Genomic DNA, 240757 nt, shown 5'->3' with positions numbered 1-240757 from the left:
CCTTATTTGGTCACCACGGCCTCCAAACCCCAAAGCCCCAGAGAGGGCAAAATATTCGCAGCAGCTGGAAAACGGGGCCTTGGGGCTGGGGGTGTCCCCACGGCTCTGAGGGTGTCCCCAGGACTCCCCTGACCACTGACGTGGGAGGAGGGGTTCAGGGACAGCCCCAGACCCCCCTACTGTGGCCAACAGCCTTTTAAGGGCACCAGCCCTCTGTGAGCCCCCCCCTCACTGTGGCCCTTGCCCAGAGCCTGTGCCCACCCTGTCACCCTCCAGGCACAGGGCTGTGCTGGGGACAGGGGGCAGTGCTGGGACAGGGGGCAGTGCTGGGGTACACATGGGGCAGTGCTGGAGGCTGGTGGTGTTACTGGTGTCACTGGTATGCACTGGCGCACTCTGATGTCACTGGTGTGTACTGGTGGTTCATCCTGGTGTGTGTTGGTGCCGCTGCCGTGAGAGCTGCGTGCTGGCTGTACCAGGAGTCCGGGCTGTGGGAGGCGAACAGTGTCGCTGGTGTCACAGCTCTCACTACTGTCGCCGGTGTCACGGCTGTCGCTGGTATCACGGCTGTCACTGGTGTCACCGGTGTCACGGCTGTCGCTGGTGTCACCGGTGTCACGGCTGTCGCCGGTGTCACGGCTGTCACTGGTGTCACCGGTGTCACGGCTGTCGCTGCCGTCGCCGGTGTCTCCGGTGCCGCCGGTCTCCGCTCCCTCCCGCCCAAGCCGTGCCGTGTGGGCGGGGCGCGGCCAGAGGGGCGTGTCCATTGGCCCCGCCCCCCGCGAGGCCTTTCCGCGAGGGGCGTGGGGGCCGGTCACGTGGGTGCGGCGCCCCCTGGCGGCGTTCCTTTGTCCGCGCGCGGGCGGGGCCGCGGCGGGGCGGGCGCGGATTGGAGGCGCGGGGGCGGGGCGGGGCGGGGCGAGGCGGGCGACTCGGCCTGGGATTGGTGCAGCCGGCGGGGCGGGGTCGGCGGGGCGGGGCGGGCCGGCGGAGCGGGCGCGGATTGGGCGCGGGGCGGGGCGGGCGGGGTAACGGGCCCGGGCGGCGGCGCGGGCATGGGCGGGGGGCGGCGCTGAGCGCGGCCGCTCCGTGCGGGGCCGCTGCGCGGGGCCGCTGTCCCGGCGCTGCCCCGTGTCCCCCCGTGTCCCCCCGCGTCCCCCCGCGTCCTCCCGGCGCCCATGGACCTGGACGTGGACTACGAGCGCCCCAACGTCGAGACCATCAAGTGCGTGGTGGTGGGCGACAACGCGGTGGGGAAGACGCGGCTGATCTGCGCCCGCGCCTGCAACGCCACGCTGAGCCAGTACCAGCTGCTGGCCACGCACGTCCCCACCGTCTGGGCCATCGACCAGTACCGCGTCTGCCAGGAGGTGCGGGGCGGGGGCGCGGGGGCGGGGGGCGGCGCGGGGGCCGCGGCCGGGGCGGTGACGGCGGCGCTCCGTGTCCGGGCAGGTGCTGGAGCGCTCCCGGGATGTGGTGGACGAGGTCAGCGTCTCCCTGCGCCTCTGGGACACCTTCGGGGACCATCACAAGGACCGGCGCTTCGCCTACGGCAGGTGGGACCGCGGGTGCCTCGACCCCCCCCACCGGCACTCCGACCCCCCCACCGGCACCCCGGCCCTCCACTGACACCCCACCCCCAGCCCTGCCCCTGCCCCCCCGCCCGGGGACTTGTGGAGCCAAACGAGCCCGTTGGGCTCCTGCCAGCACCCAGATTGCAGCTCCGGCGCCCCGAACCCTCGGGGGGGCGGGAGTGCCCCACCCCCCGGCCGGGGTGCTTGCCGTGCCCTGGGGGCACCGCGGCCCCAGCTCGGGCAGCAGCGGGTCTGTGCGCCCCGACAGCACGGGCGGGCACCCCGGGCTGCTCACCGGGGCAGCCCGCACCAGCTGCACCGGGGCTGCCTGTTTGGGGCGGGGGGTGGCTCTGGAGTACTGGTTGGGGTGCTGGGACCCTTCCTTGGGGGTTTTGGGGCCCCTCCGTGGGGTGCTGGCCTGGCAGCAGATGCCCCTGGGCCGTGGCCGAGCGGTCACCACTCCCCCGGCGCCCCGCGCTGCCCGGGCTGTAAACATCCCCTTTCCTCGTGGCCGCAGGCACGTCCAGGCTCTTATCGCCCGCCGCACGGTGCCAGCGCGGCTCGGCACGCGCTAATCTCCCGGCCGCACTGTCCGGGGCCGCGGTGGCCCCGTGGGGTGGGGACCCCGGTCAGTGGGGCTGTGGGGGCCGTCCCAGCCCAGAGTGGCCGCGGTGTTGGTGCGGCCGGTGCTGGCCCCGCAGGCGGTGGGTGCCGGGTCCCGGCCGCGCCGGCATCGCCCACGGTGGGCAGCGGCCGCTGTGCTGGCCGGGGGCCCGCGGGTGGTGTCTATCTTGGTCCCTGACACGGGCCCGGCTCCAAATGCGCCTCCTGGTCACGTCTCGGCAAAGCACAGACTAAAAACAAACCAGGTCTGGGGCCACGTGGCTGCTCTCGGCCGCCTTATAAGGCCCCGGGGGCTGTGGGGACCTGGGTGCCGCTGGCACCTTCTGTGCGTCCCCTGTCACCCTGCCCGGGAGGCTCCCCCGGGCGCTGGCGGTGCCGGCGCGGGGCTGGGACGGTGCCGGCAGCGGGACGGCCGGGCGCTGGGCACCGGGACGGGGCTGGGGTGGCCGGGCAGCGTCAGTCCCGGCCGCGCTGCCCGTGCTGGGGCTGGCACACCCGTGGCGCCCACCGGCCGCCCCCCGTGGCTCCTCCTCGCAGCCGTGTGTGCTCGGCCGCGGCCCCGGTGCTCCGCACGGTGTTTCTGGCGCTGGGACGAGCCCTGTGCTGCACTGTGCCGGTCTGTGCCGCTCTGGGGGGTCACTCGTGGTGACACAGAGCTGGGTGTCCTCAGCTCCCTCCTCGGCCTCAGCTGCCCCGGGCGTGGCCGTGGGGCTCTCGGGGCCGTGGGGGTCCCGGGGCTGTGGGGCAGAGCCTGGCGGGGCTGGGACCCCAGTGCGGTTCCCTGGGCAAGGTGGGTGCAGGGGGTGGCCGGGGGCACCGGGGGACAGCGCTGCCCTCACCCTCGTCCTGGCGGCTGCAGGTCGGACGTGGTCGTGCTCTGCTTCTCGCTGGCGAACCCCAACTCCCTGCGGCACGTGAAGACGATGTGGTACCCCGAGATCAAGCACTTCTGCCCCCGCACGCCCATCGTGCTGGTGGGCTGCCAGCTCGACCTGCGCTACGCCGACCTGGACGCCGTCAACCGCGCCCGGCGCCCCTTGGCCAAGTGAGCGGCTGTGCCGGGCGGGCGGGGGCGCCGGGACCCGAGGCCTCTGCACGCGGTGACGTTCCCTGCTCTGTCCCCCAGGCCCATCAAACCCACGGACATCCTGCCCCCGGAGCGGGGCCACGAGGTGGCCAAGGAGCTGGGGGTGCCGTACTACGAAACCAGCGTGGTGGCGCAGTTCGGCATCAAGGACGTCTTCGACAACGCCATCCGCGCCGCGCTCATCTCCCGCCGCCACCTCCAGTTCTGGAAGTCGCACCTGAAGAAGATGCAGCGGCCGCTGCTGCAGGCCCCCTTCCTGCCCCCCAAGCCGCCCCCGCCCGTCATCCAGATCCCCGACCCCCCCGCCAGCCGCGGCTGGGGCCCCGCCGCCCTCTTCCGCACGCCGCTGTGCGCCGACGTCGTGTTCCAGCTGCGGGGCGGCCAGCGCGTCTTCGCCCACCGCGTTTACCTGGCCACCTCCTGCTCCAAGTTCTACGACCTCTTCACGCTGGGGGGGCCCAAGGAGCCGGCCGCCCGCACCAAGAGCCTGGACGGGGAGCGGGGGCCCCTGGCCGAGGGGGCGCCGGCCCCGCTGCGGACTTCGCAGAGCGACGACGCGCTGCGGCCGGCGGGGGACGGCGCGGTGCCGGACGGCGGCCGCGACCTGTCGTCCTGGGGCCGCGGGTTCGTCAGCCTGCGCTGGGAGCCGGTGCCGGACCCGGTGGCGGGACAGGAGAAGCGGATGGCGGTGGTGAGCATGGACGGGCGCGTGCAGGCGGAGCCGTTCCGCGCCGTGCTGCAGTACCTGTACACCGGGCAGCTGGACGAGGCGCGCGGGGACCTGATGCAGGTGGCCACCATCGCCGAGCTGCTGGAGGTCTTCGACCTGCGCATGATGGTGGCCAACGTGCTCAACAAGGAGAGCTTCATGAACCAGGAGATCACCAAGGCCTTCCACGTGCGCCGCGCCAACCGCATCAAGGAGTGCCTCGGGAAGGGGGTCTTTGCAGGTAGGGGGCTCCTGGGGGTGGGGGGGACACGGGGGCTGCCCTGGCCAGGGTGTCACCCGACTCCTTCCCCTCCAGCCGGGAGTCCCGGCTGCGTGGACCTGGGCCCCCAGCTCCCTGTGCCGAGGCCGTTGTGCTCTGGGGTCCCGGAGCCGCGTCCCTTCCCGTGCCGTCGCCGTGTGGCAGTGCCACGGGGCTGGGTCACCACGGCGGGGCCGGGGTGTGTGTTCCTCGGCTGGGGGGGTGACTGTCCCCACGCTCAGCTGTCCCCTTGCCATCCCAGACGTGGTTTTCCGCCTGGACGACGGGGCCGTGCCGGCGCACAAGCCGCTGCTCATCGCGGGCTGCGACTGGATGATGGCCATGTTCCGGGGCGCGTTCCGCGAGAGCTACGCCGCGGAGGTGAGGGGGCACGGGGACGGCGGGGGGGTCTGCGCGAGGCTGCGGGAGGACGGTGTCCCGGCAGCGCCGGCTCTGCCGTCCCGCAGGTCTCCCTGCCCGGCACCAACTGCGCCTGCTTCCGCGCCGTCCTCGAGTTCCTCTACACCGGCGTCTTCACCCCCACGCCCGACCTGGACGCCATGGAGCTGCTGGTGCTCACCGACCGCCTGTGCCTGCCGCGGCTGCAGGCGCTCACAGGTGAGGCCCCCCCGCCACATTGACGTCACCTGCCAATACCATGACGGCACCGCGGGGACAGGATCGATGTGTCCCCAGTGTCATTAACGGGGTGCTTATGTAAGAGCCGGAGCAGCCCGGCTGAGCCCCGGGGCACAGCCTGGCTGCCGGGGTGCATGTCCCCGCTGTGCGCACCCCCCCGTGCTGACCCCCCCCGTGCTGACCCCCCCGTGCTGACCCCCCCCCGTGCTGACCTCCCCCCCGTGCTGACCCCCGCCCCGTGCTGACCCCCTCCCTGTGCTGACCCCTCCGTGCTGACCGCCCCCCGTGCTGACCCCCCCCGTGCTGACCCCCCCCCGTGCTGACCCCCCCGTGCTGACCCCCGCCCCATGCTGACCCCCCCCGTGCTGACCCCCCGTGCTGACCCCCCCCGTGCTGACCCCTCCGTGCTGACCGCCCCCCGTGCTGACCCCTCCATGCTGACCCCCCCGTGCTGACCCCGCCCCGTGCTGACCCGCAGAGCAACACGCGGTGGACGAGCTGCTGCGAGCGTTCATGCAGCGCGTGGAGATCGACGAGCAGGTCCTGATCTACCTGGAGATGACGCAGGTACAGGGGAGGGCTGGGGGCCGGGGGCTGCCTGGGGGGCCCGGGGGCTGCCGGGGGGGCGTGGGCAGCGGCCCCTCCGCTCACCCCCCTGCCCGCAGTTCCACAACGCCCGGCAGCTGGCCGCCTGGTGCCTGCACTACATCTGCACCAACTACAACCGCGTGTGCCGCCGCTTCCCCCGGGAGATGAAGTTTATGTCCCCAGGTATGGCACAGGGCGAGGGCAGGGACATGGCACAGAGCTGGGGACGGGGACACGGCACAGAGCTGGGGGACAGGGACAGGGCACAGAGCTGGGGACACGGCACAGAGCTGGGGATACGGCACAGAGCTGGGGACGGGGCCAGGGCACAGAGCTGGGGACGGGGACACGGCACAGAGCTGGGGACACGGCACAGAGCTGGGGACGGGGACACGGCACAGGGCTGGGGACGGGGCCAGGGCACAGAGCTGGGGACAGGGCACAGAGCTGGGGACGAGGCCAGGGCACAGAGCTGGGGACGGGGACACGGCACAGAGCTGGGGACAGGGCACAGAGCTGGGGACGAGGCCAGGGCACAGAGCTGGGGACGGGGACACGGCACAGAGCTGGGGACAGGGCACAGAGCTGGGGACAGGGCACAGGGCTGGGGACGGGGCCAGGGCACAGAGCTGGGGACGGGGACACGGCACAGAGCTGGGGACACGGCACAGAGCTGGGGACGGGGCCAGGGCCCGTCCCACGGCAGGCCCGGGCTGTGGCCGCTGACGGCGGGGCCGGTCCCGCAGAGAACCGCGCGCACTGCGAGCGGCACCGCTGGCCGCCCGTGTGGTACCTGAAGGAGGAGGACCTGTACCTGCGCTGCCAGAAGGAGCGCGAGCGCGAGGAGCAGCTGCAGCGCAAGCAGCACCCGCGCAGCAAGTGGTGCTTCTGGCGGCCCTCGCCCCCCGTCTCCTGACCCCCGCTCCTGACCCCCGCTCCTGAGCCCCGTCTCCTGACCCCATCTCCTGACCCCATCTCCTGACGCCCTCATTTCCTGAGCCCCCCATTTCCTGAGCCCCAGCTCCCAAGCGGGGTTCGGTGGGGCTGGGGGCCACTGTCCCCCCACCCCGGCTGTTTACAGGCGCTGCCCGTTGCTGGTCGCGGCCCGTCCCCTGTCCTGCCGTGCCTTCCCCGGCACGGGAGCGGGACCGGCCGTGCCAAACCGTGCCGGTATCGCCATTGCCAAGCTGTGCCGTGCGGCAGCGCCCGCTGCGCCCCGGCCGCCGCCGGTGCTACCTCTGACCGAGCAGTATTGTGGGGCTGGGGGCAGGGAGGCCCCCCGGCCGGGCTCGCTGGTGCTGTATTTGTGTTTCTGCTCCCGCCGGGGGGGCCAAGCTGAGGGGGGCAGGCAGGGGGTGCGGGGCCCTGGGGTCCCTGGGTGCTCTGTGGCTGTGGCTGCCGCTCCTGCCCGGAGGGGCCCGGCCGCGCTCATCTCTGTGCCTTGGACGTGCCCGCGGGCCGTGTCCGCTGCGGGGCCATCGTCCCCAGCCCGGGGGGCCCGGGCGGAACTGCACAACCGTTTTTACACTTTTGTACCCCACCCCGTGAGCACACCGGCCGGCGGGCCCCCCCGGCCCCAGCACTGTGAGCGGGGCTGCCCCGGCCTCCCAGCATCGGCTGTTTTAACCTTTAATAAAACCTTTTGTAACGGGACCGGACTCTGCCCCCCCGCGCCCCCGCTGTTCAGACATCACCCCGGCCCTTAACCCCCCCAGGAAGGAGCGACACGGGCGGTTCATTCAGGTGTTTTTATTGTGGGTGGGGGTTACACAGCAGATGGGGTGGGGAACAGGAGGGGGGGTTCCTGACCCACAGCTGGGGGGACAGCACATGGGGGGCACCCACTGCCCCCCTACCCAGGGCCGGTCCTGGACTGAGCTCAGCCCACAGCCCTGAGCTGGGCCCCCCGGCACCCCCCACCCCACAGGGCCCGGGGAGCAGAGCCAGAGGCTGCGCTGGTCCCTGGGGCCACAGCAGCTGCTGCTGCGGGACAGGGCCGGGGGCGCCGGGGCAGGGCCGGGGGCGCCGGGGCAGGGCCCGGGGCGCCGGGGCAGGGCCGGGGGCCGGGGCAGCGCAGCCCCTGGGAACGGGCAGAGCCGAGCCCAGCGGGGGTGCAGGGGACAGGGGGTGGCAGCTGGTGGGGCCCTGTGGGACTGTCCCTGGGGGTGCTGGCAGCGAGCGCCGTGCAGCTGCTCCAGCCCCACAGCACAGCTGGATCCCACACAGCTGGATCCCACACAGCTGGCCCAGCCCCGGGGATGCAACGTCCCACAGGACCCCACGTGTCCCCACGGCTCCTCTCCCCGTCCCCGGTAACGGTGCCGCCCCGGGGGAGGGTGGCTCCGCGGGTGCTGTGCCCACAAGCCGCTGCCGCCCCGGCTCTCCCAGCCCCCGCGGCTCTCCTGGCCGGCGCAGCGTGTAACGCAGGTTTGCCGGGATCCTCCTGTCTGAACCCGCGGGGCAGGGGCAGCCGCTTCTCCTCCCAGCCCCGTCTCCTTCCCCAGGAAGGGCTGGGGGGCAGAGCCCCCGGCCCAGGGACGCGCTGGGGTCCCCAGCAGCTCCCAGCCCTCGTCCCCCACGTGCGGACACGCGGTGCCAAGAGGAGGTTGGTTTTGCGAGCGAGGGGATGGGCGCCCAGCCCCACCTCCACAGGACACAGCCCTGTGCCGTGCTGAGCATCCGGGTGTCTGTGCTGAACCCCTGGGTTACAGTGCTGGGTGCCGGCGCACAGCGGTGCTGGGGGTCCCGGCTCGGCCCACGTGGCCCCGGACAGATCTCACAGCTCACACGCGGCTGTAGCGCAAGATCTCGCTCAGGTCGTAGCCGGTGACGGCGAAGGAGTCTCCCTGGGGGTCGCAGAAGCGGGCGCCGCACACCTGGGTGTCGGTGACGCACTCGGCGTGGCGGTGCTGGATCTGGAGGCGCCGGAGCGGGGGCACAGGCTGAGGAACATGCACCCCCCAGGCAGAACCCAGCGACCCGCCCCAGGTCCTGCCAGCCCAAAGAGCCAGAACCGCGGGGCAAGAGGCCAGCGGGGACCGCGGGTGCGTGGCCAGTGGCCCATGGCTCCAGCTCGCCCCTTCCCACAGCCCGGCCAGCCCGAGCAGCCGCTCGGCCTCACCCCTGCTAGCCCTGGGCTGTGCCACGCACGGCAGCTCAGATGGGCCTGGCCGGGCTTCCCCCGGGCGCGAAGCCACTCTCCGTGGCCGCGGTGCCGCGCCAGAGGCTGCGGCACAGAGCAGCGCCCACGCCGCAGCCCCGCGGGCCGTGATGGCTGGAGCGCCGCGAACTCTACGCCGCCTAGACCCACCTCAATGTCCTCGGTGTCCGGGTCCGTGCTGAGCTGCCAGACGTGGACGAAGGAGTCCTCCGCGCCCGAGAGCAGCTGCAGGGCAGGACAGAGCCCGCGGGGCCGGGAGGGACGTCACGGGGACGGCAGCGCCGTGTGCGGGGCAAGGGAGCAACCCCTGCCTGGGCACACACAGGCTGCCACGCTCCAGGCTGGCAGGACGCAGGGTGGGACAGGAGGGGACACCGCACACGGGGCAGGACACCGGGGGGACACCGCACAGGGGCCGCGGCGCCCCGGCACAGCCAGCCGTACCTTTCCCGTCTGCGGCGCCACGTCCAGCGCGTAGATCCACCGCGCATGAGCGTTGACCTCGGCGCGCAGGACGCCGCTCGCCGCCTCGTACAGCCGGATCTGCCCGTTGCCGTAGCCGGCGGCCACGACCCCGTTCCACAGCGTCACGGAGGAGCAGGTGCAGCTGGGCGCAGGGCACCGTTCACCTCCGCCCCGTCACCGCGCGCTGGTGCCGGGCATCCCCTCCTGCCACCCTCCCGCCCTCACCAGACACCGCGGCCGCGCTGGAACATCCCCAGCAGCACCGGGACCCCGCGGTGTCACCCTCAGGCTCACCCAAAGGCCGGGATTTTGCTGCGCAGGGTGAACTCCTCCCCCGTGCTCCAGACGCAGAGGGTCCCGGCGTCGTCGGCTGTCACCAGGTCACCGGCCCCGTCCTGCAAAGCAGAGGCAGCTCAGCCTGGCCCGGTGACTCACAGCGGGCAAAGGGTTCTGGCTGCCCGGCTGTCGGCGGCGCCGGAGCTGCTGCCAAGCAGAGCCAGAGGAGAGCGTCTGCAGCTCCAGAACTGCTGACACGGAGCACGGCCGGGCCGGGATCACACGCGGCATCGCGGTTCCAACATGCTCATGTTTGGCAAAGCCAGTTACACGTTCTCAGCAGAACTGGCGCATCCCCACGTGCTGCGCCCGCTCTCGGCACTTCACCCCACCTCATGGCGCCGGGGTGCCCGGGCTCGGCTCCAGAGCCCTGAGCAAACCGGGGTGCAGAGCCTGCGAGAGGCTCCTGGGGACGGGCAGAGGGACACGGCAGAACAGCTGCCATGGAAACCAGCGCTGCATCCAGGCTGACCGGGAACCAGCTCTAAGCAATTAATTGTTCAGGGGAGTCCCAAACGCAGCGACAGTTACATGGGACTAATTAGAGAAAGGCTGAGGAAGAGTCGTGGCTGGGGAGGAGGCGGCTGGTAACGCAGAAGCCAATTAGTGCCCCTGCAGAGGTGTCACCAGAGGCAGCCGAGCTGAGGGAGCCCCGTCCCGGGCTGCTCTGTGCTCAGGTGACCTTATCTTGGCTGCCATGGGAAAGGTCACCGGTACCGCTGCCGCTGGGTCGGTCACCTCCCTGCGCTGGCTCGTCCCCTCGGCTGGTGCGGGGCCACAGCGCTGCCTCGCGTCCCCGTCCCCAGCCTGGCTGGGGCAGAGCGGGATCCTGCGCCGGGGGACACGGGCAGGACGTGTCCTGCACCTCCTCTCAGGGGCTGCTGAGACAATCACTACTAACAGTGGGAGCCTCAGCTCCAGTGGGGTTAATTCATGCCAGTTTGGTTCATTTGTACCACAAGTGGCCTTTGGCTGCAGTGGCTCGTGTGGCCCGGCCCAACGGGTCCCGGGGGGGCTGGACGGGAAGGGGCCGCGCTGGGTGCGGGGATCGGCGCCTTCCCGCTGCATGCGGGAACTGGGTGCTAACGGGGCAGTGACCGGCTGAACTGGGACGCTGGGTAACTGGTGCTGCCCGGCAGCAGAGGGGACGGCCCTGAACCGCCACGGTGTCTGCGGCCCCTGGAGTCACCTGGCACCCAAGGCCCCCCGGCCCCTCTGCCCGCGGCGCTGATCCCCACGCACCGGTGCCCGGCCCAGCTCGGCTGCGATGTCGGTGATGGCGTCGCGGTGCTGCTCCAGGACCTGGCTCACCGTGACGTTGGTCCCTTTGGGGGGGATGTCAAACACCAGCACCAGCCCTGAGGACGTCCCTGCGGGCGGGATGGCAGAGGCGTCGGTGGGGGCTGGTTCCCCCATCCCGGAGCCCCCGCCGCTGCTCGTGCTGCAGCTGGGCTCGCTGCACCCCAGAGCCGCTGGCCCCACAGGGCGGCTCCTCGCAGGGCCCCCGATCCGCAGGGAGCAGGTTCTGCGAGAGCCGTGACTGGCCCCAGCCTCCCCGGCCGACCCCGCGGGGCCACAGCAATGTCCCCCCAGCGCCCCCGGGCCCAGCGACGTCCCCCCAGCGCCCCTCCCGCGGTGCTTCCCCAGACCCCGTTTGCTCACCCACGCAGATGAAGCGCCCGCCGGCTGCCGCGATCCCTCGGGCAAACACGGCCTGTGCTGAGGGGAAACCGAGAGCCAGTCACAGCCCGCGGCAGCTCCAGGGAGCCCGGCGCAGCGCCCCGAGGCACCCGCTCGAGTTTCATCTTAGGACGAGTCCCATAGCTGCCACACTGGGTCCCTTCCGAGCCCCTTTCCAGCCCCCCAGGCCCCTGCTGAGCTGGGATCAAGGAGTCAGGGGGACACTATGGCCTCTTCCAGACCGCCCTGCTAAGCCGCTGTGTAGGCCGGGCCGGCTCGATCCTAACTGGGTGCAGGACCAAGGCTGCGGGGTCTCTAGCTGGGCTGCACCTCAGGGATCGCACACCGGGAAGGAGAGCGGGCAGAGGGGCGGGGGCTTCCCGCTGCGCCCCCACCACGGGGTTTACCTGGGGGATGTTCTGAGACGTCCAGCGCGTGCCAGTAAACCATGATGGAGCCATCGGCCTCGTACATCTGGGGACAGACAGCAACAGGGTGAGGCCCAGCAGGGCAGGGAAGTTTCTCTTACAGCTTCGGGCTCAACCGCTGCCCCGAGGGGGCTCCGAGGGAGCCGTACAGCTCTTGGGGTGCACGGCGGGATTTCCAGAAGGTTCCCCAGCACGCCAGCTCACCCTCCCGGTGCCAGGACTTCGCCCTCGTCCTGCGCGGAAGCCCCCTCACCTGGATCCCCCTCTGCGAGGTCAGCACCAGCAGCACCCGCGCCGGCAGCGCGCACCAGGCAGCCTGGGGAAAGCGGCTCAGCGGGAGCCCGGGGGCAGGGGGCCAGAGCACCTTCCCGGGCGGGGCCGGGCCGCGGGCACACGCGTGGTTCCGGCTCCCGTCCCGGGTTCCAGGAGGCGGGTCCGTACCGTGCCCGGGAACCTCTCTGAGGTCCCATAGACCTTTTCGGGAGGATCCTTCCCCCGCCCCCTCCCTGTATTCAGGACACTGCGGGCTCCTGCGCCGCCCAGCCGCCCCGCAGCCGGACGCAGTCACGGCAAGCCCCAGGCGCCCCTTGTCACCCTGTGCCGCCCCGTCCTGGCGAACCCGCCGGCAGCACCGCGCTGCCCGGGCAGCCGCCCTCCCGCCGGGGCCCGTTCGCCGGTGGCGGGGCAGCCGAGGAGCCCGTACCTGCGTGAGCAGTGAGGCGCTGAGGGCCGAGCCGCCCTCCTTGGGCTGCAGCTGCCGCAGGGCCGCGCCGGGCCCGGCGCTGAGCAGGCTGAGCCCGGGGCCGTGCACGGTGCAGAGGCGGGCGGGCTGCGGGCCGGCCGGGCGCAGCACGCTCAGGTTGTTGTACAGCGCGGCGCTGCTGCTCCGCAGCGGGAGGCTCTTGTCCTTGCGGTACATCCTGCGGGGCAGGCGGCTCAGCCGCACCGGCGACACGGGGCCGCTCCCGGGACACGGGGCCGCTCCCGGGACACCGGCCGCGGCCGCGCCCCGCAGCGGCCCAGGGCCGCCCCGCCGCCCTCCCCGCGACTCCCGGCCCCCCCAGCCCCCGGTTCCCTCCCGGGACACCCCCCCAGCCCCCGGTTCCCTCCCGGGACACCCCGCCAGCCCCGGTTCCCTCCCGGGACACCCCCCCAGCCCCGGTTCCCTCCCGGGACACCCCCCCAGCCCCGGTTCCCTCCCGGGACACCTCCCCAGCCCCCGGTTCCCTCCCGGGACACCCCCCCAGCCCCGGGTTCCCTCCCGGGACACCTCCCCAGCCCCGGTTCGCTCCCGGGACACCCCGCCAGCCCCGGGTTCCCTCTCGGGACACCCCGCCAGCCCCCGGTTCCCTCCCGGGACACCCCGCCAGCCCCGGGACCTCCCGCGCCCGTCCCGCTCACTCGGTGTCCGCCGTAACCATAGAGACGGCGGCGCGGCCTGATGACGTAACGGCGGCGCCGTGCGCTGGGGGCGGGGCCAGCGTTGCCGTGGAAACCAGGACGCCGCCCGCCCGGGTGGGATGGCCGAGGTGACGGGGGCAAGGCCGGGGACACGGGGGATCCCCGGGGGGCTGGGGTGTCCAGGGGCGTTGGGAGGAGCTGGGCTGTGTTGGGATGCACTGGGGTGTGCCGGAGTGTACCGGGCCGTCCTGAGCTGGGACGGGCTGGGCTGTACCGTGGTGCACCGGGGTGTACCGGGGTGTACCGGGGCATACTGGGGTGTGCTGGTGTGGGTCGGGATGAGTTGGGGTGCGCTGGGGTACATCAGGATGTACTGGGATGAGCTGGATTATAACTGGGGTGTGCTGAGATGTGCTGGGGTGTATTGGGATGAGCTGAGGGCTACTGGGGTGTGCTGGGGCATGCTGGGTTGTATTGGGGTGTGCTGGCATGTACTGAGGTGTATTGGGATGTACTGGGGTGGGTTAGGGTGATTTAGGACGTACTGCTTTATATTGGGGTGTACTGGGCTGTGCTGGGGTGGGTTACAGTGATTTAGGACGTGCTGGGAGACATCGGGGTGTGCCGGGATGAGCTGGGGCTCACGGGGGGGCCATGTCAAAGACGCCCCCGCCATGGGACGGGACACGGGGCTCCCCCTGTACCCCGGCGTCGTGTCCGGTCCCGCTCAGACTGGGGCCCGGGGCCGTTCTGCCGCTGCCCCGCGCGGTGACGGTTTCTCTCCGCAGAAAATGCCCGCCCGGGAGCGCGTGACCGCCTCCCGGTCTCGCGGGGACAAGTCCCGGCCCCCCCCGGCCCCCCCCGCCCGCGCAGACGCGGTGGCCGGGCGCCTGTCGCAGGCGGAGTGGCTGTCCCTGCTCCGCGCCGAGCGGGACGACCGGGACGCGGGGGACGTGGTGGCGGAGCTGCTGGAGCGGGTGCTGGCCGAGTGCTCCAGGGCACACGCGGTTCGGCAGGTGAGCGCCCGCACCCCGCTCTTGGAGACCCCGTGTCCCCGCAGACCCGCTCATCCCTGGCTCTGTCCCCAGCGGGTCCCCTTCACGGTGGGCCAGGCGCGGGACGCCATCCTGCAGATCACCGAGTGTCGGTTCCTGGCGAGGGATGAGGGGGACACGGAGCCCGAGGGACCCGCGGGGGACAGCGGCTGGCGGGAGGACGAGGAGCCCGAGCCGTGCGTGGCCGACTCCTGGGCACAGGGCTTTGTTCCCGTCCTGCGGCTGTGCCGGGACGAGGTGAGACGTGTCCCCAGCCCCGGCCGTGGGACACCCCCGAGCCCCCGGTCCCGGCGGCACCAGCGCCCCCAGACAGCTCCGCGGAGCCGGGGGGGGCGTGCGGACGTGGGCGGGGGGCAGAGGGAGCTCTGCCGGGTTCGGGGGGGTTGCCCGGGGGGTGTTTGTTGCTGGGGTGGGGAGCAGCACCCCCGGCTCCCGCGCACCGGGGGGGACCGGGGCTGCACTCGCCGCCGGTGCTGGGCCGGGGCCACCCCCGCGGGCACCTCGGCGCCCCCGGCCCAGCCCGGCGCCCCCACCCGCCCCCTTCCGGGCAGGTCTCCGGTGCGCAGAGCCCGTGCCAGGGCGGAAGGCAGGACCCCCCCGGGGCAGACGAGCCCGGAGCTCCCCCCGCGCAGCCTCCGTGTCCCGGCGGGGTCCCCAGCGCCGCCCCCGTCCTGCCCGCGCCAGGGCCCTGCCCGGAGCCGCTGCCGGACCCGGCGGCCGCCGCTCCCCGCCCGTCCGAGGGAAACCGGCTCCGCGCCGGGCACCCCGCGGCTCCCCGCGCCCCCCCGGGCCGGGCTGACCCTCCGGGGCGGCCGGAGCAGGGACAGCTTTCGCTCCTGTTGCCCCCCGGGGCCGCGGAGGGCAGCAGCGCGGCGGGGGCCCGCAGCCATGTGCCGGCCCCGCCGCCCCCCTCCTGCACCAGCCTGACCACGGTCCAGCCAGAGCGGCCCCCGCGCAGCCCCGCGGGGCAGCGAGAGGCGCCCGGCACCGTCCCGGGGGTCCCCAGGTTCGGCCCCGTCCGCCCGCCCGAGCGCTGGGTCCGGCCGCAGGTGGAGGTGCTGGACCCGGGCGCGGAGCTCAAGGCACCGGCGCGTCCCCCCGCTGCCCGCCGGCGCGGCCGGGGCCCGGGGCTGCCCCGGGAGCCGGGAACCGCGTGGGGGACACAGCTCCAGCCGGCGCCCCCGAACTCCCCGCAGCCCCTCAGCCCCCTGCCCCGGCCGCTCGGCTCCCTGCTGGACCCGGCCCGGCTGGTCCCCGGCGTGACCGTGCGGCGGGCCGGCAGCGTGAGGCGGGGCCGCGGCATCCCCGGGGAGGAGGAGGAGGAGGCCAAGCGGGACCTGAGGCCCATCCGCCCCCCGGGGCCCTTCCCCGCCGCGGCGGCCCGGCAGCTCCCGGGCGATGCCCAGTGCTGAAGGGGACGAGCCCCCGCCCTCTGCCACCCCCTCCCGTGCCCCCGCCCCGGCCATCGCGCGGGCTCCGTGTCCCACGCGTTTCCCACGCCCGGCCCCAGCGCGGGGGCGCAGCTGGGCCGGGCCCCCCCGGGCTCCCCCGTGTCCCCGCTGTGGCAGGACAAACACCGCCCCGAGCTGCTGCAGGAGGCTGGCGGCACCGCGGGAGCTTCTTCCTCCTCCTCCTCCTCGCAGCCCGGGGCGCAGACCCGCCCGCTTGGCCCCCGAGCCCGGAGCTCCTGTGCTGGGAACCGGGGCTCCGGGGTTGGGTGACCGGCTGGGCGCTGCCCTCGCCCGCAGCCCAGTGCAGGGTGCCCGAGCTGCCGGAGGGACCCCCCAGTCCCAGAGAGACCCAGACTCAGAGAGACCCCGCTCCTGGAGAGACCCCGCTCCTCGCTGGCCCCTCGCTCGCTGTGTTGGGCGCGTTTCCACCTAACCCCGCATCCCCGCGGGTCCTCGCAGCCAGCGCGGGGCCGGCACAGCGCAGACACCGGCGCTGCACCGAGGGCTCTCCCGGCTGCTCGGCGAGGCCGGGAGCTCAGAGCCCTTTGCAAGCCCTGCTGAAGAAAGCAATAAAGCAGAGGTTTCAGTTGCTGGGCTCCCGTCCCCTGCCAGTGACCGAGCCGGCGAGCGCCCGCACCGGGGCCGGGAGCGGGATCCACAGCAGCCGCGGAGTCAGCGGCCCCGCGGCACCCGGGACGGTCACACTCGCCGCTGCTCACCGGCCTGGGCCCGCGCTGCGCTGAGCCGCAAACACGGCATGAGATTGAACCGGGGGGGTGTCTGAGCGCTGCCTGGGGTTTGTCAGCGCCCCGTGTCCCCCGCTGCGGCCCCGCGGGTGGCCCCGGTTCTGGTCCCCGCACCCAGAGCCACCGCAGGGCCGATCGGCGGCTCCAGCGGTGCTCCGGCTGCACAAGCACCCCAGCTTTTTCTATAAAGAGCCAGGTTTGGGCTGTGACGGTGCAGGGCGACGCCTGTGGACAGCGGAGGTCAGGGATGGCTCACACGGCAGGAGCCGGGGCAACACCGGAGGCTTTTGCAGGGGGCGTGCCCAGGGAACGGCGGCAGCTTAGAATCGTAGAGCCATTTAGGTCGGAAAAGACCATTAAGCTGATCAAACCCCGTTGTAGTCTGGGGCCGGCGATGATCCCCCCATGGGGCAAGGGACACGCGGCTCGGCCGCCTGCCTGCTCTGCGCTTCCGGGTTCCAGGCCATCTCTCCGCTCCGCTCCCGCAGGCTCGGGGAGCCCGAGGGGACGCGCCGTGCCAGGGCCCCGGGCTGGACGAAGGTCCTCGGCCGACCTCCGACCCCGGCCGGACTCTGTCCCCCCTGTCACACCCTGTGTCCCCAGCCATGGAGCTGCCGAGCGCCTGCAGCCACCCGGGCTGGTTCCTGCTCTCGCTGCTCCTGGGGCTGCTCCTCTGGGCCGGGAGGAGACGCGCCTGGGACCCCCGCAAGTGTCCCACCGACCTCACCGGCAAGACGGTGATTGTCACCGGGGCCAACAGCGGTGAGCGGGGACGGGTGACGGGAGCGTGGGGGCCGTGGGGCCGGGGAGGTGCAGGACACGGGTGTGGGGCTGCGGGTCCCGCCTGGCACAGGACCAGCCACCGGCCTTTCGCAGCCGTAGCCGGGGGTGGTGGCAGCTCCCTGCTCCCCCGGGATGGAGAAGGGGACACGTGTGTGTGTGACGGCGCGATGGCGCAGCGCTGTGGGGCGGCTGCGGGAGCGGCCGGTCCCTGGGCAGGTGTGATGCGCTCCCGTGCCCGTGGCACCGTCACACCGGTGCGCTCCGGTGTCCCCTGCACCGCGCTGAGCACCAGCCGCTGCGCCGCGTGCTCGGGAGCCGTCCCCGGTGAGCCGCCCCGGCCGGTGTCCCCTGTCCCCGCTGGGCCGGGGGAACCCCGTGCCCGCGGTCCCTGCGGCCGGACTCTGCCCCAGCGGGTTAGTGACCGACGGCCAAGGCCACCGCGCTCCCAGCGCCCCGGGCACCACATGGTGCTAGGGACAGCACAGCCGGGGCAGCGGCGCCCGTGTGCCGGGATTGGGGTGTCCCCTGGCACTCAGGGCACTGGGGTGTCCCTCTGTGTGCCCAGGGACAGGGTGGGCCCCACATGCGCTGGGGTACCCCCACCCCCAAATGCCCCTCACCGAGGCGCAGCGGTGCCATCATAGCGCGGCTGGGGGTTCGGTGCCGGCACAGCGCGGCTGGGGGTTCGGTGCCATCACAGCGTGGCTGGGGTGATCGGTGGCCATGAGAGCGGGCCCTGCGACCCAGGGTGAGCCCCAGACCGAGCTGCGGGCAGCTGCCATCGCCGGCTCCTTCCTGCACCCCGCAGTGGCCGTCCTGCCTGTCCCCGTCCCCGCACAGCCACACGGCGCTGCGGAGCCTGGAGCCCCGTCCTGGGGCACCAGCCCCACTGCCCCCCGGTGCCCCCCTCCAGGGCCGGCAGCCTGGCGTTGTCGCTGGGCTGCTGGCAGTGGCCGAGCTGCCCGGGACGGAGTCCCCTCCATCGCCTGCCCTGCCCCGGGCTGCCCGAACCCTGGGGACAGGGGCACGGACCCCAGGGACCCCCAGGGGAGCAGCCCGCGCCGCTTCGTGTGCCGCAGGGATCGGCAAGTGCGTGGCCCTGGAGCTGGCGCGCAGGAACGCCCGCACCATCCTGGCGTGCCGGAGCCGGGAGCGGGGCCAGGCGGCGGTGGAGGAGATCCAGGCGGCCACCGGCAACCCCGCCGTGCTGCTGCGGCTGCTGGACACCAGCTCGCTGGCCTCGGTGCGCGCCTTCGCCCGGGCCGTGCTGCGGGAGGAGAAGCGGCTGGACGTGCTGGTGAACAACGCCGGGGTCACCGGTACGCACCGGCGCGGCTCCCGCGCCCCGTCCCGCCGCGGCGGGCGGTGCCCCCGGCCCCACGGCGTCCCGCCCCCTCCCAGGGCTGCCCTTCGCCGTCACGCCGGAGGGGCTGGAACGAACCTTCGCCACCAACTACCTGGGCGCGTTCCTGCTGACCAACCTGCTGCTGGGTGAGCGCGGGGGCGGCCGGGGGGGCCTGGGGGCGCCCTCCCCGCTCACCCCCGCCCCGCACAGGCCTCCTGAAGGCCTCGGCGCCCGCCCGCGTCGTCAACGTCTCGTCGTTCCGGCACCACGCGGGCACGGCCGACGGCCGGTTCCTCACCGGGCAGCAGCGGCTCGACGGCCACGACGCCGCCTACAGCAGCACCAAGCTCATGAACCTGCTCTTCACCGCCGAGCTGGCGCGGCGCCTGCACGGCACAGGTGGGTGCCGGCCCAGCCGTAACGTGCCGTGCCGAGCCACGCTGGGCCGTGCTGCGCTTTGCCAAGCCGTGCTATGCCACGCTGCGCCATGCCATGCTATGCCTGGCTGTTCTAGGCCATACACGACCATATTGTGCCATGCTGTGACATACCGCGCCATGCCCAGCCGTGCCCTGCTGGCTCGCGCTGTGCAGCTCCCAGGCAGGGCTGTCCCGGGGACAGCTGCTGGCACTGGGGGATCTTGGCTGCTGTAGAAACTCCCTGGGACACCCCCGTGTGCCCCATGGCTGGGACAGCCCTGGCCAGGGGCAGCTGCGTCCCCGGGGGCGTCCCCAGGGCACGGAGGCGCCCCTGTGCCGAGGGTTGCTCCCGTTGGGATGGCAACGAGGGATTTGGGCCCTGGAGAGGGAGCGGGACGCTGCCCGTGCTGTGCCCCCCCGCGGTGTGACGGTGCGGCTCGGCAGGGGTGACCGTCAACGCCCTGAGCCCCGGCGTGGTGAGCACCAGCATCATGCGCCACTTCGGCTGGGCCGTCCGGGCGCTCTTTGTTCTCATCCGCCCCTTCATCAAGGTGAGCGGGGGCAGATCCTGCCCAGACCCCCATTCCGTGGCCCCAGAGGCATTGAGCTGGCTGGGGGCTGGTTGGGGGGCAGACAGGACCCTCGTCATCCGCTTTGCCCGCAGTCGGCGGAGCAGGGGGCCATCAGCACCATTTACTGCGCCGTGGCGGAGGAGGTGTCGGGCATCACGGGCAAGTACTTTGACAGCGGGTGCGGGCTGGCGCTGCCCTCCCCGGCCGCCCGCGACGCCGGCCTGGCGCGCAAGCTCTGGGAGGAGTCGGAGCGGCTGACGGGACTCACTGACGGCCCCCGGCCCTGAGCCAGCACCGGCTTCGCGTGGGCACACGGCAGGGGCTGTGCCATCCGGCGCTGCCAGCTGCTGTGCCAGGGTCCCTGCGGCCCCCCGGGACACAGGGCTGGACGCTGCCAGCGGAGTGTCAGGGCTGGTGCCGCGGCGCAGCCGGAGGAGCCAGCACCCTGCGCACAGCAGAGGAGGTGACCCCGCTGCGCTGGGCCCCCAGCCCCTCCCAAAGGGGAGAGCAGCCGTGGGGCACAGCCGCGCCGGGAGGGCAGCCATGCCGGAGGAGAGACGGTGCTGCCATTCGTGGTGTAACTCCTTTATTAAAGAGCCCGGCGCAGCCGGTGCCGGCTACTCCCAGGTGATGTCCAGGTCCAGCCGCTGCTTCCGCACAGCCTGCAGGAACCCGTCGTAGTCCCGCCGGTGGATGTCCCGGCAGTGGGACAGGTCCAGGCGGCGCAGGGGCCCCTCGGAGCCCAGCAGCAGCCACACGGTGCGGCTGGACACGTGGCTCTCGGCCAGCGAGAGCTCCTGCAGCTCCAGCAGCGGCGGCCCCGGCGCCGCCAGCACCGTCTCGAACACCGAGTCCAGCGGGAAGGGGATGCCGAGCAGGCGGAGGCTCTGCAGGCGCGGCGCACAGCACAGCAGCGAGGCCAGCGTGGCGCACAGCGCCAGCCCGTGCCGGGCCGGGAAGGTGCCGGCCAGCGCCAGGGAGAAGCTCTGGAGCTGAGGGAGGCTGCAGGGCAGCAGGTCGGTGTCCCAGCGGGGCGGCTGGGCCAGGACGTCCCCATCGGGACTGGCCTCTGGCGGCGCGAGCAGCTCGGCGCTGAAGGTGCGCAGGCCGGGGCAGCTGGCGAGCAGTGCGGTCAGGGACAGCCGGTCTCGGCAGCAGAAGCCGTGCAGGACCAGGCTCTGCAGGCGGGCGCCCAGGCTCTGCACCACCGGCAGCACCTCCGCCAGCGCCCGGCCCCGCTGCCCGGCACAGCCCAGCGTCAGCCGCGCCAGCCGGCCCCAGCCCTGCAGCTCCTGGCCGCCCGGCCCACTGTCCCCCAGCCACACGCTGAGCTCCTCGGCCTGGGGACACGCGGCGCGGACGGCGGGCAGGGCGGGCTCCTCCACCTCCTCCAGCCGCCGCAGGGGCAGGGTGAGCGGGGGCTCCCCCGGCACGGCCCCCCGCCGCCGCGCCAGCTCCGCCAGCGAGGGGAAGCCCTCGGCATGCCCCGTGCCGTCCAGCGGCTGCTCGTGGAGGATGCGCAGGGCGTCCGGCACGGCAGTGTGGGCCAGGAACTCCAGGCGCGGCAGGGCCAGCAGCAGGAAGGCCAGCGCAGTCACCATGTCACCGTCCCCCGCCGGCTGCAGGCCGCGGGCCAGCAGGACGCGGAGCGCGGGGCAGCAGAGGGCCCGTTCCAGCGGGTCGTAGCCCAGGTGCCGCAGGGCGCGCGGGGACACCTTCTTGCAGCGGGACACGTCCAGCTCCTGCAGGCGGCGGCAGCAGGAGCCCACGGCCGACAGCACCTGCACGTTGGCCTGAGTCTCCGCCAGCCCCAGGCGGCTCAGCTGCGGCAGCTCCTCCACCAGGTCCACCAGCACCTCCGCCGACAGCCGCCCGCAGCCGTGCAGGTCCAGGGAGTTCAGGTTCTGCTGCCAGCACAGAGACCCCTCAGCAGGGTGGGGTGAAGCGACTCCAGCACCCCCCGCCCCCACGCATGGCAGGGTCATCCCCAGCCCTGCTCCCCAGCCCCATAGCAGGGGTCACCCCCAGCCCCAGTTCCACAACAGGGGTCACCCCCAACTCTGCTGCCCCAGCCTCACAGTGGGGGCAACCCAGCCCCGCTCCCCCAGCCCCATGGTGGGGACACTCCCATCCACTCCCCCAGCCCCACAGCAGGGGCACCCCCTGCCCCACTCCCCCAGCCCCTTGGCAGGTCAGGGCCCCCTACCCCAGTCCCCGTGGTGGGGTCACCTCCTGCCCTGGTCCCCTATCTCCATGGTGGGGTCACCTCCTGCCCCTGTCCCCCATCCCCATGGCGGGGTCACCTCCTGCCCCTGTCCCCCATCCCCATGGTGGGGTCACCTCCTGCCCTGGTCCCCTATCCCCATGGCGGGGTCACCTCCTGCCCCAGTCCCCCATCCCCATGGCGAGGTCACCTCCTGCCCCTGTCCCCCATCCCCATGGCGGGGTCCCCCCTGACCTTGCAGCGCAGGGTGACGAGGCGGGCGATGGCGTTGCTGGCCAGGCCGGGGCAGGGCCGCAGGCTGAGCTGGTGCAGGTGCGGCAGCAGCAGCAGGTGCAGCGCGGCGCGCGTCAGCCGCCGGCTCTCGCCCAGCAGCCGGATCAGCTCCTGCACCAGGCTGCCGGCTGCGGGGGGCACGAGGGTCAGCGGGACAGCCCGGCACCGCGCAGGGAGGGGACCCCGCACCCCGCGTCTCACCCAGGTCGTTGAAGGGGCCCATGACGAAGCGGAACTCGTACTCGTCCAGGTAGTTCTCACTGTAGTCCTTCACCCAGACGCTCTGCATGTGCTGGGCCAGGCTCTGCAGGCAGAGGCTGCCCAGCGCCGGCACCTCCTTCCTCCGGGGCATCTGGCTGCTGCGGGGACAGGGACGGCTGGGCACGGCCAGGCCGGGGCTGCCCGGGCCCCGCGATGTCAGTGGCTCAGTTTATTTTGGGTGCACTTTAACCGCTTCTGCAAACTCGGTGAAGAGCCTCGCGGTGCGCGCAGCCTCGCCCAGCGCGGCCCTTGGCCAGGCGCCCGCGTGCCGGGGTGGGCGAGTGACACGGCGCTGGTTTCGCTTTTCCTTGGCTTTGTGCCCCGAAAAGGCATTTCAGCCCCAGCGGGAATCGCACCGCGGCTGGAGAGGACCGACCGGCACGGCTCCCCGCGGCACGGCTCCCCGCGGCACGGCTCCCCGCGGCATAGCACAGAGCGAGGGGGGACAGGGACCAACTGCCCTGGCCAAGGGGACACCCCAAACCTCAGCACCACATGCTCCTCCTGGCTGGCAGCTCAGGCAGCACCAGGACGGGAGGGGACGGCGCCAGGAAAGGGACAGGGGCTGGGACACCAGGTAAAGGGGTTAATTGCGACTGACCGCACCTGGTAATTGCGCTGTGCCAGTCCCCACCATCAGCTGTGTCTTGATGAGACTAAAGCACCAGCCAGACTGACACCGATTCCCGGCTCTGTAACCCTGGGAGCTGTCCCAGTGCGGCCAGCAGGCTGGGGGGCGGCTCACCGGGCTGGGGGCCTCGGCAGCGCTGGCAGGGGACCAGGGACTGGGGACCGCGGGCAGGACAGAGCCCGGGAATGGGACAGGACAGGGCCCGGGAAGGGGACAGAGACAGGACAGGGTCTGGAGCAGGGACAGGACAGAGCCCGGGAATGGGACAGGGACAGGACAGGGCCCGGGAAGGGGCCAGGGACAGGACAGGGTCCGGAGCAGGGACAGGACAGGGCCCGGGAAGGGGCCAGGGACAGGACAGGGTCCGGAGCAGGGACAGGACAGGGCCCGGGAAGGGGACAGGGACAGGACAGGGTCCGAGCGGACCCCGCGCACACAGCGGCTGGGAACGCGGCAGCCGGAGCGCGGGCACACGGGGCGCGGAGCGATGAGCGGCGTGGGGCCGCGTCACCGCGCACAGCCCGGGCACAGCGTCCCGGCGGGAAACCGGCGGGTGCGGCGGGAAACCGGCCGCGCTGCGGGGCCGGAGGTGCCACAGCGGGACTCGGGCTGTCCCGCGGGGAGCGGCGCGGGCGCCGCCGTCCGACAGCTCCGGTCGGCGCGGGGCCCGAGGGGCCGGGTCCGTCCTGCCGCGGCACCGGCGGGAGCGCAGCCGGACCGAGCCCGGGCTGGGGGTCAGCGGGACGGGAGCTGGGCGGGGGTCCCTGCGGGAGAACCAGCCCCCCGGCGGGGCGGGCCGGCGTCCGGCGGGGCAGGCCCCGTGCGGCACTCGGGACAAGCTCCGCCGCCGAGGCCGAACCGCGCCCGGGGCAGAGCCGAGCCCCCGGCCCGGCCCCCCGCGGGCCCGCCTGCCCCGGCGCCCCGCGCCGCACGGACCGGGCCCGACCGGCAGGGGCGGGGGGTCCCGGCCACGGCTCCGGGCCGGGGGCACTTACCGGCGGCTCCGCGTCCCGTCCCGTCCCGTCCCGTCCCGTTCCTTCCCACTTCCTCCTCCCTCCCGCCCGGCCCGGCCCGGCCCGGCCCGGCCCCACCTCCCCGGCGGGCGGGACCGGGACACCGTTAGTCACCGGTGGCCCCCGCCCAGCCGCGCCCCGTCCTGCCGGGCCCAAACGGCTCCCCCGCTAGGCCGCTCCGCTCACTGCGGCCCGGCCCGGTCCCATCCCATCCCCCCCGCCCCGGGCAGAGCCGTCCCGCCGTGCCGTGCCGTGCCGTGCCGTGCCGTGCCGCCGCCCTTCTGTCCCCTCTGTCCCGCCATAGCGCGCCCTCCCGCCCGCGCCCCGCCAGCTTCGCTTCCCCTACTGCGCATGCGCACTGCTGGGAGGCCCCTTCCGCCCTTCTGTTCCCTGAGGCCTGCCCCATGCTGTGCCTGACACCGATCTCAGCCGGCGGCCCAGACGAGCGGTGCGGCGTCGCGGCGGGCAGCCCGCGGGGGCCTCGCGGGCGGGCGGAGGCCGCTGGTTCCGAGAGCGGGAGCCGGTGAGCGGCGCTGGGGAGCGGCCGGGCCGCAGGTACCGGGCGGGGGAACGGGCCTGGGGGTCGGGAGGGGATTCCCCCGCCCACGGTGCGTGTGTCTGGGGGGAGGGAAGGTGTCGTGTCGGTGCGGGGCTGCGGAGCGTCCTCCTCTGCCTGGGGTGTGCGGAGGCCTGTGCGGGGGAGCCGTGATGAGGCGGGGGGGCAGCTCTTCCCCGCCCCCGTGGGTGCGCGGGGGCCGCGCTGGGACACACCGGACCGCGGACGCTCAGGCCCCGTTGGCCCCGTGGGAGGCCCAGCGCTCCCCGTCCCCGCCGCTGACCCGCCCGGCCCCGGCGCCGCCGTGCCCCCGGAGCTTTGCTGCCCGGGGCCGCGCACGGAGCTTTGCTGCCCGGGGCCGCGCACGGAGCTTTGCTCCCCGGGGCCGCAGTGGGGGCGGCCGCGCGGGTGCTGGAGCACGAGCCCCCGCAGCCCCGACGGCGTCGCCGGCTCGGGGGTCGCTGGGAAGGAGGCCCGGCCGGTAGCGGCCCCGCGGAAGCGCGGGCTGTGTGCGCAGGTGCTGCCAGCGGGGGGCAGGGGGCGGGCAGAGGCGTCCGTAGTCACGGCCACGTTAAACTTGGGTTTGGGGGAATAAAAAGTGTCGTTTTCCAGTTCCGCCAGCCGCCGGTTGTACCTACGGCTCTCGGCGCTTGTCTCCCGCGTAATTCACCTTTTCCTGAGCGTGGTGCTGGAAACCGCCGGTCCGTAGGGCACGGAGCTGGGTTCTGTGCGGGGGTCAGCGCAGCCTTCGGCGATGGACCCGCGTGGGCTGAGGAACCTGCCCCGCAGGGCAAACGGACACGGCAGCTCCGGGGCCGCGCTGGGGCGCTCGCTCTGGTGAGCGCGGCACAGCGCCCCAAGCACAGCCCGTTCCCGGCCCTTCGGCCCTCCGAGCTGTTCCCTCCTGGGGAGCTCCGTCCTGGGGAGCGGGAGGTCCCCACGGGTGACCGTGGGTGACCCGTGTCTTCCCCATCCATTCGAATTCCAGTTCTGCATTAAAGGTGGAGCCAAAACATTATTAGAAATGAAAACTTAAGAAAGAATGCTTAAGAAGGAGCATAATTTGCACAAGCTGAAGAGTATTTTTGGCTTGGAAAAATTTGGATTTGGAGGAGGGGCAGGAGCGACTCAGCATTTACATAATTAATGACTGGGCTAATTTGCATGTGTGCAGCAGGGCTGTTTAGCAGAACTGTTGTGGCCGGTATCTCCGTTGGTGCAGGCTGGCGGAGGCGCGGCGCAGCTCTGCTGGCACAGAGCGGCGTGCACAGGGCGCAAACCGGCACCCTCGGCAGTCAGCACTTCGAATGACGGGCTGGCCGGATCAGGACCGGGCCAGAGCCCCAGTTGCCGTCCCTGCTGTCACGGGGGTGCTGAAACCCACGTGTCCACCGTGCGTTGCCGCCTTCAACCGGCATCTTCAGTTTTTCTGATCAATGCATTCGCTTTTGCCTTTGAAGGAGTTAATTTTCCCCTGCACTGCAGGGGACACAAGCCCCGCGTCTGAACCGTGTGCCGGGGCATCCCTTGTGCTGAGACACGGTGTCCTATGCCCTGGCTGTTAACCGGGGTGTTGCAGCCGAGCAGGGTGTTGCAGCAGACGTGCCCATTGCCGCGAGGGTTATGTTTTGAGTGGGGTGGAGCGGGGGTTCCGTGTTGCTGTCCCGTCACCACTGAGCCAGCGGGTCTCTCCCCTCCGGCGGCACCTGCGGCTCTGCCACACCAGAGTCCCCATGCGTTCTCAGCTCCTGATAAATGAGGAGCGGAGCCTCTCAGTGTCAGTAAACCAGGGCTGGTCTGACGGACGGGCTGAGCTCCCGCAGCGCACATCAAGCACAGGCTCCCCGTGCATGGGCTCGGACTCGGTCCCCGTGCATGGGCTCGGACTCTGTGGCGCTGCAGAGATGAGCACAGAGCTCGGCCCTTTTTGGTACCAAACCTCCTGGTCTGTGCGTGTTCAGCACGGGAGTTCCCGGGCGGTGCAGGACGGCGAGGGCTGTGCTGTCAGTAGGCTGGGGTGTCATGTTCGGGTGTTTTGAGATCTCACCGAGGTCTTGCCATGTGACCTCGGACCCATTTCTCCTTTTCTTTATCCCTCGGTTCCCAAACGTGGAGCTGAGACAGGGACTGACCTGCCCCCCGGGCGCTCAGGGGGTCTCGCTAAGTGAAACGTGAGGCACTTCTGTGTTCCCTCGAAGTGTTGGAGGAGGAGCGATGGGCAATACTTGTTCATTTGTAATCCAGGGAGGCTTCGGGAGCTGGGAGCGGGGCTGTCCCCTGGGGCTGTGTTGGACCAGTGCCCCACAAGGCCCCACGTCCCAGGCAGGACTCGCAGAAGCTGAATTGCGGGAGTTCTGCGCCCGCTGCCCAGAGAGGTGGAGGATGAACCATCCCTGGAGACATCCCAGGCCAGACTGGACGGGGCTCTGAGCAACCTGAGCTGGTGCAGATGTCCCTGTCATGGCAGAGGGGGGCACTGGGGGTGGGACAATGTCCCTGTCATGGCAGGGGGGCACTGGGGGGCTGGGGAGGTCCTTCGACACGAGCTATTCCATGACTGTGTGAGTTTGCAGGTCTGTCTGCTTGGTTTGAAAAACCCCTGAAGGACACAAACAGGGGAATGGACCATGAACCTGCCGGGGCTGCAGCAGCTCTGCAGCTGCACCCGCCTCTCGGCACAGCCGGGAAGGGCCGGGTCCTCCATCGGGGAGGCCAAGCTTGGATCTGGGGAACAATGTCTTCCCCAAAGGGCTGTGGGGCATTGAACAGGCTGCCCAGGGCAGTGCTGGAGTCACCAGCCCTGGAGGGCTGGACAGACGGACATGAGGTTCTCAGGACATGGGACAGGGTGGGTTATGGTTGGACTCCATGAGCTTGAGGGGCTTTTCCAACCCGAATGATCCTGTGGTTCTGTTCCATTTTGTGGGTTTGTTTCCTGGGCTATGGAACGACCCCCAGCCCCAGATGGAGCCGCAGGGTCTGCCCCTGGTGCTGCCTCCGGCGCTGCTGGCAGGGAAGGGGACCTGCTGGCCGGGAATTCTGTGACGATGGGGAAGTTCATTAGGGATGCCAATTGCTCAGAGAAGAAAGCAAAGGCGGTTGTATAAATGCTGAAATGCAGCAGGTGCTTGTCCAGCAGTTGATCAGTGTCTCCCAAGGAGTAAACCGTTTTGGTTGCTCTGAGTCCTTGAGCAGTGAAGCGGCGCAGGCAGATAACGAACTCGGCGTTTTCTGCGGTAATGAAACCCGGGGAAGGCTGAGTGACATGGACACGCGGGCGATGGCCGGAGGGGGACAATGAATGAGCGTTGGGATGGAGATGAGCTGGAACGGACTGACCTCCTCCTGTGCCGGCCGGGGCTGCTCCGCGGCATCCGGGGCTTCTCAGTGCGTTGCTGTGGTTACCGTCCCCCGGCAGCGCTGCTGCTGCATCGATTGCCATCCCCAGGGCTTCGGTTTGAGCGAGAAAGAAAAATCGTTACATTGGCGGTGTGAGAAATGCCAGGCGGTGTGTGCTCCCTGCAGCGTGGCTGCGGCGGCACTGGTGCGGCTGTGCGCGGTGCGGCTGTGCACGATGCGGCTGTGCAGCTCGGCGCGGTGCAGCTGTGCAAGATGCGCTGTGCAGCTTTGCACGGTGCGGCTGTGTGCGGTGCGGCTGTGCAGACCTGCACGGTGCGGCTGTGCAGCTTTGCACGATGCGGCTGTGTGCAGTGTGGCTGTGCAGACCTGCGCGGTGCAGCTGTGCGCGGTGCGGCTGTGCACGGTGCGGCTGTGCAGGGCACAGGCTCCAGTGCCGCGGTGGGTCCTGGTGCCTCGGTGTGTTTGGGCTGCGCCGGGGGCGGGTGCCCTGCTGTGAGCGGCGCTGGGCTGGGTGACAGCTGCGTCCCCTCCTCCGACCGGGCTGGCGCAGGGTCGTATTGTGCTGGGCACCTGCTTCCGAGACCTTGTTTTTAAAGAGGCGAAGGGGCCAGCAAACCTCCCGGTGCGCAGACGCTGGGAGCGCGGCCGGCGTGTCCCCGGCACGGGGACGGCGCTGGGGGTGTTTGTGCTGCCTGTCCCTGCCAGGCAGCTCTGGGCCAAACAAAACCGTGTTAGTTTAGAGTCACAGACGGTTTGGTTTGGAAGGGCCCTCCCCAGCCCCCCAGTGCCCCCTGTCATGACAGGGACATCTGCACCAGCTCAGGTTGCTCAGAGCCCCGTGCAGCCTGGCCTGGGATGTCTCCAGGATGGTTCATCCACCACCTCTCTGGGAACCTGCCCAGGCTCTCACCGCCGTTGGTATAAAGAGTTTCTTCCTCGTGTTTGTTTAGAAGTGCCACATGCTCAGCAGTTGGACTCAGTGATCTTAAAGGTGTTTTCCAAGCACAGTTCTGTGGTTCGATGGTTTTGTGTGGCAAACACCCCTCTGCGGCAGCTGGAACCGTGACCGAGATCTGTCCATGCCGGGGCTGCGGGGGACAGGACGAGCAGCGCTCTGTGCTCCAGGAGCACCGGGGTCTGCGTGTGAAGTGGGACATGGTGGGACACGGGCACGCGGGAAATGCGAAGGGTTTAGGGGCAGCGCGGTGGGCGGCAGCCGCGCTGTCACAGCACGGCGTCTGTCGGTCAGCGCTGGGTGGCATTGCGGAGGACAAACTTCATGAAGGATTTTAACGGCTCAGCAGATGTTTCTCTGTGTTGTTGGCCTCACGTGGGTGGCTGTTGGGAGGCAGAGATGAGCTGCGCTCCTGCAGCAGCGCCGGGACAGGAGCCGGGCGGAGGTTGGTCCCGCACCCGCAGGGCTGCCGTTGCCCCCACGTACCGGCCCCGTGTGCCGAACCGCAGCGAACGCTGCAGGAGGAGCTGGGGAGCGCCCCTCACCCCGTCTGCGCTCAGGAGGGTGCAGAGAGGGGCCGAACCGCAGCGAGCGCTGCAGGAGGAGCTGGGGAGCGCCCCTCTCCCCGTCTGCGCTCAGGAGGTGCAGGGAGGGGCCGAACCGCAGCGAGTGTGGCGCAGGAGGAGCTGGGGAGCGCCCCTCTCCCCGTCTGCGCTCAGGAGGGTGCAGAGAGGGGCCGAACCACAGCGAGTGCTGCAGGAGGAGCTGGGGAGCGCCCCTCACCCCGTCTGCGCTCAGGAGGGTGCAGAGAGGGACCGAACCACAGCGAGTGCTGCAGGAGGAGCTGGGGAGCGCCCCTCTCCCCGTCTGCGCTCAGGAGGTGCAGGGAGGGGCCGAACCGCAGCGAGTGTGGCGCAGGAGGAGCTGGGGAGCGCCCCTCACCCCGTCTGCGCTCAGGAGGGTGCAGAGAGGGGCCGAACCGCAGCGAGTGTGGCGCAGGAGGAGCTGGGGAGCGCCCCTCACCCCGGCTGCGCTCAGGAGGTGCAGGGAGGGGCCGAACCGCAGCGAGCGCTGCAGGAGGAGCTGGGGAGCGCCCCTCACCCCGGCTGCGCTCAGGAGGGTGCAGAGAGGGGCCGAACCACAGCGAGTGTGGCGCAGGAGGAGCTGGGGAGCGCCCCTCACCCCGGCTGCGCTCAGGAGGTGCAGGGAGGGGCCGAACCGCAGCGAGTGTGGCGCAGGAGGAGCTGGGGAGTGCCCCTCACCCCGGCTGCGCTCAGGAGGTGCAGGGAGGGGCCGAACCGCAGCGAGCGCTGCAGGAGGAGCTGGGGAGCGCTCCTCACCCCGGCTGCGCTCAGGAGGGTGCAGAGAGGGGCCTGCGCTGGATCGTGGGTCACCGGGGGAACGCAGAGCTCCGAGTTTAATTACAGAAGCCTCGAGCCCGGCAAACTCACTCTGGATTTACACTGAGGCCGTAAAGACCCAACCTTGAAGCGCCATTTTTAGAATTTTTTCTCTGGAAAACTAAGCTGCTTACAAATCAAAAAGCAGCTTTGCTGTAACAGTTTAATGGGGAGATGTATGTGTATATATAAAATAAATGTATATACACCAATGGAATAAGATGGGATTTTGTTCCTCCTCGATGGTGGGGTGTTCTCTGGGGGGTTTTGGGTCCCTGCTCAGTTGCTCAGAGCAGGCAGTGGGTGCCCAGGCCCCTGGCGTGGGTTCCGTTCCTCACCCCAGCTCTCAGCACCGGCCCTCGAGCTCCAGCCGGGACGTTCCGCGGGCTCTTGCCGGTGCTTGGTCTGTACCGGGGGTCACGGCAGGGCTGGGACTGGTCGTACGGCCCAATTAACAATGCCAGCCTTACCGAATCAGCTCCGATGGTTTGCTGAGCTGGACTGATGAGGGGCTGTGCAGACAGTCAGTGTATTTCCAGCGCAGTCAGAAATGGGCTGTGTTTCTGTGCAGAGGGGCCGCTGTGGCCGCCTCTGCCCGGCCAGGCGCGCTTGTTCATCTTGGTTGTTCTGTGTGCTTGAAGCAGCAGCTCATCAAAAAATGCCCGTGAGTGGGTTTGGAGGAAGGTGTGTTGTGTTCTCCTGGCTCTGGAGTGCCTGGGCCGGCTCCGCAGCAGCCGCGGTAGCCAAGGCTGCCCTGAGACCGTCTCAAAGTGCTCTAGCCCCGGAAAACGACACACGTCCCCCTGCAGGGCAGTTAAAAATGCTGCCCCGCCGCCGCTTCTCAGTGTCCTGGCAAGTTTTAATTGTCATCCGGAGTCCATGTGGTAATGAGAAACAACCAGAAAATGGTGAAGGGTGCTGGGAACTGTCACGTGAGGAGTGGGGTGGGATGGGGTGGGATGGGGTGGGATGGGCTGGAATGGAATCTCCTTGAGGGTGTTGTGTCACGTCCCTGGTGGGCAGAGCAGCGGGTTTGGTGTTCAGCCACATGTGGCCGCTGGCTCACATGCGCAGGCCTTTGCTTTTCTGTTCATCCGTACGGGTATACGTGTATGGCTTGAATGTTCTCCGGTATTTGGGTTTACTGTTAAGTGACCTGAAGCAGAGGCTCTGTCCCTGTGCGGGCAGCGTTTGCGTGGGCTGCAGGGGCTGGACGTTGACGGGGACTTCGTGTCTGCCCTGGGGTTAATCGCAGGCTTGTTGGAAATGTAAAGTCTTCTCAAGTCGTGCATAACGTTTTAGATTTCCAATGAAACTGTGACGAGTCCCCAGCTGGATGTTAGCAATCTGGTGTGTGCTCTCGCTGCAGCTGTCTTCGTGGCGTCCTCCTTGCTGTGGCTTTGCTGCCCGGGTTCGGTTTCCGTCACCGCGGGGGGAGCGGACGGTTTGCTGTGGGTTTGGCCACCGGTGCTGGTGGTGCCGTGTCCCACCTGCCCGTGCGCATCGGGGAGACTGCGTTTGTGTGACAGAAGTTCCCTGGTGCCCGCCGGGTTGGTGTGGAACCCTCCAGGGCTGGCCAGGAGGGAGGACTCAGCGCCGCGGCGTTTGTCACCTGGTTAAGGATGGACGGAGGCGCCGGCCCCAGCTGCCGCGGGTGGCAGGGCCGGCCTGCGCTCGCAGCGTTCTGCTGCCAGCGAGCGCCCCGCTGCTCCGGGCGCTCTGGGGGAGCGGCCGTGGGTCCCCATCCCTGCAGAGGGGCCGGTGTCCCCTTGCACCGTCCCCAGGGGCTGCAGCGCCGCCACCCTCCTGCTCTTTCCAAGGTCCCTCTGAGCCTCTGTGGCAGTCTCCCCGTTTTCTCTGTGCTTGCACGAAGCGTTTATATAACTTCGTTGCCCCACTCGTGGTCCCAGGCTCTCCCTCCAGTGCGAGCCCGTCGCTGTGCGGCGGTGTGCGTGGAACGGTGCCGCCCCGGCCCCGCGGGTGTCCCCAGCCCCACAGGTGTCCCCGGCCCCGTGGGTGTCCCCAGCCCCACGGGTGTCCCCAGCCCCACACTTCCACTGGCTCTGCCCCGGGGGCCCGAGCTCCCACAGGAAAGAGGAAAAACTTTGGTGTTGGGATTCCGGATTTCCCCAGTCTGTCTGATACCTGATCACAAGAACCTTTTTATCATGGAATCGCAGCCGGTTTGGGTGGAGGGCCCATGGGAGCTCTGCTGTGGGCAGGGACGTCTGCCCCAGCCGGGTGCTTGGGGCCACCGCAGTGGGGAGGCTGACCCGGCCAGGGCTGGTGAGAGCTGACCCGGCCAGGGCTGGTGAGAGCTGACCCGGCCAGAGCTGACCCGGCCAGGGCTGGGTTAGAGCTGACCCGGCCAGGGCTGGTGAGAGCTGACCCGGCCAGGGCTGGTGAGAGCTGACCCGGCCAGGGCTGGGTTAGAGCTGACCCGGCCAGGGCTGGCGAGAGCTGACCCGGCCAGGGCTGGCGAGAGCTGACCCGGCCAGGGCTGGCGAGAGCTGACCCGGCCAGGGCTGGTGAGAGCTGACCCGGCCAGGGCTGGTGAGAGCTGACCCGGCCAGGGCTGGGTTAGAGCTGACCCGGCCAGGGCTGGGTTAGAGCTGACCCGGCCAGGGCTGGGTTAGAGCTGACCCGGCCAGGGCTGGGTTAGAGCTGACCCGGCCAGGGCTGGCGAGAGCTGACCCGGCCAGGGCTGGCGAGAGCTGACCCGGCCAGGGCTGGGTTAGAGCTGACCCGGCCAGGGCTGGGTGAGAGCTGACCCGGCCGGGGCTGGTGAGAGCTGACCCGGCCAGGGCTGGGTGAGAGCTGACCCGGCCAGGGCTGGGTTAGAGCTGACCCGGCCGGGGCTGACGAGAGCTGACCCGGCCGGGGCTGGTGAGAGCTGACCCGGCCAGGGCTGGGTGAGAGCTGACCCGGCCGGGGCTGGTGAGAGCTGACCCGGCCAGGGCTGGTGAGAGCTGACCCGGCCAGGGCTGGTGAGAGCTGACCCGGCCGGGGCTGGTGAGAGCTGACCCGGCCAGGGCTGGGTTAGAGCTGACCCGGCCAGGGCTGGGTGAGAGCTGACCCGGCCGGGGCTGGATTAGAGCTGACCCGGCCGGGGCTGGTGAGAGCTGACCCGGCCAGGGCTGGCGAGAGCTGACCCGGCCAGGGCTGGGTTAGAGCTGACCCGGCCAGGGCTGGATTAGAGCTGACCCGGCCAGGGCTGGTGAGAGCTGACCCGGCCAGGGCTGGGAGGACACCGAAAAGGCTTTTAAAAATGTTAATGGCAAAAGGCAAACTAGAAACAACATCAGCCCGTTACTTGATGAGCGTGATCACCTTACTACCAGGGACACAGAGCAGGGGAAATGCCTTCAGCGCGTACACCTGCGTCCCCGCGGGAGCTTTGGGAAGCGACGGTCCCGTCTGGCTGTGCGGAGTGGGGCGGAGCAGCTCTGACCGCGGCGGCCTCGGCCAGGCACGCGGCAGCCTTGGCTTCCGTGAGGGCTGCAGCTGTGTCTGCGAAGGCGCTGGCCCCGTGCAGCGGGTGGGCGCTCCGAGGCGGGCGCTGGCGCTCGGTTGGCTCCTGGGTGCCCCAGGCTGGAGAACCGCTCGTTTCTGGAGAAGTTCTTGTTCATCCTGCGTGCGTCTGAAAGTTGGTTCCAGCAATTGCTGTGGCCTCAAAGGCCACCTGCTCCTCTGAGATGTTCTGTCTTCATCTCTCTGAACGTGTGGATCTGGTGCGGCGCTGGGGTTTCCAGCTTTTCCGAGTTCCAGTTCTAAGAGCTTCCAGCTGGCACAGCTTCGCTCTGCTTGCCTTTCGTGGCACGCTGAGGAGTCACCTGCAGCCACGCAGGAGATGAGGGGCCAGAGGGTGTGTTCATTAATACAAGTATGCTGAAAAAGGCAGGCCTGCATTGGCTTACCAGGACCTTCCCAAGCAGGTTCCTCTTCACCTTTAAAAGCTCCCTGGTGATGCTGGTTTTTCCGTCCAGGTGGTTCCTCACCTTGGCTGCGGTCACTGCCATCAGGGGCTGAAATGGGATGCAGACACTAAAATTCATGGTGCAGCGCCCGTTTTGGAGCCGGGTGGGTGTGCCGGTACCTGATGGGTGTGCCGTGCCGGTGTCTGGCGGGTGTTCTGGTGTCCCACGGGTGTGCCGGTGTTCCCTGGGTGCCGGTGTCTGGCGGCAGCCAGGACACGTGGCGCTGGGCACGGTGCCCGGCCAGGGCCCCTCCGTGTGCCCGCTTGCCGTTCCGCAGGCAGCAATTAGCGCCGCAGACAGCTCTGAGAAGAGGGGCTGATGACTTTAATTAGACGTCTGTTCACATCAGCCAGGCACAAAACAATTATTGATTTTAAACGATGTCCCACGATTAACCGTTTGGTCCCCGCGCCGCGGCTGCGTGCCAGGTGCCGTATGTGGGCGCTGGGGACGGACCCCGTGGCAGGGCGCTGGTTTCCCCAGGCTGGCTCTGCAGGGATGGGGTGGGGGTTTGGCTGGTGAGCCGCAGGGCTGGGGGACAGCGGGGGCCTCGGGGAGCCCGGCCGAGCTGCGCTGCTGCTTTGGGGCGTCCTGGTCGGCTCTGGGCAGGGGGACATTGGGGCGTCCCTGCCCAGCACCCGGCTGGACGTGCGGGAGGAGCCTTTGTCCCCCCTGGTGCAGGTTGGCAGCAGTGGCCGTGCCATGGCCGTGCTGGTGGCCGTGCTGTGGCCATGCCAGTGGCCAGACTGTGGCCATGCCAGTGGCTGTGCCAGTGGCCAGGCTGTGGCTGTGCCGGTGGCCAGGCTGTGGCTGTGCGGGTGGCCAGGCTGTGGCTGTGTCGTGGCTGTGTTGATGGCCAGGCTGTGGCTGTGCTGTGGACAGGCTGTGGCTCTGCTGTAGCTGTGCCGGTGGCCAGGCTGTGGCTGTGCGGGTGGCCAGGCTGTGGCTGTGTCGTGGCTGTGTTGATGGCCAGGCTGTGGCTGTGCTGTGGACAGGCTGTGGCTCTGCTGTAGCTGTGCCGGTGGCCAGGCTGTGGCTGTGCTGTGGCTGTGCCGTAGCTGTGCCGGTGGCCAGGCTGTGGCCAGGCTGTGGCTGTGTTGTGGCTGTGGCTGTGCTGTGGCTGTGTCGGTGGCCAGGCTGTGGCTGTGCGGTGGCTGTGCCGGTGGCCAGGCTGTGGCTGTGCCGGTGGCCAGGCTGTGGCTGTGCGGTGGCTGTGTCGGTGGCCAGGCTGTGGCTGTGCCGGTGGCCAGGCTGTGGCTGTGCTGTGGCTGTGCCGGTGGCCAGGCTGTGGCCAGGCTGTGGCTGTGCTGTGGCTGTGCCGGTGGCCAGGCCGTGGCGGCAGCTCCTGCGGCAGGAGCGGCAGCATTAGGACCCAGCGCTGGCAGCGGTGACAAGTCTGGAGCGGCACTAGCGCAGAGTCGGCTCCATCAGCTGGGCTGGATTTCCTGCCGCCCTGTAGGAGAGAATCGGCTGCCAGAAAAGGGCCCTTTCCCGCGGCGTGTGGCCGGCGGAGCCGCGCGGGGACCCGGGGATGGGGACGTCGGCCGAGACCTGAGGAAGCCCCGGCGAGCGCTGCTGCCGGCACTCAGCGCTCTGCAGCACTCGGCTCTGCGGGCGAGGCGGCGGCGGCGGCAGCGGCAGCATGGCCCAGGGCAAGAGGCACCCGGCCGGCCGGGTGAGTCGGGGAGGGAACTCGGCGCGAACTCCGCTGTGCGGGGGGTGACATTGTTCTGCGGCTGCTGCTGCTGTCGCAATGAAGAAAGCAGCGATTTTTATGCTGAAATTGAGCTCGTGTTCCCTGCGCTTTCGTGTTTCTGGAATTTGATATCTTCATCACTATCAATATCTGTCGTGATGTACAGTGGGTGGATAAATAGTCTGAATTATATTAGCAGCCGTGTCCTTTTGATTTAAGTTAGTCTGCTTTTGCTGTTAATTATTGCTGATAATGCAGCGAGGCGTCAGCTGAGCCTCCGGTGATGACAGAATCTTCCCAGGGCTTTTCAACACAAAGATTCAGGCTTGTTTTCTTCTCTGCATCGTGTTTTTTCCGTGCTCTGTGCTCATTTTCCAGGTAGCACGGTGCGATTCTGAGCTTCCGAGTGCCCGGCAATCGCTTCCAGGTTTTACCGTATTGCAGTTAACCCCGGGCGGCGCGGCGGGCAGCGCACCGGCCCAGCCGGGCCTCGCCTCGCGCCGGCTTTGTCGTTTTGTTCGGCCCCGCCGGCGCGGTGACATTGTGTCCCAGGCACCCACCGGCTCGGGGACCGGGCAGCGCGTTCTTGGCATCTCCGTTACCCGTGTTTGCCAACTTGGCAGAGCGCTTCGGAACTCTGGGGGAGCACAGACCCCTTCCCTCCGCCCCCTTGTGCCGGGGCTGCCCCGAACCCCGTGGGGAACGGGACCTGCGGCCGCTCCCCCCGCCCCGAACCCCTGTGGGGAAGGGGACCTGTGGCTGCTCCCCCTGCCCCGAACCTCCGTGGGGAACGGGACCTGCGGCCACTCCCCCCACCCTGAAACCCCGTGGGGAAGGGGACCTGCGGCCGCTCCCCCCACCCTGAAACCCCGTGGGGAAGGGGACCTGCGGCCGCTCCCCCCACCCTGAAACCCCGTGGGGAAGGGGACCTGCGGCCGCTCCCCCCGCCCCGAACCCCCGTGAGCAGTGGGACCTGCGGCTGCTCCCCCTGCCCCGAACCTCCGTGGGCAGCGGGCCCTGCGGCTGCCCCCGGCCCAGGCGGGTGGGTGCCCGTGGCGGTGGGCGTGCGGGTGCCTGTGGCGGTGGGCGTGCGGGTGCCCGTGGCGGTGGGCGTGCAGGGTGACGGGTGTCTGGCCGGAGCGATTTGCAGTGCAGTGGCCGGAGCCGCTGCTGCTCAGCCCACGGCTCGGGGCGGCTGTGAGCGGCTTTTCCCAGCAGTGCGGGTCGGAGCGTGTGGTGTGTCCGTGCGGGGTGCGGCTGCGGGGGCTCCGGGGCTGGGACGCGGGGTCTGTGTGTGTGCGGTGGCCCCCGCCCCCGGCTGGGGGTTTGCTAAAGGCCGATGTGTCCAGTGGGGGGGGCGGTGCAGGAGGTGACATTTCAGCCTGAGTAGTGGAGGTTCTGTCCTGATACCCGTGCTGAGTTCTGGCGGGGCAGACGGCGGCCGCAGCTCCCGGACGCGCGGGCTGGGCTGCGCTGTGCTCCCATGGCACGGCGGGGTCGGTGCGGTGGGACCGCGGCTGCGGCAGCCCGGCGGGGCCGGCAGCACCCGGAGCAGGCTCTGGGGACGTGTGCTCGTACGCTGGCGCGGTGGCCAGTGTCATTGCGCTCAGGAGCACCCCAGCCATCCGCCTTCGCCTCCTTGCTCCCCAGCCTCGGCCAGGATGTGTCCAGCACCAGGGTGGGTGGGGGCTTCACCCCGGCTTGGCCACACGTCCAACCGCAGCAGATCTGAGCGGGGAGGGTCGACACCCCCCCTCGTGCCACCCCCTGTACCCCCCGCCGTGCCACCCCCTGAGGGCCGCTGGGCGTCCCGGCTCGTGCCGCTCCCAGCAGGGCGGTTGGGCAGCGCCCGCGCTGTCCCGTGACAACTGGACTTCACAGAAACTAGAATTATTTCAGACTCATTTCAGCCGCGTTGGGTCACGTTCAGTTGGGGGCTCAGGGCGTTTTGCCCCGTGGTTGTGAATCCCACGGAGCTCTTCAGAGGTGGCTGCTGCCTTCAGGGTTCGCCTGAGACTTTTGATCTGCGCTTTGAGTGGCAGTTTGAGGTTCCATTAGTCACATCTGCACCGGGGAGGAGAACCGAGTGCACCGCGGTGATGTGAGCGGCTTCTGGAAGGAGCACAGGAAATACTCCTTGGGTTATCAGCTGCAATGGAGCGAACCCTGAAACCATCGTGCTCAGGTGGGACACGGAGTGACCCAAATCAGGCCCAGGTCACAAGAGCTTCAGTTGCACCGTTTTCCATCGGTGGCTGCCGGTACCCGTGCTGTGGGTTTGGGAGAGGGGCAGGAGCGCTGCCCCGCTTCCACAGGACACCGGTTCCTCCTTTAGGGTCACTTGGCAGCTCACCCCCCCCGGAGCCGTCGCGGTGGGAGCGGGGACGAGTTGCTGCGGGAGCTGCCGTGTGCGAGGGCGCGGGTGAGCTCAGCTGGGACCCGAGGGAGCTCCGCGCGCTGTCCCCAGCTGCTGTGCTGGGCTCAGGCGTCCCCAGCTTGGCTGTGTGTCCCACCCGCACCTCCTTCCTCCGCAGCTGGGAAGGGACAGTGACCGCAGGTGGCACCGGCACCCTGTGCCACCACGGGCCTGGCTCTGCCTGGCCGCCTCTGTTGGGGACGGCCAGTGGGTCCCAGCACGTGCTCACCCCCCTGGGGCGGTAAATGCAAATGCAGCATTTCCAGCTTGGACAGTTTCTCACCTTTTAAAATCCAGAGTTGTGGTAATCGTGTTGTTTTGAGCTGTGATGGGAATGCGGATCTTGGGTTTAGCTGGGCCGGTTGGGCCTGGGCTTGCGCGGCAGCTCTGGAGAGCCGGGCAGGGTTGCTGCAGAAGGGCCGTTGGTGTGACCACGAGCGACTGGCAGATGTTTCCTTGCCGCACCAAGCTGGGCGCGGGAGGGCACGTGGGCGCGGGAGGACACATTGGTGCGGGAGGGCACGTGGGCACGGGAAGACAGCCGCGTGGGCGCGGGAGGGCATGTGGGCGCGGGAGGACACATGGGCGCGGGAGGACAGCCGCATGGGCGCGGGAGGACACCCGTGTTGGCCCCACTCGGCGGTTCGTCCTGCGGCTGAGGAGCGGGGCAGGAAGGCAGTGGGGGCGGCGGGGGCTGGGGCCGTGCCCAGCGGGCATTCCCTCCTCCCCGGGCGCCTGTTTTACACCTGGAGCTCTTTTCCCGAACCCCTGGGCTGCCCTGAACTTCTTCTCTCTGCCTGTTGTTAGCAAATCTATGATTTTTGTTGGTGTTTGTCTCTGGCGTGCCCGAGCAGTGACAGGTGAGCAGGTCCCTGCTCCGAGCACACGTCCAGCACCCAAATTTCCCTTTTTGATCAGTCTCGTTGCCATTTCACTTGGCATGACTTCCATACAGGTAGCAGCTATCTGGTGAGTGCCGGGTCGCCGTGCCGGTGTGGGAGCTCGGCTGTGCTGGTGCCCGGGCAGCTGGGGGCACGGGACGCTGCTCAGGGCGCTCGGGACACTGCTCAGGACGCTGCTCAGGGCGCTCGGGACGCTGCTCAGGACGCTGCTCAGGGCGCTCGGGCCTGGGAGCAAAGTGCGCCTGGGAAGTGTTCTTCTCAGCACCCTTTGCTGGCGTGACAAGGGCTGCAAGGAAGGGCGCTCAGCACGAGGGTGCTGTGCAGTCAGCAAACTTCCTGTCTGTTTTATGAAATGAAACCTTATTTGATAGATTTACGAAATTATAGTAATTTTATATTTGAGACCGAAAACTCTACCTCATTTTGCCAGATTTAGTGGCATTAACTTTCGCCATTCAGCGCTAGTGAGATCGCAGACGCGTGAGAAGGTTGTTACTGGCTTGTTTCGTTACTTTCTTGTGGTGATGCATACCCGTGTGTTATTAATTGGCTGCTGTGTTAATTATAACATCCAACAAGCAGACCCTGAGGCCGACCCGTGTTCAGCAGGCTGAGGGCAGTCACCAGGCAGACGAGGCCGCAGCTTTGCGGCGCGGCGGCGGTTGGTGCGGCGGCGGTTGGTGCGGCGGCGGTTGGTGCGGCGGCGGTTGGTGCGGCGCGACGTGGCAGCGGTTGGCGCGGCGCGGCGGTGGTTGGCGCGGTGCTGTGGCTGTTGGTGCGGTGCTGCGTGTGGTGGTGATGTTGCTCAGCTCCATTACCTGGGCCGGGAGGGGGGAGCGCTGCGGTCACAGAACCACAGGATCAGTTTGGGTGGAGAAGACTTTAAATATCATGGAGTCCAATGTTCCCCCACCCTGTCCCTGCCCTCTGTCCTGAGAACCTGGGGATTGGACTAGATGATCTTTTGAGGTCCCTTCCAATCGCAAACATACTGTGATACTGTAACCTCATGTCCGTCTGTCCAGCCCTCCAGGGCTGGTGACTCCAACACTGCCCTGGGCAGCCTGTTCGATGCCCCACAGCCCTTTGGGGAAGAAATTGTTCCCAGATCCACCCTGGTGCTGGTCTGACTGTTGGTTTGCACTGGTGCGGTGGTTCGGTGCTGGGACGCGGCACTGGGACAGCGGTCTCTGTGCCGGGGTGTTCGGTGTTTAGGGTCGGTACCTGAGTAATTTAAATCGTTCTGACGTTCCTGGCGGGGCGCTGTGCCTGGCGCCGGTGCCGCATCAGGGATGTCCCATCCTGCCAGCGCGGACCGAAAGCCCTTTGGTTACCACTCACGTCTCTGCCGCGGAGCTGATCCGTGTGCACTGACTGGGATGCGGCACCATCACCCCAGCACGAGCCCGGGACGGACGGACAGATGGACACCCAAAACCAGGACAGGGCAGATCCGCAGCCCTTCTCTGGGCTGGCTGCGGGTGTATCGGGGAGGAAACGGGGGGTTGTGGCTCCCAGGGGATTTGCAGGTGTTTTACCGTGTAAAAGTAACCTTGAAATGCTTTGCCCGTGCACCTGGGTGTGCAGAGAAGACATACAGAGCCCCATCTTATCTGCTCCTGGAAACGCTGCCCCTCATTCGCACGGCTCTTTGGGAGGGAGCGCCGCCCGAGCTGGCGGTTTATCCAGCCTGCTCAACAGTTGTGTGCGATGTGCACAATGCTGAGATTTGCCGTGGTGATGTGCATTATCTTGGTCCACCCCTCCGTACGCGGGGGAGGAATCCCGGCTGTTGTCTGTTCATGGCCAGGCGAGCGGCCCGGCCCGAGGCCGGGACCCTGCGTGGGCTTTGCGGTGCTGGGCGCAGCGTGTGCTGGTGCTGGAGGCCTCGCCGGCCGCTCGCCGCGGCATTCCTCGCTCTGCGCTCAGTTCTGTTCTGCTGCTCTGGTGGGGTAACCCGCTGTGATCTCAGGTGCTTGACGCCGGGAAAAGCGCTTTTCTTCCGCTCAAGCTCTGCTCGCTGCTCTGGGGCACGGGAGGAGCCGCGGCGCAGGAACCACGGCGCAGGAACCGCCGCTGGAACGTCCCCAGGTCGTACACGGGTGGACTCTGCAGCTCGGGGGTCTCTGGAGAGGCCTTTGCAAGGAACAGCAGTGAGCCATGTCCTGCGCCCCATGGCAGCTCCGGCTCCCTGCGGCTCACTCTGGTGTTCCCGGGGCCGTTCCGCGCTCTGGTGTTCCCCGTGTTCCTGGCCCTGCAGCTGCCGCAGCCCCAGGGCTGTGAACTGGCAAACACCAACCAGAGCAAACACCAACCACAATGGGTGGAAAGGGAAGCGACTGTTTTTAAAATCCCCGAGCAGGAACCTTTCTGTTGAACTGGTGAATCTTGCTTTTCCTGGAGGCCTCTCGCTGTCTCCGAGCTCCGCTCCCGTTCCTTACAGACGCGGGACGCGCCGATTTCTCAGCTGCAGGTATTTCACAGACTATTGGTGCCGTTCTGCCGGCTGAAGGGATCCAGTGTTCAGCCCACATTTATTGGAGCGCGTAGCATAAGTTTTAGATGGAAGGTTTGTTTTTGTTTGTTTGATAGGAAATGGTGATTTTATTTTCCCTTAAAAGATCTAGTGCTTCTGAGTCGTGCCAGTGGCGCTCGGACGAGCAGCGTTCGCTTCGGCGTGGAGAACCAGCGTGCTCCCGAGCGGGGTCTGTGCCGCGCCCGGAGCCGCGGGCGTGAGGGGATCCGGGTTCTAGAGCAGCTTTCAGGCTATCCTCGAGCAGCGTGCTCCCGAGCAGGCTCCGTGCTGCACCCAGAGGTGCGAGGGGATCCGGGTTCTGCAGCAGCTTGCAGGGTATCCTGGTTTCATTGCCCGGGTTTCCTGGGGCTGTTGAAGCCCCCAGCCCCGTTCGGCCTCTGGCCGCGGCCGTGACTCGGTGTCACCTCCCTCGGGCCCGTCCCGCTGGTGACAGCAGCCCTGTGCTCCATACAGAGCACATTCTTCCCTCCGAGCGCAGTGCTCAGCAAAGCAAAATGCTTTATGCACAATGAGCAGAAGTTCTGGCCAGCGGGATGCTGTGAATGCCAACCGTGCTCTGTGGCGCCGGCCGTGGGCGCGGGGACGGGGGTCGCTGTGCCGGCGCGGCTGTTGAGGAGGGGCTGTCACCGCAGCGCTGCTTAGAGCAGTTAAAACGCACCGTTAGCGTAGGTCCACGGCAGTGTGGTGTGACCCTCCGCTGTTCCACCGGGGCTTGTTTCGGAGCAGGTGCTGGGCGGGGGAGATCCAACAAACCTCACTACGATTGAGGCAACACTGGGGCTCTTTGAGTTCCTCCCAGCCCTGCCCCCCGCTCTGACATACCCCATCAACGGGTCACCGCACCCAAACGCGGTTCTCAGCGGGGCTGGCGGCCGCGGGCTGGTGATGGCACTGAAATCGGGATCGATGTTCACAGTGGTAATGCTGCAACAGCCCCATGAGTTGAGCGTCGGTATTTCGTGCCCCCAGCGCTGCCGCGGCTCGGGGGCTGGGTCCCCAGCTCCAGTGGAACCGCGGCTGCGAGCAGGAAGGGGGGTGCAGGGGTCAGGCAGCGCCGTTCGGCGCCGGGCTGCGTGTGCCGAGGCTGGGAGCCGCCGGCCGGTCCCAGTGCGGTGGAGGAGGGATGGAGCGAGTACAGGTTTGGTAAACGAGGCTGTGCTGGCACCTGCCCCTTCGCACTTGGGGGTTGTTGTTTTTCCCCGAGCTTATAAAAAACTGATAAATTGGCTTTGTGAGCACAGTGTGTCTGTTAGCACTGAAGAGCTGTGCTTAATGGGGGTTTTCCTCGGTTCGCCATCCCGATTCGGCAGCTGGGATGGGCACGCTTCCCTTTGCCGACCCCTGGGAGGAGCAGGTCTGTCTGTGTGTCCGTCTGGCCGCTTGTGACCCGTGTGTTCCGTGTGTCCCTGTGTCCGCAGGTGCCCAGCAGCGGCCCCAGGATGAGCGCGGAGGGCGGCAGCAAGCCCCTCAAGGTGGGCTCCAGGGTGGAGGTCATCGGCAAGGGCCACCGCGGCACCGTGGCCTACGTGGGGGCCACCCTGTTCGCCACGGGCAAGTGGGTCGGCGTCATCCTGGATGAAGCCAAGGGCAAGAACGATGGGACCGTGCAGGGCAGGAAGTACTTCACCTGCGAGGAGAACCACGGCATCTTCGTGCGGCAGTCCCAGGTACGCTGCCCGCGCCCACCGGGCTGCGGCACACGGGGAGACGGCCCTTCGCACCGGGGGGACAGGTGAAATACACCTCCCACGCTCCTGGGGACAGCGACGTGTCCAGGACTGTCCATCTTCCAACCTGCGACTGAGCACAACAGCCAAAATGCACACAGACAGAATCCCGGACAGCAGACAGACAGATCCTCTAGTGGGGAGCGGGACGGTCTGTTTCCGTGGTGGTGTCCCCAAGGACACTGATGTGTCCTGGCATGTGGCCGTGTCGCAGTCCTGGCCAGAGGACGGTGGCAGCAGGAGCTGGGGCCGTCTCGCTGTGCTATGCCAAGGGGGGTGACACAGGGGCTGCTGTTCCCCCATTTGCTGTCCCCATATCCCCTGTCCCCCTGTCCGCTGTCCCCTCATCTGCTGTCCCCATATCCCCTGTCCCCCCCATCCGCTGTCCCCCTGTCTGCGTGTCCCCCCCTGCCCCCTGCTGCAGGGGCTGGGTCTCTGCTTCCCGCGGCTGTGGCAGCGCAGACGGGTGTTCCACTGAGCATTGGCCCGTTATCTTTTGGCACAATGGGTGTTTTGCCTGCCTGGGACACGTATTTGGGCTGGTGAATTGGAACGTGAGGATTCTTTCGTGGTGCGTGGCAGCGCTGCCGTTGATTTTGCCGTCACGTGGAGCTGCTGTTGTCCTCCTGCTGGGCAGAGGAGCTGTGGGGCTCAAACTGCTGCCGCGGCGCATCTCGGTGATTGTGGCGCTCCTCCGGTCCAGCCCGCAGCCCGGCCTGGTTCCTGCCGCCACGTCCCAGCGGGGCTGGTGCTGCCACCGAACGGGTTCCGTGTCCCGACGCAGGTGAGACGCCCCTTGTACTGGAGTCCCGTGGAGGAGCCGCGGGGCCGTGGGTACCGGTGGCTCCTGGGGAGATTCAATGGGAGACCAGGGGGAAATTGTTCCCAGTGAGAACAGCCGGTCGCTGGAATCTCCCCAGGGCAGGGCTGGTTCCCGGCACCGGGCACTTTTAGGATCCAGCTGGGCAGGGCTGGGCCGGCTGGTCTAGACTGGGCTTGTGCCGTGAAAGGTTGGACCAGGCGATCCCCGCGGTCCCTGAGCCCGGGATGTGGTGACTCTGTGATGCCCTGCGTCCCGTCCCCCATCCCAGGACCCTCCTGTCCCGCTGCCCAGCGGGTTTGGGTGCTCACAGCGCTGGGGCGGCTGTCGGGGTTTCTGGGGCATGGTTGTGCTCAGTCTCCTTGCTTCTCTTAAATTAACAATACGCTCCTGGAATTTGGGCATCTTCCCAAAGCAGAGACTGTGCCTGACAGGTTGGGGATGGTTTGTGATCGTGACCGAGCTCTCAGGCTGCAGGGACAGGACCCGTGAGCAGCGCTCACGTAGTGCTGATCTTCAGTTCTGGAGGGGCCTTATCCTTTCTAGACTTTTCTGTGTTTACCAAGCAAAAATGCATAAAAGGAAAGTTACCAAAGAGAAACCCTAAACGTTCAACCCGCAGGTGTGTTCACAGGGCTCAGAGCTGTGGGGCTGTGTCTGGTGTCCCCGGGAGCCCGGCAGCTCTGGGGCTCAGCCCCACAGCCTGTGGCCACGTCAGCTCTGGGGTCACGGTCGCTGTGCTGCAGGAGCAGCAGCTTTCCTTAGGAACAGAGTGGGGTTTAAATGGTTCTTGCTCTGGGGTCGCTGTGCTGCAGGAGCAGCAGCTTTCCTTAGGAACAGAGTGGGGTTTAAATAATTCTAGCTAAGGCAACACACCACACACAAAATAAAAACTGAGCCTTCTGTCAAGTGCCAGGAACCCAAACGGGGTCGGAGCGAGGTTCTCGAGCCGGCTGGGAGCGGGGCCGGTAGAGGAGCTCTGGCTGCCACAGCCGGGTTCGACTTGCTTTGTTCTTTATGCAAATATGATTTATTCCCTCTGTGAATACTCATTATTCGTCATGTGAACATTCTTTATTCCCTGTGTGAATATTCTCTATTGCTCGTGTGAATCGAGGACACTTGGCTGTTTGCAGGAGGGCGCTCGGGAGCTGAGCCCGAACCCCTGCGTTCAGAATCTGTGCCCAGGGGCGCGGGCTGCGCTGTTTAAACGTGCTGCTGGAACGGACCCGCTTTCCCAGCGCGTCCCGGCTGTGTGCCGGCTCTGCGCGTCTCTTCCTGGGGGCTTTGTTTGGTTTTTTGGTGTTGGAGGTTTTTTTGCTTGTGTGTGTGTTTTGTGTCTTATTTTTGTAATAACAGTTGTTATACTTTTCCAGATCCAAGTCTTTGAAGATGGCGCTGACACAACGTCCCCAGAAACACCGGAGTCGGCCGCCCTGAAGGTCCCCAAGCGAGGTACGGCGGTCCCTGCTGCAGCGCCCCGTGTGCCCCGAGCAGCGCCCCGTGTGCCCCGAGCAGCGCCGTCCTGCTGCACCCCAGCCCGCTGCTCCCCTGGCATCCCCGTCTCGCAGCACAAACTCAGTACTTGTTGCTGAGTTCTTAATTGTGTTTTCCTGAGGAGACTAAATTTTGAAAGAGCGTCATGATGGCCCAGTATCCATTTCACAGTTTAGCTCTTGGCTTCTATAGGGGAGGATGGAGCCGGGGGGGTCGGGCTCTGCTCCCAGGAACAGGCGCCAGGAGCAGAGGAAACGGCCTCGGGTTGCGCCAGGGGAGGTTGAGCTTGGATCTGGGAACAATTTCGTCTTTCTCTTGTGCCTCTGCCTCGCGCGGGTTCAGATTCCCGACCGCGCCTGGGCCGGGATGGGAGCCCTTTGTTTTGCTGCGTGCGGCCGGACACACCACCAGCCAGACACACGGCTGTCCGTGCAGCCCGCGGCTGCCGGGGTCCCGTGGGCAGCGCTGGAGGGGGCTCGGGGGTTCTGAACTGCGGGGGTTTAACCCCAGCACAGCAGCGCAGCCCGAGCTGGTTCTGAGCCGGTGCCGGTTCTCCCAGACCGTGCCAGCGGGTCCCACGGGGAGCCCCTGTTCTGCAGGCCCTGCCCCCTGCACCGCCCGTGCCTGGTTGATCCTGCTCCGTGTTCACCCCGTTCCTAAGAACGCGTGGAAATGGTTGCACCGGGGTCTCCTTCGGCCAAACTCACGTTGTGTTTCTGTTCTCTTTGCAGATGCCGTGGATGCCGCCAAAGCCAGCAAGCTGGTGAGTGCCGAGCGCGGGCTGTGCCGCTGCCTGTCAGTAACCCATGTCACCTCTCTGAGAGCTCCGTTTGCCATCCCCACACGAGGTGACACACTCACTAAACACACAGTCAGAGTTTTGGCAGCCTGTCTCTTAGTTCTCCCTTTTCAGCTCAGTGCTCTGTCATAAAAATACCCGTGGTAAAGCGCATTTCTTCCGAGAGCCACGGGAAACGAGGCCATTAAAAAGCAATTTCCAGCTAATGACCAGAAATCAGTAAGTTACTGAGGAATTAAACCCAGCCGGGTTTCCTGTATTGCAGGTGTTATCTCAGCTCAATGAGCATTGCAGCCCCACGTCCTGCGGGCTCCGCGGCCCCACGTCCTGCGGGCTCCGCGGCCCCACGTCCTGCGGGCTCCGCGGCCCCACGTCCTGCGGGCTCCGCGGCCCCACGTCCTGCGGGCTCCGCGGCCCCACGTCCTGCGGGCTCCGCGGCCCCACGTCCTGCGGGCTCTGCGGCCCCACGTCCTGCGGGCTCTGCGGCCCCACGTCCTGCGGGCTCCGCGGCCCCACGTCCTGCGGGCTCCGCGGCCCCACGTCCTGCGGGCTCTGCGGCCCCACGTCCTGCGGGCTCTGCGGCCCCACGTCCTGCGGGCTCCGCGGCCCCACGTCCTGCAGCGCAGCGTGTTCTGGGGACACTGACCGAGCCGCACGTGGCTCACGGCACCGTGTGCTCCCGAGGGCTGGGCCCGGGACCCCGCGCCGCTCGGGCACAGGCGGGTTCCTGTTGTACCAGCCGTGGGCGTGTTCCCTGCGGAACGAAAACCTGCAGCAGGCGCCTGTCTGCAGATATCCTGACCCCAGGCAGGCGCCGTCCCTGGGTGCCGGAGGCTGGCGCACACAGCTGGATGTGCACATGTGCGGGTAGCGAGGGGCCGGTGGTGGCGCTGGGTCTGCTCTGGGTGCTTTGGCACGGGCCCACCCGGTGTACGGACAGCGGGGAAAGCCCGCTCGTGTGGGGGCAGGGGAATGTGTGGGTCCTGCCGGGAGGGACCCGCAGGTTGTGCCATGTCCCGCTGACACCAGAGCAGGGGACAGAACCCCCAACAAAGGCATCTGGGGGATTTTTAGGGCAGTTACCTGTTGGTGTGCGTGGGATGTGACTTCCCCACCAGCGTCTCATCCTTCTCCGTCGCGGGACCTCTGGCACTGGCGGCATCTTTTCTGTCCCCTGCTGTCTGCCTGTGGTACAAACATCTTGCCTCCTGCTTTAGTGATATGCTGGAATTAATGTGCGGTGGAGCCGAGCGGTGACCCCGTGAAGGCGTGAGAGCAGGTAGGACGGAGCCCTCCCCGCAGTACAGGCTGCAACGCGCGGTCGCGAGGCCTGGGAAGGGAGATTTTGGAGTTGCTGTAGAACATTGGTACTAAAAGACAAATGTAATAATTACAAAGTGGAAAAAATCTCAGCGTTCACTAAATCAGGATGCTAAGATAGGAATTGTTCTTTGAATTCTTTATGCTGCTCACGTTTTGAGAAAGTCACAGGCGAGGAGATGAAACAGCAGATTTGCGCTCGGAAGGTTGGAGAAAGCCCAGATTAACTGGCTGATGGTACCTGCTGTCTGCATAAGAGGGTGAGGATTTGGTGCTGGCAGCAAAGCGTTGGGCAGAGGGAGCCCCGTGCCGCCCCGCTGGCGCTGGACGTGCCCTGGGTGGCGCTTTGGTGTGTCGGTGCGGGAGGTGCCCCCGCCCACGGTCACCGTCCTGCCCGGGAGGCTTTGCTGAGCGCCCCGCGCGGGCGATGGGCGAGAGCGGCTGTGCCCCGGGAGCTGGGTCACGCGGCGCCGGGAGCCCCGCGCGGGAACACAGGAGTTCGGTGCCGCGGGGGCGTCTGAGCCGCTCACGGGGGTGCAGCCCAGGCCGGGCTGTGTGGGCTGTGCCGCTGGCGGGGCCGTGGGACGCGGGGGGTCGGGGCAGCGCTGACACCCCGAAGGGTCCCGCTGTCCCTGGGGACGTCCCATTGGCCACCACAGGGCCCGGCTGCCAGCCGGCGGCACGGCCCTTGCTGCCGAGGGGACAGAGGCCGCTGCTGCCCGCGGGGCTGCGGCGATGGCAGTGAGCAGTGCCGGGGGGTGACAGCCCCCGCGCCGGGGCGGGCACTCAGCGCCGCCTCTCCTCCGGGCCTCAGAGCGCCGAGGTTTTCTGCTGAAGGTGCTGCAATAAATGGTTTGTGGTCCCAGCAGCGAGAGCCTGGGAGCGCGGGGTGAGCTGCTCCGGGCAGTCCCGGCTGCTGGGGAACCCCTGCGTGCAGCCTGGGCTGAGCAGGGAGCGCCCGGTGTGGGGACAGCACCTGGCCCCGGGGACGGTGTGTCCTGTCCTGGCCCCCGACTCGGGGTCTCCTGTCCCCAGGCACAGTGTCTCGTGTCCCCAGACTCGGTGTCTCCTGTCCCCCAGCTGGTTATGGTCCTCTCGATTCTTTTTTGCCAGATCCACATGTGTTGGCTTCACTACATTGTGACTGTTGTCACAGTTTTCCTAATGAAGAGCTGCTGTTTCCCTGGGGCAGAACCTCTGCCGGGCACTGTTGTGGGTGTTTTCCGTCCTGAGTGGGGACGTAACGCTGCTGCCGAAGGTGAAACTGGAGAATCACCCCAGAGCTCGTGATCTGGAGCACAAGTGTGATGGAGCGGCTGAGGGACCTGGGGGTTCAGCTGGAGAACAGGAGCTGAGGGGAGACCTTCTGATCTCTGAACTGCCTGAAAGGAGCTTGGAGCCAGGGGGGTCGGGCTCTGCTCCCCAGGAACAAGCGCCAGGAGCAGAGGAAACGGCCTCAAGTTGCGCCAGGGGAGGTTGAGGTTGGATGTGGGAACAATTTCTTCCCCAAAGGGCTGTGGGGCATTGAACAGGCTGCCCAGGGCAGTGCTGGAGTCACCATCCCTGGAGGGCTGGACAGACGGACATGAGGGTCTCAGGACATGGGGCAGGGACAGGGTGGGTTATGGGTGGACTTGATGAGCTTGAGGGGCTTTTCCAGCCAACACGGTTCTCTGATCTCCGTATCGGCTGTGGACACTGAGCTCTGTGGCCAGAGCCGGCCGAGCCGCGGGCAGCGCGGTGTCCCGGAGCCTGCGCGTTCGGGTGCAGATCCCGCAGGAACGGGAGCTCCTCTCTGCTGCCGTGTCGCTCTCTCCTGTGTCCCCGTCCCAGCAGCAGGCTGGTGACAGGACCGGTCGCTCTGTGTGTGTCCCCGAGGTGTCCGAGCAGCTGAGGGTGGCCCGTGCGTCTGGGCAGTCCCATGGGCGCGCAGTGGTAACGGCTCTGCCAGAAGGTGCGGCGGTGCCGCTGGCTCTGTTCGGGGTTCCCCTGCGTCCTGGACACCCCGACACCCAAACCTCAACTGCTGCCTGGCCAGACCCGGCGGCTGGCACGGGAATTCTGAAATGGGGAAAGCTGCTTTCCCGCGGGTTCGCGGGCCCCGGGCAGCAGGACACGGGGGTTTCCAGCAGGCTTTGGGTGACGTGCGATTCCTTCCCAGCACGACTGCGTGAGCTGCCTCGGAAGATCCTCGGCGGGGCAGTGGCCGCGGCGGGGCTGTGCCGCTGCGGTCCGGAGCTGCGTTGGAGAGCAGAGCGCCCTGCTCTGCAGGCCGTGCGCCGCGTCTGGCGCCGGCGGTGCTGGGCAACACCCGCGGCCGCCCTGGGCGGGAGCCGGGGGTTCAGAGCCGCTTCCCTCGCAGGGTCGGGGCTGAGTGGGTTCGGGACCCTGCTCCCCTGGTCCCGGGTGCCGGTCGCTGAGCGCGCCGGTGGACTCTGCAGCTGATGCTGCTGTGAGGTGAACTGATCGTCCTTGGAGAAGGAAGGACTGCGCTGGGCGGGTCGGTGACGCTGCACAAGGGCAGGATCCCGCGGCTGGAACAGGCCCTGTCCTCTGCTTTCCTCTTTAAGCCTTTAACATTGGTTTAAACTCACCTGAATGTACTTTCCTTTCTGCTAACATATAGTCTTGCAGCCCAGTGACTTGTTTGACTGTTCCGTGCCCGGCACAGCCGTACACTCATGCTGTTTGACGGGAGGCAGATCGCTGCTCGTCACCGCGGTCGCTACGACGTGAGCTCTAACCTTGTTCCCTTTTATTCCCTCCTCATGCAGCGTGGAGTGAAACCTAAAAAGGTGCTGCTTTTCTGTCACTTGCTCTGTGTGTTGGCGTCTCTGGCCGCATGACAGGCCCGGTGCATCCCAGTCCATCGTCCCCGTGGCTGCTGTGCCCCATCGCACCGTTGCATGTTGCCCGTTGCATGTGCCCCCGCCTGCCCGGGGCCGGGGGTGAATGGGGATGCAGCAGAGGCGGTGGCGCGGGAGCGGGGAGGGAGCCTGTGTGTGCGGGGGAGGCTCTGAGCGCAGCTCCGTTCACCCCGCTCGCGTCTCCCCGTGGCCGCGGTGCCCGCGGTGCCCGCGGGCTGTGCCCAGCTCGCTCCATCCATCGCCCGCGCGCCCTGGGCCCGGCGGCCGCACAGCCACAGCTCGGCCTTCTCTCCCTTCTAATCACCGATTAACGAGCGTGTTCCCGGCTCGGGCGCCGCGGGGCCGGCTCCTCGCCCGGTGCGTGCCGGGCTGCGGGCAGCTCAGCCGCACTGCCCCACGTCCGACCAGGAAGCGCTTAGAACTGCCCATTTGTCTCGGTAACCGTGAGCGTTGTGATCCCAGCGCCACGCTGTGGCCCGTTACTGCCCAACATAGAGCAGTTTTCTGACCAGCACCAGGTAACGCTGCGCCATGAGTTTTCTCCCAAGCGGTTTTGGCCTGTGGCTGCGCGGCGGTAAAACAGGAGCTGCTGCGGTGACAGAATGAGCCCCGCAGCTGGGAACAGGGCACCGGTGCTGAGGAGTGCACTGCGGTGACAGAATGAACCCCGGAGCTGGGAACAGGGCACCGGTGCTGAGGAACACACTGCAGTGACAGAATGAGCCCTGGAGCTGGGAACAGGGTGCTGGTGCTGAAGACCACGCTGCGGTGACCCGGGACAGGTCATGGTGTGTTTGTCTGGGGTTCTTGTCCCCTGGGACCGCAGCTCCCGGTGCGGCTCCCCGTGCAGCTCCCGGTGCAGCTCCCGGTGCGGCTCCCGGTGCAGCTCCCGAGGTGAGAGCTCCCCCAGGCAGCCGGTGTGTGGCACGGCAGCCAGACCCCTTTTGTGTTGCTCATTGCCAGAACAGCTGCTTCTTGGCAAGGAGTTGCCATTTCCCGTTGGCTGTTTGGGGAATACTTTTCTGCCATGGGAGTCTTGCCAGGAGCAAAGCCGCTCTGGCCCCGGGAGCGGGCGCGGCGCGAGCGCCGGGGGCGCGGTACGGTACCTGCTGCGGCGGCTCTGCCGCATGTCTTGTCTTCCCAGCCGCCTTCATTTCGGTGTTTGGGTGGAGAGACGATCCGAACAGCCGCGTTTGTCCCCGGGGAGCCCGCGGGCGAGGGGCAGCGGCTGCTGAGGCGCTGCGGGGGTGGCGGTGGCGGCTGTCCCTGGCTGTCCCCGGCTGTCCCCGGCACCCCACTGCTCCGAGGGAGCTGCAGGGACGCGTGTGTTGCTCCCAAGCTCGCACCGCGGCTGCTTCAGACCCGGCTGCCTGTCCCGGCCACGCTGCCGGGAACGGCTCCTGGTGTGAACGTGCGCTCGTTCCCGTCGCGCCCCCGGGTGCGGGCAGCGCGGTGGTCGCAGGTTGCCACGCACGCTGCCCCCGTGCAGGGCTTTGCTGTTCGGCCCTGTGGTGACAGCTGTGCGGTGACAGCTGTCCGGAGAGACGTCACGGCTGTTCTCCGGGGACAGGCCGGTGCCGCCGTTTTGCTGAGGCCACCTCAGAGTTGAGGTTCCTCAGCCGCGATGCCCTGGCCGGCTCTCCCGCCCTGGCTCTGCCACTGGGGACGGCACGCGAGCTGCGGGAACGGCAGTCGGCGGGTGCGATCGCAACGTAACTAACGTGATTAGCGGATAAGTCCCTATTCCTGAGATTAACGGGGCTCTTTGCATGTTAAATATAGACGTTAATCGCACTGAAAGCTGCTGCTTCTCTGTGCCAGATGGCCCTTGTGCTCCCAGCTGCTGTCCCCCGCTGGCCCCGCTTTGCTCCGACTCTGGGCTCCCTGGGGACAGTGGGCCAGGGTCTCACCACGGCGGTTGTGGCTGCTCTGAACTTCGCTGTCGGTGGCGCGGGCGGTGCTGTCGGTGGCACGGGCAGTGCCATGGCCGGGCTGGCAGCCCTGGCTGGAGGGACCCCGGCTGTGCCACCACCGGGGTTGCGCAGAGTGGGGGGTCCCTCCTGCTGGGTGCAGGGTGTCGGGGGTCCCCCTCCCTCACATGGACGTCTGCCCTGTGGACCCTGCCCCCGCTGTCCCCACACACAGAGCTGGTGGCCCACATGGTCACCACTGAGCTGTGTGGCCATACGTGTCTTGCCCAGGGGTGCCGGCTGTCCCTCAGGTCACTCAGCGTGTGACAGCACAGAACTCGGTGTGACGCCCGTTCCTTTTCTGTCCCTGGGATGCGTTGGCTTTGTCCCAGCTCCAGTGCCGTCCCTGCACTGTCGCTGGCCTGGCTGGTGCTCCGTGTGCTGCGGCTGCACCTCGAGTGTTTGTTCGGAGCTCTGTGACACCCACAGCTCCGTCTCCCCGTCGGGCACTCGGTCCCGTCTGACCGTGTTCTGTCCTCGGTCCCTGTCCCGTGGGGGAGCGGGTGGCCCCGGGGACAGCGCGGAGCGCGCTGGTCCCAGGCGGTTGCTTTGTGCAGCAGAGGGGCTGAGCCAAGCCCTGCTAATCCCTTAAAGGAAGGAGCAATCCGGTTATCTCATAACCGCGCCTCACCTCTGCCCTGCCGAAACCCGTCCTGCAGAGGCTCAGAGCGCCCGGGCGCCGACGTCCCGCACCGGGACCTTGTGCCCGCGGGGCGGATCCCGGCACCGCTGGGGACCATCCCGGCACAGTCCGCGCTGCGGGATCGCCGTGGTTTTGCCGTTCACCGAGGGAGGGAAGGACCGGGGGACGTGGGAGCTGAGCAGCACCTGGCGCCACAAGCTGGCGGCACCGTGGCGATGAGCCGGATTAACCCCTGTCCAAAGCGGGACACGGCAATCGCCTTAGCCGTGCCGGGGCTAAAGGCTCCTGGTTCCTTGGCACGGCTTGGAGATAAATAGCCCGTCTCACAGATCGCCGGGTGTTTTCAAAGGGCCGCTCGAAGCGGCCGGCACCTGTTTCTTCCGTTGCTAAATCGCGTTTCCTCCTCCGCTGCTCCGGCGCGGGAGCGCGGCCAGCCCCGCTGCTGCGTGTTCAGCCGCCACCGGGAAGGACTGGAGGGTCCTGGGTTTAGAAAACGGGATTTGTGTTGGGGACAGCTGGCTCACTAGAGCAGCTGCTGCCCTGTCCCCGGCTGTGACAGCCCCGGTTCTCCAGCCGAATGTTAAATCCGTGCGGCTCCCAGCGGCTCCCGGGGTTCCTGACCCCCACGGGCCTCTGTCCTGGGGACGGGGGCGCTGGGCTGGGCCCGCGCGGCGAGCAGGGAGCGCTGTGGTCGGGGAGGGGGCTGTGGGAGCCGCGGGGCGCCCTCGGGTGCCTCCAAGCCCTGTGTGTGTCACCCGCCCCCCACCCAGGCCGGGCTTTGCCGTGCCAGGCTTGAGTGGACGAAACGAGGTGGTGCTTCCTTAGCACACCAGCCCACACCCCGTCCTGGCGCTGCTGGCCGTGCTTTGGCACAGGCGAGCCCCTGCTCCCCATTGGCAGAGCTGCCTGGAGCAGTGATGGTGTGGGTGACGGTGTGGGGTGATGGGGTGACAGTGTGGGGTGACGGCGCGGGGCGATGGTGCAGGGTGATGGGGTGACAGTATGGGGTGACGGTGCAGGGTGATGGGGTGACAGTGTGGGGTGACGGCGCGGGGCGATGGTGCAGGGTGATGGGGTGACAGTGTGGGGTGACGGTGCGGGGTGATGGGGTGACAGTGTGGGGTGACGGCGCGAGGCGATGGTGCAGGGTGATGGGGTGACGATGTCTGGTCTCCTGAAACTGCTTCTCTTGGTTAACCCTGAGACGTGTTTGTCCCAGCACCTCAGCCCTTGGGAGCCTGCCCAAGCGCTTCCCTTTGGCTCTGGATCGGAACACTGACCGTCTCCGGCTCATCAGAGCACCGTCTGGCTTGTTTCCATGAGCTGCTGTGACATCAGAGGCATTTTCTTGAGGACGATCATTTTTTTCAGCCTGTCATGCGTAGAAAGTACTAGAGGTCGGCGTCACCGCAGCTGGAAGTGGCTCCTTGCTGTTTGTCTGCTGTAGCTGTTTGCAATGGTGGGTTGTTTGGGGTAAGCACCTGTGCCACGGGGGTTTGCTGTTCCAGCGTCCGGGGACGCGGGGCAGGTTTGCGACAAGCACCTTCTGCAGAGGACGGGCCGGGGGGCGCCGGCCTGGCACCGCTTCCGCAGCACGGCCAGGAGACCCCCCACCCGCAACCCGGGATCCTGGCGTCTGCGGTCGTCTGGAATCTGGGATCCTGTGGAACCCACCATCCTGCAAAATCTGTGACGTTCTGCAATGTGGGATCCTTTAACATCCACCCTCTCTCTGCTGCGCGAGCAAGGCCGCCTGGCAGGCGGTGCCAGGTGATGTTTCCAGGCTTGCCGGGTACCCAGAGTTTGTGATGCTGGTTGAAGCAACAGCCTGGGCTGCCCGAGGCCACTGCTGGCCCGCCGGGGCTTCGGGGGACACGCAACAGGCTGGAGGTGCCTCGCACAGGAGCCAACAAGTGTTACCCCGAAAGGGCCGGCACAGCCGCTCGCCCTGGCCGGAGCTGGAGGGACCGGGCGGCCCCATCTAACCTGCCCAGAGAGGACAGCGATGGCAGCCTTGTCCTTGTCATCGTCCTTGTCATCAACCTTGTCATCGTCCTCGCCAGAGCCACCGCAGGAACCACAGGCCACGTGTGCTGCAGCAGATCTGCCTGTGACATGTGGCACCGGGCACAGGTCCCTGCAGCCGGACACCGGAGCTGGTGAGGGGCTGGAGCACAGGAGAACAGGAGCTGAGGGGAGACCTTCTGATCTCTGAACTGCCTGAAAGGAGCTTGGAGCCAGGGGGGTCGGGCTCTGCTCCCCAGGAACAAGCGCCAGGAGCAGAGGAAACGGCCTCAAGTTGCCCAGGGGAGGTTGAGGTTGGATGTGGGAACAATTTCTTCCCCAAAGGGCTGTGGGGCATTGAACAGGCTGCCCAGGGCAGTGCTGGAGTCACCATCCCTGGAGGGCTGGACAGACGGACATGAGGTTCTCAGGACATGGGGCAGGGACAGGGTGGCTTATGGTTGAGCTCCATGAGCTCAAGGGGCTTTTCCAACCAATGTGACTCTGTGGGCAGCTCAGGTCCTGGGCCAGGAATTTGGAGCTCTCAGGCTGTAGACGGAGGGTGGACGTGTCACTGAAGGTGCTGGCGATCGATCTTGGCTGCTGGGAGAGAAAATGGTAAAGTATTAGAATCAAATGACGTGCCGCGGCTCCTGCCTTGACATCTCTCTGTGGGATGCCCACATTGGCTCTAACTTATCCAGTGGCACAATCCTTTATCCTGCGGGAAAACCGGACCAACTGTTGCTGTGTTCACCCAACCACGCGCTGTTTGAGCTGCCGGTTAAACGGGACTCAAGGCTCTGGAAGGACTTTGCTGGTTGAAAACAAAAGCCAAAGCGAAGCCCAGGACTTGGAGAGTTTGGAGGAACCTAAGAGCCAGGCTGAGCAGCTCCCCGTGCCGTGGGCCCCGCACGGCGTTTGGGCAGGAGGAGCGGCGGGAGCTGAGCTGCTCTGCGTGGGGCGGCACAGCCGGAGCCCCGGCCATGGGCAGGAGGAGTGACAGGAGCTGAGCTGCTCTGCGTCGGGCGGCACGGCCACAGCACCCCAAGCGCCTTTTGGAGAGTTCAGACATGCTGTTCTCACCGACAGGTCCTGAAATCGCTCTGGAGCAAAAACGCTGTGGGAGATTTTGGTGAATCAAGCAGATTGAAAACCCGCTCTGTGATTTCAGGTGTGAGCCGTGTAGGGTCAGAAATTCCACACGAATTACCAGATTCCGGGCTCCCTGTAGTGGCCCTTGAGTCTCTTACGAACTGCTCCTGGGGTTGAGTTTTGGCTGGAGGGAAGCTGCAGAAAAATGAAGTGTGTGCAGGGTGTGTGTGCGGTGTGCAGTGTGTGCGTGCGCAGTGTGTGTGCAGTGTGTGCAGTATGTGCAGTGTGTGAGAGACCCCAGCTCAGGTACCCAGAGAGGTGGTGGCTGAACCATCCCTGAGACATCCCAGGCCAGGCTGGACGGGGTCTGAGCACCCTGAGCTGGTGCAGATGTCCCTGTCATGGCAGGGGGGAACTGGGGGGCTGGGAAGGGCCCTCCAACCCAAACCTCTGTGGTTCTGTGGTTCCGTGCCTATGTAAGGAACGTCGGTGCTGCGGGTGAGCCCGGGTTGGCCCGAGCTCCTCTCCCTCCTGGTGCCTTAGTCTGGAAATGCTGGAAAACGGTGGAACTGGGCTGGGAGTGGTCGGTATGGAAGGAAGGTCCGTGTTCACGCACACATGATGCGGTATGCGGAGCTACAGGGCCGTGTGTCAAAGGAGCCGGTACCCAACAGGCCGGGATCCCGGTGCGCGGTGGCACCCGGGCTCACCAGCAGTTCACAGATCTCTCCGAGCGTCACCGGCTGCTGTGGCACTCACACCCCTGCCGGGGGCTGGGGGTGCTGCTGGGGGTGCTGCTGGGGGGCTGGGGGTGCTGCTGGGGGTGCTGCTGGGGGTGCTGCTGCAGGGCTGCGGGGCTGTGGGTGCTGCTGGGGGTGCTCTGTGGGGCTGGGGTGCTGCTGGGGGGCTGGGGTGCTGCTGGGGGGCTGGGGTGCTGCTGGGGGTGCTCTGTGGGTGCTGCTGTCGGGCTGGGGTGCAGGCGGGAGTTGGGCTGAGCCGGGTGCTGCCGGGCCTGGCTTAGGACGGGGTTTGCTTTAGGGCAGGAGCTGTTTTCAGGCAGGTTTTCCTGTGGCAGGGGCTGGTTTAGGGCAGGGGCTGGTTCAGGGCAGGGTTATTTTGTAGGGCAGGGTTTTAGGACGGAGGCTGTTTCGGGCAGGGTTATTTTGTAGGGCAGGGTTTTAGGACGGGGGCTGTTTCGGGCAGGGTTATTTTGTAGGACAGGGTTTTAGGACGGGGCTGTTTCGGGCAGGGTTATTTTGTAGGGCAGGGTTTTAGGACGGGGGCTGTTTCGGGCAGGGTTCCCCAGGTGTGGGGGTTTCGTGGCATCGTTGGCCGTGCAGGGAGCGCTGAGCTCCTTGGAAACAAACCCTGTTGGCAGCAGGTGCTGGGCCGGGCTGGGCAGCGCTGCAAGATGGACGCGGCTCTGCACAGGCGTCTGTCCGTCTGCGCGCTCAGCGCCGTCCATCTGTCCAGGGTTTGCTGGCAGGTCCCAGCTGCCCTTGGCTGGTGTGGCCGTGGGGCGGGCGGGGCTGTGCAGGACAGCTCCGTGGGGCTCTGTGTGTGCGGGGGTGCTGAGGGGGGACAGAAGGACAGGGGGACAGAGGGACAGGGGCTGGACCCACGGGCGCGGTGGCTGAGCGGGGTGTTGCTGAGCTACTGTGGCCCCCTGCCCTCAGCATCCCGTCCCATCCTGTCCCATCCCGTCCCATCCCATCCCATCGCATCCCATCGCGTCCCATCGCGTCCCATCGCATCCCGCTGTGTCTCGGTGCATCCCGGCGCATCCCGCGTCGCGGCGGGAGGAGAGCCGGCGGCGGTGATGTCATGAGCCGCCGGGGCGGTGGTTGGCGGCAGCGGCGCAGGAGGACGAGCGGCCCCGGCGCAGCCCCCGGAGCCGCCGCAGCGGCCGGCGCTGGCAGAGGCGACCGCCGCGCTCGGGCGGATGGCGAGCGGGTAGCGCGGAGCCGCGGCCATTTGCAGGCGCCGCAGCGAGCGCCGGTGCTAACGTCTGCTCCTCTTCCCTCCTCGCTCCGTCCTCCCCGCAATGATGAGGCAGGCCCCGGCCACACGCAAGGTACAGCTGCGGCTCACACCCTCCCCTAACGCTGCTCCCGCCTGCCTGCTTCCCCCTTTTCCCCTTTCTGTTGGTATGCTAATGCCGCTGGGCTGAGCTGATGGAGCCGGTTTGGGTGCGGGCGGGGGGGCTGGGTGAACAAGCAGCTTCATTCTGTGTCTCGCTTTTCCCTTCAAGTTCCCCTGAAGCGGTTTGTCCATCGCATCCCTGTGCCTGCGTTGCATGCGCATCCCTGCGCCGGGCCGGGCTGAGGACCTGCATGCCGGCGGTGACGCCGCTCCTGCCGTGCCGCCGGGCTCTGCCGCCTCCGGCGCTCCCCGTCCCCTGCTCCGCAGTCCCCGGCAGCCGCCGTTCCTGCGCCTTTCAGCGCGGGCTCCGCTTTGTGCTCCGTAGTGTCCTGGGTGGTTATTTTTGGCACAACCAGGATGTCACCGTTCAGCTTAAAGAGGAATCCGGAGAAATTTTGTATGATCTCGAAGAAGTGAAAATAAAAACAAGCGAAGGCACAAACTTCGGCAGCCGTGCTGTGTCAGCGAGGAGCCTTTGCCATTTCGTTAACGTTACAGTAAATGATGTGATTTGTGTGTGTGGTTCATGAGCTCACCAAACGGTGAAAACCTCGTTAGGTGGCGGTCACCGCGAGCTCCAGTTTAACCCGCTCCCCGGCGCAGCATGAGGAACGCGGATCGAGGGGCCGGCCCGCCCTGCCGGCAGCATCGCCGGTCCCAGCGCCGCGGGTTCACCCGCTTCTCCTCGTTTCGTGTTGCTCTGCGTGAGAACGGGCATGTGCGAAGTGTCAGCGGCTCTTCGAAGTGCAAAGTGCCTTGTGGTGCATCCCCAGCAGTAGCGCAGGTACCGTCAGCCCGGGCAGAACCCGAGGAGCTCGCGCGGCGGCTGCGGGCAGGCCGTGTGCGCAGGAGGCTCAGCGCCCCGGGGCCGACGGGAAGTCCGCAGCAGCACTTGTGCCACAACAAGTTTTGCTTTTCTGCATCGGGAACCTCAGATTTGGTCCAGGTGAAGCGTTTGGCAGCACAGCGTGAGTCCCGCCTGGCGACACCACCACCAGCGTCCGCCTCCGTCCACGACAGCGGCGTTCGGTGCTCCCGGCCGGGTCCGGTCGAGACTCCGCACCGGGAGTGGAACGGAGCCGGGAGGGCCCCGCGATCCCCAGCCGGCTGCAGCGCAGGCAGCGGGGACGGGACTTCTGCCACATTTCCTGCTCCAGAACCAAAGCTTGTGTCCCGGCCTGTCTGTTCAGAGCCCCACATGCTCCCCGCGCTGCCGCCTGCGGGACCCGCCGAGGGAACAAAGGTTGTATAATGTCATTAAATATTGATGGAGCAACGTTACGCAGCAGAGTTCAGCACGGCCAGATGAAATATGAACGTCCCCAGCCGGGTGGTCGGAGGTCCCAGGGGCCCTGAGGTTTGGGATGGAGCTGCTGCGGGCGCTGCAGCCCGGCTGAGGTTGGGGCGTGCGCTCTGGGCAGAGCTGCTGCTGCCGCTGCCGGCGCCGCCCAGAGCTGTGGCGAGGGGTCGGGACAGCTGCGGGGCTGCGGCCCTGGGGACCTTGTCACGGGGTCCTGGAGAGCTGGTGTGGGGTCCTGGAGATCTCCCAGCGGGGTGCTGCTCCCCGTGTCTCCTGTGGGGTGCTGCTCCCCGTGTCTCCCGATGGGCTGGACCCCGCACCCAGGGCTGGAAGGGCAGCAGCTGCTGTCGCAGGTTCCCGAGCGCCCCGCTGGCGGCTGCGCTGCTGTGACCCGCGTGGAGCGTGGATGGCAGAACCCTGTTCCTGCCCTGGCGCCAGCACGTCTGTGTCCCTGCACGAGGAGCCGCTCGGGGATCTCGCAGCCGGCACTTCGGCTCGTCCTGGTCTTTACATGGAGAGGGACCCGAAGGGCCTTGCACAGGACACCGAAGGAGCCACCAAGCAGAGCAGCCGCTGCCGTTCCCCGCAGCCGTCACGCAGGGTGACCGGGAGGCTTGGCCTGCGGCTGAAGGGTTTGGTGACGTTGTAGTCGGGAAGATGCTCCGTGTCTCCCCACCGTGCCCAGCCAGGGAGGGCTCCACGGCAGCTGCTTGAGCATTTCCCAGCGCAGACATGGAGCCATTCCCAGCACAGACACGGAGCCGTTCCCAGTGCAGACATGGAGCCATTTCCCAGCACAGACATGGAGCTGTTTCCCAGCGCAGACATGGAGCTGTTCCCAGCGCAGACACGGAGCTGTTCCCAGTGCAGACACGGAGCTGTTCCCAGCGCAGACACGGAGCCATTTCCCAGCGCAGACATGGAGCCGTTCCCAATGCAGACATGGAGCCATTTCCCAGCACAGACACGGAGCCGTTCCCAGCGCAGACACGGAGCCATTTCCCAGCACAGACATGGAGCCGTTCCCAGCGCAGACATGGAGCCGTTCCCAATGCAGACATGGAGCCGTTCCCAGCGCAGACATGGAGCCATTCCCAGCGCAGACACGGAGCTGTTTCCCTGGAGCCATTTCCCAGTGCAGACATGGAGCCATTCCCAGCACAGACACGGAGCTGTTTCCCTGGAGCCATTTCCCAGTGCAGACATGGAGCTGTTTCCAGCGCAGACGTGAAGCCATTCTCAGCGCAGACATGGAGCTGTTTCCAATCACAGACATGGAGCTGTTCCCAGTCGCAGACACGGAGCTGTTTCCAATCACAGACACGGAGCTGTTCCCAGCGCAGGGACATTGGCGGGTGTGAAACCCCACGGCCGCTCGTGCCCCAGGGAGGGGGTTCCAGAGGTGTCTTCAGCTGTGTGGTGCTCAGCGTGATCTCTGTTCCGCAGCCGTGTGAGAGGCGCTGGGCTGCTCCGGCACCAGCCCCGCGGCTCCCTGGGGGTTTTGAGCTTTTGCCGTTGCCGTTACATCTTCCTGGCACACTTGGCCGAGCAGGAGACGCTCTGGAAGCCGAGAGTGCCCCCTCAGGGCTGGAAAGGGCTCCTGTTGAGCGCGGCCTTTTGGACAAGGCCGGACGTGAGCAAAATAGGGTCAAGCCCAAATAATACAGTAGGTACTGAGCTGTTTTGAAGCTGTCCAGTTGTAATGTATAGATATATTTTTGTTTGTTTGTTTGAGTATCTGCAGGATCTCTCGGGTGGTTTGCCGAGGCCTCGGGTGGGAACGGATGTTTGCACCTGAACATCAGCTGCAATGGCGGTGACAGCGGTGCTGGGCCCGTCTCGGGGCTGTGGCACTGGCAGCGGCGCTGTGACAGCAGTGCTGTGGCAGTGGCAGCGGTGCTGTGACAGCGGTGCTGTGGCAGCAGTGTTGAGCCCCTCCTGGTGGGTGTGGCGGTGACAGCGATGCTGTGGTGGTGACAGCGATGCTGTGGCAGCGATGCTGTGGCAGTGTCAGTGGTGCTGTGACAGCGGTGCTGTGGCAGCGGTGCTGAGCCCATCCCAGTGGGTGTGGTGGTGGCAGCGATGCTGTGGTGGTGGCAGCGATGCTGTGGCGGTGGCAGCGATGCTGTGGTGGTGGTAGCAATGTTGTGGCAACAGTGCTGAGCCCATTCTGGTGGGTGTGGCAGTGACAGCGATGCTGTGGCAGTGATGCTGTGGCGGTGGCAGCGATGCTGTGGCAGCGATGTTGTGGCAGCGGTGCTGAGCCCATCCCGGTGGGTGTGGTGGTGGCAGCGGTACCGTGGCAGTGACAGCGGTGCCGTGGCAGCGGTGCTGAGCCCATGCCGGTGGGTTTGCCGCGGCCGCGCAGGGGCCGAGCGTCGCTGCCGGGCTCTGCCTGGCCACGTCTCGCTCGCGCTGCGCCCTCGGGGGGTGTCGGATGGCAGCATCTTTATCGATCGGTCCTGCTCTCGGGCACTTATTTATCGATCGGTCCTGCTCTCGGGCACTTAAGCTGTGGATCAGGTAATAGAACAAAACCCGAAGCAGAACGTGAGAAGCTCTGCGAGCTGCCCCCGTGTCCCCAGGCCGCAGAGCAGACGTCCCTGCAGCTCCCAGCCTGTCCCGCTGCCAGCGTCACCCCGGCCGCAGTTCCACCAGCCGCGGATGGCCGAGCTTTGTGAGTGGATGTGGGTGCGATGAGGACGCGGTGGGGACCCGGCCCCCCAGCCTCGCGGGGCGGTTCTGCTGCGGTGCGCACGGCGCCGTGTTCCCCTCCACCTCCGTGCATGGATCCGTGTCCAGAAACGAGAACTTGGAAGCGCTGGAGGAGAAGCTCCATGTCGTCCCTGCGAGTTTGATGACTAAAGAGCAATAGAGCCCGGGGGCTCCGGCATCTCCATGCACAGCTGCTCTGGTGACGCTCTGCTCCCTGAAAAATGGGCCGGGGAGGGGGAAACAAAGTAAAACTACCCCCGTCGGGTTCAGGCTGTGGGAGCGGTGTGCTGGGCTGGAGCTGCTCTGCACCGCGCGGCCCCGGTGCGCGGTTGACGAGCTCCGGACGCGCACTAATTGCCCTGCTGTCTTTTGTCTCCTCTCCCCTCTCTGCCGCTCCCGCCGCTGCCGGTCTGTCCCTCTGCCGGTCTGTCCCTCTGCTCCTCTGTCCTGTGCATCTCTCCTCTCTGCAGACCAGCGCCCGGCGGCCCAAGGTGAGCAGCGGCGGTCGGGCCCGGCGCGGGGCCGCGCGGTGACTGTGCCGGGTGCTTGGCCAACCTGCCTTTGTCCATCCAGCCTTGTGGAGCCCGGGGGAGCTCCCGGGGGTGCTGTGCGCTCCGGGACGCCGGGGACAGCCCGTGTGGGCACAGCGTTCCGCTGGACCAGCCCTGCTGGGACTCGGTGGAGTGTGCCTGCGGTGTCCCCTGCCCCGCGCCCCGGGCGCTCCTCGTCGCCCCTCGCTGCCGTCCCTGCCGCCTGGGGTGCTCCCAGCGGGGTGCTGGGTGTCTGTTGGTCAGCCAGCCCCGCACTGGTCCCAGCACAAACCGCTCCCCAGTCAGCAAACACAGGAGATGAACCCTCAGTCTGCAGGAGCCGAGTTTTGGGGTGTGATTTCTCCTCCGTGAGGGGACACCGCGAGAGGGCTTGCTTTTCACCGGCGTGCGCAAGAGACTCAGGCCAGGGCAGCAACGGGTTCATTGAGCCCCAGGCAGCCGGATCCAGCAGCCGGGTGTCGGAGTCCTTGCTGGCAGACGTGATGTAACCGGCGCCCCGGCACCGGGGCCGCGTGAGCAGGCGTGAGGAGAGCCCACCGCTGCCTCTGCAGCATCGCGTCCCCCTGCAGCCTCCCCAGAGGCTCCAGGCGCGGCGCGAGCACCGCTGGGTTTGCTCCGGAGAGGCGGGTCGGGGGGCAGACGAGCAGCGGTGCCTGTCGGAGCTGTGCTCCCTGCAGGTGCCTCCTCCAAGCTCCCCTGGTTTGCCCTGGGCTCCAGGGAGCTCTTGCTGCTCTCTCCTATTCTCCTTTTGTTCCCTTAAAATTCGGCGCTTTGTCCCCAGCTCCCGTATCTGCAGACAGAGGTGCCGCCTCGGGCGCCTGCCCAGTGTGTCCCCAACAAGCTGCTGGTGACACAGGGGCCACATCAGCACCTGGCTCGGGCTCCTGCAGGTGCTGAGCCCCAGATGTGCCCTGTTGTGTTTCCAGGTGTGGAGGGCGGATGGGGCGAAACCTCCCTGTTCCCGTCACAGGGGCTTTGGAGTTGAGCTCGGATCTGGGAACAATTTCTTGCCCAAAGGGCTGTGGGGCATTGAACGGGCTGCCCAGGGCAGTGCTGGAGTCACCATCCCTGGAGGGCTGGACAGATGGACATGAGGACATGGGGCAGGGACAGGGTGGGTTATGGTTGGACTTGATGAGCTTGAGGGGCTTGTCCAACCAAACAAATCTGTGAGTCCGTTCTTCTCTGGAGCTGGAGCCCCAAAACCTCTGCAGACGCCCCTGAGGACCCTCGTTGTCCCTGCCCCGCTGTTCCAGAGCTGGGGCAGGAGCCGCGTTTGCTTTCACCGGGTCACCTTTCCCTCTGCCAGCCGACTCTCTGGGCTTTGGCCGAGCTGGACTCCCCGGAGCAGCAGATCCCAGCGCCCCCGGCCCCCGGCAGGCGTGGGGCTGGGCCCGGCGCCGCGTCCCACCAGGGCTGGCTGCCCCCGGGGTCCCCACCGTCCTGTCCCTGTGCTCTGTGTCACTGGTGTCACTGGTGTCCCCACCGTCACCCTGCTCTGTGTCACTGCTGTCCCTGCTGTCCCCATGCTCTGTGTCACTGGTGTCCCTGGTGTCACTGGTGTCCTTGCTGTCCCTGTGCTCTGTGCCCACACAGGGCTCTGTCTGGCCTGACCCTCCCGGGCTTCTGTGGTCAGTCCCGGCTTCCCTCGGTCACCGTGGGTTGGTACTGAGTGCCCGTGACAGCCCAGAGTCCCCGCTCCCCTCGGTCACCGCGGGTTGGTACTGAGCACCCGTGGCAGCCCAGAGTCCCCGCTCCCCTCGGTCACCGTGGGTTGGTACTGAGTGCCCGTGACAGCCCAGAGTCCCCGCTCCCCTCGGTCACCGCGGGTTGGTACTGAGCACCCGTGGCAGCCCAGAGTCCCCGCTCCCCTCGGTCACCGCGGGTTGGTACTGAGCACCCGTGACAGCCCAGAGTCCCCGCTCCCCTCGGTCACCGCGGGTTGGTACTGAGCGCCCGTGGCAGCCCAGAGCACCTGGGAAATGTCCCTGTGGGTTTCGTGTGCGCTGGCAACACGAGTCTGGGAGCGGGAGGAGCAGCCGGAGACAGGAGAACGCGGTGGCGAAGCGCGGGGAGAGGGGCGGCCGGGGAAGCGCCGCCTCCCGTCACACGTGCCGCTCTGACCGTCTCCTGCCCGTGCTGTTTTGCAGCCCGCCCGGACCCCCAGCTCGGCAGCGTCCAGCGGCACGGCCGGGCCCTCGGGCTCGGCCTCGGCCTCGGGCGGGGAGATGAGCAGCAGTGAGCCCAGCACGCCGGCCCAGACCCCGCTGGTGGCCCCGGTCATCCCGACGCCCGCCCTGGCCTCGCCGGTGGCACCGCCGGTGCCCTCGCCCACAAAGGTGAGCCATGGTGCGGGTAAGCTGCCGGCTCTGCCGCGGCGGGGCTGCTCAGGACAGACAGAACCTGTGCCAGGACTGGGAGGAGGAGGAGAGGGGAGGAAGAGGGAGGAGCGGTTCTCAGGCTGGTGCTGCTCGCTGCACGGGGCTCGTGCCGCCGGCCATCAGGTCGTGCCAGGTTTCAGCACCACGGGCTGCGGGACCTGGGGGTTCAGCTGGAGAACAGGAGCTGAGGCTGGCGGCTCCAGGTCAGAGCCTGACCCTGTGAGTCCAGGGGAGGCCTGACCCGGGTCCCCTCCGGTGCTGGGTGCGCTGGGATGGGAAGCGGCCGTGGAGGTGCCTCGGGAGCGCTCCGGCGTCCCCTTAGCTCCAATGTTTCCCAAACTTGAGTGTTTCTAATAATTGTATCAGCGTAGTTATTCCACTTTTGATCTTCAAAATAGTTTGTAATTACTTCCAGCCTGCATTGTATTAATGAGTTAGAATTAGAGCTTGTTGAAGATTTGGGGCACAGGGCAGAGCTGGCGGGGCGCAGGGGGCGGTTCTGCAGCGGTGCCGGCACCCTGCCCGTGGCAGAACGGCGCTGTCCGTGTGTCCAGAGACACAGAGGAGTCTGCGGTTTTCCTGTGCCGCTCGACATGGCACAGGACTTGGAAATCCCTTAATGTCACCTGAGTCGTGATGTCAGCTTTGGCCAGAGGCTCCAGCACCGGCTCCTGCCCAACCTGGGTCTGTCCCTGTTCCTGCCCGACCTGGGTCTGTCCCTGTCCCTGCCTGACCTGGGTCTGTCCCTGTCCCTGTCTGACCCGGGTCTGTCCCTGTTCCAGTCTGACCTGGGTCTGTCCCTGTCCCTGTCTGACCCGGGTCTGTCCCTGTTCCAGTCTGACCTGGGTCTGTCCCTGTCCCTGTCTGACCCGGGTCTGTCCCTGTTCCAGTCTGACCTGGGTCTGTCCCTGTCCCTGTCTGACCCGGGTCTGTCCCCGTCCCTGCCCTTGCCGGTGCCCCGCGCTGGTGTCAGCGTTCCCGCGGCCCTGGGAGCTGCTCTGGCCACAGCGGCACCCGCAGACCCAGGAGAGTTCTCGGGGGCGCAGGGAGGAGCGCGGGGCGCTCGGGGCTCCCTCGGGCGCTGCAGGCAGAGGAGGCGGCTGCAGGTCCGGGTCCGGAGCCCGGGCTCCGCGGCGCCGCACCGCACTGTGCTGAAGGAAGGAGCTGGGGCCTCGGGCGTTCTCTGAGGGGACACGGGGCTTTCCAGAGGCAGTGGTGATGGGGCGGCTCATTCCTGTTCTGTACCACGGACACCGGCTGTGCCAGGGCTGGCTGGTCTGGTGGTCCCCAGAGCTGTCTGTTCTGTACCACGGACACCGGCTGTGCCGGGGATGGCTGATCTAGTGGTCCCCAGAGCTGTCTGTTCTGTACCATGGACACCGGCTGTGCCGGGGATGGCTGATCTAGTGGTCCCCAGAGCTGTCTATTCTGTACCATGGACACCGGCTGTGCCGGGGATGGCTGATCTAGTGGTCCCCAGAGCTGTCTGTTCTGTACCACGGACACCGGCTGTGCCGGGGACTGAGGGCTGGCTGATCTGATGGTCCCCAGAGCTGTCTGTTCTGTACCACAGACACCGGCTGTGCCGGGGCTGGCTGATCCGATGGTCCCCAGAGCTCGGGAGCAACCGCTCTGCTCCTGTGTCTGTGTACAGACTGCCCTGAACGAACCGCCGTTTTCCCTTCTCCACGGGCTGGGAGGTTTTTCCTTGTCCTGAAGTAGAGGAGATAGTGTTGGTTTATTATTAATATTATTTCTTATAAAATAATCTTCCAGTTGAGCTGGGGCAGTGGAAAGGCAAGTATTTCCAATTAAAATCCGACTGTGCAGGAAGTTGTGGCGTAGGGCTCAGTGCGAGCGCAGCCGCCGGCCTGATTTGAGCGGAGGCCTCGGGACGGCGCTGGGCCAGGCCGGCGGCGCTGAAGCTGATCTCTGTCCGCAGCCCAGCCCGGCCGCGCAGCGTCCGCAGGACGGCCAGGTGACCGCGCCCGAGGCTCCGGTGTGCATGTCACCTCTAACAGGAGCCGAGGGCTCCGCTGTGACCTAACCCGTGTGACGTGTGGCTGTGCCCCGCGCCCGTGGCGCTGCGTGCTGTGGGGTGACGCTGCGGCCGCGCTCCGGGGACAGCACAGGAACAGGAGCGCGGTGCCGCGGCTGGGGGCGCTGGCTGTGCCGTGGCCCTGGGAGCAGACTGGCCTGTGCCACGGGCCGGCAGCCGCGGGCTGTGACCCCAGGGGCTGCGCTTGCCTCTGCTTGGGAATCCCGACCCTCTGTCCCTTCCCCATGCACCGGTTTTGGGCTGAAACCCTCACGCCAAGAAACCCTTGAGGTGCTGGAGCGAGTGAGAGAAGGGAACGGAGCTGGTGAGGGGCTGGAGCACAAGTGTGATGGAGCGGCTGAGGGACCTGGGGGTTCAGCTGGAGAACAGGAGCTGAGGGGAGACCTTCTGATCTCTGAACTGCCTGAAAGGAGCTTGGAGCCAGGGGGGTCGGGCTCTGCTCCCCAGGAACAAGCGCCAGGAGCAGAGGAAACGGCCCCAAGTTGCACCAGGGGAGGTTGAGGTTGGATGTGGGAACAATTTCTTCCCCAAAGGGCTGTGGGGCATTGAACAGGCTGCCCAGGGCAGTGCTGGAGTCACCAGCCCTGGAGGGCTGGACAGACGGACATGAGGTTCTCAGGACATGGGGCAGGGACAGGCTGGGGAACAGCTGAACTTGGTCATCTCGAGGGGCTTTTCCACCCAGACGGGTCCCAGCTGCACCGCGGGGTCACTGGGCAGCTCCTGGGCCGGTCTGCTGCTCCGGGATCCTCCCCGCTGGGCCTGTGCACACAGAGCTGGCTCCAGGACGAGGCCCCGCGGCTCCGGAGCAGATGAGTGAGCTCGGGGACTGCCCAGCCCCCAACAGCCGCCTGGCCACGGTGTGGGCTGGAAAAGCCTCGGACAAGGTCCCGGCTGCCTGCGCGAGCTGGTCTGGGTGCACAGGGTTACCCTGTGTGCGTCCGTGCTGCTGGATCGCCCCACGTGTGTCTGTGTGTCTGTGCTGCTGGATTGCCCCATGTGTGTGTGTGTGTGTGTGTGTGTGTGTGTGTGTCCCCGTGCTCCTGGATTGCCCCACGTGTGTGTCCCTGTGCTGCTGAATCACACACTAACTACTCACCCCACTGACCCTCCTGCACGGTGTGTGTTAGCACCTCTCTGTAAGATCCGTTTCTGACCACGAGAATGTGTTCCTTGCATGTCACTGCTCTGCTGTGAGCACCAGCGGGTTACTGGGGGGGAGCTCGGCCCTGTTAGTGCTGGGTTTATGCATTTATTTTGTCTTTAAAGGATTTAGGCATCCACAGATGCTGGTGAAGTCAAAACCAACGTGCTCAGGACCTTTTGTTGGCCAAAAGGTTTATGTCAGCGTGTCAAGGAACATTGATATTCAACAGATTGAAATAACAAACAGACTCTGTGGCTGCCAGCATAGAGTGGCGCTTCTGGGAGCGTCCCGGGGACGATGCCGGACGCCAGCTGGGTCGGGCTCTGCGGGGCGAGCAGCGTGCCCGAGCTCGCTCCAGAGGCCGTGCTGCTCCCGGTGCTCATTCTTGGCTTGGTGTTGCAGGAGGAGGAGAACTTGCGCTCTCAAGTCAGGGACCTGGAGGAGAAATTGGAGACTCTGAAGATAAAGCGAAATGAAGACAAAGCGAAGCTCAAAGAGCTGGAGAAGTACAAGATCCAGCTGGAGCAGGTGCAGGAGTGGAAGAGCAAGATGCAGGAGCAGCAGGCCGAGCTGCAGAAGCGGCTCAAGGAGGCCAAGAAGGTGCGAACCGGGGGCCGGGGCTGGCAGGGACACGCGGCTGCGGGGCCGGTGCCGCCGCTGGACGTGCGCGGGGGCGCGAGATACCGGCGGCCATTCTGCCGTCCAGCCGTGGGTGGCCCGACTTGTCTCTAGTACGTACCGGGGCCTATGCCGGCTCTGGCCTGACGAGTGGCTGTTCTGTGCCCGGGAACGTCTGACCTGTCCATGGGGCGATTCCTCCATCACTGCAACACTCAGTGTCGGGCGGGGTAAGGCAAGGTGGGGGGAGAGGTGATGTCCTTGGACATTTGGGGACAGCGAGCGCGGTGGCTGAGGGCACATTGCACACCGGGCGGGCAGGACGGGCGTCCCCGTGCGGCATCAGCCGTGTGTCCTGGTTTAATCTGCCAGCACTGGGGGGCACTGGTCACATTCCACACCTGCCAATAAACTGCCCGTCCCACCTCCACAAGCTGGAGCGGAACACCTGGAGGTCTTGAACTGGCAAGTTCGAGACAAGGGACAAGCGCCAGGAGCAGAGGAAACGGCCTCACGTTGTGCCAGGGGAGGTTGAGGTTGGATCTGGGAACAATTTCTTCCCCAAAGGGCTGTGGGGCATTGAACAGGCTGCCCAGGGCAGTGCTGGAGTCACCATCCCTGGAGGGCTGGACAGACGGACATGAGGTTCCCAGGACATGGGAACGGACTCTGTTGGGAGCCGGGCTGAGTGAGCTGGACAGGGCTGGGACGGCCGCGGTGCTCGGGAGCCCCGTCCGAGCCGGGGACACCGTGACGGGCGCGCAGGTGTCCCGGGGAGCCGGGGATCTCATCGGGGGTGTGAACACCTGACGGGGAAGGAAAGAAGATGGGGCCCAATCCTTCCTGTGGTGCCACCCAGAGTGGGGAAAGACGGGTCCAAACTGAAATACAGGAAATTGCTTTTAAACATAAGAAACCCCCTTTTCCTGTGGAGATGATCAGTCACCAGCGCAGGGCGCTCAGCGCTGTTGGGTGTCTCCATCCCCAGGGATGTGTGCGGCTCCAGCTGGGCCTGGAGCAGCCACTCTATGGGGGTCCCAGCCCCCCGGAGCACGGCCACACGGGTCCTGTCCCTTCTGGGATGGGGACATCGGGGGGGCTCCCTTCCTGCGCACCGCGTCCCTTCCATGCGCGCCACGTCCTTCCCTGTGCACCGCGTCCTTCCCTGTGCACCCCATCCCTGCCCTGTGTACCACGTCCCTTCCTGCGCACTGCGTCCTTCCCTGTGCACCACGTCCCTGCCCTGTGTACCACGTCCCTTCCTGCGCACCGCGTCCTTCCCTGTGCACCGCGTCCCTGCCCTGGGCGCCGTGTCGCTCCTGGCCCCTCCGGCCTGGGTTCCATTCTGCATTGACTTCCCAGGGACTCCTGGTCCTGACTTTCTAACACAGACTTTGATTAGTTAAACCTCATCTCCTTAACTAACGCCCTCCGAGCTCCTGCCCCGCTGGGCTGCGGGTACGAGGCAGCGAACGCCGCAGGGCTTTGCAGCTAATTAGCTGTGGTGTGGCTCGTTAAGGAGAAGGTCTCTCATTTCTCCCGTGGCCTCTCGGCTCCTGCTGAGCCCCTGGGTGTCGTTCGAGGTGTCGCTGCAGGTGGGATCTTCCCTTGTGCCTCCCCAGGGCCGGGGCCGGTTCTTGTCCCCGCGCCTGCCGCTCCTGGGACGCGGCCGTGCTGGCAAAGCAGCCTCTGCCTCTCTGCCCGGCTTTCCCGGGAGGATTCCTGCTCTGTTTCCCCCGTGGTTTGTTTGATTGTCTGCTCCAGTGCAAGCCTAAGGATTTTCTGCCTTCACGTCCGTGTGCTGGCCTGCAGCCGGCTTCCTGCGGGGCTGTGCTGTGAGGAGGGTGACGGCACCGGCGCGGGCGGGCGGCCCCGCTCGGCCCGGCGAGCGGCTGTTCATTGCCCATGGGCCTCCCCTGGGAGGACAGAGCGGTCCGGCCTGGCTGGGGGCGCGAGGGCTCTGTGCGCCGCCGGCCCCGCGCTCCCCGGGCCGGTCTCACCCCTGTGCCCCGCAGGAGGCCAAGGATGCCCTGGAAGCCAAGGAGCACTACATGGAGGAGATGGCGGACACGGCCGACGCCATCGAGATGGCCACGCTGGACAAGGAGATGGCCGAGGAGCGAGCCGAGTCCCTGCAGCAGGAGGTGGACTCCCTGAAGGAGAAGGTGGAATATCTCACCATGGACCTGGAGATCCTGAAGCACGAGATCGAGGAGAAAGGTGGGAAGGGGGCGGCTGGGGGTCCCCGCAGCCCCTCGCGGGACAGAGCGGCGCCTGCCGTGGGCAGCGCTGGCTCTCGCGGTGCGCGCGCTGAGGCTGCGCCTCCCCCGTTCCCAACAGCCGCGGGAGGTTTCTGCCGTGTCCCCAGCCCCGCTGGTGGCACAGGTGCCACTGTCACAGCCGGGCAGTCAGCGGCAGTTCGGCTTCATCTTCTGGGTCCCGGCCCCGCTGGGAGCGCCGAGATGGAGCCATAGGCTTCTGACCCTGGGGACAGGTGTCCCTGTCCTGGGCTTGGAAAAGCTCAGCCTTCGTTTTAACACTTCTCATTGTCTCTGGGGTTGGGGGATCCCAGCCCAAAAGGCAGGATGGGACACACTTTATGTGGGAGGTAACACAGCAGCTTTTGTTACTGATCCCACCTCGCAGCTTTGCGCTGAGCAGCCTCAGAACCAGCACGTTGCCCTTGTTTGGGTTCCCTGGGGTCTCCTGGCTCTCGTGATTCAGGGTGAGCTTTAGAAATCACAGCCAGCAGGAAAGGAACCGGTCTGTGAACACCAGTGCCGGCACACAGCTGGTAACCAGCCCCGAGCCGCAGGCAGGGGGCTGCGGCAGACGCGGGGCAGGAGGAGCTGCCGGGGCGGGAAACGGCTGCGGGGAGCAGTGGCCTCGGTCGGCGTTTGTGTCACTGAGCGGGAGGGTCAGGAGCTGGGAGCTCTTGGTCTCCAGCGCCGTGTGGCTGTGCTGTGACCCGCTGGCTGCCCGCGATGGTCCCCGGGTCGCTGTGGAGGTTCCTCATCTGCACAGCTGGCTCTGGTGCCGCTGGGGAATCTCAGCCCGTGAACGCCCGTGTTGAGCACAAGGCTTGGCTTTAGCTTGGCTGCAGAGGGCCCGACGTATTCCCCTCGGCTGTCCTGCACGTCTGCCCCGTCCCGGCGGTGCGGGAACGGGCTCCGGCAGCCACTGCTGTGGCTGCGCAGGCGGAACAACGTGTCCTTTCTGCCGCAGGCTCGGACGGGGCCGCCTCCAGTTACCAGGTGAAGCAGCTGGAGGAGCAGAACGCGAGGCTCAAGGAGGCTCTGGTGAGGTACGAGAGCACTGGTGCTCCCCGGGCTGGGTGCTCCCCGGGCTGGGTGTTCCCCCGGACTGGGTGCTCCCCAGAACTGGGTGCTCCCCGGGCTGGGTGCTCCCCGGGCTGGATGTTCCCCCGGACTGGGTGCTCCCCGGGCTGGGTGCTCCCCGGGCTGGTTGTTCCCCAGAGCTGGGTGCTCCCCAGAGCTGGGTGCTCCCCGAGCTGGTTGTTCCCCAGAGCTGTGTGCTCCCCGGGCTGGTTCTGTCCCACGAGAGCCCCGCTGTCCCGCTCTGAGCGCCGTCTGTGTCAGGGCTCCCATCCAGATACAGCGTGTTTTGAAACATGGACCCCATTGCAAAACAGTGTATTTCACCATGGCAGCGTGTGACAATCACACAAAATGACAAACGGGAGAGGTGTCTGGCAGTAATCCTTGGGAGCTACAGTGTCCATACGATGTGGGGGGCGGAGGTCGGAACGTGAGGAGCTCCAGAACTCACATCCCTGGGCTGTTTGGGGCTGTCACTCGCGGCCTCGGTGCTCACACAGCCAGCGCTGCTCCCCGGGCGGCCACAGCTTCCCCAGCGCTGCTCGTGCTCTCTGCTCCCGAGCTCTTCCCCAGCGCCGCTCGTGCTCTCTGCTCCCGAGCTCTTTCCCAGCGCTGCTCGTGCTCTCTGCTCCCGAGCTCTTCCCCAGTGCCGCTCGTGCTCTCTGCTCCCGAGCTCTTCCTCAGTGCCGCTCGTGCTCTCTGCTCCCGAGCTCTTTCCCAGCGCTGCTCGTGCTCTCTGCTGCCGAGCTCTTCCTCAGTGCTGCTCGTGCTCTCTGCTCCCGAGCTCTTTCCCAGCGCTGCTCGTGCTCTCTGCTCCCGAGCTCTTCCCCAGCGCCGCTCGTGCTCTCTGCTCCCGAGCTCTTTCCCAGCGCCGCTCGTGCTCTCTGCTCCTGAGCTCTTTCCCAGCGCTGCTCGTGCTCTCTGCTCCCGAGCTCTTCCCCAGTGCTGCTCGTGCTCTCTGCTCCCGAGCTCTTTCCCAGCGCTGCTCGTGCTCTCTGCTCCCGAGCTCTTTCCCAGCGCTGCTCGTGCTCTCTGCTCCCGAGCTCTCTCGCACTGCAGAAGCCTATGGATGTGACTTACTCTTTGCTGTCCGTGCTCCAGCCTGTCCCGCTTACAGCTGCTCCTGCTTGTCTCTGGTGTCTGTTTTTCCACATCCTGCTCCCTCCATCCCTCTCAGTGTCACCCTCCCCAAGGAAGGTGCTGCCTCAGGCGCTGATTCCCCCACCGCTCGCTGTTAAGGGGCTGTTCTCAGGGACGCTGCGGGTGTCCCCCCAGGGCGGGGGGTCCTGGCTCTGCCGGTGCCCACCAGGAGCAGCGTCTGGGGGGAACGGGGTCTCTGGCAGCGGGGCCTGCGATGGGGCTGGTTGTTCCTCCCAAGGATGCGGGACTTGTCTGCCTCGGAGAAGCAGGAACACGTGAAGCTTCAGAAGCAGATGGAGAAGAAGAACACGGAGCTGGAGTCCCTGCGCCAGCAGAGGGAGAAGCTGCAGGAGGAGCTGAAGCAGGCGGAGAAGACGGTTGATGAGCTGAAGGAGCAGGTGAGGCCACGGGGGGTTGGAGTCTCCGCTGAGACATTCAAACCCGCCTGGACCGACCCTGTGCCACGTGCTCCGTGACCCTGTGTGAACAGGGCTGGGCCGGGGTGCACAGAGCTCCTGCAGCGCTGCCGGGCTGGCTGCTGTGGCACTGTTCTGAACTGTTCTGCCTGGTGCCGCGGCCACGGCGCCGGTGACCACCCAGGAGCCAGCGCTGCCCTTTGGGTGCCAGTCCTGAGGTCGCTGGCGGGGCTGCTGCCCACGCTGCTCTGGGTGGTTTCTGTGCAGGATGCTGCTCTGAGGAGGGACCCGCTGCGCTGTGGCAAACCCACAGCGCTGGCTGGGCGCTGTGGTTACCGGCCGTGTGCCGCAGCCGGCAGGGCGACCCACCGCCAGGCGCGGCTGACGTGTGTGTGTCTGCAGGTGGATGCTGCTCTGGGGGCTGAAGAGATGGTGGAGACACTGACCGAGAGAAACCTCGACCTGGAGGAGAAGGTCCGGGAGCTGCGCGAGACCGTCGGGGACCTGGTAAGACAGGCCCTGCTGGAGTGAGGCGGGTACTGGGGGGTCTGTGCCGCTGCCGTGGGTCCTAGTGCGGGGCTGGGCTGGTGTAAGGGTGGGGAGGGACCGGGGAACCTCTGCAGGCATCGCCCCGCTGTCATGTCCCAGCGGTGCAGCCTTCTGCTCAGCAGAACGCGCCCCTTGCACCCGAAAATGCCCGACAGCCCTGGCTGGCTGAGCTGTGGTGTCACCATGTCCCATCCTGCCACCCCACCAGGAAGCCATGAACGAGATGAACGACGAGCTGCAGGAAAACGCGCGGGAGACGGAGCTGGAGCTGCGGGAGCAGCTGGACATGGCCACGGCGCGCGTGCGCGAGGCCGAGAAGCGCGTGGAGGCCGCGCAGGAGACCGTGGCCGACTACCAGCAGACCATCAAAAAGTACCGAGAGCTGACCGCTCACCTGCAGGTGCGCCCGCCAGTGTCCCTGCTCCTCCGGGAGCCCCTCGGCAACAGGGAGACAGGGCAGGTGTGGGCAGGAGCGTCCCCAGCAGAGGTGGCGCGGGCAGGGACAGCGGCTGCGTCCTGCGCTCGGGGAGGTGGCACCGCAGGACACAGCGCTGGGGCTGGGTCGGGGCTCCTCAGGAGCTTTCCTGGCACCCCTGGCAGTGCCAGCCCCGCCGTGCTTCCGGTGACCCCGGCAGCCCTGCCTGCCTCCTGGCTCGTCCCGGGCCCCGCCGGCAGCGCCCAGCGGCAGCCAGGCCGGACACACTGTGGATACGCTGTGATAAAAACACACGCTACCGCAGCTTCTGCTGCTCGCGCAGGGACCGAGGGCTGGGACCGAGGCCTGGGCACGGCAGAGCAGCCGCGGGGCTCAGCACTGGGGCTGTTTGGCACTGGGGCTGTTCGGCACTGGGGGGTTCGGCACTGGGGCTGTTCGGCACTGGGGGGTTCGGCACTGGGGGGTTCGGCACTGGGGCTGTTCAGCACTGGGGGGTTCGGCACTGGGGGGTTCGGCACTGGGGCTGTTCAGCACTGGGGCTGTTCAGCACTGGGGGGTTCGGCACTGGGGCTGTTCAGCACTGGGGGGTTCGGCACTGGGGGGTTCGGCACTGGGGCTATTCAGCACTGGGGTTGTTCAGCACTGGGGCTGTTCGGCACTGGGGCTGTTCAGCACTGGGGTTGTTCAGCACTGGGGGGTTCGGCACTGGGACTGTTCAGCACTGGGGCTGTTTGGCACTGGGGCTGTTTGGCACTGGGGGCTGTTCGGCAGTGGGGCTGTTCAGCACTGGGGGGTTCAGCACTGGGCTGTTCAGCACTGCGGGGCTCAGCACTGGGGCTGTTCGGCACTTGGGGGTTCGGCACTGGGGCTGTTCGGCACTGGGGCTGTTCAGCACTAGGGGGTTTGGCACTGGGGCTGTTCGGCACTGGGGGGTTTGGCACTGGGGCTGTTCGGCACTGGGGGGTTCGGCACTGGGGCTGTTCAGCACTGGGGCTGTTCGGCGCTGGGGAGTTCGGCACTGGGGGGTTCGGCACTGGGGGGTTCGGCACTGGGGAGTTCGGCACTGGGGCTGTTTGGCACTGGGGTTGTTCTCTGGGGCTCTGCTGGCCGGGGAGGTGATGAGTGATGAGTCTGGGGGTTCCTTGGCTTTAGTACAGCGTGTTGTCAGCCCAGCGCGTGGGAAGCACACGTATTCCCCTCCTGTCCTGCCATCCACCACTGTGCGCGTTGCACAAGGAGCCCCCGCGGCGCCGAGGTTGGGTGTGGGGGGCTGGGGAGCCACAGGTCTCCTCTGGGCTGGTTTTCTGAGTCTCACAGCAGCTTTTTTTGTGCCAGGACGTGAACCGAGAGCTCATGAGTCAGCAAGAAGCATCTGCCGAGAAGCAGCAGCAGCCGCCGCCCGAGATGTTCGACTTCAAGATTAAATTTGCAGAGACAAAAGCGCACGCCAAGGTACGGCCGGAGGAGAGCTGTGCCCGCGGGGACCTGTGCCCGTGGGGACCTGTGCCCCTGCGGACCTGTGCCCGTGGGGACCTGTGCAGCCGTGCGCAGAGAGGGATGGTTCTGTGAACCAGTGTGCCCAGCGCTCACAGCGCGGGTGTTGTCACAGCGGGACAGCGGGACCAGGGCAGCGACCGTCCCTGTGCTGGGACCTGGGGGGTACAAACCGCCAATCCTGGGGCAGCTCTGGGCCCCTCAGGCCAAGAAGGGCCTTGAGGTGCTGGAGCGAGTGCAGAGAAGGGAACGGAGCTGGTGAGGGGCTGGAGCACAAGTGTGATGGAGCGGCTGAGGGACCTGGGGGTTCAGCTGGAGAACAGGAGCTGAGGGGAGACCTTCTGATCTCTGAGCTGCCTGAAAGGAGCTTGGAGCCAGGGGGGGTCGGGCTCTGCTCCCCAGGAACAAGCGCCAGGAGCAAAGGAAACGGCCTCAAGTTGCACCAGGGGGGGTTGAGGTTGGATGTGGGAACAATTTCTTCCCCAAAGGGCTGTGGGGCATTGAACAGGCTGCCCAGGGCAGTGCTGGAGTCACCATCCCTGGAGGGCTGGACAGACGGACATGAGGTTCTCAGGACATGGGGCAGGGATGGGTGCGGAACGGTTGGACTCCATGATCTTGAGGGGCTTTTCCAACCACAACAGTTCTGTGATTCTGTGGTCACACCGAACGCTGGTGGGGGAAGGAAAACCTGTGAGCTCGCGCACCTGGTGTCCCGCACCCGGGTTAGACCAGAGCCCAGGCCGGTCCCCGTGGGGTGTCATGAGCAAACATCTCCCGTGCAGCTGGGGGCCGGGGGGCTGCCGTGTCCCGGCAGGAAAGATGATCTGTCTTCTTAAAGCACCGAAGGGCTGGGACACGGGGGCTGGGGAGGGAGCAGGGGCTGCCCTGACCGCGTGTCCCCGCAGGCCATCGAGATGGAGCTGCGGCAGATGGAGGTGCAGCAGGCCAACCGCCACGTCTCGCTCCTCACCTCCTTCATGCCCGACAGCTTCCTGCGCCACGGCGGGGACCACGACTGCGTGCTGGTGCTGCTGCTCATCCCGCGCCTCATCTGCAAGGTGGGACGGGTGCCCGGGGGAGCTGGGCCTTGTCACCAGCCTGTGGTGGTTCTGCCCCGGAGCTTTGAGCTGGGGCGGGCTCCTGAGCCGGGGCCATCTGAGCCGGGACCATCTGAGCCGGGACCATCCCCTGAGCGGGGCTGTTGGGGCCGGGAGTGTCGTTCATTCCTGTGGTGCTGGTTGGGCTGGCCAGGGCTCGGTTGGGCTGGCCAGGGCTCGGTTGGGCTGGCCGTGGCTCGGTTGGGCTGGCCAGGGCTCGGTTGGGCTGGCCGTGGCTCGGTTGGGCTGGCCAGGGCTCGGTTGGGCTGGCTGGGGCTCGGTTGGGCTGGCCGGGGCTCGGTTGGGCTGGCCGGGGCTCGGTTGGGCTGGCCGGGGCTCGGTTGGGCTGGCCGGGGCTCGGTTGGGCTGACCGGGGCTCGGTTGGGCTGGCCGGGGCTCGGTTGGGCTGGCCGGGGCTCGGTTGGGCTGGCCGGGGCTCGGTTGGGCTGGCCGGGGCTCGGTTGGGCTGGCCGGGGCTCGGCGGCCGTGCCACACGGCTCTGTGGGAAATGTCGCTTTTCTTTCTGTCCCGGCTGAATCTGGGATTTGGAGCGTTTCCTCGTTTGCGCCCTTTCGGGACTGTGTGGGGGAGAGCCCGGCCCGCGGGGTTGGGGCGCAGCGTGGAGCTCCCAGCTGTGGTGCCGCTGGGTCGAGCGCACCGGTTTGGTCGGGGCAGGGTGACCGCGGTGTCCTGGGCACCGAGGGGCCTCGCGCTCTGCTGTCCCGCTTGTTCCCCTTCTGCACCGCGGAAATCTTTCCTTGCTTTCCGGGGGCGTTTGGCTGATCTGTGCTCTGTGGGGCCGGTCCGTGCTCTGTGGGGCCGATCCGTGCTCTGTGGGGCCGGTCTGTGCTCTGTGGGGCCGGTCTGTGCTCTGTGGGGCCGGCCCGTGCTCTGTGGGGCCGATCCGTGCTCTGTGGGGCCGATCCGTGCTCTGTGGGGCCGGTCTGTGCTCTGTGGGGCCGGCCCGTGCTCTGTGGGGCCGATCCGTGCTCTGTGGGGCCGGTCTGTGCTCTGTGGGGCCGGCCCGTGCTCTGTGGGGCCGATCCGTGCTCTGTGGGGCCGGTCTGTGCTCTGTGGGGCCGGCCCGTGCTCTGTGGGGCCGGTCCGTGCTCTGTGGGGCTGATCCGTGCTCTGTGGGGCCAGCCCGTGCTCTGTGGGGCCGGCCCGTGCTCTGTGGGGCCGGCCCGTGCTCTGTGGGGCCGATCCGTGCTCTGTGGGGCCGGTCCGTGCTCTGTGGGGCCGATCCGTGCTCTGTGGGGCCGGTCTGTGCTCTGTGGGGCCGGCCCGTGCTCTGTGGGGCTGATCCGTGCTCTGTGGGGCTGATCCGTGCTCTGTGGGGCTGATCCGTGCTCTGTGGGGCCGGCCCGTGCTCTGTGGGGCTGATCCGTGCTCTGTGGGGCTGATCCGTGCTCTGTGGGGCTGATCCGTGCTCTGTGGGGCCGGCCCGTGCTCTGTGGGGCCGATCCGTGCTCTGTGGGGCCGGTCTGTGCTCTGTGGGGCCGGTCTGTGCTCTGTGGGGCCGGTCTGTGCTCTGTGGGGCCGGCCCGTGCTCTGTGGGGCCGATCCGTGCTCTGTGGGGCCGATCCGTGCTCTGTGGGGCCGATCCGTGCTCTGTGGGGCCGGTCTGTGCTCTGTGGGGCCGGCCCGTGCTCTGTGGGGCCGATCCGTGCTCTGTGGGGCCGGTCTGTGCTCTGTGGGGCCGGCCCGTGCTCTGTGGGGCCGATCCGTGCTCTGTGGGGCCGGTCCGTGCTCTGTGGGGCCGATCCGTGCTCTGTGGGGCCGGTCTGTGCTCTGTGGGGCCGGCCCGTGCTCTGTGGGGCCGGTCCGTGCTCTGTGGGGCTGATCCGTGCTCTGTGGGGCCAGCCCGTGCTCTGTGGGGCCGGCCCGTGCTCTGTGGGGCCGGCCCGTGCTCTGTGGGGCCGATCCGTGCTCTGTGGGGCCGGTCCGTGCTCTGTGGGGCCGATCCGTGCTCTGTGGGGCCGGTCTGTGCTCTGTGGGGCCGGCCCGTGCTCTGTGGGGCTGATCCGTGCTCTGTGGGGCTGATCCGTGCTCTGTGGGGCCGGCCCGTGCTCTGTGGGGCTGATCCGTGCTCTGTGGGGCTGATCCGTGCTCTGTGGGGCCGGCCCGTGCTCTGTGGGGCCGATCCGTGCTCTGTAGGGCAGACGGGACCTCGCGCGGGCAGACTCTGAGGTTTTCCCCGTTCCCGACAGGCCGAGCTGATCAGCAAGCAGGCTCAGGAGAAGTTCGAGCTGAGCGAGAGCTGTGCGGGGCGCAGTGGGCTGCGCGGCGCCGCCGGGGAGCAGCTCAGCTTCGCCGCGGGGCTGGTGTATTCGCTGAGCCTCCTGCAGGCCACCCTGCACAAATATGAGCAGTGAGTACCCGACCTTCCCTCGCCCTCGTCCCGCGCTGCAGCTCCGGCAGCCGGGAGCTCTGCAGCCCGGTCCCACCGCAGCGGCAGGTTCCGGCAGCTGGGCTGGAGGAAAGCCGAGGGATCCCAGTTGTTGCCGCGTGAGGGGGGTGTTCACTGCCATTTCAGTCCTCCCCTCTGTTCCTCCCAAGAGCTGGGAGGGAAGAGATCCGATCCTCCTGCACGTGCTGCTCGTCCTCCAGCTGGGACCGTGTCCCAAGGCCACGGCAGCCTCCGCCTGTTCGTTTTCCATCTCTGCTGCCAGGAGATGCTGTACATATTGCATTGAGCTGGCTCAGGCGCCAGTTCTCGCGAGCCGGCTCTCCCCGCACCCCGCGTCCCTTCCCGGGTGCCCGTGTGGGTGTCCCTGTGTCAGCCCAGCGCGTGGTTTGTGTGAGCCCGTCGCTGGCAGCGCACGGCAGCACCGCGGAGCCACGTCTTCCCTGCAAATGCCAGCAGCCGCCAAATGCTCGTGCCCGGGGGCTTCTCGCCCTGAGGCTTGCTGGGCTCTGTTCCCCGGGACATGGCTCAGTGTGACCAGAGCTCAGAGATCCCTTTGCCCCTGGGGACATGGCTCGGTGTGACCAGAGCTCAGAGATCCCTTTGCCCCTGGGGACATGGCTCAGTGTGACCAGAGCTCAGAGATCCCTTTGCCCCTGGGGACATGGCTCGGTGTGACCAGAGCTCAGGGATCCCTTTGCCCCTGGGGACATGGCTCAGTGTGACCAGAGCTCAGAGATCCCTTTGCCCCTGGGGACATGGCTCGGTGTGACCAGAGCTCAGGGATCCCTTTGCCGCTGGGGACATGGCTCGGTGTGACCAGAGCTCAGGGATCCTTTGCCCCTGGGGACATGGCTCAGTGTGACCAGAGCTCAGAGATCCCTTTGCCCCTGGGGACATGGCTCGGTGTGACCAGAGCTCAGGGATCCCTTTGCCGCTGGGGACATGGCTCGGTGTGACCAGAGCTCAGGGATCCCTTTGCCGCTGGGGACATGGCTCGGTGTGACCAGAGCTCAGGGATCCCTTTGCCCCTGGGGACATGGCTCGGTGTGACCAGAGCTCAGAGATCCCTTTGCCCCTGGGGACATGGCTCAGTGTGACCAGAGCTCAGAGATCCCTTTGCCCCTGGGGACATGGCTCGGTGTGACCAGAGCTCAGAGATCCCTTTGCCGCTGGGGACATGGCTCAGTGTGACCAGAGCTCAGGGATCCTTTGCCCCTGGGGACGTGGCTCGGTGTGACCAGAGCTCAGGGATCCTTTGCCCCTGGGGACATGGCTCGGTGTGACCAGAGCTCAGGGATCCCTTTGCCGCTGGGGACATGGCTCAGTGTGACCAGAGCTCAGGGATCCTTTGCCCCTGGAGACGTGGCTCAGTGCTCCCTGGAGCAGGGGTCTGTCCCAGCCCCGCCAACCACGTTCCCTCCCCAGGGCCCTGAACAAGTGCAGCGTGGAGGTTTACAAGAAGGTGGGGATGCTGTACCCCGAGATGAGCGTCCACGAGCGCTCGCTGGACTTCCTGATCGAGCTGCTGCACAAGGACCAGCTGGACGAGACAGTCAACGTGGAGCCGCTCACCAAAGCCATCAAGTACTACCAGGTGGGTCTAGGGGACACGAGGAAGGAATTGCTGCCCCTGAGGGCGGTGAGAGCCTGGGCAGGTTCCCAGAGAGGTGGTGGATGAACCATCCCTGAGACATCCCAGGCCAGGCTGGACGGGGCTCTGAGCACCCTGAGCTGGTGCAGATGTCCCTGTCATGGCAGGGGGGCACTGGGGGGTGAGAAGGTCCCAAACATTCTGTGATTCTATAATATTCTATGGGGGGCTGAGGGGACAGTGTCTGTGACCGCGGGGTGGGGATGGGGACAGCCTGGCTGGCAGGGCCACGGCTGGAAATCCTGCCCTGGGACACCGTGTTCACAGCTGGTTGGCAGCACGTTCCCTGCATGTTTTCACCTCTGGAACCCGCAGGACCCGCTGTGCCGCTGTCCCCCGCGGCTGTGTGCCGCTGTCCCCCGCGGCTGTGTGCCGGTGTCCCCCGCGGCTGTGTGCCGGTGTTCCCTGCGGCTGTGTGCCGCTGTCCCCCGCGGCTCCGTGCCGGCGTCCCCCGCGGCTGTGTGCCAGTGCCTGCCCCCGGGGGATGCAGTGTGCCATTCCCCCTCCACGTCTGTGCAGCTCTGTGCTGCGCCCGGGGCTGCAGACCCGTTGGCTTCAGGACCAGCAGCTCCTTTGCAGGGCTGAACATTCAGAGGCTCTCAGGCGGGGTCACTTCCAGTTAACAGTGAGGCCGAGCCCTCGGTGTTTGGGGTCTTTGTTGTGCATTTCCTCATTGGGTGTGAGGGTGCTGATCTCTGCTCTCTCCACAGCACCTGTACAGCATCCACCTGGCTGACCAGGCGGAGGACTGCACCATGCAGCTGGCCGACCACATCAAGGTGAAGGGGGAAATAACCCCACTCTTTCCTTGCTGCCTGTTGTCTGCCTTTGCCCTTCCTGTCCCCCACCCCGAGATCGCTTTGCGAGGGCGGCACCAGCGTCCTGTGCCCCACGGAGTAAGCCAAAACTGGGCTGAACGTGCGTTGTCCTGCTCCAGTACCGCTGGAGCCGTGTCGGGGTGGTGCGCGGAGGGGCTGTCCCAGAGCGGCCCAGACCGCAGCCCCGTTTCCCAGAGCCGCTGTCGCGCTCGCCTGACCATGCCTGTGTTTGCTCTGCAGTTCACCCAGAGCGCCCTGGACTGCATGGGGGTGGAGGTGAGCCGCCTGCGCGCCTTCCTGCAGGTACGTGGGGCTGTGTGGGGCTCCGTGGGGCTGGGCAGGGCTCCGTGGGGCCCCGTGGGGCTCCCTGTGACCCCTGGCAGCGGTTCTGAGCTCCGCTGTCTGCGCCCAGGCCGGGCAGGAGGCGTCCGACCTGCCGCTGCTGCTGAAGGACCTGGACACGTCCTGCAGCGACATCCGCCAGTTCTGCAAGAAGATCCGGCGCCGCATGCCCGGGACGGACGCGCCGGGGATCCCCGCGGCGCTGGGCTTCGGGCAGCAGGTGAACGGGGTGCTGTGTCTCTGGGTGGGATGGAGACAGGGACCGGTAACCTGCTTTTCTCCAGCCCTCAGTTTCTTTCTGTCTTTCTGCTGCTTCTGGTGCTGCCACAGGACCAGTTGAAGTCAGAGCAGGGCAGGCGAGTGGTGCAGCTGGGAGGCTGTATGTGTGTCTGCCTGTCCCAAACACCCTGTTTCTGCTGGACCTGGGGGTGCTGGTGCCAGCGGCTGACCATGAGCCAGCGTGTGCCCCGGTGGCCAAGGGGCCACCAGCATCCTGGCTGGTACCAGCACTGGTGTGGCCAGCAGGCCCAGGGCAGCGACCGTCCCTGTGCTGGGACCTGGAGGGGACAAACCGCCAATCCTGGGGCAGTTTTGGGCCCTCGTGCCAAGAAAGGGCTTGAGGTGCTGGAGCGAGTGAGAGAAGGGACTGGAGCTGGTGAGGGGCTGGAGCACAAGTGTGATGGAGCGGCTGAGGGACCTGGGGGTTCAGCTGGAGAACAGAAGCTGAGGGGAGATCTTCTGATCTCTGAACTGCCTGAAAGGAGCTTGGAGCCAGGGGGGTCGGGCTCTGCTCCCCAGGAACAAGCGCCAGGAGCAGAGGAAACGGCCTCAAGTTGCCCAGGGGAGGCTGAGGTTGGATGTGGGAACAATTTCTTCCCCAAAGGGCTGTGGGGCATTGAACAGGCTGCCCAGGCCAGTGCTGGAGTCACTATCCCTGGAGGGCTGGACAGACGGACACGAGGTTCTCAGGACACGGGGCAGTGCCGGGGTGGGGTGTGGTTGGACTCCATGATCTTGAGGGCCTTTCCAAGCAAAGCGGTGCTGCCGTGCAGGTGTCGGACACGCTGCTGGAGTGCCGCAAGCACCTGACGTGGGTGGTGGCCGTGCTGCAGGAGGTGGCGGCTGCCGGGGCGCAGCTGATCGCTCCGCTGGCCGAGAACGAGGGGCTGCAGGCGCTGAAGCTGGAGGACCTGGCGTTCAAAGCCAGCGAGCAGGTGGGACACCCCGACTCAGCGCTGCGGGGTGAGCCGGGACCGGCCCTGGGCGGCTGCGGTGGCGGAGCTGGGAACAGGCAGGGCACACAGAGCGCGGGGGCTTCGTGCGCCCCTGCTCTGCACTGTGCTCCCGCAGCTGCCCTTGCGCTGCAAGGCCCCGTTGTGGGGGCGTGGAGGGGGCTGTGACGGTGGCTGAGCCCAGCCCAGGGCCACCTGCCACCCTCCCCATGTCCTTTGCAGATCTACGGCACCGCAGGCATCAACCCCTACGAGTGCCTGCGCCAGTCCTGCAGCATCCTCATCGCCACCATGAACAAGATGGCCACGGCCATGCAGGAGGGCGAGTACGACGCGGACAGGCCGCAGAGCAAGGTGGGGCAGAGCTGGAGCATCCCGGTCCCCCCGTGACCCGCTGTGGTCCCGCTGCCACCCCTGGGAGGGGACTGTCCTTGGGGCGTGACAGGGACAGAGAGCCGGGGACTCGGGGACTGTCCTTGGGGCACGACAGGGACAGAGAGCCGGGGACTCGGGGACTGTCCTTGGGGCACGACAGGGACAGAGAGCCGGGGACTCGGGGACTGTCCTTGGGGCGTGATGGGGACAGAGAGCCGGGGACTCGGGTACTGTCCTTGGGGCGTGATGGGGACAGAGAGCCGGGGACTTGGGGACTGTCCTTGGGGTGTGACAGGGACAGAGAGCTGGAGACTCGGGTACTGTCCTCGGGGCGTGACGGGGACAGAGAGCCGGGGACTCGGGGAATGTCCTTGTGGTGTCATGGGGACAGGGAGCCGGGGACTCGGGGACCGAGAGTGGTTCCCCTGTCGCCACACGCTCCCGTCTGCAGTCACGTGGATTCTCCGTCAAACACTGATTCCGCGGTGCTCCCGGTTCCGTTGCAGCCCACGCCCCCGGCCGAGCTGCGGGCCGCGGCCCTTCGGGCAGAGATCACGGACGCCGAGGGGCTGGGGCTGAAGCTGGAGGACAGGGAGACGGTCATCAAGGAGCTGAAGAAGTCCCTCAAGATCAAGGTGAGCAGCTCCCCGGCCGCTCTCTGCCGTGCTGCCGGGCCATGCAGCCGCCGTGGTGACACCATGCGCTGGGTGACACCGTCCTCTGGGTCACACCATGCTCTGGGTGACACCATGCTCTGGGTGACACGGTGCTCTGGCTGACACGGTGCTCTGGCTGACACTGTGCTCTGGGTCACACCGTGCTCTGGCTGACACCATGCTCTGGGTCACACCGTGCTCTGGGTCACACCGTGCTCTGGGTCACACCGTGCTCTGGGTGACACCATGCTCTGGGTCACACCATGCGCTGGGTCACACCATGCTCTGGGTGACACCGTGCTCTGGGTCACACCATGCTCTGGGTCACACTGTGCTCTGGGTCACACCATGCTCTGGGTGACACCGTGCTCTGGGTGACACCATGCTCTGGGTCACACTGTGCTCTGGGTCACACCATGCTCTGGGTGACACCGTGCTCTGGGTGACACCATGCTCTGGGTGACACCATGCGCTGGCTAACACCATGGTCTGGGTCACACCATGCTCTGGGTGACACCGTGCTCTGGGTGACACCATGCTCTGGGTGACACCATGCGCTGGCTGACACCATGGTCTGGGTCACACCATGGTCTGGGTCACACCATGGTCTGGGTCACACCGTGCTCTGGGTCACACCATGCTCTGGGTGACACCATGCGCTGGCTGACACCGTGCTCTGGGTCACACCATGCTCTGGGTGACACCATGCGCTGGCTGACACCGTGCTCTGGGTCACACCATGCTCTGGGTCACACCATGCTCTGGGTCACACCATGTGCTGGGTCACACCATGCCTGGCTGACACATTTGCCACCTGTGGGGCTGACGTGTCCCAGCCAGATCATGGAAATGTTCTTCCTGTTGTCAGGGAGGTGCCGTCCGCCTGCGCCTCCCTGTCCCCGCTGTCCCAGCCCGTCCCCACCGTGTTCTGGTGCAGGGCGCACTGGTGCTGGGTGCGTGTGGTCCCAGCAGCTCAGGGGAGCTGGGGTTTGGGGTGGGAGCGTTTCTGGGTGCCCCCGCGCTCTGATTTCCCCTCTCGCAGGGCGAGGAGCTCAGCGAGGCCAACGTGCGGCTCAGCCTGCTGGAGAAGAAGCTGGACAGCGCGTCCAAGGACGCCGATGACCGCGTGGAGAAGATACAGACGAAGCTGGACGAGACCCAGACGCTGCTCAAAAAGAAGGAGAAGTACGTGCAAGCCGGGGGGCTGTCAGTGTTGTCCCAAAACCGGGGTTCTGTACCCACTGGGCGTACAAATGAGCCAAGGTCAGCACAGAGGGGCGATATTGTTTGTTAGAGAGTTGCAGAGCCTGGGTGCTGAACAAAGCCAGCGAAAAATGAACAGCCCTTGTGTACAAAATCTCATTACATTCACACCTGAGGAGCCAATTGCTTACACATTTGCACATGGGTTACGTGTTCACTTTAGTGTATAATGAGCAACGTTCAGCTGAAGGACACCTCATCCAATAGTCTCGAGATGAGCGTTAAAGCCACTCGACTAATTGTGCGGGTTCAAAATGTCCAAAGCTGCAAGGGCAGGAGTGTCTGTAGTTCATGATAAGGCGATTTGCAAGCCGCTCTTCTCTTTGTTATATGAGCAGACGGACCTGAACCCGGAAGGTTTGACAAGTGTGCAGACAGCAGGTGCAGACAGGATTCATTCTTTCCGGTGCTGGCGGTGGGGGTGCTGCGGGGCCGTGTCCCTGCTGCCCCGTGACTCGTGTGCCCTCGCAGGGAGTTCGAGGAGACCATGGACGCGCTGCAGGCCGACATCGACCAGCTGGAGTCCGAGAAGGTGGAGCTGAAGCAGCGCTTGAACAACCAGTCCAAGCGGACCATCGAGGGCCTACGCGGAGCCCCCGCCTCGGGGGTGGCCTCCATCGTGTCCGGCATCGCCGGAGGTGCGGCACCGGCTGCGCCGGGGGCTTTGCAGCTGGGAGGGACGTGGGGACGCGGCGGGGACACAGAGCCCAGGGCTGCGCGGGGGCTGCCCTGCGTGTGACACCACCCAGGGGCCGCGGCAGGAGCAAACGTGTCCCCGTCCCGCTGCCCTCCCTGCAGGCAGCAGAGCCCCTGCGGTGGTGACGGGGGCCCGGACAGGTGGCGTTTGGGCTGTAGCGGTGACTGGGGAGCTCCCCAGGCCGCCCCGCACGGGCTGCTCTGAGAAGTCCCAGTTCTGGTGTCCCCCGGGTGGTCCGGGCCCCGCAGCCGCGGGTGCTGGTGGTGGCGGGTGCTGCGGGGCGGGGTGTTCGCACCCTCCTTGTCGCTCGCTTTGGGGGACACGTCCCACAAGAAATGTCTGGGACAAGTTTGGTGGCAGAGCCGAGCGTGGGGCACTGGCAACGCACTGGCAGCTTTGTCACAGCGCTGGCCGTGGCACAGCAGGAGCGCGGGTGTCCCTTAGGGCTGTCCCCGGGGCGGTGGGGCAGCCTGGCCCCGGCGTGGCCATGATCCGATGGGTCCAGGTCCCCATGCCGGTTTGGTGACACCTGCACGCAGCAGCTCCCGGCCCTTGTGGAGCTGCAGCCTGTCCCCACGTCACTGCGGCCACCAGCGCTGGCTCTGGGGGCGCTGGCAGCGCCGTGTCTGTCCCCAATAGCGCGTGCAGCCGCTGAGCACCGCACCAGCACCAGCTCCCTGCCCCGGAGCGGGGGACACGGGTGCTGAGGGGGACCCCAGCTCTGGGGGTGCCGGGCAGGGGACAGGCTGGGGGCTGCGGGGGTGTCCCCAGACCCGCAGGGAGAGGCGGCTGCTGCGGCCGGGGCTCCCCGGACCCCCCGGATGCCCCTGGATCCTGCAGCAGCAGCACGGGGGGTCCCATGGCCCCCGTGGGGTGGCCGATCACCGCTCTGGCGCCAGGGGACAGGGGTGGCTGAGGACCCAGCCGTGGTGACCAGGGCTCCCGTGGCCACGGCTCCCCCCACGCTCCATCCTCGGCTTTAATTCTGCTTCTTCTTGTCTCTCCGCCCCCCGCGCTGCAGAGGACCAGCAGAGAGGTAGGAGCCGCGCAGCCGCCGCCGCTGCTGCATGTGGGGCTTGGAGTCCCAGCCGCTCGTCCGGGGGGAGCGGGTCCGGCCTGGGGCAGCGGGGCAGCCCGTGGCTGGGGCACCGGGGACGGGGTGACAGTGCGGAGCGGGGCCGTGTCCCCGGGGCGCCCAGGGCCCCACACAGCCCGTGTCCTCGTGCCCGGCGCGGGGGGCGGCGGCTCCGTGGGTGCTGGGCGCGCGCTGCAGCGCGGGTCCCGTGGCGGGGCTGTCCCCGCGGCCGCGCCGCAGCCGTCCTGTCGGTCTGTGCGCAGGTGTGAGCGCTGGCCCGGTGGCAGGAGGCGGCTCGGGGCCCGTGCAGGTGAAGGACTCGCCCCTGCTCCTGCAGCAGATCGACGCCCTGCAGCTCTCTGTCAAGCACCTGCAGAGCGAGAACAACCGGCTCAAGGTGAGGGGCTGGGAGGGGCGCTGGGGCAGCACAGCTGGGGCAGCACAGCTGGGGCAGCACAGCTGGGCTCCGCCTCACGGACGGGTGCGGGGCAGACACACAGATACCGAGAGAAAGACACAGAGAGAGATACAGAGGTACAGGGATACACAGATAGAGAGATACATGGAGATATAGAGATATACAGATATAGAGAGATGCAGGTATAGGGATATATAGATATAGAGATACAGAGAGATGCAAGAGATATAGAGACATAACGATATACAGATAATAGAGATAGATACACTGATATAAAGGTACAGAGAGATGTGAGAGCTGTAGAGATATAAGACACAGATGTAGAGATACAGAGATATACAAATAGATACACAGACAAAAAGATACAGAGAGATGTGAGACCTATAGAGATATAACAAGATACAGATACAGAGATTAGAGGCATCTAGAGATCTGCAGATACAAAGGTATGCTGATAGACACAGAGATCTGGAGCTGCGGGCGATGGCCGGAGCCGGGGCTCAGGCGGGTCGTGCCCTGCGTGGCTGAGCCGGGGGTGCTGGCTGGAGCCTGGCTCTGCCGCGGGGCTGTGGTGAGCGCGGCGCTGCCACCAGCACCAGCTGCTCGGGGACGGGGCTTGGGCTCCAGGGCAGGGACTCGGGCTCCATGGGAAGGGGCTTGGGCTCCATGGGAAGGGGCTCGGGCTCCAGGGCAGGGGCTCGGGCTCCAGGGCAGGGACTCGGGCTCCATGGGAAGGGGCTTGGGCTCCATGGGAAGGGGCTCGGGCTCCAGGGCAGGGGCTTGGGCTCTATGGCAGGGGCTTGGGCTCCATGGGAAGGGGCTCGGGCTCTATGGCAGGGGCTTGGGCTCTATGGCAGGGGCTTGGGCTCCATGGGAAGGGGCTCGGGCTCTATGGCAGGGGCTCAGGCTCCAGGGCAGGGGCTTGGGCTCTATGGCAGGGGCTTGGGCTCCATGGGAAGGGGTTCGGGCTCCATGGGAAGGGGCTCGGGCTCTATGGCAGGGGCTTGGGCTCTATGGCAGGGGCTCGGGCTCCAGGGCAGGAGCTCGGGCTCCATGGGAAGGGGCTCGGGCTCTATGGCAGGGGCTCGGGCTCCAGGGCAGGAGCTCGGGCTCCATGGGAAGGGGCTCGGGCTCCAGGGCAGGAGCTCGGGCTCCAGGGCAGGAGCTCGGGCTCCATGGGAAGGGGCTCGGGCTCCAGGGCAGGAGCTCGGGCTCCAGGGCAGGGGCTCGGGCTCCAGGGCAGGGCTGGCTCTGGGTCCCAGCGCGGGGGCGATGGCAGCAGAGCCGGGGGGTCACTGCCCAGCCTCGGTCCCTCCATCAGACCAGGGACCCCAGACACACCAGTGCAGCCTGATGAGGGTGTTTATTGATGAACACCCTGGGTAAATGGGCAGAGCAGCAAATAATGTCATTAACTGAGTAACGCGCTGCTAGTCATAATTTTCAGATATATAATTATGCATATCATTATGCACAGCTGTGAGGCTGCTAATGACCGCTCTTAAATCTAATGAGTCACGTGAGCGGCCACTACTGGGTTATGGTTCTGCAATATGGACCTGCCGGCCCGTTTCCCCGGTTCTGTCACTGGCTCAGCTGTTTCTCCAGGGATGTCCCCATGTCCTGCTGCCTGGGGACGTGGCTGCGTGTGCGGGCACCCGCGATCCTGCCCGTGGAACACGCGCCCTGCGGGGCTCTGGGCTGCGGTTGTAGAGCCCGTTTTCTCCTTTGAGCTGGTTTTGGTGCCGCCGCACCGCGCTTTCCCCGCTCACCCTGTCCCCGCAGGGCGCGCAGATGAAGCTGGCGCTGGCCAGCCTGGCGCCGCTGCAGGTGCCGCGGGTCGCGGTGCCCAAGGCCCGGCAGGCCGAGGCGCTGGCCACGCACGCGCTGTACCGCCGGAGCAGCCAGCTCCTCGAGACCCTCTACCAGATGAGCGCCAACGCCAAGGTCGTCAACATGAAGCAGAACAAGTCGGGTAGGTCCTACACAGACACACAGGCCGCCCGGGCGGGACCGGCACCCCCTTCCCATGCAGCCGCTGTCCAGAGCGGGGTTTGAGCTGGGCAGAGCTCCGGCGCCGCTCAGGGCTGCCCGCACGAGGGCCGTGCTGGTGCCGGTGATGCCGGGAGGCTCAGGCTGACTGGGGTGAGCATCTTGGTGGCACGAGTTAGTGCCGGAGTTGGGTTATGGGTGATCTTAGGGGTCTCTTCCAACCACAATGATTCTGTGAGCTGACGATTCTGTGCGGCAGGGACCAGGCTCGTGTCCCCGTCCCCGGCCGGGCCCTCTGCCTGGGGACAGCGTGGCAGCGGCTCAGCCTCTCCCCCGTGGTGCTCTGGCTGGGCAGGCGGCCTCTCGCCCCCCAGAACCTCCCCTGGTGCCAACCTGAGCCGTGCTCTGCGCACGCCGAGTCCCGAGCGACACCTTCCTCCTCCTCCGTGCTGCGAGCCCCCCGCTCGCCGCCACAAGCCGGCAGGCGCTGCCTCGCGCCGCGGTGCCGGTCTGCCCGGCCGTGGGGCTCGCCGTCCATCGGCCCCGGTGCCCGCGGTGCCGGGATTCGTGGCGGAGGGCAGCTTGTCGGTGTCGCAGCCCCGCGGCGCCTGAGCCTCTCCCCTCTCGCCTCCCGCAGCTCGGAGCTCGTCGGCGCGGCTGCTGGAGCAGACGGCGCGGCTCTGGTCCCTCAAAACCGCCATCGACGCGCTGCGGGTAAGGGCAGCTCCGCCTGGGGGCGGCTCTCGGCTGCACTGGGGGCTGGGTGGGGGTCCCATGGCACCCTGGGCACGGCCCCCTGTCCCCCAGGCCCTCGGAGGGTGTTGATGGGCACATCTCACCGTGAGCACCGTAGCTGGTGCTGCTGTCACCTTGGTGCCAGCCCGCGGGGCGCTGCCCCCTCCTCTTCCAAAACAACGGGTTTGACCCCTCGGCCGTGTCCCCGGGGACATGGGCAGCGAGCGAGGGGCTCTGCGGGCCCAGAGGTGACCTCGCGGTGCTTGTGCCCCCAGGATGACACCATGAGGGAGATGGTTCAGCAGCAGCTGGGTGCCAGCGTCCCCACCAACTTCGGCACCTTCCCCTCCTCCTCCTTCCTGAAGGTGAGGCCCTTGGCCGGGGGGTGCGGGGCCCTGGGGGGTGCGGGGCCCTGGGGCGGTGGCCAAAGGCCGGGGGGGCAGAAGCCTCCATGCTCTGTCCCATTTGGACTCGCATGATGCTTGTGAGCCCAGGACACGTGGCAGCCATCCTGTCCTGTCTTGTCCCGCGGGGTCCCTGTGGGGGTGTCCCTGGCTGCAGGAGGGAGAGGGGACGTTCAGGGACCAGCGGGGGGGGCAGGGGACATCCAGAGGGGAGAGGGGCCATCCAGGGGCCACCCCCGCGCCTCTGTGTCTGCAGGCCAAGCAGGAGCAGGAGGCCGGCATGGCGCACTACGGCCGAGTGAGCTTCCCCTGCGCGCCGGGGCAGGGCCGGGAGCACCGGCTGCTCCTCACGCCCGAGCTGCTCCACCGCCTGCGCAGCCACTTCGGCTCCTGAGCGGGACCCCGCACCGCCCCCCCTGCTGAGCGACCCCAGAGCAGCCCCCGCCGCCCCCTCCCCAGCCTCCCCCGGGGCAGCCGGGCCCCGCGGGGCTCCCCCGCTGCCGCCAGCGCTCTCAGACACTACGGGCCCCCGGCCCCCCCCGCCGCCCGGGCTGCACCGAGCGGGCCGGAGCCCTCACTCGAGCCGGGGGCCGGGCCCGGGGCTGCGGCGCCCCCGGCCTCGGCACTCGCACTCCCCAATAAAGCTGCTCTGACACTGCCCGCGGCCCCGCATCCCTGCGCCGGGACCGGGGGACACGGGAGGGAACCGGGGCTGAGCGGGGAGGTCACGGGAGGGGGCGGGGGGGAACCGTGGGGGGCCCGGAGGTGACTGGGGAGACCGTGGGGGGCACGGGGATCGGGGACACGGGGAGCGGGGACACGGGGTGACCGAGGGGGGACACGGGGATCGGAGGGACACGGGGTGACCGGGGGGGGGACACGGGGTGACCGGGGGGTTCCGGGTCCGGCCACGTGCGGCCCCGGCGGCGCGAAACGCTGATCGGGGCGCGCGGAGCGCGGGGAGGGGCGGGAGGCGCGTGGGCGGTTCCCATTGGCCGAGAGCTGGAAGGGGCGGGAGGCCGCGGAGATTCCTGAGCGTGATTGGCAGAGGCGGCAAAGAGAGGAGGGATCGTCCAGTCCTCTACTTGATTGGCTGCGAGCCGCTACGTCGAGGATAGCCTGCGCTGATTGGTGGAGAGCGCGGGGACGGGGCCGCTGATTGGCCGCGTGCAGAATGGGCGGGCTTCCGGCGCGGCTCTGCCAGTTCCGGCGGGCAGCGGTGGCGGCGGCAGGATGGTGAGTGCCCGGCGGGCCGCGCCGGCTGCATCTGCCCGCATCGGGCCGGGCCGGGGCCCGCGCGGGCCGGGGATGGGCGTGCGCGGGCTCGGGGCGCCACGGGACCCGGGACGGGGCCTCCTGTGCCACGATGGGGCGGGATGGGGCGGGATGGGGCGGGAGCGGGAGCGGGAGCGGGGCCCGCGGCCGCCCCGGGCCCGCGGTGACCGGTGCCGGTGCAGGTGCTGCTGCACGTGCTGTTCGAGCACGCGGCCGGATACGCGCTGTTCGCCGTGCGCGAGGTGGAGGAGATCAGCCTGCTGCTGCCGCAGGTACGGGGGCATCCGGTACCGGGGGGCTGGTCCGGTACCGGGGGGCTGGGTCACTGCTGCTGCCGCAGGTACGGGGGCATCCGGTACCGGGGGGCTGGTCCGGTACCGGGGGGCTGGGTCACTGCTGCTGCCGCAGGTACGGGCACCGGGGGGCTGGTCCGGTACCGGGGGGGCTGGTCCGGTACCGGGGGGCTGGGTCACTGCTGCTGCCGCAGGTACGGGCACCGGCCGTGGGGGCAGCCGGGGGGCGCGATCCGGTCCCGTGGGGAGGGTCTGCCCGGCCGGGGGGTCGGACTGGGGCCGGGGGCCCGTTCCTTGGTGCTGCCGCCTCCCCGTGCCCGGGGCCGTTCCCGGGGCAGCCCCGCGGGTCCGGTGCTCCGGTGTCCGCTCTGCCCCCAGGTGGAGGAGAGTGTCCTGACCGTGGGCAAGTTCCACAATGTGGTGAAGCTCGTCGCCTTCAGCCCGTTCAAGTCGGCGCAGAGCGCGCTGGAGAACATCAACGCCATCTCCGAGGGTGAGCGGGGCGCAGGGGCCGCGGAACCCCCGGGGAACCGGCAGCGCCGCTGACCCCCTCCCCGCAGGGATCCTGCATGAGGACCTGCGGCTGCTGCTGGAGACGTCCATGCCGGCCAAGAAGAAGAAGGCGCTGCTGGGGGTGGCGGACGCCAAGCTGGGGGCGGCCATCCTGGAGGAGCTGGGCTACCAGTGCCAGACCGGGGGGGTAGTGGCCGAGATCTTGCGCGGTGAGTCCTGGGGGGGACACCGGGGGGTTCCTGCGGCGGGGACAGCGCCGCCGGAGCCACGAGGTGACGCCCGGTCCCGGTGCAGGGATCCGGCTGCACTTCCACGCGCTGGTGAAGGGCCTGACAGCCCAGTCGGCGTCCAAGGCGCAGCTGGGCCTGGGCCACAGCTACTCCCGCGCCAAGGTCAAGTTCAACGTCAACCGCGTGGATAACATGATCATCCAGTCCATCAGCCTGCTGGACCAGCTGGACAAGGACATCAACACCTTCTCCATGCGTGTGCGGTGAGTGGGGCTCCAGCGGGGGGCGCGGGGCCGGCTCCCCACGCTTACCGCAGGCAGCTGCCGCTCCAGCTGCCTGCACAGGACGGGGAGCGACAGCAGCGCCTCGGGCACGGCCCGGCCGGGGCTGCGCTGCCGCGGCAGGAGTGTGGCTGGGGGGACACACGGGACAGCAGGACACAGGGCTGTGACGGGAGTGTGGCTGGGGGGACACGCGGGACAGCGGGACACAGGGCTGTAACGGGAGTGTGGCTGGGGGGACACGCGGGACAGCGGGACACAGGGCTGTGACGGGAGTGTGGCTGGGGGGACACACGGGACAACGGGACACAGGGCTGTGACGGGAGTGTGGCTGGGGGGACACGCGGGACAACGGGACACAGGGCTGTGACGGGAGTGTGGCTGGGGGGACACGCGGGACAGCGGGACACAGGGCTGTGACGGGAGTGTGGCTGGGGGGACACGCGGGACAGCGGGACACAGGGCTGTGACGGGAGTGTGGCTGGGGGGACACGCGGGACAGCGGGACACAGGGCTGTGACGGGAGTGTGGCTGGGGGACACGCGGGACAACGGGACACAGGGCTGTGACGGGAGTGTGGCTGGGGGGACACGCAGGGTGAGGGGCCATGGTAGGCGTGCGATGGGGGGATGGACACTTGGGGCAAGGGGACACAGTGGGAGCGTGGCTGGGGGGACACGGGGCTTGAGGGGCGCGCGGGGTGGCGGCCGCGGCGCTGACGCTGTCCCGCAGGGAGTGGTACGGGTACCACTTCCCCGAGCTGATCAAGATCGTGTCTGAGAACTACACGTACTGCCGGCTGGCCAAGTTCATCGGGAACCGGCGGGAGCTGAGCGAGGAGAGCCTGGAGGGGCTGGAGGAGATCGTCATGGACGGCGCCAAGGCACAGGCCATCCTGGAGGCCTCGCGCTCCTCCATGGGTGAGGGGCCGGGTGGGGACAGCTGCGGGGGGTCCCATGTGCCCCGGGAGGAGCCGCTCAGGCCCCGCTGCCGTCTGCACAGGCATGGACATCTCCCCCCTCGACCTCATCAACATCGAGAGCTTCTCCAGCCGCGTCATCTCGCTGTCCGAGTACCGCAAGGGCCTGCAGGAGTATCTGCGCTCCAAGATGAGCCAGGTGGCCCCCAGCCTCTCGGCCCTCATCGGGGAGGTGGTGAGTGCGCGCGGCCGCGTCCTGCCTGCCGGGCTGCGGAGATGATGACCGAGTGAATCTGTCAATCCCCTGAGGCTCCTGCTGACACCCTCACTGCTGATCCGCGCCCGGGGGGCTGCGCGGGCTCTGGAACCGGCCGGGGCGGCTGTAACCCCGTCCTTGTCTTCCCAGGTGGGCGCTCGCCTCATCTCCCACGCCGGCAGCCTGACCAACCTGGCCAAGTACCCGGCCTCCACCGTGCAGATCCTGGGGGCCGAGAAAGCGCTTTTCAGGTACCGCTGCGGGGTGGTTGCGGTGATGGCAGGTCCCTGGGCCGCCGGCTGTGACGCGCCGGGTCCCTGCGGGCTCGGCTGCGCGTGATCAGCCGCCCCAGCCGCTGAGCGACCACCGTGGCTTTGTACGTGTCCCGTGCGGGGGGCGGCCGTCCCGCGGGCCGGGCTGTGTGGTGTGGGTGAGCAGGGGCGGCGGGTGGCAGCTCCGGTCAGGGTGCCCGTGGCCCCCGGCGCTCCCGTGTGCCCCCTGACCCCCGTGGCCGGTTCCAGGGCTCTGAAGACGCGCGGGAACACCCCCAAGTACGGGCTCATCTTCCACTCCACCTTCATCGGGCGCGCGGCCGCCAAGAACAAGGGCCGCATCTCGCGGTACCTGGCCAACAAGTGCACCATCGCCTCGCGCATCGACTGCTTCTCAGGTGCGTGCGGGACGGGCAGGGGGACGGGCGCCCGCGGCCTCTGCCATGATGGCAATATTTTTCGTCAACAGCATCTCACAGTGTGAATGGTGACGACTCTGGGCTGAGCAGGGCTGGGGGGCGGCTGCGGGGTGCTGAGCGGGGCGGGGGGTGCTGAGCCCCGTTTCTGTCCCTGCAGAAGTCCCCACCAGCGTGTTCGGGGACAAGCTGCGGGAGCAGGTGGAGGAGCGCTTGGCCTTCTACGAGACGGGGCAGCCGCCCCGCAAGAACCTGGAGGTGATGAAGGAGGCGGTGGAGGAGGTGAGGCTGCGGACGGGGCCGCGTCCCCGGTCGGAGATGATGTCACTTTGTGGTCCTGACCTGCTGTGGAGGCCAAAGACTGATTTAATGAGGCTGATCCGACCCGCGGTGCTGGGGGGTCCTGGGCTGGGAACTGCAGACGAGCTCCCGTTGCCCCCCAGGCCAGCGAGGTGGTGGCCGAGGTGAAGCGGAAGCAGGAGAAGAAGGAGAAGAAGAGGAAGAAGAGGGAGAAGCGGCGGCTGGAGGCGCTGGCTGCGGCGGCTGAGGAGGCGGAGAACGCGGTGCTGGAGCTGGAGGTGAGGCCGGGGCTGCGGGAGCCGTGGGGTCCGGCCCCGTGGGGGTGAGGGTGGCAGGTGTGGGGCAGCTCCACGGCTGCTGCTGACCCTGCGTCCCCTCAGGAGAACGACATCGAGCCCAAGAAGAAGAAGAAGAAAAAGAAGCAGCAAGAGGAGGAGGAGCCGGAGCCCGAGGAGAACGGGCTGGAGGAGCCTCTGCCCAAGAAGAAAAGGAAAGTGGCGCCGGAGGCTGACGGGGAGGAGGAGGAGGAGGAGGAGGAGAAGAGAAGAAGAAGAAGAAGAAGAAAAAGGTGAAGGCACAGGACTCTGAGGAGGATTAGGGGCACCGGCCTGAGCTGGGCTGTGCTCCAGCTGGACAGACTGATGGACGGACTGACTGACAGACGGGCAGGAGGTCGGTGCTGTGACCTCCCATGCCCACCGGTGTTGGCAGCCGCGTGTCCCCGTGCACTGTGCTGAGGTGACATCAGCGCGTTCTGGGGCCCAGGTGGGTCCCTTTGGCCGGGCCCCGGCAGCTGTGCCTTTTGCGGCGCTGCCCCGTGTCCCCGTCCCAGCGCGCGGCGTTTGCGGGGGGAGCCGCTCGCTCTGAACGGCCTCAGTAAAGGGCTGAGGCCGTTGCTGACCCTCGTGTTGTGTTTTGCCGAAAGGGCAGGAGCCCCGGGGGCTGGGGGGAGCCCCGGGGGGCTGTGTGGCTTTGCCGCCCCTCGCTCAGGCAGGAGGTGACAGTGCTGTCCCCAGCACAGGCGCTGCACCCCACAGTCACCGCTGTCCCTCCCCGGCTCAGAGGGCAGAGACGGGGCTGCGAGTGGGGGTGCCCGGCAGCCCCCATGCTGCAGAGGCCACTTTTTATTAGCAGGAAGCAATAAGTTACAGGGGTGCAGGGCGGGGGGCTCAGGCGTCCAGGGCAGCGATCACGGCTTGGGTGAAGTCCTGGGACGTGGCGTAGCCCCCCCATGTCGGCTGTGCGCACCTGCAAGGAGACGGGAGGTGAGGGGGGTCCCCGCAGCGCTGCGGCTGTTGCTCCCCATCTGGGCTCAGGGTGGGGGTCCCGTCCTCACCCTGACTCTGATTTATCTGCTTTAATGTGCTGTCCATCGCACTGAACATTTTCTTTGAGACTAAAACTCGCTGTTGGAGGCTGTGTCCAAACTCTTCTGGCAAATCACAGATCTAAACATTTCATTGGTCACATCCACCATTGTGCAGTAAAAATGCACCATGATGCTGTAATACGGCTGCCTGTGGCTGCAGGGCTCCAATGGATTCACACTGCAGAGGATGCTGCAGGTAAAGCTGATGTTGGCCCAAAATTGATGTACAAGCTCAGGAAAGCATCACAGGATTAACTGCAACAGGTGAGACTGGTCTGTGCAGCCTAAACTTTGGTCTTAAAATGCTGTTGTTAGTAACAGTTAAATGAACAATACCTCAAGCAGTTAATTGTTGAGCAAGCAGCTGGAGAACGGTCTTGACACTCCTAACAGTAATATGGGTGTTCATACCCACGGCAACTGCGTCTGCTGCCCGCAGGGAAGGGAGTGCAGAATCACAGATGTTTTGGGCTGAGGGGACCTCCCCAGTGCCCCCCTGCCATGACAGGGACATCTGCACCAGCTCAGGGTGCTCAGAGCCCCGTCCAGCCTGGCCTGGGATGTCTCCAGGGATGGTTCATCCACCACGGCTCTGGGTACCTGCCCAGGCTCTCACCACCCTCAGGGGAAAAAACTTCCCCACTTCTAGTCTGAATCTCCCTCCTTCAATCTAAAACCATCACCCTGTCCTGTCCCAACAGGCCCTGCTCAAGTCTGTCCCCATCTTTCCTATGGGCCCCTCCTAAGCACTGAAAGGTGGATTGAGGGCTCTCTGGAGCTTCTCTGCAGCTGAACCCCCAGGGCTCAGGCTCAGGTTGAAGGTGCAGCCTGTGCCCCCCGGGCTCAGGGCTCACCCCACGGGCTGGAGGGGACGGGGAGGGGCTGCGGCACCGCGGGCAGGGCGGGCAGGGCCTGTGCTCGCTGCCCGCTGGCTCCAGGCACCGGCCGCCCCCAGCAGCCGCCCCACCAGCTGCCCTTGTCCCCTCCCTGGGGGTTTGGGGACAGCACGTGGACACGGGTGGAGGGAAGTGCTGGACCCTTTAATTGGGGGGGGGGCGGGGTTTGGTCCTAGGCCCCATAGTGCGGGTGCAGGTTGTCAATCACAGACTTCACGAAGTCAGAGGTGGTGGAGTAACCGCCCAAGTCCCGCGTCCGCACCTAAAAAGCCAACACAGGGAAGGGGAGAAACGGGAGAAACGTGATTGTGAACCAAGTGAAATGATCGTGAGAAGGGAGAGGACAGGACAGGACAGGAGAGGAGCTTCCCTCGAGGCACCCTGACCCTGCCGCGTGTCCCCAGCCCTGCCACACCGTCCCTACCCTGCGGGGCAGCAGGAGCGCAGGAGCTGTGCAAAGGGCTCGGAGCTGGAAGCGCGCGGGTGGCGGGTGAGGTGGGATGTGCGTGTCCCTCGGGAGCGCAGAGCCGCTCGCTGCCCCCGCACACGCAGCGGCTGACACACGGCACACCCGCCCAACACTCACTTTTCCGACTTTGATCACCTTCTTCACCGCGTCCGCAATCAGATTGGAGTGAAACTCCAAGCTGGGGGGAGGAAAGGAGTGCAGTCAGTGCCTGTGCCACCCCGAGGCCCCTCCCCTGGCAAGGGCACCTACTTGAGGTGCCGCAGCATGTTGGAGGCCGAGAGCAGCATGGCGGTGGGGTTGGCGATGTTCCTGCCCACAGCCTGCGCGAAGGGGTGCCGGGCGCCCTGCGGGGGGAACACACGGTGACGAGCGCTGCCCTGTCCCCAGCAGCCCCTGCCTGGGGACGGCAGCCCCGGGGACGCCGGGCCCTCACCATCTCGAAGACGGCGTACTCGGCGCTGTAGCTCTCCCCAGGCACCACGCCCGCGCCGCCCACCAAACCGGCCGCCAGGTTGTCGATGATGTTGCCATAGAGGTTCGGCATGACCAGGACGTCGAACTGGTAGGGGTTCTGCACCAGCTGCGGGGAAAACAGGGATGTGAGGGGACGTGAACCTGGGAACAGCCCCAAACCGCACCCACGGGGCAGCGGGAGCACAGGGAGCCCGGCTGCAGCACCCGGGAAGCACAGAGCGACACCTGCAGATGAGCCACAGCTGTGCCCGGGGCGCCGAGCTCGGATCTGCGAACAACTTCTTCCCCAAAGGGCTGTGGGGCATTGAACAGGCTGCCCAGGGCAGTGCTGGAGTCACCAGCCCTGGAGGGCTGGACAGACGGACATGAGGTTCTCAGGACATGGGGCAGGGACAGGGTGGGTTATGGTTGGACTCCATGAGCTTAAGGGGCTCCTCCAACTTCAATAACTCTGTGATTCTGCGGATCGAACCGCCCGGTCACCTCCCGTCCCGCAGAGCGGGGAGGCGGCTGCTCTCCTGCGCAAGGAGCGAACAGGGCGGACCTGCCGGGCTGCCGGTTTCACAGCCGGAGGGTTCGGCTCAGCAGCAGCAGCAGCGGCGGCAGCGCGGCCCCGGGCAGCGGAACGGGCTCCTCACCTGCATGCAGCAGTTGTCGATGATCATGGTCTCGAATTTGATCTTGGGGTACAGTTCTGCCACCTCCTCGCAGCACTGCAGGAACAGCCCGTCGCCCAGCTTCCTGCGAGAGGAGCAGCACGCTGGAGGCCGCGCGGGGCAGGAGCGGCACCGGCACAGCAGCGGCATCCCGCGGCGCGGGGAAGGCGGGTGACCCCAGCGCAGCCCAACCACCGCGCACCCGCCGTGCTGGAACCAGGGCCCGGGAGCGCCGGGGGAGCAGCTCCCAGCGCCGGAGCCGGTCCCATCCCAGCTGACGGTGCCGGGACGCAGCTCTGGGGCCTCGTGCTGGAGACCAGATCGTGAGAGGAAAACCCACGGTTCACAGGGCCAGCCCGGCACCAAAGCTGAGAGCAACGAGGTGACAAGAGGGGACAGCAGGGCACACGGTGCCCACGCGCGCTCCGCAGCACTCACATGATGTTGGCTTTGTGCACGGCCGTCACCTTGGAGCGGCCCTTCTTGGTGGCAAAGTCGAAGGCGAACTTGGCGATGCGCTGCGACTTGGCGCGGGTGATGATCTTCAGGCACTCGATGACGCCCTTGGCGCTCTGGAGAGAACGGGGAGCGTGAGCAGCCACACCACAGCCCGCACAGCCCTCACCCCACGCACCCCACACCCCCCACAGCCCGCACAGCCCTCACCCCACACACCCCACACACCCCACAGCCCGCACAGCCCTCACCCCACGCACCCCACAGCTTGTGCACCCCACAGCCTGCACAGCCCTCACCCCACGCACCCCACACACCCCACAGCCCGCACAGCCCTCACACCACGCACCCCACACACCCCACAGCCCGCACAGCCCTCACACCACACAGCCTGCACAGCCCTCACCCCACACACCCCACAGCCCGCACAGCCCTCACCCCACACACCCCACACCCCCCACAGCCCGCACAGCCCTCACCCCACGCACCCCACACCCCTCACAGCCCGCACAGCCCTCACCCCACACACCCCACACACCCCACAGCCCGCACAGCCCTCACCCCACACACCCCACAGCCCGCACAGCCCTCACCCCACGCACCCCACAGCTTGTGCACCCCACAGCCTGCACAGCCCTCACCCCACGCACCCCACACACCTCACAGCCCGCACAGCCCTCACACCACACAGCCTGCACAGCCCTCACCCCACACACCCCACAGCCCGCACAGCCCTCACACCACGCACCCCACACACCCCACAGCCCGCACAGCCCTCACCCCACACACCCCACAGCCCGCACAGCCCTCACACCACGCACCCCACACACCTCACAGCCCGCACAGCCCTCACACCACACAGCCTGCACAGCCCTCACCCCACGCACCCCACAGCCCGTGCACCCCCACACACCATGCACCCCACAGCCTGTGCACCCCACACACCACGCACCTCACAGCCTGTGCACCCCACAGCCTGTGCGGCCCACAGCCTGCACAGCCCACACACCACACACCCCACAGCCTGTGCACCCCCCAGCCCGTGCACCCCACACACCATGCACCCCACAGCCCGTGCACCCCACACACCACGCACCCCGCAGCCCGTGCCCGGCTCGCCAGCCCACACGGCACCGGCAGCCCCGACGCTCCCACAGACACGGGGAGTCTTTGCCTGGCACTGGTCACCCCATCAAGAGGTTCCACGTCCCTTTTTGCCGGTGTGACCCCTCCTGCCGCCAAACCCCCTCGCTGGCTCTGTGTTCACACCCCCGACACCCTCCCAGTGCCATCGCTGTCACCGGTAGTCACTGCTGCACCGCGGTGCTGAGCGGCTGCGCACGGCCAGCAGGACGTGTCCCGGCAGCGAGCGAAGCCGCGTGTCCTGGGCAGAGCCTGTCCCAGCAGCGACCCCGAGCCCGCACCTCGTGCTCCAGGGAGCTGTACTCCCCCTCCGTCTGCTCGCGGATGATGACGAGGTCCAGGTTGTTGTGGCGCGTCTGGTAGCCCGGCAGGCTCTTCACGTGCACCACGTTGGCGAACAAGTCCAGCTTGCGCCTGCGAGAGACACAGCGGCAGTGCTGCAGCAACAGCTGCTTCTGGGGCAGCGACTGTCCCCTGGAGTGCTGGGGGACAGCTGGGGACACTGAACAGCTCCCACCTCCTGACACCTCCCCACAGCTGCCTGTCTGCCCATCCATCCATCCGCCCATCCATCCATCCATCCGCCCATCCATCCATCCATCCATCCGCCCATCCATCCATCCGCCCATCCATCCATCTGCCCATCCATCCATCCATCCATCCGCCCATCCATCCATCCGCCCATCCATCCATCCGCCCATCCATCCATCCGCCCATCCATCCATCCGCCCATCCATTCATCCGCCCATCCATCCATCCGCCCATCCATCCATCCATCCATCCGCCCATCCATTCATCCGCCCATCCATCCATCCGCCCATCCATCCATCCGCCCATCCATTCATCCGCCCATCCATCCATCCACCCATGTGCCCACCGTTCCCCTCAGGCACCCGAGCCAGCCACACTGGTCACACACTTCCAACACCCCCCAGCCTAATCCAGCCACCAGCCGTGCTCTGCAGGACCTGGGGACACACGGTCACCCTGCACAGAGGTGGCTCTGGCTGGTCCCTCGGGACCCTCTGCGTCCCCGTGCCGAGCTGATGTCCCGGTGCTGCACCCCCTGCTCGCAGCAGACCCGCAGCAATGGCCGGTGCCCGCGTGGGTGCAACGGGCTCACCTGAGCCGCATGTCGTAGGACGCCAGCTCGCCCTTGAACTCCATGGGCGTGTGGATCTTCCCTGCGGGACAGGGCAGAGCAGTGAGCACAGGGCACGGAGCGCACTGACGGCTGCTGGGGACATCGCCCGCACGTGGGGACAGCGCGGATCGGGGCAGCAACAGGAGAACCTCGGCCAGCGGAGACGCGGCTCTCACTACGAGGGACCTTCATGGGTCCTTTCATTGCCGGGGCCGTGCAAGAGCTCGTTTCAAATGCAGAAGCTGGATAAACCTCCACTTTGATGAGCTCAGTAAAGCAAGTGCTGCTCATTTGCTTCTTAGCTTAAAAACAATGTCAGTGGCCTCAAGTTGCCCAGGGGAGGCTGAGGTTGGATCTGGGAACAATTTCTTCCCCAAAGGGCTGTGGGGCATTGAACAGGCTGCCCAGGGCAGTGCTGGAGTCACCAGCCCTGGAGGGCTGGACAGACGGACATGAGGTTCTCAGGACATGGGGCAGGGACAGGCTGGGGAACAGCTGAACTTGGTCATCTCGAGGGGCTTTTCCAACCAAGACAACTCAGTGATTCTGTGCTCCCTCCTCCCGCCCCCAACCACAGGAATTCCCGCCCACTGCCAGCAGCCCCCGAGCTGGACCGCGGCCCCCGAGCTGGACCGCAGCCCCCGAGCTGGACCACCGCCCCCAAGCTGGACCGCGGCCCCCAAGCTGGACCGCGGCCCCCGAGCTGGACCACCGCCCCCGAGCTGGACCACCGCCCCCGAGCTGGACCGCGGCCCCCGAGCTGGACCGCGGCCCCCGAGCTGGACCACCGCCCCCGAGCTGGACCACCGCCCCCGAGCTGGACCGCAGCCCCCGAGTTGGACCACAGCCCCCGCAGGCTCCTCACCGATCAGCGCGACTTTGCTCTCCTTCATGGAGTCGACCACCTCGTCCAGCTTCTCCTCAGATGCCATGTTCTGCACCTCGCTCAGGTGGTGCTCGTCGAACACCACGGGCACGCTGGCAGCCTGGCGGGCACAGCCATAGCCACGTCAGCGCACAGCCGCGTCACCGCACAGCCGCGTCAGCGCACAGCCACGCCACCGCACAGCCGCGCCACCGCACAGCCGCGTCAGCGCACAGCCACGCCACCGCACAGCCGCGCCACCGCACAGCCACGCCACCGCACAGCCACGCCACCGCACAGCCGCGCCACCGCACAGCCGCGTCAGCGCACAGCCGCGCCACCGCACAGCCGCGTCACCGCACAGCCGCGCCACCGCACAGCCGCGCCACCGCACAGCCACGCCACCGCACAGCCGCGTCACCGCACAGCCCCGCGGGGCCACACGGCGCAGGGGCTGCGGGCGGGAGTGGGAGCACCGGGACAGGACGCCCCAAAGCAGCCCGGGGAGAGGAGCAGCCCAGGCCAGGGTCACCCCGGTTCCAGCTGGACAAGGACGTTTGTGTCACCTCCAGCACGCCCCGTCCTTACTGTGAGTATCGATTCAGCTGCATAACCAATGTCACAGCAGCCACCCCCCTTTGCTGCCTTGACATGACAGAACACGTGTGTCAGATGACAGAACCATTAACCGCCAACCCCCACGTTCTGACATCGCTGCCCGAGGGCTTGTCACAGCTTGGAGGGGACAGAGGACACGAAGGGCTCTGGACAGCTGGATGACGCCGGCCCTGCGGCCACATTCCCGACGGGAGCGGCGAGGCCGGGCTGTGTCCTCTTGTCACCAGCCCCACAGCACCGGCTGCCGCCTCACGGAGGAATCGGACCTGGGGGCGACAGCCCCCGACAGCGTCCCAGCCCGGGACGTTCTCCCAGGCTGCTGCTCCAGCCGAACCCGCGTGTGGCAGCGGGGAGACCCCGGGTCTGCACAACCGGCTCCTGCCGCACCGGAGCAGCCGGACAGCCCGGCCTGGGGGCTCAGGCTCAGCCGCTCCGCGTCCACCCCCGTCCCCCCATCCCCGAGGGCTGTTACCTTGAACACCTCCTTGACGGCGTGCATGAGCTCGGGGCCCACGCCGTCCCCGGGCAGCATCGTCACCTGGAACGTGCCCTCAGGCCTGGCGCCTTCCGCCTGTGGAGAGGAGCAGAGTCAGAGCCGCGCGGGCACGGACCGTGGGGACAGCCGGACAGTGGGACAGCCGGACAGCGGGACAGCCGGAGCACGGCTGTTGGACACCCGGCTCCACCGCAGCGCCAGCAGGGAGCTGGAGCGCAAGCAGCTCGTGCTGTTACAGCGCCCCGCGCAGCACAGGCACCGCCAGCAGACCAAAGGCCATCTCCTCACACGAGGCTTCCAGGTGGCACCTCTCCCTCTGTACTAAATTCTCTTGTTTCCACCCCACCCTGAGGATCTCCCCGGCGTCCCTGTGCAGTCTCATCTGCCTCCTGCACCCACAGCGTCTCACTGCTTTTGGTGAGCTGCTTTTTCTTTCGGTCCTGAGCACAAAATCAGCCTCAAGGATAATTCTTGAGACGTTCCGCACATGGCCCGGCTCCCAACCCGCACACGGCCCGGCTCCCAAACCCGCACATGGCCCAGCTCCCAACCTGCACATGACCCGGCTCCCAACCCGCACACGGCCCGGCTCCCAACCCGCAGCGCCTGCGCCCCTACCACAGCTGCCTATTTTTACACCATCTTTTACTAATCCACCTTCTCCAGCCAGTAATTCCCTTACAGAGCTGAGCTCCCAACTAAACAGTCACGGGCAGAGACAAGAATTTTACTTAACGACTTAATCAGATAACAAAGCAAGGAAACGAGCAGCGACAGAATGCAACAAATGTGTCAGCGGCATAAAGCATGAAGCACAGGGCAATGGTGAATGTGGAAAGGCAAAATTAAAGAGTGCGTAAAGAAAGGAGGAGATTTTCTTTGCTTTTGGGTTTAATACCGCAGAGAACACAACCAGAGGAGCGAGCTCCGGGGCAGGGAGCCTCACCCGCTACGCAGCAACCGCGTTTCAAACAGGGGCAGCGCATCTGCAGAGGAACCGCGGCGCGGGCCGGCCCAAGGGCGAAAGGACACGCAGTGTCTCGAACAAGGGCAGAAAGTGCCCCCCGGCTGGGCGCGGGGCAGGAACGCACCGCCCCGGCCGCACGAGCGGGACCGACCCCCACCCTCCACCGGGGCTGCTTCTGCCACCCTCGGTCCCACAGGAAGCAGCTCCTCTCTCCCTCGCCGCTCTGATCTGCCCGCAGAGCCCAAACAACGCTGAGCGGCTGCTGTCTCACACCTTGTCTGAGCTCTAATCGTTATCGCGTTACTCCCTGTGGTATTTTATGACACCTACTGCAGGCGGGTACAGTAAGGTCAGGGTTAAGCAGCAAGGGCTGCATCAGCAGGGTTTTCGGCACTGCACGAACCGCGCTCTGCCGCGGGCTGTAACACAGCCCCCGCCCCGCCGCAGCGCAGCCCCGCGGGGAGCGAGGCCGGAGCGCTGCGGCCGAGCCCGGGACGGCCCGGGAGGGGCACCGGGCGCTGCGCGGCACAGCCTGCCCGGGCACGCGCAGCCAAACGGCCCGCGGGAGCCGGCCCGCGGCCCCGGGCGGTGCGGGGCCTGGGACAGCGGCCTGCGGGCTCTGCCTGCGGAGTCCCCGGGAGCCCCAGCCCCAAACCCGCCCCGCGCCCCGCGCCCGGTCCCGCTCTCACCTTGGCCCGGGGGATCTGCCGGAGGGCGGCGGACACGCACAGGCCGCGCCGCGGCCCCAGGCCCTGGGCGCGCAGGAGACCCTGGGGGGCAGCAGGACGGTGAGACACAGGGAACCCAAACCCTGACGCCCCCAGGCCAGAATGAGCCCCAATGGGGGCTCAACCAGCCGCCCATTCCCCCGGCCCAGCCCAGCCCCTCACCCCGGGCCCTGTCCCGGACTGACCCCCACGCAGACCGGCCCCTCTCCCCACCCCGTCTGACCCACCCCTGCCCGGCCCTCCGCGCCGGCAGCCGCCCGGACAGACGCCCCCTCCCGCGCTCCCCCGGCCCTCACCCCCGCCACCAGCCGCCGCACGCTCAGCGCCGCCATCTTGCCGCCCCCCCCCGTGCACCGCGCCTGCGCACCGGCCGGGGCGCGCGCGGAGGGGCGGGGCCAGCCCTGCGGCGCCCCCTGGCGGGCGGGAACAGCGCGAGACCCCGAGGGGAAACCCGGGGACCCCCTTCCCGGCCCCGTAACCCAAGAGCCCCGTGTCCCCCATGAACGCCCCACAGCTCCCCCAAACCTGCCTGGAGCTGCTGCCTGCAGGAGCCCCCCCCTCCCAACCCGGGGTGCTGAGGGGGGGCAGGGGGCGCTGAGCAGAGCGGGAGCCGTTCCCAGCAGGAGCCAGACAGCAGCTCTCCTCTTTATTGAACAAGGGGGGAGGGCATCCAGAGAGGGGGGGCCCTCTGTCCCGGGGTGGGGCTGCGCAGGCAGGGGTCCCTGCTGCTGGCGCTGCCAGGGGACGCCAGCGCCGGCACGGGACACGGACACGCGTGGGTCACACTGTCCCACCGCGACACGGACACCCGCCGCAAGGGGGCTGCAGCCCCGCAGCACCGGGCGGCGGAAGCAGCGCAGCCCCCGCCCCGCGGTCACTTCTTGAGGAGCTGCGCCCGGGCGCGGTTCAGCTTCTCGGCCACGGAGGCGTCGGTGCCGGCGCCGCACTTGGACAGGACGAAATTCATCTCGGCCTCGCTCTTGTGCTCGATGGCGGCGTCGGCCGCCTGCTCCAGGTCCCTGCGGCACAGCGGGAGCTGCGGGGGGGACGGGGGGACAGGATCCCCAGCCCCCACTCCACCCACACTGGGGGCTTGGGCGGCCCCTGCACCCCCCCAGCTGCAGAGGAGGATGCTCAATGTGCCCCCAGCACCAACCCCTGCTCCCGGGGATCGCACCCCCACCCGGCTCCCCAGAGCCCCCCAAGCCCCCAGCCCCGCTGCACGAGGACCCCGCGGCTCCCAGGGGCTCTGACCCTGCCCCACACCCCCCACACCCCAACTCACCCCACCAGGACGAAGGCCTTGACGCGCTGCTCGGGGGTGACCCGGGGTGCGTATTTCTTGGCCTCGTAGCGGTTGTGGTGCTTCACCGCGATCTCCACAAAGGGCTGGAGGGGACGGGGGGGCGGGGGGCTGCTCTCCTGCTCCCAAAGCTCCAGCCCTCACCCCACAGCCCCCCCGGGCAGGAAAACCCTTACCAGGTACCCGATGGGCGACTTCTTGCTCTTGGAGAACTTCTCCATCTCCTCCCAGTCCCCGCGGGTGGCCAAGGCGCTGATCTTCAGCCACCAGTACCTGCGGACACAGGTCACACCGGGTCCAGTCATTTTGGTTGGAAAAGCCCCTCAAGGTCATGGAGTCCAACCATAACCCACCCTGTCCCTGCCCCATGTCCTGAGAACCTCGTGTCCGTCTGTCCAACCCTCCAGGGCTGGTGACTCCAGCACTGCCCTGGGCAGCCTGTTCAATGCCCCACAGCCCTTTGGGGAAGAAATTGTTCCCACATCCAACCTCAACCTCCCCTGGGCAACTTGAGGCCGTTTCCTCTGCTCCTGGCGCTTGTTCCTGGGGAGCAGAGCCCGACCCCCCTGGCTCCAAGCTCCTTTCAGGTAGTTCAGAGCTCAGAAGGTCTCCCCTCAGCTCCTGTTCTCCAGCTGAACCCCCAGGTCCCTCAGCCGCTCCATCACACTTGTGCTCCAGCCCCTCACCAGCTCCGGTCCCTTCTCTCCACTCGCTCCAGCACCTCAAGCCCTTTCTCGGCACGAGGGCCCAAAACTGCCCCAGGATTCATAGTTTGTCCCCCCCAGGTCCCAGCACAGGGACGGTCGCTGCCCTGGGCCTGCTGGCCACACCAGTGCTGGTACCAGCCAGGATGCTGGTGGCCCCTTGGCCACCTGGGCACACGCTGGCTCATGTTCAGCCGCTGGCACCAACACCCCCAGGGCCTTTTCTTCCAGGCACTTTGCAGTCGCTCTTAGGTTGGATATCAGGAAACATTTTTTCCCAGAACAGGCTGTTGGGCACTGGAACAGGCTGCCCAGTACTGGAACAGGCTGCCCGGCACTGGAACAGGCTGCCGGGCACTGGAACAGGCTGTTGGGCACTGGAACAGGCTGTTGGGCACTGGAACAGGCTGCCCAGTACTGGAACAGGCTGCCCGGCACTGGAACAGGCTGCCGGGCACTGGAACAGGCTGCCCAGTACTGGAACAGGCTGCCCAGTACTGGAACAGGCTGCCCAGTACTGGAACAGGCTGCCCAGTACTGGAACAGGCTGCCGGGCACTGGAACAGGCTGCCCAGTACTGGAACAGGCTGCCCAGTACTGGAACAGGCTGCCCAGTACTGGAACAGGCTGTTGGGCGCTGGAACAGGCTGCCGGGCACTGGAACAGGCTGCCGGGCACTGGAACAGGCTGTTGGGCACTGGAACAGGCTGCCCAGTACTGGAACAGGCTGCCGGGCACTGGAACAGGCTGCCCAGTACTGGAACAGGCTGTTGGGCGCTGGAACAGGCTGCCAGGCACTGGAACGGGCTGCCTGGGGCAGCGGGGGTTCCCCATCCCTGGAGGTGTCTCCAAGATGTGCAGATGAGGCTCTCGGGGACTTGGGTTAGTGCTCGATTTAAGTTGCGGTTGGACTCAATGATCTTAAGGGTCTTTTCCAACCAAAACAATTCTGTGATTCTTCCTCAGGTGCAGCGTTCATGGGGGTGTTGTAACCCCAGCACAGGACCCGGCACTTGGCCTTGGTGACCCTTGGACAACTGGCCTCAGCCCATCGATCCAGCGGGTCCAGATCCTCTGTATGGCCACCCCACCCTCCAGCAGATCAACACCCCTCGAGCTGCCAGTTCCCCGGTGCCCAGCGCGGTTCCTGCCCGGGCCGAGCCCCTGGGACCGACCTCTTGTCGGGGATCTTGAACTCGCGGTACAGCTGCTCCGCGCGCTTGTGGTGCCCGTCCAGGATGAGGTTGGTGACGGTGTCGTGCAGCGACAGGTCCAGGTAGGGCTTGTCCAGGTCCTCCTGCAGGTGACGCTGGAGCCGCAGCAGCTTGATCTGCTCCTCCGTGGCCTGGGGAGCGGAACGCGGGGCTGAGCGGCGCCGTCCCCGGCAGTGACCGCGGAGGCCCAGCCCGTCCCCGTGGCGATGCCCACGGGCCTCGCCGGCTGCGCTCACCTTGGCAGCAAACTCATTCTTGGCTTTGTAGTACTCGTCCACGGCGTTCTGCAGAGCGCCCACCCGGCCCTCCAGGCGCTGGGGAGAGAACACGCTCGGCTCAGCCCCTCCAGCGCGGGGTCGCGCTGCGGCGTGACGCCTTGAACTGCCCCCATCCTCTGCCAAACAACGGACCCAGCAGTGGCGTATGCTGTGCCTTAAACATCTGCTTTTTGCAATTTTGGGCAGGAAAAGACAGGTGGCCGTGGAGGCAGACACCCCATCTTTTCTCTTTCAAGATCTCTATGAAACGAAGGCATACATTTTTCACAGTATCACAGTATGTTTGGGATTGGAAGGGACCTCAAAAGCTCATCCAGTGCAATCCCCCCATGGAGCAGGAACACCCAGATGAGGTCGCACAGGAAGGTGTCCAGGCGGGTTGGAATGTCTGCACAGAAGGAGACTCCACAACCCCCTGGGCAGCCTGTTCCAGGCTCTGCCACCCTCACCGGGAAGAAGTTTTTTCTCAAATTTAAGTGGAACCTCTTGTGTTCCAGCTTGATCCCATTACCCCTTGTCCTATCATTGTTTGCCACCGAGAAGAGCCTGGCTCCATCCTCATGGCACTCACCCTTTATATATTTATAAACATTAATAAGGTCACCCCTCAGTCTCCTCTTCTCCAAACTGAAGAGCCCCAGCTCCCTCAGCCTTTCCTCACACGGGAGATGCTCCACTCCCTTCAGCATCTTTGTTGCCCTGCGCTGGACCCTCTCCAGCAGTTCCCTGTCCTTCTTTTTTTTAAGATAAAGACAAATAACAGCGTTGCTGTCAAGGCCTCGGTCCTAATTGAGATGACCAAGATGGGTCACCTAGCACACAACCAACCACCAAGAAAATCACCAACCAGCAGCCGCCCCGACGGACAAAACGACCCACGTCTGTCGGCACGGTGACCGCACCTCTGGTTTTAACACCAGCTCGTTCCTGGAACAACCCTCCCGGTCAGCACAACGAGCGAGCGGAGGGACAGGACCCCCTGCCCGGCCCCGCACCGAGCGGGCCATGGACCCTCCTCGCCGGGACACCCCGCAGCCGCCGGCTCTGCGGTGCGTGTGCGCGGTGGTTCTGTCTCACTGTGGTTGTGTGTGTGTCGTGCAGCACCGACCAAGCTTCCGTACCCCCCACAAGCTGGAGCAGTGGAACGGGGAGCTCCTACTCTTCGTCTGATAACCTGCCTCTCCTTTTCCTCTGTCTCTTTCTAACTATTCTGGGCACATAAGAGAAGCATCTTGCGAGGTTTGTTGTTAAAGTTTTTATGATCTAGTTACAAACTTTTGCCGAGCCGCTATTTGCCATAATCCCACTGAGTGGTGCCCAGTAAAGTCGTGATTTAACTGAACCTCTCGGGTGATTGTTGTCACTCTGTGTCACTGCATAGAGTGCTCCAAAATGAACCTTTGCCCTCAGCCCCATGGAGCGGGGACGGGACGAGGGGACGGGACGCGGGGACGGGACGCGGGGACGGGACGCGGGGACGGGACGCGGGGACGGGACGAGGGGACGGGACGAGGGGACGGGACGCGGGGACGGGACGAGGGGATGGGACGCGGGGACGGGACGCGGGGACGGGAAGCGGGGACGAGACGCGGGGACGGGACGCGGGGACAGGGCAGCACCCCAGCGCCCCTGGGGGACAGGAGGGGTGGCCAGCACCCACACAGAGCCACGGCCAAGATCCGCAGGGGTCTGTGCTGATGCCCAGCGACTGGGGCCTGGGTGGGATCCTGACCCCCCACACCAGCCCGGAGCCCCCCAGCCCGTCCCCCCAGCACAGACCTTCTCGGCGTAGCTGGAGTGGACGTGGAAGTTGCCGAGCTCCTGGTGGTTGTCGTCCTGGTTGTACAGGTCCTTCAGCGTCTCCCGCTCCTGGTGCTTGCAGAACTGGGGAGCAGCGGGGGGTCAGGGAGCGAGGGGGGCGGTCAGGGAGGTGTCACCGCAGGGACAGCCCCTACCTGGCGGTACAGGCTCAGGGCCACCGGCTGGTTCTGCAGCGTCATGAAGAAGGTGCCGCGGTTCAGCTCGTTCTTCAGGTGCAGCACCACGGTGTAGACTGGGGCACAGAGCGGTTCGGGGGGGACACGGAGACCCTGCCCACCCCCATGGGCACCCCAGGGAGCTGCAGCCCCCCAGGGACCAACAGCTCCCCTCCCCTCATCCCCTCCAAACCCCCAAGGCAGGCTTGCTGCCCAGAGGCGACCAGCGCCCTCACCCAGGTCGGTGTCCCCGCTCTCGATGGCCTTGCTGAGGGCCAGCTTGCTCCGCTTCATCTTCAGCAGCAGCGGGACCTGCTCCCCGGAGCGCGGCTCGTACTCCAGCAGCTGCGGGGGGGCTGTCAGCGCGTGGCCACCGCGTCCCCCCCCGGTCACCCCATGACCCCGCCACCCCATCCCCCCGACCTTGATGGCCAGCTCCGTCCTGCCGCAGTCGTACGCCCGGGCGGCGATCTCGGAGTAGGAGATGCCCGGCGTGTCGCCCAGCTTCTGGTTGATGGCCTGGGCCACCTCCTCGTCGGACTTGTCCTTCTGCTGCACCTGGGGGGACAAACGGGAGGTCCGAGTGTGTCCCCAGAGGGGCACAGCCCCGCTGAAGCCCCCTTACCTTGTAGCAGGCCCAGTGGGCCAGGATGCGGCTGACGCCCTGGATCTCCGAGAGGCGCAGGTACTCGCAGATGCGGATGGCCAGCGGGTAGAGGCGCCGCAGGACCAGCCTGGGGACACGGGGGACAGCGGGGTGGGCGCGGGGGCTGAGGGCTGAGCCTGCGCAGCCCCTGGCCAGGGGGACGGGGACAGCGGGGACGGCCCAGCAGTGCGCTGGACACTGCCCCAGCCTGGACGGGCTGTGCTGACTCTCACCTGTCCAGCAGCACCTCGATGGTGAGACGCTTGTATCTGGGGGACAGTCAAGGGGCATCTCAGAATCGTATTAGAGAATCATTTTGGTTGGAAAAGCCCCTCAAGATCATGGAGTCCAACCATAACCCACCCTGTCCCTGCCCCATGTCCTGAGAACCTCATGTCCGTCTGTCCAGCCCTCCAGGGATGGTGACTCCAGCACTGCCCTGGGCAGCCTGTTCCAATGCCCCACAGCCCTTTGGGGAAGAAATTGTTCCCAGATCCAACCTCAACCTCCCCTGGGCAACTTGAGGCCGTTTCCTCTGCTCCTGGCGCTTGTTCCTGGGGAGCAGAGCCCGACCCCCCTGGCTCCAAGCTCCTTTCAGGCAGCTCAGAGATCAGAAGGTCTCCCCTCAGCTCCTGTTCTCCAGCTGAACCCCCAGGTCCCTCAGCCGCTCCATCACACTTGTGCTCCAGCCCCTCACCAGCTCCATTCCCTTCTCTCACTCGCTCCAGCACCTCAAGGGCTTTCATTGCACGAGGGGCCCAGAACTGCCCCAGGGTTGGCGGTTTGGGCTCCGCAGTGCCCGGTAGCCCCTGTCTCACTCCACCCGCGAGGTGGCCAGCCCGGCAGGACCAGTGGCCCCACACAGCAGCCCCGGCCCACCCTGCGCAGGGATGGCGGATACTGGGTGAAGGTGAGGGGGATGCCGATCTGGTAGTCGCGGACGGCGTTGAGCACCCGCAGGTCCTGGCACATGCGCACGAAGCCGTCGGGGGGGAACTTGTCGAGGAAGCATTTCCCGAAGGATGCAGCCTGGGGGGCGCGGGCTGGCCGTGAGGGACCCCTGCGCGGGGACGCCCCTCCGGCCCCTCCGGCCCCTCCGGCCCCGCCGACCCCCGCTCACCCTCAGCAGCGACTTCTGGGTCTCGGGCTCGTGCTCGTAGCCGGCCGCCTCGATGCACTGGCTCACGGCCTCGGGGAGCAGCTTCTGGTCCTTGATCTCCCGCAGGTACTCGTCCGCCTTCTGGCTCTCCTTCTGCGGGGGCACGGCCGTGGGGCAGCCCCAGCAGCGCGGGGAGCCCCCGTCCCACAGGGTGGTGCTGCAGCGGTGTGCATTGGAGCCCCCCTCGTACCTCGTACTCCTTCTGCGCCTCCAGCAGCAGAGCCCCCGGCGCCATGGAGGCGATGCGGAAGATCTCCTGGCTGGCTTCTGTGGGACGGGGGAAACACCGAGAGGCTGCCACCTGCCCCCGCTGCGACCCGCTCCTCACTGTCCCCACACAGTTCAGGACCCTGGGCAGCCCCTGCCAGCACTGCCCTTCGGTGCCCAACGATGGGCAGCTCAGGGTGGCTCCTCCAGCCCTGGGGACCGCAGCCCCCGTCAACACTGACCCAAGGGGATGGGGACAGGGCTGCTGTGGGGACAGCTCTGCTCGGGACACACGATGGTGGCAGCGGTGCGGGAGGTGAGGAACCGCTGTGTCCAGCTGTGCCCGGCCTCAGTGCGCCCTGGGGGCTCTGGCAGCACTGGGGGGCTCCGGCAGCACTGGGGGTTCTGGCAGCACTGGGGGGCTCTGGCAGCACTGGGGGGCTCCGGCAGCACTGGGGGTTCTGGCAGCACTGGGGGGCTCTGGCAGCACTGAGGGGGCTCTGGCAGCACTGAGGGGGCTCTGGCAGCACTGGGGGGGCTCAGCCTGCAAGACCCTGCTCTGGGCACGGGGGCTCGGCAGAGCTGGCACAGGAGGGGACCAGCCCCAGCGCGGCGCTGGGGACGGAGGAGCCCAGGGCCAGGGGGTCGCTGGGGGCCTCAGCACCCGCAGTGCCCGGCGGGGGGTCCCGCTCGGCATCGCCCCCTGGCCCCGTCTCACCTGGGATCTCGTGCAGGAACTCGTGGGAGGAGCGGGACAGGATCCGCACCCCGTCCAGCTCGGGCACCAGGAACGAGTCCTCGTCCAGGACAAAGCTGCGCTGCCGCTAAGGGCTGGGAGAGCGGCTGCGGCGCAGCACAGACAGACAGACAGACAGACAGACCCCACAGCCCCTGCCCCCCTTCCTGCAGAGACCAGCCCTGGCAGGGGCAGGAACTCCCACCCCAGCAGCCCCCCCTGTGGGACCAGGGCTGGAGCCCGGCGGGGCCAGCGCTCCCCGGCACGGGGCTTCAGTGGCCACTGGCACCGGCGGCTGAGGGGAGCAGGACCCCCTCCGGGGAGGGGCAGGGCCAGGGGTGACAGCAGGGCTTGGGGGCTGAGACGTGGGGGCTGAGGGGTGACAGGAGGGGGTTTGGTGCTGGGGATGGGACAGGGACATCATGGCAGAACTGCAGAGGAGAGGAACAGGTTCAGCCTCCTCTGACCACCCTGGGGGCCACGGGCGCTCCTGGAGCCCCCTCACCCGTGGTGGCCCAGGAGGGACGGGGGGGCCGTAGGTGGGTCTGGCCGTGGGGAACGAGCATCCAAAGGATACCGGATGCACTCCGCGGAGTTCCCCACCACCATGAGCTGCCGCTCCCAGGCCAGCACCACGGCGCGCTGCCGGCTGCGGGGACGCAGGCACCTGCGGGAGCCCCGGCTGAGCCCCGGCCCCTCGCAGCCCCCGCGCCGGGACCCACCGGGTCCTGTGCGTCGCAGGGCGCAGCCACTGCCACGGCCCGGGCTACCAGAGGAGCTGGGGGGCACGGCCGCGGGCCACTCACCAAACCATCTGCCGGGGTGGGGATCGGATGCTGCAGTTGAACTCACAGATCTTCTCCTGCGGAGAGACAGAAAGAGAGCTGGGGCAGGAGGACATGGCACAGGGACAAGCGGCACCGCGTGGGCACCGGGGACATGTGCCGGGGACAAGCGGCACAGCCCCAGCTGTATCGCGAGCACGGGGGGCGCTGCACCCTGAGCGGGTCCCGTGGGAGCAGCCGGCCCTGTCACAGCTCTGGGGACAGCGCGGGACGCGGCTGACGCAGCGGAGGGGCGAGCACGGGGTGAGCACCGCACCGAGCGTGACACGTTCCTGCTGCACAGAGAGCGAGGAGCTGCTGGTGGAGTCACAGCTGGTTTGGGTTGGAGGGCCCTCCCCAGCCCCCCAGTCCCCCGGCCATGACAGGGACATCTGCAGCAGCGCAGGGTGCTCAGAGCCCGTCCAGCCTGGCCTGGGATGTCTCCGGGATGGTTCATGTCTCTGGGTCCCTGCCCAGGCTCTCACTGCCCTCAGGGGCAACTGAGACCCAGCAAGTGAAGGAAGGTGAAAGGAAAACCATAGAATCACTAAATCCCGGGCTCAGGGACCGCAGGGATCGCCTGGTACAACCTTCTGTGGCACAAGCCCAGTCTAGACCAGCCGGCCCAGCCCTGCCCAGCTGGATCCTAAACGTGCCCAGTGCCGGGAACCAGCCCTGCCCTGGGGAGATTCCAGCGACCAGCTGTTCTCACCGGGAACAATTTCCCCCTGGTCTCCCATCAAATCTCCCCAGGAGCCACCGGTACCCACGGCCCCGCGGCTCCTCCACGGGACTCCGGTACAAGGGGCGTCTCACCTGCGCCGGAGCCGCCTCTGGCTCCGGGCCGCGGGACGAGCTTTGCCGAGCCGCCGGCTCTCGGGCCGGGGAGGCACCAGCCCCCGGCAGCACCAGCCCCACAGCGCAGGGGAACCCGCAGCCGAAGCGGCCGCGCCAGCCGCGGTGACACGGCGGAGCCTGCCCGGAAACGGCACCGGGACCAGCGCGCGTGGGTACGGACATAACAGAACTGCGACCAGCGGGGAATGTAATTAGTGGTGGGATGTTAATCTGGAGGGAGTTTGGACTGAGAGGGAGCTGCCAAACCAGCAAAATGGTGGGTCCAGAGTACAAGAAGTGGGGAGTCCAGTACAAAATCCGGCTAGGACAGAAGAGGGGGATCTCCCGAGGGCAGGACCTGCCTGGGTCCACGGGGACCCCCAGGGAACGCGCACGGACATCCCACCAGCCGAGTGACACCGCAGCGCTGTGGAGACACCAGGGGACACTGACCTTGAGCGTGGCCAGCCCCATCCAGAGGTAGCCGGTGTCGGTGAACAGGGCCAGGCAGCGGTGGTTGAAGGACACGGCCAGCTGCAGGTAGGCGCCGGCGGAGGGGCTCAGCCCAGGGGGGGTCTGCAATGGGGACGGGGACAGGGTTACACCTGGGGACACGCTCTGGGGACAGGGGATGTGACACACACCTGCACCAAAGGGCCTGAGGATGGGGAGAGCGGGGGTGTCACATCCCGCCCTGCACCCTGTTAACCCTCAGCCCTTTGTCCCCAGCCAGGACGGGGACAGGTGTTCCCGGTGCACACCCTGCCCACGGGACAGCTGGGACAGGTGTACCCGGTGTACACCCTGCCCACGGGACAGCGGGGACAGATGTACCCGGTGTACACCCTGCCCACGGGACAGCAGGGACAGGTGTTCCCGGTGCACACCCTGCCCACGGGACAGCAGGGACAGGTGTTTCCGGTGTACACCCTGCCCACGGGACAGCAGGGACAGGTGTACCCGGTGCACACCCTGCCCACGGGACAGCAGGGACAGGTGTTTCCGGTGTACACCCTGCCCACGGGACAGCGGGGACAGATGTACCCGGTGTACACCCTGCCCACGGGACAGCGGGGACAGGTGTACCCGGTGTACACCCTGCCCACGGGACAGCGGGGACAGGAGCTGCCGGTGAGTGCTGGGGGACACTCATGGGACGCTGGGGCAGGGGAGGGACCTGCCAGTGAGTGTTCAGGGCTGGAAAGCATTTTATGGGACACTGATGACAAGAGAGGGACCTGCCAGCAGGTGTTTGGGGCTGAAGAGCACCCATGGGACACTGGGGGCAGGAGAAGGACCTGCCAGCAGGTGCTGGGGGCTGCAGAGCACCCCATGGGACATTTGGGACACAAGGACCTCACAGCAGGTGCTGGAGAGCACTCATGGGACAGTGGGGACAGTGGAGGGGACAGGGGAGGGACACCCCGCGGGTCGCTCACCACCACGGAGCAGGAGGTGTTGTCCAGCAGGTAGAGGTCCTGTCCCACCGCCAGCAGCACGATGGTCACCCTGTCCTGGGACAGCACGGCCCAGCAGGACGGTGGCTTCTGCAGACCTGCCGGGCACCAGCGTCACCCCCTGCGCCGGCCGGCGGCGGGGACAGCGGGGGCGACACGCACCGGGGACCTCGGGCATCCTGCGCAGCTTCAGGTCGTCGATGTTGGTGGCCAGGGAGAAGCGGTGGGCGCCGGTGAGGATGGCCACGCCGGTGCCGTACTCGGTGTGGAAAACCTTCGCCTCCAGCACGTGGTTCTGCAGCACCTCCTGTGCCGTGGGGGAGAGCGGGGCTGGGGGCGCTCAGCACCGCACTGCTGCCACCACTCGGGGACAAAGCCCCGGGGGCAGGCGAGCCGGCCCTGCGCTGCGGTGCTGGTGGAGACACAGCCCAAGGGACTTGATCCTGTGGTGACAGGGGATCGTCCTGGCCCCAGGGGCCACGGGGACAGCTGCCAGCTCATAGAGAACTGCTTTGCTTGGAAAAGCCCCTCAGGATCATGGAGTCCAACCATAACCCGCCCTGTCCCTGCCCCATGTCCTGAGACCCTCATGTCCGTCTGTCCAGCCCTCCAGGGATGGTGACTCCAGCACTGCCCTGGGCAGCCTGTTCAATGCCCCACAGCCCTTTGGGGAAGAAATTGTTCCCACATCCAACCTCAACCTCCCCTGGGCAACTTGAGGCCGTTTCCTCTGCTCCTGGCGCTTGTTCCTGGGGAGCAGAGCCCGACCCCCCTGGCTCCAAGCTCCTTTCAGGCAGGTCAGAGATCAGAAGGTCTCCCCTCAGCTCCTGTTCTCCAGCTGAACCCCCAGGTCCCTCAGCCGCTCCATCACATTGTGCTCCAGCCCCTCACCAGCTCCGGTCCCTTCTCTCACTCGCTCCAGCACCTCAAGCCCTTGCTTGGTGTGAGGGACCCAGAACTGACCCCCGGATTCGGGGTTTGGCTCATTCACCCCCAAGGGCCGCAGCCCAGTGGGGGAGCACTCGAGGAGGCCCCGCAGCGCTCGGTTCCCCATCCCAAGCCCAACCCACGCACCCCAGTCCCGTCCCACTCACGTTGCCCATGCTGAAGTGGCGCTTGAACTCGCAGAAGAGGTTGTAGATGAGGACGGTGCCGTCCTCCTGGATGCACAGCAGGTCCTCGCTGGCGGTCCAGCCCAGCTGCACCAGCTGCCCGCTCTTCCACTGCGGTGGGACACGCCTGAGCGCGCTGGGGGCCGCTCGATGGCCGCCCGACCCAGAGATGTCCCTCCAGGGCCGTACACGAAGCCCACGGCCACAGTTGGGTGTCTGGAGGTGCGACAGCCCTGGCTGCCCCAGCTCGGCAGCTCACAGCAGCTGTCCCTGTCCCTGACGCCCCCACTGCCCTGTGCCCACCCAGCGGGGAAGGGACAACGCTCCTGGGCCACCAACACTGTGGGGACCGTCCCCAGCCCGTTCCCTGTCCCTGGGGCTGGGCAGCCCCCTTCTCCCTGCAGCTCCCCCACCTCCGAGCTGCCGCCAGGGCTGTGGAGCCGCACGGAGCCATCGCGCGGGGAGCTCGGGGTGCCGAGGGCACGCGGCAGCACCCGCTGCCCCGCGGAGACCAGCGGGACGGCGAGTGGCGCGGGCAGAGGTGGCCGCGGTCACACAGCCCCGCGAGTCACCCTGCGGTGCCAAGCGCCTGCAGTGCCACCGGCGACCCCGGCCCCTGCCCACGGGTTTATCGGTGCGAGGGGCAGCGAGGGGACCGCGCCGAGCTCCCCGGCACGCCGCGAACCCCCGAGCAGCGCGGCGCGGCCGAGCCGCTCACCGGCATGGCGGCCAGCAGCAGCCCCGACGCCGAGTAGATCTCCAGCAGCGGGCGGGCGCCGGGGGACTTCTCCCTGCGGGCGCTGCTCCTCAGCAGGGCTGCGGGCGGGAAGGGGCCGCCTGAGCCGCGCTCACCGCCGGGCTCCGGGACGGCCCCCGGCCGCGGGTCCTGCCCCAGTGCGGGGTCCCGGGGACCAGCCCCACCTATGGGCCCCCCGTACGGGGCGGCCGCCACCAGGCAGTCCCGCAGGTCCTCCCGCAGCCCCCACTCCATGGCGTACAGCTCCACCTTCCTGTGGGGACAGACAGACGGACAGAGGGACGCGGAGCTACAGACAGTGCGCACCCCCCAGCCAGCCCCGGGACCCATGGTCGCCCCGGGACCCCCTGTTTAGCCCTGGGGGACCCACGCCCAGCGCAGGACCCCCAGTCCAGCCCCAGGACCCCCCGGCAGCCCCCTCATCCGGTCCCCAGACCGCCCGTCGTGCCCCCGGACCCCCTGCCCAGCCCCACGACCCATGGCTGCCCCTGCACCTCCTCGCCCGGCCCCAGGACCCCCGTCCGGCCCCGGGACCCCCCCGGCGCCCGGTTCAGCCCCAGGATCCCCGTGCAGCCCCAGGGTCCATGGCCAGCCCCGAGCAGCCCCCGCCCAGCCCCGGCCCCTCACCGGTAGAAGGCCTCCTCGCCCAGCGGGTTCCAGTTGGCCGTGTAGCAGTCCATGGTGCCGGTGCCGGTGCCGGGCGGACCGGGCGCTGCCGGCAGCACCGCCGCTGCCCACTCCCTGCCCGCGCTTCCGCCCGGCCCGCCCCGCCCCGCCGCGACGCCGCGCCGGCCGCCGCCATCTTCAGTGAGGGCACGGGGAGAGGGGGAAGGGAACCGCCGCCATCTTCAGTGAGGGCACGGGGAGAGGGGGAAGGGAACCGCCGCCATCTTCAGTGAGGGCACGGGGAGAGGGGGAAGGGAACCGCCGCCATCTTCAGTGAGGGCACGGGGAGAGGGGGAAGGGAACCGCCGCCATCTTCAGTGAGGGCACGGGGAGATGGGGAAGGGAACCGCCGCCATCTTCAGTGAGGGCACGGGGAGAGGGGGAAGGGAACCGCCGCCATCTTCAGTGTGGGCACGGGGAGAGGGGGAAAGGGAACCGCCACCATCTTCAGTGTGGGCACGGGGAGATGGGGAAGGGAACCGCCGCCATCTTCAGTGTGGGCACGGGGAGAGGGGGAAAGGGAACCGCCACCATCTTCAGTGAGGGCACGGGGAGAGGGGGAAGGGAACCGCCGCCATCTTCAGTGTGGGCACGGGGAGAGGGGGAAAGGGAACCGCCACCATCTTCAGTGAGGGCACGGGGAGAGGGGGAAGGGAACCGCCGCCATCTTCAGTGAGGGCACGGGGAGAGGGGGAAGGGAACCGCCGCCATCTTCAGTGAGGGCACGGGGAGAGGGGGAAGGGAACCGCCGCCATCTTCAGTGAGGGCACGGGGAGAGGGGGAAGGGAACCGCCGCCATCTTCAGTGAGGGCACGGGGAGATGGGGAAGGGAACCGCCGCCATCTTCAGTGAGGGCACGGGGAGAGGGGGAAGGGAACCGCCGCCATCTTCAGTGTGGGCACGGGGAGAGGGGGAAAGGGAACCGCCACCATCTTCAGTGTGGGCACGGGGAGATGGGGAAGGGAACCGCCGCCATCTTCAGTGTGGGCACGGGGAGAGGGGGAAAGGGAACCGCCACCATCTTCAGTGAGGGCACGGGGAGAGGGGGAAGGGAACCGCCGCCATCTTCAGTGTGGGCACGGGGAGAGGGGGAAAGGGAACCGCCACCATCTTCAGTGAGGGCACGGGGAGAGGGGGAAGGGAACCGCCGCCATCTTCAGTGAGGGCACGGGGAGAAGGAAAAAGGGAGCCGCCGCCATCTTCAGTGAGGGCAGGGCTGCTCGGCGCCGCCGCCATATTAAGTGAGGGCACGGGGAGAGGGGGAAGGGAACCGCCGCCATCTTCAGTGAGGGCACGGGGAGAAGGAGAAAGGGAGCCGCCGCCATCTTCAGTGAGGGCAGGGCTGCTAGGCGCCGCCGCCATATTAAGTGAGGGCACGGCCGCCCGCAGGCTTCTAGGCCCCGTGGTGCCTTGTACCCGGGTGTCCCCTGTTCCCGCGGTGTCCTCTACCGCCACCCCTGGGGGAACCCCCAGCATCCCGAGTGTCCCTGGACCCCCCTGTCCCCCGCACGGGGGTCCTCCTGCCCCGGGCATCCAGGATGCCGCTGTCCCCAAAGTGTCCCCTGTGCCCCAGGGGCCACCTGTTCCCGTGGTGTCCCCAGGGACGCCTCTGGGACAGCTGCGGTGGCCCTGGGCCCTTCCCGCGGCAGAGCGGCACCGCCGCCCCGGCGGGCGCTGTCCCCGCACCCTGCGGGGTGTTGGCGCCCCGGGGACAGGGCTGCCGGCACAGCTGCCGGCACAGGCACACGCGCGCAAACCCGCGGGCACGGCCGCGCGCACACCGCGCTGCCACGTGCGCACACGCACCCACGTGGCTTTCCCGCAGGTCTCGATTTATTTCTCAGTGCTAAAAAACTAGAAAAGGTGTCGGCAGAGGTGTCGGCAGAGGTGTCGGCAGAGGTGTCGGCACAGGTGCCGGCAGCCGAGCGGGGCAGCTCCCGGCCCCCGCTGCCCACGCCGGGCGGGCGCCGCGGCTGCCGGGATCGGGGACGCCGAGGCGGTGTGCGGTGTGCTGGGGTTGGAGAGCAGTGGCTGTGTCTGGTGTGCCGGGTCGGGGACGCCGTGGCGGTGCCGGGGTGGCGGTGCCGTGGTCGCACGCCGCGGCAGTCCCTAGCGCGGCGGGTCCGCGGTGCTGCCGGACAGGTCGCAGCGGTAGCGGAAGATCTGGATGCAGAGCAGGTCACCGAGCGGCGAGAGGCCGGTGAACCCCACCTTCCTGAAGCCGTGGCTCTCGTAGAGCCGCTGCGCCGCCACCTGCACCATGGACGTGGACAGCACCACGGCGCTGTAGCCCCGCGCCTGGGCGAAGCGCAGCACCTGCCTGCACAGCGCCTTGGACACGCCGCGGCCGCGGTAGTCCTTGCTGACCGACATCCGCAGCAGCTCCAGGGCCGCCCCTCGGTCGGCCGGGTTCTGCGGCGGCGCCACGGCCACTGTGCCCACCACGGCCCCGCCGGCCTCCGCCACCCAGAAGCAGGAGTCGGGCGCCTGCATGTAGCTGCCCTCGATGTCGCAGAGGTCGGTGCTCAGCGCGTTCTGCACGTAGGCAGTGCAGACGAAGCGCACCATGGGCCAGGTGGCCGCCATCACCAGCGCCACGGCCGCCAGCCCCAGCAGCCAGGAGCCGGTGGCCGCCCGCACCGTGGCGAACAGCACCAGCAGCACCAGCTGCACCCGCGCCGAGCGCAGCAGGAACCGGTAGGCGGCCGGCACATGCTCCAGGAGCCCGTGGGTGAAGAGGCTCCGCACGGCCTCATAGTCCTGGTCGCGGTACTGCCGGATGCGGAAGGACGCCATGGGCGGCTGGCACCTGCGGCGCGGGGCTGTCAGCACAGGGACGGCACAGCGGCGGGAATCGCTGCCCCAGCAGCGTGCGGGCGCCCTCGGCTCCCCGTGGCTGGGCACCAGCCTGCACCCCGCTGCCAGAATTACCCTTTTCTCACCCCAAATCACCAGCCTGGCCTGGGGTGAGCACCTGGACCCCCAGCCCCCCACGGGGTTCCTGCCCCAACCCTCCTCATTCCCCGTGGGGACCCCATGGACCCCCCAGAGACACCCGTGTCACCCCAGTCCCCCTGCTGGGAACAGCCCCACGGGGTGTCTGTGCAGGTGGGGGTGACACAGGCTGGGGGCCCCATCCCCCCCGGCTGGGACCTGGGAGATTCACCCCCCAGCCCCCAGGAGCGGGTTCAGAGGACACCCCGGAGGGGGGAGCAGGGGGGCACAGAGGGAAGCCCAGGAGGATCTGGGGGTGCCTGTCCCCCCGTTCACCGAGCAGCCCCGGCACTCACCGCGGCTCCGAGTGCGCGGCAGGACTGGGCAGCCGCCCGCGTCCCGTCCTTTGCCCCGCGGCGCCGTGATGGGAGATGGGAGCGGGGCAAAGGGACACGGGCTGGGGGGACGCGGCTGCTCGGGACCGGCCAGGGGTTGTGCCCCTGCAGGGGGGGCTCAGCCACCCCCGGCGCGGGGACCCGGGGGCACATCTCCCCTTGCCCTGGGGAGGGGGCCCCGAGCTGTCGAAAAGCCCGGGGGCGTGAAGGGGAGCGTGGCCTCAGCCCCGCGCGACATCCCTCACCTTGGCAGCGTCCCCGTGCCCCCCCCACCTGCTGCTCCCGGCTCCGCCGCTGCTCCAGCCGGGACCGCGGCTGTGCCGCTCGTCCGGCTGAAAACAGGGGGGTCCGTTGCCAAACCCTGGGGGTCCGACAACCCCCCGGCACGGCGCGGGGGCCCTTCGCTTCCCGCAGCCCCGGCGCTGCGTGTGCCGGCAGAGAGATGCCGGCCCGGTCCGGCCCCGCGGCCCTTCGCGGGGGGGCTCGCCCAGCTTGTTTTCGGGGTGGGGGGGTGACAGCACCGGGGTCGTAGCCCCGGCTCGGCCCTTACCCCGGCTGGCGGCGGCTCAGAGGAAGCGGCGAGCGCAGGCGCTGCTGGGGAAGTGCTGCCGCCTCCGCCGGGACGCTGCCATTGCCCCGGCTGCTGCCACCGCCCCGGCTGCTGCCATCGCCCCGGCTGCTGCCATAGCCCCGGCTGCTGCCATTGCCCCGGCTGCTGCCATCGCCCCGGCTGCTGCCATTGCCCCGGCTGCTGCCATTGCCCCGGCTGCTGCCATCGCCCCGGCTGCTGCCATTGCCCCGGCTGCTGCCATTGCCCCGGCTGCTGCCATCGCCCCGGCTGCTGCCATCGCCCCGGCTGCTGCCATAGCCCCGGCTGCTGCCACCGCCCCGGCTGCCGCCACCGCCCCGGCTGCCGCCATCGCCCCGGCTGCTGCCATTGCCCCGGCTGCCGCCATCGCCCCGGCTGCTGCCATAGCCCCGGCTGCTGCCACCGCCCCGGCTGCTGCCATCGCCCCGGCTGCTGCCACCGCCCCGGCTGCTGCCACCGCCCCGGCTGCTGCCATCGCCCCGGCTGCTGCCACCGCCCTGGCTGCTGCCACCGCCCCGGCTGCTGCCATCGCCCCGGCTGCTGCCATCGCCCCGGCTGCTGCCACCGCCCCGGCTGCTGCCATTGCCCCGGCTGCTGCCATCGCCCCGGCTGCTGCCATCGCCCCGGCTGCGAGGCTGCGGGGTCACCTCAGCCTTGGGGAAGACTCGCGTGGGAACGGGGACACAGGCAGCCGTGGGGATGGGCTCCCCCGGGACCCCCATCACTGTCAAATCGGGGAGATGCTTTGGCGCTAGACCCCATCGACAGGGGGAACTTCTAGGGGGAGGGCTCCCTCCATCCCGCACTCTCCTTTTGGGGGGGCCCAGCCCCACCAGGGACTTTGCCCAGCCCCACCGGCCTCCCCACCAAGCGGCTCGTCCCACGGCCAACTCACCTTTTGTCCCTTGAGCGAAGGTCCAAGTGGAGTGGGACACGAGGAGCCCTTGGGGACAGCCAGCACCTGGGAGGGGGTGTCATCACCCTGGGGGCCACAGTCCCCTGCCCAAGGACCCCCAGCATGCTGGGTTGTTCCCAGGGGCTCATGGGGACACCCGGTGGGTCCTGGGTGCTGTCCCCCCCAGCCCCATCCTGGGTTATTCCCATGGGGCTGTGGCACCAGGGACCTGTCATCACACTGGGGTGACCCCTCCAGGGAAGAATGACCCAGCCCAGTGCTGTGGATGAGCCTTTATTCCTCCTCCCGCACAGGGGCAGCGCCCGACCCGCAGGCACCACTGAGTGACCGGGGGGACAGAGCTGGGGTGTCCTGGGGGTGTCAGGAGCAGGTGGGACACGGCCCCCCTGGGCAGGGTTCGGTGGGGAGCACCGTGGCACCTCTGCCTGTTGCCAGGGTGGGGGCAGCCCCCCCAGCGCCCCACAGACCCCAAACTGCACTGGGCACAAGGGTCCCTACCCCCTGTGCCACCGCAGTCCCTGAGAAGCATCGACCCGCGGCCAGTGCCCCGCGGCTGCACCGTGTCCGGCGGGCAGGGTCAGCAGCAGCCCCCGGTGGCACAGCCAGTGTCAGGCTCTGGTCAAGGCTCCCCCGTGCCCCTCGGTGCCGTGGTGCCAGCCCCAGCTCAGGGCAGCTCGTAGCGGTAGACGGTGATGGTGCAGTTGGCCAGGCGGCCATACAGCGTGGGCAGGACGTAGTGGCGGTGCCGGCGGAAGCCCAGGCGCTCATACAGGGCCTGCGCGCGGTGCTGCAGCATCAGCGTGTTGAGCACCACGGCCCGGCAGCCCCGCTGCCGCGCGAAGGCCAGCGCCGTGCGGCCCAGCGCCGCGGCGATGCCCAGGCCCCGGTAGTCCTTGCGCACCGACATCCTCTTCAGCACCAGCTCGCCGTCGGCGTCGCCCGGCAGCACGCCCACCGTGCCCACCACCCGCTCGTCCGCCTCCGCCACCCAGAACCGCGCCCCGGCGCTCTCGGCGTAGGTGGCGCCGATGTCGCGCAGGTCGCCGGCGAGGCAGCGGTCGATGTAGGCGCTCCAGGCGCAGCCCAGCAGGTGCCGGGCCAGCGCCAGCAGCAGCGTGAGCGCCAGCAGCGGCAGCAGCAGCGAGCGGGCGCTGGCCAGGAGCGCGGCCACGGTGCTGCCCAGCGCCAGCAGCGCCCAGGGCTGCCGCAGCACGTGCAGGCACAGCGCCGGCGCGTACTCGCTCATGCCGGTGGCGAAGATCTCGCGCACGGCCTCGCCGTCCTCCTGCCGGTACGGCCGGATCCGGTACTCCACCATGCTGCGTGCTGCGGGGGGTCACTCATGGCGGGTGCCCCCTGCCCCCGAGGTGGGCTCGGGGGTCCCACAGACCAGGCAGCAGCTACCCCCAGCCCCACATACCCCCCGATCCCACCTCCCGACTACCCCTTGGGCCTCATGGGCCTGTCCTGGCCCCCTATCTACCCCAGACCCCCTATCACACCCCCCATCCACCAACCCCCCATGGGCCTGTCCTTCCCCTCCCATCCCCCTGATCACACCCCAGGGGTCCATCCTTCCCCCCTCCACCCCCCTTGAACCCTTCCCCATCACCCCCGTGAGTGGCCCCACACCCCTCCCCAAGGGCTCAACCCCCTCTGGCCCCCCGGGGACCTTCCAGCACCCTCCAACCACTCCTACCCGGGACCCCTCTAATGACCCCATGGACCCAACACCCCATGGACCCAACACCCCACGGACTCCCCCACAAACCACCCATGGTCCCAGCACCCTCTGCTCCCTCCCCACCCTGGTCCCCCCGTGACCCTGGTCCCCCCGTGCTCCCGGTCCCCGCGGTCCCGCCCCACTCACCGCGCCCCCCGCCCGCAGCCGCGCCGCCGCCAGCGCCCGCCTGATACGGACAAGGCTCGCAGCCCATTGGCCGCCGCTCCTCCGGGGGTCACGCCCCTCCCGCCACCACGAGCCAATAGGCGCCCAGTGAGGGGCGGCGGGGGCGGAGCCTCGTTGGGGACGGGGTGACGTCAGCGGGGCGCCCAGACGGGGCGGAGCAAGGAGGCGGAGCCAGGGCGAGGGGGTGGGACCTCCGGCTGCGGATGCGCCATTGACCTTCAGGGCAAGGGCGGGCAAACGGGGGGCGGGCGCTACCGGAGGCGGGGCTTGCTGGGGCGGGGCGGGGCCAGGATCGGGCCCCATCCTCTCCGCACCTCGTGCCGGCCGGGCAGGATCGGGCCCCGGCCCCTCCGCACCGCGTCCCGGCCGGGCAGGATCGGGCCCTGGCCCCCCACCACGTGCACCGGGTCCGTTCCCGACAGAGGCGCAGCCGGGGGGCGGCACAGGCGGCTTTACTGGGACGTGTCCCGCACGGCAGCGACACCCGGAGCACCCGCTCCGCCCCCACTGCGTCCCCCGGCCCCGTCACCGGCTCCACCCCGGCCCCCCGCCGAGCCCGCGGCCCCGGGCCGTGTCCCGTGTCCCGCGTCCCCGGTGCCGGTCACGGCGCTCGGCGCTGGGCGCGGAGCCGGCGCAGGCGCTGCCGCCGCAGCCGCAGGTCGGAGGGCAGCGGGGCCCGCCCGGGCAGCCGCCCCCGCGGCCGGTGCCGCCGCAGCCGGGCCAGGCGGAAGCTGCACGGCGTGGGGACGTTCTCGTACGAGACGTGACACGGCTGCGTGGCCGCTTCGTAGCCCTCGGCCCGCGCCGTCACCTCGTACTCGCCCGGGTTCAGCAGCCGCCAGTAGTCCCCGTCCAGGGCTGTGACAGCGGGGCCGTCAGTGCAGCCCCAGCCTCGGCCCTTGGCCCCGTCCCCAGCCCTGTGCCCGATCCCATCCCTGTGCCCGGTCCCATCCCCAGTCCCATCCTTGTCCCCACCCCAATCCCATTCCCACCCTAATTCTATTTCCATCCCCATGCCATGCCCAGCCCTGATCCTTCCCATCCCCAACTCCATCTTCTCCCCATCCCACTCCTGTCCCTGTCCCCACCCCCATTCTACGCCCATCCCCTCCCTACGCCCTTCTCACCTCCACCCCCAATCCCATCCCCTCCCCACCTCCATCCCTAATCCCATCCCATCCCCAGTCCCAGCCTAATCAAATTTCTGTCTTCATCCCCACCCCCAGTCCCCATTCCCATCCCCAAATCCCACCGCATTCCCATCCCCAAATCCCACCGCATTCCCATCCCCGGCCCACCGCACCCGTCCGGATGTCGTGGTTGATGCCGTCCACCGAGATGATGGCGTTGGCGATGCCCTGCTCCGTGTCACTGTCCCGCACCACCCCCTTGATCCCACGATGCACCTGGGACCACGGAGCGGGTGTCAGCAGCGGGTGTGCAGGGGACACACACGTGCACACGCACACGTTTGCACACTTGCCACACTTGCAGGAGCACAGGCACCCTGCAGGCTCTGCACATCTGGGTGCACATCTGCATGGAGCGTGGCACACACCCCATCCCACACAGCGCACGTGCCCCACATGCTCTGTGCCGTGGAGGTGCCCGCAGGGGACACAGGGGACACAGAGCCTCAGGGTGTTTGAGGACCCCCCAGCCGTGTCCTGCTGCCATGTGCTCAGCCCCTGCCAAACCCCTGACCCCTCAGTGCCCACGTCCCCGCCAGCGTGTCCCCCCTCAGGAGCACAGAGCCCCTTGCAGCTCTGTCCCCACCTGCTGCCTGTTGCTCTGTGCCTGTGGAGGAGCCCACAGGGGACATGGGGACGCGGCGCCTTGGGGGTGTTTGCGGCCCCCTGAGCCATGTCCTGCTGCCACGTGCTCAGCCCCTGCCGCAATCCCGACCCCTCAGCACCCACATCCCCTGCTGCGCGTGTCCCCCAGTGTCCCCGTCCCACCTGCTCCATGTAGAGCAGCAGGGACTCGCGGTTGTTCTCCCACTCGGCCGGCAGCTCGGACGCGTGCGGGAACTTGTCACAGGAGAGCTCCACCGTGATCTCGAAGCAGTTGGTGTGCAGGTAGCTGAAGTCGTTCATGCCTGCGCGGGACGGGGGGGTGTCAGGGGGTCCTCGGCCCCACACCCCCCCTCGCCAGCCCCCCACTCACTGCCGGGCACCGTGTGCCAGTTGGCCCCGTTGATGATGTTGCCGTGGCGGGCGAAGTCATCGTAGTGGCAGAGGCGGCGGTCCTCGCTGGCCATGGCCAGGTTGGAGGTGGCGTAGACGGTGGCCAGCCAGCGGAACACGCCGTCGTCGGCCGTGGGCGTCAGCTCCTGCGCCTTCCAGTAGCTGCGCGTCATGTCGAAGGGGTAGGTGACCACCAGCTCCCCCCCGTGCAGGTTGGCGCTCAGCACGAAGGGGTAGCGCTGCATCCAGTCGATCACCGCCCGCGTCTCGGGGGCCACCTGGGGGAACCACGGGGGCCGTGGCGGTGAACCCCCCACCGCGACAGGGAAAGGCTCCTGTCACCCCCTCCTTGGGGCTGAGACCCCATGAGTCCGTCCCCAGCGCACCCCCCATAGGTGAGCGTCACCCCGGGCGCTGGGGCAGCAACGGGGGTGTTTTGGGGCGCGGGGGCTCACCGTGGCGTTGGTGAGGGTGTAGTACTCAGGGATGGGGATGTAGTGGTTGGGGAACTCGTGCGGCACCAGGTCGTTGTCCTCGGCGTCCCACAGCGCCGTGTTGAGGTCCGCGAAGTTGTGGTTCAGGTCGATGCCCTCGTAGGTCCAGCGGCCCATGGCCCAGCCCGACAGCTCCGAGCCCTGCGGAACGAGGTCACCGGGGGACGGGGACACTCAGGAGACCAGGTCACCAGGGGATGGGGACACTTGGGGACAGGGTCACTGAGGGGATGGGGTCACCAGGGGACAGGGTCACTGAGGAGATGGCATCGCTAAGGGACGGGGTCACGGGGGACAGGGTCACCGGGGGACAGGGTCACCACTGGATGGGCTCACTGGAGGGTGAGGTCACCAGGGAAAGCGGTCACCGGGGGCATGGGGTCACCAAAGGATGGGGTCACCGGGGGGACGGGGCCACTGGGAGACAGAGTTAACAGGGTGATGGGGTCACCAGGGGTCAGGGTCACTGGGGGATCGGGTCACCAGAGGCTGGTGCCAGGACAGCCCCGCGGCACATGGGTGCTCAGCACCCCGACCCTACCAGCTTGTAGGCGGTCTCGTAGCCGTCGGGGTTCATGGAGGGCAGGAGGTGGATGCGGGTCTCGGTGACCAGCTGCACCACGCGCGGGTTGCCCGCCCGGAACTCCCGGCACAGGAACTCCATGAGGTTGAGCAGCAGCTCCCGGCCCAGCACCTCGTTCCCGTGCATCCCCGCCACGTAGCGGAACTCGGGCTCACCTGCGGGGGACAGCCCGGTGTCAGCGGGGACACGGCCACCCCCGCCTCTGCGCCCCGGGACAGCCCGAGCGTCCCAGGGACTGTCCCCATCCTGCACAGCCTGCGCATCCCCGGCCACCCCATCCTATCCTGCACAGTCTGGGTGTCCCCAGCCACCCCGTCCCATTCTGCACAGCCTGGATGTCCCCAGCCACCCCATCCTATCCTGCACAGTCTGGGTGTCCCCAGCCACCCCGTCCCATTCTGCACAGCCTGGATGTCCCCAGCCACCCCATCCTATCCTGCACAGTCTGGGTGTCCCCAGCCACCCCGTCCCATTCTGCACAGCCTGGATGTCCCCAGCCACCCCATCCTATCCTGCACAGTCTGGGTGTCCCCAGCCACCCCGTCCCATTCTGCACAGCCTGGATGTCCCCAGCCACCCCATCCTATCCTGCACAGTCTGGGTGTCCCCAGCCACCCCGTCCCATTCTGCACAGCCTGGATGTCCCCAGCCACCCCATCCTATCCTGCACAGTCTGGGTGTCCCCAGCCACCCCGTCCCATTCTGCACAGTCTGGGTGTCCCCAGCCACCCCATCCTATCCTGCACAGTCTGGGTGTCCCCAGCCACCCCGTCCCATTCTGCACAGCCTGGATGTCCCCAGCCACCCCATCCTATCCTGCACAGTCTGGGTGTCCCCAGCCACCCCGTCCCATTCTGCACAGCCTGGATGTCCCCAGCCACCCCATCCTATCCTGCACAGTCTGGGTGTCCCCAGCCACCCCGTCCCATTCTGCACAGCCTGGATGTCCCCAGCCACCCCATCCTATCCTGCACAGTCTGGGTGTCCCCAGCCACCCCGTCCCATTCTGCACAGTCTGGGTGTCCCCGGCCACCCCATCCTATCCTGCACAGTCTGGGTGTCCCCAGCCACCCCATCCTATCCTGCACAGCCTGGGTGTCCCCAGCCATCCCGTCCCATCCTGCACAGTCTGGGTGTCCCCGGCCACCCCGTCCCATCCTGCACAGTCTGGATGTCCCTGGCCACCCCATCCCATTCTGCACAGTCTGGGCATCCCCGGCCACGCTGTCCCATCCTGCACAGCCTGGATGTCCCTGGCCACCCTGTCCCATCCTGCACAGCCTGGGTGTCCCCAGTCACCCTGTCCCATCCTGTGTAGCCTGGGTGTCCCCAGCCAGCCCAGCTGTCACCTCCCCAGCACGTACCCACTTCGTGCAGCCCAGGGTTGTCCGAGATCTCCATCACATACATCTTGAGGCCCAGGTAGCTCTTCCCAATGCTGTAGACGCGGGTGATGTCGGGACACTCATCATTCACCCGCTTCATCAGCTGGGGAGGGCACGGCTCAGGGGCACGCCGGGGGCACGGGGACCCCTGCTCCACCCCAGGGTGTCCCCAGGGGTGCAGACCCCCCACTCCACGGTGTCCCCAGGGGTGCAGACCCCCTGTCCCATCCTAGGGTGTCCACATGGGTGCAGACCCCCCATCCCACCCCACAGTGTCCCCAGGGGTGCAGACCCCCCGTCCCACCCCACGGTGTCTCCAGGGGTGCAGACCCCCTGTCCCATCCTAGGGTGTCCCCAGGGGTGCAGACCCCCCACCTCACCCCACGGTGTCCCCAGGGGTGCAGACCCCCCGTCCCACCCCAGGGTGTCCCCAGGGGTGCAGACCCCCCACCTCACCCCACGGTGTCCCCAGGGGTGCAGACCCCCCGTCCCACCCCAGGGTGTCCCCAGGGGTGCAGACCCCCCACCTCACCCCACGGTGTCCCCAGGGGTGCAGACCCCCCGTCCCACCCCAGGGTGTCCCCAGGGGTGCAGACCCCCCTCCCACCCCACGGTGTCCCCAGGGGTGCAGACCCCTGCCCTGCACCAAGCGGGCACCTTTCTCATCTCCTTGTAGTTGTGGTGGCGGAAATCCAGCTTGTCGGCGGGCGGGGGGGGGCTGTGCCAGGCGTAGATGTTGTTGGGGTCTGCCAGGAGCCGAGGGCGCAGAGGGGACAAGGGGGGACATGGTCAGAGACCCAGGGAGGGGGGGGCAGCCTGGACCCCAACCCTGGGGACAGCCCTGGCAGAGCGTGACCGTCCTGGGTGGTCGTGGGTTGGAGAGAGGGGTGGGGGGCAGGGGGATGCAGGCAGCAGCAGGCAATGGGCAGGCAGCAGCAGCAGGCAGCAGGCAGCAGGCAGCAGGCAGCAGCAGCAGGCAATGGGCAGCAGCAGCAGCAGGCAATGGGCAGGCAGCAGCAGCAGGCAATGGGCAGGCAGCAGGCAGCAGGCAGCAGCAGGCAATGGGCAGGCAGCAGCAGCAGCAGCAGCAGGCAACGGGCAGGCAGCAGCAGCAGCAGGCAATGGGCAGCAGCAGCAGCAGGCAGCAGGCAATGGGCAATGGGCAGCAGCAGCAGGCAATGGGCAGGCAGCAGCAGCAGCAGGCAGCAGCAGGTAATGGGCAGCAGCAGCAGGCAATGGGCAGGCAGCAGGTAATGGGCAGGCAGCAGGCAATGGGCAGGCAGCAGGCAATGGGCAGGCAGCAGGCAGCAGGCAATGGACAGGCAGCAGGCAGCAGGCAGCAGCAGCAGCAGGCAACGGGCAGGCAGCAGCAGCAGCAGGCAGCAGCAGCAGGCAGCAGGCAATGGGCAGCAGCAGCAGGCAGCAGGCAGTAGGCAATGGGCAGCAGCAGCAGGCAATGGGCAGGCGGCAGCAGCAGCAGGCAGCAGCAGGCAATGGGCAGCAGCAGCAGGCAATGGGCAGGCAGCAGCAGCAGCAGCAGCAGGCAGCAGGCAGCAGGCAGCAGGCAGCAGGCAGCAGCAGGCAATGGGCAGGCAGCAGCAGCAGCAGGCAGCAGGCAGCAGGCAGCAGGCAGCAGGCAGCAGGCAGCAGCAGGCAATGGGCAGGCAGCAGCAGCAGCAGGCAACGGGCAGGCAGCAGCAGCAGCAGGCAGCAGCAGCAGGCAGCAGGCAATGGGCAGCAGCAGCAGGCAGCAGGCAGCAGGCAATGGGCAGCAGCAGCAGCAGGCAGCAGCAGGCAATGGGCAGCAGCAGCAGCAGCAGCAGCAGCAACAGCAGCAGCAGCAGCACCCACCGGGCAGCGGGCAGCCCAGCACCTCTGCCCGCAGGCAGATGGTGCCGTTGGGGAACCAGCTCTGGGGGTTGATGCGCAGGTACCGCGCCACCACCGGCACCGGCAGCAGGTTCAGCACCGGCGTCTCGGGGTCCTTGTTCCCGGGGAACACCTGGGGGGACACAGCCCCTGTGGGTCCCTGCGCTGGGGGGACCCGCGGGGCCGGTGGGGGTGGGGGGCTGCAGCAGAGCCACCTGCCGGGGCGCAAAGGGCTTCCCTGGGCCCCCCAGCCCCTCGGGGGGAGCAGAGACTCGGCTGGGTGCGCTGAGCCCTGGGGGGCCAAGCCCGGCAGTGCTGAGGAACCGGAGCCCAATGGTGCTGCAGGGCCTGGGGTGCCCACACCACTTGGCTCCCATACCCCAAGGGGATGGTCCCCAGGAACAAGCACAGGGACCCCAAACCCAGCCCTGGCACGGGACCCCCAACCCTGTCGCCAGCACAGGGATGCCCAAACTCACTCCTGGCACAGGGGTCCCCAAACCTGTCCCTGTGCCAGCGCTGGCACAGGGATCCCCAAACCTGCCCCTGGCACAGCGCTGGCACAGGGGTCCCCAAACCTGCCCCTGGCACAGCGCTGGCACAGAGGTCCCCAAACCTGTCCCTGTGCCAGCGCTGGCACAGGGATCCCCAAACCTGTCCCTGGCACAGCGCTGGCACAGGAGTCCCCAAACCTGTCCCTGGCACAGGGGTTCCCAAACCTGTCCCTGGCACCGGGGTCCCCAAAACTGTCCCTGGCACAGCGCTGGCACAGGGGTCCCCAAACCTGTCCCTGGCACAGGGGTCCCCAAACCTGTCCCTGGCACAGCGCTGGCACAGGGATCCCCAAACCTGCCCCTGGCACAGCACTGGCACAGGGGTCCCCAAACCTGCCCTTGGCACAGCGCTGGCACAGGGATCCCCAAACCTGTCCTTGGCACAGCGCTGGCACAGGGGTCCCCAAACCTGCCCCTGGCACAGCGCTGGCACAGGGGTCCCTAAACCTGTCCCTGGCACAGCGCTGGCACAGGGGTCCCCAAGCTCCTCCCCACCCCAGCCTGAGCACAGAGATCCCCAGATCCTCCCTGGCACAGGGACCCCCAGACCCTCCTGGCACAGGGTCACGAGCAGCAGCGTGTCCGGCCCTGGCAGCTCCCGGCCCCCCACCCTGGCAGGCCCCACGTCTCACCCCCCGCGCCCATGGGTGCACACGTCGGCTGTTTGCGCACCCTCTGTCCTTGCACACGCACTCACACCTGCACCCGTGCCCCAGGCTGCCGTGTGCACCTGCGGGCACAGCCATGCCAGCCCCTGCACCAGCCCCGCGCCAGCCCCTGCACCAGCCCCGCGCCAGCCCCTGTGCCAGCCCCTGTGCCAGCCCCACACCAGCCCCGCCACTCACACGTGCACCGGGGCTGGCGGGCGGCCGCGGCGGCAGCTGGGGACAAGTGGCCTTTGTGCTCAGGGGAAGAGCTGCAGGATGCTCACGGGTGGGGAGGCCAAAGGCAACAGAGCCGGGTCCCAGCCTGGTGCCAGCCGGCACAGTTAACCCCCCCGGCACCGGTAACCCCAGCACGGTTAACCCTCTGGTTAACTGGAGCCTCTCAGTTAACCTCCCAGTTAATCCCCATGTCCTCTCTCTGGCTGGGGAGCCGGGCAGGTTGGAGGTGCTGGAGGGTCCCCAATCCCACCGCCCCCCACCCGGGGCCATTCCCCATGGGCACGTACCGCCTCCTCGGTGCCGTTGCGGCACGGGTGCCACGTGTAGGTGTCGTTGCTGACCTGGACCTTGTAGGAGGTCACCCAGTCATACCTGTGTGGGGGAGAGGTCAGCAGGGTCCCGGCCCCCCGCCCCGGGCTGGCCCTGCCCACTGCCTTACGTCCAGATGGAGTTGAGCCCCTGCGTGATGACGCCGGTGAAGTTGGTGAGCCGGCGGGCGTCCACCTCCAGCCACTGCGCCGTGTCCTCCTGCCCCGCGCACCAGCCGCCGTCGTAGAAGTCCCCGTCGTAGAGCCCTGACTGCGGGGGTGTCAGGGATGGAGGGGACGCAGGGCTCCGGGGGCACATCCCCACCGCTGCGTGCCCCCGGCCCCGCTGTGCTGGGGGGCACAGCACCGCGATGGCGTCCCAGCTGCACGGTGCCACTTGGGCAGGGGAGCAAGCCCGGGGGTTCACGTGACTCTTCGAGGGGCTGCGGCAGAGGCCCCCCCAGCCAACACGCAGGGGAGCCGGGGCTCCCGGCACCACTGGCTGCACCGGCTGCAGTGAGGCTGCAGGGGTCCGCGCTGGGGAGCCCCTGCCACATGTGTGCCACGCACTTGCCATGAAAACATCACACGTCATGCAGATGTCACACACCCCATGCAAACATCACACACACTGTGCACACACCATGCACAGGTCACATACACTGTGCAGGTGTCACACACCCCACGCAGACATCACACACACCATGCACACACCATGCACACGTCACATACACTGTGCAGGTGTCACACACCCCACGCAGACATCACACACACCATGCACACACCATGCACACGTCACATACACTGTGCAGGTGTCACACACCCCATGCAAACATCACACGCACCATGCACACGCCATGCACATGTCACATACATTATGCAGGTGTCACACACTCCACGCACACACCATGCACACACCATGCACACACCATGCACACACGCTGTGCAGGTATCAAACACTCCACGCACACACCATGCACACGCAGTGCACACACCATGCACACGTCACATACACTGTGCAGGTGTCATACACCCCACGCACACCCCACGCACACACCATGCACACGTCACATACACTGTGCAGGTGTCACACACCCCACACACACACCATGCACACGCCATGCACACTCCATGCACACTCCATGCACACGTCACACACGCTGTGCAGGTGTCAAACACTCCACGCACACACCATGCACACGCCATGCACACGCCATGCACACGTCACATACACTGTGCAGGTGTCACACACCCCACGCACACGCCGCGTGTCCCACCTGGATGTTGAGGCGCCCGCGGTGCGCGCCCAGGCCGTAGCGCTTGTCGCTGGAGGCTCGGAGCTGGGAGTCCAGCACCCGCAGGGACTCCAGCCCCAGGGGGGGACACTCTGGGGACAGAGCAGAGGGGCCGGGCTGCCTCAGAGACCCCCAGGCACGGCTGTCCCCACACAGGGGTCCTGCTCCCAGGGCTGCCCCCACCCTGTCCCCTCCCCGTGTCCCCAGGGCAGCGCCTGGCAGGTCCTGTTGAGGAGCAGGGCCATGGCCATGGCTGCGGGCAGGGCAAACGCCGCTGCGTCACACCGACCCCACCTGCTGTCACGTGAACCCCAGTCCCCGTCACACAGAGGGGCAGGAGCTCAGTGTGTGTCTGCACACGCGTGTTCACGGCTTGCAGGGGGTGTCCCTGTGCCGTCACACGCAGGGCACGTGCCCAGCGCTGTGTGTGCAGGGTGTGCGTGTGGGACAGCGTGGGGACAGCGCGGTGACCTGGAGGGCGGCTGTGTCCCCCCGAGCGCTGGGGCTGCTCCCCACATCTGTGGGTGCACGTGCAAGGTGCAGAGGTGTCTGCGGAGGTGTGCGCACACACGCGTGCCGCACAGCCCCACGTCCCATCCCCGTGTGTACGTACGAGGGTCCTGCGGAGCAGCCGCCTCCTTGGCCGGAGTCTTCGGCTTCTTCTTCCTCACCACTTTCTTCTTCACCACTTTAACCCGCACCAGCTTCTTCCTGGGCACCGGGGCTGGGACGGGCAGAGGGACCCGGCAGTGGGGCTGGGCCCTCAGGGACCCCCGCGAACATAGAGCCGACACCCCTCATGTGCACCCACAAACCCCCATGGCCCCTCTACACAGGCTGCAGCACGGCTTGGGGTGTGCACGGCCCCCAGCGCATGCACACGTGTGCACACACATGCACACATGTGTACACACACGTACACGTGTACACACACGCACACGTGTACACACACGCACATCTGCACATGCTGCACAAAAGTGCACGTCACACACACCCAGAAACCGCACAAGTGCACAGAGTGCACACTCACAGAGCGCATGCTCACACACACAGAGTGCACACTCACACTCAGGGTGCACACTCACACTCAGGGTGCACACTCACAGAGCGCATGCTCACACACACAGAGTGCACACTCACACTCAGGGTGCACACTCACACTCAGGGTGCACACTCACAGAGCGCATGCTCACACACACAGAGTGCACACTCACACTCAGGGTGCACACTCACAGAGTGCATGCTCACACACACAGAGTGCACACTCACACTCAGGGTGCACACTCACAGAGTGCATGCTCACACACACAGAGTGCACACTCACACTCAGGGTGCACACTCACACTCAGGGTGCACACTCACAGAGTGCATGCTCACACACACAGAGTGCACACTCACACTCAGGGTGCACACTCACACTCAGGGTGCACACTCTCAGAGTGCATGCTCACACACACAGCGTGCACACTCACACTCAGGGTGCACACTCTCAGAGTGCATGCTCACACACACAGAGTGCACACTCACACTCAGGGTGCACACTCACACTCAGGGTGCACACTCTCAGAGTGCATGCTCACACACACACAGTGCACACTCACACTCAGGATGCACACTCACAGAGTGCATGCTCACACACACACAGTGCACACTCACACTCAGGATGCACACTCACACTCAGGGTGCACACTCACAGAGTGCATGCTCACACACACAGAGTGCACACTCACACTCAGGGTGCACACTCACAGAGTGCATGCTCATGCACACAGAGTGCACACTCACTGAGGGTGCATGCTCACACACACACACAGAGTGCACACACACTGAGGGTGCATGCTCACACACACACACAGAGTGCACACACACTCAGAGTGCACGCTCACAGAGTGCATGCTCACACTCACACGCAGAGTGCACACACACATGGTGATGCACAGACAAACAAACTACGTGTCCACACATGCACACACGCACTCCTGCGCACACACGCACTCCTGCGCACACACACTTTAATCCACTTCCACACACAGGCCATTGTGCACGTGTGCCTCTGCATGCTCAGCTGTGCACACACCTCCCTGCACACAGCCGTGCACACACATCTGTGAACACACATGCACAGTTGTGCGCACGCATGCCTGGACTTGTGCACACACATCCCTGCATGCACACGCTCATGCACGCACATTCCTCTGAACACCACTGTGCACACACAGTTATGGACACATAGCCCTGAACACAGACACACACAGAGCTGTGTGCACACACACTTGTGCACACACGTTCCTCTGCACACATTTGTGCACACCCAGAGCTCTACACACATGCACACACATTCCTCTGCTCACATGTGTGCACACACAGCCCTGCACACACTCAGCTGTGCTCACATGCACACACATTCCTCTGCTCACATGTATGCACACACCCCCCTGCACACACTCAGCTGTGCTCACATGCACACACATTCCTCTGCTCACATGTATGCACACACCCCCCTGCACACACTCAGCTGTGCTCACATGCACACACATTCCTCTGCTCACATGTATGCACACACCCCCCTGCACACACTCAGCTGTGCTCACATGCACACACATTCCTCTGCTCACATGTATGCACACACCCCCCTGCACACACTCAGCTGTGCTCACATGCACACACATTCCTCTGCTCACATGTATGCACACACCCCCCTGCACACACTCAGCTGTGCTCACATGCACACACATTCCTCTGCTCACATGTATGCACACACCCCCCTGCACACACTCAGCTGTGCTCACCCACACTCCCAGCTCACGCACCCCCCAGCCCCTCGTTCCTACCTTTGGCCCCCGGCCCCCCCTCCTTCAGCCGCCCACGGTCGGGGGGGCCGGGGCTGGATGGGGCTGCGCTTCCAGGTCCGCCCCCCGCGCCCTTCGTGGGGGCGGCCGTGGGGCTCCTGGTGCTCAGCCCGGTGCTTTTGGGGGGGCCGGTCGTGGTGCCCTTCGGGGGCGTTGCTGCCGTGCCTCGCGGGGGGGCCGTCCCGGTGCCTTTGGGGGGCCCCGCCGTGGTTGGGGGGGGGCTTACTGCTGTGCCCCTCGGAGGGGTGGTCCCGGTGCCTTTGGGGGGCCCCGCCGTGGTTGGGGGGGACCTCATTGCTGTGCCCCTCGGAGGGGTGGTCCCGGTGCCTCTGGGGGCGCCGGTGGCGGTGGCTCCCGGGGCAGCCCCCGCGGTGCCCATTCCCGTGGCGGCGGGGCGGGCGGGCTCGGCGGGGGCGGCCGCCAGTGCCCGGGGCCGGGGGGCGCTGCGGGGGGGCGCCGCCCGGGCTGGGGGCGGCGGGGGGACCAGAAGCAGCAGCAGCAGCAGCAGCGGGGCGAGGGGCAGCCCCAGCATGGCCGCGGCGGAGCGGAGCGGAGCAGCCCCCGGCCCTGCCTGCCCGGCGCTGCCCGTTCCCGGCGCTGCCTGCCCGGTCCTGCCTGCCCCGTCCTCCCCCGCCGCCCTCCCCGCCTCTCCCCGCCCCCGCGCCCCCCGCCCACTCCCGCCTGGCCGGGACCCCCGCAGGCGGGGGGGGCATCGGGCGCTGGGGCCGTGGCGGAGCGGGGCCGGTCACACGCGCGGCTCCGGGTGGGCTCCCGCTGGGCCCCCCAGCAGGCGAAGTTCCGCTGCCCGCACCGCTGCCCGCACCGCTGCCCGCACCGCTGCCCGCACCGCTGCCCGCACCGCTGCCCGCACCGCTGCCCGCACGCCTTCGCCGGGCCGGGCCGGGGTCCCGCCGGGCTGCTCGGGGGCTTGCGGGGGTATTGGGTAAAACTGTCCCCCGCGTGTGACCAGTTGCTCAGAGAGACCCCTCGAACACGGGACATCGTGTCCAGCCTGCTCCCCCTGCGCTGAGTACCTTGTGCCCAGCGTGTCCCCACTGTCCCCAGCACCCTGCAGTGTCCCCACTGTCCACACAGCCGGTGTCTGACCCCGGTCGCGGTGGTGGGGGCAGCAGCCGCCCGGCACCCCAGGCCCGATCCTGCCGGCCGCCTCCACTATGGCTGTGCAGTGGAGGGGGCGGGGGTGGCGGCAGGATCGGGCCGGGGGACGGACCCCGCCGGGTGGCTGCTCGCGGGTCCCGGTCCCACCGGAAACGCGCGGCTCCCCCCTCCCCGCGTGCAGCGATGTGTCGGGACACCGGGCTGCGGCCGGGGGGGCTACGGGGCGGCAGGGACGGGGCTGGGGGTGCTCCCCGCCCCCCGGAGCTGCCCGGCCCTCGGCGAGGAACGCGCCCCCCCAGCCGATCACCCGAGGAACAAAACCAGCTGATCGCTGTGTGTCCCCCCATCCCGCAGCCTCCGGGCCACGCCGGGGGGGCCGCGGCTGCACCCCAACCGAAGGGTGCCCCGTGCCGCGCTCCCCCGGCTGCTCCCCCCGGCTCCCCCCGGCCGGGACACCCGAACGCTTCCCCGCCAGCGCGGCGGGGGCAGCCGGGCCGGCTCAGGGGGCCGGGAGCGCTGGGGGGGCTCTGCCATCCCCCCCTCCGCCGCAGCCCGAGCGCCGCCGGCCGAGCCCGGGGACCCGGGAGGCCCCGGAGCCGCCTGCGCGGAGCGGAACCCGCCCGGGCTCCCCGGCCAAACCCGGCGCGGAGCAGCGGGGCCGAACCCCGGCCCTGCCCCGCAGCGGGGGGGCCCTGCCCGGTGCTCTGCCCCGCAGCGGGGGGGCCCTGCCCGGTGCTCTGCCCGGGGGGACCCCCGGGGTACGCGGTCCCCGGAGCCCCGGGGCATCCCCGGCGGGACGGCGGGAGCAGCGGCTGCGCGGGGGAGGAGTGAAGCACCGCAAGGACGGAGGCGCGGGCAGGGGGTGCCCGGGTGAGAGGTGGGGGCCCGGGTCGGGTGCCCAGGGGCCGCCGTCCCACCGAGGGGGAAGGTCTCCGGGTCCTGCCTCTCCCCCCACCCTGAAGAGGATGCTCCAAAAAGCCTCGATGCTGGCGCTACCACCACCCTCCCATGAGCTCATTTTCCACCCCGAAAGGACTTTCCCAGCCTGACTTTTATTTCTTTTATTGGGATGTTCTGCAGCCTGCAGCCGCAGGGCCGGGCTCAGGGATGGGAAGGAGCCGGCTGGGCTCGGGCCACCAGCACCCTTTGGTGACAGCTCGACATGGACCTGGCTTATGCCCCGCTGGAAGCAGGCAGGGGAGCAGAGCTGGCGGCTCGGGAAGCTGGTCCCGTCGCCATCCCCATCCCTGTGCCCCCGCCAGGTCCCCACGGGGCCGTCCCAGAGCCCGCTGCAGCTCTGCCCGAGCCCTGCGCTGGGGCTCCGGGGACCCAGGGCTGGCTCGTGTTCTCCTGGGGGAGCAGCCCCCGGGGCGGGCTGTGCGTGGCTGAGGGGGGAGCGGGACGGGGACCAACAGCACCCCGGGATGCTCCTGCCGGACAGTGTCCCCTGTCCCAGCAGTGCTGGGAAATGCTCCTTCCCCATCCCTGCCCGGGAGCGGGGGCGGTGGGGACAGGGCTGTCAGGGCCCGGCCATCTGGCGCAGGACGCCGCTTTGTTTCGTGCCCGTCTCCGGGGGCTGGATGGTGGGAAGGGTTTCGTGGGACCTGAGGCATCTCCCACATCCTGCCCAGGGCTCTGGAAAGGGTCCAGGCGGGGAGGCCGCCCTCGCTGGCCTGACTCAGCCCCCATGTGACGGGACTTTCGAGGTTTCCTGAGGACCTGGCACCTCTCCGCACCGTCCTAGCCGGGGCGCTGGGCACAGCTCCCGGCTCCGGGGCAGGAGAGGCCGGCGGGGCTGGCCCCGCTCCCAGCTCCCAGCTCCACAGGGCCGTGGCGCAGAGCCCGGCAGGCTCCGGCGTGCCGATTCAGCCCGCTCAGCACTTCGGGGATGTTATGAATTTCCCCATGCAGCTTGGCTCCGAGTCAAGCCGGCCGCGGCCGCACCGCCAGCGGCTGCCAGGTCCCGCTGCGGGAGATGCCTTAAAGGCGCCGGAGCCTGTCCCAGCTAGGGTGTCACTGGGTGACCCCCACGGTCCCCCCGGCACCCTGCAGCTGGAGCGGAGCAGCAGCAGGGGCCAAACCCAGCGACTCCGTGTTGGAGCTAATGCTCCCGGGAAAGCCTGCTGCTCCGCAGAGGTGTGGAGATCCCCCAGGAACCCCCAGTGTCGGGGTGTCCCAAAATGGGGGGTTCTCCCTGGGGTGCAATGGCTGAGCCCTGTCCCCACACTGGGTCCCTGTCCCCGGGGATGCTGTGCCCCGCACCTGGTGCCGGTGCTGCTGCCTGCCTGGCTGGCTGCCCCGGCGTGGGGACCGCGGGGACCGCGGGCTGCAGCTGAGGTTGGGGCTGGCAGCCAAGGCAAACGCTTTGGCAGCCGCTGGGCTGGCCGCAGGGCTTGTGCCCAAACCGCCCGGCACCGCCACATCCCCTGCAGTGGCTGGGCAGGGGGCTTAGCGCTTGGTGCACAGGCCAGGTGAGGGGTCCCAGGGCTGGGCGAGGGGTCCCCGAGCCAGCGTGGCCCTGTCACTGTGTTCTGGGGAGGGATGAGACTCTGAGGGGCTTTGCAGGGCTGTCCCTGGTTGCTCAGGGCTGTCCCTGGTTGCTCAGGGCTGTCCCCGGCCACCGCTGCCCCGCACCCCGCGCCACAGCCCTCTGCCCGCGCTGCTCTGCAGAACCGCAGCCCAGCCACTGCTGCTGCCGCCACACCGCGGCCCCGGCTCCACCAGTGAAGCTGGAATGGTGGCATGATGCACGCGTGTTCTGGTGTCCCCGTGTGCCAGCTGCATGTCCCCTGGTGTCGTGTCCCATGGGTGGGTGTCTGTGTCTGCAGGGTGTGTGTCTCACGGGTGGCAGGTCCAGGACCAGCACACGTCCCCAGGGACGGAGACGCCCTGGCCCTGCTGCTCCTCTGCTGGTCCTGAGCCCCAGATCCATGTCCCAGCCCATCTCCATGTCCCATCCCATCATCTCCACATCCCAGTCTGTCTCCATGTCTCTAGAGCATGTCCCTGTCCCCAGCCCCAGTCCTGCCGTGGCCCCCTGGCCCCAGGGAGGGTGGCTCCAAGGCTGTCCCCTCCCCAGGGACAGCGGCACCCCAGAACCCCCAGTTGTGACATCGCCCTCCCTGCTGTCCCAGCCGGGACCTGGCCGTGCCGGGCTGGGGGTCACTACCAGTCACAGGATCAGTGCCGGGACCCCAGCCGGAGCAGAGCTGTGTGTGTATCAGCCCGAGCAGGGGCTGGGGGGGCGCAGGTGCCAGACACCCTCTGGGGACACCCCTGCAGGGCTCCCCGGCCGCAGCGTGAGTGATGCCCCGGGGCCTTGTGTCCCTGCACAGGGACGATGCAGCTGGGCGGTGACAGCCAGTGGCTCCTGGAGGTGATGGCCTGTGTGGCGCTGGCCTGCTGCCCCTGCCAGGCCACCCTCTTCTTCCTCTACCTGCTCCTGCTCCTGCCCCTCACCTTCCTCTTCCAAGAGCCTGTCGGAGGATGACGATGGCCCCCGCTCCTGCTGCTCAATAAGAAGCCCCTGTCCCCACCAGCGCAGTGTCATTGTTGGGGTGGGGGATGTGGCACCACTGTGACAAGCAGCTCCATGTCCCTCCTGCCCCCCTGCCGGCGGTGACTGTCCCCTTGCCCAGCGTCACGGCCCCCACCGCAGGGACAGCTTTGTCCCCAGCTCTGTCCCCAGCTCTGTCCCAGCCCCTCATGTGCCCAGCAGCATCCCCCACCCAAAACAGACACCCGGCCCCATAGCGAACAGGAGGAGCTGACCCCTCTGGGGTCCCTCTGACCGCAGGGGCAGGGCGGGGGGCGGCCAGCAGTGCTTTGGGAACCCTGTGGAGGTGCCATGGCCAGACAGAGCTCCAGGGCTTGTGTGGGTGGAGGCAGCATGCCTGGGACATGGGGACAGCGCTGATGTCCTAGGACATGGGGACAATGACGCTGCTCAGCTGGGGACCTGCAGCGGGGAGCTCTCGAATACCCCCTGGGTCCTCAAATGGCCACGCTTAAAGTGAGCAAAAGTGACCCAAAGTGAACAAAAGCTGATGCCTGTCCCTGGGCGGGGACATGGAGATGGGCTGGGAACATGGGGATGGGCTGGGGACATGGGGATGTATCTGTGACAAGGAGATGGGCTGGGGACATGGAGATGAGCTGGGGACATGGGGATGGGCTGGGATACGGAGATGTGTTTGTGACAAGGAGATGGGCTGGGGACATGGGGATGGGCTGGGATACGGAGATGTGTTTGTGACAAGGAGATGAGCTGGGGACATGGGGATGGGCTGGGATACGGAGATGTGTTTGTGACAAGGAGATGGGCTGGGGACATGGGGATGGGCTGGGATACGGAGATGTGTTTGTGACAAGGAGATGGGCTGGGGACATGGGGATGGGCTGGGATACGGAGATGTGTTTGTGACAAGGAGATGAGCTGGGGACATGGGGATGGGCTGGGATACGGAGATGTGTTTGTGACAAGGAGATGGGCTGGGGACATGGGGATGGGCTGGGATACGGAGATGTGTTTGTGACAAGGAGATGGGCTGGGGACATGGGGATGGGCTGGGATACGGAGACGTGTTTGTGACAAGGAGATGGGCTGGGGACATGGGGATGGGCTGGGATACGGAGATGTGTTTGTGACAAGGAGATGGGCTGGGGACATGGGGATGAGCTGGGGACATGGGGATGGGCTGGGGACATGGGGATGGGCTGGGATGTGGAGATGGGCTGGGACATGGATCTGGGGCTCAGGGCCAGCAGAGGAGCAGCCAGGCCGGGGCGTCTCCATCCATGGGGACGTGTGCTGGTCCTGGACCTGCCACCCGTGGGACACACACCCAGCTGACACAGACACCCACCCGTGGGACACGACAGCAGGACCCGCACACCCTTGTGCCATCGTTGCAGCTTTATTGGAGCCAGGGCTGCGGTGCCGCAGCAGCACGGCGGCGGCCGCGGCGGCCGGGGCTGTCGGGGCCGGTGTTTCCGCAGAAGCCCGGTGCGAAGGCGGGCTGAGCGGTGCCGCGTCCCTGCCGGCGGCGGCTCCTCCTGTGCCGCCGGCGCCGGCTGCCCCCAGAGCGGTGGCGGGAGAGGCTCCGGTGTTGGCTCGGGCCGCGGCGGCGGCGCCGGCTCTGCCTGCGGCTCCTTCTTCGCCAGGCCCGGGCCATGGTGGTGTGGCCGCCGCTCTGTCCCGCCAGAGGATGCGGCTCTGTGTCCCCCCCCAGCTTTTATAGGGGTGCTGGGGGGGGCCCTTTGTGACGTGGGCGCCTACCTCATCAGTGACGTCATAATGTCCCCACAGTGCTGCCTGGGCCGGGAGTGAGTGAGCGGCTGCGTGGGCCGAGGGCCGGCTGGGCTGGAGCCACGGCGGCCGCACCGCGCAGCACCGCGGCCGTGGGGACGTTCCACGGGAGGAAGCCTGCAGGGCCAGATAAACACGATTTAGAAGGGAAGGAAAAGCTGCACAGATGGTGGCCATGGAGCCCGGGCACGGCCGGGCGGCACCGTGGGGACATTGTGACGTCACTGATGAGGTAGGCGCCCGTGTCACAAAGGGCCCTGTCCCAGCACCCCTATAAAAGCAGATTGGGGGGTGCGGAGCCTCATCATCTGGTGGGACAGGGCAGCGGCCACACCACCATGTGCCGGTACCGGCAAAGCAGGAGCCGCAGCCGGAGCCGCAGCCGGAGCCGGCGGCGCCGCCGCCGCTACCGGAGCCGCTCTCGCCGCCGCTACCGGCGCAGCCGCGGCCGGCGGTACAGGAGGAGCCGCCGCCGCCGGGGGTCACGGCGCCGCCGCCGCTGAGCCCACCCAGCACCGGGCGTCTGCCGAGCCGGTGCTGAGAGCCACGGCCACCACCACCGCCATGTCACCATACCACCACAGCCTGGCTCCACCAATAAAGCTGGAATGATGGCATGATGGGTGCGTTTCCTGGTGTCTCTGTGTGCTGGCTGCTTGTGCCCCGCTGTCCCCGCCATGTCCCACGGGTGTGGGCAGTCCATAGGGTGTGTGCGTCCATGTCCACCAGCCATTTCCTCTGGTCCTAAAGGATGTCCCCTGCTCCTACCCCTGCGCCCCTAGGCTCCCTTTTAGGCTCCCTCCCATTGCGGGTTCCCGGGTCCAAGCAGAGCCCGCACGGATCGTAGAATCAAAGAATCATAGAATCCCAGAGCGTCCTGAGCTAGAAGGGACCCACAAGATCACCGAGTCTGTCTCCTGGCCCTGCACAGGACAACCCCAAAATTCTCACCATGTGTCTGAGGGCGTTGGCCAAATAGTTCTTGAGCACTGTCAGGCTTGGGGCCATGCGAGGGCTGGGGTGGAATGGGGCATGGGTGGTGCACGGAGCTGTGCAGGGCTGGGGACGGTGCATGGAACTGTGCGAGGGCTGGGGTGGGATGGGGCATGGGTGGTGCACGGAGCTGTGCAGGGCTGTGGACCGTGCACGGAGCTGTGCAAGGGCTGGGGACGGTGCACGGAGCTGTGCAGGGCTGGGGACCGTGCACGGAGCTGTGCAAGGTCTGGGGATGGTGCATGGAGCTGTGCAGGGCTGGGGATGGTGCACGGAGCTGTGCAGGGCTGGGGACGGTGCATGGGGTCTGTGCGAGGGCGTGGGACAGCGCATGGGGTCTGTGCAGGGCTGGGGACGGTGCACGGGGTCTGTGTGAGGGCTGGGGATGGTGCACGGGGTCTGTGCGAGGGCTGGGGACGGTGCACGGAGCTGTGCAAGGCCTGGGGATGGTGCACGGAGTCTGTGCAGGGCTGGGGACGGTGCACGGGGTCTGTGTGAGGGCTGGGGATGGTGCACGGAGTCTGTGCAGGGCTGGGGACGGTGCACGGGGTCTGTGTGAGGGCTGGGGACGGTGCACGGGGTCTGTGCAGGGCTGGGGACGGTGCACGGGGTCTGTGCAGGGCTGGGGATGGTGCACGCGGCCTGTGCGAGGTCTGGGGACAGTGCATGGAGCTGTGCGAGGCCTGGGGACGGTGCACGGGGTCTATGCGAGGGCTGGGGATGGTGCACGGAGCTGTGCGGGGCTGGGGATGGTGCACGGGGTCTGTGCGAGGCCTGAGGATGGTGCACGGGGTCTGTGCAGGGCTGGGGATGGTGCACGGGGTCTGTGCGAGGCCTGAGGACGGTGCACGGAGCTGTGCAAGGCCTGGGGATGGTGCACGGGGTCTGTGCAGGGCTGGGGACGGTGCATGGGGTCTGTGCAGGGCTGGGGATGGCGCACGGGGTCTGTGCAGGGCTGGTACATGGGCTGCATCCTGCAGCACTCGCACTCACCCCAGCCCCCCCGGGCACCCCGCAGTCTCCCCCGGCCAGTGGCCGCTCTGTGCCCCACAGGCCGGGCTGCCGGCCGTGCCGCTCGCTGCAAGGGCCTGATTGCAAAAGTTCAACGTTACAAGCGAATTAATAAAAGTCTTTCCTTCCCCTGCCTGCCCCGGTGCAGCAAATGATGATAAATGGTTTCCATATGGTCCCCATAACGGCAGCGGGTGCCACATGCGTCTCCCCTCTGCCCCAGCCGTAAGCAAATAAATTAAAGCAATTACTGCTGCAGCTCGTCTGGCTGTTAATGAGCCGCAAGGAGCGGCTGAGAGCTCCTGACACGTCCCGAAAGCTGGAAATGTCAGCAGTGCTTAAATACGGCGCTGTGGAGGCTGCCAGGTGCTGGAGCCCTCCAGTGGGGTGCTCAGGGAGTGGGGTGTCGCAGGGTGTCGCGGGGATTGGGGTGTCGCAGGCAGTGGGGTGTCGCAGGGATCAGAGTGTCACGGAGACCAGGGTGTCGCAGGCAGTGGGGTGTCGCAGGCAGTGGGGTGTCGCAGAGAGCGGGGTGTCGCAGGCAGTGGGGTGTCGCAGGCAGTGGGGTGTCGCAGGCAGCGCGGTGTCGCAGGCAGTGCAGTGTCGCAGGGAGCAGGGGGCTCCGGGGTGGGAGAGCACACAGGGTGTCTGTGGGGTGGGTGCTCCCAGCCTGTGCTGGGCACGTTCCTCTCTCTGCGCTGCCCCCAGCCCGGAGACCCCCGCACCCCACGGGAGCCGGTGAACCCCTCGGCTCAGGGTCCCCGAGGTGCGGGTTGGGGTGCGGGTTGGGGTGCGGGGCGCGGGTGCAGCCCCATCCACGGGCCGTGACAGCCCTCTTGTGGTGCGGTGCAGCCGAGGCCTGTCCCGGGGCTGCTTTGCCGGGGGACAGGGACAGCATCGTGTCCCCGTGGGATGTTCAGCTGCGGCTCGTCCCCGCAGCGGCGGGTCCCACGGCACACACCCCCACGGCAACGTGGGCCCCGACGTGAGCGCGGCGCTTGTGCGAGCAGGATGCATGTGCAGGGCCCACTGCAAGCACGCTGCTCGTGCAATGGTGCAAGCGACACCCGTGGGAGCGGGTGTGCATGGAGCACTGGTGTGAGCACAGTGCGCAGGCATGGCGTGAACGCAGGGCGCCGGTGTGAGCCCGTGTGCTTGTGCAAGCGGGGTGCGCGTGCAGGGCGCTGGTGCAAACAGCAGCAGGCACGTGCGAGGTGCTGGTGCAGGGTGTGCGTGGGACGTGTGTTGGGCACAAACGTGAGCGTGCTGTGTGTGCAAAGCATGCAGGGCACCGTGCAAGCAGCGTGGCGAGCGTGCAGAGCCCTGCTGCAGCATGTAAGCGTGCAGGGCACTGTGTGAATGCAGATTTGGGGACTGTCCCCTTAGACTGCAGACCCACAGCAATGGGGTGCCCCAGCCCCTCGTTCGTGGTGGCTCCTGGGGCCAGTGGGAGATCCCCGGTGCCGTGGGGGACGCACACGTCCCCCCCAGCTCTCGCCCTGTGCCGCAGCTCCCTCGGCGCAGCCTGAAGAGCCATCGAGCGCTCGCTTGCCGTGAAGTGCCAATTCCGGCACCAGCTGTGCCAGGTGCGGGGGTGGCTGTGCCTGCAGCCCCCGCTCCCTCTGGGGACAGCAGCGGCCCCCAGCAGGTCACAGCCACCCCGGGGGGACACCTTGGCTGTGGGGTGGGGACCCTGTGCGGGCGGGGGGCTCCAGGGCAGCACCCCGGGGCTGCCAAGGCCAGGCTGGTGGCACCCCATGTCCCCTGGGAATGTGGCACGTCCCCAGGGGGGTCATGGGCACGAGGTGACCCCAGACACCAATTGCCCAGGGTGTGCCACGCTCGGTGCCACCCCCCTGAGGCACCCATGTGCTGCCGGTTCGGCACAGAGCCGGTGCTGCGGCTGCTTGCCGAACGCTGCCGCCGCGGTGTGCACAGCAGCCTCATTAACCTTTCTTGATTAAGGCAATTATCTCCAGCACATTATCCTCTAAATCTAAACATCGTGGCTGCGCTGCTGCGGGGGGCAGGAGCTGGCGCCCGCAGGACCGTGTGCCGTGGGGGACACCGGCGGGGCACAGTGGGGGTGTCCCTGGAGTCCCCACGTGGGGGTCCTCTCCTTGTCCCAGACCCCCAGACGGACACCCCTGTGCAAAGGGGTGGGATGAAAGGGGGCCCAGGGAGGATCCATGACCCATCCCCTCTCCCCAGGGCTGTACCCGGGACCCCCATACCCCCCCATTGCTGCGGGGCTGGTGTCACCATCCCCAGGGGTGTCCCCACATGCTGCCCCTCCCCACTCACAGACCCCCGGAGCCAGTGCCCTTCTGCAAGGCCTTTTATTTCCATGTCAGAAACCCCCACTGCTGCGAGGGACCCCGGGACCACTGGCCTGTGCCACCGCCGTGGGGCGACTGGGACCCCATCCCCAGGTCAGGGGGGACCCACCCCCAGCCCGGGACACCCGCGGTCACCTCAGCCTGGGGACAGCGGGCCAGGACCCAGCACCAAGCGAGGGGCAACAGAGGGGACACGCGTTGACACCGACCAGGGCACAGTGGCGTCACCATGGTCATGGCACGAGACGTGGCAGGGGACACAGGCACCCCACGGGGGGGTGCAGGGGGGAGAGTGGTTTGGGATATTTTTCCCTTTTCTTTATTTACAAAGTTCCCGGCCGTTCCCTCGGGGCTGGGGGCTGTGGACCCCCCGGAACGGGCAGTGCCGGGGGCTCCTGCCCGCCTGCCCGCACCCCCTGCTGCTGAAAGTAATAACAATATTAGCAGTAGTGATGGCAATGAGGACAGCGCTGTGGTTGTGTCCTGGGCAGCCAGGCCCGGTGGTTAACGGGGCTGGGACTGTGCTGCCCCCACGCTGGGGGTGGGGCAGTGGGTGTGGGATCTCCCCCCGGGCCCCACCGGGGCCCCGATCCCGCGCGGGGGCACGGGGTGCAGCACAGATCCGGCAGCTGCGGGTGGGCGGCTCCAGATGTGGAGCTGCACATCTAGGGAGAGAATGCTGGCCAGGGCGGGGAGAGAGCCGGGAAGTGTGGGGGGAGCTGGGTCCCACCGGAGCATCCATCCCGCCCCCGAGCATCCGTCCTGCCCCCAGCACCCCTGTATCACACCTCGAGCATCCGTCCTGCCCTGGAACGTCCCCCCATCCCACCCTGCCCGTGGCTCCTGCCGCTGTCACCCCGTGGGTGTCTCGGTGTCTTTCTGAGGCCAAACCCTGAGCTTTGGGTCACTCCCAGGTCCCCCCAAGGCCCCTCTCTTGCCCGGGGGGGCTGCGCCAAGCCACGCCAGTGCTGGCCCTGGCCAGGGTCACCCCCCCACCCCGGGGACACCCCGCTGCGGGGTCAGCCCCTGTCCTAGGAGGGGCCGAGCTCGATGGTGCTGGGCAGGGGGTCCTGCAGCCCCACGTGCCCCCACCCCAGCAGGAACCCCTGGGAGTGGGTAGGGGGGCCACACTCAGTCTCCATCCATGTCGCGGCTCTGTCCCTGTCCCAGCTCACCCGGGTGGCTCGAGGTGGCCGGGCACGGCTGCAAGAGACGGTGAGGGGTGGGACACTGGGGCGAGGGGGCTGCCCCGTTCCAGCGGGATGGGGGGGCCGGGGCACCCCAGGACCTACTGTGCTTAGGAATAGGCCAGTCCCTGCAGCGGCCGCGCCGGCGCGTGGAACTTGTCCGAGTCCTCGAATGGCGGGTCTGGGGGGACGAGGGGGCAGAGAAAGGGGGTGAGCCGGGGTGGGTGGACCGGTGGTTGTGGGGGCACACGGTACACCTGTCCCTGCGGTGCAGCCCCAACCATGCCTGGGGTGCAGGGGGGAGGCTTGGAGTCAGGCAGGCAGGGGGAGGTTGGGGTGCAGGCTGGGGTTGCATGTTGGGGTGTAGGGGCAGGAGTACAGGACAGGGAAGCAAGCTGAGTGGGGTTTGGGGGTGCAATTTGGGGTGTGGGTTGGGGTACACGCTGGAGTACAGGCCGGGGTGCAGGGGTACAGGACAGAGGTGCAGTGCGGGGTGACCCCGGCTCACCTGTGAGGCTGCTGGCGCTGGCGCAGGCGGGTGGCGGGGACGGCTGTGGCCGCACCACGGGGGCAAAGGCGCTTTTCTGCTTCACGGCCGAGATCATGTTGACGGGGGAGAAGGAGAAGCCCCCGCTGGGGGTGGCGGCGGCGCCCGCGGGGAGGGTGATGGAGGAGGCGCCCAGCGGGGGGCTGGCGGGCACGACTGCGGGAGAGACCCCGAGGGGCTGGGGACGCGGCTGGGGACGGCAGCGCAGCCCGGGGACCCCGCGGGGACCCGCTCTGCGAGGGCCAGGGCTGGGGTCACTGTCCCCGCTCCCCCAACACCGCCAGCTTTGAGGACACCTCGGGGTTGGTGCGTGGCTTTGGGGACACACTGGGGCTGATGCACAGTTTTCAGGGATGTCCCCGGGCTGGTACATGGACTTGGGAACACCCTGGGCCAGTGCATGGTTTTGGGGACACACCAGGGCTGGTCTGTGGCTCTGGGGACACCCAGGGCTGGTCCAGTGCTTTGGGGACACCCAGGGGCTGGTCAATGACTCTCGGGACACACCAGGGCTGGTCTGTGGCTTTGGGGACACCCAGGGGCTGGTCAATGGCTCTCGGGACACTCAGGGGCTGGTCTGTGGCTTTGGGGACACCCAGGGGCTGGTCAATGGCTCTCGGGACACTCAGGGGCTGGTCTGTGGCTTTGGGGACACCCTGGGGCTGGTCAATGGCTCTCGGGACACTCAGGGGCTAGTCTGTAGTTCTGGGGACACCCTGGGGCTGGTCAATGGCTCTCAGAACACCCAGGGGCTGGTCTGTGGCTTTGGGGACACCCAGGGCTGGTCCATGGCTCTGGGGACACCCAGGGGTTGGTCTGTGGTTCTGGGGACACCCTGGGGCTGGTCAATGGCTCTCGGGACGCCGTGGGGCCGCGACTCACTGGCGTAGGGGGAGTTGGCGGTGGAGCCGTTGAGGAAGCTGGGGGAGCCGGGCACCCCCAGCCCGGCCATGCTGCCGCCGTAGCCGGTGATGCCGGCGCTGCCGCTGTACCCGCCCGGCTGCGGCGTGGGGCTGGGCCCGTAGCCCCGCGGCGAGACGCTGCCCGTGCCCCGGGCGTACCCTGCGGGCGAGAGGGGCCGCGGTGGCACGGAGGGACACGGGGGAACACGGGGGGCAGGGACCCCCCTCCACCGGCCGAGCCCCCGGCCCACCTTGCTCGGGTCCCTGCGGCGAGTCGCCCATGGTGCCGGGGAGCTGGGTGCCGAAGGAGCCGACCCCCATGACGCCGGGGGGCCCGTGGGCGCCGGCCAGCGCGGAGAGCTGCGCGGGGCCGCGCGGGACGCTGTACAGCGCCTCGGCCACGTCCGCCGCGCGCTTCAGCAGCGCGTCCTGCCGCGGGGACACGGGGGCGCTGTCACCCGCGGGACACGCAGCCGTGGGGGCTGAGACCCCAGCTCGTGTCGCCTCCCAGGGCACCCGCAGCCCCGATGGCCCCGGGGTGCAGCGTGGGCCGTGCGGGCAGAGATGGGGCGAGGGGCCGCGACCCCCCAGCTGGTGCCGTGGGAACAAAGGCGGCTGCGGAGGCGCCACCCACAGCCGGGCTCGGCTGCTCCCCTGTCCCCGCGGGGGGGGCGCGGGGGGGCCCGCTGCTGACTCAGCGCCCGAGGAATCCTGATGGGAAGCAGATGTGGGGCCGGAGCGCGGGGCGGCTGCAGCGCGGCGGGTGCAGGGGGTGCAGGGGGTATGGAGGGGACCGGGGCGGGGGTGCAGGGGGGCCCGGCTGGGGGTGCGATGCCCCAGGGGGCCGCGGTACCTGGTTGCCGTGGGGCAGCCCGTACAGAGCCTCCACCAGATCAGCCGCCCGCTTCAGCAGCACCTCCTGGGCAGGGAGGGGACGGGCTCAGGGGACACGGACACCCCGGCCCCATCCGCACCCTGGGGACATGCAGGCACCGCGCTCTGCCACCACCGTGTCCCCACGCCAGTGACACGTCCCCAAGCCAGCACCTCCTTGATCTGCCATGAGAAGCCCAGAGCCCCGGCCCAGCACTGCCCACCACCCACGTCCTGTGTCCCACGTGTGCCCCTGTGTCCCTCCTGTATTCCCCCATACCCCTCCCTGTGTTTACCCATTTCCCCCCTTTTGCCCCCCTGCATCCTCCATGACCCCCCCTGTGTCCCCATGTCCTGCCAGGGGTGTAGCAGGGACCCCGCACACAGCAGGGGGTGGGGAGCCAGGCCAGCCCCTGGGCTGCACCCAGCACCGGGGGGGCACCAAGGGTCTGTGTCCCCCTCCCTGTCCCTTGGTCCCCTGGCACTGCCAGGGAACAGCCCTGGCTCTGGGCGAGGTGGTGCCAGCACCCATGGGTGACAGTGAGTCCCTACCCGCACCTGTGGGTGTCCCTGGGCACAGCCCCCCCACCAAACCCAGGGGTGGTCCCTACCTTGGGCAGGCGCTCGGGGTCCCCGGGGTGCCGGGGAATCACCTTCTGCAGCCGCTGGAACCCGTAGTCGATGGTGGGCTCGTTCAGCGCTGCCGAGGGACGGGGGGTCAGCGGGGGACCCTGCCCCGAACCCGTGGGGAAACTGAGGCACGGGCCGCGGGGTGCAGGGCCAAGCCAGGGCACAGCAAGGGGGGACACCCCATCCACCACAGGGACACGCCAGCTGTCCCACTGTCCCCACCTGCATCAACAGCCCCAGCGCCCCGTTCCCTCCCATCCCCCAGCCTGGCAGCCCCACCGGAGGGGTCCCAAGGGGACGGGATGGTGTCCCTTTCCCAGGGGTCTGGGCCCCTTTCCGAGGGGTCCACGCCCCATTCCCAGGGGTCCGTGTGCCTCACCGGTGTACACGAAGCGTCCCGGGGCGCCCTTGCAGAACTGCTTGGACTTGTAGGACAGCGTCACCTCCACCACGCCGGGGATGTGCCGCGGGGGGGTCTGCACGCGGATGGCGTGCGGCGTGATGAGCTGCGGGGCACGACGGGGCTCAGCCCACGGCTGGGGGTCACGCCGGCCCCCCCACCGCCCCACGCCCCCTACCTCGCTCCACACCAGCACGGTGCCGAAGACCACCTGCAGCCCGTCGAAGAAGTTGTCCCCGATGACGATGACGGTGGCACCTCCGGTGGTCCAGCCCTCGCTGGGGCTGATGGCTTTGATGCAGGGGGTGGCTGCTTCGGGCGGGGGGGGAGAGACAGGGCAGCAGTGAGTGGGGGGGCGCGGGGGGTGGGGGGCGCGAGGCTGGGGGAGAGAGGGAGAGCAGAGGCAGAGTGAGAACCAGGCGGCGGCTGGGGGGACAGACACACGGACACGGATGCACAGATATGGACAGACGCCAGGGGGAGCAGAGGGTGGGGGGTCAGCCTGTGGGGATGGATGGGGACAGTGGGGAGGGGATGGGGACAGTGGGGAGGGGATGGGGACAGTGGGGAGGGGATGGGGACAGTGGGGAGGGGATGGGGACAGTGGGGGAGAGTGTGCAGGGGACAGACTGGGGGACAGCGCATAGGGGTGGAAAGAGCATCCTCAGGATGGACAGACAGACGGACAGAGAGCGAACGGGCCAGACAGGCAGACAGAGCACATGTGCATTGGACAGAGGGACATGGACATGGTGGATGCACCGACAGAGAGACAAAGGGACAGATAGAAAAGGCAGGTACCCAGCAGGTGGGTGGAGAGGCTGTGTATATGTGCCAGGCAGACAGACAGACAGAGCGAGCAAATGGGTCAGACAGGCAGACAGAGCATGTATGTGCTGGACAGAGGGACACAGACATGGCGGGTGCACAGACAAAGGGACAAAAGGACACACAGAGAGGGCAGGACAGCCTGCAGGTGCAGGACAGAGGGACACGGGGACAGACAGCAATGGCCAGCGGGTGGGAGGAGAGGCCGTGTGTGTGTGCTGGGTGGACGGACAGACGCGTGGGACACAAACATGGGCTGGTGCCCCCAGGTCCCTGGCAGGGGGTGCGGGGCGGCCGTGGCCTCCGAGTGCTGTGGGGGAGCGCTGGGCACCCACACGTCCCCCTTGTGGTCCCAGTGTGGGGACGTGGTCACTGGGGCTGCCCTGGCACAGGGGACACTGCGGGGGGAGCAGCACCCGCTAGCACAGACGCGTCTGTCCCCCCGCATGGCCATGCACGCGTGTGACATGGCACACACGTCAGGACGTGGCACACACGTGTGGGGACATGGCACATGTGTATCAGCATGTGGCACACACGTGTTGGGGCACAGCAAACGTGTTGGACGTGGCACACGATTTGGGACATGGCACAAGTGTTGGGACGCGGCACACACGTGTCAGGACACGGCACAAGCATCGGGACGCGGCACACACGTGTCGGGACGCGGCACACACGTGGGGGTCCCCCGGGACTCACCTTCGGAGGGGTCGAGGCGCCGTGCCCGCCGGCCGTGCTTGGAGTTGTTGTGCACGAACATGTTGTCGGACACGGCCAGGACGTGCCCGTCCACGTTCACCGTTGTCGACACCACCACCTGCAGGACAGCCAGGGCCACCGTGTCACCCCAGTGTCACCCCCGTGTCCCCGACCCCTCCGTGCGAACACGTATGTGCAAACCCACACCCGCATGGCCGTGCACGCCTGTATATGTGTGTGTGTGTGGACGTGCCGAGGGGTGTCCGCGGTGCCGGCCGGGGGACCCCGCGCCCCAGGGGACACCCCAGCCCGTCCCCGGTGCCCCTGCACCCCGCTCCCCCTCCGGCGTGGACTTGGCTGCTCTCCCGGAGCTGCTCGGCGCTATGCAAATTGGATAGGTCGTTAATCATGTAAAAATGTCACAATTATCATATCTTTACGAGAGGCCCTAATGAAGGCGCCCGTGCTGGGTGGGGGACGGGCCGGACCCCCCCTCTGCTCCGCTCCCCAACTGCAGCTGCTGTGGGGAGAGCAGGGCTGGGGGAGCTGGGGGCGCCGGAGCAATTAGGGTTTGCAGATTAGGGTTTGCAGAGGGGCCATCGCAACCGGGGTCTGCAGGGGGGTCCAAAGGCAACCGGGGTTTGGGAACCTGGGTTTGCTGGGGGGGTGGGGGGAATCGGGGTTTGGAAATTGGGGTTTGCAAAATGGGTGAAGGGAGCTGGCGTTCGCAAAGGGGTCGAGGGGAATCGGAGTTTGGATTAGAGTTTGCACGTTCAGGTTTGCAAAGGGGTTCGGGGCGAATTAGGGTTTGGACATCAGGGTTTGCAGAGGGGGTGCGGGAAACTGGGGTTTGCAAAGGGATCAGAGGGAAATTGGGGTTTGCAAATTAGGGTTTGCTAAAGGGTTCAAGAGGAATTAGCGTTTGGAAATCAGGGTTTGCAGCTGGGGTGAGGGAAATTGGGGGTTGTCAAGGGGTTCAAAGCCAATTAGGGTTTGCAAATTGGTGTTTGCAGTGTGGAGGGGATCAGGGTCTGCAGGGGGGTCGAGGGAAATTAGGGTTTGGAAATGTGGGTTTGCAGGGGGGTGAGGGGAGCTGGGGTGTGCAAAGGGGTCGAGGGAAATGAGGGCTTGCAAATTAGGGTTTGCAAGGGGTTCAAGGGGCATTAGGGTTTGGAAATCTGAGTTTACAAGGGGATGAGGGAATTGGGTTTGCAAATGGGGCGATGGGAACTGGGATTTGCAAAGAGAGGTGAGGGGAACCGAGGTTTGCAAAGGGATTCAAGAGGAATTAAGGTTCGGAGATCTGGGTTTGCAAAGGGACGGGGGGAGTTGGGGTCTGCGGGGGGGCTGAGGGAAATGGGGGTCTGCAGGGGGTGTCAGTCAGAGTTTGCAAGTCAGGGTTTGCAAAGGGGTTTGGGATGAATTAGGGTTTAGAAATTGGGGTTTGCAGAGGGTCAAGGGGAATTGGGGTCTGCAAGTTGGTTCAAGGGGAACTGGCATTTGGAAATCAGGGTTTGCAAAGGGATGGGGGAGATTTGGTTTGCAAAGGGGTTCAAGAGCAATTAGGGTTTGGAAATCTGAGTTTGCAGAGGGGCAAAGTGAACTGGGGTTTGCAGGAGGGCTCGAGAGAACTCAGGGTTTGCAAACGGACCAAGGGAAATTAGAGCTTGCAAGTTAGCGTTTGCAAAGTGGGGCAAGAGGAATCAGGGTTTGGAAATCGGGGTCTGCAGAGGGGACAAGGTGGATCGGGGTCTGCAGAGGGGTTCAAGAGCAACTAGAGGTCTGCAAATTAGGATGTGCAAAGGGAACAAGGGAAATTAGAGTTTGCAAGTTAGTGTTTGCAAAGCGGGCAAGAGCAATTACTGCGTGGAAAGGAGGGTTTGCAAAGGGGGAATTAAGGAATGGATTCCCTAACGTCCCTCGACCCTTTCGGGGACTCGGCGCCGGGGTCCCTGTGCCCACCTGGAAGCGCCGCATGTCCCGGGGGTTCCCCGCGTTCTTCAGGCAGTTCTGGTTGCACTTGAGGAAAAACTTGAGGAAAAACCTGGGGTGGGATAAAATAAACAGCGGTTGTACCAGCAAATCAAGGGGGTCCCAGAGACCCCCACCCCGTCCCTGGGAGCACAGCAGGGCTGAGTGTCCCCACTGCCTTGGTGTCCCCAGCTGGAGGTGGCACCACGAATGTCACATCAGGCACCAGAGCGCACGGTGTCCCCTGTATCCCCCCTCCTGTGACACATGTGTGGGTGCACAGACCCACACCTGGGGACATGGACCCACACCTGGGGACACAGCCCCATGCCTGGAGACATGCCAGATGTGTCCCCAGGACCCCCCCACCCCAGAATGTCCCTAGGTGGGGTGTCCCTGCACACACGTGGGTGCACACCAGGACCCCCACCCCCAGCACTTTTGGGCACCGAGGTGACGCTCGCTGTCCTCAGCCAGGGGACACCCCCCAGTGCATGGGCACCCTGTGTGGCCACACATGGGGACATGGGGACACTCACCCCATGCAAACACGGCTCACACGTATTCGCTGTGCACTGTGCCCGCCCGTCGCTCTGTGCCAGCTCGCTTTGCCATGCCATGTCACCGCACCAAGTCCCCAAGCTGTGCCAGGTCACCCCGCCGCGCCAGGGCACTGTGCCACCCGCGTCCACCGCGCGTGCCAGGTCACCGTGCCGTGCCAGAGCAGTGTGCCACACCGGGGCACTGCGCCATACGTGGTCACTGTGCCATGCCAGGCCACCATGTCCGTCCGTGCCACCTCCCTCCTCTGGCCCGGCACAGGGTGGCCCATGTCCCGGTCCCCTCACCTGTGTGCCCGGCTCTATCCGGCCCGCACGGGCACCGCATGGGGCTGGTGCCTCCATCGCGCTGTGCCACCCTGTCCTATACCAGTGTGACACCCTGTCCCATCCCACTGTGCCACCCTGTCCTATACCAGTGTGACATTCTGTCCTATAGCAGTGTGCCACCCTGACCTGTCGCACTGTGCCACCCTGTCTCTATCCCACTGCACTGCCCTATCCCCATCCTACTGTGCAGCCCTATCCCCGTTCCAGCGTCCCACCCTGTCCCCATCCCACTGTCCCATCCTGTCCCCATCCCGTCTCAGCAGCTGGGCCTGGTGTCTTGTCTGAGCCCCTGAACCAGCGCCTGACCCCACCACCTCAGTCCAGCCCCCCTGTGCCCACCCCAGTCCCCAGCTCTGTCCCCCAACTCCCTGACCCTTCCCCGAGGGCTGCAGGGGGACAGGGGGGCCGGGAGGGGACACGGGCACCCAGCAGGAACGTCCCCAGGACTCCGCCAGCTGCTGGGAGCGGGAGGGGACAGTGGGGAGCACAGTGCAACAGGGCTGTGGGCACCCCGGGACCCCTCGGGCACAGGGATGGGCGCAGCCCCCCCGCCCTATTCTGTGGGACACGGTGGCCACAGCCAAGGGATACTGGGCCAGCTCTGAGCACCTTGTGGGACCCTGTGCAGGGAGGGGACCCCCAGACCACAGCAGCACCAGGGCACATGGTGAGGGCCCTCCCAGCGGTGACGCTGCCCACGGGAGACACTTTCCTCGGGCGAGAGCAGGAAGAGGGGACCCCCCCGTGTCCCCCGTCCCCGTCACCCGGCGGGTGGTAATCAGGGGAAGGAAGGAGCCGGAAAACGGCCGGAACGCCCCCCACCCCCCCGCCAGGAGATTGACAGGGGCAGCGTGGGGTTGGGGGGACCCCCCCAGACCCCCACTGCCGGGGGGGCCCATCCCGAACCCCAGGTCGGCCGCGTCCCCCCCGAGCGGCAGCGGCGCATATGGGCCCGCGAGTTAAAAATACCGGCGCTGCGCATGCATTAGCATCGCTAATGGCAGCGCTGCCCATTTAATATGCAAATTCCCGGCGCTGCTGCCGAACACCTTCTGTTCCGAGCGCATAAATTTGAATTTGCAATTAGAATAATCTTGTATAATTAATGAAAAGCGTCAATTTTAGCTCCTAAGTAATTTGATTAACATGTTGATAGGGCACTTATCGGGCTCTCTAAACCAGTGGGGCTGGGCGTCGGGCTGGGGAGCGGGGCCGGGGGGGCCGGGGGAGCGGGCGGCGGGGCCGGGGACCCGCCTGGCCCCGGGTGACCCACGGGGGCCCCGGGGACAGCGGGGGACACGGGGAAGCCCCCCGGACAGGGATGGGGATGTCACCAATCCCGGGATGTCACCTCCTTGGAGTGCAGCCCCGAGGGGTCTGTGGGGAGAAGGGGCTGGGGTGGCCTTGGGGACACTGGCCCTGGGGGGTATGTGTGTGGAAAACAGCCCCTACGCCAGGGCCGGGGGGTCACAGGCCACCCGGGACCCCCTGCACACTCCAAAAGCACCAGCGTGGGTGCAGCGCCCAGGACACCCCCGGGACGAGGTGGCTGAGGGGACAGGGGGAGACAGGGACGTTGTTAGCGGGAGGTTTGTATTGGCTGGGCCAGAGTTCCGGGGCTGTGACCCCCACATCTGGCCAGGGCACATCTGGTGTGGGGGGGGACACACAGCTGGTGGGCGCTGGTGGGGTGGGAGGGACAGGGGGTGGGGACCTGTCACAGCGGGGATGGTGTCACCCTGGGGGGAACAGGGGCTGAGAGGGGGTGAGCAGGGTCTGCCCTGTCCCCAGGGACCCTCCAGCACCCTGGGGACACGGCGCTGCCCAGAGGGACCCCCAGGGCCCCCATGCAGGGAGGGGGAGGCAAGGAGGGGGCACAGCGCTGGCCAGCCCCATCCTGCCCCCCACGCCTCCCGGCCCGGAGCCGAGTGACCGAGTCCTGCAGGGGGAGACGGGGCCCCTAAAGCCCCCAGCACCCCCAGAGCGCCCGGGCTGCGCTTGGTGTCACCAGGGGTGACGAGACACATGAGGGGTCCTGCACAGGGACAGAGGGATGGGGACAGGACATGCTGGGTGGAGGGGCAGACGGACAGATGGACAGAGGTGTGGGGTCTCGGGGTGCTGTGCAATGGGGGCAGGATTGCTGGAGGGCTGGTGGGAGGGGTGGAGGAGGGAGAGAGAGGAGAAGGGAGGAAGCAAAGGATGGGGGAAGGGGTGGGTGGACGGATAGACAGATGGAGGGATGGACGGAGGGAAGGAAGGATGGAGAAGAACAGAGATGGATGGAGGGAGAAGGTGGAGAAGGATGAGGATGGACAGACAGATGGATAGGTGGATAGAAGGAGGGATGGAGAGAAGGATGGGTGGATGGAGGGATGGAGAAGGACAAGGATGGACAGACAGAAGGATGGGTGGATGGAGGGATGGAGAAGGACAAGGATGGACAGACAGAAGGATGGGTGGATGGAGGGATGGAGAAGGACAAGGATGGACAGACAGAAGGATGGGTGGATGGAGGGATGGAGAAGGACAAGGATGGACAGACAGAAGGATGGGTGGATGGAGGGATGGAGAAGGACAAGGATGGACAGAAGGAAGGATGGGTGGATGGAGGGAGGATGGTCCATGCAGTTCAGGCAGGGCAGAAGGACACGGCTGTAGACGGACAGACAGACACTCGCTGCAGTGCCAGGAGGACGTGGTGTCCCTGTCCCCACCAGCGAGCACCTCCCCTGCCCAGGCTTTCTGTCCGCACAGTGCTGGCCCCGGGTCCCACCCCGCACGGGGACAGGGACACCCCGCACCGTGGGACATGTGGGGCCTGTGCCACAGCCACACACCTGGGGACACGGTGTGGCACGGGGTGGCCGCGGGCTGTCCCCACAGCACAGGGCCGAGCACAGGGCTGCCACCGCCAGGGCGCCCAGATGTCACCTGTGTTATTTAATTGTTGGATGCACATCAGAAGCGCTCGGTGACAGCAGCCTGGCTGTCCCCTGGTTGTCCCCGCAGCCGGACCGGGGCACCGCACGCCCTCCCGGCCCCCCACACCGCTCCCCTGCTCGTTAGTGCTAACGAGGCAGCGCTCGCACCTGCTCCCCAGCCCAGGGGACTCCCCAGGCCGGCCCCCGGAGTCCCCCCCGCCCCCTCCCGTGTCCCGGGCCCCGTACCTGTCGATGATGACGGGGTCGGACGGGGTCTCGTTGCGGTTCCCGCAGCTCTTCTTGTCACAGCAGCGGCTGGGGACAGGAGCGGCTGTGAGGGGAGCGGCGGGGGGCAGCCCCTCACCCCACCCCGGGGAGAGCCCCCCATTCCCACCCCCTGCCCCCCACCATCACCCAGCCCTGCGCGGTTGAGCGGGGGGGCCCACAAAGGCATGGGGGGCTGAGTGGGGGACCCCAGGACAAGGACCTCAGATGGGTGACACCAGAACAGGGGGGGCTGTGGCAGAGAGGACACCACTGGGGTAACCCCTTACCCACCGGTGCTATGGGGTTGGGCTCCAGTTTGGGGCTCTCAGTGCCCCCCAGGCCTGGAAACGCTCAGTGAGCCAAGGGGGGGCTCTGAACAGGGGTGTCCCATCCGTACACCTTCCCTTGGGGACAGTGTCACCCAGAGGGACACGGCAGTGCCGGCAAACATGGCAGTGCCAGCCCCGGGGGGCACAGCGGGGAGGGGGGGCCCCAGCCCCGGCTTCGTTAACGCGGCTCCTGGAGATCAATTAGCGGCGCTGGCACGGAGCGCTAATTTGCACAAACACCGAGCGCCAGGGAGGTAAACAAGAGCGGGGCTAATGGGGCACTGGGGACCCCGTGCCAGGCGGGGGGGCTGCGCTCGCTGTCCCACAGCCCGGGACCCCCGTGCCCCCGCCTACCTGCACATGATCTCGTGGGTGAGGAGCACCCGGCACATCTCGGGGTTCTTGTCCTGCCCCTCGTAGATGATGGCCTGGGGGGTAAAAAACAGCGGGGAGGGGGGTGCACCGTCTCCGGGCACCCCGCGCATCCCCCGCCACGGCCTGTCCCCAGCGCGCGGACCCTCCCCGGGGGACCCCGGCTGGGCAGCTGTGTGCCTGCACACCCAGATGTGTACAGATGTGCTGCTCTGCCCCTGCACAGACGTGTTCCCCCTTGCCCCCCCCACACTCACATCTGGGTGCCTGGGGGTGCCAGGGGACAGGGATGCTGGGGAGACTGGGGGGGGGAACGGGGATGCTGGGGGGGGAACAGGGATGCTGGGGGTGCTGGGAGGGCTGTGGGGGCTGTGGAGTACAGAGGTGCTGGGAGGGGACAGGGATGCTGGGGGTGCTGGGGGGCTGTGGGGTGCAGGGGTGCTGGAGTTGCTGGGGGGGCTGTGGGGTGCAGGGGTGCTGGGGGGTTCTGGAGGGTTCTTGGGGGGCCAGGAGCTGCCAGCCCCTGCTGGTACCTGCTTGGACATGGAGTCGATGAGGCGCACGTAGAGGTCCTGCTCGGTGCGGAGCCCTGCGGTGACACGGGGGGGTCAGGGCCGCCCGCGCCCCCGGCCCCCCCGCCCGGCACCCACCGTTGCTGTACAGCAGCTGCAGCCGGTAGTGGATCCCGTTGTTGGTTTTCTCGCCGTTCTGCTCCTGGGGGAGGACGGTTGGGTGGGGGGGGTCCCTCTGGGTGCTGCGGAGCCGTTCCGGCAGCTCCCACACGCGCAATGAGTTGGGGTGAGGTCTCAGCCTCGGCAGCACCGGCTCCCCTGACCCCCACAAGCCGGGCAGCGTCCCCATCCCCGTCACCCCCATCCCCGCCGGCCCCGGGGTCTCACCCGCTCCTTCTCCACGAAGTCGATGAAGGAGGTGCGCTCGATCTCCACGGGCTGGCCCTGCCGGTCGTACATGGCCAGGACGAAGTGGAAGAAGTTGGATTTGCGCAGGTTGGACGGCGGCTGCTTCTCAAAGTGGGCGCGGGCCAGGCCCACCCCGCTGCGGCAGGACGGGGTGAGGGGGCTGCCGGGACCCCCGCGCCCCTGCCCAGGACCCCTCAGCTCTGGGACAGGCTCGGTGGGAGCTGCTGGAGCCCCCGCGGTGCGGGACAATGGTCCCTGAGCCCCTGGGGTGCTGTGGACCAGGATGGGGGTGACACAGGGTGGGACACCCAGCAGCTCTTGAGCAGCTCTGGGTGCAGGCACTGGGGACAGGAGGGGACAACTCTGACCCCCCGCACCCGAGCCCACCCCCATGCACCCCCCACCCACACCAGTTTGCTTGTGGCTCCAGCTGCTCCAAGGGCCACCACTGCTGTCCCTGTAGGGACACAGCAGCTGACAGGACAGTGACAGCACGGGGGAGGGTGGCAGAGCCGTCCACAGGGACAATGGCTTCAGCACCGGCCAGTCCTCATCCTGGTCACCTTGTCCCCAACCTGGCTGGTCCCTGTCCCCAAGGGGTGCCCACTGGAAGGACCCGCTGCCACCACCCCCAGACACGGAGGGACACGACTGTCACCCAGTGGGTGGCCTGGGAACAGGTGGGGGGTGTGACACCCAGCCCCCTGCCCACAGCCCCCCGGGAGGGCCATCGAGGACAGGAGCCCCTGGGGAGGAGCAGGACCCCCGACATCCGGACCCCTGCAGGGGACACGGCACATGGGTGGGGGGCAGGGTGGGGATCCACAAGCCCTTCCCCCTCCAGCCCCACAGGACCCCCCACTTACAGCTGCTCCAGCCAGGGGCCGCTTAGCTCCCGCACAGCCAAAACCCCCATCCTGCTCCTCCTGGGACTGCCCAGCACCCACCCCTGCACCCCAGCTCCATGGGGACACCTCTCAGGGCCCCACCCCAGCCAGAGCCACCCGTGTCTCCCCCAGACAAGAGGAGCAAAGGGGGCTCAGCCCTCCCAGCAGCCCCAGGAGCTGCCACCCTCATCACCCTTTAACGGGGCTCCCTGGGTGTTAATCACCCCGGCACCGCCCCGGCGCAGCTGTGGGCAGCAGCCAGGGCCAAGGCCCGGCCCGGCAGCGCCAGGGACGCGGCTCCTGACCAGGGAAACTCTCGCTAAGCTGATTGCCAGGGAGCCCAAACGTCCCCAGCGGGCAAACGCCGGGCACACGTCCGCATGTCCCTTGTCCCCAGCCGGGGGTCTGGCCCGCGCTGGTGGGTTTGTTCTCAGAGCCACCCTGTGGCATTTGGGGGCGCTGACCCCCCAGCACCCCCCAGCCCCCATCCCAGTGCACCCAGCTCCCCAGGGGATGGGGACCCCAGCGCCACAGGACCCCGCTGTCCCCGGCAGCATCCCCGGGGCTCCCAGCTGATGGGATGGTGACACGGGGCAGTGAGCCAGCACCCCCATCCCCCATTTCCCTCCACTTCCCTCCACCCCCCCCAAGGTTTGGCCCTAAAGTGCCGGGGGGGCGATGGAGCCGCCAGCCGGGGTAATGGCTGCGTCCCCGCGCCAGCGCTGCGAGCCCTGCGCTCCCAGCCGCTGCCATTAATTATTAAGGGCAATCAGCGCATTTCCTAGCAGCGGGGCTGGCCAGCGGCTCTTACAGGAAAGCAGCAGCTTGCCTGGCCCCCCCATCCCGCAGCCATGGCTCTGCAAACGGGGTGAGGGGGAGTCACCCCCAGTGCCTCTGCCTTGCCCTGCGACCCCGGCCCGGGGGCCGCTGGCATCACCCAGGGACCCTGCGGTGGCTGTGGGGACCCTGCGTGGCTGTGGGGTCCCAGGGGAGCAGGGGGATCCCTGCGGGTGCTGGTGTTTGCAGGGGGGTGGTAGGAGCCTCCTGCCAGCTCGGGGTCCCAGAGGGTGCGGGATGCAGGGTGGGGACAGGCTGGGGGTGACAAGCACCTCATGAGTACATCCACGCATGTGGCACAGGTGGCACAGGTGGCACAGCTCAGCTGTGGGATCCCACGGTGGGACATGGAGAGGAGGGGGCCTGGGGGGCAGCGCAGGGTGCCCCACACTCAGCTTGGGGGGTGGCGGGGGTAGGGGTCTGCAAGCCCCATCCTCACACACCGAGTGTGTGGGACCCCATGGGCACATGTCCCTGTCACCGGGCAGCACCACCCAGCTGTCCCACCCGGCGTGTCCCCCGCGCCGCTGGGGACAGGGACGGGCAGGAGGGGGCTGGATTTCATCCCTTTCTCACAGCCCCGCTCCAGGGCGTGGGGAAGTTTTGGGGTGCGCAATGGCAAGGTCAGCACCCCCTGCACCCCGGCTCGGGCACTGCAGCCTCCCGGCACTGCCCCCCCAGCCCCCTGCAGCCGGGGGGCCCAGTGGTCCAGGCTGGGCTGTGGCACTGACTGTCCCCTCCCTGATGGTTGTCACCTCCTGGCAGTGACTGTCCCCCCACCAGCAGTGACTGTCCCCACACCGGCAGTGGCTGTTCCTCCACCAGCAGTGACTGTCCCCACACCGGCAGTGGCTGTTCCCCCACCAGCAGTGACTGTCCCCCTGCGGTGGCTGTGCTGGGACAGGGCTGGGTGGCTTTGCTGCCTTGCCAGGGAATCGCTGCAGCTTTCAAGCACCCTGCAGTATTTGCCAACACGGCAGCTTTGGGGAGGCCTCAGGGACCCCCAGGGGTCCAGCCGTGGGGCGCAGCCTCTGGCGCAGTCACGGTCCCCATCAGGGAGCCGGTGGCGGCACTGACACCGCAGCTGGGGACCCTGAGCTTGGGAACTGTGCACACAAGCAGGTGATCTCAGCCATGGAGCAGGTTGGTGCCAGGGGTGTCCTGCTCTGCTGGGGCCCCGTGCAGAGGGGACACCCCCCCAAAGCCCCAAACCTGCTGTGCCCAGCCAGGCAGAGGACGCGGGTCACCCCAGGCATCACCTGTCAGCCCTGGACACAGCACGGTTCAAGCACAGCTCCTGCACTCCTGAACCCCACAGTGCACACAGAGGGGACATCTGGGGACAGCGAAGTACCCCAGCTGCAGCCGGGACCTCTCTGGATCCAGGGTGGAGAGAGAGCAGGGGACAGGGGACATGGAGCCCCCCAGGGAGGGCAGGGTATGGGGACATGGAACATGGAGAGAGGGCAGGGGATGGGGACAGGGCACATGGAGCTCCTGGGGGAGGGCAGCGTATGAGGACAGGGTACACAGAGGGAAGGCAGGGGATGGGGACAGCAGGGACACGGGTGGCCATCGGGCTGCACTGAGGCAGCAGCACAGGCTGCCCGAGTGGCTGTGGCATCACTCACCCCAGCCGATGCCACCAGCCCTGCCCGGGTGACAGGGATGGCACTGCTGCCGACCCTGCCCTTGCCCTGAGCTGGGGCTCAGGGTGCAGCTCCTGTCCCCAGTGGATGCACAGCACAGTATGGCATGGCATGGCATGGCATGGCATGGTATGGCATGGCATGGCACGGTATGATATGGCATGGTATGGCATAACATGACACAAGCCCCTCGCAGCCCCAGCAGCAGCTCCTGCTCCCCTGCCAGCACCCACCCACCCTCCCAACACAGGACAACAGGCCTGGCACGCATGGGGTGCCAGGGGCTCAGGGTACCCGGGGTGCTGCGGTCTGTGGGGTCGCCGGGGTGCCCGAGGTTCACAGGGTCACCCAGAGACCCCGGGAAGCCAGGGGACTAGGGTCACCCGGGGTGTCTGAAGCACCTGGTGGGCAGGAGGCACCTGGGGTGCCCAGGGGTCCCGGGGTGCTGCGGGTGTGGGGTGCCCGGGGTGCCCAGGGCGTGCAAGGTACCTGGGACGCCCATGGCATCTGGGATTCCCACAGTGCTCGGATGCCCGTGGAGCCTGTGGGACCTGGGATGCTCGTGGTACCCAGGATGCTCACGGAGTCTGGGATGCTCACGGTGCCCAGGATGCCCGCAGTGCCCGGGATGAGCACTGCACCCAGGATGCCTGTGGGACCTGGGATGCTCGTGGTACCCAGGATGCCTGGGATGCACACAGCACCCAGGTTGCCCGTGGAGCCTCAGATGCCCACAGTGCTCAGGATGCTCACAGTGCCCGGGATGCCCACGGAGCCCCTTACCTCTGCGCTGCCGTGCTGGCGTCCAGGATGCCGGTGCCCTGCAGCCAGCGGACGGAGGGCAGCCCGGCGGTCAGCGGCTCTTCCTTCATGGGCAGGCCCCCCCGGGGCAGCGGCTCCTGCACGGAGAACATGGCAGGGGCTCAGCGTTGTCCCCCGCCCTCAACTTTCCTGCCCCTGGCCCGGCAGCGCAGCTCAGAGCCGGGCAGGTGCCGGGGGCCGCCGCGGTCCCGACCGCCGGGGAAGCGGCATCTGCGGCGGGTGAGCGGGAGGGAGCGGGGGGAGGCTCGGGGAGGCTCGGGGGGAGGCGGGAGGCGGAGGCAGGCGGAGGCAGGGCCGGAGAAGTTGGAGACGGAGGCGACCAGCAGCCAAGTGCGGGGACCGGGAGGGGAAGGGGCGGGGGGGGCTGGAGGAGGGATGGGGAAGACAGGGGAGGAGTGGAGGGAGGGATGGAGGGAGGCTTAGAGGAGCGGAGGGAGGGATGGAGGGAGGCAGGGGAGAAGTGGAGGGAGGGATGAGGAAGGCTCAGGGGACCGGAGGGAGGGGTGGAAAGAGGCAGAGGAGGAGTGGAGGGAGGGATGAAGAAGGCTCAGGGGAGCGGAGGGAGGGATGGAGGGAGGGATGGAAAGAGGCAGAGGAGGAGTGAAGGGAGGGATGAAGAAGGCTCAGGGGAGCGGAGGGAGGGATGGAGGGAGGGATGGTGAAAGCAGAGGAGGAGTGGAGGGAGGGATGAGGAAGGCTCAGGGGAGCGGAGGGAGGGATGGAGGGAGGCTGCGAGGAGCGGAGGGAGGGATGGAGAGAGGCAGAGGAGGGGTGGAGGGAGGGATGGAGGGAGGCTGAGAGGAGGAGTGGAGGGATGGAGGGGGGAGGAGAACGGAGAGGGGCGCGGGAGGGGCAGACGCGGCCCGGGATGGGGCGGGCGCGGGCGGCAGCGGCTCGTTACCGGGCGGGCGGCGGCGGCGGCGGGCGCGGCGCGGGGGGGCGGCGGCAGCGGCGGCGGCGGCAGCAGCGGCAGCAGCAGCAGGAGCGGCCGAGAGGGGGGCTCGGGGGGCGCCGGGGGCCCGGGGGCACCGGAGGGGCCGGGGGGGCCGCCTCCCCGCCGCCGCCCCGCGCCCCGGCCCCGCCGCCCCGCCGCGGCCACCAGCACCATGAGCAGCAGCACCGGGCGCCGCGGCCCCGCCGCCCCGCCGGCCCGGGCCATGCCGCCGCCGCCTCCCCGGGGAGGCAGGGCCGGAGCCGCCGGGGGAGGCGGGGGCCGCGGCCGGGCAGGCTGACATCATTCCGGGGAGGAGCGGTCCCTCCCCGCGCCGGCGGAGGGGCTCCGCGGCCACCGCCGCACCGGCCGCACCGGGGAGGGGGCGGCGGCAGCGGGCGCCCCCGGGGCCGCCGGGGAGGGACGGAGCGGGGAGTCCCTGCGCTACCTGGGGGGACGGCGGAGCCTCCCGGGGAGAGCCCGGCCAGCCCCGGTACGGCGGGGACACCCCGCTGCGGCCCCAGAGACACCAGGCTGGCCCGGGGACACCCCACTGTGTCCCCAGAGACACACCGAAGGGACCCCAAACGTGTTCCAGAGCGACCTCAATGCATCCCCCGGGACACTCTGCAGAGACCCCAGGCAGACCCTGGGGAGACCTTATTATATGCCTTGAGAGACCCCAGACAGGCTCAGGGACCCCTCGAGGGACCCCCCTGTGACACCCTGGAGGGACCTCAAACATGTTCCAGAGCAACCTCGCTGCATCCCCCAGGACACTCTGCAGAGACCCCGGGGTACCCCAGAGGAGACCCCCCCACATCCCGCGACCGACCCTGCAAGGACCCCAGGCAGGCCCCGGGGACAACCTGGGGACACCCCAAATGGGCTCTGGAGATGAGCCAGAGGGACCCCAATGCTGACGCTGAAATGCCCTGGTGACACCCCCTGCAGACCCCCCCACATCACGAGGTGCCTCGCAGAGACCCCGGAGGAGCCTGTGGGACCCCCCCGGCATCCCCCCCCAGATCCCCCAAACCTACTGACACCTGGCGTGACCTCCATGGGGCCCTGCCTCCCCGGAGGTGCCACAGGGACCCCATCTCTGTCCCCTGCACCCCCAGGGTCCCCCACACTGACCCCCAATGGACTCCTCAGACACCTCAAAGAGCCACCCAGCATCTGTCCATCCCAGTGTCCATCTGTCCATCCATCCCAGAATTCATCCATCCATGCCCCCATCCCTCTCAGTGTTCATCTGTCCATCTGTCCCTGTCCCCATGCATCCCAGTGTCTGTCCATCCATCCCAGCATCTGTCCATCCATGCCCCCATCCATCCCAGTGTTCACCTGTCCATCCCAGTGCCCACCCATCCATCCATCCCTGTCCCCATCCATCCCAGTGTCCATCAGGCCATGTCCCCATCCATCCCCATGTCCATCCTTCCATGTCCCTGTCCAGCCCAGAATCCATCCATCCCAGTGTCCATCTGTCCATCCTGTTGTCCATCCATCTGTGCCCCCATCCATCCCAATGTCCATCTGTCCATGTCCTTGTCCATCCCAGCATCCACCCCTTCACGCTCCCATCCCACCCAGATACCCCAGGGCTGGACCCCACCCAAGGGACCCCAGCTGGACCCGCAGGGTGTGCGGGGGAACCTGCTCCCCGCCCCCATCTCCCATTTCCAGGCAGCGCCGGGCGGGGCCGTTCTGGGGGCCGCGGGTGCCCCCCGGGACCAGGTCCGTGGGGATCCTGTTCCCAGCGCAGTGCCGGTAATGGGCCCTAATGGAGGCAGCGGGTGAGCGCGGGGGGGCCGCAGTGGGGGGGCCCAGGGGAGGCGCCTGGGGGGTGGGGCAGCTGCACCCACTGCCCAGGGGCACCCGCAGAGACCCCCCCACCTGCTTGCACTGGCGGGCCGGGACCCCAGGGCAGTGGGGGGGCTGGTGGATGGAGGTGGAGGGGCTGGGAGTTTTCCCCACCCCCCCCATATGGGTTTCATGGCTTCTCCCCGCTGGCTAATGGGCTGCGGGGCCGGGAGCCGCTGCGGTCAGTAAGTGCAGGGTGGGGCTGAGCAGGGGGGCCCCATTTACCACCCCCGGGAACCCCCACCCTGCGATCGCCCCCTCCCCCGTGGGCAGCACCGGGAGGGAGGCGGGAACCCCCTGCAGTGGGGTCCCTGCTCCCGAGCCCCCTCCCGTGGCTGGGGCTGGGCACCCCCGGCACCCCCGGGCTGGGAGGGGCCCCCAGTCCTGTACTGGTGCGGGAACAGGGAACGGGGTCTGGGGAAAGGGGATCCCTGCCAGACCTACGTGAGCCCCAGGTCACCCCCCACCCACGCCTTGCCCCCCAGTGTGGTGACACCAGAAGGCACCCGTGCCCCCACCACACACCCCTGGGTGCCCCCCCTTCCCACACCCCCCACGGGACACGCCAGGCACAGGACATCGTCCCGGGGGGGTGACACGCAGTCCCAGCCCTCGGGTGCAGCCGTTTCAGCTCCGGCTTTATTGCAAAAAGAGTCCGAGGGGACACGGGTGCTCGGGGTCCCCGGTGCCATGGGGGGTCCTGGCCCCGCTCGCTGCCAGCGCGGCCCCCGCAGAGGGACCCGGGAGGGGCAGCTGGCGGTGCTAGGAGGGGGGGTGGGCGCTGTGGGGGTCCCTGCTGTCCCCCATGCCCAGCGCGGGGCTGGCGGGTGAAGGGGACAGGTGCTGTGTGTCCCGGCTGTGGGGGTGACAGTCCCCGGGGGGCTGCGGGATGGTCCCCGCCTCGGGCTCCCGTGGGGTGGGGATGCCGGGATGAGCGGGGTCCCCATCGTCCTGGGGAGCCCCAATGTCCCCCTGGCCAGGGACCACACCGTCCCCACTGGGCAGCTGAGCCAGGGCCGGGCTGGTGGCGGCTCCTCCGTCCCGCGTCCCCGTGTCCCTGTTGGCTGGCGCTGCCCCCTCGCCGCGGCGATCGTCCTCCGTGGCCGCCGCTGTGACCTGCTGGTGGCACAGGGGACACGTGTCCTGTACGTAGAGCCACTTGCGGAGGCAGTTGGCGTGGAAGAAGTGGCTGCAGGGGGTGATGACGGCCACCTGCATGTCCTGTGGGGGGACAGGTGTCAGCGGCGGGCAGGGGACCCCGGGGCTGCCCGGGGTGTCCGGGGGGCCCGGGGGGCTGACCTGGAAGCAGATGGCGCAGACGTCGTCGTGGCGGCGCAGCTGCGCGGCCGTGGCGCGGGGCAGGGCGCCGATCCTGCGGGCGGCGTGGCGGCGCAGCAGGAAGCTCCGCCAGCCCGAGCGGGCGCGCAGCCACACGTTGAAGTAGGAGTGGATGATGATGACGGAGGCGCCCATCCAGCTCCACTCCCCGAACAGGGACTCCCAGGCGCCGTAGGCCACCACGCACACGGCCACCAGGAACTCCAGCACGCGGCTCACCGCGTTCACGCCGTACACGATCTCGTCCATGCGCTCCAGCGGCGCCGCCTGCGCCCGCTCCACCATGAACAGGCTGTAGATGAAGAGGGTGCCCAGCACCTGCCGGGGCGGCGCCTCGGTGACGCTGGCTGGGGCGCAGCGCGGGGGGCGGCGGAGCCCCGGTTTGGGGTGGGGGCCGCACCTGCAGCGAGGTGAGCATGCAGCTGGACACCAGGATGAGCAGCCAGAAGTCCAGCTGGAAGAAGTGGGCGATCTTGTAGGCCATGAAGCAGGGGAACACCAGCAGGAACAGGCACATGCTGACGCCGCGGAAATGCTTCCAGAGGCTCCTGGGGGGCACGGCTCAGCGGGGCCGCGTACCCCCCGCGGGCAGCACCCGCCCTCCTCGCACCCCGAATATGGCGCAGATTGTGCCCAAAACCGGGGAGCGAGAAGCCAAGGCGGCGCGAGGCCATGGGACCCAACGTGCTCTTCCCCGCCGCGGCCCCCCAGCACGGGGGCTGGATCCTGCGTCCCCCCGGTACCTGTTGCGCGAGGCCCCCAGCGCCAGCACGATGGGGTCGGCGATCTCGATCATGGACTGCAGCGTGGAGGTGACGACGATGAAGAGGATGATGCTGAGGAGGAAGGTCCGCTGGAGGACCTGCAGGTCCAGCAGCCCCGTCTGCAGCGCCAGCAGCAGCAGCGTCACCCCCTCCGTCACCCCCCTGTGGGACAGGGGTTCAGGCACCGCACGGGCCATGTCACCTCCTCCGTCACCCCCCTGCGGGAGGGGGGTCAGGCACCGCACGGGCCGTGTCCTGCCCACCCTTCGGGGACCTGCCCGGTCCCCAAACCCCTGTGACCCCCTGTGCCCCCAGCCTGTGCTGGGGTCCCGCACACAAACGGGGCAGGAGGAGGGATGCTGTGCTCCCCCAGCCATGGCCACATCCTGCCCATGCCCCCTGTGCCCCTGCACCCCCATCCATGACCCCCGGCCTGTGTCACCCCCCAGACTGTGCCCCCTCCTGCCCGTACCCCTGCCTGGCCCTGCCCCCAAACCTGCCTGCGCCCCCCACCCTCCCGTACCCCCACACCTCAGCCCCCCTCCTGCCCATGCCCCCCACATGTGGCCCCCCCGCCTATGCCCCTTCCTGCCCATGTACCCCCCTCCTGCCAGTGCCCTCCCCTGCCTGTGCCCCCCGCTGCCCCCACCCGTGCCCCCTCCTGCCCGTGCCCCCGGTGCCCCCCTGTGCCCCCCCCGCGTCCCCGCGCACCGGTGGGAGCCGTGGCCGTGGGGCCGGGCCTCGAAGCCCAGCAGGTAGCAGCGGCACAGGCTGAGCAGCCCCAGCGCCAGGTAGGACACGGCCGAGGTCAGGCCCAGCAGCGCGTAGGGCGTCCCGCAGCACTCGGCCACGCTGCGGGGCCAGCGTCATCGCGGGGACACAGTGAGGCGCCCGGCCTCTCATCCTCCCACCGCACTCACCAGACCCTCCTCATCCTCCCACCGCACTCACCAGACCCCCAGACCCTCCCCATCCTCCCACCACACACATCAGACCCTCCTCATCCTCCCACCGCACTCAACAGACCCTCCTCATCCTCCCACCACACTCAACAGACCCCCAGACCCTCCTCATCCTCCCACCGCACTCACCCGACCCCCAGACCCTCCGCATCCTCCCACCACGCTCCCCAGACCCTCAGACCCTCCTCATCTTCCTCCCACAGCACCCACTGGACCCCAGACCCTCCCCATCTTCCTTCCAGCACCCATCGAGCTCCAACCCCTGCTCACCCTCCTTCCTCTGCACCCACCAAGCTTCAGTCTCTCCTCCTCATCCTCCCCAACACCCACCGTACCCCAGACCCTCCTCATCCTCCCCAGCACCCACCGAGCTCCCACCCCTCTTCATCCTCCTCCCCAGCACCCGGGGAGCCCACCCCTCGTGCTGAGCCCCCATCCCCACCTGCTGAGGAGGAGGAAGAGGAGGCCGTGCTGGGCGCGGGGGCCGGGGGGGCCGAGGAGGAAGGCTGCGAGGCGCAGGGAGAACAGCACCAGCCAGAAGACGAGGAAGAGGAGGGGGACGGCCAGCTGGCTCCACAGGGACACCCCCAGGGCCACCAGCCGGGACAGCTCCAGCGCCTGGGGGGACACACTCGGGGGGTGGCCCTGTCCTGCCCCACATGTGTAGGGCAAGGGGGCGTGTGGGGCGGCTGTGCAAGGGGACACCCTGCAGCTCAGCCTGTGGCACACCGGGCTCAGCATGGGACCCCCCACCCACAGCCCCCCGCCCCACAGCCCCCACCCTGCAGCCCCCTGCATCGCGCAGCCCCCCACCCCCCAGACCCCCCATCCTGCAACCCTGCAGACCCCCCATCCCACACCCCCCAATCCCACAGCCCCCCACCCTGTAGCCTTCAACCCCACAGCCCTCCCATCCCACAGCTCCCCATCCCACAGCCCTCCACCTCATTGCTCCTCTATCCCACAGCCCCCCAACCCACACCCCCAGCCCGCAGCCCCCAGCCCGCAGACCCCATCCCACACCCCCATCCCACACCCCCATCCCACAGCCCCATCCCACAGCCCCCAACCCGCAGCCCACATCCCACACCCCCATCCCACACCCCCAGCCCCCAGCCCGCAGCCTCCATCCCACACGCCCATCCCACAGCCCCCATCCCACACCCCCATCCCACACGCCCATCCCACAGCCCCCATCCCACACCCCCATCCCACACGCCCACCCCACAGCCCCCATCCCACACCCTCATCCCACACCTCCATCCCACAGCCCCATCCCGCAGCCCCTGACCTCTAGCAGCTCCCGGCAGGCGGTGGCCGCCAGCTGGAAGGGGACGAGGACGTGGGTGGCCAGCACGTAGAGCACCTGGCTGGCGGTGACGGCGGCCGCCAGGGTGCAGAGGGGGGGCAGCGTGGCGGGGGGCAGCCCCCACAGCCGCCCCAGCACCGGCAGCGCCGGCGCCGCCAGCAGCCAGGGCCGGCGGGTCCGCATCAGCAGGGAGCACAGCGCACACAGGCACAGCTGGCCTGGGGGACAGGGACCGCTGGGGACACCTGGGGACACCCGGGGACACGGGACCCCCGTGCGCCCTCCCCACGGCAGGGGGTAGAGGAGACCCCCAGGATTAGCGTCCAGCCTCCCTGCTCGACCGTGCCATTGTCACCCATGTCATCCCACGGGTGACAGGGAGCTCGGCGCACACAGGCAGAGCTGGCCTGGGGGACAGGGACACCTGGGGACAAAGGGCCCCTGTGCCACCTCCCTGGGGTGGGGGGCACAGAGGAGACCCCCAGGGCTCACGTCCAGCTCCCCCACTCAACACAAACCAGTGTCATTGTCACCCACGTGCCATCCCGCAGGTGACAGCTCCCGCAGCCGGTCAGACCCTCACCCCACCCATTGTCACCCCTGTTCCCCCCCGGGGACACCTTGGGGGCCCAGAACCCCCCGTCTCACCTGCCAGGGCGGTGGCGAAGCGGCCGAGCGCCGCGGTGTCACCGTACATGCTGTCCTGGGCGCCGGACTCCAGCTCACGCCGCACGTAGTCCCTGCGGGGACAGAGGCTCAGCCGCAGTGTCCCCCCGGTGTCCCCCCGGTGTCCCCCGCGGTGTCCCCCGCTGTCCCCGCTCACCGGGCCGCCCCGTGCCCCGCGGCCAGCAGCAGCGCGGTCAGCAGGTGCAGGTAGAGCTTCACCAGGGACCGCACCGGCAGCGCCAGCACCACCAGGCACAGCACGTGTCCTGCGGGAGGGGACAGGGTCAGTGTCCCCACGGAGACCCCTGCCCCGCTGGGACCCCCGCTGGGGACACGGCTGTCACCATGCACACGTTGGGGTGGGAACAATGGGGATGTGTGAGGGGCATCTCCCCAGCCCGTGTCCCCAGGCTGCCCGCCCCGCTAGGGGACACGTGGTGACGAGGGCACAACTTGGGGACACAGCGCGCGCTGGCCCTCAGGACAGACCCCCAGCGAGTGGGTGTCAGTGGGGCTGGGAGGGCAGGACCCCAAACACAGCCAGCCCTTGGGGTGTCCCCTCATGTCCCCAAACACAGCCAGCCCTTGGGGTGTCTCCACGGTGTCCCCTCATGTCCCCAAACACAGCCAGCCCTTGGGGTGTCTCCACAGTGTCCCCTCATGTCCCCAAACACAGCCAGCCCCTGGGGTGTCCCCTCATGTCCCCAAACACAGCCAGCCCTTGGGGTGTCTCCACAGTGTCCCCTCATGTCCCCAGCCTGGCCATGGCCTGGACGTCCCTGACCTGTCCATCTCTAGTGTGTCCCCAACCTAGTTATCCCTTGGGCTATCCTCTCGTGTCCCCAACCTGTCCATGCCTTGGCGCGTCCTCTTGTGTGCACAATGTGACCATCCCTTTGGGTGGCCCTACTGTGTCCCCTGCCTGTCCATCCCTTGGGATGTCCCCAGCCTATCCATCACTTGGGGTGTCCCCTCATGTCCCTGAGCTGTCCATCCCTAACGTGTCCCCAGCCTGGTTATGCCTTGGGGTATCACCACATGTCCCCAACCTGTCCAACCTGTGGGGTGTCCCCTTGTGTCCTCAGCCTGGCCATCTCTGGGGTGTCCCAAATCTATTGATCCCTTGGGGTGTCCCCTCATGTCCGCAGTCTGTCCAACCCCGAGTGTCCCCAGTCTGCCCATCCCTTGGGGTGTCCCCTCATGTCCCCAGCCTGGTTAACCCCTCATGTCCCCAGTTTGTGCATCCCTTGGAGTGACCCCACCACATCCATCCCTAGGATGCCCCGTCAGGTCCCCAGTCTGTCTGTCCCTGGGGTGTCCCCAGCCTGTCCAGCCCCGGGGTGTCCCCAGTCCGTGGATCCCCGCGTGTCCCCAGTCCGTGGATCCCCGCGTGTCCCCAGTCCGTGGATCTCCGGGGTGTCCCCAGTCCGTGGATCCCCGCGTGTCCCCAGTCCGTGGATCCCCGGGGTGTCCCCAGTCCGTGGATCCCCGCGTGTCCCCAGTCCGTGGATCCCCGCGTGTCCCCAGTCCGTGGATCCCCGGGGTGTCCCCAGTCCGTGGATCCCCGCGTGTCCCCAGTCCGTGGATCCCCGGGGTGTCCCCAGTCCGTGGATCCCCGCGTGTCCCCAGTCCGTGGATCCCCGGGGTGTCCCCAGTCCGTGGATCCCCGCGTGTCCCCAGTCCGTGGATCCCCGGGGTGTCCCCAGTCCGTGGATCCCCGCGTGTCCCCAGTCCGTGGATCCCCGGGGTGTCCCCAGTCCGTGGATCCCCGCGTGTCCCCAGTCCGTGGATCCCCGCGTGTCCGCCGCCCGTCCCCGTCCCTACCGAGGCAGGAGGCGCCGCGGAGGGCGGGGGGCCGCAGCAGGGGGGGGTCCCCGCGGCGGGGCCGCAGCAGCTCGGCGATGGCGGCCGCGTCCCAGCGGTACAGCAGGTCCAGCAGCGCCAGCGCCGGCACCCGCAGCGCCACGTTGGCCACCGCCTCCAGCCGCGACATGGCCCAGGGTCCCCGCGGGGGGACAGGGGGGTCCCCGCGGCCCCGCCCGGGGGAACCCCCCCTGGCGCCGCCCCGGCGGAGCTCCCCCGGCCCGGCAGGGGGCGCTCGCTCCGAACCCAGCAGGGGCCTGTCTGCCCGGCCGCCTCCCGCCGGGGCGGCCCCCGCTCCCGCTCCCGCTCCCGCTCCCGTTCCCGCCGCCGCGGTTCCGGTTCCTCCGCCACTTTCGCTTTCTCCCACCCCGCCCCTGCGCTCGGCGCGTGGCGGAGAGGCCTTGCGCCAGGGCGCAGCGCCGACGCCGCGCCCGCCATCTTAGAAGAGGGCGCGCACTCCCTCCACCTCCGTGTCTTCCGCCATCTTGGATGAGGGCAATGCGCCAGTAGCGGGGAGGACGCGGCCATCTTGGAGAAGGGGCGCGGCCCTCCGCGGTGACGTCACTCCCACTGCCCCACCCAACCCCGTGTCAGCCATCTTGGGTGCGGGCAGGCGCTGAGGGCAGGCTCTGGCCGCCATTTTGAGAGGGGAATGTGGGGGGGCTGCGGGAACCTGGGGTCCCCGGGGGGATGGGGAGACCCTAGTAATACCAGCCCTTGGTCTTACTGGTGGAGAAGGTGGAAGTGCCTGAAAACCACTGGAGACAACACAGTCATTGGTCATTGGTCCCCAGTTAATGAGGGGAAAGCTCTGCTTAACCAACTTAACTTCCTTTTATGACAAGGTCACCCATCGAGTGGCTCTTCTGGATTTTCGCAAAGCTTTTGATCCTGTCTCTCCTTCTGCACAAACCGCCCAGCACCGACAAGACGAGTCCATCACACGCTGGGTCCATCAGCCGTTGGGTCCATCAGCCATTGGGTCCATCAGCCATTGGGTCCATCACACGTTGGGTCCATCACACGTTGGGTCCATCACACGCTGGGTTCATCACATGTTGGGTCCATCACATGTTGGGTCCATCACACGCTGGGTCCATCACACGTTGGGTCCATCACGCACTGGGTCCATCACACATTGGGTCTACCTTAGGTTGGGTCCATCACACATTGGGTCCATCACACGCTGGGTCCATTATCCATTGGGTCCATCACATGTTTGGTCCATCACTCATTGGGTCCACTGCAGGTTGGGTCCATCACCCATTGGGTCCATCACACGCTGGGTCCATCACTCGCTGGGTCCATCACTCTTTGGGTCCACTGCAAGTTGGGTCCATCACCCATTGGGTCCATCACACGCTGGGTCCATCACACATTGGGTCCATCACCCATTGGGTCCATCACACACTGGGTCCATCACACACTGGGTCCATCAGCCATTGGGTCCATCACACACTGGGTCCATCACATGCTGGGTCCATCATCCATTGAGTCCATCACATGTTGGGTCCATCACACGCTGGGCCCATCGCAGGTTGGGTCCATCATCCATTGGGTCCATCACACGTTGGGTCCACCGCAGGTTGGGTCCATCAGCCATTGGGTCCTTCACACGCTGGATCCATCACACGCTGGGTCCATCACTCATTGGGTCCATCACACGCTGGATCCATCACTCATTGGGTCCATCACCCATTGGGTCCATCACTCATTGGGTCCATCACATGCTGGGTCCATCACTCATTGGGTCCATCACCCATTGGGTCCATCACTCATTGGGTCCATCACATGCTGGGTCCATCACTCATTGGGTCCATCACTCATTGGGTCTATCACACGCTGGGTCCATCACACGTTGGGTCCATCATCCATTGGGTCCATCACTCATTGGGTCCATCACACGCTGGGTCCATCACACGCTGGATCCATCACTCATTAGGTCCATCACACGTTGGGTCCATCACACGCTGGGTCCATCACACGTTGGGTGAGCACTTCCCTGGTGTGTTCCAGCCCAGGGGTGACATCCGGCTGGTGGCCGCTCCCAGCGGGGCTCCCAGGGCTCAGCCTCATGTTTTTATAGATGATCTGGATGCAGCAATCAGACGTACATTGAGTTCACCAGCGACGCTGAACGAGGAGCAGCTGTGGCCTCACCTGCCGGCAGGGGGGACCCCCAATGGGACCCATGGGGACCAGCGAGTCCCACCCCACCTCCCGGCCGTGCCGCGGGCTCCACGGATGGTCCTGTCGGGTCCCTTCCCACTCCAGACGTTCCGCGTCTTCATGATTCACCGCTTATGCAACGTGCGGCTGGCCGGTTTCCTTCCTCCTCCCGGCACCGCGGCACCGCGGCACCCCCGGCACCCCCGGCCCGGTGACGGGAACGCCGGCCCTGACTCACCGCGGCACAACCGCACGCCCGGTCACATCCTCACACCCCAACGAGCCGTCGCCTCCATCCGAGGCCGCTGGTGGATGTCGGGGTGCTGCACCCCGGGAAACACCCTAAAAATTGACGTAGCAAACTGAGGACTCCGGTATGAAAGGCCGTGTCTGCGTCGTGTGGGAGCTGAGTTGACAGGAACGAATAAATCAAGTCATTGTGCCCATATGTAGGGTCACAGAGCATCTCAAGGGGAAGCGACCCATCAGGGTCACCAAGTCCAACCTGCAGGACAACCCAAAATTAAACAGTAAAACCAAGAGCGTTGCCCAGACGTTCCTTGAACAGCCGTGACCGTGTCCCTGCAGAGCCTGTTCCACCCGACCATGGGGCGCGGAACCTTCTCCTGACGGCCAGACCGAGCACAAACCCCATAGACCGAAACCCAACCGGGAAGGGCTCAGCAGAGCGACAGGAGTGCCCAGAGCATCCAGAGAACACCAAACCCCCCCCGGACCGAAACCCAACCGGGAAGGGCTCAGCAGAGCGATGGGATGGAGCCCAGAGAACACCAAACCCCCCCAGACCGAAACCCAACCGGGAAGGGCTGGGCAGAGCAATGGGATGGAGTCCAGAGGACACCAAACCCCCCTGGACCAAAACCCAACCGGGAAGGGCTGGGCAGAGCAATGGGATGGAGCCCAGAGGACACCAAACCCCCCTGGACCGAAACCCAACCGGGAAGGGCTGAGCAGAGCAATGGGATGGAGTCCAGAGGACACCAAACCCCCCTGGACCGAAACCCAACCGGGAAGGGCTGAGCAGAGCGACAGGAGTGCCCAGAGCATCCAGAGAACACCAAACCCCCCCAGACCAAAACCCAACCGGGAAAGACTGGGCAGAGCGATAGGATGGAGTCCAGAGGACACCAAACCCCCCTGGACCGAAACCCAACCGGGAATGGCTGGGCAGAGCGATGGGACGGAGCCCAGAGCGCCCGGAGGACACCGAACCCCGTCTGCGGGTCCTGCTGGTGCCAGGGGGTGGACCCAACACCTCACAATCACACAACAATCTGAATTAGCAGGTTTTAGGGACGTCTCGCTGCCCAGACGGTGGTGGAGTTGCGGTCGCAGAGACTCAGTGACGTCAATTGGGTGCGTGTTTTGGAAAGTCCCCTGCGGCTGCGGTTTGAGGGGAATTCGGTCAATCCCGCAGCGATCCGCGGGTGTGGAAGCGGGTTCAGTGCGGAAACGACACGCGAGGCCCGCGGCCGAGTGACCGAAAACGGGTTAAAAAGATGCGAAATGGAGTCGGGGAGCGGGGCGGAAATGTAACCCCGGGGTTTCGGGCAATTCCTCCGTTTGCCGGAAAAACGCTGTGTCAGCATATCTGAGGCTATTTCCAGCGTCTGTGTCAAACACGATGATGGTTTGGGCCACAAAGAGGAAAATCCCCCCAGAAGTCCCAAAGCCCACATCCTGCTCCTGCGGTGGGGGGTGGCACGGGGGGCTGTGCCAGCGGTGGGGGGTGGCACCGGGGCTGTGCCGCAGTGGGGGGTGGCACCGGGGCTGTGCCGGGGGGCTGGATGGTGATCCTGAGTGATCCCGTGGCGGGGGAGTCCCCCTTGGGCTTCACGTCCCAGTGCGATGGTGAGGATGGTGATAAAGACGGTGATGGTGACAATGAAAGTGATGACGGTGATGATGATGATGGTGGTGAAGATGATGGTGATGGTGAGGATGATGATGAAGGTGATGATGGTGATGAAGACGATGATGGTGATGAAGGTGATGATGGTGATGACAATGACAAAAATGATGAAGGTGATAGGTGGTGATGGTGATGATGAAGGTGATGATGGTGATGATAATAATAAAGATGACAATGAAGATGAAGGTGGCGCTGGTGATGGTAAAGATGATGGTGATGATGGTAGTGATAATGATAAAGATGATGATGATGAAGGTGATGATGGTGATGATAATGACAAAGATGATGATGATGATGATGAAGAAGATGAAGGTGACGATGGTGATGAAGATGATGCCCTTCTCCCCAGCGCCCCCCCAGCTGCTGCTCCCTGAGGCTGGGGAGCTGATTCCCTCCTGGGGTGCAGGGAACCTCCCAAAGTTTCTGTGTCTGTGCGTGGGAAACACAAACTGGAACTGGGGTGTGTTTGGGGACAAAAGCACAGGGTCAGGGTCGGGGTTGGGGTCAGAGTCGGGGTCGGGGTCAGGGTCGGGGTTGGGGTCAAGGCCGGGGTCGGGGTCTGGCCACGGCGGGGGTGCAGGAGCCCCAGCGCGGTGCTGGGACTTGCCCGTGTGCCTCACATGATGGGTTGTCCCAGACGACGCCACGCAGGGCGTGGGGACACGTGTGACGCCCGGCGGGCAGCAGGAACCGTCCCCACGCCCCGGAGTGCCCGGTAACCGGTTCCCTTTCCTGGCGCGGCCACAGCCCCGGTGCCAGCGCGGCTGCGGCGATGGCGGCGACGGGGCCCGACCTGTACGAGCCGCTGCAGATCCAGTACCCACGCAGCGCCCCGGCAGGTACGGCCGCGGGACGGATGGACGGACAGACAGCTGCCCGCGCCGCGCGGGGCTGGGGTGACTCTGGCTTCTCCCCACAGCCCCCAGGGCCCCCCCGGCCACGTCCTGTCGGACACAGGGCACCATCCTGGCCGTGGGCACCGCGGTGCTGCTGGTGCTGGGGGCTGCGCTGGCAGCCCTGGTCATCCTGCGTGAGTGCCACCGCGGGGACACGGGGACACGGGGACACGGGCAGGGGCTGGGTGTGGGCAGGGATGTGTGCAGGGGTGCGGGCAGGGTGCGGGCAGGGGTGCGGGCAGGGGTGCGGGCAGGGATGTGTGCAGGGGCGCGGGCAGGGGTGCAGGCAGGGATGCGGGCAGGATGTGTGCAGGGATGGGGGCAGGGGTGCGGGCAGGGTGCGGGCAGGGATGTGTGCAGAGATGTGTGCAGGGATGCGGGCAGGGGTGCGGGCAGGATGTGTGCAGGGATGTGTGCAGAGATGTGTGCAGGGATGCGGGCAGGGGTGCGGGCAGGGTGCGGGCAGGGATGCGGGCAGGATGTGTGCAGGGATGCGGGCAGGGGTGCGGGCAGGGTGCGGGCAGGGATGTGTGCAGAGATGTGTGCAGGGATGCGGGCAGGGGTGCGGGCAGGATGTGTGCAGGGATGCGGGCAGGGTGCAGGCAGGGTGCAGGCAGGGGTGCGGGCAGGGGTGCAGGCAGGGGTGCGGGCAGGGGTGCGGGCAGGGTGCAGGCAGGGGTGCAGGCAGGGGTGCGGGCGGGGTGCAGGCAGGGGTGCGGGCAGGGTGCGGGCAGGGTGCGGGCAGGGATGTGTGCAGGGTGCGGGCAGGGTGCGGGCAGGGATGTGTGCAGGGATGTGTGCAGGGATGTGTGCAGGGTGCGGGCGGGGTGCGGGCGCAGGCAGCAGCCCTGGCACGGTGCTCAGCCCCTGCCTGCTCCCAGACGTGCAGGGCCAGGCGGAGCTGCGGGCAGCGCGGGCAGAGCTGGTGGCAGCGGGGAACCCTCTGCTGCCCGAGCCCGACGGTGAGCGGGACCCTGGGGGGCACCCGGGACCCCCAGCCCTGTCCCAGCCCTTGTCCCCATCCCCTGTCCCAGCCCTGTCCCATCCCCTGTCCCCTCCCCTGTCCCATCCCTGTCCCCATCCCCTGTCCCCATCCCCTGTCCCATTCCCGGTCCCAGCCCTTGTCCCCATCCCCTGTCCCATCCCTTGTCCCAGCCCTGTCCCATCCCCTGTCCCCATCCCCTGTCCCATCCCCTGTCCCCATCCCTGTCCCCATCCCCTGTCCCAGCCCTTGTCCCCATCCTTGTCCCATCCCCTGTCCTCATCCCCTGTCCCCATCCCCTGTCCCAGCCCTTGTCCCCATCCCCTGTCCTAGCCCTGTCCCATCCCCTGTCCCATTCCCTGTCCTCATCCCCTGTCCCATCCCCTGTCGATCCCCTGTCCCCTCCCCTGTCCCATCCCCTGTCCCCATCCCTGTCCCATCCCTGTCCCATCCCTGTCCCAGCCCTGTCCCATCCCCTGTCGATCCCCTGTCCCATCCCCTGTCCCATCCCCTGTCCCATCCCTGTCCCATCCCTGTCCCATCCCTGTCCCATCCCTGCCTGCTCCTCTCCCTGACCCCGCACAGGTCTCTGGAGCCGCCGTGAGAGCTCGGCAGCGGCGCAGAGACGGAAGGACCAGCTCGGTAACGTGCTGGGGGGTGACAGCCATCCTGGGGGGGTGACAGCCATCCCGGGGGGTGACAGCCATTCTAGGGGGGTGACAGCCATCCTGGGGGGTGACAGCCATCCCGGGGGGGTGACAGCCATCCCGGGGGGGTGACAGGCATCCCGAGGGGAACACCTGTCCCCGTGTCCCCCACCTGGCTCCATGTCCCCCTGTCCCTATCCCATCCCCATCGCTGTCCCACATCCCCATCCCCTGTCCCTATCCCGTCCCCACTGTGTCCCACATCCCTGTCCCCTGTCCCTATCCCGTCCCCACTGTGTCCCACATCCCCATCCCCTGTCCCTGTCCCGTCCCCACCGTGTCCCACATCCCCGTGCCCCTGTCCCCGTCCCGTCCCCACCATGTCCCACATCCCCGTCCCCTGTCCCCGTCCCGTCCCCACCGTGTCCCACATCCCCGTGCCCCTGTCCCCGTCCCGTCCCCACCGTGTCCCGTCCCGTCCCGCGGGGCTCGCAGGGCGGTGGCTGCAGGGGCTGGCGCTGGGCTGGCGCTACCACGAGGGCAGGATCTACTTCTTCTCGGGGGAGCGCAAGGCGTGGGGGGACGCGGAGGTCGCCTGCCGCTCCGCACACGCGCACCTGGTGTCCGTCACCAGCCCCGAGGAGCAGGTGGGTGATGGTCCCGGCCCCCCCGCCTGCAGCCCCAGCACCCCCTGCCTGTGACCCCCTGCCTGTGACTCCTGCCTGTCACCCCCTGCCTGTGACCCCCTGCCTGTGACCCCCTGCCTGTGCACCCCCTGCCTGTGCACCTCCTGCCTGTGACCCCCTGCCTGTGCACCCCCTGCCTGTGACCCCTGCCTGTGACCCCCTGCCTGTGACTCCTGCCTGTGACCCCTGCCTGTGCACCCCCTGTCTGTGCACCCCCTGCCTGTGACCCCTGCCTGTGACCCCTGCCTGTGACCCCCTGCCTGTGACCCCCTGCCTGTGACCCCTGCCTGTGACCCCTGCCTGTGACCCCTGTCTGTGACCCCCTGCCTGTGCACCTCCTGCCTGTGACCCCCTGCCTGTGCACCCCCTGCCTGTGACCCTTGCCTGTGACCCCCTGCCTGTGACCCCTGCCTGTGACCCCCTGCCTGTGACCCCTGCCTGTGATCCCTGTCTGTGACCCCTGCCTGTGACCCCTGCCTGTGAGCCCCTGCCTGTGACCCCTGTCTGTGACCCCCTGCCTGTGACCCCTGCCTGTGACCCCCTGCCTGTGACCCCCTGCCTGTGACCTCCTGCCTGTGACCCCCTGCCTGTGACCCCCCGCCTGTGACCCCCTGTCTGTGACCCTCCTGCCTGTGACCCCCCTGCCTGTGACACTCCTGCCTGCACAGCCTCAGAGAATCACAGAATCACTTTGGTTGGAAAAGCCCCTCGAGCTCATGGAGTCCAACCATAACCCACCCTGTCCCTGCCCCCTGTCCTGAGAACCTCATGTCCGTCTGTCCAGCCCTCCAGGGCTGGTGACTCCAGCACTGCCCTGGGCAGCCTGTTCAATGCCCCACAGCCCTTTGGGGAAGAAATTGTCCCTAAATCCAACCTCAACCTCCCCTGGGCAACCTGGGGCCGTTTCCTCTGCTCCTGTCACTTGCTGCTTGCTGCCAGCTCCTGCCTGCAGCCCCTCCTGCCCGTGTCCCCCCCCCGCCTCGCTGCCCGTGTCCCGGTGTCCCTGTCCCCAGGATTACCTGGCGCGGGAGGCGCGGGGCGGCTCCTACTGGATCGGGCTGTCGGCCACGGGATCAGGCGGCTCCTGGCGCTGGGTGGACGGAGCCCCCTACTCTCAGGCCAAGAGGTGAGGGGGTTCTGGGGGGGTTGGCACCCCCGGCCCCTGCCCCCCTGACCCCCCCCCCCCCCCCCGGCAGCTTCTGGGCGCCGGGACAGCCGGACAGCACCGACCACGGGCCATGGGGCCAGGAGAGCTGCGCCCAGATCCACGCCGTGGGCAACGGGCTCTGGAACGACCACAACTGCAACTTCACCTTCCTCTGGATCTGCAAGCGCGACATGAGCGCGCCCTGAGCCCCGCGGCGGGATCTGCAGCTGGAACCGCAGCTGGATCCGCTGCTGGATCTGCATCTGGAGCCACAGCTGTATCCGCGACAGGATCTGCAGTTGGATCCATTGCTGTATCTGTAGCTGGAACCACAGCTGGATCCTCAGCTGCATCCACTGCTGGATCTGAAGCTGGAACCATGGCTGGATCCTCAGCTGGATCCACCGCTGGATCTGCATCTGGAACTGTGTCTGGATCCACAGCTGGACCTGCAGCTGGTTCTGCTGCTGGTTGTGCTGCCAGATCCACTGCCGGATCCGCTACCAGATCTGCTGCCGGTTGTGCTGCTGGATCCACAGCTGGATCTGCTGCCCGATCTGGTACCAGGTCTGCTGCTGATCTGCGGCTGCACCTGCTGCTGGATCCACTGGTGGATCCGCTGCCAGTTCTGCTGCTGCATCTGCTCCCAGATCTGTGCTGGGGCTGGCGCTGGATCCACAGCTGGATCTGCCGGCGCCGCTCACCCCCGCACGCACCGGACGAGCCCCCGCACCCCAGAGCTCCCCACAGCGGGACAGCCCCCCCGTGCCGTGGCTGCTGCCGCCTCCGCTGCTCATCCACGCTCGCTAGTCCAGGCGCGGATTGACCACGTCCTCTGCACCCGCTGCCTGTCCCCCAGCTCTGCGCCGGGGACACACCTGTCCTGTGGCTCTGCCAGCGCGGTGGGAGGGGGCGCTGGGACCCTCACACCTGCACCCCCCGCGGTCCCTCCTGCCCCCCGTCCTGTCCCTGCGCTGCCACAGCCAGGGACCCCCAGCGCGGGTCCCTCCCGGGGAGGGGACGGAGCCCCCAGCACCCGTCCCTTGGGCTGGGGTGCAGGTTTGCAGCCCCCAGGAGGAGGAACCAGCTCTTTTATAACACCCCCGTGGAGCCAGCACCCGTACAAAGTGCCATGGGGACACGTCCCTGTCCCTGCTCAGGGTGGGCTTTAACGGGGACGGCCTCAGCCCCCCCGGGGTGGGACAAACTGATTAAAACCTGCTCTTCGCTGGCTCACTCTCTTTATTCCCAAGACGCCTTTGCTGTCCATCCTGGTGGGGTATCTCAGCTCCCCCCGCAATATTACGGGTGCAGGGGAACCCTCTGCTGCCCGAGCCCGACGGTGAGCAGGACCCTGGGGGGCACTCAGGACCTCCAGCCCTGTCCCAGCCCTGTCCCCATCCCCTGTCCCCATCCCCTGTCCCATCCCTGTCCCCATCCCCTGTCCCATCCCCTTTCCCCATCCATTGTCCCCATCCTCTGTCCCATCCCCTGTCCCCATCCATTGTCCCCATCCCCTATCCACATCCTTTGTCCCCATCCCCTGTCCTCATCCCCTGTCCCCATCCATTGTCCCCATCCCCTATCCCCATCCTTTGTCCCCATCCCCTGTCCCATCCCTGTCCCCATTCCATTGTCCCCATCCCTGTCCCCATCCCCTGTCCCCATCCTTTGTCCCTATCCCCTGTCCCATTCCCTGTCCCATCCCCGTCCCCATTCCATTGTCCCCATCCTCTGTCCCCATCCTTTGTCCCCATCCCTGTCCTCATCCCCTGTCCCATCCCCGTCCCCATTCCATTGTCCCCATCCCCTGTCCCCATCCATTGTCCCCATCCCTGTCCCCATCCCCTATCCCCATCCTCTGTCCCATCCCCTTTCCCATCCCCTATCCCCATACTTTGTCCCCATCCCCTGTCCCCATCCATTGTCCCCATCCCCTGGTGGCTGCTCAGCGGGCTGGTTTGATGCCCATCTCCCGGTCCAGCGCCTGCAGGAACGCCTGGTTGAGGAACAGCATCTGTCCGTGGGGCAGGATGCGGTCCAGGACGGCGTCGGCGGCCTCGGGCCGCAGCAGCGCGTCGGCACCGGGTCCCAGCAGCCGCAGGGCGGCCAGCAGCCGCGGGGCCAGGCGGCGCAGCGTCATTTCGGCCAGCGACAGGTTCTCCCGGGGGTCGCAAACCAAAGCGAAAGCCACGGCCAGGACGGACAGCCAGGCGACCGTCACCCCCTGGGGAAACGGGTCCCCCGGGGGCAGATGGAAAAGCCCCCCCGGGGCATCTTGCAGAGATATGGGGTCCTCGGGGGGCTGGGGGGCGGGGGGGAGTGATGAGGGTGGTTGAAGCAGCTGGCAATGGGAGGTCACTTGTCTGCAAGAGAAGGGGGGACGCTCACGTTAAGACTCCCAGGGATAGGGTGAATCCCTCTATTAGGGGGGCCAGGGCTCGGCGGGACCCCCGGGGCCGTGGAACCACGGCCCCGGGGGTCCCGCCGAGCCCTGGCCCCCCTAAAAGTGGCTGTTAGAGCTCTGGGGTTCCTGGGGGGTCCCACAGCATCCCCAGAAACGGGGGTCCTATAAGGGCATCCCAGGATCCCCAGAAATGGGAGTCCCAGCAGCCCCAGAAACGGGGGTCCTATAGGGGAGGGGGTCCCAGCATCCCCAGAAATGGGGGTCCCAGCAGCCCCAGAAACGGGGGTCCCATAGGGGTAGGGGTCCCGGCATCCCCAGAAATAGAGGTCACATAGGAAAGGGGGTCCGAGCATCCCCAGAAATGGGGGTCCCATAGGGAAGGGGGGCCCAGCAGTGCCAGACATGGGGGTCCAATAAGTAAGGGGGTCCCAGCATCCCCAGAAAGGGGGGTCCCCTAGGGGAGGGCATCCCAGGATCCCCAGAAATGGGGGTCCCATAGGGGAGGGGGTCCCAGCATCCCCAGAAATGGGGGTCCCAGCAGCCCCAGAAACGGGGGTCCCATAGGGGTAGGGGTCCCAGCATCCCCAAAAATAGAGGTCCCATAGGAAAGGGGGTCCGAGCATCCCCAGAAATGGGGGTCCCATAGGGAAGGGGGGCCCAGCAGCGCCAGACATGGGGGTCCAATAAGTAAGGGGGTCCCAGCATCCCCAGAAAGGGGGGTCACATACGGGAGGGCATCCCAGCATCCCCAGAAACGAGGGTCCCAGCATCCCCCGAAAGGGGGGGTCCCATAAGGAAGGGGGTCCCAGTATCCCCAGAAACCGGGGTCCCATAGGAAAAGGGGTCTGAGCATCCCCAGAAATGGGGGTCCCAGCAGCCCCAGAAACGGGGGTCCCATAGGGAAGGGGGTCCCAGCATCCCCAGAAATGGGGGTCCCAGCAGCCCCAGAAACGGGGGTCCCATAGGGGAGGGGGTCCCAGCATCCCCAGAAATGGGGGTCCCATAGGGGAGGGGGTCCCAGCATCCCCAGAAATGGGGGTCTCAGCAGCCCCAGAATGGGGGGGTCCCATAGGGAAGGGGGTCCCAGTATCCCCAGAAACACAGGTCCCATAGAGGAGGGCATCTCAGGATCCCCAGAAACAGGGGTCCCAGCATCCCCAGAAATGGGGGTCCCAGCAGCCCCAGAAACGGGGGGGGTCCCATAGGGGAGGGGGTCCCAGCATCTCCAGAAATGGGGGTCCCAGCAGCCCCAGAAACGGGGGTCCCATAGGGGTAGGGGTCCCAGCATCCCCAAAAATAGAGGTCCCATAGGAAAAGGGGTCTGAGCATCCCCAGAAATGGGGGTCCCATAGGGAAGGGGGGCCCAGCAGCGCCAGACATGGGGGTCCAATAAGTAAGGGGGTCCCAGCATCCCCAGAAAGGGGGGATCACATATGGGAGGGCATCCCAGCATCCCCAGAAACGAGGGTCCCAGCATCCCCAGAAAGGGGGGGTCCCATAGGGAAGGGGGTCCCAGTATCCCCAGAAACACAGGTCCCATAATGAAGGGGGTCCCAGTATCCCCAGAAACCGGGGTCCCACAGGAAAGGGGGTCTGAGCATCCCCAGAAATGAGGGTCCCAGCAGCCCCAGAAATGGGGGACCCATAGGGGAGGGGGTCCCAGCATCCCCAGAAACAGGGGTCCCAGCAGCCCCAGAAATGGGGGACCCATAGGGGAGGGGGTCTCAGCAGCCCCAGAAAGGGGGGGAGGTGTCGGTATCCCCAGGAACGGAGAGTCCGAGGGAGTGGGGGCTGGGGGGTCCCGTGCAGGGGGGGTCGCAGCCCCAGCATCTCCAGGCAGGGGGTCCCGTGGGGTGTCCCATGCCGGGGTCCCTCCGGTCCCACCGCCGGGGTGCGGGGGTACCTGGCCACGGCCAGCAGCTGCTCTTTGCGGAGGAGGCGCTGCCGAGCGGGGTCCGCGGGGTCCGCGGGGGTCTCGGGGGGGGTCCCGAAGGAGCGCGCGTACAGCACGCGGCAGGGGGCGGGGCCCGGGGGGGCGGGGCCCGGGGGGGCAGGCCCGCCCAGCGCCAGCAGCACGAACGCCCTCACCATGGCAACGAGACCCCGGCCCGCCGCGCGGTCACGTGGTGCCGGCCCGACCATCCGCTGCTTGCCATTGGTCAGCGGCCGTGCCGGGGCCGTGCTCGGATTGGCGCGGCACGCAAAAGGCAGCGGTTGGCCGATGCGGAAGGGAGCGGCGGCGGCGATTGGTGAGCGTAGTGAGGGGGCGGGGAACTGGGCGGCTGCTCGCTGCGTCGTGATTGGACAAGGTTACGCAGGCAACGCGCTGATTGGCGGAGAGGCGCTGATGGGCGCGACAGAAGGAGGAAGTGCAGTCTGGGAGGGAACAGCATGGCCGGGGGGACACAGGGGCGCCCGGTGCGGGTGACAGAACAGCCGGGGTGGGGGGACAGGGTCACCCTGGGCTGGCAGAGCCAGGGGCAGCGGGACCACAGCGGGTGACACGGAGTGACCCTGGGGGGTGGGTGGCAGGGCCAGTATGAGCCAGGATGGGGGACCTGCCACTCATCACCCAGAACCCCAGAGTGTCAGGGGCTGCAGGGACCCGGAAAGCTCATCCAGTGCAATCCCCCCATGGAGCAGGAACACCCAGATGAGGTTACACAGGAAGGTGTCCAGGCGGGTTGGAATGTCTGCACAGAAGGAGACTCCACAACCCCCTGGGCAGCCTGGGCCAGGCTCTGACACCCTCACCCCCAACAAGTTGCTTCTCATATTTCAGTGGAACCTCCTGTGTTCCAGTTTGCACCCATTGCCCCTTGTCCTGTCCCTGGTTGTCACCAGCAGAGCCTGGCTCCATCCTCCTGACAATCCCCCTTTCCATATTGATCCCCAGGAATGAGTCCCCCCTCAGTGTCCTCTTGTCCAGCTCCAGAGCCCCAGCTCCCTCAGCCTTTCCTCACACGGGAGATGCTCCACTCCCTGCAGCATCTTGGTGGCTGCGCTGGACTCTCTGCAGCAGTTCCCTGTCCTGCTGGAACTGAGGGGCCACAGCTGGACACGATATTCCAGGTGTGGTCTCCCCAGGGCAGAGCAGAGGGGCAGGAGAACCTCTCTCATCCTTCCAGCCCCACAAGGCCCTGGGGGTCCCAGCCATGACCCAGCTCCATGTCCCCCAGTGATGTCCCCAGGGTCTGGGCCAGCCCCTGACACCCCCCTGCTCGGGGGCAGCATTAAATGGGTCATTTGTCCCCACCCCAGCTGCCACCACCCTAGGGGAGCCCCCAGGGACTCCATCACCCCCCAAACCTCCCCCGCGCCCCCATCCAGCCCATTGCAGCGCAGTCACACACCAGGTTGGGGGTTGTTCTCCCTCCTCAAGGAGTTAGTTATTAACCAGGAGTTATTAACCAGGAGTGTAAAAAACACATACAAACAAACAAGACATGTGGGCAGAGCCACCCCACGGGTGTCACAACAGCCCCACGGGTGTCACAACAGCCCCACAGGTGCCACAGCCCTGGGGCGGGGGTACAGCCCCTCCTGCCCCCCAGTTCACTAGAGCTGGCTTGCGGGAAGGGAACAAACTACTTTAAATAACATTTGGGGCAGAACAAGCCCCAACAACATTAACAGCCCCCCAAACAACCCCAGGCAGTAGGTGACTATGACAAGGGCCCCCCCAGGGCCCCCCGCAGGGCCGGGCCGGGCCAGGCCCCGCAGCACCCCCAGGGTTAAGTGCTTTTCTGCAACATTTCTACTAATTTGGCCCTCTCAGGGGCTCCCCCCAGCCCCTCATGGGGGGTCCCCACCAGCCCCGGGGGCTCCCCAGCTGCACCCCAGGGGCTGACACAGCCCCCCAGCCCACGGTGCGAGGGGTGACGGGGTTGGGGGGCTCCCCACAGCCCCTGAGCCCCCTCCCCACTGTGGGGAGAGCCCCCCACCCGCAGTGAGGCTGACGTGGCAGTGACTCACAGCATCCCCCCAGCCACCATTCAGGGTAAGACCTGAACCCCATGTTACCCTCTCCTTAGGGTAAAAAGCGGTGAAACTACAACCATGCCCCCCCTTCCCTTGCACACTGTGCAAGGTCCCCAGCGGAGGCGGGGGGACACGAGGTTTTGGGCTGGGAGCTGGTGCCTGACAGCAGCCCCAGGGGGTGGGGTGCTGGGGGGCCCCAGGAGGGCGGGGGGGCCCCGGGGGGCCCATCAGAAGTCCTTGAGGCGGCTGTAGAGCTCCCGCTTGCTGCGCTCGCCCGCCCAAGTGCGGCTCTTGAGGCGGAACCGCCGCAGATCCTCCTTGAAGTCGGCGTGGTGCATGGGCCGGTAGTCCTGGGGCTCGCAGTGGCTCTAGGGGGGGCCCGTCAGCACCCAAACAGCAGCCATGACCCCCCCGCGGTGCGGGACCCCCCCTTTGAGGTACCATCCCATGGAGAATGCTCAGGACTAGACCCCTCCTTCCCACGCTCAGGGTTTGGGGAGGGGACAGGGGGTCCCAGCCGTCCCAACACCAAAGGGCAGTGGGGGGCTCACCTGGTACTGGGGGAAGAACTCCCGGTACCCCCCCTTCAGGCGTAGAGCTCGGGGTAGTGCAGCTGGGGGTACTCGTTACACGCTCGGTCCTTCTCCCGGACAAAGCGGCACCTGCGGGGCACGGGGGGACTGTCACCGAACCCGGAGCTGGCTGTGCCTGAGGTGGGGTCCGGACCCAGCGTGCCCCCCACTCACATCCTGGGGCCCCTCTCGGAGGAGAACTCGCAGTGGAAGATGACGATCACCCTCTTGCTGGCGTCGAAGGGGACGATGGGCTTCTTGAGCAGGAACTCCTCCACGTCCCTGCTCCAGTGGCAGGTTCACCGCGCCCTGCGGGGGCAGGAGGCTCCTTCATCCCCCCATTCCATCGGAGGGCTCTGCACGCTGCCCCCGCATCACCCATCTCCCAGCGCAGCATCGCTTGGGGCTCAGTGGCTTGGGGGGATGCTCAGTGGCTTGGGGGGGATGCTCAGCCCCCCGGGGCTTTGATGGGTTTGAGTGTCCCCCACCCCACAGGAGCCCCCCACCCCATCCCCAGCGGTGGTTCTGACCTTGATGTGTCCTCCCTCGTACTCGTAGGGGTACCTGCAGTCCACGATCACGCAGCTCTCGATAAGGCTGCTGAACTGCCCCGTCAGCACCGCCACCATCTGCGGGGGCAATGTCACCATGGGGGGGCAATGTCACTGGGTGGGGGGGAATGTCACGGGGGCGGGGGACACGGGGCAGGCAGCCCCCGGGTGTGCGGGGAGAGGCTGCTGTTCCTTTACCATCTCCGGGGAAATGTACTTGAGGTCCTGGTGCTTCCCCTCCACAGTCTGCAGGAGATAAGCCTGGAGGGGACGGGGGTTCAGGATCAGTCCGGGGGGGCTGTCACCCTTTCCTCCCACAGGACCCAGCGCTGGCACTGCCAGAGCCGTGAGGCTCTTCAGGCTGGGAAGTCACAGCCCCACGTGCCCTTGTCCCCATGCAAGTGCCAGCAGCTGGGTGTGGGTCTCACCCCAGCACAGCTCTGCTGACGGCCCCCCCCGCCCCTTCTGCTCGGGGGGCAGCACCCCCAGGCCCCCCGCCCCCCACCTTGGAGAAGTCCCCGATGAGCTCGCGCTGGTCGTTGGCCAGCAGGTCCTGGATCTCCTGGTGGCAGAAGGACCTGGAGCGCAGCAGCCGCGCTTTCTGCGGGGACACAAACCACGACCCCCCCGTGTCACCGGCAGAGCCGCCGCACGGGCCGGGACCCCCGCCCCAGCATCCCTATCACCCACCGGCTCCGCGTCCTCGCCGGGGGTCCCGGCCACGCTCCGCCGCCGCTTGGGCTTGACGGGGCTGGGGGTGTCCCCGTCCGGGGGGCGCCGCTCCAGCCGCTTCAGGATGGGCCGGATGACGCTGCTGGGCATGGAGGGCGAGCGGAACAGCTGCCGGCACTTGCTGCGCTTGGCGGGACGCTGCGGGGAGAGCCCGTGCTGCTGCCTGGGGGTGCTGGCCCCTGCGTCCCCCCCAGCGCCAGGAGGGGACAAGGGTCCTGCTCCGGTGGCCACGGATGAGCCCCCAGGGTTGGTGATGCTCAACAACCCACCCCTGTGCCAGGGACCTCCAACCCCAGAGACCCCCCTGGAGAGCCTGGGGGGTACCTGGGGCTCCATTCACCCCTGGGGCTCCATCCACCCCCCCCGGCTCCATCCACCCCTCCAGTCCCACGTACCGGCTCTGCCTCCTCGGCCCTCACCAGCGGCGCGGTCAGCAGGTTCTCCATGCCCTGCGGCACGGCGCCATCGCTCTGCTGGGGGACATGGGAGCAGGGAGAGGAGGGGATGAAGGGGACAGTTCCACCGGCCACTTCCCACGCCCCCCGCTGGGACAGTCCCCACACCCGGGCTGATCAGCCCCCCCCACCTTCATCTCCTCCTCGTCCAGGATCTCCATGAACCCATCGTCATCCTCCTGGGACATGGAGGAGGTCAGGGAGCACCGGCGCAGCACGATGGGGCTCTCTCCTGCAGACACATTTTCCTTCTCGGGGGTGTCAAACTGGGGGGGGACACAGCTCAGTGGGGTCAGCCCCCCCACCACCCCAGGCTGGGACCCCCAGCCCCTCCATCCACGTGTTTCCAGGGTGAATGGTGGACACTTGAGCAGCTCAGCAGCCCCTGCAGTGGAACTCCTGAGCCCCAGAGCTCCCCCAGCCCCTGCAGTGGAACCCCCAGCCCCAGAGCTCCCCCAGCCCCTGCAGTGGAACCCCTGAGCCCCACAGCTCCCCCAGCCCCTGCAGTGGGACCCCCCAGCCCCAGAGCTCCCCCAGCCCCTGCAATGGACTCCCAGCCCCAGAGCTCCCCCAGCCCCCTGCAATGGACCCCCCAGCCCCAGAGCTCCCCCAGCCCCTGCAATGGACCCCCAGCCCCAGAGCTCCCCCAGCCCCTGCAATGGACCCCCAGCCCCAGAGCTCCCCCAGCCCCTGCAATAGACCCCCCAGCCCCTGCAGTGGAACCCCTGAGACCCAGAGCTCCCTCAGCCCCCTGCAGTGGAACCCCTGAGCCCCAGAGCTCCCTCAGCCCCTGCAGTGGAACCCCTGAGACCCAGGGCTCCCCCCAGCCCCTGCAATGGACCCCCAGCCCCAGAGCTCCCCCAGCCCCTGCAATGGACCCCCAGCCCCAGAGCTCCCCCAGCCCCTGCAATGGACCCCCAGCCCCAGAGCTCCCCCAGCCCCTGCAATGGACCCCCAGCCCCAGAGCTCCCCCAGCCCCTGCAATAGACCCCCCCAGCCCCTGCAGTGGAATCCCTGAGCCCCAGAGCTCCCCCAGCCCCTGCAATGGACCCCCAGCCCCAGAGCTCCCCCAGCCCCTGCAATGGACCCCCAGCCCCAGAGCTCCCCCAGCCCCTGCAATAGACCCCCCAGCCCCTGCAGTGGAACCCCTGAGCCCCAGAGCTCCCTCAGCCCCCTGCAGTGGAACCCCTGAGACCCAGGGCTCCCCCAGCCCCTGCAGTGGAACCCCTGAGCCCCCAGAGCTCCTCCAGCCCCTGCAGTGGAACCCCCAGCCCCAGAGCTCCCCCAGCCCCTGCAGTGGAACTCCCAGCCCCAGAGCTCCCCCAGCCCCTGCAATGGGACCCCCAGCCCCAGAGCTCCCCCAGCCCCTGCAATGGACCCCCAGCCCCAGAGCTCCCCCAGCCCCTGCAATGGAACCCCCAGCCCCAGAGCTCCCCCAGCCCCTGCAATAGACCCCCAGCCCCAGAGCTCCTCCAGCCCCTGCAGTGGAACCCCTGAGCCCCAGAGCTCCCCCAGCCCCTGCAATAGACCCCCTAGCCCCTGCAGTGGAACCCCCAGCCCCAGAGCTCCCCCAGCCCCTGCAATAGACCCCCCAGCCCCAGAGCTCCCCCAGCCCGTGCAATAGACCCCCCAGCCCCAGAGCTCCCCCAGCCCCTGCAGTGGAACCCCCAGCCCCAGAGCTCCCCCAGCCCCTGCAATGGAACCCCCCAGCCCCAGAGCTCCCCCAGCCCCTGCAATAGACCCCCTAGCCCCAGAGCTCCTCCAGCCCCTGCAGTGGAACCTCCAGCCCCAGAGCTCCCCCAGCCCCTGCAGTGGAACCCCCAGCCCCAGATCTCCCCCAGCCCCTGCAATGGACACCCCCCAGCCCCAGAGCTCCCCCAGCCCCTCTCAGCAGCCTCTGCAGTGGGACCCCCATGCCCAAAGTCCCCCCAGCCCCTTTTGGTAACCCCTGCAGCAGGACCCCCCCAACCCCTCTCAGAAGCCCCCGCAGTGCAACCCTCTGGGCCCCAGAGGCCCCCCAGCCCCTTTCAGCAGCCCATGCAGCAGAAGCCCCATGCACAGAGCCCCCCGAGCAGCCCCTGCAGGACCCCCGCCCCCAGCCCCTCTCACCAGCAGGTCGGGTGCGGATCCGGGTCTCGGGGTGCCGGGGTCCCCCCCCGCAGCCCCCTGGCCGGGGAGGGGCCGCCCGCGCTGGCACGGCCTCTGCGGCTTCTTGAAGACAAACCCCTCCTGCGGGGGGGGCAGCGTCAGCACCCCCTGCCCCTCCCCAGCCCCCCGCCCCTCCCCAGCCCCCGCCTCAGTGTCCCCCTCACCGTGGCCTCGGGGTCCCTCTGCGCGTTGAACTCGGGGCGGTGGGAGATGTTCCTCAGGACCGGGCTGGCCCCCAGCAGCTGCGGCTGTGGGGAGGGGGGGGTCAGGGGTGCTGCACGGCCCCTGTGCCCCCCCGGCTCCATCCTCCCCCCGGATCTGCCTGCAGACTCACCGGCACCGAGTGGATCCTCCGGGACAGGAACCTACTGCTGCGAGGGGAAAGGGCCGAGTGAGGGACACAGCCCTGCGCGGGGTGTCCCCGAGGCTGGCAGGGACCCCACCCCTTGGGTCCCCACAGCGGGGTGACACCTCCCCAGAGCTGTCACAGCTCCCAAAGGACCCGGGGGCAGCAAACTGTCTGGGGACAAAGCAACAGCAATGGCCTGATCTGAACCCCGGGAAGGGCAAGGGGACAGCGTGGGGACAAGGACAGCCTGGGGACAGGGGCAGCACAGCTTTAGGGTCTGGGTTTAGAGACAGCATGGGTTTGGGTACAGGGACAGCCTGGGTTTGGGGACAGCAAAGCTTTAAGGTTTGGGTTTGGGGACAGGGACAGAACAGCTTTTGGATCCAGGTTTAAGGACAGCCTGGGTTTGGGGACAACACAACTTTAGGGTCTGGGTTTAGAGACAGCACGGGTTTGGGTACAGGGACAGCCTGGGTTCAGGGACAGGGACAGCTTTAGGCTTTGGGGACAGCCTGGGCATGGGGACAGCACAGTTTTAGGGTCTAGGTTTAGGGACAGCCTGGACATGGGGACAGCACAACTTTAGGGTCTGGGTTTGGGGACAGCACAGCTTTAGGGTCTAGGTTTGGGGACAGCACAGCTTTAGGGTTTGGGGACAGCCTGGGCATGGGGACAGCACAGCTTTAGGGTTTGGGGACAGCCTGGGTTTGGGGACAACACAGCTTTAGGGTTTGGGGACAGCCCGTCTTTCGGGTCTCGCCGCGGGGACAAAGCCCTTCACTCACTCTCTGAGAACGCTCCCGGACTTGAGCATCGCGCTCTCGAAGCTGCGGGGAGAGCAGAGCTGGGGTCAGGGGGTGCGAGCCCTGTGCCCCAGCCCCCCCGGGCCCCACCCGCACGGGGACCAGCAGCCCCCCCGGAGCGCCGGTTCTCAGCCCCACAAAGGGTTAAAGCCCCATCTGGACACTGCTGGTTTCAGGCTGGGGACCCCAGCCCGGGAGAGCAGCACAGGGGGGTGGGCCCAGGGACCCCAGTGTGGGGGGGCAGCACGCGAGGGTGGTCCTGGGGGCCCCCTGACCCCGCTCCACCCCCAGACAAAGCCGACGGCCGCTCTCCACCTGTATGTAAATCCACTGCCGGCGGGGACGCCGGGGACACCGGGATGCTGGCCGGCAGCCATATGGCCACGCCGGCAGCACGCGGGGGCCCCGCACGTCCCCCCGCCCCACAGCTGTCCCGGCGGCACCATCTGCCCCCGGTTATTCATTCACTCGGCACATCTGCCGGGGCCGGGCTCTGCCAACGGCCGGGCAAAGCACCGGCACGGGGGGGCTGTGGGGACAACTCTCCGGTGGGGGGGCACAGCCCCTCCTGAACCCTGCACCCCCTGAGCCCTGCACCCCCACCCTGAACCCTGCACCCCCTGAGCCCTGCACCCCCACACTGTGGGGCCCGTGCAGCAGCACCCCAAGGCTCCCCAGGGAGACAGGGGGCTTTGGGAGCCCCCGGGGGGGACACTCACACGTCCTCCAGTGCCGTGGGGTCCTCCTGCGTGGGGGACTCCAGGTCCACTCCTGCGGGAACAAGGGGCAGGGGTGGCACCGGGGGGGACATCGGGCCCCATTGGGGACAGAGCCACATCCTACCCTGAGACCCAGCACTGGCACCGCTCCTGGGGGGCCGTTTGCAGAGAAGCCCCCCACATCCCGCTGGGACGGCGGCCATGGCCAGTGCTCACGGGGGTCACTGTGCCCCCCCGCACGGCATAGGGGATGTCACCGACCCCGGGAGCACCGTCCTGGCCAGCACGTCCCATGTCCCCCGAGCAGGGACCCGCTGGGTGCTCCACGGCCGAGCCCCCGGGGTGAGCAGGGCTGGGGGCTCTCACCCGTTGTCCCCCCCGGAAGGGGACACGGACGGAAGCGCGGGGAGGAAGTCCCGGTTTGAAGCCGAGAACCCACGGGAGTGACACAGAGCGGGAGCAGCCCCCATGTGCACCCGAGAACCTGAGACCCCCGCAACCGCCCTGCCAGGTCCCTTCCCCACACCCCCCCCACTGCCAGGAGACCCCTCGGTGTCCCAGATCCACACACGTCCCCAGGCTGGAGGAGGGTCGGGGAGGGGGGCCCATCACTCACCCTGGTCCGAGGAGTCGGAGGAGACGGAGTCCCGGGGGGAGCTGGGGGTCCCCGCGGCCCGGGCCGGGCGGCAGCGCTGGCTCTGCAGGGACAGCCCCGCCACCCGCCGCTTCGGCGTGTCCCCGTAGCTGCGGGCGGGACGGGGGTCAGCCCCGGGGCCCCCGAGCCCCTTCCCGAGGGGTCAGCCCCGGGGACCCCCCGAACCCCCTCCCGAGGGGTCAGCCCGGGGACCCCCCGAGCCCCTTCCCGAGGGGTCAGCCCCGCGGACCCCCCTGAACCCCTTCCCGAGGGGTCAGCCCGGGGACCCCCCGAACCCCTTCCCGAGGGGTCAGCCCCGGGGACCCCCCGAGGGGTGTGGGGGAGCGAACCATCCACCCGCCCCCGAGCCCCGCGCGGGGCTGCCCTTGTCCCCGCGTCCCCAGGGACACGCGTGAGCAGCTCCCCCCGCCGCCCCCGGCCCCACTGACCTGCCCAGCCCCGCCAGGTTGTCCATGTCCAGCGCCAGCGTGGTGACCGGGGACATGGTGGCGGGGGACACGGTGGCCGGGGACACGCCGGCCCGCGCCGCCGCCAGCCCGCGCCGCCCGCCCCACGCCGCCATGTGCGGGCAGGAAAGCGGCTTCGGAATTAATTTAAAAGAATGCTCTATATTTTTATATACGTTCTATGTGTCCTCGGCGGGCCCGCCGCGCCGCGTCCGCTTCGGGGGGGGGACGGGGGGGCCGGCGGGACGCGCGCCCGTCGCCGCCCCTATTTATATTCGAAAAATAACAGGGAGCGGCGCGGCGGGAGCCAATGGGGCGGCGGCGGCGGGGGCGGGGCCACGGGACACGGGGGGGCCCGGGGGGGCACGGGGGGCATGGCCCAAAGTGGGTGCAGGACATGGCGGGGGCATAGGCAGTGTGGTGCAGGGGGGAACACATGGGGCGGCACGTGGTCCAAAGTAGGGGCGAGGAATGGGGAGGCACAGCCGGGGGGGTGCATGGGGGGACATGGCGCAAAGTGGGTGAGGGACACGGGGGGGCATGGCCGCGGGGGGAAATGGGAGGGGGGGTGCATGGGGGGGGATATGGCGCAAAGTGGGTGAGGGACACGGGGGGGGCATGGCCGCGGGGGGAAATGGGAGGGGGGGTGCATGGGGGGGGATATGGCGCAAAGTGGGTGAGGGACACGGGGGGGGCATGGCCGCGGGGGGAAATGGGAGGGGGGTGCATGGGGGCATGGTTTAGGGAACATGGAGGGGACATGGCCGAGGGGGCATGGAGAGGTGCATGGCTGGGGGGACACACGGCTGCATGGCTGGAGGGGACATGGTGTTGGGGGGCACATGGAGGGGACATGGCTGGGGCTGGGGGACACAAAAGGGCACATGGCTAGGGGGAACGTGGCGGGGGTGCACATGTTGGGGGGTGCATAGGGGGCACAGCTGGGGAGGGTGAGCGCTGGGAACACGAGGGTGGACACGGGTGGGTGCACATGGGTGATGGTGCAGACCTGGGGGGGTCCCAGTGTTTCGGCCCCCCCGGCCGCATTTACGTGCCAGGGCCTGGTGTGCGTGCTGTCCCCATTGTCCCCCGGAGCCTCATGTCCGTGCCCCCCATCCCCACTTGCCAAAGCCACGTGCCATGTGCCACCGGCCGCGGTGCCGCCTGACCCCAAACCCGCCGCCTGTCCCTCCCGGGCACAGACCCCCGTCCGTCCGTCTGTCCGGGGGGCGGCTGGACAGAGCCCTGCCCGGGGGGTCTCCAGCCGGGGGGGCTCTGTGGGAGGGGGCGGGAATGCGCCGGGTGGCCGCCTGGGTGGCCGTCCCCAGCCTTTCATCCATTGTCCCCAGCCCCATTCTTCCCTTTCAGAGGGGAAAGGAGAAGGGGGGTGGGCAGGGGGGCGGGGGGCAGCTCTCCAGGCTGGGGGCGTTCAGCCCAGCGGCTCCGGTGACACCCCCACAGGGGCCCGATCCTGCCCCTCCTGGAGCGAGCACAGGGCACGGGGGTCCCACACCCCCTCATTCCCGGGCTGGGGGTCCTGGGGTGTGGGGAGCAGGGCTGCAGCCCCCCAGGGAGGAAGACAGGAGGCTCTGGGGGGTCCCCAGCGTTCCTGGGGGGCTGCGGGATGTCCGGCATGGCCACCAAGGGCTGTGATTGCTTGCAGGCACACGAGGCCGGGCTGGGGGCTGGGGGCAGCTCCGCAGGTCTCCAGCCTGAGCTCTGCAGGCAGCTGCGCTCCCCCCACCCAAAGAGGGGGTCTGGGGGGGGGGCTGCAAACAGCAGAGGGGAATGGGGTGTCCCGGGGGGCGCAGAGCCGCTTGCCCAAAGCAGGACCCACACAAGCCCCATGTGCTCCTGTCTGTGGTGGGGTGCAGGGCCCCCCGAGCCCCGTGTCCCCGCGCTGGAGCCGGGGTCCGGCGGAGGGGCTGCAGGAGGCTGGCTCGCTTTAATGGCCGCACAGCAAGAGCTGCCATCAAGATTGCTCTAATTAAGGAGGACGGGGTGGGGGGCTGTGCGCAGCGGCAGGGCTGGGCCGGGGGGTCAGACCCCTGCCCCGCAGCCCCACGGTGTCACACCCCAATGCGGGGCTCCCACTTTGGGGGTGAGCTCCCTGTCTTCAGAAAATCACCCCCCCGCATCCCCTGTTCCCTCCGGTTCCCTCCCAGCCTGGCTGCTCCGGGGGGGATTCGCACCAGAAGCGCCGGTACCTTCCCGAGAGCCTCCCTCCCTACACCGAGAAACTGCTGGTTTGCCCCAAGAGGCTTTCACGGCCACGCGTGCCATCCAGCTGTTCCCTTCCAAAGCCTTTAGCGCCGAGGCGGCTTATTTGTGGGGGGGCCCCCCTGTCACCTGTGAGGCACCCGTGGCAGGACCCTGGTGCTCAGGGTGCTGGCGCTGGGATTATGCTGGGGAGTGGGATGCAGGAACCTGGTACGGGTGCTGGGTCCTTGGTGCTGGACCCGGCAGATCGGTGGGGCAGGGTGGCCTCAGCCCCACGCGTGGCATGGCGTGGCACAGCATGATGGCGAGGGAGGAGGGGACCAGCGTCACACTCCCACCCTGCCGGTGCGCTGCAGTGGAGGGATGGAGCATCCTGTGGTCTCCATGGTCCCCAGGGTCGCTGTGGTCCCCATGGTCCCCATAGCCCTGCAGTGGAAGGATGGAGCATCCTGTGGTCCCCATGGTCCCCAGGGTCCCTGTGGTCCCCATGGTCCCCATAGCCCTGCAGTGGAGGGATGGAGCATCCTGTGGTCCCCATGGTCCCCAGGGTCACTGTGGCCCCCATAGTCCCCGGGGTCCTCATGGTCCCGAGTGTCCCCATGGTCCCCAGGGCCCCTCATGGCAGCTCGTAGGCAGCACACACCCCGACGTGGCCGGTGTCACCATGGGCATTGTGGCCGGTGTCACCATGGGCATTGCGAAGCCACCGGCCCTGTCTCAGAAATGTGGCAGCTCAGTGTGGGGACAACGGTGCAGGAGACAAATGGGGGGGTCACCCAAGCCATGGATTTCTGGGGTGCCTTAGCACCGAAATACGGGATTTGGGAGACGTTACAGCTTTTGGCGGTTGGAGAGCTGGAGGGGCAGCGTGAGGAGGACGGTGGCAGCGAGATGCCGCGCTTGTGGTGGCGCGGGACGTGGCTCTGCCGGCACACCGGCACCCACGGCAGGGGCTCCGCAGCAAAACCGCCCACCCCAGCACCCACAGAGGGAGGAACCTGCGGGGGGGTCACAGGGCGTCTCCGTCCCACCCTTCCTGTTTTGCTGCTTTCTGCTCCGCGCACCCGGGGATGCTCCTGTCACTGGGGGCCCTGGGGACAGTGGTGACCGTGGTGACCCCTGCCCTGCCACAGAGAGGGGGTTTCTGCTTCCACAGCCTGAATTTGGTCCTGGTTTGGCTGAAAATAAACCTTTCTGGGCCACTTTTATCTGCAGCGAGAAGCAAAGCGGGAGTGAAACCCCGTCACCCCTCGTTTCGCAGGCGCCGCGGGCAGAAGGGGGCGGGCTGGGGAAACTGAGGCACGCAGCCCGCAGCCTGGGAGCGGCGGCGCCGAGCAGGCGGCAGCGGCAGATAAGCCACCCATCGGCGGGACGCGTCCCCGCGCCGTCCCCGTCCCACCTCGCCGGGGACCGAGCTCGGACGCGCTTTATCGGTGTCCCCAGCATCTCACTCAGCGCCGGTATCACCGCCTGCAGCGCCGGGATCTGCAGGGTCCCGGTCACAGCCCTGCTGCCAGGAGCCGTGGTGGGAGCCACCACTCATGGGCCACCACGGGGACAACCGCGGTGCTGGTGTCCCGGGAAGCCCCCGCTGCCCACCCACAAACATGACTGGCGTCACTGGTGCCCTGTGCCAGGGAGAGACGGGTGTGCTGGCGGTATTTGGGGAGGTGTCTGTCCCAGCAGGGCTGTCCATCCCGGACAAGTGTCTGTCCCAGCTAAGATGTCCTTCTCCGCCAAGATGTCCATCCCAGCTAAGATGTTCTCTGCCAAGATACCCATCCCAGCCAGGGTGTCCATCTCGAGAAGGGTCCATCTGAGCCATGGTGTCCATCCCAGCTAAGGTGTCCTTCTCTATAAGCTGTCCATCCCATGTATGGTGTCCATCCCACGTATGGTGTCCATCCCAACTAAGGCATCTATCCCAGCTAGTGTCTGTCCCAGCTAAGATGTCCATCCCAACTGAGATGTCCTCTGCTAAAATGTCTGTCCCAGCTATGGTGTCCATCTCAGAGAAGGGTCCATCGTAGCCGTGGTGTCCATCCCAGCTAAGATGTCTGTCCTAGCTAATGTCTGTCCCAGCTAAGATGTTAGGAAGAGGTTCTTCACCGAGAGGGTGGTGGGTCCCTGGAACAGGCTCCCCCATGGTTGTGCCCTCAAGGCTGTTCAAGAAGCATCCGGACAACAGTTTAAGTCTTATTGTTCAATTTTAGGCAGATCTGTGAGGATCTGTTGGACTCCGCGGCCCTTCCAGCTCTGCAGCTCTGGGGTTCATGCAGGCCCAGGGAAGGTCCGTCCCAGCGGTGGGGTCCGTCCCAGCCGAGCTGTCCCCCCAGCAGGGTGTCCCCGGAGGGGGTGTCAGGCCCGGGCTGGGGTGCCCATGGCCACCAGCAACATCTCCAGCCTGGTAGAACCAGGAGCTGCAGCCCCTGCCATGTTGGGCTCCCCCAGGGGCTGGGGACCCTCCTCCCTGTGCCCTCCCGGAGTGGGGACCCCCTGCTCGGGTTCTCGCTGGTGGGTGCCGGGGCCCCCCAGCCTCGCCCACTGCCTGTGGCCCCCCTGGACCTGACCCTGCGCCCCCGAGCCCCCCCTTGCTCAGGGCCCCCTCACTGTGGTCCTGGGACCCCCTTGCTCACAGGCTCCCTCAACCTGCTCCCAGACCCCTCCTGCTCAGAGCCCCCAGCCCCCCATGGCTCAGGACCTCCGGAACCCCCCAACTTGTTCAGAGCCCCCAGGCCCCCATTGCTCAGGATGCCCAGACAACCCCCTCCTTGCTCTAAGCTGGGGGGCTGGGGGCTCCTCTCCTTTGCCAGGCCCCCACTCTTGCTCTGAGTCCCCCAAATCCCCCTTTCCCAGGGCCCCCAGACCCCTCTAACTTGCTCAGAGCCCCCCAGACCCCTCCTTGTTCTAATCCGCCCAGCTGCCATCGCTCAGGACCCCTAGATCCCCCCGCCTTACTCTGAGCCCCCCAGTCTCCCATCGCTCAGGGCTCCCAGACCCCTCCCTTGCCCAGACCCCCTTGTTGCTCAAACCACCCCTAACTTGTTCAGAGCCCCCCAGACCCCTGTTGTTCAGAGTCCCTCATTCACCCCCCAAGCCCCACTGTCTCAGGACCCTCAGGTCCCCCCCTTACCCCCCCAGCCCCCCATTCCCCATCCCTCAGGACCGCAGCCCCCCCTTCCCAGCCCCCATTCCCCCATCACTCCGCCTCCCGTTGCCAGGCGACGGCGGCGCGCTCCCGGCATGCCCCGGGCGCCGTTGCCATGGCGCCGGGACGCGGCCGGGCCGGCGGGGCGCATGGCGGGCGGCGGGGCGGCGGAGCTGCGGGCGCTGTACGGCTGGCTGGACAGCGTGCCGCTCTCCCGGCCGCGCAGGAACATCGCCCGAGACTTCAGCGACGGGGGTGGGACGGGGGGCCCGGCGGGGCGGCTGGGCCTAGCCCGGGGGGTGCTACAGGGCCTTGCAGGCCGGGGGTCCCAGGGGTCCCAGGGGTCGCGGGGGTCCCGGGGTGCCCGCCGCCCCCAGCCCTTCTCCTCCTCTCCTCCCCAGTGCTGGCAGCCGAGGTGGTGAAGTTCTTCTTCCCCGCCATGGTGCAGCTGCACAGCTACGTGCCCGCCAGCTCCACGCCACAGAAACTCGCCAACTGGGGCCATCTCAACAGGTACCGGCCGGGCGGCTGCCCTGCTGACCCTGTTTGGAGCCCCACAGAGTGTCCCCCTTGGTTCTGGCCGGGGACCAGGCCGGCTGGGACGCGGCTGAGGGGCTGCCTGCCTCCCTGCTCTCCTGGGGGCTCATTTGGCTCCTGTTTTAGGAAAGTCCTGAGCAAGCTGAACTTCTCCATCCCGGCTGACGTGATCCGGGAGGTGGTGCAGTGCCGGCCGGGCACGGTGGAGCAGGTGCTGCTCCTCCTGCGGCAGAAGATCGAGGAGAAGCAGAAGCAGAGCAAGGCAGCGCCTGGGCCAGGCCAGGTCAGTGGGCACCCGACGTGCCTTGTCCTATTGTAGATGTCATGTGCTGTGGGCGGGAGGGTGATGAGAAGCATTACCCGGCCCTCCTGGCTGTGCTCCCTGCTCCAGCAAGGCCCCTGCAGAGGAGCAGGGCAGGTATCGGGGGTTGCACTGGGATTTACAGGACGTGCTGAGCTGGTTGACAGTGGCTGAACATGAGACTGCGTGTGCCCAGGTGGCCAAGAGGCCACCAGCATCCTGGCTGGTACCAGCACTGGGGTGGCCAGCAGGCCCAGGGCAGCGACCGTCCCTGTGCTGGGACCTGGGGGGGACAAACTGCCAATCCTGGAGGCAGTTTTGTGCCCTCGTTCCAAGAAAGGGCTTGAGGTGCTGGATCGAGTGAGAGAAGGGAATGGAGCTGGTGAGGGGCTGGAGCACAATGTGATGGAGCAGCTGAGGGACCTGGGGGTTCAGCTGGAGAACAGGAGCTGAGGGGAGACCTTCTGATCTCTGAACTGCCTGAAAGGAGCTTGGAGCCAGGGGGGTCGGGCTCTGCTCCCCAGGAACAAGCGCCAGGAGCAGAGGAAACGGCCTCAAGTTGCCCAGGGGAGGTTGAGGTTGGATGTGGGAACAATTTCTTCCCCAAAGGGCTGTGGGGCATTGAACAGGCTGCCCAGGGCAGTGCTGGAGTCACCGTCCCTGGAGGGCTGGACAGACGGACATGAGGTTCTCAGGACATGGGGCAGGGACAGGGCTGGGGGAACAGTTGGACTCCATGATCTTGAGTGGCTTTTCCAAGCAAACTGATCCTGTGAGTCTGTGATTCCCTGTGCAGGATCCGGCCGGATGGGCAGCGCAGGAGGAGCTCAGCTACCTCGAGACAGGTAGGGTGGTGTGTGGCACATCGCGGGGGGGGGGGTCCTGTTCTGGCTGTGCTATGGGCTCCCCGAGTGCACACCCCAAACCAGGACCCTCTGGTCCCTGGTGGGGGGCACCCCCAGCCCTTCCTCATCCTGGGAGACACAAGTGATGAGCCTGGCCAGCGCTGGGGGGCTGCAGACACTGCAGGAAGGGCTGTCCTGGGGGCGGGGGCAGCGCCGTTTGTGCAGATAGTGCTCTAATTGCTGTGGTTTTTCAGGCCGCCCGAAGGCGAACGCTGGCGCGGGAGGAGCCTCTGCCCAGGACGCTCCCCGGGCTGCCGGGTACGGGTGCCGGTCCCGCCCGCTGCTGACACGTCCCTCCGGGGGCCTGTCGAGGGACGGGGCTCTGGGGGTCCCTGGGGCGCGGGGGGAGCCCTGTGCCACGGGGCAGCACGCAGGGGCTGGGGCGTGTGAGCCCGCGGCCCGTGCGGCTCCGTGGGCTGCGAGCCGCGCAGCACAAGCGCTCGGTGATTGTCCCGCTGCTTCCTTCCCGGTGCAGGGTGACAAAGAGCCGCCACGGCTGTCCCCAGCCCGCCCCGGGGGACGCTGCCGTCCGCCTGCAGCTGGCAGAGAGGGAGCAGGCGCTGCTCCTGGCGCGGGAGACCATCCAGGTGAGCCCCCCGTGTCCCCAGCGCCGTGTCCCCAGCGCCGTGTCCCCAGCGCCGGCCCCGGGACCGGCCCCGTGCGTCCCCAGGTGCCGCCGCCGCGGCGGACACGGCAGCAGAAGGTGGTTTCTGCCGTTTATGGGTAAAATCCCCAGTGAAGCCTCTGCCTGCGGATCCCCGTGTGGTGTGAACAACTTTTGCTTTCAGTCCCTTCCCTCCTGGCCGTGCCCTCAGTCGCACACCCTCCTCAGTCCCACCGTCCCGGATTCCCAGGTGTTCCCAGTCCCCATGTTTTGTGGTCAGTGTTGCAGCCCGCAGTAACCGGGGTGATGCAGAGCGGGCATCGCGGCTGCACAGACCCTCTGCACGCAGCTCCCGGGGACCCCAAACCCTCCCGGGGCCACAAACTGCCCCACATTCCACCCCGCGTGACTTTTGAAACAGGTTCACTCAGCACTGAGCCAGGGCCGGAGCTCTATCTTGCCTAAAACTGGAGCTTTTCTGCTGCAAAACACCTAGAACGTGAAGTTTTGAAAGAGGGGGAAGAATGCTGTGGGGCTTCTCCGATTTGTCACCAGGCTTTGGGGGGATGGGACTCTTGGGCCACATTTTGGGGGAATCTTTGATGTGGGTTGTGGGAGCAGGAGTTGGGACCCCAAATCTGGTGCTGGTGCTCCCCTGCCTCAGTTTCCCCTGTGGTTAAAGTGCCTGATGCTGCTCAGTGGCTCCAGCAGCTGCATCAGCCTGGTCCTGTGTTCCCCGTGTCCCCCATGTCCCCCCATGGAGGTGTCTGGGGTGGCTGGATGTGCCTCCCGCCCCCCAAGCGAGCTGAGGGGTGCGGGGGGCTGCGCAGATCCTGCAGCTGAAGGTGGGGAGGCTGGAGCAGCTGCTGCACCTCAAGAACGTGCGGATTGACGACCTGAGCCGGCGGCTGCGGGACGCCCAGGGCCAGCGGCGGTGACCGGAGCCTGCCCGGAGCTCCGGCTGAGCGGGACGGCCACCCCGGCGCCTCCCGCTTTGCCCCAGTTCCCAGGACGGACTCTCGGGGACAGAAGCCGGCGGTGAACACATGCAGCAGCAGGGACGCTGTGGCCACCCCCGGACCCCCGTGCACGTTGGTAATTAAAAGCGCGGGCCGTGGCTCGGAGCCCTCCCTGCGAGGCTGGGTCGCCGTGGGTCCACCTGCTGCTGTTTCGGGGGTGGCAGCGTGGGGACAGCGCTCTGCCACCGCGGGGACGTGCACTGGCACAGGCTGGGATTTAATCCCCAAAGCTGCTTGTTTTTGTAATCTGGGAGAAAATCCGTGCCGCAGCCCTGGGCCTGGCACTGGCGGTGCGGGCAGCGCGGCCGCGGGGGGGACGCGGTGGGACCGGTGCCGGGGTCGTCCCCAGCGGTGGGGACATGCCTGGGGGTGGCTCTGGCCATGACCTTCACTGCACAGGGGTCACCAGTGGTCTTTTTAGGGTAAAAAACAGTTGTTTTTTCCCAAGGCGGGGATGTCCCCGCAGAGGGACGAGCCCGGCTCTGTGTGTCCCCTCCCGGGGGACGGAGCCGTGTGCGGTGTCACACGTCCCGGACATGGGGACACAGCTGGGGCTGCAGCCGCTCCTGGGAACCAAACGCCGGCGTTTTGGGGCGTTTTAAGCGTTCTGGCAGCTGGAGGCCGCGGCCGAAGCCAGGGAAAGGCTGGAGGACCCAGGATGAGCCGGGGCGGTCAGCGCAGCCCCAGCTGTGCCGTGTCCCCAACCCGCTCCCCATGGGGACGGCTCTCGCCTGCCCGGGGGGGCGGCTGCCTCCCCTCACCGTTCCCAGGCGGGTGCACGTGCTCTTTGGAAGGGAACCAGTGACGTTTTCCCAGTGGGGACATGTCCCCGTCACCTTTCCCAGCCTTGCTGCCCCGACAGGTCCCTCCATCCCATGTACCGGGCTCTGGAGAGGCCAAACCGCGAATCCCGGGGCAGCTCTGGGCCCTCACACCAAGAAACCCTTGAGGTGCTGGAGCGAGTGCAGAGAAGGGACCGGAGCTGGTGAGGGGCTGGAGCACAAGTGTGATGGAGCGGCTGAGGGACCTGGGGGTTCAGCTGGAGAACAGGAGCTGAGGGGAGACCTTCTGATCTCTGAACTGCCTGAAAGGAGCTTGGAGCCAGGGGAGTCGGGCTCTGCTCCCCAGGAACAAGTGCCAGGAGCAGAGGAAACGGCCTCAAGTTGCGCCAGGGGAGGTTGAGGTTGGATGTGGGAACAATTTCTTCCCCAAAGGGCTGTGGGGCATTGAACAGGCTGCCCAGGGCAGCGCTGGAGTCACCATCCCTGGAGGGCTGGACAGACGGACATGAGGTTCTCAGGACATGGGGCAGTGCCGGGGTGGGTTATGGGTGGACTCCATGATCTTGAGGGGCTGTTTCAACCAAAGTGATTCTGTGATTTTATGAGTCTATGATTCCCAGCTGGTGTGTCCGTGTCCCCTCGGTGCGATGGGGATGGGGTGGGACGGGATGAGCCAGCCCTGCGCAGCCATCGTCCTGGATCCCAGCTCGGTGTCCGCCCACCCTCCAGTGTCCACAACCCAGGAGAACCGGGACGGTGCCGGGGGAGGTGGTGGCACCGCCGAGCCGGTGCGGCGGTGCCGGGGGGAGCCCGAGCCCCGGGCAGGGTCTGGCCCTTCCACGGCCAGTGCCGCTTCCCCTCCCAAGCCCAAGCCCAAGCCCTGCCCAAACCTCTTGTGCCAGGAGTTTTGATGTTATTTTTTTTCTTAAACAACCTGAAATGAGGATTTTGTCACCAGGGGTTTCCCGGCTGTTTCCCCCACTTTTCCTGCAGCGCCGGCTCCAGCCTAACCGAGGTGCCGCCGCGCTGTGGCAGCTCGGCCGGGCTCGGAGACCGGGGTCCGAGCAGCAAAAATTGCCAGGAAATGGCAAGTTGCCATGGCAACCGCATCACCGGGGGTGGGGGGACCAGGTGCGCACCCCCGCCCACACGTGCCGCTCTACGCCGCGCGCGCCCGCCTCCCATTGGCTGCCCCGGCCGTTCGCCACGCCCCCTAGCGACAGTCCCGCCCCTTGGAGACGACGCTGCCCCGCGGGGCCCCTCGGGAGGCGGTGCCGCCGTAGCCGCAGCCGGTGGGCGTGGCTGGGGGGCGTGACCGCCGAGGGGACGGACCAATGGGGGCGGCCGAGGGTGTGCCGGGGCCAATAGGGGCAAGGGGGCGTGTCCCGGTAGCGGGAAGCGGGGAGCGGGGAGCGCGGCAGCGTCCGGGACGCGCCGGCCAGGGTGAGTGCGGGACGGGCGGGGGCAGCGGTAACGGGAGGGGGCAGAGGGGGATCCCCGGGCCTTCCCCTGCCCGGGGCGGCGGGGCCACCTCCCCGCATTGCCCCCTGCCGGCATAGCCGGCCAGTGTGGTCCCGGTGGGCTGGGACGGGATGATCGCCCCGCCACCCGTTGCGCAGAAGGGAGCGTCGAGGCCGGGGCCCGATCCTCGCGTCCCCTCTTGCAGCACCGGAGTTGAGCCGGCGGGGGGGTGAAAACACGGGGCGGGGGGGCGATACCCACACCCACGCGTGACGGGGACCGGGGCCACGCGGGTGATGGCGGAGGCAGATTGGGGCCACCCGGCGGGGGGGACGCGCGGCAGCGCCGCCGCCTCCTTCCCGCCGCTCCCCCCGGCCTCGGGGTGCCGGGGAGACCGGGAAGGGGCTGAACCCGGGGTGCCAGGGGGTGTCCGTGGGGTGCGACTGTCCGTGGGGTGTCCCCCACTCCGGGGATGCAGCCAGGGGGGTCTTGACCCCGCCAAGGACACCGGGAGCCCGTGGGCCCCGCGTTCCCCCCGGTGTGAGCCCACACACGGTGCCCACCCCAGCCCCGCCGTGGGGCCGTGTCCCGTCCCGCGGTCCCCTCCCACCCCGAGCTGCCCGTGGCCCCGTTTCCGTGTCCCTTCAGGTGTCCCCAAATCCTGGGCTCGTCCCTCCCGGCTCTTTTCCGTGCTGATCATCTCACCTCTGGCAGCAGCACCGTGCGGTGTGGGGGCTGTGACAGGGCCCTAGGCCCCCCCAGCCCCAGGAGCCCCCGCCCTTCCAGCTCTCCTTGTCTTTCTGTTGTTTTCCCCCACGGCTGACGCCGTTGACGCTTTTCCCGTGGATTTCCCTGCGCTCGGCCGCCTGAGCTGCTGACGGGGCTGGTTTGGACACCTGCCTCCCGCTGCGGGCTCCTCGGGGGGGCCCGGCCGTGGGATGGGGCGGCAGCGGTGGGACCAGCCCGTATTTCGGCTCCCGAGGGGCGGGGGGGCTGTTTGAACCCTGCCGCGGGGGGGAAGGTTTGAGCATCATCTTCCACCAAAGGCGTTTTTGGGGTGTCAGATCCCAATCCCCATGTGGGGGCCGTGAGCCCCATCATCCCCTGCCCGGCTCCGGTGGTTTCCCCTGTCTTGGTGCAGGGGCAGCGCCCACCCTGGGGCTGGGGGTGCTGCTGGGTGCCCCCTGTTTGGTGGGGCTGTGTGGGAGAGGCTGGCCCCAGGGAAGAGTTTGGGGGCCGCCTTTTTGTTGGCAGCACATGAGGCTTCCCCGGTGTGGGGCTGCCGGAACCTTAGCGGGGAGGGGAAGTGGGGAAACTGAGGCACGAGGCGCTCTGCTGGCTGCTGATGGTTGGGAGGCGCGGTGGCCGCATCCTGCCCGCCGTGCCGTGGTGTCCCCGGTGCTCTGTTGGCCCTGGCACCAGCAGAACACCCTGCCTGACGCTGCCCGTTCCCCCCCCAGCTCCGGCGCTGGCAGCCAGGCCAGCATGGCCTCCTGCCCGCGCCTCTGAAGTTTCGTGCAAGGACACAACGGCTGCGGGGACACATGGCTACGGCTGGCAAGGGTGAGTCCCGGTGTCCCCCACCGCCACGCTGCACCTCAGCCCCTCCCGGGCTGCCTGCCCGGACCGGGGCCCGCCTCCAAATCTGATGCTCCTTTTCGGCAAAACCCCTCTGTCCCCAGCCCTGCCGTGGGGTCCCTCTGCCAGGGGTCCCTCTGTCCCCAGCCCTGCCGTGGGGTCCCTCTGCCAGGGGTCCCTCTGTCCCCAGCCCTGCCGAGGAGTCCCTCTGCCGGGGGTCCCTGTGTCCCCAGCCCTGCCGGGGGGTCCCTCTGCCAGGGGTCCCTGTGTCCCCAGCCCTGCCGGGGGGTCCCCGTGTCCCCAGCCCTGCCGGGGGTTCCCTCTGCCGGGGGTCCCCGTGTCCCCAGCCCTGCCGGGGATTCCCTCTGCCGGGGGGTCCCTCTGTCCCCAGCCCTGCCGTGGGGTCCCTCTGCCAGGGGTCCCTCTGTCCCCAGCCCTGCCGGGGAGTCCCTCTGCCGGGGGTCCCTGTGTCCCCAGCCCTGCCGGGGGGTCCCTCTGCCAGGGGTCCCTCTGTCCCCAGCCCTGCCGGGGGGTCCCCGTGTCCCCAGCCCTGCCGGGGGTTCCCTCTGCCGGGAGTCCCCGTGTCCCCAGCCCTGCCGGGGATTCCCTCTGCCGGGGGGTCCCTCTGTCCCCAGCCCTGCCGGGGGTCCCTGTGTCCCCAGCCAGGGACTCAAGCGCTGCCCGGAGCTGCCTCCGTGCCCAGGGAGCAGCCGGGCAGGTTGGAGGTGCCGGGGGACTTGCGGGGGGGACATTGCTGCTGTTTTTTTGCTGTGAGTTGTGAGCGAGCACCCACTGAGGGGGCTGGTGGCGGGGCGGGGGCTCCGGGGGGGCTCTGCTGGCACCGCTCATCTGCCATCCCCGCTCCGGTGAGGGGCGCGATCCCCGGCACCCCACCCCGGGCAGGGCTGCTGCGGGAGGCGCTGGGCGCTCCTGGGGCGCTCCTGGGGCGCTCCTGGGGCTCTCCCAGCCTCCAGCCGCCCCCCCGAAAGGCTCTGGCCGTGCCGGAGGGGACCCCGACAGGCGGCAGGTGCGGGGTGCGCGGCGGCGGCAGCGCCCGGCTCTCCCTGCGCCGAGACAAAGACCGAGCAGGCTCTTTGTGCCGCTCCCTTTGTGCGCCCGGTCGCGGCTCCCGCCTCTTCACTCTGTCCCCGGTGCTCGGGGAGCGCGGCGGGTCCCGGTGACCCTCCTGTCACCCGCGGGGACCCGGGTGACAACCACGGGCTGGACCTTGCCCGGTGCCGCAGCTCCCAGCCGGCGTTGGGGACCCGCGGGGGTCCCGGTGTCACCCTCACGGGCAGCGGGTGCCCGTGCCCCGTCACGGGGGTCTCGGTCCCACCCGTGTCCCGCTCCCCGCGCAGCCGCGTGGCCCCGCGCGCGGCCGAGCCCCCGTGGCCCCGTTCCCCGCGCGGGAAGGGATTTCTGCCGGGCTGTTCCGGCTGAACAATGCCGGGCTATTAAATCCGCGGCGTTTCCAGCCGGGCCCGGCACAAAGAGCCTTTTCTTCGAGGAGGCGACAATCTGCTCGGGGCCGCGGGCAGATGGATGCGAGCGGGCCGGGGGTCCCGGGCTGTCCCGAGCGGGAGGGGCCGCAGGAGGGGCAGCGGGAGGGGCCGCAGGAGGGGCATTTGTGCCTCTGTGCGGCCGTGTCCCCCGGTGTCCCCAGGCAGGTGCCTGTCCTTGCAGGGCCATTACGTTTTGGGTTTTCCTGGACGCTGTGGGGTTTGCTCCCCAACATGCAGGTCAGATTTGCAGCCCGGGGAGCTGTCCTGCCCCCTCTCTTGTCCCCTCCCCAGCACAGCCCGTGTCACTGCTTGTCCCGCTCCTCTGTGCTGAGAAAACCACAGGGCGAGCGAACGCTGCCGATCTGGGGGGACGGACGGGACCCCCACAGCCTTTGGGCTAGTGGCAGATCCCTGTGCCAGCAGGGTCACCTCGCTGTCACCACTTGTCACCAGTGTCCCTCTGCCCCCTCCCCAGCCCGTGGCACGGGGCGTTTCTGAAACAAGACAGGGGGAGACTGCGGAATCCCCTCCCTATCTGATGATGCTGTATCCCCAGGGGGACACAGGGACAGGGGGTGGTGTCCCAGGCGGGCAGGGGTGACACCGGCGCTCTGTCCTGCGCAGGCAGCAAGGCCAAGGGGGGGTCCGTGCGCTTCGCCCCCAGCCAGCCCCCCGAGGGCGCCCACGGCCACGTGCGCTTCGACGAGAAGCTCCACGACTCGGCGGTGATGGTGACGCAGGAGAAGGACGGCAGCTTCCTCGTCAAGGTGGGGACCTGGGGGACAATGGGTCCCAGCGCCACCCTGGGCTGTCCCTGCACCCAGTGGGGCTGGGGCTGTCCTGTGGGGGGACATTCTTCTTGCCCCATCACACTCCTCAGATATTTGGGGATGTTTGCTCCCAGCAGCTCCCTGGTGCACTGGGGGGGCTGGGAGCACCCCAAGAACCCGCGTCCCTCCCTGGGGACAGCTGTGACACTCCCAAGGTAGAAACGTGGGCGCTTTGCTCCCGGTTCGCCCATTCAGCACCCGATTCCTGCGGTTTGGAGGGGGCAGGTTGGGGCTGTGGGGGGGTTGGTCCCCTGGAGCCAGCTGAGCCCCCCACCATGTGCCCACGTCCACAGGATGGGGACGGCACTGCCTTGGCCTCGATGGCGGCTCCCAGGGGGTGCTGGGGACTGGTGGCCCTGGGGGATGAACCGTCTTTACCGAGCCGCTCGTGCCCAGGAACGTGCCAACATACCGCATGAGGTTTATATTTATGTGTATAGATCGATGTGTAGGTGTGCACACGTGTTATATATGTATTGGTGCACCTGCGTCCCCAGCCGGATCCTGGCTCAGCCCCGGGCTCGGGCGGCTTTGCCGGTGGCTCCTGAGCTTTGCCGCAAGCGGGACCCGCCGTTCCCTTCCCAAAATGGCATTTTGGAGTGCGCCGGAGCCCGGACCCCGCGCCGGAGGCTCCCTCGGGGCTCTGGTTTTCATCGTGGCGGTGGATAAATGAGCTTTGGAGACGTGATCCTGGAAACATCTGGGCTTTTAGAGGCCAGAAGCGGCAGCTTGTGCTGGGAAAATGGGTCCGGGCTCCTGCAGCGCCTGGGGGTGGTGGTTCCGGGGGCTTTGCCCAGAACTGGTTGGTTTTGCTGCTTTAGGTGCGTTCGTTAGGTTCTCCCGATTATTTAGGAAGCAGTGGGTGCCCCCCGCTTCCCGCGGGCTCTGCAGTGGGTCCCTGTCCCCAGGGTGGGCCGGCGGGGACGGGGTGGCAGCGTGTGACCAGCGCCCCGTGTGACCCCGCGTGTCCCCGCAGGTGGGCTTCCTGAAGATCCTGCACAAGTACGAGATCACGTTCCAGCTGCCGCCGCTGCAGCGGCTGGGGAGGGACGTCTGTGCCGTCCCCGTCCCCAACCTCAACCTGCGCGTCATCGCCGTCACCCCCCTGCCTGAAGGTAAGGTTCCCCCGCTTAGTCACCCTTTGTCCCCTGTGGGGAGGACACACCGGGTATCTCCATGGGGTGGGGGGGGCCCTGGTGTGCCCGTGGCCAGCGGGTTGAGCCCTTGCCGGGCATTGGGGACAATTCCTCTCACTTGGGGACCTCAGAGCCCTCCGGGACCCCCGGGGATGGATTTTATTGCTGCCTCATGGGAACCTTGGTGGCTGAGTGTCCCCCCAAGCGCTTCCAGACATCGGGTAGCTCTGCCCCATGGAGAAGAATCGATGTTTGCAGCCACGGCCGAGCCCGACTCGGGTGCTGTCTGAGCGGCTTTTGGGGCGTTTAAATCCAGGAATGGGTGGAACGGAGCCCAGACCCGCCGGGATTTGTAGCGCTTTGCTCTGCCTGCACCCGAAGCCGAGGGGGGTCACCTCTCCGCGCCTCCAGCCCTCTTGCTAATTCTCTTGTTGCAGGGAAAAGGAGAATTACGTCCTGAGCACTGACACGCGGCTCGCAAAGCTGCTGCTGGGCTTTGCTCGGGGCCCGTGACCGCCCCTGCCCCGCGGCCGCGGCTGCAGCCCCTGCGCACCCGCCTCCCTGAACTTACCGTCCGCAGTTGGGAGCTTAAATGCCCTGTTTTCCCAGTGTGTGTCCATCAGCTGCTGTTTCTTGTGGCTGCAGAGACAAAGAGCAGCCGGGGGTTTGCAGCCTGCTGGGGACAGGGACAGGGACAGGGACAAGGTTGGCTCCAGCAGGCACCGTCAGGCTGCAGGGGACAGGGACAGGGACCAGGCTGGCTCCAGCAGGCACCGTCAGGCTGTGGGGCACAGGGACAGGGACAAAATTGGCTCCAGCAGGCAGCAGGCTCAGACACCAGCCCGGCCATGAGAGACAGGAGCAGAACTGTGCAGGGTGGCTCTGGTGTCACCCTGGGTTTGGTGACAGCTGTCTTGGGGATATGGGACCTGCTCTGAGGCCACCAGCAGCACCTTGGGACGCTTGGCAGGTCCCGTGTGGTGGCTCTGCTGCCACCAGCCGCGGTGCCGGTGCGGGGACAGGCGGTGGCTCTGCTGCCACCAGCCGCGGTGCCGGTGCGGGGACAGGCGGTGGCTCTGCTGTCACCAGCCGCGGTGCCGGTGCGGGGACAGGCGGTGGCTCGGCTGCCACCAGCCGCGGTGCCGGTGCGGGGACAGGCGGTGGCTCTGCTGTCACCAGCCGCGGTGCCGGTGCGGGGACAGGCGGTGGCTCTGGTTGACACCAGCCGCGGTGCCGGTGCGGGGACAGGCGGTGGCTCTGCTGTCACCAGCCGCGGTGCCGGTGCGGGGACAGGCGGTGGCTCTGCTGTCACCAGCCGCGGTGCCGGTGCGGGGACAGGCGGTGGCTCTGCTGCCACCAGCCGCGGCGCCGTGCAGGGCCGGACTGTGGCTCTTCCCGCGCTGCCGCTGGCCCCGGCCCAGCAAAGCACTTAAGGCCGGTTTGCCCGATGTCCCCGCGGGCGCAGGGCCGGGCTGTGGGCCGGGCTGTGGGCCGGGCTGTGGGCCGGGCTGTGGGCCAGGCTGTGGGACAGGCTGTGGGACAGGCGGTGGGACAGGAGGCTCTGGGGACGCCGCGCCCGTGGCGGCCGGAGGGGCCGGTGGGAGGCGGCGCTGTGCAGCGGGGTCTGTCCCGGGTCCCTGCGCTGTGCCGGCCCTGGCCCCCCCGCACGGCGCACACATTGTCCTGCCGCCTGCTGCTTCTCCTTTCCATTTCTTTTCTTCTTTTTCTTCTTCTTTCTTCTTTTCTCTTTTTCTTCTTTTCTCTCTTTCTTCTTTCTTTCCTCTTCTTTCCTCTTCTTTCTTTCCTCTTCTTTCTTTCCTCTTCTTTCTTTCCTCTTCTTTCTTTCCTCTTCTTTCTTTCCTCTTCTTTCTTTCCTCTTCTTTCTTTCCTCTTCTTTCTTTCCTCTTCTTTCTTTCCTCTTCTTTCTTTCCTCTTCTTTCTTTCCTCTTCTTTCTTTCCTCTTCTTTCCTCTTCTTTCTTTTTTTCCCCCTTTCTTTTCTTTGTCTCCCTTTCTTTTTCCCCTTTTTCCATCCTTTCCCTCCTTTCCTCTTCCCTTTTTTCCTTTTTCTTTTTAAATTCTATTCCTTTTTATTCTCCTGGTAAGACCTGCAGTACGAGGATGAGGAGGAGCAGCTGAGTTCTGGAAACAACAGGAGACTTTCTGTGCCCATCTATATATATGTATATATGTATATCTATCTCTCTATACTCTGTCCCCGTGTCCCCAGGGTACAGCGTGAAGTGCGAGTACACGGCGCACAGGGAGGGGGTGCTGAAGGAGGAGCTGGTCCTGGCCAGCGAGGCCGGCGAAGGCGCCAGCGTCAAGGTCACGGTCCAAGCCCGGGTCATGGGTAAGGGGCTGCCGGGGGGCAGGGCTGTCCTCAAACCCTGCTCCGTCCTCCCCGTGTCCCCAAACCCTGCTCCATTGTCCCTGTCCTGCTCCATTCTCCCCGCATCCCCCTGGACCCAGCTCTATCCTCCCCATCCCGGTTCCCCCCAGTTCTCCCAGTTTAGCCCCTGCAGATGTTCTATGAAATTGTCTAAACCAGACAACTTTCACCCCCAAACCCCCCAGCACAGGGGATGGGGCTGTGAGCTGCTCTCCTAAAGGGTTCATGCAGTGGGGTGTTGGGGGGGGTCAGGGCCACCCCCTGCCCCCCTCACCCCAAACCCGTGTGGGGACCATCCAGGGAGGCCAAGCACTTATGAGCCTGAAAACCCCTCGAAAAGGTGCTGGGAGCCCCTGGGGTGAGGTGGCTGCGGCATCCCCGTCTATGTCACGTCCCCATGGCTGTCCCCATGGCCGTCCCCATGGCTGTCCTGTCCCGCAGACCGGCACCACGGCACGCCGATGCTCCTGGACGGCGTGCGCTGCGTCGGCGCCGAGCTGGAGTACGACTCGGAGCAGAGCGACTGGCACGGCTTCGACTGACCCCCAGCCCCCCCGCCACCCCCTTGACACGGAAACAAACAGTAATAGAGGAAATCCACCCAAAGCTCCCCCAGCCCGGGGCTGCAGCTCTGCGCCCACCACGGAGCTGGGGGGACCTGCTGCGGCCCCAGCTGTCATTGCCGCTCTGGGGGCCCCAGTGCTGGAGCATCTGCTGGCGCCTCGGGGGGATCCCGCTTCTGCCTCCGGCTGCTGCTGCTGTCCCTCTGCTTTCGCCCCCGGAGAGGGGACACCTGGGGACAGGGACCTCCCCCCACGGTGACATTGTCCCAGTGGGGTTTTGGAGATGGCATGGGGGCAGGATCCAGCTGTTGGGGGGGCTGGTCCCCAGGGCTGGTCCCCAGGCCCGCTGTCCCTGCCCGCCCCCCCATGGCGCAGCCGTTGCCTTAGTCGCCTTCCCTTTTTTCCCTTTTTTCCCTTTTTTCCCTTTTTTCCCTTTTTTCCCTTTTTTCCCTTTTTTCCCTTTTTTCTTCCCTTTTCTTTTTTCTCAGTACGACCCGCGGTACAAGAAGTGGCTCAGTTCAGGAAGCAACAGGAGGCTTTATGTGCCTACATATATATATATATATATATATATATATATAAATATAGAGCTGTATATATACACACGGCTGTGTGTGTGTTGGTGGGGGGAGGCGTTAAGTACAAAGATCTATAGAGGGAAATAATAAACCACAGCTGAGAAGGTTCGGGAGCTCAGATCAACCTGTTCAACCCCCGGAGTGCAGGAGCTGATTAAAACCTGCTGTGACAGGGGGACACAGGTGATACCCGGGCGGGGGGACAGGGGACACTGGGGGGACGCTGCTGCCCCATCTCTGCAGTGCTGGGCTGGTTCAGGGGCTCCTGGGCCCACACAGAGGGGTCACATCCATTGATTTGTGCACCTGGGATGTGGGGGCTTAGCGCAGTCAATGCCCCATCTCTCTGGATAAAAGGGGTCCAGGTGAGGGAGGGGACACTGTCCCCTTCAGTGTTCCCATCAGTGTCCCCATCAGGCTCTGCCGGGGGGGCTGCCAGCTGTGCGGGTGATGTGCAATATAGGTAAAAAAACAGGAATGTGAGGGCACAGAAAATGCACATATTGGTATTTACAGGGGCTGGTGGGGGCCCTTACCCCTACCTGGGGGGCAGCCTGAGCCTCTGTCCCCACTCAGCGATGCTGGAGGGTCAGTCTCCGTCATTCCCGGGGGGCAGCACCCGGGAGCATCTCTGGGGTGTCCCCGAGCAGGGGGCCCAGCCCGGTGTCGGCTCGCAGCTCCGCTCGGTCACTGCCCGCGGGGGTCCCGTGGTGTCGGGGGGCGGACAGGTGGGGGTCCGGAGCGTGCGGGGCTCAGTTGGAGAGGAAGTCGATGGTGGCTCGCACCATCTTGGAGGTGGAGATGTCCATGGCGGTGACCTTGATCTCGGTGTCCCCGAACTGCATGCTGGCGCGGATCTCGCGGCGGGCGCGGGGGGGCCCGCCGGTGTCCCCCAGCTCCAGGCTGACGGTGCCGCAGTGGCGCACGCCGGGGTCGGTGATGTAGAGCACGTCGTCGCGGGCGCTGCAGTAGATGTTGATGATGGTCCTGCGCTGGCCGGGCCGCGCGGGGCAGTAGCTGCGCTGCACCACCTCCCCCAGCGCCACCGACTGGTCCACCGACACGAACTTCTCGAAGACGTCGGTGCACCAGCTCTTGCCCTCCTTCACCAGCAGCTTCTCCCGCGGGTGCTTCCCCTCCACGAACTTGTTGAGCACCCCCACGCCGTAGGTGAGGGGCGAGCGGCGCACGCGGACGATGGTGGGGTCGAGGCCGAAGAGGACGGCGCCTTTAAGGATGGTCAGCCCCACGTCTTGGGGGACGATGACGCGGCAGGTGAGGCCGAAGGCCGCCTGCACCGCGTGCTGCAGCATGGGCGACTCGGCGAACCCCCCCACCAGGAAAAGGAACTTGATGCCTTGGACCTCCGGCTTCTTCAGGAGATCAGCTGGGGAGGGAGGGACAGAGCGGGGCGGTGGGCAGGGCTGGGGGCCGTGTCCCCCGCCAGAGGGGACGCCCGGTGTGGGGGGGACACCCGGTGTGGGGGGGACACACAGGGGCCGGGGCAGCCCCCGGGACGTACCGATGTGCGCGATGATCTGGCTGATGGTGGGCTGGAAGAGCTGGCTCATGGCCTCCGCCGACATCCGCAGCATCCCCTGCGACGACCACTTCACCAAGTTCACGCTGCGGGGGACAGAGGGAGTGGGGGGGGAGACAGAGGGGTTAGGGGGGACAGAGGGGTTGGGGGGGACAGAGGGGTTGGGGGGGACAGAGGGGTTGGGGGGGACAGAGGGGTTGAGGGGGGACAGAGGGGTTGGGGGGGGGGACAGAGGGAGTGGGGAGGGGGACAGAGGGGTTAGAGGGGACAGAGGGGTTGGGGGGGGACAGAGGGGTTGGCGGGGGACAGAGGGGTTGGGGGGGTCAGAGGGTCCAGGGCTGCCCCTTGCCAAAATCTCTGCCCAATCCTCCCCCAGCCCAGCAGCCCCATGAGCAGAGCACCCCACCTGCCTGTGCCCCCCAGTTTAAGTCTCCCTGAGGCCATGTGCTCCCCAGGGGTCCCCAAACTCTGTCACCCTCCCAAGGGGGTCTCACTCGCTCTTCCTGAGGGTCACACACCCCCCAGGGGTCCCCAAACCCCATTGTCCCCCCACTGCGGGTCTCACTTGGTCTTCCTGAGGGTCACACATCCCCCAGGGGTCCCCAAACCCCATTGTTCCCCCACTGTGGTTCTCACTTGCTCTTCCTGATGGTCACACACTCCCAGGGGTCCCCAAACCCCACTGCCCCCCCGGGGTCTCACTTGGTCTTTCTGAGGGTCACACACCCCCAGGGGTCCCCAAACCCCATTGTCCCCCCACTGCGGGTCTCACTTGGTCTTCCTGATGGTCACACACCTCCCAGGGGTCCCCAAACGCCAGTGTCCCCCACTGCAGGTCTCACTTGCTCTTCCTGAGGGTCACACACCCCAGGGGTCCCCACACCCCACTGCCCCCGGGCTCTCACTTGCTCTTCCTCAGGGCCGTCTCCACGTTGTGGCCGCGGTGCTTGCGGTAGAAGTCGATGAAGGAGAAGGGCAGGGAGATGTTGAGGGGGCTGGCGCGGGAGGGGGCGGCCGCCCGCTTGCGGGCCTCGAAGGCGATGGTCAGGTCCACCCAGGCTGCTGGACGCTTGGCCTTGAACGTGGCGATGAAATCCGCCCCGAAAATGTGGCACAGCAGCTGCTCGAAGGCCAGGTCCACCCCCACGGCCCCGTACGGACCCCCTGGGAACGAGGAGGGGGGTGGGTCAGGCAGTGTCCCCGTGGCGCATGTGTTCCCATGTCCCCCATCCCCATGTCCCCCATCATCATGACCCCATGTCCCCCATCGCTATGGCCCCGTGTTCCCCATCACCATGGCCCCAGGCCCACCCCAACACCACCAGCAAAGCCGGGGCACTTTTTATGCAAGATCCTGTCACCCCCAGGCCCGCTGTGGGGGGGGATGACATGGAGGGGAGCCCCCCACCCAGGGCGGGCCCACGGGACAGGGGCAGGTCCTGCAGTGGCCATGGAAACGTCCCCCAGGAGCAGAGTGGCAGTGGGGACAGCGGTCCCTGGACAAAGGGGACCCTGTTGGGGGTCCCTGGGGGGGTCTCAGTGACCCCCCGTGGTGGGGCTCTGCAAGACAGCCCAGTTTGGTGCCTGGCACCTGTTTCTCCAGGGGTGCACGGCCACCCTGTCCCACAATGTCACCCCCCATTTGGGCTGAGGCTGGGGGCTCTGCATGCCCCCCAGGAGCAGGGCAGGGAGCCCATGGGCGCAGGCCAGGATGCGTCCCATGGACCAGGACAAGTCACAGCCCTGTCACCCTGTGCCTTCCCTGAGCGCCCAGGGGGCACCGGGGGCTGCGATCCACAGGATGTGGGGACATTGGGGGTTCTGTGTCCCCAAACCAGGGTGACATGGGCATCAGCCTCTGCCCTGTCCCCTTTGCAGCCACTCCAGTCTCCCTGCCCCCCTGCACCCCACCCTCTCCCAGCCACATCCCTGTGCAACTGGAACCCCCCAGCCCAGCACCCTGTCCTTCTGTCACCCCACAACCCAGCACTCCTTTCCCATCAGCACCCCTGTCCCACCTGAACCCAACTGACCCCCCCAGCCCAGCACTCCATCCCTGTCACCCAACCCACTTGAGCCCACAACACCCCTGTCCCCCATCTAAGCCCCCCCAGCACTCAGCACCCTCTCCTACCTGACTCCCCCCAATCCAGCATCCTTGTCCCACCTGAGCACCCTCAACTCAGCACCCTCTCCTACCTGACCCCCCCCAACCCAGCACCCCTGTCCTGCCTAAGTCTCCCCCAGCCCAGCATCCCTGTCACCCCCCCAACCCAGCACTCCTGCCCCACCTGAGCCTCCGTCCCCCGAACCCACCTGAGCCCCCCCAGCCCAGCGCCCCTATCTCTGTCACCCCCCAACCCAGCATCCCCGACTCCCCAGTCCATCAACCCTTCCCTCCCTCCCTCCCCGGCCCCCTCCGCTGTCGTTTTCCTCGCGGACACCAGGTGGCGCCACCAGCCCAGCCACAACCCTGCAAGGGACAGCGGGGACCCCGGCGGGGGTCCCGGGGCCGCCCACCTGAGGCTTTGTACAGCTCCTTCAGCGTCCCCTGCGGCTTCTCGATCTGGTGCACGGTCAGGTCCACGGTGCCCCCCCCGCAGTCCGCCACGATGTACCGGTCACCTGCGGCGGGGACGGCGGCACAGGGTCCCGTGCATGTCCCCGCCGCGGGGTGTCCCCAGGCTGAGCCCGGGACACCCGCCCGCGGGCTGGGGGACGCGGGGACACGGGGACGCGGCCCCTGGGCTGCGCTCCCCCCGGGGGAAAGCAGCCCGAACCCATCTTTCATCTTGTCCGTACCTGCCTGCATCTCGGCCCAGAGCTCCCCCACTCCCGCCTCCACCAGGAACGTCCGGCTGTGCCGGGACCGCCGGAGCTGCTCCCGCGCTGGGGACAGAGCGGGGACAGTGTCAGGCTGCGGGGGGGGCAGGAGCATCCCTGGCACCCCCCGCCAGTGGGAACCGCCCTGGGAGCGCTGGTTTCCTGCTCCCCTCCAACTGGGACACCCAGCGCTGCCCCCCAGCTCCAGTGCGGAGGAGGAACTGGTCCAGCCCCCCGAACACCCCCCCATCCATCGGCCCCGGGCGATGCCACCGCTTCCCCTGTTGTCCCCAGCCCGGGTGGGGTTTCCTCTGCTCCCCGCCCCGTCCCGGGGTAGGGGACATCAAAGCAGCCCGGAAGGGTGGGGAGTTGTTTGTGGAGGCGGCGGGGTCACCCCGGCCTATTTTTGCCACACCAGGACGGACATGGCACACTAATTAGCCTCATTAGTGAGCCCCGGGGTGCAGCTCAAGGTAGCAGAGGGCAAAGTGGGGAGCAGGGCCCCCCAGGGCTGCCAGAGAGGGGAGCCGCCACAGCCCCCCCTCGGTACGGAGCGTCACTCGTCCCTGCCTCAGTTTCCCCCATCACTAGATGATGTGACAGGCTGGGGGTCCCTGTCACAGTGGAGCCAGCTCTGCCATGTCCTCATGGGGGGCGAGGGATCGCTGCACCCCCTTTACAACAGGGGGGCACCCTCCAGGGCCTCTCCCCAGCACACCCCAGAAACCCAAGCAGCTTTCACCAGAACTAGTCTGGGGGCTGCTCCCAGAGCCCCCCACCCCGGGCAGGGCCCGATCCCCGGGGTGGGTGTCCCCGAGCACCGCGGTGGATGCACCACATCTGCACTCCAGCACTGGGTTACGGGATGCTCAGCCCAGGACCCCCCGTTGCACCCCAGGGCTGCCCCAGCCCCCTCCCCAGCTGCCAGAGCCCCGCTTGCTGCGCCCCCCGCCACAGCCACCTTGCCGAAAGCTGGAGTCGATGGCGCGCTCGGGCGCCGGCCCGCCGGCCGCGGCTCTGCAGCTCAGCTCCAGCAGCTGGTGCAGACGCAGCTTCCTGCAGTAGATGGAGGCGGCTTCGGGCTCCAGCGCGATCAGCAGCTGCTCAGGGTTCTCGGGGGACACCAGCCCAGCCTGCAGGGGGACAGGAGGTCACACAGGGGAGGTGACGCGGCACCGGGGGGTCCCCATGTGCTGTGACGGTGCCACGGGACGGGTCCCCCACCCCCGGCCTTGGCATATCCATGCGAACAGAGCCATAAAACCACTCCATGGTTGGACTCGGCGATCCTAAGGGTCTCTTCCAACCAAAACGATTCTTTGGTTGGAAAAGACCTTTAAGACCATTGAGTCCAACCATTAACAATCTCCACATGCAGCGGCTAGAAGGGTGATGCCCGATCTAAACAGCAAACAGTGGCTTTTGTCTGGAAATCTTTTAACAATGTCCCCCACAAATTTAACTTCGGCGCTAGTATGAAATTTTAGAGCCCCTATTACGCAGAATATTTAAATTGCTTTTAACTTCATGATGCTGAGGGTGTTCAGAATCAAGTATGTTCATTAATATGAACTTCAGCAGAGGTGAAACTGCTGCATTTATCCATGTTGGGATTAAAGAAATTCGTAAGAGACACTAATAGGGACTTGGCACTAACGGTACAATACTGATCCACACACCAAGCTGGGGGCTTGTGGGGCTACCGGGATGTGCTCGGTTACGCAGGGAAAGGGGGGCAGGTGCGGGGGGCCGTGCAGGAATGTGCCCCCCGTGTCCCCTCACCTCATACGCAGCCTCGCGCATGAACTGCTTGGCCGGCTGTTTCCAGATGGCCGGGACGGTGATGACCCAGCGGATGGCACCGCGCTCGGGCAGCGCCGGGCACTGCTCCCGCAGCTCCTGCGGCGACAGGCGGCGGTGACCCCCCCAGTCCCCGGCACCGCGGCTCCGGGGGAACGTGGGAGCACGATGGGCACGGTCCACGCTCCATTTGGGGAGGAATCACAGAGTCACAGTGTCAGGGGTTGGAGGGCCCTGGAAAGCTCATCCAGTGCAATCCCCCCATGGAGCAGGAACACCCAGATGAGGTTACACAGGAAGGTGTCCAGGCGGGTTGGAATGTCTGCACAGAAGGAGACTCCACAACCCCTGGGCAGCCTGGGCCAGGCTCTGACACCCTCACCCCAACAAGTTGCTTCTCATATTCAAGTGGAACCTCCTGTGTTCCAGTTTGCACCCATTGACCCTTGTCCTGTCCCTGGTTGTCACCAGCAGAGCCTGGCTCCATCCTCCTGACACTGCCCCTTTCCATATTGATCCCCAGGAATGAGTCCCCCCTCAGTGTCCTCTTGTCCAGCTCCAGAGCCCCAGCTCCCTCAGCCTTTCCTCACACGGGAGATGCTCCACTCCCTGCAGCATCTTGGTGGCTGCGCTGGACTCTCTGCAGCAGTTCCCTGTCCTGCTGGAACTGAGGGGCCACAGCTGGACACAAGATTCCAGGTGTGGTCTCCCCAGGGCAGAGCAGAGGGGCAGGAGAACCTCTCTGACCTACTGACCACCCCCTTCTAACCCACCCCAGGTCCCACTGGCTTCCTGGCCACAAGGGCCAGTGCTGGCCGGTGGCCCCGGAGGGAGGGCGCAGCGGCGCGTCCCACCTGCACCGCGTGCTGCTTGAAGAAGCGCAGTGCGTGGGCGAACACCTCCAGCGCCGGCATCTTCCTCCCGTTGACGGCTTCCAGCTCCGTCTTCATGGTGAGGTCCTGCGGGAAGAGCGGGGGCAGCGGATGGGTTGCGTGGGGTATAATGCTGGTGTTCAAATGGCGCAAGGGCGAGCCTGCAGCGCCTTTGAGAAATGAGCGTTTGAGCAAAGCTTATACGGGTGAGGGACACAAACAGTGATATTTTATATGTAAATTTTATATATGCATACTACCGCTGATTTGGAGATTCGTTTATGCTAACAGGATTAGTATTTTTGGTCCTGTATAATAGACAATGTACTAGATGACTGCCTGATCTTACTAATGTCATCCCAGGTGTTAATTTCTGAGACGATTCTCAGTTCTGTGTTAAATCCCGTGTTTTCTCATGCACACTGTGTGTCTCCAAGCACACTTTGTTTCCTTGGGCGCTGGATGATCAACGGCTATAAAATTGATCTTGTTTCATTCTTTTGGCAGGGAAAACAGAACAAGCTGACGAGGAGTCCCGGGGCCCTTTGGAAAGTGTTCAGTGTCTGCTGTCCTCGGGGCGCTGCCCTGGCCGCCCCTGCGGGGCCGAGGGGACGATGCTGACACGCAGGTGGCTGGGACGCGGCTGGTGTCACATCGTGGCCCCAGCCCACGTTCCCGGGCAGGGTGCTCGTCCCCCGTGCCAAATCACGGCACCCTTTGGGTGGGAGGAGACCCTCGACATCATCGAATCCAACCATAAATGCTGTGGCACAGGGGCTTGAAATGCCGCTTCTGCAGCCACAGCCACCCGGGATGGGGGAATCAAAAGTTCACCCCCCTGGGCTGAAATGTTGCAAAGTGTAAAGCAAATGGGGAGATGGGTGCTGGTGATGGGATCTGCAGCCCTCCCAGATTCCTGTCCCCCCGGGACCCGCTTTCTCTGCAGAGCCCAGCCCAGCTGGTGTCCCCACAGGTCCCCGGGGAGGTGGGGACGTGACCAGGGACTCACGCTGGTGCTGTGAATCTTCATCTTAAACTTCTCGAAATAGAGCCAGTCGCGGGCGTCCTCGGGGTCCAGGTCGTGGTAGTAGTCGCGGGCGGTGTAGCCGAAGCTGTGGAACGTCCCCTCGGGCGTCAGCAGGAGGCTGGTGGGGGTCTTCTGGTTGGCCACCCCCGGGTCCCCTCCTTCCCATTTCCTGCAAACAGGAGCCCGTGAACCTCAGGGCCGGAGAGCTGGTCCCATCCAGTTTATTAGTTTAGGTGGGCACAACCTCCAGAGGGACAAAGACGGGACCGACATCCCCGAGCATCCCCACCCATCGTGGTGAGGCGCTCACCGCCCAGCTTGCTCCCTCCCCATCTCCCAGCAAGTCCAATTCCAGCCCGCTTGGGCCCAGAAAGAGCCCTTTGGCAGCCGCGGCTCCTCACCTCATCATGTGGATGGCCTCGGGGTCGCTGGCGAAGCTGAAGGCGTAGCCGCTGGACGTGGTGCCGAAGTCGATGGCAACCACCACGGCGAAGGGCTGGCTGGGCTGGCACCGAGCCTCGCTCCGCTGGAACCAAGGGCAGCGTTAGGCACCGCGGGCCGCGGCGGCAGCGGGCGGCGCTGCCTGCTGCCACATGGGCCAGAACAGCCCGCCAAAGGGTGCACTTCTCCCGGATTGGGCCCGCGGGCGCTGCGGTTTCTGCCGGGGCAAGGGATGCGGCGATGCTGCGGTTCCTCCCCTCACACAGCTCCCAATCGACCCCAGCTACTCTGTGATTCTATGAGAGGGGCTGCACCAGGGTCTGGGGGTCCCTGAGGCTGTCCCCAAAACCAGGCTCAGGGACACGGGGACCTGGGCAGCCCCAAGGGACGGACACGGTGGCCTCTGGTTCCTGTTTCTCCACAGCTGGGGTGGTGCTGAGCCCTCCACACATGAACCCTGGTACATTGTAGCTGGGGTTCCCCAAAACCTTCCCTGCTCCCCAGCTTGCTGCAAGGGACCCTGTCCCAGGTGTCCCCAGGGGTCACCCAAACAAAAACCTTCCTGGCCCAGGTGCTTCATAGAACAGTTTGGGTTGGAGGGACCTTACAGCCCCCAGTCCCCCTGCCATGACAGGGACATCTGCACCAGCTCAGGGTGCTCAGAGCCCCGTTCAGCCTGGCCTGGGATGTCTCAGGGATGGTTCACCCACCACCTCTCTGGGAACCTGCCCAGGCTCTCAGCACCCTCAGGGACAACAATTCCTTCCTCGTTTCTGGCTTCTGGGAGTCCCCATGGCTGGTGCTTTTCTGGTCCTGCCTTCATCCCCATCCCTCGTCCCCGCGGTGGCAGAGGGAGGTGACAGGGACCGGTGGTGCCGAAGCAGCCGCAGACACTCGGCGAGCCCCGTCCCGTGTCACCGCGCGCCGCAGCCCCCCCGGCGTGGGGCAGACACGGAAAGCTAAAAGCCTCATTAACTTTTAACGCACCCAGATTAAATACAGACATCAGGGAGCTGCGCAAAAAGCCGGGAATTAGCACAGACGAGGGGGTTGTCTCAGAAATGTGCATGTTCAGGAGCTGCGGGGACAGCGAGCACAGGGGGGACATTCCCCGCCTGCGTCCCCCCACACTGGGATGTCCTCTGGGGTGGCTGGGCTGGGGCAAACTGGGACCAGGAGCTTTGCAAAGGGTTAAACTGGTGCTGGTGCTTCCTCCAGCTCCTCCCCTGTGCTGGGAAAGACCCTCAGCCCCACAGACCCCAGAGCTAAGGAGGGTTTGGTCCCAGTGACAACCTGACCCATCCTGACCCTGATACTGGGGTGTGCGGTGACAACCAGACCTGGGGAGGTGAGCGCTGACCAGGGAAGGACCAGAGGGGACCATCCTGTGGGGACAGACCCCGGCACCCCCAGGGGATCCCCCAACTCCCTTACCGGTGACTGGGACGGTGTCAACGGGGCGATGCTGCAGCTGTCACGTGGCGTCCCCGGGGAGCCGGGAGGGGACGGTGTGGGACACCGCTCACCGCTGGCACCTGGGGACACAGGGGGAGAGGCTGGTAGGGGGACAGGGCCCTGTCCCTCCCAAAGACCCTCCCCAGGGCAAGGACAGCGTGTGGCTTCCCAACGCAGATGCAGCCGGTGCAGGTTTGGGTCTGAGCCGCTGTGGGGGCTCCGCACAGCAATTCGGGGCTCTGTGCGGCAATTCGGGGCTCTGCACAGCAATTTGGGGCTCTGTGTGGCAATTCAGAGCTCTGCAGGCCTCCCGCAGTTTTCAGCCATGTGTAAGGAAGGGTCTAATCAGCACCAATTAAATTAGCAAATGAGGAGCCACTCGCAGGTGTTGTGAGGAGCTGGCTGCAGCTGGTGTGGGCTCTGGGGCTCAGGCAGGGGACGGGGGCAGTGGCCAAAGCCCTGGGGCTGAGGGGCTCTCTCCTGGGACATGGGCTCTTGCTCGGCAGGGAGATGGGTGGGAGCGTCATTCGGGGTGTTTCGGGGGGTCCAGCTGGCTGGCATGGGCGGTTTTGGTGCTGAGACCCTGGCCCGACGTCTGCTCCGTCCCAGGGACCAACCGGCGCACCGGCACAGCCGTCTCACCCCGCAGCCGGTACCCGAGGGTGGGTGAACCAGCACACCCAGGTCCTCCCAGTTCCATCCACAGGGACCCTTGGTGGCGGCTGCAGATGGGGACAGTTCTGTAAATGGCCCGGCCGAGGTGGGACGGTCCCTGCGTGGCACATTGATCAGCAAAACAGCAGAACGGGAACTGAACGCTGGTGGGTTGTGGGCACAGGGGTCTCGTGCAGACTTTTCCTACTGTGTGCAACCGAGTCAACCGCTTCATTCCGTAAATACAACAGCCTGGATGAGCCACTCTGGGCTCTCCCTGCTACGTAAGTGAGCGTATGGCAACGGTTTTACTACCCAGAGGTCAGTGGATGAGCCCAGTTCAAGTTCAATATTCATCATTTAGCTTGAGTAGATGCACACCAAATGTGATGGATTATTTAGAGATAGACGTTTGCATGATTTTTAGTGTACTCTTTGATTCATGTTACTTGGTAGACTAGATTTGCTATAATTTTAAGCTGTAAGGTCCTGCTTGTATTTACCACAAGCAACTGCAGGCTCTGCTGAATGCCTGCAAGATGAAGTCCAGCTTGCACTTTGCTGGGAAAATGGAACCGAGTGGGAAAACAGCGATCCAAGGCTAACACGGAGACATTACGGGGATCTGCATAGGGGGGTCTATTTTGTACTTCACTGAGAAGAAGGGATTTATCCAGACAAAACGGCACCTCCAGGGATATGCACCAAACCCAGTGTCTACAGCTGAACAAAACAAAGGCCACGTGGGGTCAGGGAAAGGGTCCAACGGGGAGCAGAGGACCTGGACCTGGCGGGGAAGTTCTGCTATGGGACTGGATCTTGGTGGGAATGGTCTGTAAAGACAGAGAAGTTTGTGGTTGCCTATGCGTGGCTGGAGCTCTGCGCGGGTACCAGCTGGGGCCAGCCCTGCTCCGCTCTGTTCCACTGAATGCTTCATTTTCGGAGCGCCCTGTCTCCCGACAGCACACAGCCGAGCGGCCTCGCCTGGACTGTGCTGCTGGACTCCTAAAATACAGACTGTGGAGCCAATGGTTATCGGGAAAGAGGAATCCCGACAGTCTGCACCGCGACGGATCCGGGCGCCTGGAGAGGGGTGAGCACACACCAGCATGTTGCCCGCGCAGCAAACGACAGGAACCCGCCACCAGGCTCCTCTAAGTCCCACTTGGCTTTAAGAAATCTAAACGCTGTTCTGCAGCAGCAGAACCATAAATCACCCCCCGCGACAACCACAGAAGAGTCAGGACCGAACGCCCGTGCCGCGTTTGCAGCACAGCGGGACGCGGTGGCTCCTGCTTTTCAACCGGAAAGCCACCGTCACATAAACACGCTGGATCAGCTTGGCGGGGTGATGGTGAGGGGTGCCCGAGGCTGCTCCGGGCCGGCGGCTGGGATGCTGTATCCAGTGGGAATGGAGGGAAAACTTGGGAAACTGAGGCACGAGGGTGCGGAGAGCCGGCTGCTCGGCAAGGGGAGAGGTGCCAGGCTCAGCGCCGCGGCCACGCTGCGGGACGGCCAGCTCGGGGGACCCGGTGGCACCTGTGGTGACGCTGGGACACGGAGGCTCAGCCTGTGCCAGGAGCTCAGGGGGGTCATGCTGTTGGCACCGCAGTGACCCCCGGACACACGTGGGCATGGGCACCGTGGTCACACACGTAGGGACCCACAGACACGTGTGGGCATGGGCACCGCAGTGACCCCCGGACACACGTGGGGATGGGCACTGTGGTGACACGCGTGGGGACCCACAGACACATGTGGGCATGGGCACCGCAGTGACCCCCAGACACACGTGGGGATGGGCACCGTGGTGACACACGTGGGGACCTGTGGACACGCGTGGGGACCTGTGGACACGCGTGGGGTCAGCACCAGCGCGGTCCATGTGTGGGGCCAGCACTGCGGTGCGGTGGCTGCACACTCACCCTTGCTCTGCGGTGCTTCCTCCTCCTCGGGATACCCCCCAGCTCTGTGTCTCCTCGGGTACCCCCCAGCATCCCCCCCGTACTGGGGACCCCCATTAACCCCACTGTGCCAGCCCGGGCTGGGGGGGCTGCAGGAGCCCCCACGGGACCCCCGGCCCTGCTGCCTGTGCTTCTGCGGCCACATGGCTCCAATTAGCGCAGGGGATTAATCACCGCCCTGTGAAAGCACGAGCCGACTGAGGGGCTCCGGCTGCTGGCGGGGGCAGCTGATGGAGGGGGGGTCACTGTCCCCAGGGAGCTTGGCCAGCCCTGGCTGTGCTGGGACATGGGCTCCAGTCCCCTGCGCCCACGTCTGTCCCCCAGCTCCCGGTTTGGCATCAGTTTGCACCAGGACGCCCAAGGGGCTGCTCCCCAAGCTCCTCCCCAGCCCCCGAGCCTGCACTGGGGGTTCTCGGGGGCCCCTGCACCAGCAGCTGTGGGGTGGGGGCCGGGCTGGGCTGCATAGACCCCTGTCCTACAAGGGGGGTCTCTGACCCCCGCGGCTTTATGTCCTGGGCCGGGAGGCGAGTTGTGGCACATGGCAGTGTTGGGGGGACAGTGCTGTCCCATGTCCCCACGGGAGGGGTGGCGGGGGCTTGGCTGCTCCCCCCCGACACAGCCCCGGTCCCTTCACACCTGCTCCGTAAGTGCCTTTCGCTGTACCCCGCGTCTGCGCCATGAATATTTGATCCCCGACAACGGGAACGTCCCCCCGGGTGCGTGGGCAGAGCCCCGCGGGGGGGGGCGGTCCCCACTGCGGGGGGAGCATCGCCCAGGCTGGCGGGGAGCGGGGGCTCCGGGGACCCCACCCTGAAGCCCCTTTCCCGTGGGGGCAGAGCCAGACCAGGCACCCACCAGTGCGGGGGCACTGGGCTCCCAGTGATGCTGGGGGGGCTGCAGGGGGTTCATTGGTGCAGCTGCCACTTTGCTGTGGCTGCTGGGGGCTGTTTTAGGGTCGGGTTTGCTCCCCCAGATGGGTCTGGTTACCCCAGGGTGGGGGGGCTGCTCCGCGCCCCTGGTGGGACAATGACTGCAAGGGGACCGGGGGGCGGAGGGGACACCGGGGTGTATGGGCAGGGGAAGGGAGAGGCGCCGTGGTGTCACACAGTTCTGCTGATGGGGGGGACACAGGGGACCCCCCACCCATCCCTGCGGCCCCCCGGGCGCATCCTTACCCACGCGCAGACTCTGCATCCCGGGCTCCAGCAGCATCGCCATGGCCGCGCCGTCCCGCTGCGGGAGAGGAGGGGGGACGGTGGGACGGGGTCCCTGCGTCCCCTGGGCAGGGGGTGCATGGCGGTGGTCCCCATGCCCCCCCTGAGCATTACTGGGGAGCCCAGCCTCCAGGCCTCCTTGAAGCCCCCCTGAGATGGTGGGAGAGCCCAAAGCCTGGGGGCTCGGGGCACAGGGGGTGCAGGGGTGGGGGGCTGTCCTGCTTCAGAGCCTCTGTGGGAGGGGGCTCCCGGTTCCTTTCATTAAGCAGCTCAGACAGATGTGCACGATCCAGATGTGTGTGAAGTGATGTTCCGTCAGCGAGGGGTCAGATTTTTAGGCTCAACCCAAGGAGGAAACTGAGGATGGGTGATGCTTTAAAGTGATTTTCTCCACGGAAGCTGCCACCCAACTGACCGGCCCGATGCCAGAGCTCCCATCGCCTCCCGGCTGCCTGTCCCACCAGCGCTGGGCCCAGGACCAGGCTCAGGCCAAGGCTGGGCTCAGCGGGGACAGCTCCAAAGCCACCCTGTGCAGCCGATCCTGCTCCCAGCAGCCTCCAGAGGAAAAACTGGGTGCTAAAAATGGCAGGTGGGGAGTTTTTCCTCAAAACAAGGGGATTTCTGCTCCAGGCACCCTGGCACAGGGGCTGAGTGAGGAGGAGCAGTGGGTGATGAAGGCTGCGGGTGATGAAGGCTGCGGGGCAGGTGCTGCTGGTGGTCTGGGGGGTACAGGGGGTTATATCTACCAAGCTGGGCTGTGCCGGTGCCCTGCGAGGACGTGCACAGGGGACTGTCCCCCTGCCGCAGGAGTTTGTCTTTCCTCCGGCGAAACCTCTGCTCGGGTCAGCTGGCGTTTGGCGTCCGTTTGTCCCGGCTGCGGGTCGGACACCCTCCGTGCTGCTGGGGGACTGGCTGGGGTAACACGGGGTCCGTCACCCTGGGTCCCAGCCTGATGAGGCTGTGCAGGGACATCCTCTGTGTCCCCGTCCCCTGAGCCCGAGGGAGCAGCGAGGCTCCAGGCTCCCATGACCCAATATTTTGCCCCTTTCACCGTGGCTGTGGGATTTCGAGAGTCTGTGCATCCCCTCGGGCTCAGGGGGGCTGGAACCCCCTCTCAGCAAACCAAACCCACTGAGGGGTCCCCAAGCTGCCAGGCCCCTGATGGGGTCCCGGTGAGGACGATGAGGGGGCTCAGCCCGCCCTGGCAGCTGGTGGCAGAGACCCAAGGGCTCAGAGCATCCCCCGGCCCCCAAGGGGTTTCTCCTCATAGACACCCGGTCTCTGCACCCCATTGGGGCGGTTTGGGGGTACGTGGTGAGGATTTAGGTACCTGGTGAGGTTTTGGGGTACCCTGTGAGCCCTGCACCCCACAGTCCCAGCTGGGGGACACAAGGGGATCCCCCTTCCCATGCACACGTGTGTGAGTGGGACACACCCCACGCAGAGCCCTTGTGTCCTCCAGCAGATCCTGGGCAGTGGTTGCGCTGCCTGCGTGGGCAGCTGCCTGCACCAAAACCTGCCTGTACCCACTGCTGCCTGCACCAAAACCTGTCTGCACCCAAACCTGCCTGCACCAAAACCTGCCTGTACCCACAGCTGCCTGCGCCAAAACCTGCCTGCACCCAAACCTGCCTGCACCAAAACCTGCCTGCACTCACAGCTGTCTGCACCCAAACCTGCCTGCACCAAAACCTGTCTGCACTCACAGCTGTCTGCACCCAAACCTGCCCGCACCCATGGCTCCCCCACGGACACGGGCCGAACGCCCCGGTTTTGGGGGGCCCTGCCGCCCCTCTCCCCGCAGCTCCCGGCTCTCTCTCCAGCAGCTGGTGCGGGAGCCGCGGTTTTGAGGACTCTGCAGCGGTTTTGAGGACTTTTCCACCATTTCCGCCTCCACAGGGACTCACGGAAACGGGGAAAGGAAACAAGTTTGGGAGGGTTCGTTTCAGCGGGGCCCGGGCACGGCATCGCCCGCGCGGAGGGGACACCGGCGCGGTGGGGACACCGGCTGGGCCGGGCAGGGTGGCCTCGGGGGCCTCAGGGCAGATGTGGGGCTGGGATCCAGATGTGCGGGGAGTGGGAGGAGACGTTTTCCCCGTGAGCGAGCACGGCTGCGGGGCTGGGGAGCCCCCGAATCCGCGTTTCTATGGCCGCTTGTGGGAATCGCCCCCTTCCCGTGGCCACGGCTGGGCCACGGGAGTCAGTGGCATGTCCCCAGCATGGCATGTCCCCAGCACGGCAGGTCCCCAGTGCGGGCTGCGGTGGCACTTGCAGCCTCTGCACGGTGCTGGCACGTCACAGCACTGTCCCCGTGGTTCTCGTGGTGTCCCCACCAGTCACACCAGTATCCCCAGGGCGGGGTGTGCTGGGACGCTGCCCACGGCGGCGCGGGGGGCTCAAGGCACAGCCCCCACTCCCACCCCAGCCCGCAGCCCGTGTCCCCACTGGGGACAGGCCCCGGGGCCCCGACACCCCCAGACTCCCAGTGCCCTCAAACTGGGGAGCGACCCAGTGGTGACACCCCCGCCCCACCTCGCACCTCGGGAGGTCCCCGGCTCCCACGGAGCCCCACGGCCGCTTACCTCTGGGGTGTGGGGACAGGTTGGGGACCGCTCGGTCCGGCCGTGCCGCCCGGTGCCCCCGGCGCTGCCCCCGGCCCCGCCGCGCAGCCCCCGGCGCTCCGGCTTCCTCCGCCCCCCAGCGCCTTCCTCCCGCCCGGCCCCGCCAGCGCCTCAAATTGCAATTCCAGCTGCAGCTGTGGGACGGGAGGAGGAGGAGGAGGAGGCAGGGCCAGCGCTGCCGGGACCGAGACCTCGGCTCCCCGAAGCTCCCTGGGCTCGGCACAGCCCCCCAGCCGGGGACCCACAGCTGCCCAGGGGGGACGGACCCCCGGTGGGGACAAGTGTCCCTAAACGGCTGGGAACGGGGGTGCTGGGGGGAGAGGGGAGAGACACCCGCGATCCCCCGCCAGCGCTGTCACACCGGTAATTTGTCATTTCTCCGGCCCCACGCACGTTCCTCTCCCAGTTTTGTCACTCTCTGTATCCAAACTGACACAAGGGACGCAGCCCCAGGGCTCTGCCCATCTGTCTGTCCTGCCTGTCTGTCTGTCGTCTGTCTGTCCAGACACCTCCGGACTCCAGAGCCCCGTTTCTCCCACTCGCACAGTCCCCCGAGCCGCGCTGCTCCTGGAATGGGGATCCTGCCTGTGCCGGGGTGTCCCCAGAACGGGGGACAGGGGAGGGGGACAGTGAACGGGACAGGGACAGGTGAGGGGACAGGGACAGGTGAGGGCTCATCCTGTGGCTCCCGAATGTCCCCGTGCCCAGGAGAAATCAGCCCTGGAGGACTCAGAAGCAGAGACAGATCGTTGAGCTCACCGAGATCATTGGGATCCTTGAGGTCACTGAGATTATCGGGGTTGTTGAGATCACTGGGGTAACTGGGATCATTGAGATAGTTGAGGTAGTTGGGATCATTGAGATCCTTGGGATCGCTGAGATCATTGGGATCACTGAGCTCAAGATAGTTTGGATTGTTTTGGATTATTGAGAACATTGAGATCACTGGGATCACTGAGACAATTGGGATCTTTTAGGATCATTTGGATCATTGAGATCATTGAGACTGTTTGAATCATTTGGATCATGGAGATCCTTGGGATAGTTGAGATCGTTGGGATCACTGATCTTGGGATCATTGGGATCCTTTGGATTAGTAAAATCATTGAGATTATTTGGATGACGCCTTGAGATGAAGAAGCCCCCGCCCTGCTGATCGCTGCGGGGTGGTCTAGTTAAAAACCCGCAAAGATGTGTAAAATCCAGGTATCTAAAATGAAGATGGTACCTCTAAATCGGATCCCAAGGGATCCCAGCGGGTCCCGAACTGTCTCGGGGAGCGGAGGCTCCTGCTGATGGGGATGAAGAGAGCGGGACGCGGGGTCCCGGAGCAGGACATGCCCGCTGTTCCCAGTGGGGTGGCGCTGGCTGGAGGGGACATGCATCTGCTTGTTCGCTGCCCATTCTGTCCTGTCCTCCCCGTGCTGCAGCAGCGCCCGAGGCCCCGCTCCCAGTTTGGGAACTAGGAAGAGCCCAGAGGTGCCTGGATGGGCGCTGGGCGGGGCAAGCGGGACACGGGCAAAATATGGGCAGATGTGGGGCTGTCGTGGGCTCCCTGTGCATGCACATGTACATGTACATGTGTATAATGCGTGCACATACATTATGTATATGCACATTACATATGCACATACACACATGTATACATGCACATACACACACACACGTGCACATGCAGGCACATATGTGCACACATGTTGCATCCTGGTTCCTGGACAGAAAAAGCTGCTTTGCAGGCCATGCAAAGCAACTGTACTGGGGCTGTACTGGGGTTGTACTGGGTTGTACTGGGCTGTACTGGGCTGCACTGGACTGTACTGGTCTGTACTGGGCTGTACCGGGCTGTAGTGGAGCTGTACTGGGCTGTACTGGGCTGTACTGGGGTTGTACTGGGCTGTACTGAGGTTGTACTGGGGTTGTACTGGAGCTGTACTGGGGCTGTACTGGCCTGTACTGGGGTTGTACCGGGGCTATACTGGGCTATACTGGCTTGTACTGGTCTGTACTGGGGCTATACTGGTCCATACTGGTCTGCACTGGTCCGTACTGATCTGTACTGGTCTGTACTGGTCTGTGCAGGTCTGTACTGGGCTGTACTGGGTTGCACTAGTCTGTACTGGTCTGCACTGGTCTGTACTGATCTGTGCAGGTCCGTACTGGTGTGTACTGGTCTGTGCAGGTCTGTACTGGGCTGTACTGGGTTGCACTAGTCTGTACTGGTCTGCACTGGTGTGTACTGGTCTGTGCAGGTCCGTACCGGGCTGCAGCGGGGCGGAGGTGCGGGCCGGGTGCCGCAGCAGGGCTCTGAGCCCCGAGCCGGGAAGCGCCGGAGGCCGCGGGGCAGCGCGGGCGCGGCGGCTCCGCCTGTTGGCGGCCCTGGCGGCCGGACAGGGGATGAGGTAGCGCTTTCCGGTAATTGAGGCAAACCCGTGGAAATGCCTCGGCGGACAGGAAACGGCGGGAGGAGAACGGGAACCGGGGCTGGGAAGGGAGCACCGGAGCGGGTGCCAGGCTGCTGCGCCCCGACACTGTCACCCTGCGCTGCCGCGGGGGCTGGCGCCGGTGGCCCCTCCCTGGGAGCCCGGGCGGGCACGGCCCCCTGCCCAGTTCACCCAGTTTGCTCCAGCACAGGCAGGCGGCACCTCCCAGGGGAGCAAAGCTGCGAGCTGGTGCTGCAGTGAGGAGGGCAATCTGCATCATCATCATCATCATCACGAAGCGGGGATGGAAAGTGCTGGGGCGCGGGGGCATCTGCGGGCGTTGCGCTCAGGGTTTGGCCGTTAGCAAACAGCCCGTGCCTCAGTTTCCCCATAGTTCTTGTGCTGGAGGTGTTGGGGGGACTGTACTGGTTGGGGGTGCAGAAACCTGGCCCTCACCAGTGGAGCCCCCCCAGGCCTCCCTCCATGCCTGCTGGGGCTGGGGGTGCAGGGGGCGACCAGCCGGTTCATGGCCCCGATTTTTTCCTGGGCGCAATCCCAGTGCCTGGGTCTGGTCCCCAAGTGGTGACATCCCCTCTGCCCCCTGAGGATGCCAGGAGCCCCGTGGAGCTCTGGCCTCGAGGAAATGATGGGGGCCCGTGATGCCCCCAGGCAACATCCCTGTGGTCCAGCTGTGACCTCCCAGCTCTGTCCCACCTGGCACGGTGGGGACTCGGTGCTCACAGGACCTTTTGTCACCGTGTCCCCCAGCCCGTGGCCCCCGCCCATGGCCTCTCCCCGTCCCCTGCCCGGGGGCTCCCGCCTGCCCCCCTGGCCGGGCCCCTGCGCCCCCATCCCAGCCTGAGCCCCCGTGCGGGTCTGGAAACCATTAACCAGCCGGGCTGGTGTGTGGAGGACGTGGACGCTGCTCGAGCGCTGCGCTCCCCCCGCCCTCCCAGCCAGCCAGTGCTTCCGGAACTGGGTCAGCTGCAGTTCTCTGGAAAAGGAAAATAAACCCGGCCAGAGGGTCCGATTGGGGGCGCGGGGCTGGGGGGACCCTGTGTGGCAGCTCTGCCTTGGGAACCTCCGCACTGTCCCAGCGGGGGCGTCAGGGCTGCTGGTCCCCTCCCGCTACCAGCTGTGCCCAGCTGTGCCCAGCTGTGCCCTTGTCTGTGCCACCATCGCTCTCTAGTGACAGTCCCCATGGAGGTGGCACTAAATCATAGACCATGTGTTCCCACCGCTTGTCCCCTGGGACCCCCACCCGAGCCCCCCTGGGCACCGGCAGCCAAACGGGGGAACACAAAGGAGCCAGGACGGCCGCTGGGCGGGGGGCTGCAGCAGGGCCCTGCTGTTTCCCTGCCATTTTTGCCCCCCTGGGGGGCTCTGGGGATTTAAATCCCATCACACAGTCACAGGGCGGGGGGGTGGGGTGGACATGTCCTTCCCTGTTTTGGGGACTGGCGCAGAGACCCCTCACTGCATCACCCCGCTATGGCATCACCCCCAGCACCCCACGTATCACTGCTGGTGGGCGCCAGCTGCTCCCAGCACAGAAAATGGAGGATTTCAAACCAAAGCGGCCCCTCCTGTGTCCTGAGGCCCCTACCCTGGGCCCACAGCGCGGTGGGAAGGGGGGTCCAGCTCCAGCCCCCGCAACTGATGTTTCAGGTCCTGATAACCGTGAGCGGCGCAGGAGAGATGAGCAAAATGCAAAACGATGTAGCAAAGCGGCTTTAGCCGAGAACAAGGATCTGTAGCCTCTTCCCGTCGTCTCGCTGGTGCTCGGTAACACGACACAGGCGAGAGCCGTGTCGGGGACATTGTCTTGACAGCCCCTGTCCCCGAGCGCTTTGAAACATTGTCCTTGGCTCTGGGCTCCGCGTCCTCCCCGCGTCTCAAGGAAATGATG

General features: G+C 67.2%; 18 protein-coding genes across 34 annotated transcripts; 6 read left to right on the top strand and 12 right to left on the bottom strand.

Moving 5' to 3' along the window:
* The first annotated feature begins 1031 nt into the window (after positions 1-1031).
* LOC308040122 (rho-related BTB domain-containing protein 2-like) lies at positions 1032-7131 on the top strand. Of its 2 annotated transcripts, XM_080343967.1 has the most exons (9): positions 1032-1370; positions 1453-1556; positions 3058-3243; positions 3325-4235; positions 4516-4634; positions 4721-4871; positions 5371-5459; positions 5558-5663; positions 6227-7131. In XM_080343967.1, exons 1-9 carry the CDS (start codon positions 1179-1181, stop codon positions 6394-6396), a joined length of 2028 nt encoding a protein of 675 aa, XP_080200093.1. In that variant the 5' UTR covers positions 1032-1178; the 3' UTR covers positions 6397-7131. The 2 variants fall into 2 exon arrangements, with proteins under 2 accessions (XP_080200093.1, XP_080200094.1); XM_080343968.1 differs by lacking the exon at positions 3058-3243.
* Positions 7132-7305: 174 nt separating this feature from the next.
* Positions 7306-12955, bottom strand: WDR54 (WD repeat domain 54). 4 transcript variants are annotated; one of them, XM_080343776.1, is made up of 10 exons: positions 12951-12955; positions 12253-12469; positions 11803-11865; positions 11529-11595; positions 11104-11160; positions 10684-10811; positions 9400-9500; positions 9085-9247; positions 8791-8865; positions 7306-8395 (listed from the first exon to the last, which is right to left on the bottom strand). In XM_080343776.1, the coding sequence occupies exons 2-10, from the start codon at positions 12466-12468 to the stop codon at positions 8264-8266; spliced, it is 1002 nt and encodes a 333-aa protein (XP_080199902.1). In that variant the 5' UTR covers position 12469; positions 12951-12955; the 3' UTR covers positions 7306-8263. The 4 variants fall into 4 exon arrangements, with proteins under 4 accessions (XP_080199902.1, XP_080199905.1, XP_080199903.1 ...); XM_080343779.1 differs by lacking the exon at positions 12951-12955 and having other exon boundaries at positions 9085-9183; positions 12253-12503; XM_080343777.1 differs by lacking the exons at positions 11104-11160; positions 12951-12955 and having other exon boundaries at positions 12253-12503.
* Positions 12956-16807: 3852 nt separating this feature from the next.
* LOC308040072 (retinol dehydrogenase 13-like) lies at positions 16808-19608 on the top strand (the record flags this gene model as incomplete). The annotated part of the gene is made up of 6 exons (XM_080343882.1): positions 16808-16964; positions 18065-18304; positions 18387-18476; positions 18541-18729; positions 19194-19300; positions 19414-19608. 6 exons carry the CDS (start codon positions 16808-16810, stop codon positions 19606-19608), a joined length of 978 nt encoding a protein of 325 aa, XP_080200008.1.
* Positions 19609-19938: 330 nt separating this feature from the next.
* LOC308040071 (uncharacterized protein) lies at positions 19939-23759 on the bottom strand (the record flags this gene model as incomplete). Its single annotated transcript, XM_080343881.1, has 4 exons — positions 23706-23759; positions 22020-22177; positions 21780-21946; positions 19939-21225 (listed from the first exon to the last, which is right to left on the bottom strand). Exons 2-4 carry the CDS (start codon positions 22168-22170, stop codon positions 19939-19941), a joined length of 1605 nt encoding a protein of 534 aa, XP_080200007.1. The 5' UTR covers positions 22171-22177; positions 23706-23759.
* A 441-nt stretch (positions 23760-24200) lies between these two features.
* Positions 24201-92348, top strand: DCTN1 (dynactin subunit 1). Of its 6 annotated transcripts, XM_080344142.1 has the most exons (30): positions 24201-24278; positions 42940-43188; positions 45445-45523; positions 46297-46328; positions 62891-62911; positions 65122-65310; positions 67295-67330; positions 68961-69158; positions 71192-71396; positions 72402-72480; positions 73893-74052; positions 74473-74577; positions 74828-75019; positions 76391-76507; positions 77458-77610; positions 79860-80020; positions 81485-81653; positions 82421-82489; positions 82769-82831; positions 82941-83090; positions 83923-84084; positions 84325-84456; positions 84984-85112; positions 86176-86318; positions 86868-87034; positions 88432-88565; positions 90372-90561; positions 91216-91292; positions 91589-91678; positions 91974-92348. In XM_080344142.1, exons 2-30 carry the CDS (start codon positions 42961-42963, stop codon positions 92109-92111), a joined length of 3768 nt encoding a protein of 1255 aa, XP_080200268.1. In that variant the 5' UTR covers positions 24201-24278; positions 42940-42960; the 3' UTR covers positions 92112-92348. The 6 variants fall into 6 exon arrangements, with proteins under 6 accessions (XP_080200268.1, XP_080200269.1, XP_080200270.1 ...); XM_080344143.1 differs by lacking the exon at positions 62891-62911; XM_080344144.1 differs by lacking the exon at positions 67295-67330.
* A 546-nt stretch (positions 92349-92894) lies between these two features.
* NOP56 (NOP56 ribonucleoprotein) lies at positions 92895-97070 on the top strand (the record flags this gene model as incomplete). The annotated part of the gene is given in 13 exon segments (XM_080344058.1): positions 92895-92953; positions 93175-93264; positions 93664-93778; positions 93846-94007; positions 94093-94291; positions 95042-95229; positions 95312-95463; positions 95635-95735; positions 96006-96154; positions 96333-96454; positions 96616-96750; positions 96853-97005; positions 97008-97070. Coding segments are annotated over 13 exon segments (1632 nt in total). The 5' UTR covers positions 92895-92950.
* A 154-nt stretch (positions 97071-97224) lies between these two features.
* On the bottom strand, positions 97225-107106 carry IDH3B (isocitrate dehydrogenase (NAD(+)) 3 non-catalytic subunit beta). Of its 5 annotated transcripts, none has more exons than XM_080344061.1 (13): positions 107050-107106; positions 106715-106795; positions 105035-105133; positions 103945-104065; positions 103059-103119; positions 102217-102349; positions 100775-100908; positions 100319-100421; positions 99640-99786; positions 99456-99550; positions 99324-99384; positions 98950-98999; positions 97557-97720 (listed from the first exon to the last, which is right to left on the bottom strand). In XM_080344061.1, the coding sequence occupies exons 1-13, from the start codon at positions 107083-107085 to the stop codon at positions 97642-97644; spliced, it is 1200 nt and encodes a 399-aa protein (XP_080200187.1). In that variant the 5' UTR covers positions 107086-107106; the 3' UTR covers positions 97557-97641. The 5 variants fall into 5 exon arrangements, 3 of the variants coding, with proteins under 3 accessions (XP_080200185.1, XP_080200186.1, XP_080200187.1); XR_013922100.1 differs by having other exon boundaries at positions 97584-97720; positions 97809-98999; XR_013922101.1 differs by having other exon boundaries at positions 97612-97720; positions 98178-98999.
* A 240-nt stretch (positions 107107-107346) lies between these two features.
* VPS16 (VPS16 core subunit of CORVET and HOPS complexes) lies at positions 107347-120704 on the bottom strand. Of its 4 annotated transcripts, none has more exons than XM_080343773.1 (24): positions 120591-120704; positions 120128-120216; positions 119925-120043; positions 119189-119317; positions 118257-118401; positions 118077-118192; positions 117091-117213; positions 115783-115838; positions 115554-115643; positions 114959-115053; positions 114224-114300; positions 113995-114126; positions 113776-113903; positions 113108-113143; positions 112854-112962; positions 112652-112786; positions 112465-112573; positions 112208-112305; positions 112032-112136; positions 110211-110288; positions 109936-110105; positions 108233-108329; positions 108039-108142; positions 107347-107772 (listed from the first exon to the last, which is right to left on the bottom strand). In XM_080343773.1, exons 1-24 carry the CDS (start codon positions 120641-120643, stop codon positions 107628-107630), a joined length of 2538 nt encoding a protein of 845 aa, XP_080199899.1. In that variant the 5' UTR covers positions 120644-120704; the 3' UTR covers positions 107347-107627. The 4 variants fall into 4 exon arrangements, with proteins under 4 accessions (XP_080199899.1, XP_080199900.1, XP_080199898.1 ...); XM_080343774.1 differs by having other exon boundaries at positions 119925-120022; XM_080343772.1 differs by having other exon boundaries at positions 119925-120216.
* A 2034-nt stretch (positions 120705-122738) lies between these two features.
* LOC308039668 (N-acetyltransferase family 8 member 7-like) lies at positions 122739-123425 on the bottom strand (the record flags this gene model as incomplete). Its single annotated transcript, XM_080343164.1, has 1 exon — positions 122739-123425. The coding sequence occupies one exon, from the start codon at positions 123423-123425 to the stop codon at positions 122739-122741; it is 687 nt and encodes a 228-aa protein (XP_080199290.1).
* Positions 123426-125817: 2392 nt separating this feature from the next.
* On the bottom strand, positions 125818-127400 carry LOC308040242 (putative N-acetyltransferase camello; the record flags this gene model as incomplete). Its single annotated transcript, XM_080344139.1, has 2 exons — positions 125818-126789; positions 127334-127400. 2 exons carry the CDS (start codon positions 127398-127400, stop codon positions 126128-126130), a joined length of 729 nt encoding a protein of 242 aa, XP_080200265.1. The 3' UTR covers positions 125818-126127.
* A 573-nt stretch (positions 127401-127973) lies between these two features.
* CPXM1 (carboxypeptidase X, M14 family member 1) lies at positions 127974-140311 on the bottom strand (the record flags this gene model as incomplete). The annotated part of the gene is made up of 14 exons (XM_080344017.1): positions 127974-128230; positions 128676-128778; positions 129331-129470; positions 129539-129836; positions 130014-130193; positions 130594-130790; positions 132000-132123; positions 132678-132766; positions 133872-134022; positions 135615-135699; positions 135767-135906; positions 136913-137022; positions 137544-137654; positions 139762-140311. The coding sequence occupies 14 exons, from the start codon at positions 140309-140311 to the stop codon at positions 127974-127976; spliced, it is 2535 nt and encodes an 844-aa protein (XP_080200143.1).
* An 11535-nt stretch (positions 140312-151846) lies between these two features.
* Positions 151847-169642, bottom strand: EBF4 (EBF family member 4; the record flags this gene model as incomplete). Its single annotated transcript, XM_080343561.1, has 17 exons — positions 151847-151917; positions 152245-152439; positions 153166-153345; positions 153437-153614; positions 154039-154104; positions 154670-154758; positions 155068-155194; positions 155267-155400; positions 156616-156733; positions 158578-158659; positions 162647-162715; positions 163351-163424; positions 163902-163957; positions 164019-164082; positions 164268-164424; positions 168445-168560; positions 169385-169642. 17 exons carry the CDS (start codon positions 169640-169642, stop codon positions 151847-151849), a joined length of 2034 nt encoding a protein of 677 aa, XP_080199687.1.
* A 2403-nt stretch (positions 169643-172045) lies between these two features.
* On the bottom strand, positions 172046-178491 carry LOC308040070 (RING finger protein 145-like; the record flags this gene model as incomplete). The annotated part of the gene is made up of 10 exons (XM_080343880.1): positions 178147-178491; positions 176480-176588; positions 176305-176396; positions 175639-175874; positions 174790-174965; positions 174097-174237; positions 173365-173547; positions 173022-173169; positions 172583-172939; positions 172046-172504 (listed from the first exon to the last, which is right to left on the bottom strand). The coding sequence occupies exons 1-10, from the start codon at positions 178313-178315 to the stop codon at positions 172046-172048; spliced, it is 2070 nt and encodes a 689-aa protein (XP_080200006.1). The 5' UTR covers positions 178316-178491.
* Positions 178492-188593: 10102 nt separating this feature from the next.
* Positions 188594-191143, bottom strand: AP5S1 (adaptor related protein complex 5 subunit sigma 1; the record flags this gene model as incomplete). The annotated part of the gene is made up of 2 exons (XM_080343565.1): positions 188594-189011; positions 190956-191143. The coding sequence occupies 2 exons, from the start codon at positions 191141-191143 to the stop codon at positions 188594-188596; spliced, it is 606 nt and encodes a 201-aa protein (XP_080199691.1).
* A 1958-nt stretch (positions 191144-193101) lies between these two features.
* Positions 193102-200576, bottom strand: CDC25B (cell division cycle 25B). The gene is given in 18 exon segments (XM_080343562.1): positions 193102-193401; positions 193585-193625; positions 193628-193695; positions 193780-193886; positions 193888-193914; positions 194136-194234; positions 194355-194417; positions 194662-194757; positions 194847-195026; positions 195284-195358; positions 195475-195609; positions 197453-197572; positions 197656-197739; positions 197826-197862; positions 198626-198667; positions 199363-199414; positions 199979-200106; positions 200446-200576. Coding segments are annotated over 18 exon segments (1551 nt in total). The 5' UTR covers positions 200502-200576; the 3' UTR covers positions 193102-193260.
* A 5404-nt stretch (positions 200577-205980) lies between these two features.
* On the top strand, positions 205981-209116 carry SPEF1 (sperm flagellar 1; the record flags this gene model as incomplete). Its single annotated transcript, XM_080343879.1, has 7 exons — positions 205981-206086; positions 206233-206344; positions 206495-206651; positions 207466-207514; positions 207769-207832; positions 208050-208161; positions 209009-209116. The coding sequence occupies 7 exons, from the start codon at positions 205981-205983 to the stop codon at positions 209114-209116; spliced, it is 708 nt and encodes a 235-aa protein (XP_080200005.1).
* Positions 209117-211364: 2248 nt separating this feature from the next.
* On the top strand, positions 211365-219965 carry ADISSP (adipose secreted signaling protein). Its single transcript, XM_080343566.1, has 6 exons — positions 211365-211422; positions 212901-213003; positions 215145-215287; positions 216327-216465; positions 218715-218837; positions 219318-219965. Exons 2-6 carry the CDS (start codon positions 212985-212987, stop codon positions 219416-219418), a joined length of 525 nt encoding a protein of 174 aa, XP_080199692.1. The 5' UTR covers positions 211365-211422; positions 212901-212984; the 3' UTR covers positions 219419-219965.
* Positions 219966-220769: 804 nt separating this feature from the next.
* On the bottom strand, positions 220770-233811 carry HSPA12B (heat shock protein family A (Hsp70) member 12B; the record flags this gene model as incomplete). Its single annotated transcript, XM_080343560.1, has 12 exons — positions 220770-221404; positions 221540-221643; positions 222463-222721; positions 224078-224182; positions 224360-224446; positions 225342-225513; positions 226163-226279; positions 227035-227139; positions 228062-228248; positions 228481-228605; positions 229955-230055; positions 233769-233811. 12 exons carry the CDS (start codon positions 233809-233811, stop codon positions 220770-220772), a joined length of 2040 nt encoding a protein of 679 aa, XP_080199686.1.
* Positions 233812-240757: the final 6946 nt, after the last annotated feature.

The sequence above is a fragment of the Nesoenas mayeri genome (genome assembly GCF_963082525.1).
Source record: "Nesoenas mayeri genome assembly, chromosome: 4".
Taxonomy (NCBI): domain Eukaryota; kingdom Metazoa; phylum Chordata; class Aves; order Columbiformes; family Columbidae; genus Nesoenas; species Nesoenas mayeri.
This window is presented reverse-complemented; position numbering and strand designations above follow the sequence as displayed.

Bases quoted from the DNA above. Each gene is read 5' to 3' on its own strand.
- IDH3B (XM_080344059.1), bottom strand. From the start codon at position 107,085: ATGGCGGCGCTGAGCGTGCGGCGGCTGGTGGCGGGG. The intron at 106,796-107,049 runs GTGAGGGCCGGG...GCTGCCCCCCAG, and splicing joins TGCGGCGGCTGGTGGCGGGG to GGTCTCCTGCGCGCCCAGGG. The intron at 104,066-105,034 runs GTAACAGCCCTC...TGTGCCCGCCAG, and splicing joins CCGTCAAGGAGGTGTTCAAG to GCTGCCAGCGTGCCCGTGGT.
- VPS16 (XM_080343772.1), bottom strand. From the start codon at position 120,643: ATGGACTGCTACACGGCCAACTGGAACCCGCTGGGCGAGGAGGCCTTC. The intron at 113,904-113,994 runs GTGAGCGGGGGT...CGCGCCCCCCAG, and splicing joins CCCAGAAGTCGCTGCTGAGG to GCTGCATCCTTCGGGAAATG. The intron at 112,787-112,853 runs GTAAGGGGGCTT...TTGTCCCCCCAG, and splicing joins CCCACTGGGCCTGCTACAAG to GTGCAGCAGAAGGACAAGTC.
- DCTN1 (XM_080344142.1), top strand. From the start codon at position 42,961: ATGAGCGCGGAGGGCGGCAGCAAGCCCCTCAAGGTGGGCTCCAGGGTG. The intron at 86,319-86,867 runs GTACGTGCAAGC...GTGCCCTCGCAG, and splicing joins CTGCTCAAAAAGAAGGAGAA to GGAGTTCGAGGAGACCATGG. The intron at 91,293-91,588 runs GTAAGGGCAGCT...TTGTGCCCCCAG, and splicing joins CCGCCATCGACGCGCTGCGG to GATGACACCATGAGGGAGAT.
- WDR54 (XM_080343776.1), bottom strand. From the start codon at position 12,468: ATGTACCGCAAGGACAAGAGCCTCCCGCTGCGGAGCAGCAGCGCCGCG. The intron at 11,596-11,802 runs GTGAGGGGGCTT...GTCTGTCCCCAG, and splicing joins CCTCGCAGAGGGGGATCCAG to ATGTACGAGGCCGATGGCTC. The intron at 9,248-9,399 runs GTGAGCCTGAGG...CCCTGCGCCCAG, and splicing joins AGCAAAATCCCGGCCTTTGG to CTGCACCTGCTCCTCCGTGA.
- LOC308040122 (XM_080343967.1), top strand. From the start codon at position 1,179: ATGGACCTGGACGTGGACTACGAGCGCCCCAACGTCGAGACCATCAAG. The intron at 3,244-3,324 runs GTGAGCGGCTGT...TCTGTCCCCCAG, and splicing joins GCCCGGCGCCCCTTGGCCAA to GCCCATCAAACCCACGGACA. The intron at 4,872-5,370 runs GTGAGGCCCCCC...GCTGACCCGCAG, and splicing joins GCGGCTGCAGGCGCTCACAG to AGCAACACGCGGTGGACGAG.
- ADISSP (XM_080343566.1), top strand. The intron at 215,288-216,326 runs GTGGGGACCTGG...GTGTCCCCGCAG, and splicing joins ACGGCAGCTTCCTCGTCAAG to GTGGGCTTCCTGAAGATCCT. The intron at 218,838-219,317 runs GTAAGGGGCTGC...CCTGTCCCGCAG, and splicing joins GGTCCAAGCCCGGGTCATGG to ACCGGCACCACGGCACGCCG.